Source organism: Colius striatus, chromosome 18 (assembly GCF_028858725.1).
Source record: "Colius striatus isolate bColStr4 chromosome 18, bColStr4.1.hap1, whole genome shotgun sequence".
In the NCBI taxonomy this organism is placed as follows: domain Eukaryota; kingdom Metazoa; phylum Chordata; class Aves; order Coliiformes; family Coliidae; genus Colius; species Colius striatus.
This window is the reverse complement of record NC_084776.1, coordinates 12,152,376-12,428,682: the sequence shown is the minus strand read 5'-3', so window position 1 is coordinate 12,428,682 and position 276,307 is coordinate 12,152,376. Positions and strand designations below refer to the sequence as shown.

The following is a 276,307-nucleotide window of genomic DNA, read 5'->3' as shown; positions in this document are numbered from 1 at the left end:
AGAGGCACAAACAGCTCTGCAGCAGACAGGGGCTGATGCCAAGCTGGCTTGGTCAGAGCCCACGTACATCCCTGCGTGGTGCTTTGCTGTCATGCCAGGTCTGGCTCCCAGCCTGAGTCATTGCCACCTCCTCCTTCTCCTACACAAACCCAGACCAGCACTTTGGCACTTGCAGGTAGTTAAGGTGATCCCCAGCCAGCTGCCTGTGAGCTCTGGATTCTGAACCATCACCTCTCCCAAAAATACCACCTAGGACAACCTGAAAACACGCACTGGCTGTAAACTCTTTGTGAACAAAGAATACAACCAGAGACCATCCATTACCAAAATGAAAACCTGCAGAGGCAGAGTGAACCCCATGATAAGTAATCCTAGCATAGATCATTTTTATATGTGGGAAGAGAATTGATGTCCCACCTGCCCCATGTCAAAACCTACAGACTGATGGAGGGGGAGGACAATGCTGTGAAGCCACCATTAAGGGTGAATCAAAGTGTCCTCCTGGTACAACCTCCCCAGCAGCAGCACTGTGAGCTGCCAGGGATGTCAGCCCTAACTGCAGTCTTCACAGCCCCATCCATATTTCATAGCCTTCATACACTGCTGGGGTGAATGCAGAGGAGGGGGAAAGCCCCTCTGGAAGGTGCTTCAAAGCAAGGAAAATGCAACGTCCCCATGTCTTGCTTTGGGTTCATTAAAATTGAGGGTCATAGAATCATAGAATGGTGGGGTTGGAAGGGACCTTTAGAGATCATCTGGTCCAACCCTCCTACTCAAGCAGATCCCACCTAGATCAGGTCACACAGGAACGTGTCCAGGTGGATCCTGAAGAGCTCCAAGGAAGGAGCCTCCACACCCTCCCTGGGCAGCCTGGGCCAGGGCTCCAGGTCTGGTGGTTTCAGTGCTGTGCTCTTGGTGTGTGTTTTCTGGGTGTCTCTAGAAAATGGAAACTGGTCCATGGGACATCAGTGTCACTCCAGCTGCTGTGAACACTGTGCATGAACACACAGCACGACACACAGCCAACCAGCTACAATCACTATGAAGGCAGGACCATGAACACCTCACTCAACACCAGGAACCTGGAGTGTGTCCTGAAGGAAGGGTATTCCCCATCACGAGTGATGATTTAGGGGATCTGACTGCTCTGAGCTGCTGGATTCAGTGATTCATCAGCCTATTTGTACATGTTTCCTTGCATCTTGCCCACTCTGCTGCAGCAGAGGCATTGCCCTGTTTGCCAGGGCTGCTGGAGTCCTGAGTAACCATTCCCTCACAGACAGACATGGTGGAAATACTCAGCAGCCTGCCCTTCCTGAGCTCTGCAGGGCTTGAAAGGAGAGGAGCAGAGCAAAGACATGAGCTGAGAGTGGAGTGCCGTGGGGGTCAGGGATGTAGCTGCAACTCTGGAGCAGATGCCCTAAAGAGGCTTAAACAATCAGGGTGTGATGGTCCCATTCCCTCGGGAATGCTTCTGCTGAGCTAGAAGACAGAAGTGATGCCAAAGGGGATGAGTGCTTGCTGTGGGCTCAGGATGTACATTCTAACCTTCATATAAATAAGTCCTAACAGCCTTGGGAGCCAGACTTGGCTGAGACTACAGACAGCTGGAATGACAGGGAAGTGGATGTGGCTGCCAGAGGATGGGCCAGGCGTGGGAGGGATGGTGCAGGGGATTCAGGCCAGCCCTGACAGCGATGAGGAGGGATGGAGGGAGCTCTGACACCCAAGCAAAGCATCTCAAACAGAATCCAGTGCTGGATCGATTCCTTATTCCACTCCAGCGACCCACCGCACTACCCAGCGTGTCCTCACAGCATGGGGCTGAAAGCAGGAGGGTTATTGCAGCAGTTACTGGGCAGCACCCAGTGCCAGGGGCTTGCCTTGCTTGGAAACACGTGCAGAGCTGAGGACATCTTACATGATAAAGTATGTTCTCTCTGCTTTGTGACCAGCATGGAAGGTTTTGGTTCTCAAAGTCCCTCCTGACTCTGAATTGAAGAGTCTACATTTTTTCCCCAATCCACTTCTTTCCCAGGGAACCAGGGAGAGGGCATCGGGGCAGAAGGGATCGAGCTGAGGTGACCATGGCTGAGGGGACGGTGCTGAGGGGACATGCTGAGATGACCGGGGCTGAGCGGCCGTGCTGAGGGGACTGGGCTGAGGGGACTTGGCTGAGGGGACTTGGCTGAGTGGACCACGCTGAGGGGACCGGGCTGAGGGGACTTGGCTGAGGGGACTGGGTTGAGGGGACTTGGCTGAGGGGACTGGGCTGAGGGGACCGTGCTGAGGGGACTGGGCTGAGGGCATCGCGCTGAGGGGACTTGGCTGAGGGGACCGCACTGAGGGGACTGGGTTGAGGGGACCACGCTGAGGGGACGGGGCTGAGGGGACTTGGCTGAGGTGACTGGGTTGAGGGGACTTGGCTGAGGGGACCACGCTGAGGGGACTGCGCTGAGGGGACCGCACTGAGGGGATCACACTGAGGGGACTTGGCTGAGGGGACCACGCTGAGGGGACTGCGCTGAGGGGACCGCACTGAGGGGATCACACTGAGGGGACTTGGCTGAGGGGACCACGCTGAGGGGACTGCGCTGAGGGGACCGCACTGAGGGGATCACACTGAGGGGACTTGGCTGAGGGGACTTGGCTGAGGGGACTTGGCTGAGGGGACTGGGCTGAGGGGACCGCGCTGAGGGCATCGCGCTGAGGGGACGGGGCTGAGGGGACCGCGGGCTGGAACGGGGCAGGCTGCGTCCGTCCCCCTCCCGGCCGGAAGGCGGCGCTGTCCCGCACACCGCCCGCTGTCTCCTGGCAACGGGGCGGGCGCGGGACGGGTCCCGCGGGTGCAGGTGCGGGCCGGGCCGGGCCGGGCCGGGCCGTGTGGGCGGCGGCAGGCGGCGGGGCCCGCGCCGCGCAGGTACGGACGGCGGGGCGGGCGCGGGGGCCCGGAGGGACGCGGCCGCCTCGGCGATGCCCGCGAGAGGCGCACGCGGCGGCAGCGCCGCCATGAGCGAGCGCTGGGACGTCGGCCGGACCCTGGCCCTGTCTGGCCTGTTCCGCCTGCTGCAGGGCGCGGGCAGCGCCTGCGCCGGCCCGTTCCTCACGCTGTACCTGCGGCACCTGGGGCTGTCGCCGGCGCTGGTGGGCGTCGCGGCCGGAGCCAAGCACCTGGCCGCAGCTCTCTGGGCTGCGATTGGCTTCTGCCCCAAGGGCCGCGGGAAGCGGCGGGTGCTGGTTGCCCTCGCTTTGCTGGGCTCGGCGGTGGCCAGCCTGCTGCTCAGCCTCATCCCGGCCGCCGGCGGGGCCGCGGGGGACGGCCGCTGTAACGCCGCCGCGCTGCCCGCTCCGGGCGCCGCCAGTGGCCGTGTCCTAAGCACGAGCGCTGTTACGGAGACAAAAGCTGTGTCGAAAGAGAGGGTGGAGGCAACTGCCGATGTTTTGACGGAGAGCAGAAAGGCAGCACTAACCAGTTCAGCCTTCCCGGAATCACTTGGCCAGATAGATACGCTTGGGGAAAAAAGTAGAGGGGCTGGTGAAGGTGACACGAAGACAAATGGTTCCTCAGATGGCCTCTCTGGCTGGACACCTGTGAAAGCAGTTAACTGGGAGACACAAAACTCAGAAATGCCATTTTCCTCCAGACCTGTCATACATGGACTCGAGGAGAAAGCGAGCAGTCTTGGTTCTGCTGCAATAGATCCTACTGAGGAAAGCCTTCGTGCCTCTGAAAGCAAGGAGCGCCTTTTGTTTAAAACAACTGTTCCTGCTCTTGAAGGTGCTTATGTGTCTGGAAACCTTTCAGACCACCAGCAAGACACTCAGGATGTCAGCTTTAAGAGAAGACAAAACATCTTTCAGACTTTTCTAATGGTCCTGGGTACTGTGGTGCTTTGGGAGCTGCTGGCTACTTTTGTCAAGCAGACGGTGAATGAAGGTCTCTATGAATATCTCGACTTTGTTGATGCAACAGACAGGTACAGCAAGCTGTGGATTTGCAGTTACCTGGGTGAGGCTGCAGGTGCCTGCAGCATTGCTGCGTTCGTGGATCAAATGAGCTGCTTTCTTGGCGGTAGGATCAGCCGCCTTGCTGTCCATTTCTATGGCTATGCTCTCCTGACGACTCTCTCCTTGTTTGTCAGTGTCTTTTTTCCCATCCACGTTCCCAAGAAAACCACCAACCGTGTGAACAAAACAGCCAAAGCCCTCACCCTGCTGTGGGGCGATGGCCGAGCCATCCTGTGTGCCCTCACCGTCTTCCTCACCGGCGCGGCAGCAGCGGCGGTGCACAACTTTCTCTTCTGGCAAATGCAGGACAGAGGCAGCAGTGAGCTGTACATGGGGCTCTTTGTGGCCATTGGGCTACTAGCTGAAATTTGCCTTCATTTCTTCAAAGAAAAGTTGCTGAAGGCTTTGTCAAGCAGCAAGATTGTTGCCATCAGCCTGAGCCTCCTGGCAGCGCAGCTCCTGTGTTACTCCTTTCTGTGGACTGTGTGGTCAGTTCTCCTCATCCAGCTTTTATCTGCCTTCAGCAGCGGAGCTTTGTGGTGGGTGGTTGGCATGAGTGTGGATGACATTGCCACTCCAGGCATGGAGAGGTCCCTCTGTGCTGTTCTCCGGGGCCTGTGCCACAGTGGAGGAGCGAGCCTGGGCAGTTTTGCAGGAGGATTTGTTGTGAAGCACTTTGGCCTGGCAGTTCTGTACAGGGCGTGCTCTGTGTGCCTGATGCTGTGGCTCTTCTTGTTCTTATTTGTCCAATCTAAACTGCCACGGCAGAAAAAGATTAATTATTCTCGTCTCCTGGCTGACAACTCCAGTGACACGAGTGACTCTGACAAGGAGGACGAGAGTGGCTGGTGAAAGCTATGAAAGCTAAAAGCTTTAATAGGAATTGATCCTGACTGCATGGGATCAGCAAATCTGTACTTGAATGGAGGGAGTGAAGTGGTAACTGGTATGATACCCAGAAAATGCCATTAATTCTAAAGTGCTAAATATCTGTATCTGACAGGACAGAGTTTTATCTTAAAAGGTTTTATAAATCTTTCTATTAATTTATAGTGTTCTTGACAGGATTTCTCCTTTTTAACTTTACCATTTGCTTCGAAAACAAACTGTTTCAGGTATACATTTGCTGAAATTAATGTAGCAAAGTTTTTAGTCTAATTTCCACCCCCCCCCCCCCCCCCCCAAACTTGAATGGAATTGTCACTCCCCAGAGCCCGTGCTGTGGAAGCTGTGAGCCAAAGCAGTGGCCTGTGCTTTGACAGGAATGGAAAGTACTGTAGCACTGACAGCACACTCTGAACTTTTTCAAGGTGCTGTGGCTGTGAACTGCTGTTGTGGAATAAGGGATGTGAATTAAAAACATTTGGTTCCTTTGCTCTGCTTTGATTTGTAAAATCGGGTTTTGCTACAATCTGTCTTCTCATGTTTTTGGATGTAAGTCTGCTGCTGTGTTGATACCTACTGGGGAAAAACCCACGGTGTCTGCTCCCAGGCAGTGCCTGCTGCCCGTCCAGGTCGAGCAGAGCAGCCTGTGGACTTCCTGGAGTCTATTTACTGAAGGCGGCACTAGGCATTCAGGGAGACCAGGAAGAAGTCTGCCCTCCTGGTTTGAGTAACTTCCCTGGGCTGGGGAGCAGCCTACAGCAATATCCATTCAGAAGGAACTTGGCACTGGCTGATTTGGTCTGGTTGAAGTTGGTGATGCTCCCTGGCTTCACTATTCCCAGGGCAGCCCTCTTCTCACATTTCCTATTTAGAACTAAATATGTTTCCTGAACAGGATCCTCAGGCTGCCTTATAGAATCACAGCATGGTATGGATTGGAAGGGACCTTTACAGATCACCTGCCCCAACTCCCCTGCCAAAGCAAGTCCCACCTAGATCAGGACACACAGAAACATGTCCAGGCAGGTTTTAAAGACCTCCAAGGAAAGAGCCTCCATACCTTCCCTGGGCATCCTGTTCTTTGCCTTAACCTCAAAAGCACATGGCTTTCAGCACCTCTTCAGTAGGTAAGATTTGCTTCTAGATGAAAAATTCATGGTCTGATCTCATGCAAAGATCTGTGTTGGACCTGAAACAAGGTTGGTGGAGAAGCCTTGAGCCTTACAGTCTTTTCAATGACCATCAGAAGCTGCTGGTACTTCCTTGGTCAAGGAACTACTTTGTTCCTTTGCAGCTGAAGAGACTTCAGTAACATCTTCCTAGTGTTTTACAAGGCAGCTGCAAAAAGCAGAATGTTTGTTTAAAGGCATGTTTAATCTGTAACATGAAACTGGCCTTGCAATCTGTCACCCTGCTGCCTTCTGGGCTAGGTAGGAGATGGTTGGAGACAAAGCAGGGCAATGCCATTGGAGACAATCACTTTCTCTGATCCCACATTATCTGTTCATCACACCCTTCCAGGGTAATTAGCTCTGTGCTTTCCTGGCACCAATCCATTCAGAATACTCCACCAGAGTGACTATAGATAGAATTGTCCTGCCAAGAACAGCTGGAGCTTTTTATTAAGATGTTGCTTTCTCCCAGGAATTCAAACTCAGGTTGAAAGCAATTGTACTGTCAAGAATTTATCCCAGCCTTAATATCATATAATACCTCAGGAGCTTTAATTGCTTATTAACACAGTAATCTGACTTCAGTCTGGAGTAACATAACTGCAGCATTGTAGAGCCATGTCTGCTTTTATGAGATGAATGCTGCAGAAATAGTGACACTGGATTAAAATGCAGTTGCTTCTTTAGCTGGAAGTGCCTGCCCTCATTGGCAGCCAATTAAAGGGGTAATAGGTGCCCTTTTTAGCTGATAAAAGCCAGGATGCCACGGACCTTCTTGGCCACCTGGACACAGTGATGTTCAGATGTGCTCAGCCACTGCTGCTGTGAGCAGGGAGGGTTTAAGAGATGTGCTAAATCCTAACCTCAGTGTTAGAATCTTGCATAATCATGTTTTGTTTTGATGACTCCAATAAACTCATTTGGTGCTGACTCAGGGGAGAATCTGTGTTACAAACCACCGTGGAAATGAGCGTGGCAGAGGGCTCATTCGCTGAAGAGGTTGCACCAATCTGGTTAAATCATTTTCCACTGAGGTTTATACAGTTTCTGTGTTCTCTGCAACATCAGAGCCTCAATTTCTCCCTCTGTGATGGTCACAGACCCTGCAAGCCAAAAGGCCTGAGGAAGCAGGTAGACTTCAGTTGTTCTTTGGGAGACTCCTTTGCTCTGAGCACAGTGTTATTGTTCTTGAAGAACGTGCCAAAGCATTTAATACTTTTGGGAATGAGATGTAACCAAGAAGAATCAAACTGCCTTTGGGGAAAACAGACTCATGATGTATTTCCAGCCACATCAGCAGTTGTTTTTGCATTACTTTGCAGCTGTTTGCCAAAAAATTGTTGTCAAAAGTTCTCTTTTCAGTTTTTATTCTTAAACAGCAATTGTAAGGTTAAGAGTGATTGTAAAATCACATTAGATTTTACTGATTGCCTACTTCACAGTGAACTTCAAGCAAATTCCAGAGGCTTGTATGTAGAAAGACTGTTTTCCCCCCCTTGCTGTCTACGTTGTCCTCTGAACACAACTGAGCTCAGGAGGCCAAGCACAGTCGGTGCTGAGGAGCAAGTTCCACACGGTGATGGTCTTTGTACCTCCTAGATTTCAAGTTTCACACAGCTTGATGCACATGGGAGAGGTTTCAAAGGGTCTGAGTAAATGGGTTTTATTAGATGAGACACCATTTGCCAAAAAAATGATGGAGGCCTCTTTGCTTGTCGTGAAACAACTCAGAGGCCCTGCAGTTTCAGTGTAGAGCCAGTGCAGCTGAGCTGAAACCTGAGGATCTCATTGCACCAGACACCTTCTCTTGTGTGTTAAACAGTTGTTCTCCAGATCTGAGGCAACCAGAACTGCAGATTCTCTCTTTCTGGCAGTTATTTTGTTATGGGATATTGCAAATGTTTCCTTCAGCTCCTGTCTGTGTGCACCTCACATCTGTGACTGACTTAAATAGTGTGGCACTCCCTGAGCATGAAATGGCTGAAACCCAGTGGGCACCATCTCTAAATGTTCCTTTTTTCCCTTGCAAGACCTGAGCAGCACAGCAAGATCCTTCCCACTGGTCTCCAAATGTGTTTAGAATTCAGCAAACAACTGCATCGTGTTTCTTTGTGGGCTATGATGAAATCTGCCCAGAGGAATTCCCAGAGAGGTTGTTGTACTTTGGTAATGAATCATTTCCCAAAATTGTAGATCTCATAGAATCACAGAATGATGGGAGTTGGAAGAGACTTCTAGAGATCATCCAGCCCAACTCCCTGCTAAAGCAAGTCCACCTAGATCAGGTCACACAGAAACGTGTCCAGATGGATTTTGAAAGCCTCGAAAGAAGGAGCTGGTGGTGGCCAGTGCCAGGACAAGGGGTAACAGGCAGAAGCTGGAGCACAGGCAGCTCCAGTGGCACAGGAGGAGCAAGTCCTTTGGAGCTGAGGTGAGGGAGCCCTGGCCCAGGCTGCCCAGGGAGGGTGTGGAGGCTCCTTCTCAGGAGGTTTCCAACCCCACCTGGACACGTTGCTGTGCCCCTGATGGAGGGGAACCTGCTTCAGCAAGGGCTGGGGCTGGAGCAGCTCTGTAGGGTCCTTCCAGCTCCCACCATTCTGTGATTCGACCCTGTGGTGCACTTAAGTTGCATTTACCTCTCCAAAGTGGATTTGCACATGATGATCACATTCAGTTCATCACACCAAACAGTGTGTGTTAGTCGGCTCCTAACTCTGTCCCTGGCTCTGGGCTGTTTGACTTCATCCCATGTTTTTTATTAAATTGAGTGTGTGGAGGGTGTTGAATTCAAGTGGCAGCCCACAGCAGATCTGGCCACTGGTGAAAATGTTTCCCTATTCATTTCCTCTGCATGGTGGAGCCATCAAAACAAGGTGAGTCACCCCAGACCTGAGCTCCTCACGGCAACCATGGCAGATGCTCGTTGCTTCCTGAGCTGAGGAACAGCTGATGGCTGTTCCTGCCTTTCACATCAAAACAGCAAAGCCTCCAAGTGCTGAAGTGGCTGTGTCCCTCCCTCAGCTGGGCTTTGCCTGGCTAACTGCTAGCCAGGGAGTTAAAATGACAGAGTGGCTGCCTCACAAGGCTTGGGGCACAAGCCATTCAAGGCTGTTTGGGTTGTACAGGACACTGCCCTGGCCTCAGGGCTTTGTGCTGCTCCTGCCTGAGAGCTGCTGCCGTGTCAGAGGGTTGCTGCAGAGAGGTGCTGCTGCATTTCACCACTCTCAGATGCTGCTGCTGTGTTTCTAACCCAGGGAAGCCCTTCCCCATGCCCTGTTTTTGAAATGCACAGACTCTTAGTTTTCGGCTCCTTGTTTTGTTTGGATGCCACAGTTACCCTCAATGAATCAAGCTCGTCTCCCTTGAACCTGTTCTGGTTTAAAACATGAGACCAAACCAAGTGTAGAAATGCTCTCTGGTTGTTGGAGATGGGAAGTGCAAGGTTTTGCTCAGGTTTATGTCAGTTCCAGCAAGGACATTTCATATGGATTAGCTCAGCAATCTGTTTCATTGTGGAGAGGAGCAGCTAGAGGTGAGGATGCTGCAAGGTGCTGATGGTGGATGCTACAGTCTGGTGTCTCTCTGCAGGGGCTGATCTTCCAGACCCATCCCTTGCATTTCCTTGTCTCTCTCTTGCCCACTGGTACCTTCTTTTATTGCATTGCCTGTTGGCTTCCAGCAGCATCGCTGCCAGCCAGGTGGGAGGACAGTAGGGTGGCAGGAGAGGCCCAGGCCTGGCCCTCACCCCTCTGCTGCCACTGCCATCACCCCTGCTGCTCTCCAGCCCAGGGATTTTGTGTGGCACTTCCCAAAAGGTGCTGGAGGATGTCCCCTCCTTAAGGAGGGGTGTCCCAGAGCCCAGCCTCACCCTTGCCTTGGGCCTGTGTGCTTGCACAAAGCCAAGGTGGGGACATCAGTGCTACATCCCAGCAGAGAACTGGGTCCTGGCAGATGAAGTGTGTCCCAGCTGAGCGTTTTGGGGAAGGTGATGGGGCAGTGTGTGTCTCCATGGAGGACTGCAGGCATGAAACCTCTGTGGAGTAAGTGCTTCTGGTATCAGGGAGTGAGAAGTGTAAACCAATCCTCACTCCTCCCTCACCTTCCCTGCACGAGTTTGCTGAGACAGGCCTTCAAGATGGTAGGACTGGTCCTTGCTGTGTCTGCAGGAGAGTCTCCCCAAGGGAGGAGAGAGGATTGCTGAGAGCCTGTTGCTGTGGTTGCTGCCAAAGTGCTACCTTCTCACCTTTGATTTTCAGACCAACATGTACCTCTCATAGCTCTGTCTCCTTAGGAAACAGGACTAGAAGCACCAGAACACATGGCAAGCTGCTTTGGGGCACAAACACCACCACGGCTGATGTTCACAGCAGCCCTCCAACACTTGATGCCAGGACAGCCCTGTGGCCTTGGCATTCTGGGAGAGGCTGCGAGGCAGAGCTGTGACAAAGGCCAGTGGCTGCTGCAAGCAGCAAGCCCAGGCTCTGAGGACTCAAGTTATTTCCTCAGGTCGAGCTCATGTTGGAGAGAAAGCTGTGCAGTTTAAACAGTGTCGTGTGACAGAACAGTCTGGCCATGTATTTCACCAGACTGACCCATGGCTTCTTTCCTTGCAGCTGCAGGGCACACCTGTGGATGTTCTGTGAGACCTGAGCTGTGAAGGCTGAATTACAGAATCCCAGCATGGTGGGGGCTGGAAGGGCCCTGCAGAGCTCATCCAGCCCCTGCTCCAGCAGGTTCCCTCCATCAGGGGCACAGCAACGTGTCCAGGTGGGGTTGGAAACCTCCTGAGAAGGAGCCTCCACACCCTCCCTGGGCAGCCTGTGCCAGGGCTCCCTCACCTCAGCACCAAAGGACTTGCTCCTCTGTGCCACTGGAGCTGTTTGTGTTCCAGCTTTAAGTCCTTTACCCCTGGTGCAGAGCAGAGCATCACCCCATCCCCCTGCCACCCACCCTTTAGGTACTCCCAAGTGCTAATGAGGCCTGGCCCCATGCTCTGACCCCCCCCAGCTCTGCAAGGCGCGATCAGGCTCCCGCAGCAGCCCCTCACTGCCCCCAGCTCCGCCGGCGTTCCGCACGCGGGTCCGTGCGGGGGTGGCGCGGGGGCGCGCGGTTGCGGTGCGGCCGCCAGGGGGCGCCGCGGGCGTGGCGGGAGCGGCGGCGCCGGGCGATGGAGCGCGGCGGGACCCCCCCCCGGCACGCGCCGCAGCCCCCGCGCTGCCCGGGTGAGCCACGGCGGGACGGGACGGGACACGGCACGGCACGGGACGGGACTGGGGCTGGGGCTGGGGCGGGGGGAACGGCCGGTTCGGACACCGCGGGGACCCCCGCGGCCGCCGCCATGGGGAGCGGGGCAGGAGCGATGCGGAGAGAGTGGCGGGAAGGGGGAGATGAAGGACGGAGAGAAAGGAGCCGGGGGAAGGAGGAAAGGAGAGGTGGAAGGAGGGAAGGAGAGGTGGAAGGAGGGAAGGAGAGGTGGAAGGAGGGAAGGAGCCGGGGGAAGGAGGGAAGGAGAGGTGGAAGGAGGGAAGGAGAGGTGGAAGGAGGGAAGGAGCCGGGGGAAGGAGGGAAGGAGCCGGGGGAAGGAGAGGTGGAAGGAGGGAAGGAGAGGTGGAAGGAGAGGTGGAAGGAGGGAAGGAGAGGTGGAAAGAGGGAAGGAGAGGTGGAAGGAGGGAAGGAGAGGTGGAAGGAGGGAAGGAGAGGTGGAAGGAGGGAAGGAGCCGGGGGAAGGAGGGAAGGAGCCGGGGGAAGGAGAGGTGGAAGGAGGGAAGGAGAGGTGGAAGGAGAGGTGGAAGGAGGGAAGGAGAGGTGGAAAGAGGGAAGGAGAGGTGGAAGGAGGGAAGGAGAGGTGGAAAGAGGGAAGGAGAGGTGGAAGGAGGGAAGGAGAGGTGGAAGGAGGGAAGGAGAGGTGGAAGGAGGGCTGCCGCCCGCCAGCCGGCCGATGCTGCCGGGCAGCGCTCGGACCGCGGTGCTGCCGTGCCCGGCTGTGCCCGGCTCTGGGCATGGCTGTGTCCGGGAGACCGGGGTGCCCGTTCCGCTCTTCGCCTCCCTGACCGGTTCCTCCGGTACCAAACGGGGTGGGCAGAGGGCACTGACCAGGGAGATTGTCCTGGGCAGAGTCGCCGACCTTAAGGTAGGAGGAAGGGGCCCGATGCTGGGCTGAGGGCAGCATGCTGGGGAGGGGAGGCTCCTGCAGCCCCTCTGCGTGACATCCCTCCATCCCTTTCCTCACCCTTCTCTGCCCCCAGCCCCTTGCACCCAGCGGGATGGTGACAGGCAGCTGAAAAGACAGGGAAGGAGGGACAGAGCAAACTCCAGCATTGTGCTTGGTACTATCGTGTGTGGGTGCTGCCCAGGATGCTGCTCAGCTCCTTGGTGAGCTGCCTGAAGTTTTAGTTGTTCTCCTTTTGTGCCTTTCAGCATGACAATGTCTACTCCTAACCTCCCCTGCCTGAGAAGTGGCGATGTGGAGACCCTGCCCTTGGTGGGTCAGAGCACTCCCATCACCTGGATCCTCTGCTCCCAGCAGCTGGGTGACAGGGTGGTCCAGGGAAGAGTCAAACACTTCCTGGGCTCAGGGGGCTGAGGGGCTGGGCTCAGGGGGCTGGGTGTCCTTTTGGGTTCCTGCAAACAGGGCTGTGGTGGTTTAATGCTGCTCTGTAAACTCCCAGCTCCTGGGGACCCTTGTGATGGGCAGGAACATAGAGATGGTCATTTTTCTTTTGGATTCTGGTCTGCTGTTTGCTGTCATGCCAGGGAATCTCAGGACAACCTGTGAAACACCGAGCTCATGTAGCCTCTTGCTGTGCTTGTGCTGAGGAGGTGACCCAGGGGAGTGTGCACACAGCAAGGGTTCTACACCCATGCTGATACCCTCCCCCCCATAAGTCATCTCAAGGTGCTTCACCCATGAACTCTCATCTTTTTTTATGGCTACTGTGGCCCCAAAGGTGCTGGCTGCAACAAACAGGCACAGACACCTCCCTGGCTGCATTGAGCCAAGGCTGCACCTTTCTCCAGGGTTTACTCGAGGGTCACTGGCAGGGAAGTGGTGCTGTGGTTTGCAGGCTGCCAGGTGCTGTGATCCCACCCATCCTGAGCATGACTCTGCCCTCTGGGACTGGTGAGCTTATCTTGGGCAGTGCTGAGGGCTTGTGTCCCTCCTGGCAGGGAGGTGGGTGGTGGGGATGGCACCCCTCTGATAAGGCTCCCTGGAGCTGAGCAGCAGGTTCCCATCACTCTCATTATCGAGTGAAGCAAGGGCTGGTTTGGACAGGCTGAATGCCCCCTGCCCCTGCTGCTTTCTGTGGCTGAGGAAAGCACATGGCTGAGTTCAAGGCCTCTTGGGATGGAGCCCAAGCTCTTTAGCTGTGACCTGCTCTGCAGGGGCCCATCAATCAATCCTCCAACTTTAATCATGCAGCAAATTGCTCGAAACTCAGCCCTGTGCTGGCTGCTGCTGTGACTCATCTCAGGCTCGCTGCTGGCTGGCTAAATGTTTTCACCAAAGCCATATGGAGTGGAAGTCTCTGGCTATTATACTCCTCATTAGTGATACTTGCTTCCCCTGGGCCATGTGTGACGATTAGAGCATCTCCAAGCTTAAATCAAAGTTGTCTCTCCCTTCCTTGGCTGAAATGGTGCCAGTCAGGGCTCCTTTGGCTCAGGCAGCATGGGGTTGATTTCTGTGTCTGACTGTGCTGTTGTGTGTGCAGCCACATGAGCAAACAGACCCCTGGGCAGCACATGGGCATCATCCCTCCCCATCCCCAAAGGCAGACTCAGGACTGTGAGCTTGGTCACTGCTTTAATAAACATCCCTGCCTCAGGCCCTTGCTGGTGGCAGGCACTTAGGGAGGGTGTAAGAAGCCCATTCTCAGCAATGGCAAAACCACTTCCAGTGAGATCTTCTGCCCAACTGTTTGCTTGCAGGATGTGCTGAGTTTGAATCCCCTGTGAGCTCCAAGTGTCTGGACCTGCCATGTGTGGCTGCTGTATGGTGTCTCTGCCATCACAGGGAGCACAGAGCCCTTTGGGAAGAGCTGTCATCTGGTCCACGTGTAGCTCCTGGGGTTTGGGAGCTCAGCACCACCTTGCCTGGAGGAAGCATCTTCTGAACTGGCAGGGAAGATCCATGCACACCCCAGTAGGTTGTTCCAGACCAATTTCATTGCATGGAATTTGGACCAGGAGGAGGATCTGGAGATACTGAGTTCAACTCAAAGCAGGTTGAGTAGGTCAGGTTGCCCACAGCCTTGTCCAGGAGGTATTCTGGAGCACAGACCTCTCTGATCCCTGTTCCAAGTGTCTGAACAATCCTTCAGCCTGCTTCTCTCAGCCTCTCCTTGCCCAAACTGCCCACTGGAGGTGTTGAGCCTGGAGAAGAGGAGGCTGAGGGGAGCCAGGAGCCCTCTCTGACACTCCCTGACAGGAGGCTGCAGTGAGATGGGGGTTGGTCTCTGCTCCCAGGTGACAAGTGACAGGACAAGAGGAAACGGGCTCAAGCTGCCCCAGGGGAGGTTGAGGCTGGAGCTGGGGCAGAACTGTTTCCCTGAGAGGGGTGTGAGCCCCTGTGCCAGGCTGCCCAGGGAGCTGGGGGAGTGCCCAGCCATGGAGGGATCCCAGAGGCGTGGAGCTGAGGTGCTGAGGGCTGTGGGTCAGTGCTGGGCTGGGCAGGGTGAGGGCAGGGCTGGGACTGCAGCAGCTTCAGGGGCTTTTCCAACTGAAATGATTCTGTGCTTCTCTGGCTCAGGCAGTATCTGCCTGCAAACAAACACCCATGGTACATCCACGTGCACTGTCCTGTGTGGTGGTACCTGTGTGCCCGTGGCAGAGATCCTGCCTGGCCCTGCCACAGCAGCTCAGTGGTGCTGGGGGTGGGTGCAACAAAATATCCCAGGCTCTTGCTGGGATGGTGAGCTGTGGGGTGGCAGAGCAGCAGGATGCTTTGGACAAGGGACCTCAGAATCCTGGTGCTCTAGCAACCACACTCCAGTCCCCTAGCAACTGCATCCCTGTACAGCAGCAACCACAGTCCAATCCCCTTAGCAACCCCCTTCAGGCCCCTGGAAACAAGGCTGAGGGAAGGTTTCTGTGCAAATATGTAGCAGAGCTGATGGAGGGCAGTGCATCCAACCCCACAGTCCCAGCCATGCATTCAGCAGTGTGTTCTGAGCAGGTGCTGGCTCCTGAGAGCAGGAATTCAGCGTGCTGGCATTAGTTGGACAGGGCCATGGGAAGGGATAGATGCCTCTGTGGATCCTTCATGACTTTCTAAGCCAGAAGCAGGAAAAAACTGTTCTCCAAATCAATCACACTCATACAGAGCACTCCTATTTCTGCTGATAAACCACCTTTGCAAGCAGCCCTGGAAACATGCCTCACTGTGGAAATGATTTCTCAAGCACTTTTCCATGCTGAGCAGAGGAGCAGTGGGTGCAGAGGCTTTTGTCTGTGCCTTAATGCTGATCTCTTTGTGCCCTGTAACCCTCAGCACGGGTCTGGGCCCTGTTTGGGATGTCCAAACCACACACTCCAGCTCTGGTGTCTCTGACATTTCTCAGTTGCCTGGAAAATCCTGCTCCTGAAGCTGGTACTCCTTGGCTGTGCTTCCCCTTCTCCCTGCACAGGGGAAGTCCCAGGGCTGCAGGAAAGCAAAGCCTCAGAGGTAAAGATTCAAAGGAAGCAGAATTTGCCCCTGAAGTTTGTGACTTTAATGTTTTTCTCACAACCTGGCTTTGCTGTAGCTGCTGAGCCCCCTCTCCCCAGCCCATGTGTTGTGTGCATCACAGCAGAACCACATTAGCCCATGTCTGATAAATGTGCAGCTGCAAGTCAGTGATAACAAGCTCAATGATAACAAGCTCACAAGTGGTGTGTCTCAGAGCCAGACCAGGCTGGGAGGTGGGAGCTGAGCAGGGAGCAAGACCTCAGCTACCCCCATAAAACAGGGCAGGAGCTGCTGTGCTCTGTGTGGATCAGCACAGCATCCTCGTGGGCATTGGTGTGTCTTGTGCACAGCAGTGGGGCATCAGAGGGATACTGGGTGTGAATCAGAGAGAGGAGAGGCAGAGCTGATGATCTTTGGCTGTGAGGCTCTTGCCTCTTGCTCTGAGCAAGTGGAGTTCCCTTTCCCTGCCTCAGTTTCCTCCAGGGATTATAGAAGTGATGCTCAGAGGGTGAGGAAGCTGAACTGGCCTGTTGGGTGCTGTGGGGGTTTTTCCCTCAGTGAGCTGGGAAGGATGGAACTTCACCTCCCTGGCTCCTTAGCTCTGTGCTATATGAGCCCAGCATTTGTTCCTGGCATGTACTAGAGGAAGATGCACACACAGGCTCATGTCTGGGCTGGAGAGGCCTGAGGTTTATGTGGGTCTAGAAAGAGAAATTCCTGTCCTTCTCTCCAGCAGTTTTTAGCTCCCTTAGCATCCCCTTGTTCAGCAAGGGGGGAGGCTCCTGGAAATGTGATACTTTCCCAGCAGCACAGAGCCTGGCAGAGCAGTGGTGTGAGCAGTGTGCTGCACAGAGCCTGGCAGGGCAGTGGTGTGAGCAGGGTGTGCTGCACAGAGCCTGGCAGGGCAGTGGTGTGAGCAGGGTGTGCTGCACAGAGCCTGGCAGAGCAGTGGTGTGAGCAGAGTGTGCTGCACAGAGCCTGGCAGAGCAGTGGTGTGAGCAGTGTGCTGCACAGAGCCTGGCAGGGCAGTGGTGTGAGCAGGGTGTGCTGCACAGAGCCTGGCAGGGCAGTGGTGTGAGCAGGGTGTGCTGCACAGAGCCTGGCAGAGCAGTGGTGTGAGCAGTGTGCTGCACAGAGCCTGGCAGGGCAGTGGTGTGAGCAGGGTGTGCTGCACAGAGCCTGGCAGGGCAGTGGTGTGAGCAGGGTGTGCTGCACAGAGCCTGGCAGAGCAGTGGTGTGAGCAGTGTGCTGCACAGAGCCTGGCAGGGCAGTGGTGTGAGCAGTGTGCTGCACAGAGCCTGGCAGGGCAGTGGTGTGAGCAGTGTGCTGCACAGAGCCTGGCAGAGCAGTGGTGTGAGCAGTGTGCTGCACAGAGCCTGGCAGAGCAGTGGTGTGAGCAGTGTGCTGCACAGAGCCTGGCAGGGCAGTGGTGTGAGCAGTGTGCTGCACAGAGCCTGGCAGAGCAGTGGTGTGAGCAGGGCGTGCTGCACAGAGCCTGGCAGAGCAGTGGTGTGAGCAGGGTGTGCTGCACAGAGCCTGGCAGGGCAGTGGTGTGAGCAGTGTGCTGCACAGAGCCTGGCAGAGCAGTGGTGTGAGCAGGGCGTGCTGCACAGAGCCTGGCAGAGCAGTGGTGTGAGCAGGGTGTGCTGCACAGAGCCTGGCAGGGCAGTGGTGTGAGCAGTGTGCTGCACAGAGCCTGGCAGAGCAGTGGTGTGAGCAGTGTGCTGCACAGAGCATGGCAGAGCAGTGGTGTGAGCAGAGTGTGCTGCACAGAGCCTGGCAGAGCAGTGGTGTGAGCAGTGTGCTGCACAGAGCCTGGCAGAGCAGTGGTGTGAGCAGGGCGTGCTGCACAGAGCCTGGCAGAGCAGTGGTGAGAGCAGGGTGTGCTGCACAGAGCCTGGCAGAGCAGTGGTGTGAGCAGTGTGCTGCACAGAGCCTGGCAGGGCAGTGGTGTGAGCAGTGTGCTGCACAGAGCCTGGCAGAGCAGTGGTGTGAGCAGGGCGTGCTGCACAGAGCCTGGCAGAGCAGTGGTGAGAGCAGGGTGTGCTGCACAGAGCCTGGCAGAGCAGTGGTGTGAGCAGGGTGTGCTGTACAGAGCCTGGCAGGGCAGTGGTGTGAGCAGGGTGTGCTGCACAGAGCCTGGCAGGGCAGTGGTGTGAGCAGGGTGCTGCACAGAGCCTGGCAGAGCAGTGGTGTGAGCAGAGTGTGCTGCACAGAGCCTGGCAGAGCAGTGGTGTGAGCAGTGTGCTGCACAGAGCCTGGCAGAGCAGTGGTGTGAGCAGGGTGTGCTGTACAGAGCCTGGCAGAGCAGTGGTGAGAGCAGTGTGCTGCACAGAGCCTGGCAGAGCAGTGGTGTGAGCAGTGTGCTGCACAGAGCCTGGCAGGGCAGTGGTGTGAGCAGGGTGTGCTGCACAGAGCCTGGCAGAGCAGTGGTGTGAGCAGAGTGTGCTGCACAGAGCCTGGCAGAGCAGTGGTGTGAGCAGTGTGCTGCACAGAGCCTGGCAGAGCAGTGGTGTGAGCAGGGTGCTGCACAGAGCCTGGCAGGGCAGTGGTGTGAGCAGGGTGTGCTGCACAGAGCCTGGCAGAGCAGTGGTGTGAGCAGTGTGCTGCACAGAGCCTGGCAGAGCAGTGGTGTGAGCAGTGTGCTGCACAGAGCCTGGCAGAGCAGTGGTGTGAGCAGGGTGTGCTGCACAGAGCCTGGCAGAGCAGTGGTGTGAGCAGTGTGCTGCACAGAGCCTGGCAGAGCAGTGGTGTGAGCAGTGTGCTGCACAGAGCCTGGCAGAGCAGTGGTGTGAGCAGTGTGCTGCACAGAGCCTGGCAGAGCAGTGGTGTGAGTAGGGTGTGCTGCACAGAGCCTGGCAGAGCAGTGGTGTGAGCAGTGTGCTGCACAGAGCCTGGCAGGGCAGTGGTGTGAGCAGAGTGTGCTGTACAGAGCCTGGCAGAGCAGTGGTGTGAGCAGGGTGTGCTGCACAGAGCCTGGCAGGGCAGTGGTGTGAGCAGGGTGTGCTGCACAGAGCCTGGCAGAGCAGTGGTGTGAGCAGTGTGCTGCACAGAGCCTGGCAGAGCAGTGGTGTGAGCAGTGTGCTGCACAGAGCCTGGCAGAGCAGTGGTGTGAGCAGTGTGCTGTACAGAGCCTGGCAGGGCAGTGGTGTGAGCAGTGTGCTGCACAGAGCCTGGCAGAGCAGTGGTGTGAGCAGTGTGCTGTACAGAGCCTGGCAGGGCAGTGGTGTGAGCAGTGTGCTGCACAGAGCCTGGCAGAGCAGTGGTGTGAGCAGTGTGCTGTACAGAGCCTGGCAGGGCAGTGGTGTGAGCAAGGTGCTGCACAGAGCCTGGCAGGGCAGTGGTGTGAGCAGTGTGCTGCACAGAGCCTGGCAGAGCAGTGGTGTGAGCAGTGTGCTGTACAGAGCCTGGCAGGGCAGTGGTGTGAGCAAGGTGCTGCACAGAGCCTGGCAGGGCAGTGGTGTGAGCAGTGTGCTGCACAGAGCCTGGCAGAGCAGTGGTGTGAGCAGTGTGCTGCACAGAGCCTGGCAGAGCAGTGGTGTGAGCAGGGCGTGCTGCACAGAGCCTGGCAGAGCAGTGGTGTGAGCAGTGTGCTGTACAGAGCCTGGCAGGGCAGTGGTGTGAGCAGTGTGCTGCACAGAGCCTGGCAGAGCAGTGGTGTGAGCAGTGTGCTGTACAGAGCCTGGCAGGGCAGTGGTGTGAGCAAGGTGCTGCACAGAGCCTGGCAGGGCAGTGGTGTGAGCAGTGTGCTGCACAGAGCCTGGCAGGGCAGTGGTGTGAGCAAGGTGCTGCACAGAGCCTGGCAGGGCAGTGGTGTGAGCAGTGTGCTGCACAGAGCCTGGCAGGGCAGTGGTGTGAGCAGTGTGCTGCACAGAGCCTGGCAGGGCAGTGGTGTGAGCAAGGTGCTGCACAGAGCCTGGCAGGGCAGTGGTGTGAGCAAGGTGCTGCACAGAGCCTGGCAGGGCAGTGGTGTGAGCAGGGTGTGCTGCACAGAGCCTGGCAGGGCAGTGGTGTGAGCAGGGTGTGCTGCACAGAGCCTGGCAGAGCAGTGGTGTGAGCAGGGCGTGCTGCACAGAGCCTGGCAGAGCAGTGGTGTGAGCAGTGTGCTGCACAGAGCCTGGCAGGGCAGTGGTGTGAGCAGGGTGTGCTGCACAGAGCCTGGCAGAGCAGTGGTGTGAGCAGGGTGTGCTGCACAGAGCCTGGCAGAGCAGTGGTGTGAGCAGTGTGCTGCACAGAGCCTGGCAGAGCAGTGGTGTGAGCAGAGTGTGCTGCACAGAGCCTGGCAGGGCAGTGGTGTGAGCAGTGTGCTGCACAGAGCCTGGCAGAGCAGTGGTGTGAGCAGGGTGCTGCACAGAGCCTGGCAGAGCAGTGGTGTGAGCAGTGTGCTGCACAGAGCCTGGCAGAGCAGTGGTGAGAGCAGAGTGTGCTGCACAGAGCCTGGCAGAGCAGTGGTGAGAGCAGAGTGTGCTGCACAGAGCCTGGCAGAGCAGTGGTGAGAGCAGGGTGTGCTGCACAGAGCCTGGCAGGGCAGTGGTGTGAGCAGGGTGTGCTGCACAGAGCCTGGCAGAGCAGTGGTGTGAGCAGTGTGCTGCACAGAGCCTGGCAGAGCAGTGGTGTGAGCAGGGTGCTGCACAGAGCCTGGCAGGGCAGTGGTGTGAGCAGTGTGCTGCACAGAGCCTGGCAGAGCAGTGGTGTGAGCAGGGTGTGCTGCACAGAGCCTGGCAGAGCAGTGGTGTGAGCAGGGTGCTGCACAGAGCCTGGCAGGGCAGTGGTGTGAGCAGTGTGCTGCACAGAGCCTGGCAGGGCAGTGGTGTGAGCAGGGTGTGCTGCACAGAGCCTGGCAGAGCAGTGGTGTGAGCAGGGTGTGCTGCACAGAGCCTGGCAGAGCAGTGGTGTGAGCAGGGTGCTGCACAGAGCCTGGCAGGGCAGTGGTGTGAGCAGGGTGCTGCACAGAGCCTGGCAGAGCAGTGGTGTGAGCAGAGTGTGCTGCACAGAGCCTGGCAGGGCAGTGGTGTGAGCAGTGTGCTGCACAGAGCCTGGCAGAGCAGTGGTGTGAGCAGGGTGTGCTGCACAGAGCCTGGCAGAGCAGTGGTGTGAGCAGTGTGCTGCACAGAGCCTGGCAGAGCAGTGGTGTGAGCAGTTTGCTGCACAGAGCATGGCAGAGCAGTGGTGTGAGCAGGGTGAGCTGTACAGAGCCTGGCAGAGCAGTGGTGTGAGCAGAGTGTGCAGCACAGCCAGCACAAACAAGGGAGCTCATCTGTGTTCCTAAAGCTCAAGAGAGCTGCAGGCTCAGCCAAGGTGGCCAGCTGGCCTCACAGGGCTCCTTCCTGCAGATACTTGGTGCCTGTTGTGTGTGAGTTTGAGGCTCTGCTGGTGTGGATGCAAACACAGCCCAGAGCAGAGCTGCTCCAGTGCTCAGCCTCACCTAAAGCACAAAGGCAAACCACAGTTGCTGACAGCTCAGTGCCCCTTGGGCCACCACTTGTGACAGTACCCAGCAGAGTGGCAAGGACTAGCAGGTCCAGGGCAGGGACTGTCCCCTGTGCTGGGCACTGTGAGGCTGCAGCTCCAGGGCTGTGTCAGTGCTGGGCCCCTCACTCACTGCCACAGGGACACTGAGGGGCTGCAGCGTGGCCAGAGCCGGGCACAGAGCTGGGGAAGGGGCTGGAGCACAAGGGGCTGGGCAGGGGCTGAGGGAATGGGGGTGTTGAGCCTGGAGAAGAGGAGGCTGAGGGCAGCCAGGAGCCCTCTCTGACACTCCCTGACAGGAGGCTGCAGGGAGCTGGGGGTCAGGCTCTGCTCTCCAATGACAGGACAAGAGGAAAGGGGCTCAGGGTGCCCCAGGGGAGGTTGAGGCTGGAGCTGAGGCAGAACTGTTTCCCTGAGAGGGGTGTGAGCCCTGTGCCAGGCTGCCCAGGGAGCTGGGGCAGTGCCCAGCCCTGCAGGGATCCCAAAGCCCTGGGGCTGAGGTGCTGAGGCTGTGGGTCAGTGCTGGGCTGGGCAGGGTGAGGGCAGGGCTGGGACTGCAGCAGCTTCAAGGGCTTTGCCAACCAAAATGATTCTGTGATTACAGGTCTGGGAGCAAGTGTAAAGCTGTGCATGTGCTTAGTGGTTATGCTGGTGTGGTGTTTGCAGAAGGGTCCTGGTGACAGCACTGTGCCTCCTGCTCTCCTCAGTGCCCATTTGCCACCTGACTGCCATGGCTTCTGTTTCATTTGCAGAGGATGAGGTTGTCTCCATGGCTGACTCCACCACCACCATCGATGACATCGAAGGGGAGCTCTTCAAGATCGAGCGGCTCCGGGAGATGCTGGTCAGGAGGGAGTCAGAGCTGCGCTACATGTGAGTACCTGCCCCTCCTGGTGCTGCCCCCCATTCCCAGGGACACCACAAGGTTTTGTGCCTGCTGATGCCACACAGATCATCCCCAGGGATGGGCAGAGCCAAGGCCACCTCATTCCACCTCGTTTTCCACCAGCCTTCCCCACCACTTGCCCTTCCCCTTGGAAGAGGCTTGAACAGGTCCCTCTTACAGAGTTGCCACTGATGCTGTGATGATTTGACCCAGCCTGCTGCCATGCAGATAGACTTTATGGAATGAACTTAACTCCATCAAACATTTCCAGGTCCCAGAGCCCTGTTTTCCCTGTGAGTCCATACTCTTCCTCAGCCTGTGGCTCTCGGACTGTGCTTGGGAAGGGATCTGAGGTTTGGTGGCTCATCGCTGCTATCTGGAGATTCACAGGTCTGTGGGTGTTGAACAGCCACACCACCACAGTTTACTGTCCTCATATTGAAGGATTCTGTATCCCCCCAAGCTTCTCCTTTCTTCCTCCATCCTCCTGGCTGCTGGGGTGGGACCCACTGGGGTTGGCTCAGCACTAGGAGCTGATGTCCAACTCCACACCACATCCCGCTCTCCACTTCCAGCCTTTGCAGCCAGGTGAGGAGGGAAAAGGTTTCTTCAGGCTCCATTTCAGTCATGAAAGCAGCTTTTGAGTGAAAATCTGCAGGCCTTTCACAGTTAAGGCAAACAGCCACTGTGTTGCAGTGCTGCTAACCAGCACTCAGGGTGATAACAGACATGCTCCCTGGGTAGCTCAGGAGATTTGATGGCTTGGGAGGTAAAAGGACTGACCAGGATTCATGATCTGTGTTGACTGAGCTTTTTAATACCACTAAATTGCTGTAGTCAGCCCAATCCTGATATCCCATGCTGTCAGCTCAACAGAAAGCAAAGATCACATTTACTGGGCTGCAGCCCTTGATGTCTGCTCCCTGTGTCTGGTCCCCACTGGTCCCAGCTCTCCAGGGACCACCAAAGCCTGGAGAGGCCCATGTAAATCTGCTGTCTGGGGAAGCTGTGGGCTGGACTATGGGTCAGAGGCTCAGCTTTGGAGTGACAGCCTCTCTGAGGCACAGTTCCCCATGAACATGTTGTTGAAGAGGATTTCTGGAGATCATAAAGTGTATTTCTTAAATGCTTTCCATGGCAACCAGTGCCTCAGTCTCACAGGTGCTGTCAAAACTCACATCTCTTGCTTCTTCCCATCTCTTTGTTTGCTTCCTTGGCTTGCACTTGGAAATTACCTACAGGAATCACGTACCAGGGTGGCCATGGCTGCAGAAGTGATCACTTGGAAGTTTAGGAAGGGCAGGATTCTGTGTCTGAGTGGTTTGGAGCTGCTGTGGGCAACTGGGACATCGACTCTGTGGCTCTCAGCTAAAGCCAAGGGCTTCCCTGGGCATTGCTGCTGGGGAAGAGGGATCCCAGGCCTGGGTTCTGCAGGGCAGAGTTTACAAGGATGAGGATTTGAGGCTGCAGGGGCTTTTATTTTTCCCCAATGGGGATAAAATATGTTTTTCATGATGCTGGAGTGTGGGGCTGTGGAGATGGATGTCTCCATTGCTGTGCAGCCAAGCAGGGGAGTGACCCATCTGATCACTTGGTAGTGATCACGTTTTCCTTCGTGGTGGACATGTCCAACGAAGCTGTTCCAACATTTCTGAGATGTCTATGCTCTGGAAGGTGACAGAACTCACAGTTATTTCCCCTTGTATAGGGCAGACAGAGAGATCTGCAATCCCTGTGGGTGTCCATCTGTGCTCCTGGGGCAGGCAGGTTCCTGTGGCTGCAGCTGAGGCTGCAGGGAGTTTTATCACCAGTGGCAGAAGGAATCTCAGCCCCAGCAGCAGCCTTCTGGGTGCTTCTCTTTGCAATCTCTTCCCTGTGTTATTGAAATGAGGATTTTTGATGTTGCCTGTTTGTTATTCTCACCATTTCCCACAGATTTAAGCTCCAATCTCATGTCAGTACCATTTCAGTTACCATTTCACCATTTCCTTTCACTTTAAGAAGTGGATCTCTGCCACTCAGCTTGGTGCCCATGTGTCCCATGCAGATCTCCCCACTGGTGAGTCTCCTCACACAAGCTCAGGGCTCAGCACCACAGGACTATGAGCAGGTAATGAAAGGACACTCAGATGCTCCTGCTCTCCACATGCAGCTCCCAGACCTTGGCATTGATGGACCTGCCCATAACTATGCAAACAAATGAAGACACTCAGGTAGTGCAAAAACTGACAGAGCCAAGAGGAGATCTTCTTCTCCTCTGCCTGAGATGATCTCCTGCAGCAGCATCTCACATGGTCCCTCTTCATCAGTCTGTCTGTTTTCTCTTCCCTCACTTCTGGTGTCCTCAATCACAGCTGACAAAGTGGCATCTTCAAGTGGCTCCAGCAAACAGCTCATCCCAGGAAGAGTGGGTGTGGTGAGTCAGGGGAAGGACCAGCAGGACCACTGGAGATGCACACAAGGCTTTTAGTGACTTGTATTTCAAAAGGGACCAAAGGCACATCCAGTGAAGGTGGCAGCAGCTCATGAATTGATCATGGATTATCTGCAGACATAGAAGCCAGGAGGGCTTTGAGGAAAGATCCCTAAAGGGCAAAGCAAGGAGGTCTCTAAAGCCAGGGGATGCTGGCATGGGAGCTCAGGAGGGAGGGGAGCACAGCCCACAGAGGCAGCACAGGGGGGCATTGGAATTGTGGCTTGTCTTCTGTGCAGTCACATCCTCAGGGGAGATTCTTGAGGATGGCTTGATTCATGCTGGAGAGAAGTCTCTATCTGCTCTTGAAGTTTCCCTCACCATGGGCAGTGCATAAAGCTCTTCAAACTGAAGCACTGGTGCCCATCATGGCCAGGCACCACCTTTCCTCAGCCATGCCCAGGCAGGGCCCTGGCAAGGGCACAGGCATGTGATTATCTGAAACAGACCAATAAATAGTGTCAAGGCTTCTCTGGCAGCCCCAGAGAGCAGCACCTGAGGCAGCACACCCATGGAGGGGCTGAGTGGCTGCTTCTGAGGCAGCATCAAAGTGCCTCCAGCACCGACTTGGCCACATGTCCCCATCTGCAGCTGCCATGGCCATTGGGGTTGAGCCCCTCCTGCTGGGGATTCTGCTGCTGGGCTGTGCCTTGACACACAGATGGTTTCATTGCCTCCTTTTCTGCTGAAATGACCTGCAGAGTTTGCACATTCCCCCCTGACTCTGTTGTGTTTCATTCCTCTACCTGGCTGTAGTTGTGCAGGACAGAGATGCCAGCTCCTGGCTGGCAGCAGCTTCCTTTTGGGCTTGGATTTTGCTGTTTGGGGATTCTTCTTTTGGGAAAAGGAGAAACACAGATGCTGTTGTATGCTGGATGTGCCAGGTTTTAATGAGGCTTCATTGTCATTAGAGTGAGGAAACCTCTTCCCTGCCAACAAGCAGTGACACAACCCACGTAGCTCCCACAATGGCTCTGAGATGAATTGGGCTGCTATTTCCCATGGCAAGGGAGGTAAATCTGTGCTCCCTGCTCTGGGCATTGAGGGCATTGCCTTCCAGGGTTGGTTGGATGGTGCTCTGGAGATTTGGAACCTTTTCTCTCCCAGTCTTCAGCAGTTTCCTTTGTGTCTCTGCAGGATGGATGACATTCAGCTTTGTAAAGAAATCAGCCGCCTGAAACAGGAGCTGCAAACCCTCATAGCTCTTCCAGGTAAGGCTTTGGAAAGCTTCAGAGCTGCATCCTGCCACTGCAACCTGCAGAAAGGTTTCCATGAGATGCAAGAAGCTCTTGGACATCTCCCAGCCCAGTATGCTCCCAGAGACACTGCTACTGCAGACAGCATCGAGTAATGTGGCTCCATGGCTCTGACCTGAGGTCTTTCTTGGGAGCTTTGCTGCTTGCAGTACTGCCAGGGGCTCTTTGTCCAGGTCTGGGCTGAAGGACAGAGGAAACAGAGCAGGAGAAACAACATGAGTCCTTTGAGAAAGAGCATCAATCTGGCATAGGAGATCAGGAGCTGAGCGAGGTGGTGGTGAGTGCTGACACGGTGGGACCTGCCCTGTACACTGAGGAGGATCCCCAAAGGAGCTGAGAGGACAAGTGGGGACATTGTCAGACCATGGAGCAGCCCCTTTGCAGGCAGCAGGAGGAGAGGTAGTGAATTCTGGCTGTGGCCCTGTCAGAACTGTGTGTCAGTGGTGGGGCAGATGGCAGGAGCTGCCAGGGGAAGATCCCTGCTTGCAGCCAGGGTGGGATGGGTGCTAGGGCGATGTCATGCCAAAGGGACGTGGCAATGTCCCTGGTTTAGCTGAATTCATCATTCAGGATGTTCAAAGGCAAACAGTCCATGGCAAAAGGTGTGATAAATGTGTGAGGGGAGAAGCAAAACAGAACCAGCTGTCCCCTCTAGCTGGGAAACAGGGCAGGACAGGGAATGCAAGGATAAATGCCCTTCATCTGCACACTGGGCTGAGATGCAGAAGGCTGAGCACCCTGAGGGAAAGCCAAACTGGGGAGGAACCTCCTGCACCCACCCAGGGGAACCTGTGTGTGTGAGTCAGCCCCTGCTCTGCCTCTACACCAACGCAGCAGCCTGGGGAAGGAGCAGCAGGAGCTGGAGCTGTGGGTGTGGACGTGGGGCTACGACCTCCCTGCGCTCACAGAGCCTTGGTGGCACAGCTGCCATGGCTGCACACGGCCAGGGAGGGTTCTGGGTTGTTTAGGAAGGACAGGCTGGCAAGGCAAGGAGGGGGAGTTGCTGTCTATGTGAGGGAGCAGTTGATGTACTGAGTGTACTGAGCTGTGCCTGGGTGGGGATGAGGAGAGAGGAGAGTGCTTATGGGCAAAGATTAATGGGCAGGGCATGGCAAGTGATGCTGTTGTAGGAGTTTGCTACAGGCCACCTGAGCAGGAGGATGTGGATGAGGCCTTCTACAAACAGCTGGGAGCTGCCTCACAGTCCCTGGTCCTCATGGGGGACTCCAACCACCCTGATATTTGCTGGGAACCCCACACAGCCAAGCACATGCAGTCCAGGAGCTTCCTGCAGATGGTTGATGACAAATTCCTGTCGCAGATGATGGAGGAACCAACGATGAGGCGTGTGCTGCTGGACCTGGGGCTGATGGATAGAGAGAGCCTGGTGGGGGATGTGGAGGTTGGAGGCAACCTTGGCTGCAGTGACCATGAGATGGTAGAGTTCAGGATCCTGTGTGGAAGAGGCAGGACACAAAGCAGGACTGTGTCCCTGGATTTCAGGCCAGCCAACTTTGGCCTCTTCAAAGATCTACTTGGATGGATCTCATGGGATATGACTCTAGATGGTAGAAGTGCCCATGAGAGCTGGTCAGTCTTCAAGCAGCACTTCCTCCAAGCCCAGGATCAGAGTGTCCCAATGGGCAAGAAAGGAGGAAAAGGAGGTAGGAGGCCTCCATGGATGAGCAAGGATCTGCTGGGACAACTCAGGCAGAGTCAGCCATCTATGAGAGGTGGAAACAGGGGCTGGCTTCTTGGGACGAGTACAGGAACATTGCCAGGGCATGCAGGGGTGCAGCTAGGAAGGCCAGAGCCCTTCTAGAATTAAATGTAGCCAGGGATGTTAAGCACAGCAATGAGGCATTTGTCAAGTCCATCAGCAGCAGAAGGATGGTGAGGGGCAATGTGACCCCGCTGCTGAACACAGAGGGTGCCCTGGTGTCTGAGGATGCAGAGAAGGCTGAAGTACTGAATGTCTTCTTTGCTTCAGTCTTTGCAGCCAAGGCTGACCCTCGGGAAGCCCAATCCAGCAGGGATAACAGGATGGCCAGGACAGCAGGGGACTTGCCCTGGGTGGAAGAGGAAGAGGTTAAAGACTTGTTGGCCAAGCTTAAGGCTCATAAGTCAATGGGTGCTGATGGGATGCTGAGGGAGCTGCTGCTGTGGTTGCTAAGCCTCTCTCCATCATTTTTGAACAACCATGGAGCACAGGCGAGGTTCCTGAGGGCTGGAGCAAGGCCAATGTCACTGCAGGCTGCAACAAGGGCAGGAAGGACGACCCAGGAAACTCCAGGCCGGTCAGCCTCACCTCCATCCCTGGAAAGGTGATGGAACAACTCATCCTGAATGTTATCACTGAACATATGAAGGGAAAGGTGGTTATCAGGGAGAGTCAACATGGCTTCACCAAGGGGAAATCCTGTCTGAGCAACCTGATGCCTTCTATGAGTGCAGAACCGGCTGGCTGGATGAGGGGAGAGCAGAGCATGTCATCTACCCTGACTTCAGCAAGGCTTTTGACACTGTCTCCCACAACATCCTCATCAGAAAGCTCAGGCACTGTGGCTGGGATGAGTGGAGGTGAGGTGGATGGAGAGCTGCTGAATGACAGAGCCCAGAGGGTGTTGAGCAATGGCACAGAGTGGAGCTGGAGGCCTGTGGCCAGTGGAGTTCCACAGGGATGGGTTCTGGGGCCAGTCTGGTTCAACATCTTCATCAACCATCTGGATGAGGGGACAGAGGGACCCTCAGCAAGTTCCCTGCTGGCACCAAACTGGGAGCACTGGCTGATTCCCCAGAGGCTGAGCTGCCATTCAGCGGGATCTCGACTGACTGGAGAGTTGGGCACAGAGGAACCTGCTGAGGTTCAACAAGGACAAGGGCAGAGTCCTGCAGCTGGGGAGGAACACCCCCTGCACCAGCACAGGCTGGGGGTGACCTGCTGGAGAGCAGCTCCAGGAGAGAGACCTGGCAGTGCTGGTTGATAATAAGCTAAATATGAGCCAGCAACGTGCCCTCGTGGGCAAGAAGCCAATGGCAGCCTGGGGGCATCAAGGAGAGTGTGGGCAGCAGGTCAAGGAAGGTTCTCCTTCCCCTCTGCTCTGCCCTGCTGAGGCCTCATCTGGAGTCCTGTGTCCAGTTCTGGGCTCCCCAGCTCCAGAGGGACAGGGAACTGCTGCAGAGAGGCCAGTGCAGGGACACCAAGATGATCAGGGGACTGGAGCATCTTCCTTCTGAGGAAACGCTGTGGGACCTGGGGCTGTTTAGTCTGGAGAAGAGGAGACTGAGGGGGGATCTGGTGGGTGTCAGGAGGTTGGGGCAGCATTTTTTTCAATGGTATCTAGCAACAGGACAAGGGGTGATGGGATGAAGGTGGAACACAAAAAGTTCCATTTAAACATAAGGACAAACTGTGTCAGTGTTTGAGTGAGGGAGCCCTGGCCCAGGCTGCCCAGGGAGGGTGTGGAGGCTCCTTCCTTGGAGGGTTCAAGACCCACCTGGGCACGTTCCTGTGTGACCTGATCTATGGGAGCTGCTTCTGCAGGGGATTGGACTCTGGATGAGCTCTAAAGGTCCCTTCCAACCCCCACCATGCTGTGATTCTCCCAGGACATCCTCACTCATCCTCCAGTAAGAGCCTGATGTGTGTTTTCTGAAGCAGATGGAGACATATCTCTGCTCATTTGTACCCCCCCAAGCATTAAGGTTTGGCCCCCAGTTATTTCCACCACCAGTTTCTCTCTGAAGATGCTTCACTCACTGACACCAATGAGTGTGGAGCAAGGGCTGTGCCTGCAGAGGAGGGACCAGCTGGGCACAGCTGTTTGGCAGCTCAGCTCATCAGTTCTGTACCCAAGGTCATCTCAAAGCCAAGAGTGGCAAGAAACCTTGACTCTTGCTAATGGCATAGCGTGGCTGTGCTGTGACTCTGCAGCACTCAGAGCCCAGCTGCTGCTTTAATGTGCAGGGCTTGGCTACTTTAATGCAACCTGACTGTGACCAGGGGGAGGTTCAGACAGGGGAGGGGAGGATTTTGCTGTTGAAACAGGAGCTGCTTGCAAACTGTAGACCCAAATCTCATGTGGGCTTTTAATTTAAACAGCTCTACTTCATGAAACAGGGATTGACCTAAATGATGGCTCAGGACCAGAGATAAACTTGGCCTTTTCTGAAGCTGGAGAAATGTGGTTGGCTTTCCTTCATCTGCTTTGATCTTTCCCTTTCAGCATTCCCAGACTCAGATGAGAGCAGAAATGTTCCTTGCATTGGGGATATTCTTTTTGTCTTCTTTTTATAACTTGCCTCAAATCAAGATGTGCTGGAAAAATCCTGCAAATCAGTGGCCTTGAGACTGTGGCAGCACATCATCCCTAAGCATGGGCACTGAACTTGGGTTCAGCTGCAGATTCACACACATCAGTGCTTACTCAGAGCTCAGCCAGACCCTTGGCTTGAAACCTCCCCACACCACAGTGGCTGTAATGACTCAGAGAGCAGTCACCATGGGCTCTGACATCAGCAGGTTTATGCAGTGACCCTCTTAACTCTTTGTGCTGTGCAGATTGCTGATTAACACCAGCCAGGTGGTGTGACTGTGTACAGCCTGTTGTTTGTGTGGCACTCACATGGCACTAGGGAGGGCTCCTATTCCCATCAGCTGCTCCTATTCCAGCTGCTGCTGCAGAGTGCCCACAGCCAGGTCACTTTGTGCTTGAGGAGCAGTAGCTGTGGTCCAGACCTCAGCCCAGATCAGTTTTCTCTGCTGGGAAGCTTGAGCTTGCTCCCCACACAAGACCACAGCTGGAGAAACCTTTGTTTGCTGGGGATGTTTGTAACAACATGATGATGATGAGGAGCTGCCCCTGCTCAGAGCTCTGCAGCAGTGCCTCTGGTAGATATACAGCAGGCTTCAAAGTGCCAATCAATAGAGGGTTTAGGTGCCTGCTGAGACCCCATCTGCAGGGTTTGCTCCATGCTGTGAGTTTTGCTGCATTTGTATTTAGCTGGAGATTGATCCATCCTGTGTTAGATTGATTTTAGAGCTGGCTGCTGAAGTCAGAAATGGTGCTAAAGAGCTGCAGCACAGACAGTCGTCGTTTCCACCTCAGGTAGCTCTCCAGTTATCCTTGACCTTAGCCCCACTTCTGTCATCCCCACATACCCCACTTGCCAGTTTATGTAGGAGGTGGTTTCATAGTGATGGGACAGTTTCCCAGGTCTTCACTAAATCACTGCCCAAAGATCTGTGGCCTGAGTGGGTTCCATCCTGCTCCGGGTAGGTGAGGTGGAGACTTTAGGTGCCAACCAAGGCTAAAGCAACATCCAAACAGTGTGGCCAGAGCTGGGCACAGAGCTGGGGAAGGGGCTGGAGCACAAGGGGCTGGGGAGGGGCTGAGGGAATGGGGGTGTTGAGCCTGGGGAAGAGGAGCCTGAGGGGAGACAGGAGCCCTCTCTGACACTCCCTGACAGGAGGCTGCAGGGAGCTGGGGGTCAGGCTCTGCTCCCAAATAGTGACAGGACAAGAGGAAAGGGGCTGGAGTTGCCCCAGGGGAGGTTGAGGCTGGAGCTGAGGCAGAACTGTTTCCCTGAGAGGGGTGTCAGCCCCTGTGCCAGGCTGCCCAGGGAGCTGGGGCAGTGCCCAGCCCTGGAGGGATCCCAAAGCCGTGGGGCTGAGGTGCTGAGGCTGTGGGTCAGTGCTGGGCTGGGCAGGGTGAGGGCAGGGCTGGGACTGCAGCAGCTTCAAGGGCTTTAACAATCAAAATGATTCTGTTGTTCTAAACACATCCTGGCTGAAAGACAACATCTGAGTGACCCTCCTGAGCCTGCTGACCCAGCCCCTTCAGCAGTGCAGGCAGAAGGCCCCAGAGGAGCTGTCATCATCTCTCCCCAGAGGTCAGCTTGTCCAGGGGCCCTTGAGCTCCCAGTTGCATCTTGCAGTGCTCAGCTCCTTGACAATTTTGGAGAGAAGCTAAAAATTCAAAGTTTGACGCCAGCAGACCTGTCTCCTCCCAGCCAGGGCGGTTTGGGATGAAGTGGCTGCTTATTTAGCAGCCTGTATCTGGATCCAGGTGCTACTTTGGGTTGGCTTTTACCCTCCACTCCCATATCTTGCTCCCAGGTTGATCAGAGGCAAACCACCTTGGCCTTGGCATGGTTGGGATGGCCAGTGTTGGGGTGTTAAATGTGTTCCCTGTGCTGCAGAGAATGAGAAATCCAACGAGGAGAAGCAGAGGGAAGAGGAGCTGGTGCAGCAGATCCACAAGCTGGTGGAAACCCGGGATTTCCTGGTGGATGATGTGGAGTTTGAGAGGCTCAGGTAGGTGGGTGCTGTCTGTTCCTTGGGCTGAGGACAGTCTGTCCTCTGATCTGCTCCTGGCTGCCTGCTACTCCTTTCCTGAGTGCTAACCAGTCTGTTTGTCACAGGGAAAGGGAAGAAGACAAGGAGATGGCAGAGTTCCTGCAAAGTAAGCTCTCCAAAAGCTACCTCCAGAAAGCAAGTAGGTGGCTGATGACTAGTATTCCTTGCATTGAACCTCCCTGGCAGTTTCTCCCCTTTCCCACCTGCTCTGGCTCCAGGGTTTTGTTGCTCTGCATGGGGCTGGCTCATGGAGGCCATCAGTTGCTGGAGGCGAGTGTGGGCAAATGGCAACTGGGGGATGCTGGTGCTTGAGATCATGCTGTGGGAACATCCCTAGCTGGTACAGATGTTATGCTTCCATTTCTCTTCTGGCATTTCCCAGCCTCCATGTCCTCTGAAGATGAATAGGTGTCCTTTTATGCTTGATGTACTTCCTCTGACCCTTTCCAACTCCTGCTATTTCATCACACCATTACCTAAGGCCACAAGTTGTGGTGTCCATCCAGTCCTGCCATCTCCACAGCCTCTGGTGGCCACTCACCCTGTGCTTCCATCATCCCTGGGAGAACACCTCTCTGGTGCAGTGGGAGGCTTTTCCAGCCTGGGGTCCCTCTGCCTAGTCCTGCCAAGAAGCACATGTGGTGATGTGCCTCCTGGATGCCAGAACTCACACCAAGCTGTGGGTCTCAGGAGGGACAGCACCTTAGCCCTGAAGGGTGCTGTAAGAAGCAGCAATGGGTCTGTGCCCTTACCACTTGGCAGCTACTGTTTCCTCTTCCTGCAGCTCCTGTCAAAGAGAAGAAAATGACTTCCAGAGGGCAGCAAACCTCAGCACCATACGTGACCAAGACAGGTCTGACCCTGCTGAAGGAGTGCTGTGGCTTCACCTGCTCCATCATGTAGGCCAGTCCCCAGCTCCTGGGCACAGGACATGCTCATGGTAGGGTACACATCCTGGGGAGCTGGGCTGGGGATGAGGGACACAGCTCCTGGGGCTGCAGGTGCCCAGCAGCATGGAGCCCTGCCCTGGAGGGGCTGCAGAGACCTGAGAGAGGGGCTGAAGAGTTGGCTGGGAGGAGGACAAGGAGAGGGAGGGAGTTAGGGTTAGGGTGGTGGGTGAAGGGAAAGAGGTGAGAGCAGGGAGGAATAGGGCCAGACATGCTGCAGGTAGCGTGTCCCAAGCACCAAGACATCTACTTGTGAGCACATCCAGGGAGCTGCACGTCAAATGTACCACTGCTGTGCACAGCTGGTGCTTATGGAGTTCCACCACTAGTGCTTTTGTCTTCTTGCAATATAATGAGTTCTTGTAGGAAGAGCTTTTTCCCTGAGAGGGGTGTGAGCCCTGTGCCAGGCTGCCCAGGGAGCTGGGGCAGTGCCCAGCCCTGCAGGGATCCCAAAGCCCTGGGGCTGAGGTGCTGAGGGGTCAGTGCTGGGCTGGGCAGGGTGAGGGCAGGGCTGGGACTGCAGCAGCTTCAGGGGCTTCTCTAACTAAAATGGTTCTGTGGTTCCTGGAAGAGCTAGGAAGCCATCAGGCCTTTCTGTCCTCGAGGGTCCTTAATCTGCCCTCTTACCTGCCTTCTCTTGCCTGCTCCTCTTCAGCAGGTTGCAGTGGCATCTGCTGACAGCCACAGGTGCCCAAACATACAGTGATGTGCCCATTAATTTAAAACCAGTCTCCTGAGGGCCAGGCTGTGCCAGCTCTGGCCCCCTCTTGCACCTGGGGCAATGGGGCACTCCCTGTCCATCTGCCAGTGGTTCAGCACACAAACTCATCCTGAATATTGTTGCTCTGTCCAAGTCTCAGGGAGCAACAGACCCATGGAGAGGTGCTTCTTGCCAGTGCAGCCCGGAATGGGCTTCCCCACCTTATCCCAGAGGAGGCTGAAATGAAGGAGGCTCACAGAGGGGGGTGGCTGAAGGAGGTGGCTCTCCCTGAGCTGACAGACCCAGCTCCCTGCAGCCTCCTGTCAGGGAGTGTCAGAGAGGGCTCCCATCTGCCCTCAGCCTCCTCTTCTCCAGGCTCAACACCCCCATTCCCTCAGCCCCTCCCCAGCCCCTTGTGCTCCAGCCCCTTCCCCAGCTCTGTGCCCGGCTCTGGCCACGCTGCAGCCCCTCAGTGTCCCTGTGGCAGTGAGTGAGGGGCCCAGCACTGACACAGCCCTGGAGCTGCAGCCTCCCCAGGGCCCTGCACAGGGGACAGTCCCTGCCCTGCTCCTGCTGCCACCCCACTGCTGATCCCAGCCAGGCTGCCCTTTGCTTCTTGCCCCCCTGGGCACGCTGCTGGCTCCTGTTCAGCCGCTGGCACCAACCCCCCCAGGCCCTTTCCCTGCAGCAGTTTCCAGCCCCTCTGCCCCAGCCTGGAGCTGCCTGGGCTTGGGGTGGCTCAAGGGCAGGATCTGGCACTTGGTGAGATGAAGTTTTGACTATAAGGATGTTTCTGAATACAATTGAAGTGTAATCCTGCACTTCAGCATCACAGATCTGAGTCCAGACCTTAGAGCTGGTCACAGGGCAGCTGGCAAGGAGGTGGAATCACCCATTCACTGGGGTCTCACCATCCTCCTTGCCTGGGCTTCACCCAGTATGATGAGCATGGCCACAGCTGAGTGCCAGGTCCCAGCTGACAGCAGTACTGTGTAAGAGCAAGGTGATGGCAATGGAGGTCCAGTGTGTTGTTGTGTCTGTGGGAGGATGCATCTCACCCTTAATATTGCTGGAGTCTTCCATTGTGGCAGGCAGCCTGACACCTGAGAGTGTGTCTCATTGGCATTAGACCCTCCATGAAGCAGGGCTGGCTCTCCAGCTGTTGGAGAATGAAAGCATCATGATTGCAACCCATGGTCTCCTATCTCTTGCCTTCCCAGGTCTTCAGCCAGAGTCCACAACCAGCTCTCCTTGGAGAGTTCCAACCTCCTGTCACTGTTCATGCTTCCCCCTGCAGCACCACCACCCAGGAGGCTTCCCAAGCAGGTTGGTGTGAGCTGGAATGATGGCCTGTGTCCCTGGGGCCATGCCAACCCCTCCATGACATCAACAAACAGCAGCAGCAGCACGTGAGGCCACGGCCAAGGGGACTGGTGCAGTCCTTCACCTGCACAGAGATATCCAGAAAACACTGAGAGCAAATGCTTGGAGAACATTGTGCTTCACCATCCCAGGCATGCTGTAGCCACAGATGATGCCTCATCCTTTAGCCTTGCACCACCTTGTGAGTCTGGCTGGTTCCTGAGGACTCTTGGTAGGGAATGGCACTGCTCTGGGGTTTGCATTGGGTTTTATTGCAGGGATGCTCTGTGGCTCTGGGAAGTGCTGAGCCAAGTGTGAGGGGCAGTGCCCAGAGCTGCCTGAATGAAGGGCTAATGCTGAAGTTACCACCTGAGCACAGACCTGCTGTGCTGAACTACAGGCAGGTGAGTTGCTTTCCCCACCTCACTATTATGGGATTCAGTTTTCAATGCCAAGAGAAAGGAGGAAAATAGAGCAAAAAATAGAAGGGATTAAATTCAGAACAGGGCAACATGCAGATGGAAATGGAAACCAAACAGGAGACTGAAAAAGTGGCAGGGGAAGGTGGAGACACTGCCAAGGCACTCAGTCCTAACCTCTGGTGCCCCAGTCAGAGCCCCTGGGCCTGGTGCCACGAGCTGGACATAAAGTCCTGTGCAAAAGACTCATGGCATCCTGAGGTCTCAGTTCCTGGTGTCTCTTCTGAGCATCCCCTTGTGTTGAGGTGGCACTGCCAGAGCTGCTAACACCCATGCCAGCAGGACAAGGGCCCCTGACCCCTGTTATGGGGTTATGTTAAGGGCCCCTGGCTGTTATGGCTTCACTGGGCATCCTGGGTGGTCACCCATTTGGTGGCAACCCATGAGCTCTGGCTGCCAAAGTGCTGATGGCTGCAGCTCAGTCTTGCTGAGGTTTGAGATGTCCCTTCTGCCTGTTTCATGGTCCAATGTGCCCATTCCAGTGAGATGGCCACAACCTGTTTGGCTCCTAAGAGCTCATTCATCCTTATCAATCACAGCAAAGGTGAGGTCCTTCCTAGTGCAATGCCCTAAGCAGATCCAAGTTGCTCCTGCATTTCTTTATGAGCACTGCCAGAAAAGCCCAGTGTGTGGGAACCTGTTCCCTAACCACTGCAAACCTGTTCCCTATCCAGCAGCCAGAAAAGCCCACAAACTGAACCCATCCCTCTGCACACTCACAGACACACAGGGTGTACCTGGTCATCTCTAGCAAACTTGACCCCACTTTGGTTTGTGTCCCCCCCTGGGCTGACTTCAGTGGCTTCAATCTGAAGCCTGCTCGTGGTGCTGCTCGTTGGTGATATCCTACAGCATCCCACAACCACCACCAGCCAGTTCCTAACGCTCTCCTTGCTCAGTGGGGGCTTTGGTGGGGGCTGGAGGGACCACCTTGTAGATCACAGGGGCAAGTTAAGTCCCAGAGAGCTCCTTTCTCCTTTCCAGCCCTGTGTAATGGAGGGAGGCACAGCACAGCTGAGGCTGCTGTCCAGGCAGGGGTGACAGGCCAGCAGCAGCATCCATCCTGCAGCTGATGGAACAGGTTGGGCCACTCACTCCCTGCTCATTCAGAAACTATCCAGTGGCTGCTTTGCTTGATCAGGCACGTGGTGAAGTGCAGTGTTTGATGCACACAGATCAGACTCAAGGCCTGGAAGAGCCTCCTCACTGTCCTTGCCTTCCCTCAGGGACTTCTTGGGAAGAGAGAGTATCAGCCAGTTGGGTTGGTTGGACTGAGAGGGAGGGACAGAAGAGCCCTTGATTCAAGCCTTGTTCCCTTAGTTCATCCCTCCCTCCACTCCACGAGGCCCCAGACCCCAGGGTCCAGCTGCTGAGGAGTGCCTGGGCAGGCAGGGAGGGTGGCTGGGGGAGATGGGCATGGTCCTGGCTGCTCTGTTCTGAGTTTCCAGGCTGTGTGGCGGTTCATGGAGAGGAACCAGGGTGCTGTCCTGGTCAGACACACTCCTGCTTGGCCTGTGCTGTAGCTGATGGCAGAGGTGTGCAGCACAGGGGAGTGACACAGTTCCATGTGCATTGATTTCAACCCAAACAAATAAATGTCTGTTGGAAGCTTTGGCTGTAGCTATTTCCCACGCCTGGGACTTTTGCAGGGAGATGCCTCAGGCTGTGTTGGTGGTTGAAGTGGAACAGAAACAAGATCCTAGAGAGTTAGGCTGGACTTTGGAGCTGCCTGGTGTTGCAGGAGGATGGAGTAGCTGCTGCAGCAAGACACCCACTCCTTCCATTTCTGACACTTGACATTGCACTTTTGGACCAGGCTGAAAAGTCTTTTGAAAGGCAAGATCCTGCTTCCCTGGGTTAATATCCTTTACTGCTCAGAGCCCTGAACTCCTTTGTTATATTTGTTCACTGATAACACTCTTTTGTCCTCACCAAGCCTCAGTGGTACTGTTTTAGAGGGATTGTGGAACATCAAATGTTTTCTATACATGGCACTTTGCTTAATGATAGAATCACAGAATGGTTTTGGTTGGCAAAGACCCTGAAGCTGCTGCAGTCCCAGCCCTGCCCTCACCCTGCCCAGCCCAGCACTGACCCACAGCCCTCAGCACCTCAGCTCCAGGGCTTTGGGATCCCTCCAGGGCTGGGCACTACCCCAGCTCCCTGGGCAGCCTGGCACAGGGGCTCACACCCCTCTCAGCTCTACCTCAGCTCCTAATGGAGCCCTGAAGGGTGTCTGGCTGCACTGTCTTTTCTCTTGACCCCCTGAGTGTCCCTCTCCTGTCTCCCATCCCCAGGGTGCTCTCAGGAGGAGCAGCAGGACTGTTGGGTCTGATGGGTTTGGTGTTTCATGTCCTTGGGGTTGGTGATGAAAGCACAACCGAGCAGCAGTTCCTGGTGGACATGCTGGAGAAGATGAGGTGGGAGATGGGCTGAGTAGGAAGCAGAGAGGCAGGACAGAAGCTGTGCTCCTCTGGGTATTGTTGGCTGGGCAGGGCCAGGGAGGCTTGCAGACACCCACAGATGGGACATGGCTGTATGGCATCCACTGTTGTGAGGGGACCAGGACGCTCTGGCACCTGCATCCTCTCTTGGATCTTGTGGCATGTGCAAACCAATGCTGTAATCTGGGTTTAATGACTTCCATGCCTTTGCCATCTGGCACTCAGCAGTGCTTGGCATGCCAAGTCCTGGGTGAATGCTCATCCAGGGGTTAAAGAGACAGCAATGTCTTCTGCATCCACTTCTGAGGGCAGTGCTTGGGGCTGACCCAGGGCTGTCCCTGTACCTCCTTGCAGGGTGCCTAAGAGGGGAGGCAGCAGGTCTCTAAGTGAGAGCATCCAAAGGGATCAGGAGCAGACAGTGTAGAGTGTGTCTCTGTCACTCAGACTGCACAGTGGCCTCTGCTTCTGGCCACTCTGGGGCATCAACCCCTGGGTGGGAATCCCACCATGGTGCTGGGCTGGGGCTGCCCTGTGCAGTGTTCCTGGCTTGTGCCCACCCTGATGGAATAGCAGGAGGAGACATTGACAGAGTCCAGATTAAACCAATAACAACATCTCGTTGTGCTGGGGATTTTCCATCAACAAGAGGCAAAAGACTGCAGATTCAGCCAACACTTTAATCATCTGCTCTCTGCACCAAGAGAAAGGAATCTTACAGAAAAAACCCACCCAAACCCAACAGGTACCATGCAAACAAATGCAGGGAGAAGGCAGGCTGGCAACACAAAGGGTTTATCATATGTGGCATCACAGAGCTGAGCCCCTGATCCCTGATGAGGTGATTTTAGTTGTTGCTTCCATATCCCACAGCATCATGAGTCATGTTGGCTTCCCTTTGCCCCAGAGAATAGAGGTGGTGAGAACTCAGCATGATGTGCTTGAGCAGTGGCTCCTGCCATCTCCTCTGCTGCTGAGAAGAAGGGGAGGGGGTGGATGGTCCAGGAAATCCTGTTAGACATCCCTGACAGTCCCTCTCTGGAGCAGGACTCCAGGACCAGCACAGGTCCAGCTTGGCATCTCCTGGCATCACACAAGTGATGAGAGCAGGGCTTGTCTTTCTGCCAGGCTTAGATGAGAGGGATTCCTCTCTTTCCAGCTCCCCAGGGAAAGAGAAGAGAAATGATGACAAGAGTTTCATAGACTGGAGCAGACAGTCTCTGTCCCCCACACCCCTATAGCCCCTGGTTCTCCTTCCTTGGTTGACCAAGGATCCCTTCACCCCATTCACCAGTGTCAATGCACACTTGGGGTACCACCTTGTCCTCTTTACACAGTGGGCATCATCTCTTGCCAAGGATTCTGGAAGAGGCATCTTTAGGGGGCTCCTGGTGATGTGAGGAGAGGCACTCAGGTTATTCAGTCATCTTGTAGCCATCCAGGACACAAGCTGAACAGCCTGAGCTAGCCAGAGCCTCTCCAGCAGACTCATCTGTACAAAGACCCTGAATCATTTGGTCTGGAAAGTCACAAAGTGCTGCTATGGGTGGTCACATCTCTCTGAGTGTGATCCTGGCCATGACGTGGCTCAGATGGGCAGCACTGCCTTGGCACTCTGAGGTGAGCAGTGGGACTCAGTTCTGTGATTCCTCAGAGGAGCTCAGCTCAGGCACCCAGAGAAGAGAGACACCTCCAAACTGCCCAGCACTGTGTGCCCAAAGGACCTGAGGAAGCCTGGCCAGCAGCCTGTCCTGTCCATGAGCCCATCCCAGCTGCAGCCCCGTGTCCCTCAGCCGCCAGCTCCGAGGATCAGCGCCTGTGGGGGTGGCTGTGGGTGGAAGGAGAGGGGACAGCTGAGTCACTCCTCAGGATGGGTGGAAATGCCCTCTGGATATGTCACTGCTGAGAGGAGATGCAGGGGCACAAACACACCGTCGTCTCTGCCGGGCTCAGCCATGAGTTGACTTTCCCAGCGCAGGCAGCAGCTCTCGGTGGCATCAGCAGAGCCTCTGAGAGACATTTACCAACCTCTGGGACCCCTGAGCCCTTCAGGAAGGCTCACTCTCTCCTCCCTATTTTTTCCTGTCTCTCCTGCTGCTGTGGGTTTGGTCTCACAGGACCAAACCTTCCTTCCAGACAAGGAAAGCCAACAGCTGAGAGTGCTGCTGGCTGTGGGACAAAGGCTCTCACATTTAGCCCAGGCACTGAGAGCTGCTGCCTCTGAGGAGGTGATGTGCTCCTCATGAGGGCCAGTCCCAGCCTGAGTCCCTGGATCCCTGCATGCAAACAAGAAGAGATACATTCTGTTCCTATGGAGCAAGTGATTTTCTGTGCCACCTCTGCAGCCTCAGCTTTGCTGACGAGGTGTCTGAGGGGCCCAGGCAGGAGAAAGTGAGTCTTTTGGGATTTGTGGGATCACTGCTGACCCACAGCCCCCAGGTAAGGTCTTTACCAAAGGCAAGGGAAAGCTTCTCATTTACCCTGACCTTATCTCTTCACCCCTCATTCCCCTGAGCATCCCCAGCAAACCTCAGCTCCTGTCCCTAAGCCAATCCCTCTGTTGATGTGGCCACTAAACTCTCTTCCTTCTGGATGGCCACTGGGCAAGGAAACAACCTCTTCCCAACTCTGTCATTCACCTCCCAGGTGACCCTGGGCTCTTCCACACAGTTTCTGTTGATAGACTGGGCACATCTTTCTTCCTTGCACCCTGTGGTCCTTGGAGCAAAGACCACAGTGCTGGTTTTATTGTGGCTTCAGTAGGATGTCAGTCTGGGCTCCTGCCACAACAAGTAATATGTCTCTTGGCTAGTGGCAGCACACTGGGGCCCCCAGCCCAAGGAGCAGCCAATGCCAGGGCTCTGTGTGCACCCTGGGCTCTGTGAGCACTTCCCTGTCTGCCAGAGCTCTGGTTGCCTGTGCTCAGGAGCAGCCCTGGTGTGGGGCAGCCATGGAACCTGGACAAACAGCTGTGAGAAGGAGCCTTCACCAGAGCTTCCCCTGCTGTCCTTGGGGGCTGCATTTCTGCTTAGGTCCTCAGCCCTTGGCTTGTTGGTAGGCTTGTGCCCAGCCTGGCATCTGCCTGGCTCTCACCTTGCCTTGCTGGCTGGACTTTCTGGCTTCACCTTGGACCTACCTGATGATGCAGAGTGAGGTGGGAATCACTGGACACAGCCACCAACCTCTCTGCTCTTGTTCTCTTACCACAGCACTGCATCCTGTCAGGAAGCATCTCCTGCCTGCTTTGCTGTCACCTCAGCTCCTTCCCTTGGGGAGCAGCCCACTCCTGCCCCTCCCTCACAGCTATTATCAGAATGAGCACAATGAAATCATTAAAGTGTAGGCACATGGTGGCTGCATAAAGTTGCAACAGCTTCTACTTTTCCTTGCCAGCTGAAATGCAAACTGCCACTCACCTCCCACTGCTCTGGGGATGTGTTCAGGAGAGCACAGGGCACCTCGTGGCCCACACAGCATTCACAGTCAAGGCTTTGGAGAGAAATGAGCTCTTCTTCCACATCTAGCAGCTGAGAAGCAATGAGTGCCCTTACCTCTGCCATGGAGGCCTTCACTCATGGCTTTCCTTCTGCAGTGGCATCATGCTGAGGAGGCTGCACAGGGTCATTTTGCACTGACAGATGGTAAGTGGCACAGCCCAACGTGGGCCTGAGCTCAGAGGCTGGAGGGGAACAGGGTTTCCTGGATGAGTCCCTGCTGTGCCCTGACTTAAGGTACTGTGTTTGTGACTGAGTTGCTTTTTCCCATGGATTCAGGCTTGCAGAGACAGCAACAGAGAAAGCACAGAGAAGCATCCTCTGTTCACATTCTGCACCGAGTGTTCATGCCCTGAACTCAGCCCTCCTCTGCTTTCCAAGCAAGCAGCCAGCACCAGCTCTGGGCTGCATCTGCTTTCCCTGTTGCTCATGAAAGCACAGCAGTTCCCTGTCCCTCTGGAGCTGGGGAGCCCAGAACTGGACACAAGATGAGGCCTCACCAGGGCAGAGCAGAGAGGGAGCAGAACCTCCCTTGACCTGCTGCCCACACTCTTTGTGATGCCCCCAGGCTGCCATTGGCTTCTTGCCCACGAGGGCACGTTGCTGCTCACGTTTCTTTGCTGCCCACCAGCACTGCCAGGTCTCTCTCCTGGAGCTGCTCTCCAGCAGGTCACCCCCAGCCTGTGCTGCTGCAGGGGCTTGTTCCTCCCCAGGGCTGGACTCTTCCCTTGCCCTTGGTGAACCTCATGAATCCCTGTTTGGCACTGGATTCCTGGCCTACTCCTGCAACTAGAATCAACTCATCTGCCAGAGCAGCCACCCAGCAGTGTCCTGGGTGAAGCTGTGGGATGGAGCTGCTCTGCTGTTTCCAATCCTGCCAGGAATGAAGAGACACCATAGAACACTTGGGTAATTTAATGACAGAAAAGGTGTCAGCAACTGTGAAGGACAGAGACAGAAAGGTATGGAACTTCACTGGTGTGACCTACTACAGAGTTCCCTGTCCTCCTCCAACCCTTCCCACCATGCAGAGCCCTCCCCAGCACAGCAGCTCCTCAGGGGCAGACACTCAGTGCTGCTTCTGCACCCTCCTCTGTTTCCCCATCTTCCCAATGTCTGTGAGGTCCTGGATGAACTGCTGAACCTAGGGTGTAGGAGAGACATGGCAGAGCTCAGAGCAGGGTTGGGAACATGAGGTGGGACTGTTGGCACTTCTGGAGGGTGAATTTCACCAACCAGACTGAATGGGAGCTTGAGGCATTTGCCACCAATGGGCTTTTGTGGGTGAGTCTGAGTTCAGGGTGGATGAAAACAAACCTTGGCTATGGGTTGATCTGCATCCCCTTCCCCAGCCAACCTGGCTCCCACTCCTCCCCACACAGGGAGCCACATTCTGCTCCACCACCTCAGATGGGTTTGCTTGGTGTCCTCTGCCCATTCCTCACAGAATCACAGAGCCTCAAGGGCTGGAAGGGACCTGGAAAGCACATCCAGTGCAACCCCCCTGCCAGAGCAGCACCACCTAGAGCAGGGCACACAGGGACTCATCCAGCTGGGTTGGAATGTCTCGTGCCCAAGAGAGAGCACAGATGAAAAAGAAGGTGTCTGTTGGGCACATTGGGCTGTCCCCTCCCTTTGTGCAGCTGAGAGTCATTACTGCTCCTCCTGGGCAGGGAGAAGGGGTCTGGCTTAGCCCTACCATGTCCAGCTGCCTGTGGCTGTCACTTGCTGGCACATTCAGGTTTGTTTTCAGGTGCTCATTGGCACGCTGCCAAAGGTTGAGGATGGCCATCTTGGTGGTCCCCAGCTTCAGGGTTTTGTCAGCAGCCATGGCCTGGGTTTCATCCAAGCGAGTCTCCTGAGAGGAGAGGAGACATTGCAGCATGTTGACATGCCCCAGCAAAGACATCACATCAGCACTGGGAGGCCAGAACTTCCACACTCATCTGCTTTGCTGGGAAGAACCTGTCCTTGCCCAGGGCTGTGCTGGAGGTGGCTCAGCTTGGGGTGGTGGGAGCAGATCCAGGAACCACCACAGCTTCTGCTTGCCCCAGAATTTTCCCCTTCTCACCCCTAGATCCTGTGGTCCTCATTCCCTTGGGTCTGAGGGCCCTGCTGACACTCCCCACAGCCCTGGGCTAGCTGCTCCCACTGCCACCTCCCACACTGGCTGCCTTCCAGTTTTGCCTGATGGGACCCAACTCCTGGAGTGGCCAACAAGGGAATTTGTCAAGGCCCATTGGGAGGGATGCAAAGGGAGCAGGGGCCAGCAGAGCTGAGGGCATTTCTGCTCACAGAGCACTGCAGCCCTGCTAGAGGGAGCAGGGAATGGAAAGGGGTCTGAGCAGGCTGCAGAAACACAACAGGCACACTGGGGAGTCTGCTGGGGGTTTGGGCCAAGGCAGAGCTCCCCAAACTCTGTCAGTGGATCTCTCTTGACAGAGATCAAGCACGTAGTGAAAGATCACCGTGGCCTTGTTTTAACCCCTAATTTAACCTGCTCCAGACCTGCTCTGATATTCTTCATTCTACAGCCCTTTGCAGGGATGAAATGAGACATCTGCTCCAATCACAAAGGGCCTTTCCATGAGCCCATGGCTCAGGTATGAGCCATCAGCTGGTCTTGACACAGCCAGGCCTTGGAGATCATCCCCTGCCCAGCCCCTGCTTCCTCACCCAGAGGAGGGCGTCCCTTTGAGCCTGGTCAAAACAAAGTTGAAGCTGTGCCAGCTCCTTTTCATGCTGCAGGATCTCAGCTTCTTTCTCTGCCTTGTACTGGTCCAGGTGCAGCTTGGTGTGCTCAGACATTTCCCTGAGTGCCTGTTGGGACTGCAGCAGGTTCTGGTGTGTCTCCACCAGCGTCTCACAGTGCTCAATGGCTTCCTGGATGTCCTTGAACTGCAAGCACAAGGCTCTTGGTGGTAGTAACGCCCCTGCCCTTCCCTCATCACAACTGCAAGTCTTATGCACTGTCACCCTGTGCTTTTCCACCTTCTCACCGTTTTTCTTTGGTTTTCTCAAGCCTTCACCTCCTTTTCTGGCTCTCCTCAACTCATCCTGGTGCCCCTGACTCACCTCAGCTGCAGAGAACCTCTTCCCATCCCACCTGAGGGCTCCAGCTGTGACCAAGTGTTATGATCTCCCTGGGCTTGCCTTGTCTCCTCTAGGTTGAACACCCATGAAAGGCCCTCCTGGAGGCCAGGATCTGTCTGTCTCCTGTTCAAACTCACCTGTGAGTTCTTCACCACCTTCTCCAGGTATTCCTTGAAGATGGAGTACTTCTGCACTTTCTTAGAGAGCTTCTGGCGTTCCTCCTTCAGGGCTTCCAGCTCCTTCTTAGCTCTCAAAAGCTCCCTCTCCTTTTGCATCCTCCTCTCCCTCCTTTTGGTGGCTTTTTGCAGAGCTTGGGTTTGTATCTTGTCATTTTCCTGGTGACATTTCCCATCAACACATGCACACACAGAGGAAGAAAGGAGAGCAAAGGAAGACGGAGCTGTGTCACTCAGCAGCAGCAGCACAGAGGACAGACCAGCCCTGGTGCACCCCTGGGAGAGTTTTCACTCCCTGTCTAACAGAGAGGGCCACTCCTCTTGCATTGTCTTGGAGACAGAGCCCTGGGATGCCACTCTGATCTTCAGACTTGCTGGGCTCTGGCCCTGGAAGACACCTGGGTGTCAGCAGTGGGGACAGGCTGTGGGGACATCCACGCTGGGAGTCCTCAGGAGATCCCACTGGTACAGACCAAGCTCTCCCAGGGCTTTCCACATCTGTGATACAAATCCCCATGCTCTGCCAGTCCCATTTCTCACATCTCCAGGCTCAAGGGAGGTTTGGACAGATACAGAGTGGCCCAAGATTGTATCCACAAGGGAGGAGGTGGTGGTGTGGCTCAGAATCATGGCAGCTGAGCTGATGGGGGTCAGGTGTACCTTTAAAGTCCTCTCAGACTTCTCCATGTTGGCTTTCAGCTGATCCTGCTCGGTGACAAGGTCCTTCCATCTGCTGGTTAGGACTTTCATCTTCTCCCTGAAGGCCTGGCAGCATCAGAACAAGTGTGACACAGTTGCCCACACTCAGATCCAGTCATCTGCCCACTGCTGCCCTCCCAAAAAGCCACAAACCCTCCCAGCCATGCCCCAACACCCTCCCATCTTTCTTACCTCTTCCTTCTGCTCCATAGCATTTTGCATCAGTCTGGCTTGTCTCCTCTTGTATGGCAAACAACGAAACTGAGACGTGGACTCATCCTCTGTCACACTGAGTTTCCTGCCACAGGAGTTTTCCTCGAGGTCACACACCTTGGCAGTGCTGGATTGCTCAGCTCTGTGTCCCAGCCCAGGTGGGGTGACAGGACAGAGCAGCCCAACACTGTCTCAAGCCCCATCTTCCAGCGTGGCCACCCTCCTCCTCCCCAGCAAGGACCCCAGTGACAGAGCAAGAGGGTGTCATGGGCTGAGGAAGGCAGGTTCAAGAGGAGAGTGGTGGGGACAAGGGATGGGGGTTTGCCATGGTGTGGGAAGGAGGGATGGAGGAGACAGGAGAAGAGAATGGAAGGGATGGAGGTGGGTGTGAGAATCCCCTCACCTGAGCAAGGATGGGAGTTTCTGCTCATATTGGAAGTCAAAACAGTCCAGCGGGTCCTTGTCAGCGTTGGTGGCCATAGCTCCAGGCACCAGCAGGGCCCAGGCAGCCCATGTGCTGCAGTGCTGCTGCTGTCCCAGGGCCTGAGGACTTGCTCCAACTGTGGCCAGTAGCTGTTGGTGGCCGTTTGTCACAGTTGGAAGTCACAGAGGCCACAATTTGGCAACTGCAGCAGGGTGGTGTCCCCACAGTGAGGTCACGCTGTCCTGGACTCTTCAGGAAAGCTCATCCAACACAGATTGCAGAGCACCAAACCACTATGGTTGGAAAGGTCCTTTAAGTCCATGGAGTGCCAGCCCTGCCCTCACCCTGCCCAGCCCAGCACTGACCCACAGCCTCAGCACCTCAGCTCCAGGGCTTTGGGATCCCTGCAGGGCTGGGCACTGCCCCAGCTCCCTGGGCAGCCTGCCACAGGGGCTCACACCCCTCTCAGGGAAACAGTTCTTCCACATCTCCATTCTAAACCTCCTGTGGTGTAACTTGAGGCTGTTTTCTCTTGTCCTGTCATTCATGGCTGGGGAGCAGAGACCAACCCCCAGCTCCCTGCAGCCTCCTGTCAGGGAGTGTCAGAGAGGGCTCCTGTCTGCCCTCAGCCTCCTTTTCTCCAGCCTCAACACCCCCATTCCCTCAGCCCCTCCCCAGCTCCAGTGGGGTTTCAGGGCTCTTACCTGCTCTGAAACCAACAGACCCTGTCACAGCCAACCTGCTTCTTGGGGGCTGGACACTCCTGGGCTGGTGCCTGGTGTGTGGGAAACGTGGAGCTGGGCTCAGTCCTCTGCTCACCTGGAAGGAGGCCAAGCAGGGTGAGATCAGCCCCTGCATTTCACAGCTGTGCTCAAAGTGCTGCTGCAGACAGCTTTTAATCACCTTTTGTTGTTTTTATCCTCACAGTTTTATCCTCCACAAACACTTCCCTCCTCTATGTACTATGCATTCAGAGTTGCTTGTTGCTTCCTCTTGTGCTCTCCGTAGCAACTGCATCAGCTTGCCATGACTAAATTACCTCTCACTTGATATCCCTTATTAGAACATAGAATATTCCATTTCTGACTCATAGCTACCCAGGAGAAGCCTCTTCTGTTCATCCCTTAGGTGCATCCTCCACCTTTTTACCCTTGAATGGAACTGCTTTTGTTTCTCCCTAATAAATCTCACCTGCTTTGGAAGCCCCTGGAGTTGAAGGCTGATGAGAAGCTGGTGCTGACGTTCTCTCCTGGCCTTCAGAACCTCCCAGTGCAGCACCAAACTCACTCACTGATGGCTGATTCCTCTAAATCCCATTGGGCTCCTATTGTCACGACTCCCAGTAGCCAAATTGCTTCTCAGCATCTTTGGTCCCCTAAGGGACTGGCTTAAGGAAGAGGGAGAGCTTCTCCCCAGGGAGAGTAAGACACTGCACTTCAGTGGGCACAGCCAGCACAGGGATGTTCAAATGCAGCATCTTCATTGAGTGCTCAAGGCTTTTTGGAGCTGGGGAGCAGTTCCCAAGTGGAACTGGGTCTGTCTGGAGCTGGGGGAAGGTCCTGCCCCACTCCAGGAGTCTGCCCAGTCCCAGATACCTCCCATTTTACCAAAGAACTGCTCTGCTCATGGCCCTGGAGAAGGGGCACTCACTGAGCAGGTCTGCAGTCCCAGTTTCCTCCCCTTGGGATAACTCCAGCAGCCTTTATGCTGGTGGGCAAGGGTCTGGCCTTCCACAGCACACCCTTCCTCTGCCCTGCTCCCATCTCAGCCTGCCCTTTCCAGCAAAGCACTTGGTGCTGGTGGAAACACAAGACAAATGTGCAGGACAAGATGTGTAAGGGGGAAGAGATGGGGGAGCCTGAGTCACTGCTCAGTACCTCTCCCCCAGCTCTGCTCTCCCCTGCTACCTTCTGTCTGAGTCATCCAACACTGCAGGATTTTGGCTTAACCCCTGGAAAGCTGAGGCTGTGGCAGATGCCTTTTCCTCCCTGGGCTGGCTGGGCTCTGCTCTGCAGAGCAGATGTTCTCCCTCTCCTGAGGTTCCCTGACAGGGATCTGTCCCAACATCTGTACCTGCCCCCCAATCCAAAGAGAACCTCAAGGTGCATCTCCCACCACAGGGGAGAAACAGGCTCATGGGGGCTGATGCAAGAAGCAGCAAGAGAAGGAGCTAAGATGAGATTTCCAAGCACCAGACCTATTTATAGAATCATAGAATGGTTTGGGTTGGAAAAGTCCTTGGAGCTGCTGCAGTCCCAGCCCTGCCCTCACCCTGCCCAGCCCAGCACTGACCCCTCAGCACCTCAGCTCCATGGCTTTGGGATCCCTCCAGGGCTGGGCACTCCCCCAGCTCCCTGGGCAGCCTGGCACAGGGCTGACACCCCTCTCAGGGAAACAGTTCTGCCTCAGCTCCAGCCTCAACCTCCCCTGGGGCAACTTGAGCCCCTTTCCTCTTGTCCAAAAGAGGAATGTCCTAAATGTCCTACAGAAGACAGTTTGCAAGCCAGCACACCCTTCCATTCTCTCAGCCATTTCCAGACACCTCAGTCACCATTGGCTAATGGGAAAGCACAGAGCAGTTCTGCTCTGCCACTGGACCACAGTGACCACTGCAATGTCCTGCCTGCCTCTCCTTCTGGTCAGGGTGAACCATGGAGCCTCCAGCCTCAGCTTCCAGCATCTGCCCTGGCCCCAGACTTGGTTCTGGGTCTCCTGCTATTGCTTTCTCCAGGTGCAGGTGACACACTGAAGATGAGAATGAGTTGGGAGCACCAACCTTTGCAGCACCATGCTGTCAGTGCAGGAAACCTCCTTGTTGGGTCCTATGGCCAGTCCCTGTGTGTTTGCAGGGACTTCTATAGCCTGAGCTCCTGGAGCCATGGGATTCTGTGAGGCTCTTCAGTCTCCATGAAACAGAAGTTTCCAGTGAAAATCCCAAAGGCAAGTGCCATGGTAGTCAGGATGCTGTATTTTGTGTGTGACTTTTGCCTACTATTTTCCTTTCCCTAAGAGCTGGATGATTCAAGGTGAGGGGTAAGCCATCCCCAAATGCTACAGCCATGCCAGCAGCCTCTCAGTGCCTCCTGAACCCCCCCTTGGCCCTGGGCATCAGGCTCCACTGTCAGGGCACTAACTCATCCCATTTCTTTCTTGCCATGAGTTATCTCTGTTCTCACTTAGCTGGGTTCCAAAAAGGCAGCAGGCTGATGAGCAAGGGTGTCTGCATGTGGTAGTGAAGGCAGGAAAGGGTGAGTGTTTGCTGCCAGCTCTCAGGCTAAGAGAATACCAGCCTGGCTATTTGGGGTGAAATAGACATCAAGGGATCACTGTTTGGATTGGGGAAGATTAATTCAACACAGGTATCCAGGGACATTTCCATGTTAAGACCTCATCTGTTGAGCAAATCTTTATAGCAAGTACAAGAGATGAAAAAGGACAGCTTGCTCTTTCATGCACAAGGTCCATGAATCAAAAACTAAGGATGATGCAGCAGGAATAAGAAACAAACTATGACTCAGTGTCCAGACAGCAGCAATCATTGCACCTCGTTAAATGGGCCCATCATTTGCTGTGAGATGAGGGAGAGAGGTGGCTCTGCTTTCAGCTTCAGATCTTGCCTGTTAGAATCACTGAATCACAGAATGGTGGGGTTGGAAGGGACCTTTACAGCTCATCCAGTCCAACCCCCTGCAGAAGCAGCTCCCATCTAGATCAGGTCACACAGGAACGTGTCCAGGTGGGTCTTGAACCCTCCAAGGAAGGAGCCTCCACACCCTCCCTGGGCAGCCTGGGCCAGGGCTCCCTCACTCAAACACTGAAACAGTTTTCCCTGTGTTTAAATGGAACTGTTTGTGTTCCAGCTTCATCCCATCACCCCTTGTCCTGTTACTATCTACTATAGAAAAGAGGGATGTCCCAACCTCCTGACACCCACCCTTTAGATATTTATAAATGTTAATTAATGAGCTGCCCCCTCAGTCTCCTCCAGACTGAACAGCCCCAGGTCCATCAGCCTTTCCTCAGGAGGAAGATGCTCCAGTCCCCTGATCATCTTGGTGTCCCTGCACTGGCCTCTCTGCAGCAGTTCCCTGTCCCTCTGGAGCTGAGGAGCCCAGAACTGGACACAGGACTCCAGATGAGGCCTCACCAGGGCAGAGTAGAGGGGGAGCAGAACCTCCCTCAACCTGCTGCCCACACTCTCCTTGATGCCCCCAGGCTGCCATTGGCTTCTTGCCCACGAGGGCACGTTGCTGGCTCATATTTAGCTTATTATCAACCAGCACTGCCAGGTCTCTCTCCTGGAGCTGCTCTCCAGAGGCCACCCCCAGCCTGTGCTGGTGCAGGGGGTTGTTCCTTCCCAGATGCAGGACTCTGCACTTGTCCTTGTTGAACCTCAGCAGGTTCCTCTGTGCCCAACTCTCCAGCCGGTCGAGATCCCGCTGACTGGCAGCTCAGCCTCTGGGGAATCAGCCAGTCCTCCCAGTTTGGTGCCAGCAGGGAACTTTCTGAGGATCCCTCTGTCCCCTCACCCAGCTCAGTGATGAAGATGTTGAACCAGACTGGCCCCAGAACCCATCCCTGTGGAACTCCACTGGCCACAGGCCTCCAACTCGACTCTGTGCCATTGATCCCCACCCCCGGGGTCTCCACCTTTGAGGGCTGATCTGTGCCCCACACATCTGGATGCAAAAGCAAAGCAGCAGTAGATGTTTATTTTTCTCAGGAATAGTTTGCTGTTCCTTTTTTATAGCCTAAACTGCTTCAAAAATTGCATTCCCACCCCACAAGAGTCCAGGCTCACAGGGCTACCTCAAAGCAGCTGCAGCCACCCCTTCCCAAGGGTTTCAGGGCAGCAAACTTTCAGTTCAAGTTAGGACTTGGATTGTGTCTGCAAAGAGCATGTTTAAGGATCATTATCCAATTGCATGGCAGATGTCTTGAATGGAGACATCTCCATGGCTCAGGCTATCCTGCTGTAGCTGCTGAGAGGTACAAGCACTGCCAGGGCATAACACATCTGATCCTTTAAGGCTGAGTGAACTTCTGGATGCTCCTGCTTCTCTCCATGGACTATCCAGGGCACCAGTTCTCATAGACACATCCAACTGGGACACCTTGACCATCCCTGCCAGGCCTGCAGCCCCTCACTTGCCTTGGAACCTGCCTGACTATTGGATTGAGCCCAGTCTCCCAAGCTCTGCCTGAATCTGACCTGAAAAGAGGAGCTCTAAGGATGCAGAAAAGTGTGCCTGGCTGGAGCTATGGGCTGCTCTTCTCTGTCCCACCTCGGGGTGTGTGGTGGAGGGGTGAGGGGTGAGTGGCTGCCTCATCCTTGTGCCTGTCTGAGCCCCTGACAGATGCCCTGATGGTATGGGTATCCTCCATGGCTAGCCTTGCTGGATGCAGGTGCATGTGCTCAGACATCAGTCCTTGCCAGAAGTAGATGCTGGAACTCATATTTTGGCTATGAGCTCTGCTAAGAGTCACAGAACCTCAGTGGTGGGGGTGGGAAGGGCCCTGCAGAGCTCATCCAGCCCCTGCTACAGCAGGTTCCCTCCATCAGGGGCACAGCAATGTGTCCAGGTGGGGTTGGAAACCTCCTGAGAAGGAGCCTCCACACCCTCCCTGGGCAGCCCCCAGCTTCTGTCCTCACCAGGGGCTGGTGGAGGCTGGGTCTTTGGCGAGTGTCCAGGCTGTAGGGCTGGGACATGGCACTGGCTCAGGCCCTCAGAGCTCATCCTTCAATTACATCCTTTGCTTTACACACACCTCTGGGACCCCTCTCCTGCCTGGGTTTCAGCAATAGCTGTGTCATGGCTCTGGATTTTCATCTGACAGGGACACCCCAGGTGCCATGAGCCCAAAACCTTCTGAGTGTCTCTTTTGTGGTGCACATGACCTCAAACCTAGAAGCATTTAGGGTTGTCTTGCAGAGAGGCTGAGTCAAGCATAGCCCATGGCACCAAGGTGAAAAGAAAGGGCCTCCTTTTTCAACTTAGGTTTGGGGTTTCTTTTGCTGAGGTGAGGCAAGTCCTGAGATGTGGCACCAATCTGAAGCTGTTCTCACCCTGCCCAGTCTGGAGACAGAGATGGTGACCCAAGGTGTGTCTGGGCAGAGTCACAGCTTTAAGCAAACCCCCTGGGTCCAGCACTCAGATGGTTCCCAGCACAACAGAGTCTGTTGGAGAATCATGAGTTCTCCTGCACATCACTGAAGCTGCCTCATCTGTCATGACTGCTGGAAAGGTCTTGCCTTCCCTTTCTTCCCCATCAGAGGTTTGATTTCAGCTCCACAGGAGCTCAAAAGCACAACAGGATAATTGCAAAGCTGGAACTCTTCAGATTTCCTGGGCTGGATTCAGCCTTCTGGTAACAAAGAGGAGCTCAAAGTCCTTTTCTAAGCACTCAGTTCAGAAAGACCCTCTGCAGCAGTTCCCTGTCCCTCTGCAGCTGGAGAGCCCAGAACTGGACACAGGACTCCAGATGAGGCCTCAGCAGATGTGGCAGAGCACAGGGGGGGCAGAACCTCCCTTGACATGTCTTTTTTCTGTCTTGAATCCTCACATCACAGAGTCAAGAGTCCAGATGTGTGTGCAGACAGGCTTCTCAGCTGCCCAGCCTCTGTTGTCAGGCTGGGTGTTTCCCTGAGATGAGCAGTCTGTGTTGCCTTCCTCAGATGAGGGTCAGTATTTCTCCAGTTTGTGGCTGTCACATCCATGTGCTTCTCCCTGACTGGGTCACAGCATTTAGGAAACCTGAGAGCTGCCAGATGCTGAAGTTCTTTCAGGTCCCTACAGACCATGGAGAAAGCTCCAAGCAGAGTATTGATACAGAATATTCTGGCATATCCTTTTTTTCAATGGTATCTGGCAACAGGACAAGGGGTGATGGGATGAAGCTGGAACACAAACAGTTCCACTTAAACATAAGGACAAACTATGTCAGTGTCTGAGTGAGGGAGCCCTGGCCCAGGCTGCCCAGGGAGGGTGTGGAGGCTCTTTCCTTGGAGGGCTTCAAGACCCACCTGGACACGTTCCTGTGTGACCTGATCTAGGTGGGAGCTGCTTCTGCAGGGGGTTGGACTGGATGAGCTCTAAAGGTCCCTTCCAACCCCACCATGCTGTGATTCTTTGAGTCCATGATTCTGAGATAAGATCTGCAGGTGTCCTGTGCTATAGTCAGGCAAACAGAAGGTGCATGTCTCCAAGCACCCAATATTTGGATGGAATCGCTCTCAGACGACTTCACTGAGCAGGACAATGGTCACCTTTGTGTCAGTCAACTCCTGAAGCCTAAGCAATGCCAGCAGGATGTTTGCTTCCCTCTGTTCTACTCAGCAGAATGTTTGATCCTGAAGCTCCTGGCTCACAGCAGCTCATGGAAATGGATGTACAAAGCCATTGAAAGTATCACAAGACACGTGAGCATTCTGCTGTGTCACAGAAGAGCAGCTCTCTGGCCTTGCTGCACTGCTCCTGAAACGTGCATTTGTATTTTTTCCCTCATTAGCCCTTTGTTGAAGCTGAAGAGCTGGGATATAAATGTGTCCCCTCTTTGTTTGCCCCCAAAAAAAGCCTCCTCCCCACAGCCTGGCTCTCTGCAGGGCACAGCACAGAGGCTGTGGGAGAGCTCTGTGCCTCCAGCTCCTCATCACCAGAAAAATGAGGAGGTGATGCCATCCCCAGGCTCTGGGAAAAATAGCAGAGGCTTTGAACAGCAAGAACATGCAGCTGGGATGCATCTGCAGGGATGAGGGGCACCTGGGGATGAGGAACCAGCTCTGATCTCCATGGCTGCCTTTCCTGGACCTCAACACCCCCCCAGCACCTCTGCAGAGCTGCCAGATGCTGGTGTGGCACTGGGAGTCTGAGCTGGCCTGGGGACAGTGGAATTCAGGGTGTCTGTGACTCCCATCCCATGAAATGCCAGGGCTGAGGGGTATCCTGGATGCTGCCTGGGCTGGGGAAGGGCACAGAGGTCAGGGGTAGGTGAGGGTTGCAATGGGAGATGGATGCTGTCCCCTGCTACCTGAGGGACCAACAGGCAGGGGTGTGCCTGCAACCCCCAAATCCTTCCTGTGGTCTCTCTGGGGTGGTATGTGAAGGCTGCAAGGAGTGTGGGGCTATATATGGCCCTGGGTGACATTATGCAGGTGCTTTTCTGTGGGACCAGCTGTCCACTGCCACCCTCTCACTGTGAGAAGCCTGGGGAAGCCCAGCAGGGACCAGTGGAGGTGTCTGTGCTGTCAGGGAAGCAGGAGTGCAAGGAGGTGCCAGCCCTCAGCTTCCACAGAGCCCAGCACCTCCCCTGCATCACAACAAGGAAACTCAAACTATGGTAGATCTCTACAGGGTCCTGCATGGGAACTTCAGCTCCTGGGATGGAGGAGACAGCTGAGCTTCCCCTGCACCCCAGAGCACCATCTGCAGAGGGATAAAGGGAAGGTGAGTGGCCTGTCTCTGATGTGAGCTCTGGAAGAAAGGTGTCTGGGTGGGTGTGGAGAGGATGGGGCCAGTGTTTGTTGTGTGGTGGCCAGTGCCAGGACAAGAGATACAGGGTTCAGGCTGGAGCACACAAAGCTCCAGTGGCACAGAGGAGAAAGTCCTTTGGTGCTGAGGTGAGGGAGCCCTGGCCCAGGCTGCCCAGGGAGGGTGTGGAGGCTCCTTCTCAGGAGGTTTCCAACCCCATCTGGACACGTTGCTGTGCCCCTGATGGAGGGAACCTGCTGTAGCAGGGGTTGGGCTGGATGAGCTCTGCAGGGCCCTTCCCACCCCCACCATGCTGGGACTCTGTGATTCTGTGTCTCCTCTGTGGGATGAAGGTTCTTGTGAGGAGCAAGAGGCAGTGCACAGAGCTTGGCAGACCCCTATTCCCAGGCTGAGGACTGGGGATGGGCACCAGAGCTCAGCATCCACTGTGAAATCTCCCAAACCCCCTGAGTCCTTTGAGCAAGCCTATGAATCTGGCTGAGAAACAACTTGCCAAGGAACAAAGAGCTGATGAGTGGCTCATGCTTCACCCTGCCTTTGAGTGGAGAAGTGAGACCTGGCCATGGTTTCCTGGTTTGTGGCTGGGATGCCTGTGGGCAGCATGGATGGGCTCACAGGTCACCCCATGAGCTGCTCAGTGGGGCAACCTCCAGCCAGCCCAGGAGGCCCTGCACACCCTGGGGTGGGACCCTGCACAGAGCCCCCAGGAAGGCAAACCAACCTTTCCACAGGCACATGGGCTGTCAGAGCCCATCTGGGAGGTCAGAAGGAGCCCAGGAGTTCAGGACAAGAATGTGTTTGTTGTTTGATTTTTCAGTAATACATTCTGGGTGGTGGCTAAATGCTGTTTGCAAAGTGCTGAGGCTGTTGTGAGAGCTGGGAGCAACCCATGCATGGAGGCAGGGGAAAACCTCCAGCACTTTGCTGTCTCTCTGTGCCTCTGCTGCTTGCCAGCCCTGGCTGTCCCAGCTCTGGGGGGGAATTTCTCCAGGGGTGTCTGTGGGTGGACGTGGGAGCCCCAGAGCATGCAGTCCCAGGAGGTTTTGTTTAGTTTGTGTGGGAGGGTTTTGGTAACAGGGGAGAGGCTGCAGTGCTGGCCCCTGCCAGAACTTCCCAAAATTCCCCCTGCTCCACATCAGACCAGCTTCTGGCCCAGGCTGGGCTGATCCCACCTCTGCCACTGCTATTTAAGCAGGGGAGCTCTGCAGTGGGAGGTGGAGTGGGACCCATGTAGGGCATGAGCTCCTGAGGCCACATATCCAGGAGACTCCCACTGATTTTTGGAGCCCATCTGCAAGCACAGTAACCCCCTTCCCAATTTTCAGAGGGTGCTGAGCCAAAACACCTGCCAAACCAGCCTGTCTGGGGCTGGGATCCTGCACCAAGAGCTCAGAGCTCCCCGTGAGTGGGAGCAGCAGGAGCCAGAAGGTTGGTGTGTTTTTAAGTGGGGATGTCACTCACTTAAAAGCCTGAATCAACACTCTCATCTCCCTGGGGACACAGCAGTGACATTTGCATTTGGAAGGAGCCCAAGTAGGCAGGACAGGAGCCAGCACAAGGCCCATGTGGGAGGGCAGCCAGGCTGCTGGGCTACTCCTGCTCACGTGCAGCAGGGCCCTGGGGAGGAGAACAGTCCTGGCCAGGCTTGTCCCACAGCCAGGGACATGTGGCAGCCCCAGACCATCACTGGTGTCCTGGTGGGATGGGCAAAGCAAACCACCCTCCCTGTGCTGCTGAGAGGAGGAGTCCCCATGCAGCTTGGCCTCAGTGGGGCTGTGCAGCATGGTGCAGTGGGGAGGGAACGACCCAGGTTCAGGATAGGATGCTGTGGTCCTCCCTGTACAGCAGCTGTGAGCCCAAGGAGGCTGCAAGGGGCTGTGAGAGCCAGAGAGGGCAGGGACTTCCCTGGGAATGGGAACTGAACATTTCTCCAGAAGGGTCTCCCAGGTCACTCCCTGTTGCTCAAGAGCTGCTTTGGCCAAGCCACCCTGAATTGGGACACCCACCAGGCCAGGACAGCCCCTGCTGCTGGGACACTCAGCTGCCTGCAAATCCCTGCTCAGATTTGGTTAGGTAGATCAGATATCCATGCCCACCACACTTGCTGAGCTGGGACAGCCAGGCATGGCCAGGACTCACTGGCTGCCAGCAAGCTGAGGAGCAGCCTGAGCACAGTTCCACCTGCCCACCCCCGAGATTCCCCACCACAAGTGGCCAGGTTTGCTCCTGCAGACAGCTCTTCTGCAGGGAAACTCACTGCAGGGAACTTGATCCCTGCTCAGACTATGCACAGTGTGGCAGCAGGAGCAGGGCAGGGACTGTCCCCTGTGCTGGGCCCTGTGAGGCTGCAGCTGCAGGGCTGTGTCAGTGCTGGGCCCCTCACTCACTGCCACAGGGACACTGAGGGGCTGCAGCTCCAGGGCTGTGTCAGTGCTGGGCCCCTCACTCACTGCCACAGGGACACTGAGGGGCTGCAGCGTGGCCAGAGCCGGGCACAGAGCTGGGGAAGGGGCTGGAGCACAAGGGGCTGGGGAGGGGCTGAGGGAATGGGGGTGCTGAGCCTGGAGGAGGCTGAGGGGAGACAGGAGCCCTCTCTCACACTCCCTAACTGCAGTGAGCTGCTCCCAAATAGTGAGTGATAGGACAAGAGGAAACCACCTCAACCCAGGGAGGTTGACGTTGGAGCTGAGGCAGAACTGTTTCCCTGAGAGGGGTGTGAGCCCCTGTGCCAGGCTGCCCAGGGAGCTGGGGCAGTGCCCAGCCCTGGAGGGATCCCAAAGCCGTGGAGCTGAGGTGCTGAGGCTGTGGGTCAGTGCTGGGCTGGGCAGGGTGAGGGCAGGGACTCAGCAGCTTCATTTCCAACCAAAACGATTCTGTTGTCCCTCTGGCTTCCAGACCCCCCTGGACTGTGGCTGGGATCCCCCAGGGCTGGTGGACTGGGGCTGCACATCTGCAGGGACAGGGAAGCTTTAGGGCCAGGCTAATCCCAGCTGTAGCACCCAGCTGCCAGCAGGACAGAGGTGAGAGCTCGGTTTCTACCTGGCACCCTGTGGGTCACTGAGTCTCCTGGGCTGCACAGCTGAGGGTCTGTCCATGGCACTCCCTGGCACCCAGAGCTGCCATGCCACAAGGAGTGGGGATGCAGTGATGCTCTTGGCCTAAAAGCCAGGCTCAAAGCCTGAAAAACCAGCTCTAAGCCTACTTCATGCAGCTCTCAACCCAGGGTCCGATTCTCAGCTGGGTGGGAAGAAATCCAGTCCTACTCAAGTGTGAGTGATAGCAGAAATCTTCTTCACTTTATTGAGAGCAGGCTCTAACTTATATACCCAGCAGCTTCAAAGCTAGCTCAGCAACAGCAGCTCATAGATTACATTCTCATGTTCACCCTACTTGCGGTTCCTGCCATAACCAAGCTCCCTCACATTTCCCATCTTGTTTTTCCCCAAAGTTGTTTACCACCTTGAGCTGAAAACAGCCTGACCTTGAGGGAACAGAAAGCGGCCTGATGTCTGCGTGACAGCAACTGCTTTAACCATGGCTCTGACTCTGGTCTTGATTGTGCATTAAATCCATATAACTAGAGCCCAGGCTGCCTTGCGCCAACAGGCCCAGCATTATACCCCTGGATCCATGGCCATGCTCCCTTAACCATTCCTCCACAGCTGAGGGGAGGCAGGAGCCCTCTCTGACACTCCCTGACAGGAGGCTGCAGGGAGCTGGGGGTCGGTCTCTGCTCCCAAGCAACAAGTGACAGGACAAGAGGGAACAGCCTCAAGTTGTACCCCCTAAGCAGCAGCACCATGGGGCACGTCCCAGCTTTCTGCAGTGTTCTGGTTTAGCAAGGAACAGCTTTTGCTTGGTACCAGGGGGAGTGGGTTGCAGGGAAGACCCGGTAAAGAGTTTTTGGGCTCTCCCCCGGCTCCTGGGCTCACACCCACCTCCGGCCCGGCTGGGCCAACCTGCCGCCTCTGCCAGCACTGTTTAGGGGCTGGGAATGTGAAGTGCTGGCAGGAGCTGTAGGAGTGACACAAGATGGAGGTGACCATGTGGACCCACAGGCAGAGCAGGAGGAAGGAAGGAGGAGGAGCAGAGCAGAGACCCCTCTGCAAGCCGTGGTGAGAACGCAGCTGTGCCCCTGCAAGCCATGCAGGGCCATGGCAGGGCTGAGAGCCACCAGCAGCTCCGTGTGAGTGAGCCCGGCCGGGCGAGGGACTGTGTGAGGAGAGGGGCCATGGCCCAGGCCGTGCTGGAGAGCCGCAGAGCAGCCCCACACGAGAGGCAGAGAGGAGCTGCAGCCTTTGGGCTCAGTGCGCGTGGGAGCCCCGGGCAGGGCTGTGTGTGAGTGTGAGGCACCCCACGGGCTTGCAGGGAGGGTGGGTGCGGAGTCACCTGTCCTGAGGAGGGACAAACAGCCGAAACTATGGGGAACAGGCTGACTGAAACCCCCACTGCCCCCCGAACCGGGAAGAGGGGAGGGCTGGCAAGAAGGTGTTGTTCAAAAGGCTGGTGGGACTCTTGGTTGTTGTATTACTCTGTGGTGTTTTATCTTGGTTATGTTTTGGGTTCTGGGGGTATGTTTTAGTTGATGTTGCATTAAGTTAGTTTCTGTTTTCTTCCCCAAACCCAGTGGCCTGCTCTGTTTTGTCCTGAACCTTCAGTGGCAATTAAGCTCTCCCTGCCCTTGGGCAATTCTCAGCCTCTTGGGTACTCGAGGCTAATGGTGGTCTTTGTTCCCTGATGGGCCTAAACCATGACATGCAGGCAAATGGCTCACCACAGCAAACCCTCTGCCTCTGCTTGCACAGCTGCCAGGCAGCTTGGTCCATTGGCAGGAGATACCAACTCTCCTTTGGCTCAGTTTAATGCTTGATACCAACATCAGAACCGCATCTCTGCAGCATGTGGCTGCTGCCATGGCAGTGGATGTGCTGTTTCCTCTGAGGTGATGATCTTGGAGTCCCCAGGAGTGAGTGAGCAGGGAAGAAGGGGTCTACTGGGGTCAGCAAACCATTTCCTCCTCACACCTCACACTGATGGCAGCAACACTACCTGCAGGGCAGGTTTAGATTGGAGCTGAGGCAGAACTGTTTCCCTGAGAGGGGTGTCAGCCCCTGTGCCAGGCTGCCCAGGGAGCTGGGGCAGTGCCCAGCCCTGCAGGGATCCCAAAGCCCTGGGGCTGAGGTGCTGAGGGCTGTGGGTCAGTGCTGGGCTGGGAAGGGCGAGGGCAGGGCTGGCACTGCAGCAGCTTCAAGGGCTTTTCCAGCTGAAATGGTTCAGTGATTCAATGAATGCAGCACAGGGAGCAGGGCAGCCCTGAGTTCTCCCACACTGTCCCCCCACACCCCCTCTGCCCCATCATGCAGAAAACCTCCTGGGTGAAAGACTCAGGGAGTGGCTGCTTCTCAGAAACTCAGTTCAGGGCCCTGTTCCCCTCTTTCCTCAAGCTGCCAGACCTCCTGCAATAAATCACAGGGTTCTCTCAGCACAGCACACCCTCTGCCAGACCACAGGGCAGTGCTTTTGTCTCTCCTTCTTTCCTCTTTGCCTCTCTGTGGCCTTTGCTCTGATGTCACCTCCCTCCTCTCTCTGTCAGGGATGCTGTGTCAGTGCTATCTCAGCCCCCTCCCCACATTTCCCATTGCTGAATGGGAGTTTGCACAGCTGACATACAGGTGGGGGCCAAAGCTGTGCCCACCAGCACAGAGGCCTGTCTCTGAGTAAGCATGTCCAGGAACAGTGGCTAAGTTGTCCAGTTTTGGCTTCAGTCCCCACGAATTTTTCACCTCCTCTGGTTTTGAGGCATTCAGGGCATCCTCCACGTCCAGCTTGTGGTGGGCAGTGCCAGGGCTGGGTGCCAGGGCTCTGCTCCTCTGGGCAGGACAGCAGGCAGGGAGGGAGGGCTGCAGGTCATTGAGGATGTCCCACAGCTTGGTAGGCAGCTGAATGATTTGGGGTGCAATCCCTGCCCTCCTCCATCCTCACCCATGCAGCATCCAAGCAGAGTTTGCAGCTCCACAGCTCCAAATGCACAGCACAGGTCCAGAGCTCTCCTGGAGCCAGTGGTCCCCTCCCTAATGGGAAGGACCCTGAGGCAGAAGGGATGTCACCAGAAGACACTCAGTGAAAGAGCATCCCTGCCCTGCATCCCCAGCCAGGGTCCTGGATGAGAGCCACAAGAACAGGCATCTCTGAGCTCAACCACGGCTTGGAACTGTCCCTCCAGTACCCAACATGCCTCCTCTGGGATTGTTGGAAGGGATTTGCCCTGCTCTGTGTCCTCCTGAGGTCCAGGCAGGGAGAAGCAAAGGGGCTGTCCCAGGCTCCAGGAGCCACAAGCCATCCTTCCCTGTGGCTCCCAGCTCAGCCTGGCCTGCTGGTTAGCTGCTTCCCACTGGGGCTGGGCTGGGCTGGGCCAGCATTTCTGTTCTGCAGGGAGGGATTTACTGCCTTGTTTCCAGGCTGGCAGGAAGAGACTTCATCTGGGACAAAAACCCAAGAGCCAGGAAGGGGATTATGTAGCTCAGGGGGGCACAAGAGGAAAACCTGGAACTAGAAGCCCCTGTGAGCTCAGAGCATACCATGTCCTTCAAACAGCAAAGCAGTGCAGACAAGAAAAGATGTTGGCTGCAGCATATTGTCTGGAGGACAGCAGCTTTGGAAAGCTGTGAGGGCCCCACCAACTGTCCTCTGCTCTGACCAGGAGCTGCCTGGGTTTGTGATGAGAGGAGGGGAAGAAATCCTGATACAAGCAAAACAATCTGCTGTCCAAGGATCCTCCCACGTCAGGAGCTGTCTCTTGGCACCACGTTTTGGTTTCAGCCCTTGGGAGAGGCTCTGACAGAGTGTGATAGAAACCAGAGCAGCCCTGAGTCCTGCAGGAGTTGGTGGGAGCAGGCACAGTGCTCACACCATGCTCAGTAGAAGGGAGGATTTAGCTCTCCCATCCCTTGGGCCATTAACATCCCACGTGAGGAGGTGGCTTGGTGTGCCCTGGGCTTGCATGCCTTCTGCTCTCCCAGCAGGTCAGCTCAGCCTGGGCACTCTGACCCACATCACACTGCCCCTATTGAGGTGTCCAGGAGTGAGTCTGGTACCCACTCCCCTTCCCTGGGGCTGCAAGGTCAGCTGCAAGGATGCTCATCAGCATCTTGTAGGTAGCTGGCAAAAAAAGGACCCCTCACACCCTGCTCAGGGTCTCTCCCTTGCAGTTGTGCAGTTTGGATGATGCTCAGATGGCAACAGCTCAAGAAACTCACCTCAAGGGAGACACAACCGAGGAGCCCTGTGTACTGAGCTGGTGGCTGCGGTGGTGAGTCCTTACAGCAGAGGGAGAAAATCCCCCACAGGCTCCAAAGAAGCTTCAGATTCCTGGAAAGCTGTGGAGTTGGGAAGGGAAAAGGAGCTGCAGCTGAAGAGGGAGTGCTGGACTTTTTGCTATTAAATAGCAAAGCAAAGCAGAGTTTCCATTTTACTCAGTGTTCTGCTCATTTGGCCTGGCTTTTCATCACAAACTGGGATGAAAACAAGATTTCTTTGCTGAAAGGCTTCTCACACTACTCCATTTACAGCAATGCTGCTGAATTGGGTAGAAGCAAAGCACCCCTGCTGCCCTTCCTCAGAGAAGGGGGCTTCTGAGAGAGGTGTGTCGTGGTCTCATCACAGTGCTCTGCACACTTGTGCTTCCCAAGGGACCCCACACATGGCTGGAGACCATCAAGAGAAGTAATTTTTCTCCTCTTTATGGCACTTATGAGGCCACTTCTGGATGGTGTCTAATTTGGGGGGCCCCCAGTACAAGAACAACACTGACAATCTGGAGGGAGCCCAGTGGTGAGGCTCAGGGACCTGGAGCATGGATGTGTGAGGAGAGGCTGAGAAGGCTGGATTTCTTCAGCCTGGAGAAGGTGAGGGGGAGGCTGGTAACCAGATGTCTTCAGATCCCTAAAGACAGGGTAAAGAAACAACAGTGGTGGTCCCTGCAGAGGTGCAGAGTGAAAGAACAAGAGGCAGCAGGCACAAGTGACAAACAGGCAAATTCTGATGAGATTTAACAACCAAAATCCCTTTCAGTGTGAAGGTGACTGTGATCTGGAATAGGGACCAGTGAGGCTTAGAGATCCCCATCCTCAGAGGTTCTCTGATCACAGTCCTCAGCTAAGCTGTGTATCCTGGCCCCACATGGAGCAGGGGTTGGACCAGAGACCTCCAGAGCTGCCTCTGAACCTCAAGCCTAGTGTTTTGAGATCACCTTGCCTCATCTAGTGACCTGTTGACAGGACTCACTGGTGGCACTGCAAGGAATCCTCTTTGGGAGTTTCCCACCAACAGCTTTTGGGTGGAAGAGTCCAGACTGGTGACACCTGGCATGGAGACTTGGGTCATGACTCCTTGGCCGTGTCTTTGGCTAGTCAGAGCCACAGCCCCACACTAGATCCTGGTGTTGAGACTAGAAACTCAGTTGAATTTGTTCACATGACTCATCCCACAGAGAAGGGACCAGTGCCCAAGAGTCCCATTCAGCAAAGCATCCTTCATCCTGGGCTACAGCCAAGGCCTTCCTTGGCATCCCAGCAGCTTTGCCTTGTGTGCTTACAGCTGCTTTTTGGTGTCTTTGCTGCTCTGTGGCTTCTTCAGGCAAAGAAAGGGAGAGGGTTTTCACTCAGGGTTGTTCTCAAGACAGAAAAAGATTTAACTTGGCTTTCATTTGCTTCCTAATTGCAGTCTTTAGCCAGAAGAGATGGCAACACGTGGCTCCAGGAGTCCAGGTGGTGAGAGGCAGAGGACTGTCAGGCAGCAAGGAGCAGACAGAGACTCAACAGTAGACATGGTCACATCCTCCCATCCTGCTCACACAGGGATCTTCCTGCCTGCCTGCAGAACAGCAGGTCCTGCACAGGGCTGGACACGCTCTGCACAGCCCCATCACTCCCTGGCAGGGCTTGTGTCATGCCACAGGGCAACCAAGGTCACCCTGGCCTTTGAGCTTGGCTTTCCTGGCTGGAGATGCAGCACAAGCCAGCCACAGACAGGCACTAGCCCCTGGAGAGGTGAGATGGCCACTGCTGGGACACAGCCCCACTGGCTGGAGGCCAGGGCTGTTGGTGATGGCAGAAGCAAAGCCCAGGTGCACAGCTGCATGGGAGAAATGGCTGTTTGCAGATGGAGGGGAGACAGGCAACATCTGCATTGTCAAAGCTCCTCTGTAAACACAGATGTGTTCATCAGAGGCTCTGTCCCTTCCCCTGACAGTAGGGGCCCAGTTAGCCTTTGTTCAGGTGGGATAAGGGATGCTCCACAAGCTCCCCTCCAGAGTTGCCCCTTGGGGCTCCCCATGCCCTGGCACATCCCAAACTGAGAGAGTTTGGGCTCTGCAGGGGACTCCTGCCACAGGGGATGTGGTTACTGGTGCATGATGAACGGACAGATGGACAGAGGTCCCCACTGCTGCTTGGTGGCCAGTGAGCAGAGGCTTCCTCTGTGGTGTCCCACGCTATCAAACCCCAAACACAGGCTGTTTTGTACAGTCTTGCACAAAGGAGAGAGCAGATCTCCTCCATGGTTGGACCTGAAATGCCACACCACACAAAGACATTGCACTTGCTTTCTTCAATGGTGCTGCTTTTAACCTGCAGGGAGCAGAAAATTCTGCCACCAAGCACCGTCACAACTGCAGCAAATGTCTCTTTTCTCCCAAAGACAGGCTAAAACAGTGTTAAAGTGTCTTTAACACTGTCTGGGAATCTATCAGATGTGGAGATTTGCTCATGGAAACTCCACAGTGAAGAGAGAATGGGAGGTAATGGGTTCTGTTAAACACATCACATATCAGACTCAGCTTTTCCCAGTGTTCCTGCAAGCTCAGGTGAATGGTTAACAGGACAAAGCCAAGCTGATGCCTGCATCAAGCACAAACCAAACTGTCTTGTTGGTCCCCCTGCCATCGTGCCACCAGCACTGTGCATCCTCTGGGCTGGGTTTCCCCACCACAGCTCAGTGCTCTCCCCTCATCCCTGAGGATGTTTCCCATTTGAACTCCCCATCCTGGACAGCTGGCTCAGAGAGGAGTGATGCTGCAGAGGGCTGGCTGTGTGGCACGTGTGGTTCACCCTCTTCAGACACAGATGGAAGACTTTCAGTGCTAAATTAACCTTGGAATATTCATGTCACAACTGACTGCAGCAATTAGTTGCTTTTAATGAGCTGCTTCAGCCAGGCTGATGTGTGAAGGTCCTGGAGGAAATCAGTACCTCCTGACAACTGATGGCTCACAGGAGCTGGCAGCCCCCTCTCAGCCTCTTCCCAGTAAGGAATCACCACATTGGTGGCTTTGGTTTTCTGTACACAGGTTTAGAAGCCCAAGGGCTCAGATGAGGGCTGCCTGGCCCCAGCCTTTGCTGGTGTGCTGCTGATTGTCAGGAGAACAGGAAAGTCAGTCATTTTTTAGCAGCCATGGAGGAAGGACAAAGCATAACAGCATGATTTTGTGTCATAAATCTGTAAGAAAATAGCAAAGCAATACTGTTGGAGCTGCAGCTCAATGCAGGGATGTGCCACATGGTCTAGTGGTTGATAGGGCTGGGACAAAGGCTGGGCTTGGTCATCTTAAAGGTCTCTTCCAGCTGAATCTATGATCCTATGATTCTCTGACAGCTCCCTGGCTCTGCTGCAGTGCTGACCACACCTGAGGAGGGTCTGGCACTCAAGCCCAGTTCAGCCCTGCAGGACCCAGTGCCATGACCCTCCCAGAGACTTTGCCAGGTTAGGAGAGGACATCCTTGTTGGGCCCTAGCATGGACAGGCTCTCTGCCCTACTCCAAATCTCAGCTTGGCCCTTACCTCCTGCTGTGGTGGCTCAGCTTCCCTGGGGCATCCCCCAGCACGCTGTCCTGAGGACTCTGTTCTTCTGGGAGATCCCTCTCCACCATCCAGCCAGACTTGTGCTGCAGAAACAAAGCAGCAGCCTTCATCCTGGAGGTACAGAGAGATGCCAGGCACTGCTGGCTCTATGTGGAGAGTCCTGGCAGAAGAGATGCAACTCCTTGCCTTTGTTCCCATCCTCACACCTCCATTGAGCCCCAGTAAGAAGAACACAAAGCACATGCATTCATTAGGGACTTGCAATGGCTAGGGATTGTAGGGGATGGCTGTCCTATCACCCTCCAGGAGGGACACCAGTCAATGGGCTGCAAGTCCCTCCAATGCTCCTCCTTCCCATGAGGAGCCCTTGCAACCACATCACTTGATTTTGGGGGATTCAAGAGCCCATGCAGGCCCTGGCACTGCTCTGTGCTTAGTCCAAATTCACTTGCAGGCTGAAGAGCAGCTGAAACAGATATTGGAGCAGATGTTTGGCTCACTTTCCTCTGCTCAGGCCTGCAGTTCATTGCTCCCACATTGCATTTCCCAGCCTGCTCTATCTCTGCATCCCATCAGGGGCCACCTGCCCCCCTGTGAAGGTAGCTGCTACTTCCCAGGACACAGAGCTCCTCTGAATCAAATCCTACATGCAAACATGCCTCAGCTCTGGAGGGCTCCTGTCCCTGACCCCAGTCCTGGTGTATTTTGGGCTCAGCCATGCAGCAGCACCTTTGCTCAGGTGCCTGTGTGCCTGCAGCTGTGACTCGTAGCTGCAAGATGTGTTTCACAGGAACACTGCACAGTCCCAAACCTGGCCTTTTGCTATTTGCTACAATACAGGGATTGCTAGAGGTGCCTCTCATTCTCTCCCTCCTCACTGAGACTTAAATACTAACAAATCCAATGTGGACCCTTCCAAGCTTCACCCTCTCTCGTGCACAACCTTGATTTAGCACAAAGGCTCCCAGTTTTCTGTTGGAACACTTAGAACCCCATGAAACATCTCCCACACCAAAAATTCAAACTGGATCAATATTTACTTGTTAACCACTGGAAGAACACCAGTGGTTTAGAATATTTTCCCTAGAGCAGGTTTGCTTAGCTCTGAGAAGTCCCTGCTCTGTGCTCACACACTAAGATCATGCATCCAGAACACTCAAACTCCATCTACTTCCACTCAAAACACATCTGTTTATGGGCATTCCATAAGCAGTGGGGACTGCATGGGGCTAAGGAATTTAGACAAAGCCTTTCACAGTGAGAATGGCCTCATCCTGCAACCTCCCTGGCAGTGTCCAGCCAACAGCATCAGGAAGACACAACCCCAGGTTGAAAGGACCATGTGTCAGGGGGAGCTTCTTTCTAAAACCACGGTGTAGATGTCATCTGGAAACTTGGTAGTGGTGCCATCAAAACCAGATTCCTCTGGCATGGGGCAAACTTGGATGTAATTGAGCCTTGGAATGTGCTGCAACATTCATTTGTCATGCCAGAAGGCTCAGGGAAACCAGAAAAGCTGTGGCAGGGTGTTTGTGTGGTTTTGCTGTGATTCAGCAAGCCACGTGAGAAACAAATCTGTGCAAGAGTTTGAAATGGCCCAAGTCAGAACCCAGGCTGCTGCTTGTAAAAAAAGCTTTGTCATTTCCTGGACAGTATCATGAAAGAGGGACTGAAGTGTTGGAAACTTACTCCAAGTGTGGTAGGTTTTGCAATGCTTCCTGGAGCTCGTTCTAAGCGTGCAAGTGCTTTGCAGAGTGTTCTGAGAGAGGACAAGTCCTTCCAGGGATGTTCTAGGTCATGGGCACAAGCTGGAACAAGGGAAGTTCCCCTTAAACACAAGGAGCAAGTCCTTTGGTGCTGAGGTGAGGGAGCCCTGGCCCAGGCTGCCCAGGGAGGGTGTGGAGGCTCCTTCTCAGGAGGTTTCCAACCCCACCTGGACACGTTGCTGTGCCCCTGATGGAGGGAACCTGCTTTATCAGGGGCTGGATGAGCTCTGCAGGGCCCTTCCAGCCCCCACCAGTCTGGGATTCTTGGATTATTTGCTCAGATCTACCTGTCAAGACTCAGTTGCCCATCATACCAGCTCCCCAGCATGTACGTGTTTGTTGGTGCTCCACTGTGGCTGAACTCAAAACAGATTTGCCTGTGTGATGATGAAGCCTTGAAGGCCAAAGCACCTGGATCTGGAAATCACTGTTAACCCCCACTGAGTCCTGAAGGCATCTCAGCTCCTGTGCTTTGATAATCCCAGACCTACAGATCTCCTTCTGCTCTGAAGTGCTCCTGGACTGGAAACGAGCAAGTCAAGGCTTGATCAAGGCTTGGTCCAGCACAACTTTCCTGTGGTTTTGCCTTCAGTCTAAGGATGATCCTAGACTGGTGGAGACCTGCTGGTGATGCAGCTGAGCAGCTTACACATGCAAACACATGAGGAACAGCTCCTCAAAACCATCCCCGGAGTGGCTCCTCACCAGGCCAGGCACTGCTGGGCTGCACTCTGGGCTGCAAAGCCATTCTCCTCCTACTTGGGATGCAGCACGCTGTGTGACTCCCATGTCTCACCCCACACATCCCACTTTGACTCCTGCCATCCCACCAGCCACATCACTCACAGCCCTGCTGAGCTCCAGGGCTTCATGCCTGCAAAGAACCCTCCTGTGCTGCATCTTACCTCAAACAACCTGTGCTGTGATCTCCTGTTTCTCTGTGTATGTTTGTGTCTTTGCAATGGCTGGCAATGGGGCTGACCTCACACTGAAGACTTTCTCTTGATAGCAGTCTGAGTGTGGGTCTTTCCTTCTCCAGATTTTCTTGCAAGAATAAGACATGTTTGACATTTCAGTGTCTCTGTTGAGGCTGGTGGGAAGTGGTCAGCACATTCCAGCTGGCTAGAGGCAGCAAACAGGCAGGCAGAGAAGACAGCAGGGCAGTTCAAGCCTCTGTGATAAAAGTATCTTCTGCAAACATTTGCAAAGCAATTTTCACTTGCTCAGGTTTTATTCTGGATGCCATAAACCCCCAAATGAATTGAACTCTTTATGACAAAAAAGGATTGACTAGTGATTCAGACTTGAAGCTCCTTGAAGCAGAGCATGTTTCCTGTTGAGGGAGCTTAGAACCAGGGAAAGACAATAAATCCCTCCTATGGGTAATCATTTTGGTCCCATATTGAGCTTCCAGCTTCTCTAGTGGCTAAATTACACCCATGAGTGGGGTGTTCAGAGGTGGGGACAAGATGAGATGGAGCTCTTCCTCTGGCTCCCTGTGCTTGGCTTTAGCCACCAAACCCCCATGTCCCCCTTCTACCAGGCTTTAGCTTAGCCCCTTTCTCCCAGGAGTGTTCTCATGCATGACCTGGGGACAAGTCCTGCCCCAAGTGACAAGGACATGGAGCTCACCATCACTGGTGCTGTCACTGGGTGCTGCCTCCAGCCCTTTGCCTGCCTCAGGCCACCACAGGTCCAACCCTGGAGGCATGAGGAGCATCAGCCAGGGGTATGGGGAGGATGCAGTCAGGACAGATGTGGCCCTGGGAGGTGGATGTCTGGCTCAGGAGCTTGCACCACCTCAGCTGACACAACAGACAGACCCAGAGGTGAATCCTGAGTTGATTTCTCCCTCAGTAGGTTTGCACTGTGCTGGAGATCCAGATCTGTTGGCTCTGTCCATCTGACATGAATTGCTCCTGAACTGCCTCTTTCTCTTACTTTGCCCCAGGCTCTCCTACCTGCATTTCTGGCTGGAGCCCCTCACCATGGCACCTGAGACACTGCCTCAGCCTGGACATCTCCAGCTATAAATGCAAGTCAGTTTGCTCTGGGATTATCCAAAGGCATTGTCTCCAAGCCTGGCTGTCTTTGAAGCCTCTTGTCCAGCCAGTGCTCCCTGGGCTCTCCCAGGGCAGGCAGCTCCACCATGTGCTTCTCCCTCTTCCCTGCAGGTCCCACTCTGCCTTTCTGAGCATCACCCATGTCTGATCCACCAGGATCTCACCTCTCTGGACCAGGTGCCTGCTTTCTGCTGTGGGCTCCTGCTCTGACCACATCACTGGAGGGACCAGGGCTGTGAAGGTCCTTGGCTCCTTGCAGATGATGATGCCTTAGACCTGGACAGAAGGAGAGCAGAGGGGCTGCAAAACAGGGTCAGCAACCAGACAAAGCTTTTGCTCCTGGGGCAGCACAAGGTTTCTGTGCTGTTGAATCCCCCCACCAGGGTTCAGGAGGCTGTGAGCATTTCCAGGCTCTGCTGAAGCAAATTTCTCTCCAGACACTGAGGAAAGTCTGGAAGACAGTAACAACCTAACAACCCCCAGCCAGCTGCAGAGGCAGTGTTCCTGCAGGGAAAGTCACTCCAGAAAAGCAGCACCAGGTCTGCAATGCCTCATGATGGGGTGGGGTGGGATGGGATGGGATGGGGTGGGATGGGGTGGGATGGGATGGGGTGGGATGGGGTGGGATGGGATGGGGTGGGATGGGATGGGATGGGGTGGGATGGGATGGGATGGGATGGGATGGGATGGGGTGGGGTGGGATGGGATGGGGTGGGATGGGGTGGGGTGGGATGGGATGGGATGGGGTGGGATGGGGTGGGATGGGATGGGATGGGATGGGATGGGATGGGGTGGGATGGGATGGGATGGGGTGGGATGGGGTGGGATGGGATGGGGTGGGATGGGATGGGATGGGGTGGGATGGGGTGGGATGGGGTGGGATGGGGTGGGGTGGGATGGGGTGGGATGGGGTGGGATGGGGTGGGATGGGATGGGATGGGATGGGGTGGGATGGGATGGGGTGGGGTGGGATGGGATGGGATGGGATGGGATGGGGTGGGATGGGATGGGATGGGATGGGATGGGATGGGGTGGGATGGGATGGGATGGGGTGGGGTGGGATGGGGTGGGATGGGATGGGATGGGGTGGGATGGGGTGGGATGGGGTGGGATGGGGTGGGATGGGGTGGGGTGGGATGGGATGGGATGGGGTGGGGTGGGATGGGATGGGATGGGATGGGGTGGGATGGGATGGGATGGGATGGGGTGGGATGGGATGGGGTGGGGTGGGATGGGATGGGATGGGATGGGATGGGATGGGGTGGGATGGGATGGGATGGGGTGGGGTGGGATGGGATGGGATGGGATGGGATGGGATGGGATGGGATGGGGTGGGATGGGATGGGATGGGGTGGGATGGGGTGGGATGGGGTGGGGTGGGGTGGGGTGGGATGGGATGGGATGGGGTGGGATGGGGTGGGATGGGATGGGATGGGATGGGGTGGGATGGGATGGGGTGGGGTGGGATGGGATGGGATGGGATGGGGTGGGGTGGGATGGGATGGGATGGGATGGGATGGGATGGGATGGGGTGGGATGGGATGGGATGGGGTGGGATGGGGTGGGATGGGGTGGGATGGGATGGGATGGGATGGGGTGGGATGGGGTGGGATGGGATGGGATGGGATGGGATGGGATGGGATGGAAAGGGATGGGGTGGGGTGGGATGGGATGGGGTGGGGTGGGATGGAAAGGGATGGGATGGAAAGGGATGGAAAGGGATGGAAAGGGATGGGGTAGGATGAGCTCTGCCCAGACAGAAGAACAAGTCAAAGGGCTCTGGTTGTGCCTGGGTTACACAGCCTGGAGATAAGCCCACTCTGGTATGCTGGCTCTGCTGAACCCTCACACCATGTGCACCATCAGCTGCCTCTGCCTCGATGCCTGCAGAGCCCCAAGCACATTCCTCAGGACTTAATCATGCTGATGAGGGGGGAGAGGTTCCCAGGACAGTGAGAAAGCCAGGGAGAGGAGAGGAGAGGAGGGGAGAGGAGAGGAGAGGAGAGGAGAGGAGAGGAGAGGAGAGGAGAGGAGAGGAGAGGAGAGGAGAGGAGAGGAGAGGAGAGGAGAGGAGCCAAAATGCCTGTATGGCCCCGGTTGGGTTATTTATAAGGGCTGAGGTCAGGATCTCTGCATTGAACACACTCATTTCTGCTGCATGTGCTAATGGATCCAGTGCTCCAGAGCCCTGAGATCAACTTCCAAATACAGCCTGGTCCCTGAGGCACCCCCAGCCTGGGCTCACAGCCTCCTGCTCACCAGGACTTGGACACAAAGGGGCCTCAGAGCCATGGCTGGATTAGGGCAGCTCAGAGGCCCATGGGACAGGAGCCAGGACCTCGGTCCCAGCTGCCCTGTTCTCAGCACCAGCACCATCCTGCCCACAGGGGTGGAAATCCCATTCTCCAAATTATTTTCTTGATGGTTTCCTTCCAAGAAGGAGGGAAAGGAGATCCATGGATCCATGGTCCCTTTGACCCAGCTGGGACTTGGCTATGGGACGAGCATCAACCATCTCCCCTGTGTGAAGGGTGCTCACTGCCCTCACCCACACCAAGGCTGCTGCAATCACAGGATCATAGCAACACTTTGGTTGGCAAAGCCATGAAGCTGCTGCAGTCCCAGCCCTGCCCTCACCCTGCCCAGCCCAGCACTGACCCACAGCCCTCAGCACCTCAGCCCAACGGCTTTGGGATCCCTCCAGGGCTGGGCACTGCCCCAGCTCCCTGGGCAGCCTGGCACAGGGCTCACACCCCTCTCAGGGAAACAGCTCTGCCTCAGCTCCAACCTCAACCTCCCCTGGGGCAACTCCAGCCCCTTTCCTCTTGTCCTGTCATTCAGTACTGGCAGCAGAGCCTGACCCCCAGCTCCCTGCAGCCTCCTGTCAGGGAGTGTCAGAGAGGGCTCCTGTCTGCCCTCAGCCTCCTCTTCCCCAGGCTCAACACCCCCATTCCCTCAGCCCCTCCCCAGCCCCTTGTGCTCCAGCCCCTTCATCCCAGGTTGAAGGAGGCATCAGGGCTGTCCCTCAGCACCACTGTGGATCCCCTCAGGGGAATCCCCAGCACACTGAGGCTGCCTGCTCCCACTCACCCCCATCCTTTGCTCTGCCCATGAAAGGGCAGCTGTGGGGTGAGGGGAAGCAGAACACAAACACCACGTCAGTGTTGCTGGTGTTAATCAAAGTCTGGTGGTGTTCAGCCTCTCCAACACACACTGCTGGGGATCTGTGGGAAAAAAGGGATCCACGTGGAAGTTGGCTCTGCAGCTGCCTCCTTATCTCCTGGAAACATTATCTCATGTGAGCTGGAGCTGAAGCTGGTTTATTTTCAGCTGAGTATCAAAGTGTTGGGTTGATATTTATACATTGGGCGACAATCTCATGGGAAATTAATTTGCCCAACAGCAGAAATCCTGTCATCACCCTCATCAGTCAGTCTGGGAAAGGGGATCCAAGGGCCTGAAACCAGGGGAACAGCTTAAAATCCTCATCATGGGAGGATGCAGGAGACTGAGCAAGTTATGGGAGCTCTTATCCAACTGCAGATGTATGTCAGAGGTATTTCATAGTTGATGTGTGAGTATGGAGCCAGAGGCTCAGAGCATCTCCCACCTCAGGGGCTTCCTGGTGAGGAGGAGGAGGCTCAGCCCACGTGCACTGGGGGATGAGGAGGAGGCCTGTGCTGTCTCCATGCACAAACTGGGCAGGGGACTGTGGTCTGGATCCTGGGCATCACTGCATCCCCACTCCTTGTGGCATGGCAGCTCTGGGTGCCAGGGAGTGCCATGGACAGACCCTCAGCTGTGCAGCCCAGGAGACTCAGTGACCCACAGGGTGCCAGGTAGAAACCGAGCTCTCACCTCTGTCCTGCTGGCAGCTGGGTGCTACAGCTGGGGTTAGCCTGGCCCTAAAGCTTCCCTGTCCCTGCAGATGTGCAGCCCCAGTCCACCAGCCCTGGGGGGTCCCAGCCACAGTCCAGGTGGGTCTGGAAGCCAAAGGGACAACAGAATCGTTTTGGTTGGAAATGAAGCTGCTGCAGTCCCAGCCCTGCCCTCACCCTGCCCAGCCCAGCACTGCCCCACAGCCTCAGCACCTCAGCTCCAGGGCTTTGGGATCCCTCCAGGGCTGGGCACTGCCCCAGCTCCCTGGGCAGCCTGGCACAGGGGCTCACACCCCTCTCAGGGAAACAGTTCTGCCCCAGCTCCAGCCTCAACCTCCCCTGGGGCAACTGCAGCCCCTTTCCTCTTGTCCTGTCATTCAGTACTGGCAGCAGAGCCTGACCCCCAGCTCCCTGCAGCCTCGTGTCAGGGAGTGTCAGAGAGGGCTCCTGGCTGCCCTCAGGCTCCTCTTCCCCAGGCTCAACACCCCCATTCCCCAGCCCCTCCCCAGCCCCTTGTGCTCCAGCCCCTTCCCCAGCTCTGTGCCCGGCTCTGGCCACGCTGCAGCCCCTCAGTGTCCCTGTGGCAGTGAGTGAGGGGCCCAGCACTGACACAGCCCTGGAGCTGCAGCCCCTCAGTGTCCCTGTGGCAGTGAGTGAGGGGCCCAGCACTGACACAGCCCTGGAGCTGCAGCCTCACAGGGCCCAGCACAGGGGACAGTCCCTGCCCTGCTGCTGCATGATCCAGCTGGGATCAGCCAGGAGAGGGGGACTCAGATCCCTTTCCTTTGGTAGCAGCTCTCCTGCAGCTCCATCAGTCCTCCTCTGTGCTGCCCAGCCCTGCACATAAATTCCACCTCTTTCTTCAAATCCACAGGCTTCCTTTAAGCCTCAAATGCTCCCAGGAACTTTTACCCTTCTCTCTCTGCTCCAGCTGTGCAGAGAGCACAGGTTGAGCTCGAGTGCTCTTATCCACCCAGTTACTAATGCAGGTGAATGCCCTTGGTGTGATGAACAAATCCAGCCTGGTTTCTCATGGAGACACTCCCACCATCCAAAGCACCCAGGCTGAGCTGGGGGCAGCCTGATTTACAGTCAAAAACCCCAAGGCCATGCCAGCCTCTGCTTCTCCCCTTGCCTTTGGTGTTTTTTACTTAAGAGCAAAACCAGGGGCTGACAGGGGGTTCTAAGAGAGGGAAGCTCAGATGAGAGGATGCTCCTGCAAACAACAGGGCTTTGAGGGACCCAAAAGTTCAAGTTTCACAGGGCAAATAGAGACTGGCAGAAGCATGAGGCTGGAGCAGAGCTGGGAAATGTGCTCCTGAGCAGCTCCAAGGCTGATGTAAGAGCATCCCCAGAGCTGGCTTGCTCACCACATACCTAATTTTCCCATATAAGGCCAAGGAGAGCAATAACTCTCCTGGCAAGCAGATCAATAAAAACAGATGGTGGGCTTACAATTAGAGATTAAGCACATACCAATCCAGAACAAACAGGCCATAAATCATACGTGAAGGAGGGTATTTATAGTGGAGATCACATTCCTTAATTAATTCAAAATGGCCCAGAAAAGAAAATAAGACAAAACTGCTCTTTTCTGCTTTGTTCCTGCTTTGCTTTTGCAAAGCTGCATTCTTTTCTTGGGGGTGCAGAGGACAGGGCAGCCACAGGAAAGATGCCTTTGGGATGATGCAGCCTGGGCTGTTGGGGGAGGAAAGTGAAGTCTGTGGGTCTGGGAAAGAGCTGCAGAGCAGACAAGTGCCAGGGGCTTGATGGTGTGCAGAGATAGGGCTGGAGCATAGCCAAGCATGGGATTCATCCACACTGCCACAGATTCATGGTCATCTGCTGGAGAGCAGCTCTAGGAGAGAGACCTGGCAGTGCTGGTTGGTAGCAAATAACCATGAGCAGCAATGTGCCCTCGTGGGCAAGAAGCCAATGGCAGCCTGGGGGCATCCAGCAGAGTGTGGGCAGCAGGTCAAGGGAGGTTGTGCTGCCCCTGCCCTGCTGAGGCCTCATCTGGAGTCCTGTGTCCAGTTGTGGGCTCCCCAGCTCCAGAGGGACAGGGAACTGCTGCAGAGAGGCCAGTGCAGGGACACCAAGATGATCAGGGGATGGAACATGTGTGTGAGGAGGAAAAGCTGTGAGACCTGGGGCTGTTCAGCCTGGAGAAGGCTGAGAGGGGACCTTATCAATGCCTAAAGGGTGGGTTTGGAGAGGATGGGGCCAGTGTTTGTTGTGTGGTGGCCAGTGCCAGGACAAGGGGTCACAGGCACAGGCTGGAGCACACAAAGCTCCAGTGGCACAGGAGGAGCAAGTCCTTTGGTGCTGAGGGGAGGGAGCCCTGGCCCAGGCTGCCCAGGGAGGGTGTGGAGGCTCCTTCTCAGGAGGTTTCCAACCACATCTGGACACGTTGCTGTGCCCCTGATGGAGGAACCTGCTTGAGCAGGGGTTGGGCTGGATGAGCTCTGCAGGGCCCTTCCAACCCCACCATTCAGTGACTCTGGGAGTCTGTGACGATGGACCTGTGGGATGAAGATGGCAGAGCCTTCCCTCTGCAGCTCTGGAAGCATTTCCATTCTGGGAGATGCTCCAAGGCCACGAGTTGGAATCTCCTGAAAGACAACACCCTGAGCACAAGCTCTGGTAACAGGATGGCTTTGCAGATTGCCCCAGCACCACACTATTCAGTCTCACCACAGCTCTGCATTTTGTGGGCTTGTGAGAGGCTTGTGGACTCAAAGACATGGGCAGCAATCCCAGGCACGAGGCACCTGCTGTGGCAGCCAGGGTGGAGGCATCCACTGAGAAGGGTGTCTAATTGGCATGGGAAACACCTCATTAGCTGCTCTATCATAGCCAATCTGTTGACAACCTGGGCTGGCTTATTAATCAAGTCTTCAGCTCATGAGACTGTAACAGCCCTCTGCAAACTGCTGCTGGGATGTTTAGGGCAGCCCAGCTACTGTGTGGCTCCGTTGCAGAGCTGCAGGAGTGGGCTATGCGTGTCCCATTGAGGTGGCTCCCTCTCAGAGGCAGGTTTCAGCTCTGTCCTTCTTCTCAGAGGGCTGCACAGTGAAGAAATTCCATCATAGAACAGGCAGAGGATCCCCAAAGCATCACTGGGGACTATTTTATGAACAATTAACATGCAAGAGCCAGGATTAGGTGCTGGAGTGTGTCCAGAGCTCAGCACTGGAGCTGGGGAAGGGTCTGGAGCACGAGTGTGATGGGGACTCTGCATGTGAAATGCAACAAAAGCTGCCTCTGTATTTCTGTTGGGTGGAGACAGAAGCAAATTCCTCCTCAGGACAACTCTGGGGAAATGATTTCACTTCTTTTTCTTTTGGTGCTTACAAATCCTTTCCCATTTTTGCCTCCATCACCTTCTCATGCCCTCAGCCACAGCTTCATCATTTCTTCACCTCAAAGCAAGAGCTGCACAGAAATCTCTTCTGCAAAACATTCACAAACATTGAAACCATCCAGGGAGGTTCAAAGGCTCAAATTTCCTGCAGCCTTGAAGCAAAAGCTGTCCTGAGTCGTGCTTGGAGCCTCTGTCTGAGGGGATAAAGGAAGACCAGTGTGCATTTTATAACAGCAATGCAGTTCCACAGGAGGTTTCATTGGGTGGCACACTGCTGAGGAGCACCTTGGAAGCAGGACACTGACCTGCCCCAGTCCCACTGCCTGTGGAGGTGGCTGACTGCAGAGTGAGGAGCTGTCAGCAGACTCCTTCAGGCAACATTTAGCAATCCCAAGACTGGGGATGCAGAGCAGGTGTGAAGCACTGTGGTTGTGTCTCCTCCCACATCCCTGGAGCAATCCAGGCCCTGGTGATGCCTCAGCTCTGGATCTGCTTCCTATCTGTTTCCAGCCTCCTCCACACAAGTCCCCTGCAATGGCTTTCACCCAGGTGGACTTTGCTGATGGAAGTGCCACGCATCTCATCCTCATTAGTCACAGCCTTGCTCCACTGCTTTGGGCATCTGCTGTTCACAGGCTCAGCTGAACTTTCCCTGGGGACTTCTGTCAAGAAGATGTCCTCTGGCCAGGCAGAGGCTGTGGAGGGCTGCCCTGGGCCAGGTCCAGACCACAGCAGAGGAACCACCTCCTCATGGGGCAGTCCCACTGGTGTGAACCGTGCTGCAAAGCCCATCTCTCCCCTGGCACAGGGTAGTGCAGAGTTATTTACAGGCTGTGTTAATAGATGCCAGACAACACTCAGGGATTACATCAAAGCCCTTCCAATGAACCTGCTGCAGGGGGAGCTGGGGCACAGCCCTCACACCTGCCTGCTGGGGCCATGGGATGCCCCTGGAGCTGGACACACTCTGAGGCACCGTGTGCTGCCCTGTGCCAGCTCCAAGCAGACAGACAGATATATCAAATATGTCCCAATCAACAGGAATCTTCAACACACTTACAGTTGGTGGCTGTCAGCTCGCTCCTGGGGAGCGGCAGCTCCTATCTGGCTGCTTTCATCTGGTATTAAATCACTCCAGGAATCCTCCTCTGAAAGTTAGTCATCCTTCTCCTCCCTCCCAGAAAACAGAAAAAGTTGTTTTGTCAGTAAATGTGATAAAAATCTCCCCTTCATCAGAATTCAAGGAGGGGCTAATCAAAATATTTTCACAGTCCCCAGGATACTGCACTCACCAGGGGTTTGTGGTGTGCTGATTGCAGCAGGTTCCCCTCCAGCATCACCCCAGCCCTGAGGAGGAAGCCCCAGGCTGGCCACTGGTGCCCACATGCATCTCACACCCCATGGCCACTTGCCCTGGGCTTGCTGTCCCTGTCCCACCCTGTGCTACTGGCTGCAAGGACCATTGTCTGACAGGCAGCTGAAAGCCTTGCACATACACAGGAGTGGGGCTGGGGAGTGTGTTCACACCCTCCTCTGTCTGGGCTGGAGCAATGAACAGAAAAGCACAGTAAAACCTGTAGTTCTGCTCATCAGTGAACAGGAGAGGGTGACTCAGAGAGACCCTCACTGGGGCCCAGCATGGGCTGCACAGGGCCAAGCTGCCCATGTGTCTGCAGGTGTGTGTCTGCACCTTCTGAAGCCTGAGGCTCCTCTGCCCTGCTGAGCCTCTGCCCATCTTGCCCCAGGTGTGTGGGTGCCCAGCACCAGCATCCATCTGGGTGGATGCCTTGGGCAAGCACATGGGTGCTGCTTCTGCCTTTGTTCAGGCTGCGAGGTGAGAGTGATGGAAACAGCCACAGCTCAGCCAGAGCAGTGACCCCCCCATCCCCACTCACAGACATCAGTCATGTAACAGCCAACCACAGTCACAGCAACTCTGGGATACCAGGTAGTGCCTGTGGGGAACTGCTTGTCCCCTTTGGGCTACCAGCCCTCCTGTGCTCCAGCAACTCCATCCATCCTGCCTCATCCCACCATACTCAACAGCTCTGTCCATCTCAGCCCATCCCACCATACCCAACAGCTCTCTGTCCATCTCAGCCCATCCCACCATACCCAACAGCTCTCTGTCCATCTCAGCCCATCCCACCATACCCAACAGCTCTCTGTCCATCTCAGCCCATCCCACCATACCCAACAGCTCTCTGTCCATCTCAGCCCATCCCACCATACCCAACAGCTCTGTCCATCTCAGCCCATCCCACCATACCCAACAGCTCTCTGTCCAACTCAACCCATCCCACCATACCCAACAGCTCTCTGTCCAACTCAACCCATCCCACCATACCCAACAGCTCTCTGTCCAACTCAACCCATCCCACCATACCCAACAGATCTCTGTCCATCTCAGCCCATCCCACCATACCCAACAGCTCTCTGTCCATCTCAGCCCATCCCACCATACCCAACAGCTCTCTGTCCATCTCAGCCCATCCCACCATACCCAACAGCTCTCTGTCCATCTCAGCCCATCCCACCATTACCCAACAGCTCTCTGTCCATCTCAGCCCATCCCACCATACCCAACAGCTCTCTGTCCAACTCAACCCATCCCACCATACCCAACAGCTCTCTGTCCAACTCAACCCATCCCACCATACCCAACAGCTCTCTGTCCAACTCAGCCCATCCCACCATACCCAACAGCTCTCTGTCCATCTCAGCCCATCCCACCATTACCCAACAGCTCTCTGTCCATCTCAGCCCATCCCACCATACCCAACAGCTCTCTGTCCAACTCAACCCATCCCACCATACCCAACAGCTCTCTGTCCATCTCAGCCCATCCCACCATACCCAACAGCTCTCTGTCCATCTCAGCCCATCCCACCATACCCAACAGCTCTCTGTCCAACTCAACCCATCCCACCATACCCAACAGCTCTCTGTCCATCTCAGCCCATCCCACCATACCCAACAGCTCTCTGTCCATCTCAGCCCATCCCACCATACCCAACAGCTCTCTGTCCAACTCAACCCATCCCACCATACCCAACAGCTCTCTGTCCATCTCAGCCCATCCCACCATACCCAACAGCTCTCTGTCCATCTCAGCCCATCCCACCATACCCAACAGCTCTCTGTCCAACTCAACCCATCCCACCATACCCAACAGCTCTCTGTCCATCTCAGCCCATCCCACCATACCCAACAGCTCTCTGTCCATCTCAGCCCATCCCACCATACCCAACAGCTCTCTGTCCAACTCAGCCCATCCCACCATACCCAACAGCTCTCTGTCCAACTCAACCCATCCCACCATACCCAACAGCTCTCTGTTCATCCCACCTTGTGCCACTCAAACATTCAGATACTGGTTGTGTTTGTTGCCAAAGACCTTCCTGGATGAAATGCCTGGTCTGGTGGCTGCTTCCTCTCAGATTTAAGCAAGGCCTGGGGATTTGCTGGGATTTCCAACCTAGAGAACGAGCTGTCTCATCGACAGCCTCCAGCATGGATATCATAATCCCCAGGCAGATATGACCAGACATGTTGTCATGAAGCAGTGGTAAATCCAGGCTGAGATCAGCCATGGTTTGCTTCCCCTGGCAGCTCACACACCTCTGTGCCCCCTCAGCGTGGGGCTCTGCCACAGTCCCATAGCAGAGGGGAGCTGAGGTCACTGCTGCTGAAGTGTGATTTCAGCACGTGCACTGCATCCTGGCTCCTCGTTTTGCCTCCATTTATGAAGCTGTGGTGCTGAAGATTAGCTGCAGTGTTGCCATTTCCACCTTTCACTGCAATGTGCTTCGGTGCCTCAGCGCTGAGGTGTGCCCAGCTCCTGCCTGGCCAGCTGAGCCCATGTGCCAGCAATGCGTTTCCTTGGCATCCTCAGGAGCTGGGGCGCTTCTGGGATGGCTGTTTCAGACATCTGAGAATAAAGATATAGAACAAGGTCATCTTTCTGTGTTTTGCCTTGGGTTTGATTTATTTTCTCTGTCCAGGCAGCATAAAGAAACCTGTGCTCTTTGCTCCTGGAGATAAGCTTTTCCTGAGCCATTGTTACAGGCTGTTTTCCTTGATGTGCTCTATTTTTGGCACATGCCATAAGCCCTAACATCCTTCCCTATCAATGTTCACTGGAGTCCCAGTTTCAAATATTTCTGGACTTTATCTTAGATTTCCCAGTGCTGAAGTGCTTTTGTATATCCTTTAGACCTTATTTCTGTCTTATGAATCACCAACCTTTAAACAAAACCCACCAGGCTATAAAGAGCCCCAGCTAAACAACAAAGGGTGCTGGGGTAACACGGAGCAGCTCCCTGCAGTCTCCTCTCCAGCAGTAGCTCTGGCACTCACTTTGCATCCTGCTGGGGTCTAGACAAGTGGTTTTGATCCAGCAGAGAAGCATTAGTTCAAGCTCTGGACTTTGCTCCCACGCAGTTTTATCAAATGCTCTTGAAGTGCATTTGAAACCACTAAATCTCCTCCTATTAACAGCCCATTTGCAGATGGAAAAGGCATTTCTGCAGGCTTGTGGGGGCTGCTTGTCAAACAGGATTCACTAACATTGGCTTCTTCTGAATAAAGATATGAAATATGTGTGCTGGTTTCTCCTTCTCTGGGGATTGCAGTGCTCCAGGACCAAGCTGGTCTCAGGTTCAAGCACTTTGTTGTAAAGACAGATATTGGTGTCCTCCTGGGGTCTCACCAGCCTCAGCACTTTCCTCCTGTGTTTGGCACTGGGGAGGCTGCAGCTCCAGGGCTGTGTCAGTGCTGGGCCCCTCACTCACTGCCACAGGGACACTGAGGGGCTGCAGCGTGGCCAGAGCCGGGCACAGAGCTGGGGAAGGGGCTGGAGCACAAGGGGCTGGGGAGGGGCTGAGGGAATGGGGGTGTTGAGCCTGGAGAAGAGGAGGCTGAGGGCAGCCAGGAGCCCTCTCTGACACTCCCTGACAGGAGGCTGCAGGGAGCTGGGGGTCAGTCTCTGCTCCCCAGTAATGAGGGACAGAGGAAGAAGAAACAGCCTCAAGTTGCCCCAGGGGAGGTTGAGGCTGGAGCTGAGGCAGAACTGTTTCCCTGAGAGGGGTGTGAGCCCCTGTGCCAGGCTGCCCAGGGAGCTGGGGCAGTGCCCAGCCCTGGAGGGATCCCAAAGCCCTGGAGCTGAGGTGCTGAGGCTGTGGGTCAGTGCTGGGCTGGGCAGGGTGAGGGCAGGGCTGGGACTGCAGCAGCTTCAAGGGCTTTTCCAATCAAATTGGTTCTGTGCATCTATGACTCTGTGGCTCCTGGAGACATTTGTCCTCCCTTTGCAGAGGAACAAAAGGAACTGGCCATGGAGAAAGTCCCACTCAGAAGTTAAAGGGGGTCCCAGCTATTGGGGCAGGGAGGGTCTGACACAGGCAGGTCTTTGTAGCCCAGGAGGTGCCTCCCACTCTTGTGTTCCTTTAAGCCTGACTTGGATGTCCTGGGGACTGAGACACGCTTAATGCACTTGGTGGCATGGTGTAATGTCTGTGTGACTCCAGCTGCTGGACCAGGGACATGGCTCCCAACAGCACTCACAGGCTTGTTGTACTCCTGTGTCATCACAGGGGCTGCTGCCATCCCCTCATCCTTGTCCTTCACACTTTGTTGCAAAAACCACTTGCTCAGGTCAGTTAGAGGTTGCCTGAGCCACAGCGCAGCAGCTACGGCTGTTAGAGGGGCTCAGCCTCATGAATCATGTTCCTCTGCTCTTTCCAGCTCCATCACCTGTACAAAACGAAATGGCCAAACACCATTCATTATAAATGGCTCCATTTTTCTGTGCTCCCCCCTGTGCTGCCTACCACCCAGCCAGCAGTGAGCTCAGCTCATGATAAAGCAGAGCTCACTGCGCAGGAGATCGCTCCTGTTTTTCCAAGCCTACCTGCCAGAGCCCTGCCAAGGCACACAGCCTAAAAGCATTTGGCATGAGTCACCTCCCTCAGAATTTTCCCCCTTGAAAGCAGTGGAAATATTCCTCCTACAGATGTAGTACGTTGGGTCTGGGTGTGAGTGGGGAGCTGTGTCAGCTGCTTTCCCGTAGTGATCACTGCACACCTCCACCTTCGTGTGGGCAGCCAGAGCACTGTGCTCCTCCTCTTCTCTTCTCTTCTCTTCTCTTCTCTTCTCTTCTCTTCTCTTCTCTTCTCTTCTCTTCTCTTCTCTTCTCTTCTCTTCTCTTCTCTTCTCCTCTCCTCTCCTCTCCTCTCCTCTCCTCTCCTCTCCTCTCCTCTCCTCTCCTCTCCTCTCCTCTCCTCTCTTCTCTTCTCTTCTCTTCTCTTCTCTTCTCTTCTCCTCTCCTCTCCTCTCCTCTCCTCTCTTCTCTTCTCTTCTCTTCTTCTCTCCTCTCCTCTCCTCTCCTCTCCTCTCCTCTCCTCTCCTCTCCTCTCCTCTCCTCTCCTCTCCTCTCCTCTCCTCTCCTCTCCTCTCCTCTCCTCTCCTCTCCTCTCCTCTCCTCTCCTCTCCTCTCCTCTCCTCTCCTCTCCTCTCCTCTCCTCTCCTCTCCTCTCCTCTCCTCTCCTCTCCTCTCCTCTCCCCTCTCCTCTCCTCTCCTCTCCTCTCCTCTCCTCTCCTCTCCTCTCCTCTCCTCTCCCTTCCTTTGGGGATGGACTGGGTCACCACTGGGATTTTCCACCTCTTTGCATGCAGCTGAGTGTTTCTCTGGTTGGGGGAAGACATCTTCAAAGTCTACATCTCCATAGCAGCAACTGTGCTGCTATGAAATCCTTGCTCCTGCCACTTTCTGCCTGCTCACAAGTGCTGTCTAACCCTTGCAACACCCTCACCTCTATACTTTCCAGTTTGTACCTTTATGCTCAGGTTGTTTGACTTCTCAGTGGAGATGAATACAGGATGGCAAGTCTCCTTCATGCCTACATGTGTGCCTTCCACCACTGATCATTTCTGCTCCTGAGGCCACCCCAGCTGCTGCTTTGCAGCAAAGCAAGCAATGTCTTGGTTGCTTACAGCCTGCTGGTTCCCGTGAGGGTTCTTGAGGTTTCCTGAGCTGCTCCCTGTGCTAACACAGTCCTGAGAAGCAACAGAGTCCAGAGAAACTCCTAGTCATTCCCACTGACTTCATTTGTAATGTCCCAGGCAGTTCAAATTCAGGCATGGCAGAGCTTTCTTCTTCAGGTCTCCTTCCCTGTAGTCTTTGGGTGTGCAGTGGCTCTCAGGCTGCCACAGCCTTGTCCATTTGGAGGGTGGGACCAGGTGTGAGCTCTTACCCAAGGCCAGCTCTGGGCCTGGGGAGTTTGGTCCCTGCTCTCTTGCAGTTTGCTTTTGTGCTGGGCATTGGGTTTGTCTCCTTGTCAAGCTGCATGACTGCCTCTCAGCCCCATTCTGCTCTACACCTCCTTGCATCTTCCCCTTTAAAAGCATCTCCCCTGGTCTCATCTGCCTGCTGGCTCCAGGATATGAGACTTGTCCTGCAGCTTTGCTTTTGGCTTTCACTGAGTTACACAAAAGCCATTAAGGGTGTCAAGTGCTGAAATCAAGCTGCCACTGCCTTCTGGTTGGTCTCCACAACTGCACACACAGAGGGAAGAAGTGTTCAAACTCTCTCCACACGCATGGAGTTTCTCCTCCAGAGGTTTGACTGCTCTGCTCTTCCACTCCATATATTCTCTGAGTTCATTTCCTTCTAACCCCATGGGAGGCTCAGCAGCTACAGAGCCCAGGGCTGTGGCAGGGACCTGCTTTGGTCTGATGGCTCTGCTGTGATGCAGAGAGCCTCTTCAGCAGCCCTGAGCATTATTTAGCCAGCGTGCAGTCCTGTGTGAGTAGGGAGGCAGTGTGTGTGAGCATCTTCCACCACAAACACATTAGGAATAGCCTGGCAGCAGCCCAGGGCTCAGCTGTGCTGGCCTGGCAGTGGGTGAGACCCCAGACCTGTTGGGAGCTGCACCCCATCAGCCCTTGCCCAGAGACAGGGACTACCAATGCAAACATCCCTACATCAGGGCCCAGCTGGCTCTTCTGCAAACTCCTGATATCCCACAAGGCTGTGGTCTGTCCCATCCACTCACCAGGCTCAAACCAAACACAGCATCACAGAATCCCACCATGATGGGGGCTGGAAGGGCCCTGCAGAGCTGCTCCAGCCCCAGTCCCTGCTACAGCAGGTTCCTCCATCAGGGGCACAGCAACGTGTCCAGCTGGGGTTGGAAACCTCCTGAGAAGGAGCCTCCACACCCTCCCTGGGCAGCCTGGGCCAGGGCTCCCTCACCAGAACAGCAGAGAAATGTTTCCTTATGTTTAAGTGGAAGTTATTGTCTTCCAGCTTATGTCCATCACCCCTTGTCCTGTCACTGGAAACAACAGAAGAAAGTGTTGCCTCATCCTTTTGTCATCCCCCTTTTAAATACTTGTAACTATTAATGAGATCTCCCCTCAGCCTTCTGCTCCCCAGGCTGAACAGCCCCAGGTCTCACAGCTTTTCCTCCTCACACACATGTTCCATCCCCTCAGCATCTTGGTGTCCCTGCACTGGCCTCTCTGCAGCAGTTCCCTGTCCCTCTGCAGCTGGGGAGCCCAGAACTGGCCACAGGACTCCAGATGAGGCCTCAGCAGGGCAGAGCAGAGAGAGAACAGAACCTCCCTTGACCTGCTGCCACACTCTTAATGCATCTCAGAAGCACCTGTCCCTGTGCCCCATGGCCACTGCCACAGAGCAGAGGGTACAGGTGGCACAGCCAGACCTCACTCTGCACCTCTCAGTAGCTTTGGCTGGACCTTCTCCAGGAGCATCTGTGTCCCTTGGCAGCAGCACAGACTCCAGTGGGGCTGCCCTCATGATCAGCCTTTGCTCCCAGAAGCTCCCCACACCAGCAGATTCCCACACTAAAGCCTTCCTGCCTGGCAATGACATCACCCATCACAAGGCACACAGCAGTGCTCCCACCATCAGCCACACATCTGCCCTGGGCTGCAGGGCAAGGAGCTGGGAAAACAAACATATCTTCCTACACAGTCCCCTGCTGCTGGGAGGGTGCATTCCCTGAAACCAAACCTGTCCTCACTGCCCCAGCTGTGAGCAGGGCCAGCTCCATTCCTGGGCTATCAAATAAGCACATGGCCTTGGTCAGCAGGGACCAGATTCATCTCCAGGCAGAGACTTTGAGGGCCACAGATAGAACGTGCTTTGCCTGATTGTGAACATACTTGAGACAGGAGGTTGTCAAGGGATGGGGAGGGGAAAGAGGGAGAGGGAGGGACTCCTGGAAAATCACAGTGAGAACAGCTGGAAAGTCACAGAGCACAGGAAGATGACTGGAACAAGACAGGAGAATGAGGGCAGGGGAGATACAAGATTTGCTCCACTGTTATGTGGGCATCCCCTCCTGGCAAAGTCCAGGGCAAGGTAACAGCTGCTTGGCACTGCTCCCAACAGCACCGGGGTCACTGCACCTGAGCCACTGTCACAGCAGCAGCAGAGGGACCTGGGATTCATTAGCAAAGCCTCAGCCTCAGTGTCCATCTCCAGACCTGACCTGGCCAGGGTGCTCTCTGTCAGAATGCTGAATAGGTGAGAGGGGGTTGAGAGCAGAGAGACAACGACAGTACTGAGCAAACCCCAGCAATGGAGAGACAGGGCTGCCAATCTCATCCTGCCATCACCTTCAGACCCCAGCTCTGCCCAAAGGCAGCTCCTAGCACACAAGAAGGCCCATCATATCCCATGATGTCTCTGCTCAAGGACGAGTTTCAGCTCCTGAAAGACAGGAGTCAGCTCCACCTTGTAGCATTACAACCTGACAAGCTTGGGCAAAGCCCCTGGGGGAATTCAACGAAAGCTGTGACTGATCATGTTCTGCATGTGGCACTTCCCCAGCCCTGACTCCCAGCCTGTGCCCAGTGCTGGCCCCAAACGATGCTGGAATTGCTCCTGTCTCCCATGGTCTCTGTCCTGAGCATGACTGGGAGGGTGCAGAGCATTTCACAGGGATTTTATCCCTTCAGCCAAGACATCTGTGTGCAAATATTCACCACCTTTCCATGGCATGGAGGCACTGCTGCCATTTGAGAGGATACAGGAATTATGGGGGTCCCTGATTTCAGAGGTAGGAGATTAAATTTTGCCACAATTCCCAAAGGCTTTGCAAGAACTGAGTGTTTCTAACAAGGCAGACAGCAGCAATCCAATTAAGTTTTCAAGCCAGAGAGGAATCTGAAATCCCTGCCACTACTTCCAGATCTTTTTCTTGCTGATACTGTACTTGTTTCAGAGCTGCCAGGATGTACCTGTAATGCACAGTGAAATGCACTAATTACTAACCTGGAACTGGTTTGGTTTAGGATCATCAATTTATGATGCAGGGTCCTTTCAAGTTCACTGTAACAGCCTCGATGAATCCTTTATGGAGAGTCAAAGCAGGTGGAAACAAATGGAGGAGAGGAGAGGAGAGGAGAGGAGAGGAGAGGAGAGGAGAGGAGAGGAGAGGAGAGGAGAGGAGAGGAGAGGAGAGGAGAGGAGAGGAGAGGAGAGGAGGAGCTGGGGTGCTTGGGTTCAGTTCCTTGCTCTTTAGCTATGTCACTAACCTTACACAAGACTTGGCAGAAGAAGGCAGGACTGGTGGGGAAGATACAAAACAAGATTTAGGAGCTCTGCATCCAGCTCTGGGCTTTGTCACAGATTTCCTGGGTGAGTCCAAGTAAGATGCCTGTTTAAACCTAAATCTGCAGGACTGGGGTGACCTCTCTTATCAGGGGTGAGGCCATTGCTCTGCCTTCCTGGTATTAGGGCAGGTAGATTTTGGCCATGGCAGCACAGAGAGTCCATGGCTGAGTCCATGGCTGTCTGAGGAGCCCTGCTGCTGCCTCCCCATGTCCAGTGCAGATGCTCTTGGCTTGAGCATCCCATGTCCAGATACAGGAAGCAGAGCAGTGTTGAGCTGTTGGAGATCTTCAAGGGCTACCACATGTAGGAGACAATGTGGATATATGACCACTTGGACTGAGATGTTCCCAGTGGCCAAGCAGTGGTTGTTACAGGGGAGAAGATCCTGGTCCTCTCTGGCTGCACAACCACAGATGTGTATGTACACGGGAGCTCTCCCAGTCCCAGGCTGTGTTGGAGCTCCAATATACAAGTAGCTCAGGCAGCAGCCTCATCCCACGTTAAACCTGCTGCAAGTAAAACCAGAAAATACAGTTGTCTGGCCAGCAACCAGCAAGGCAATGGGAAAACCAGCCAGGCTGGCTGGAAACCGGTCAGGTAGCACTGCTCACCCTGGTGAGGCTGGGCTGGGAGCGAGGCAGAGGGCAGGCTTAGGAAACACTCAGCAAACTCCTTCTGGATGACTCTGCACACCCAGAAGTCACTTTTGAAGGCACTGGCTACAGGATGGTGTGTGACCCCTTAGTCCTGGCCCCCACACAACTGATTTCAGCTCCTGGAGACGTGGAAAGTTGAGGTGTCTCCATCTGAGAGCTGCTGCTGTTTGGGGTGATGGTCACTGAGGGGGCTCAAAGGTGATGGGAGAGTGAGTTTGGCTTGCAGGGCTGCAGGATGATCCCCTGTAGGGTGGACAAGGACTGAGGGGCACATCCAGACCCTGTGTGACAGGAGTGTGGGTGCAGATGACATTCCTGGCAGGGTTTGCTCAAGCACCACTCAGCTAGAAGATCTCTTCCCATTTTGGTGGATGATGACCTGACTTCAGTTATTTGCTGCTTCAGCTCCCTTGTGGTGACTTCTGCAGTGTCAATGATGCCACTGGAGCCATTCAGTCCTCAAAGGGGACTCAGGGGTCTGGAGAACTCAGGCATCCCCCTAAAAATGGAGACAATGTGCTGTCCAGCAGATCATCCATTGCAAAAGCCATGTGATTGAGCCAGAAGCAGCCAAGCACAGGCCAAATGAAGGTGTGGTTCAGCCTGCAAGGGCTGGTGTATCAGGAGAACTTGCCAAAGATGTGATTGCAGAAGGTTTTCATAGATTCAGGAAGACATTGAGCAAGTTCTTGAAAAAGAGATCTGTTGAGATTCACTAAACCAACAAACCACATGAGGCTCAGAAAATCTTACACACCAAAAAGAAGCTGGAGGCTGGGAAAGTACCTAGGGGACAGACTGCACCTGCTTATCCTCATCTTAGTCTTCCCTGGTCTCTTATGGCCACAGTTTCTGTTGGGTTTCTCCTGAGGGCTGGGTGTCAGCCTCTCCAGCAATCAAGAAATCCTTCTCTCCTCCAAAAAGGGGGTTTTCAGAAAGAGAAAACTACATGATGATGGTGGATGACAAAGAAAGAGAGAAGTCGAAAGATCAAACCACTTAAAATGGGGACCTGGGGTGGAGGGACCCCAAGTTAATCAGTATCTACCACCCTCACAGTCTCTGCCTGGAATTGTGATGGGAGAGGGATGGGAAGAGGCTGAACAGTCAGTAGCATTCCCTGCTGAGCATTCCTCTCCTGCCTCTGCAGATGGACAGCACCAAGAAGGTGGAGAATATGGTTCCAACTATTGTGGGAAGGTGTAAATAAAAAGGTGAGAAGAGCTGCCAAAACCTCAGCAAGAGGCTCTGGAGGAGCTGTGCCACTGCTGGGGACAAGAGATGGGCAAACCAGACACTGCATCTGAACCAGGGTAGCCTTTAGGTGATAAAAGTTATCCCACATCTATCAGCAAAAAAACACTCCTTGGACCTGCCTTCTCTCAACTAAACACGTGGTGAGGTCATGCAACAGAAAAATCCACCCAACCTGCATGTGTCCTCTTGGGGAGGTGGATGAACAAGGATCTGAGGCCAGGCCAGCAGCAGCCTCCACTGCCAGGCTGGGGGGTGGATGCCACCAAATGCACAAGACCCCTTCTCTGCTGCAGAGAGCCATGAAGGGCTTGGCAGAGAGCAGGCTCCTGGCCTTGGAGCAAATCACTGTGTCCTGCCCTGAGAACCTCCTGTGTCACAGCCAGGACTTGCAGGAGGGCAGAAGTGGGTCTCCAAGCACGTGCCAAGGGCCAGGGTGAGTGTCGGATGTGGACTCTTTCATGAGAGCCCAGTAGATGCAGTGCTGGGGGCCATGGGTTAGTGCTGGGCTTGGCAGGGTGAGGGCAGGGCTGGGACTCCAGGAGCTTCAAGGGCTTTTCCAACCAAAGTGACTCTGTGATACTGTGCTCCCTAGTTCATTTGCTTGCTTTTCTACAGTGTGTGACTTCAGCTAATGGGACTCACTCATATGAAACACTCTTTGCCCCTTTAATTTTCAGAGGGGCTACCCAAGAACCAGTTCTGTGGCCTGTCACACATTACAGAAAGGGGAAAAAAAGCCCATCTGGACACAATCAAGCCCAAGCAGCTGCCACAGAAGTGGGATCCACTCATCATCACTCCCCAGGCAGGAGCTGCAGGGAGGGACTGGGGACAGCAAAGGTGCAGAAGGGGCAACTCCCAACCCTTGAGCTCACAGAGCTTTCCCTGTGCTATCAGCCAGCCACAGGACAAGCAAATGCACCCCCAAAACCAAAGTTCAATCTTTTATTTCCCATTCAGTGGAAAATGAGGGCAAATGCCCCAGGTATCAGCAAAGAAACTCTCCACTTGTATTTCTCTCCCATCTGATACCCCACTGAGATGCAGGAGATCAGCCTCCTCTTCCAGCTTTGACCTGTCCCTCTTAATGCTGGCAGCACTAAATACTTGTCCAGATCTTTGCAGGGACTCACCAGTGAGGCACTTGCCATCCCTGGGGTTACCAGGGGGGTGCAGGAGGTCAGTGACACACTGAGCATGACACATGCTGAGCCAGGAGGCTCTCAAAGGTCCAGGGGAGGATGCACAGAGGCACCTGAGCAGGGAGCTATGTGGCTCAGGGGGGGGTTCTGCTTCAACTTGAGAGATTATTTCACTTCTTTGTGGGGTTTTTTAATGAAAACCTCAAACTCTGAACATTTTTCTGTAAAAGGAATGAAAGGAAAAACATTTGTAGACAAAACTATTGTGAGTGGAGAAGCTTTTGCTTTGGTCTAGAAATTGGAGACATGGCAAAACTGGAGGGAATATGCCTGAGGGGACAAAGGGGGGAAGGGGAGAACATCCTCATCCAGGTAAAACTATTCACATCCAGGGATCTTGACTTCACCTCTGTGGTCATGTCCACAAAGCAGACAACTTCCAGGCCAGCAGATGTGGGCAGCTGCAGAGGTCGGAGTGGAGGGGTGCTGGAGTGAACCTCAATCCTCTTTCTACACAAAGCCTGTGATTCAGGCTCCTGGCTGTCAGAGCTGGGAAAGCTCAAGAGCCAGTTTCAAGGTCTGCAAATGAAATCAGCCCTGTTCAGTCACCCATGGCTTGCCTGACAAGTGCTTCACATTTCGGACTTGGCTGCAAACTGTGGTTCCTGGGAAGGTGAAGATCCCTTAAGGCTGTAAACCAAGGCAGGAGGCACTGAGCCACCAAGGCAGAGAGGGAGGAATGGCACAGGAGGGAAAGAGAATCACTAACAGCCACAGTGGGACTGCTGAGAAACACCTGCTTGGTGATATCCTGCTGAAGCCTGGCCAAGAGGAGGCCAACAGTCTCACCAGAGCATGAGGTTCCTGGTTCCTGGGTCAGGACAATGTGCTCATAAGCTGAGAGCCTGGGCCTGGTTGAAGCCAAGTGATGCTCAGGTCCCTGCTGTGGGGGTCCCATAGCAGGAGCTGAGCACAGACTAGAGATGTCAGCTGGGAATATGGTGTCTGTGGTTCATGGAAGGCCAAGAACCAGAAGGTGGAGGTAGCTCCTTGCTAGTGGCTATCATGACACCAGGAGAGCTCAGAGGAGGCTGAGGCATGGGGTATCCAAGACAGCCTCTTGCCAAGGTGGTCTCACTAACCACAAGCATTCAAACTATCACCAGTTCAGAGTGAAAATAGACAGGAGGATCTTTGCTATCTGAGTCTCTCAGCTTTGCTTGCTTCTCATTTCCCAGCTAGTTTATTTCTGGAAAGGTCATTTTGTTGGAAGAGGGAAGAAACCAGCCCCTCTCTGCACTGTACCTCTGCAGGTATTCATGGTTTCTCCTGGATGATCCCAGTGGTGATGGTCAGAAGGGCACTGCATTTTCACAGCCCCAGGGTCTGTGTGAGGTGGGGTCTACCCAGATGGGACCCCAGTCCCCAGGGCTGGGTGTGCATTGGAGCCATGTCCCAGGGAAGGCTTTGGAGGTGGCAGTGGGGCTGTGCATTGTGAGAGGCACCAGCAACATCTGGCCCATTGAATGGCATCAGCTGGGCAGAGCTCAGCCTGCAGGCAAGCCCTTGGACAAATCCTGTCCCTCCCAGAGGGAGCAGGCTCCCAGGCTACTCAGGGCCTTTCTGAAGGCCTTTTGGCCATACACAGAGAGCTCACATGGAGCCTTACAGGGCTGCCCACAGGGGTTGGTGGCAGTGGTGAGGTGTGAGGAGGAGGTTACACTGCATCCACTGCTTCTCCTTACACATCCCTCTGTGTGCCCAGGATGGGTTTTGTACAGGGCTGCTGGGTCTGCACATCGAAACCTCCTCCTCCTCCTCTCCTGCAATCCTCCAGCACAGCCTCATTAAGGATCATCCCCAGGCAGGTCAGGGGCAGCTGCTCAGACTTGCTGAGCACCGTTTATCTCCAGCAGCTCTCTCAAAGGTGAAGTGATGCTGGAGCCGATAGGAAACCGCTGAGCGAGCAGGAGCAGGGCATGGGCAGGGAACCAGGGAACGCTGTGCAGTGACTCAGCCCTGGGCTCCCTCTCACTGATTTTACACCATGAGTGCAGAGCAATTACTCCTGATCTGGGGTAAGGGCAGGAATGGGCTGTGCAGCCTTGTCCTGGGGAGGAGATGCAGTGTGGCTGCCATGCCAGCGGGACAGCCGTCCCCACCACCCCTGCTTTCACCCCATGGGCACCGAGCCAGCAGGGAACCACCTGCCTGGAGCAGAATCAGAGCTGAACCACACTGTAAAACACACACATGGGTATCTGCCTTCAAGGGCTTTTCAGGTTTCTACCCTTTACCCACTTGCCTTGCAGTTATTACCAGGAAACAAAACTTCCTCAGGCAGCAGAGGCCGAATTTTCAGCTGGCTCAGAGCAGCCTCTGGACCTGTGCTGCTTCACACCCTTCACCATGTGGTCCCTAGATCTGTATTTGTCATGGGCTAAAGAGCTCTGTACCACAGCTCTGCAGCTTCAAAATGTTTAAGGGACTGCTTCAGTGCTGGGAAGGAAAGAGCTGATGGCTGGGAGTTGGCCTGGCAGGCACGATGCTGAACCATCCTCCTGACAAGGAGTTCACAGAAGGTACAGAGATGGAGGAGACCTCATGTCCATGGACAAGAGGTTGGATGGCTGGGTAGGGAGCTGGAGGATGCTTGGATGTGTTTCAGGTCTGCATCCCACCAAGCTGCAGGTCTATGAGAGAAGGAGAGGTCTCTGATTAAAGCCAGTCTTTTCAATGCTGGGTTTGGCTAGAAGCAGAGAGCTGAAACTCTCGAGGCTGCTTTGGCAGGCGTAGCAAATGTGTATGTTACACACAAAAAAAATGGCTTTAAGCTGGAGTTCTAAGTGAGCTCAGATGTCAGCAGTTTGGAGTGAATGATATCACAGTGATTGCTACAAACCTAAACCCAAATGTAACGAATGCAGGAAACTGGGATCCGGGGTTAATCGTCAGGGAATTCCAGGCACGGCAGGAATGCAGAGACCAGGCACCAAACACCTGTAGTGAAACCAGGGAGGAGACAAATGAAACACATCTTTAACAGTGGTTCCATCTAACCCAGCCACAGCGGGTGTATCATTCCTCTGTGTCACTGTGGAGCAGAGAAAGCACTTCCAAGCAAAGCAGAGGGGCGGGGGGGTGATCATGAATTAACAAACACATTTGCACACAGCTCCCGTGCATGGCTTTGTGTGGTTCAGCCTGCCTGAACACACTCCTCCTGCTGCACAGAAACACAGAATGATGGGGGTTGGAAGGGACCTCTAGGGATCATCCAGCCCAACCTCCTGCTAAAGCAGGTTCACCTGGATCAGGTCACACAGGAATGCATCCAGGTGGGTTTTGGTTATCCTTAAGCAGGAGTGAGGATGTTTTAGATAACTAGAGACACTGAGGCTTAAAAAGAAGAGAAGAAAATTCATTTTTGTGCCTGTGAAAGGAAGGCTGGAAACGTGAACAATGTGTCTGAGATGGCAGAGAGCTGAGCTGGGTGCTCTGGGCCATGGGCTGGGGTGGCAGTGGGAGGATCACTCAGCTGGGCTGTGGCTAGCTGCACCCCTGCCCTTTGCCATGCACTTCTCTTTCAGGGGTGCTGCCCCACCTGGGGACAAGTCTTTCTGCTGCAGGGACACACTTGGTCACAGAAGCCTTGGCAAAGTGAGGATCAACCCAATAAAAGCCAGTGGGAACTGGGGCCAAGCAGCCCATGCTGGGGAGACTGGAGAAGCTGAGTGAGGCTGGCTGGGTGCAGAAGCTGCCAGCCACAGGCCCTGTGCTGATGGGTGAGTGTGGGTTTGCAGCCAGGCTCGTGTCCAGCCTCCAAGGACATGGGGCAAATGAACACAACATGTTGGGGTGAGTACATGGGAAAGTGGCCCTGCTGCTGGACTGCTGTTGAGCTGTTATTGGGGTTTACAAATCTGTACCCTAGGAAGTGATGGCAGCAGAAAATGTCTCAGTCCAGACTGAAGATGACACCAACCCTCTCATCAGCCCCCCTGGGACAGCAGCTCCTCACCACCAGGGCTGGCAGCTCTGGCAAAGGATGTCATAGGATCATAGAATTGTTTTGGTTGGAAAAGAACTTTAGGATCATCAAGTCCCAGCCCTCCCCTCACACTGCCCAGCCCACCCATGGTCCTCAGCACCTCAGCCCCACGGCTCTGGGATCCCTGCAGGGCTGGACACTCCCCCAGCTCCCTGGGCAGCCTGGCACAGGGGCTCACACCCCTTTCAGGGAAACAGTTCTGCCTCAGCTCCAGCCTCAACCTCCCCTGGGGCAACTTCAGCCCATTTCCTCTTGTCCTGTCACTTGTCATCTGGGAGCAGAGACTGACCCCCAGCTCCCTGCAGCCTCCTGTCAGGGAGTGTCAGAGAGGGCTCCTGTCTGCCCTCAGCCTCCTCTTCTCCAGGCTCAGCACCCCCATTCCCTCAGCCCCTCCCCAGCACCCTTGTGCTCCAGCCCCCTCCCCAGCTCTGTGCCGGGCTCTGGCCATGCTCCAGCCCCTCAGTGTCTTTCTTGCAGTCACCCACTGTGTGCATCCAGTGGATCCCCACAAAGCCTTCAGACCTGGTGAGAGTTTGCTCCCTGGGTGTACCCATGTTAACTCCTCTGGTCCTGGTGCACCCTCCTGGCTCAGAGGGTGGGTGGGCACAGAAGGGTTAAATCAGCAGAGCCCCAGTTAATCAGATTGGAATCCAGTTTAATTGCAGGTTGCCTGTGACCCTTGATGCCTGATCTTACAAAGTGATGGAAAATGACAAATATTTATCCCAGCTCTGGCAGAACCCTTTATCTTCCCACACTGTCATCAGGCTTTTCCAGCCTGGCTTTGGGGAGGGAAGAGTGTAAGCAGATACTATATAAGGGTAAAAGCTGGTTTGGGCAGCTGTCAGCTTTTGTATTCACAGCATTCCTGGGAGGAGAGGCTGGGGGAGGAGGTGTGAGACTCTGAGGTACCTCATGGGCACCCAGGTGCTGCTGAAGGGTCTCCACTGCCCAGGGTGCCCAGTGCCTGGGAGGAGGAGGTGCCCAGTCCAGGGAGCATGGCAGAGCACACGAGGCTGTGATGGGGCACAAAACCAGGGGGAGTGTGTGCTCCTCTGCTTAGGGGGATATGTGTGAAGTCTGCAGTAGGTGTGGGATAACCTCTGGTTACCCCTGAGCTAGGGAAAGCTCTTCTGTCAAGCAGAGATGTGGAGAGGTGCACTCCATGGCCCTCTGTCCCCCACACCCCCTGCACCAGGCAGGCTGGGAGCACAGGGGAGACAGAGAAAAATGCCTTGGGGAAGGCACAGGCAGGGGAAGGCAGAACAGGCAAGCAGCTGCAGCAGCCACACCAGTGTGCAAGGCTTCAGGTACAGTTCACAGTGACCACGGTGGTGGCCTGGCCATGGGCTCTAACCAAGGGCTGAGCCTGCATCAAATAAACCAGGATTTCTCTCAGAGGAGTTGTAGTGCTGTGGAGTCTGTTCCCAGAGCCACATTGTGCCCTGGGGTCCATGGGGCTTCTGCAGGCCCCATCTCCCACAGCCACTCTGGCACGTGGGCACGTGCCACTCTGTGGGGCTGAGCCCTGACTTTCAGGCAGGTGACAAGGGAGAACTCAGACTGCTGCTGTTCCCCAGATCTTCTAAAAATCAACATAATTTTTTCCCAGATGCCCAAAACTCAGGTGGCTGAAGGGCCATGCCCTGCCCCTCCTTGCTGGGACACAGATGAGTGCAGGATGAGCTGCTGTACTATGGAACAAGGTGCTCACAGGGCAGCAAGTCAGGCTTGGCTACACCAATCCCATGCATGCAGCTCAGGAGAGGAGTTCCCCATGTGGACTTAGCTCAAGGGGCTGCTGCAAACATCCTTTTCTTTCAGCACTTTTACCTGCCTCCTTTGGAAAACCTGGGCTGGGAAGATGGAGATGTAAAATCATCTTCCACTGAATAGCACCGGCCCAGCCACAGGCAGCTTGTGGCTACACAAGGTTTGCCAGAAAAGGCTTGTTTCCCCACTCAAAATAAAAATAATAAGACTAAAATACATGTGAGGATTTGACATGTCTCTTCCCCCACAGCAGTTGCCTTTAAGTAAACACATTTTTAGATATTAGAAACTAAATTACATTAGGAAATAAACTGCCTTCTGCTCACTGGCCTTCCAGGGGTCCTTTGGCTGTGAGAGAGCTCATGAGTCTCTGGCTGTTTATGGATCACACCTTGCTACTGTGAGCTGCCTTGTTACCCTGCATGGGTTTGTCTCCCAGACATCCTGCAGTCTCTGAAGCTGCCTTTCTTTCCTCCTCAGTGCTCGGGATTTAAGCAGCTGCCAGCGGCCTCTTTAAACGTTACCAGAAGGACTGGCAGGGATTCAGCCCTAACTCATTACTGGTCCTGACTATGTTCAGCTGGGGGTGAGGGCTGGCCTCTTTTGGGACCCTGACAGAAGATTTAAATTGAAATGGGAGGAGGGAGTGGAAAGAGCCCTATGGAAAAAACACATTCCTGATGAGGATATGAAACCTTGGCTGCACCTCCCGTCACAAATGGATGGCCCCGTCCCCTGCAGCACGGGCTGCTGCCATTGAAAACAACTCTGGCCATTCCCAGCTGTGCTGCAGACATGGGTATCCCATGCATGCTCAAGCTGAGGGTGATGGAGGCTCTCCACATCCTCACATAGTGGCCTTTCTCCTCTGCTCATCATAGCCCCATTCCCCCGCCAACACCAGAGCCAGGAGTGTCCTCTGGGTGCAGCACTGACTCCTCATTTCCCTGCTGCAGGGCTGAAATTAAGGGATTTCCTTCAGCTCGAAGCTCTGCTCATCTTTCTTGTGCTGTTTCATCTCCTTCGGGGTTCTTTCCACCATGCAAAACCAGCATTGCATAGCACTATTTATACACAGTCTCTGCATGAGCACTCCCCTTCTACCTGATTTTACATTGAAGAACCCCTCGACTCTCTGCCCTGGGGGCACAGTTGCACCTGCAGAGCTTTCTCAGGTAGAAAACAAGAGCAAAAAAACAAAAATAAAAGGGGTGTTTTACTCTTCCTAGAATCAGGTTTAGTTTCTCTCCAGTGCTGAGAGCTGTTGGTGGCTGAATAACTAACAGCACACACACAAAACTGCAGCTAAGAAATAACAATGACAAGAATCCCAGCTACTAAGAGAGCCATTCATTCCAGCCTCCTCAAACCCTGGGGTGTAAATGCACGTGGAGGGAGGAAAGAAATCTCCATTAAATATTCCACACCAAGAAGCTTTAGCAGAGGTAGGAGAGGTTGCAGCACCTGTGTCTCCAGATTGCCTGAAGTTCATTTGCTGGACAGGTTCATTAAATTGATGCAACGGGGCTGCATGGACTCTCCTGAGCCAGGGTGTGGGTGAAGTTCCACTGCTCTTCTGCTGTGTGAATACCTGCACCAGGAGCTGCCCCTGAACTGAAGCCAACAGGGTTCATCCTTTAGCAAGTGCAAACCTTCCTATGGTGCCCTACAGCAAAGTCAAAGAAGAGCAAGGTGAACATCGAGGATAATTAATAGCATGTCTGTTTGTTTTACAAACAACCTTTTCATATGCTCAGACCAATCTCATCCATCTTAACCAGATGAGAGGAGGCACAAGTCCAATTAAAAACAATCATTGAATCATTTGCAAATCACCTTTATCTTCATCCCAAAGCTCTACCAAGCATCATCCCTCTGCTGCTTGGCCCTCCTCTGTGCCTGGGAGCTCAGAGCAATTATCAAGGACTGTGTGTTGATCCCTGGTTTCTCCATGCCAGGGAGAAACCTGACGAGAGCTGCACCCATGCCAAGGTGAGAAATGGGAATGCTGTGTGGGAGCAGGGTGATGAGCATGGGAATGGGATGATGCCCACAGAAATGATCATGCATTGAATCACAGCCATGATCATGGGAATGGGGAGATGACCATAGCACAGGGAGATGACCACAGCATGGGGAGATGACCATGGAAACGGGGTGGTGACCAGTGGAACATGGAAATGACCATGGGAACAGAGTTCTGCTCTTGAGAGTGGAGACATAACCACATTGGAAGCACTCTGCCTACCATGATGCTCTGCCCTTCCAGCCATGCTGTAGGAATGGTATTTTTACACTTTTGGGAGACATTTCTGAGCTTCAAGCTCTGTGCTTTAGTTGTCTCCCACTCTTCTCATGCAGTACCCACATCTTCTACCTACAGAGCTTGAAACAACATTATTCACAGGGTGTGAACAAGCAATGGAGGTACTTTAAAAGTTATGCCATGACTGACTTGTCACTGCTGGGACTGGCAAGTGCCTTCAGTGCTCTGTTCCAGGCCTTTGCCAATGCTGAGGCTGCCCATGGTGTGCAGGGGGCACTGAAGCTTCCCCCACACAGCTCAGGCACACTTCTGGGGAGGTCTTCATCATATCACCAGTCTGTCTCATCAGTGCCTGTGGCTTGGGGACAAGGTACACCAGCACATTACAGTGCCTGGGGGGGACTAGATGCTGCTGGTGGAATCCCAGCACTCAGGCCAGCACCAGTGCCAGGAAAGGGTGAGCACCCTGATCTTAATGGGGACGTGCAAGCTCATTTTCCCTTTGGCATCAAGCAAAGGCTGGTGCCCACCTGAGGATGGAGCAGGGCTGTGTGGTGCTCATGTGCCACGTGGGCTGTGCCAGGGGTTAACTACTCCTCACCCTGGTCACCCTCACTCGTCCCAGGGACTTCGTTTAGCTGGTACTGAGCAGAGATTGATCCCCCAGCTCCCCTCCCCAGGCCAGAGAAGGGGTTGGCACAGGAGGCAGAAACTCAATGACCAGATGATAGCTGAGTATTGGCTTGCTAATTAAACCAGCAGGGTTCAGTCAATCATTAAATTGGATTGAATTAAATTGAATTAGATGGTGGCTGTGGGCTGACATCCCAGGGCAATCCTGGCTGCCAGGGCTGTGATGGGAACTCCCTGCACAGTGTACCCTGGCAGAGCTGGAAGGCTGTGATAGGGACACGATTGGAGGATCACTGACAGCTTCCCCTTGCAGGAACATCCCCCAGCCTGTATGTGCTGGGCTCAGTTGCTGGGCTTCCAGGGGATTGGGTTTCTTCACTGGCCTTTAACCAGTGTCAGGAAGCTGGTGTCTGCAAGGTCTGACCCTCCTGCTTTCAGTCTGAAATAAAGGAGGCTTGTAAAGACCAATTGACTCCTTTGACTTGAATAGGATAAAACAAACTGCATGTGATGATTTATAAGGAGAGGAAACTACCCTCCTCCCTTCCAGGCATACTCTTCTGTCCATTGCACAAAGGCAAACTGGACCAGGACAGAGGACCTTTTTGCCTGTGAGACAAAGAAGCAAAGCATGAATGGAAAGGATGAGCTGCAGCAGAAGATGTATCCTAGAACCACTGGGTCTGTCACAGTCTCTACTGGACATTGCAGGGTGAGTGTGGCTGAACATGCTCCTCTGCCCCAGTCTCTGAGCCAGGGAGGGAGTGGGACATACCTCAGGGAGGCAGCAGGTTCAGTCTGGGCTGTATCTCCTGTTCCACAACAGAAGCTGCATTTTGCACCTTGGGAGAAGCATTTGCACATCTGTGGCAAAGAATCTTCAGGCAAAAACCTCAAGGCCAGCCTTACAGGACAGTACAGCCACTGATGAGCCCCTGAGCAGTGGCTGAGAACTGGCCATGCTGCTGGAGCTGCTGAGTGGAATGAAAATCTCCAGAGACAGAGATTCCACCGTCTCCCTGAGCAGTCTGTGCCAGGGCTCTCTCACCTTTACAGTAGAAGTTTTTCCTGTGTTTAAGTGGAACATTTTGTTCCAGTTTTTGTCCATTGCCACTTGTCCTGTCACTGGAGACAACAGAAAAAAAAGTGCCACCCCATTCTCTTGACATCCACTTTTTAAGTGTTAACAAGTTTCCCTCTCAGTCACTTCTCCAGGCTGAACAGCCCCAGGTCCCGCAGCCTCTCCTCATTAGAAAGATATTCCAGTCCACTGATCATCTTGGTGGCCCTGAGTTACTCATTCAAAGCCTGGAGAGGAGCTGCAGTGCTGGGCTGCTCGTGAGCAGGCAACAGCTATTAAAAGCTCTGCAATTGCCTTCCAAGATGGTGATTCAATACCAAAATGCAAAAGTAATATTAAAGCTGCCTGCTGTGCCAACTCCTGACTGTCTGCAGCAATAAAAATGCTGTAAATCAGCTCCAATTAAAGACTGCACAGAGTCTAACAGGAGGCTCCAATGGAAGCTGGGAAAATCCCTGCTACGCTTAAATCGCCGGAGCAAATGCTGCGTGCTGCTGCCTGCCTCTCGTGGGGCACTGGAGATGGTCAGAGGGTGCAGGGCTCCAACCAGACCCTGCAAATGCACCTTTATGAAGGATGAGATGGTTTTATCAGCTGGGAGAGCTGGCAGTACCTGTACCTCGTGTGCAAACACGAAGCAATGCTTGGAAATGCTTTTCTGTGGTTTTCTAAGCAGACACAAGCTCTCGGGGTCAGGTCCAAAGAGACTGAAGTTGCTGCTAGCCCTGAAGACTGCTGGCAGCCTGGTGGGATCTGTGGTGTGCTTGGGCATGCCCATGCCTTCCTCAGGTAGACTGATGAGCTCACACCTTCTCGCAAGGCAGATGTCTCAAATGCATTATTTGTCTTTAAAATGGCCCCTAGGCTCCCAATGCATCCAGCAGCTGTCAGATCTCTGCTTTTGGTGGATGGTTTCTCTCCTGTGGCCTGTTGGCTCAGTTTTTTGGCCCTTTGCTCCTGTAGTGGGCTCTGAAGAGTTTTTCTCCTCCATGGCACATTAAGGTGTTTGAAGAGGGGGGAGGCAGGTGTGCAGAGATGGGATGCTCAAGGACAGGCTTTGTTTTGAGTGTGGGTCTCATCCTGTTCCAGCAGCATGGCCTGGGGCTGAGGGACCCCTGAGGCAGCCCTGGTCCAAGTGTCTCCTCAGTTCTTAGCATCCCACCCACCCTGTCATGGCACTGAGGTGTTCCCCAGACCTGTATGGAGCAGCCATGCTTTTGCTCCTTGCCCAATGAGCCCAGCCAGGGCTTCCACCAAGGCACTGGATGTGCCCTGACAGGAGCTTCTCACCCCTGTTTCTTCTTTACTGATCCTTTAATTGGAGAGAAACTGGATTATCTTAGTTAAAACTCTGCCAGAGATGAGCAACTGATCTCAGATGGAAGTTCTGGCCCAAGAGAAAGGATTTGCTCTCTTCAGCCTAGCCAAGGGCACTGTGGGGTGGTAAGAAACAAGCCCTGAACAGCTGCACCCTGCCCACTCCCCAAACAAGATGAGAGCTCAGCTCTCCCACCCTGAGGCTTTGGTGCAGTGACCTCTTTCAGGGGCAGCCCCTCAACTTCTGCCCACAGAATCATAGAATCCCAGAATCTTAAGGGCTGGAAGAGACTTCAAAACCTCATCCAGTGCAACCCCCCTGCCAGAGCAGCACCACCTAGAGTAGGTCACATAGGAACTCATCCAGGTGGGTTTGGAATATCTCCAGAGAAGGAGACTCCACAGCCCACCTGCGCAGCCCCTGCCAGTGCTCCCTCACCTCAACAGGGAAGAAATTCTTCCTTGTGTTTCTTTGGAACCTCTTCTGTTCCAGCTTGTACCCATTGCTCCTTGTTCAACCATTGGCCATCACTGAGAAGAGCCAGACAGCACATGACCAACCTAAACCCTGGCCCATGCAGGGAACTCGTGTTCCTTGCCATTGTGTTCATATTTGTATATAACAAATCTGGCAACAAAAACCCCTGCTGGGTTTGCCCAGCTATAAATGAGGTGTTTAGTTCAAGTTAGAAAACATTCCACAAGACCTGTCAGCAAGGGCAGAGGGAGAGGGGAAGGAAAGCAAGGGGATAAAGAGGGTTTGCAGCCAGGGTAGGCAAGGTGGGTGCTGTACCAGTACTGATGGATCAGTCTTGCCTGTGGGAAATGGGGCTGGAGTATGAGAGAGCCAGCTACAAACAAAGGTCACATCCAAAATGCGAGGAGGTGAATCCCTCCAGCAGGGGAGGTATGTGTGATGTGCTCATCCTGCTGCCATCTGAGCACCTAATCTTGCAGTTGTCCTGAATCCTGGACAAGGCAGAGAGCCCCAGGCAGCTGTGCCCTTTGCAAGTGGCTACACAGGACACCTCCACTGCTTCCTTATTTAAGTCAGTAAAATCTTATGGAGGCTGAACTAGATGATGTTCTGAGGTCCCTTCCAGCTTGAATCACTCTCTGATCCTACAATGTGTAAGAAATTGTTTCTCCTGGCCTTTCTAACAACAAAATCCTTTCCCTTTAAAAACAATACTGCAAGTGAGAAGTGCTTCTGCAATGGGAACTGATGTAACTGGGATGAGAATCTGGCCCGTTGAACTGCAAGCTCCCAGCTAGCCAGAAGTCAAAGGGAAGCTCCCCAAAGCTGCCACACGTGGTTTTCCCAGGGACAATTTCAGATCGCAGGTTGTGGTGAGCGATGGGGGGGGGGGGGGCTGGGGAGGGGGGGGAAGGACAATTCTCACAGACAAGTTCCTGCTTCAAGGGGAAAAGGTTTCAGATTTCTGGCTGTTTTTAAGCAGAGACTTGTGAGTAAGCCCTCCTTTTCCTTGAAGAAAGAGAAAAGCATGCCAAACCCTTGTAGAGAGGGTGGAAGGCACAGCTGTGAAAATCCTGCTCTACCTTCCCAGCCTCTGCTCCTTCCCAGGGTGACAAATGGAGGAAAGGGGAAAGCAGAAAGCAAGACCAGGTCCCATGTGTGTGTCCAAGTCTCACACTATCCTGATGTGACTGATCTGAGAAGAATCTCAGCCCGGGTCTTCCGCTTCAGCCCTTCATCTTTGAAGAGGCTCAAGATGTTCTATGGAGTGTCTTGGCTTCCAGCACAACCTGTTAGAAAACAGCCACGTGGCTGTCAGAGCCTTGCTCAGAGGGAATGCAAATCTTTCCCCCTGCTGCTCTGATCTTGACTCATTTGCTGCAGAGGTTATTTTTGCTGATCTGACATCAGGTTCGCAGCAGCCCGTCCAACCAACTCTTGTGCAATCCCCTTTCATGAGTAAGAAGTAGACTTTCCATTCCTGATTTAGCTAACTTTTTAAACTATCCAGGACTAAAATATATGATGGGTGAGACAATGAAGCTCATGTTTGGTGCTGATCCCTGCACAGTGCCCTGGAGATCACCTCCTGTTTCAGAATGTTTCCAATATGAGGTAGAACGAACAGCGTGGTCCTGGAGGACAGCATGCTTCAAGAAATAAGTGTAACCTCATCTTACTGTCATTCATTGCACCTCAAGAGGCTTTGAAACTCAAGTATTAAGCATGAGGCTCAAATTTCCAATTCCTTGCAAGCTTCTCCCATGGAAATGTTTACTATAAAGTAGTTTTATTGTGGACTACTCTTTCTTTTATTACCACGCTGCTCTGTGTTTTGATCCCATGTAACAAAGCAGCCAGTTTTTACACCAGCAATTCTGCTTTCTCCTCACACCTTCCTTCCAAAGGTGGCAAAGCACATTGCACATCAAACCTGATCTCATCTCTGGCATGGCAAAGTGGCATAAAGAAGGTCCTTCCCTTCGCAGGGTGAGCGAGGGCAGGGAAGGCACCATGACTGTCCAAAGCCACAGCAAGTCAGGGTTTGAACTGGAAGCAGAATCTGCAAGGATTTATTCACGTGTCCCCTCATCACCAAGCACAGACCATGTCTGTGCACATGCAGCTCCTGCATTTAAATATTTCATTCTAAACCCTGGCAGGGTATTGTACAGTACCTCAAGCTAGGGAGTAGCTGACCCAGAAAGATGCTGGGATGTGCTGCTTTGCAGAGACATGGGGCTCCTGGGGGAGGCCAGAGCTGGAGCTATGAGTCTTGGAGATGCACCCAAAAGCTACCACGGTCAGAAGGCAAAGCAAGGAGGGCACCAGGCTCTGCAGGAAGTGAAGGTGTCAAATGATCAGGGAACAAGGGTCGTTTGGCTCGTTTGTGGATGCTGGTAGGGACATGGGACAGGATAAACAGCTGTTGGATGTTGGTTGTGTGCTTTCCCCTTGCAGAAGGTTTGTTCTGCCCAGCACCGTCCCAAGCAGGCTGGGGATGGAGGTGCACATCACCCAGTATGGGAATCATATGCCATCAATAGTAAGACCCCTAAATTAGGAACAAATGGAGCATTTTTTGCCTAAATTCCCCAGATTATTTTTAAATCTCAAGCAGTGCTTTAAGCTTAAGCAGTTCGTATTTACCTGCTCAGGTTCCAGCTCTAGAAACACCCATGGGGACCTGCTTTAAGCACATAGCAGCAACAGTATTATTAATGTTCTGTTTAGAGGCAGGGAAACAATTTTAGGATTAGGGACCTGCTGAGTTTCTCTTTCAAATAAAAATCCTTTAGAAAATTGTTTCTTTCTACTCTTTCCAGCCTCTGATCTTTCCAGTCTCCTGAGGAAGATGGAAATACTGTCTTTCCCTCAATGGGTTAAAGTTATTGAGTGGATTTAGGCAATTCCTTCCTCACACCAGCCTGGATAAACATAATTGTGTGGCAAAAACAATAACTCAATGCTATAACCTTGACAAGCTCCACATGGCATCTACGGGATCCTCGGAGATTCTCCATGGAAATAGTTTTCTATAAGAAATTACAAACAGCTCATCTCTAGAATCACAATTTCTGTGTGATGTTTCTATTTTTCTTTTAAGAAAAGCTGTGTCTCTAAAAATGGAAGTTTTGTGACAAGCCCGAAGCAGCTTGACACAGAGGTGCTGACCTGGAGCGGGAGCATGTCGAGGTGCTGCAGCATCCCCAGGCCTGAGGGTGACCATAACCAGGGTGTGCTGCTGCTCCTTGAGCATGTGGTTTTTCCAAAGGGAGCAAAATACTCATCAGGCTGCTCTAGCACAAAGCCCTGGAGCTGCTGTGAACCTTAGCTGAGTATCTCGTGGAGACCTGGTACAATGTAAATCCTGGGGGCTGTGGCATGTTGGATGCCTGTATTTAAGCAACACAAAGTCTGTGTGGTGTTGGCCTCCCTCTGTGGCCTCTGGCTGCTCCTCACACAGCTCAGCCATCCTGGTCCCGGGAGTGGCAGTCCTTGCAAAGCAAAAACAGCTGGGGAGTAACCAGTTCAGCCTTCCTGCTTTCATCTACCTGCGTTTGCCAGTCACCACCCTTATTTTTCTGCGAAACAGGATGTACGAGACCTCCCACTGAAATGGTAATTAAGAGGGAGACTTTCATATAAATCCAAGTGCCAGGAGTTGCACATGAACTGATTTGTGTGCAGAGATGAGCGGAGATCACCGAAAGATTCCCAGCTTCATGCCAGGAGCCTGGTTCCCCATGGTTTGCCTTATTGAATAGAGCAACCCATCCAAAAAATGCTACGTTGTATTGAATGGCAGGTGCTGCTTTGGAGTATTTCCATTCATGTGGGTAATTCATAGAAAGTTCTGCCTCCTAAGCACAGGGGAAATGGGAGACATCCTTGACTCCTGTCCCCAGGCGCTGCCTGACACCCACAGCCCTTCCTGGGATCCCCCGCTTCGGCTTTGCCCTGCGTCGGGCTTGATGCTGCTTCCTGCCACTTCTCTCTGCTCCTCACCCTTCTCACAGTCTTGTTCAGAGGGATCTGTCACAAATAGCTCTAATTCCTGAGCCATTCACATTTGCATTTGGTCTGGGCAGAGAAACAAAACCCTGCAGCTCAGGCAATGGGAACCCTTGGTGCCCTGAGCGACCTGCTCACATGCAGGGCTGGAGCCAGCTGTACTGGCAGTGAGAGGTTGTGCCCATTCCTCAGAGGCTGAACGCACCATGAGTGATCCCCCAAAACTTTTCTGATACAAGGAGCGAAACATGGGAAATGTTTTGCAAGAAAAAGCCCTAGGGAAGGCCATCATGGTGTTGAAGCTCTCTACCTCGAAATCCCAGGCATCAGCCACAATGAAGCGCGTGGGACATCTGAAACTCACCCCACACAGATCCGCAAAGTCCACATGAGCCTGTGAGACACTCAGAGATGCTACAAATGTTTTCTTTTCCCCATGCTACAACCTCCTGCCCACCCACCTGAGCCAGGAAAGGTGCCGGCAAACGGGCGAGGGCTCCAAAAAGCATCAGGACTGTGTTTAAGAGAGGAGAAAAGCAGGGAGGAGGCCGGGACCGAACGGCTGCTTCACTGCGGGAGGCTGCGGAGCCAGCACGGAACGAGCCCATGGGATCCGGGGGTTGGGAGACCACGTCAGGCTTGCAGCGGGGGTGGGGTTTTCACTGGTAATAGTCGGGGTAATCACCCCCAGGAGCAATTACGGAGGGCTGCGGCAGGGTCTCTGGAACTAGTAGTTTGGCCGGGCCGCCATCCCGCCCGGGGCCGGCAAACCAGCGGCGGCCACCTCCGACGGGCGGCGCTGAGGGGAGCGTGAGGCGACCCCGAGCCCCAGCAGCGCGGCCCGGCAGGAAGGCAGCTCCCGCTTCCAGAGCTGCGGGACGGGGCTCGTCGTTATCTCTCCCGTCGGTGGAAGCTGAAAACCCTCCTATTCGACCCAAAACTCAGGGCGGGGGGGGGGGGGGGAGTGCGGGTGTGTGAGGGGGAGGCGCGCGCCCGCCTCGCGCTGCAGCACCGCGCGCGCCGCCCGCTGCAGCGCCGGGCACGCGCCGCGCCCCCCGCCGGGCGTGCTGCAGCGCGGGGCGGGGCCAAGCCCGAAGGGCGCGCTGGACGCCCAATCAGAGGAAAGCTGCCGGTCAACGGGCGGGTGGAGCCGACCAATGAGAGCCCGGAGGGCGGGGCTCGGCGGGGAGGCGGGGTTTGGAGGGTAGCGTGTGGAGGTTGCTATGGCCGTGGCTGGAGAGCGGCCGCCCCGCGGACCAATGGGCGAGGGCGCGGCGGCGGACGGACGTGGCCGTCGTCCAATGGGCGGGCGGAGAGCAGGGGGCGGCGGGCTTGGTGTGGCGCTAAAGGAGCGCGGCGGGCAGGGGGAGGAGCGGCGCGAGTGCTGAGGAGCCGGGCGGGCGGCGCGAGCTCCGGGGCACGGCGGCGGCCAGGCGCACAGGTGAGGCGGCTCGGCTCGGCTCGGCTCGGCTCGGCTCGGCTCGGTCCGGTCCGGTCCGGACTGGTCTGGCGGCCCCCGGCTCCCTGGGGTGAAGGGGGGGGGGCTCGCCGGGGCCGCGCGGCTGGGCCCGCCTGCGGTGGGGGTGGGGCGGGGCGGGGGCGGCGGGCCCGGCGCACAAAGACCCTCTTGTGTGGGCCGCCCTGCCCGTCCCGCCCGCGCCGCCGCATCCCCCCGCCCCTCTCCGCCGCATCGCTGCCGCTCTCGGCTGCATCGGTGGGGAGAAGGTGGCCATTTTCTCCCTTTCTTGCAGCCTCCGCGCGGGCGGGGCGGTGGCTGGGCGGGGGGCGTGGGGCTGGGGCCGGGCCTCGCCGGGGAGGGGGCCGCTCCTGGGCCGAGCGGCCCCCGCCGCCTTCTTTGTCCTTGGGGGTGGTGGCGGGGCCTGCGGGCCCTGGGAGGGGGGCTCCGCAGCCGCTCCCGCAGCAGGACGACGGCCGAGCATCAGCCCTCGGTGCCCGGGGGCGATGCGGCTTCTGCGGCTCCGCGGGCTGCCCCTGTCCTTGAAAAGGCCCGGGCTGCACCGAGGGATGCTGCTCCCCAGCTACACTGGTTCCACCCTCCCCACCCGCCCCCCTTTTGTTTAGAGGATCAGAACATGTATGGTGGGGTGGGTTTTTTTGGCTTTTCAGTACTCGTCTTTTGAGGAGTGCTGGATTCCTGCATGATAAGTGTGCTCATTTGTGTATTTCATTTGAATGCCATTGTTAAGAGAGGAGCCCTGGGTAGAGAAAGCTGCAACTTACTTTGCGTCTGCAGAGGGTCTTTTGTGATATGCGCTGTAGAACGAAAAGCCCAAGTGGAGAAAATGACCCTGAAATTGCCCGTGATCCCCCTTATGTCCGAGGTATTCCTCAGGAACCGATACAAAGTCAGCCTGTGCATTCATTTCAGTCTTCAGCCTTTGATTCCCCCGGGGAGCAATAATGATTGTGTCATATCCGACCTCTAGGTTTCACTGCATCTCTGTGTGAAGCCAGAAATGTGTGTGGTTGTCACTCCTGCTCAGGGAGCTTCCAGGGACTTGACTCTGAGATGCATTCACGCATGAGGGCGGCAATGGTGTTGCAGGTCTTTGTTGAGGCTTTGGCTGTAGTGCCACTTCTAGCACAGTGAAGACAGATTTCTGACCTGGAGTTGGAGATGGGGATGTTAAAGAAAGGTGGCCTTGATCAAAATGTAGCATTCCTTGATTAATACCTTCATCCTCCTGGCCGAGGAGTCTGCCTGTCAGCTAAGGTGTCCCCTCCCCCTCAGTGATTCCCTCTTTTCTCATTGAGGTTTTTCTCTTGGAGGCTCTTCTAAAATACTTTAAACGTTGAGTCAGGACCTCTTGGTTTGAATTAAGGCATCCATAGTGAACGGTCTGCTCCTCAAACCTCAGAAGGCTTCAATGACTTCATGAAGTCATTGGACAATGTAACCAATGGCCATGCCATAGATGGAGACAACAGTTGAATTTAATTACATGCCCTCCTGGGGCTGGGTGTGTTGCAGAACTTCCATCACGGTGTGTACCAGAAGGAGGACGGTAGATGATGACAAATGCAGTTTGCGAAACCTCCCTTGCTTTTGAAGCTAACCTCTCGGTTACCTGCTGGCAAAGGCTGCCATCAGCTAATGCCACATCCTTCATCAGCAAGGAGCTTGTGTGTGAAGAAACAAGAAGTTTAATAACCTGAGTACTAGATGTTATGCTTGACCTTGTTGCCCCTGAGGCAGTTACAGATGAAAAACTGCTAGCTCCAGGGATCCTGGATGCAACAGTGGTATTAACTAAAGATGCAGTGGCCCCTCTTAGATAGAGACAGATAGGTAAAAGGGTTGTGCAGGAGCTCTTGTCAGCAGTTTTTCCTTTCCCTTTCAAATTACCCATGAAGCTGTTGGAAAAGCTTACATCAGTCCTTGCTTTGAGCCTCAAGGTAAACTTGAGATCTGGAGGCACTTTTTGGAATATGGTAATGCCAGTGCTCGTGGCTGAGAGCAGAAGTGGGCTGTAGAAATGCAAAGTCTCTGATTTTTCAGGAAGAATATGGCCAAGGCTTAGTGAGCTGAATGGCTTACAGAACCCCCAAGTGTCTCAAGTTCTTGTCTGTGATTGAAAACCTATGTTTTAAAACATATTCTAGCCACCTTCTGGTTACTGTAGTTGGTTATCCACTGAACAACTTCTGTGTTTTCATATCTATTTTGTTTAATTGTTCAGCTGAAGTACTGGCAAGTTTTTGTTATAAATTTGCTACTCTTCCTTGTTTTATCACAGGACACAGATGTGTGTTCTTCTGCTTGTAGCTCTCACCTGTTGCAATGTCTCTCCTTGACTCGTGCACAGTTAGAACCGGTTCATGCTGAGTTTCCTGTACTGGGTCTGGGGTTACACTTACAGGTCATTTTAGCTGTTGTGTGGTGGTTGGTTTATTCACAATGACAGTGTGAACAGGGGCTTTTGGTCATATAGCAGCTTCTTTAGACCAAGGAAGATATTAATGATGCCTCTTTGTGACAAGAAAATACAGATGTTGGTGAGGGATCATTTAACTTGTGTGTCATAGTTCCATCTGTTTAATTGATAGGATATGGTCTGTAACATGCTCTCTGCTCTATTTCCTCTCCAACTTACAGGGTAACTGATAGTGGACACCTTCACCTCCTACAATGGCACAGAGATCCGGACTGGAAGATCCGGAGAGGTACCTCTTTGTGGACAGGGCTGTAATCTACAACCCTGCCACCCAGGCTGATTGGACTGCTAAAAAGTTGGTGTGGATTCCTTCAGAGCGCCATGGTTTTGAGGCAGCCAGCATCAAGGAAGAAAAAGGGGATGAAGTGTTGGTTGAACTGGCAGAGAATGGAAAGAAAGCACTAGTCAACAAAGATGACATTCAGAAGATGAATCCTCCCAAGTTCTCTAAAGTGGAAGACATGGCAGAATTAACCTGTTTAAATGAAGCCTCTGTATTGCATAATTTAAAGGATCGGTATTACTCTGGGCTCATCTATGTGAGTATTAATTATTAGATCCATTATGGATGCTAATTCAGCTGAATTTACCTGGCTCCTTTACCTGTTTGAAACAGAGGAAGTAGGTTTTGTCTCTGCTTCAGATAGTCTGTGTGTCCCTAGCAGGTACATTACTCCAGGGTCTTTTTCCGTGCTGTGTGTGGGTCAAGAGCTCTGTCATAAACCAAATAATAATAAACCCAAATCTCCTATGGAAATAATTATTCAAACATCTTTCAAAAATAGCCTGCTAAATGGCAACTCTGGGTGCTTAGCTCATGCTGCTCGTTAGAGCACTTGCCTCAGACATGCTTAACTGATACAGTGAATAGTATCAAATGGCTCGTTTGGGCTGATTACAAACCCCAACTTTGCTGAATTACTGCTGTTTAATTACTCTCATGAATAAGCATGTGTCTTGTTTTAACTTGCTGCGTATTAAAAATGATAATAAGAGGCTCTGCTGTTATTTAAATGCTGAACTTGGAGGATGCTAGGAATGCAAAATGTCTTTTTGGAATCTAATATCAACTTAGTGGGCCAGGAAGGAATGTGTTCAAGTGCTTAAAATAAACCCGTAAGATAAAGCTTTCTTTTTTTTTCCAATGGTTTTGAAGCACTGGCTGGAACATCTGGCTTATCACTGTATTTCTGGAGGGTTGAGCATCACAGCACCATTGATGTTGTGTTTGACCCTGTTCCTTCCTTGAGCAATGCTAAATGAGTGTCTGTGCCGGACAGCTCAGAGGAGCTCCTTGTCTTTTGGCAAACTGATTGCATAGTGACTTGTTGAGTCAGAGTATCCTTAAGAGGTACAAGTTGATTTTTTATCTGAAAAAAAAACTGTAACATCTGCTGAAATGCTTGGCTGCTTTTAATAAACACTTGTTCTAGAGCTTAAATCCATTTAATCTGTTCTGCTGGTTAGTTGGCTTATTTTCCCCCCCTCCAAGTATCTGTTTTTGCTTGGCCCTTGGTAATACTTGGTCTTACTGAAAAATACAGCAACTTCAGAATGTTCTTCATATTTGTGCTTCTTTGTCAGCTTCCTCAGTGGGTTTTTGCTTTTTACCCATCTGAGGCCTTCCACCAAGACCCTTACAGCAAAGCTCAGCAAAAAAATTACTTCTGGAATGCTTCCTGCAAGCTTATAAGTAAACTAATTGGGTCATTAGTAAGGACTGGATTGAAAATTAAAAGTAAACAAGTTGATAGATCAGAAACTCTCAGTGTATGTGTTGATCATGTCTAGTGTTGATGAAAGTCATTACAGCTCTTACAGCTGTCTTTCATTGTGAGGGTTAAAAGCTGGAAGGCCATAAATGTAGACCGAAGCTCTAGATCAAAGACTCCATACAGTGAACAGCTCCCCAAACCCCTCTGGAGGATGATACTGAGAGTCTGTCACTCTCAGACACAACTGAGGCAGCACTGTGTTACTTTGGATGACTGAGAAAACAACTCTGCTTTGTGAATCATGTACATGGAGTTTAAGTGATGCCCTTTTTTATTTGCCTCCCTTCCCAAAATGGTGCTTTCAGCTTTCGTTCTTTACCTGTCGAGGCAGACTCTAAAGCTTGATTCCTTGGCACTGATGTACTGTAGGAGGATTACTGCATCAGGGTGTTACTAATGACCACCCCTGAGCTGGGAGAAGATGGTTGAGATGAAGTAGCTAATAGATTTGTTGGCCTTAACTGGAGGTCTGAGTTACAGGAATGTTGCTGGAGGATGCTTCTGTTATTAGAAGAACATTTCTTTGCAGTTGCAGGAATGAACTGTTTTCACTTGTTTGAAATTAAAACAGCTTGTTTTTTCTTGAAAGGAAGGGGAAAAGCAGTTGTGAGTACTGTTAGAGCAGAGACCAGATGCTGGCAAAGGTCAGTAGGCCACAGAGACTTCAACAAGAACTTGAGCTACTGGGGATTTGAGTGCAGTTCTGGTAGGGATCTTGTGTCAGGGATCCCCAGACCTCTTGGATGTGGCACTGTTGTTGCTGCTGCTGCCTGTGCAGCCCAGAGCAATGGCCACAGCCTGTGCTTCCTGCTGCTCTTTGCCTGGTGTAAGGAAAAGAGCTAAAGTTGACTGAACTGATGAGGTGAATTATGGTGGTTTGGCTATGTCAAAAGTGGGTTAAAGGTATGTTTTGATTTTCAGGTAGTACTCCTGTAATAACTCGGCTGAAATCTTAATTTTGCTGTTGGTCTCAAGTAGTTAAGATGGAAATGGTGAATCTGATTTGGATTCCTTGAATTAGAATCATAGAATGGTTTCAGCTGGAAGAGCCCTTTAAGCTCATGGAGTGCAGCCTTTATCCCAGCCCCATCACCCACCAGCCCGTTTCCCTCAGTGCAACATCCACCTGGCTCTGAAACCCCTCCAGGGACGGTGACTCCAGCAGCTCCCTGGGCCTGAAATTCACAATAGACAGCATGCAATGTTGCCCTCCTAGGAAGCAAAAGGTGAAAGGCTGTCAGCTATACACATGTATCTAGATACATGTTTCCTTTCAATCCCTAGAAAGGAAACAAACATGTTGAGGGATTTGACCAGTGGGTCCAGTCATCTCTCTGTAATGTAGGTCTCACTGACGGGGGAACAGAGAGGGCTGACTAAAGCTAGTGAGCGAGTGCTGATTGTGACCTGGGCAGTGATGCTCAGCTCATCAAGAGTTTCATGTAACATCTAAGTAGGGATGGTGAGGAGTTTCTGGAACTTCTAGCATTTCTAATGGCTGCCAAATGGCTTAATCTTGGGCTCTGAGTTGTGTTATTCATGTGCTGTGGGAGATGAAAGCACATGGAGAATGTGGAAGACTGGTGGCTTGTGACAGCTTGTGATAGTCCTTGCCTGGGCTTGTCTCTATTTCTAGTGTTTGTGACAGCACAGGAGATGAAAGGTAGCAGGACTTGTACAAGAACTCCTGGGAAGAATGGTTGGAGTATAAACTGTGATGATCCCAGTTTTACTTTGGAGATGAAATATGTTCACAGGGCTCAGTGTTGAAGCCTGTTCTATTTAAAATCTTTATCAATGATCTGGATGAGTATATCAAGTACACCTTCAGTAAGGTCACAGATGACTTGGAGCTGGACAGGAGAGTACATGTGCTTGAGGGCAGGAAGACTCTTCAGAGGGCTTTGCTCAGGCTGGAACAATGAGCTGAGGCCAATTTCGTATGAGGTGCAGTGCTATGCCCTGCACTTGAGCCTCACCAAGGCCCTGCTCTGGGCTGGGGCAGAGGGGCTGAAAAGCTGCTGGAGGGAAAGGACCTGGGGGGGGGCAGGGGATTGACGCCAGCAGCTGAACAGGAGCCAGCAGCGTGCCCAGGGGGCAAGAAGGCCAAGGGCAGCCTGGCTGGGATGAGCAGTGGGGTGGCAGCAGGAGCAGGGCAGGGATTGTCCCGTGTGCTGGGCCCTGGGGAGGCTGCAGCTCCAGGGCTGTGTCAGTGCTGGGCCCCTCACTCACTGCCACAGGGACACTGAGGGGCTGCAGCGTGGCCAGAGCAGGGCACAGAGCTGGGGAAGGGGCTGGAGCACAAAGGTGCTGGGGAGGGGCTGAGGGAATGGGGGTGTTGAGCCTGGAGAAGAGGAGATAGAGAGGAGACAGGAGCCTTCTCTGACACTCCCTGACAGGAGGCTGCAGTGAGCTGGGGGTCGGTCTCTCCTCCCATGTAACAAGTGACAGAACAAGAGGAAATGGGCTCAGGTTGCCCCAGAGGAGGTTTAGATTGGAGATGAAGAACTTTTTCCCTGAGAGGATTGTTAGACTCTCAGGGAGGTGGGGGAGTCCCCATCCCTGGAGCTATTGCAAAGCTGAGGTGCTGAGGGCCATGGGTTGGTGGTGGACTTGACAGTGTGAGGGGAGGGTTTGGACTCCAGGAGCTTGAGGGGCTTTGCCAGCCAAAATGATTCGATGTACTTCATTTCTTGCTCCATCTCTAACGTCACCTATTCAATTTCTTGCTGCAGGGTTTATTTTGAGTACAATTGAAGAGTATCTGAGAAAAAAAAGTCTTTTCAGAGAAGCTATACCATCTTTGCAATTTTTTTGAAGTATACTCTCTATATATCCCCCAGTGTGAATGAGTTTGTCTGTCATTATGATTCCTTCACTTAAATTTTTCTCTTTAACCTGTCAATGACTACACAAGATACTCCAGAGTTTCAGAGGTCCCAAGCTGATCTCTGCTCATGTTTGAGGCTTGGCTTTCATCAAGTTCAAGTGTAGGTTCTGTAGAGGAGCATCCATCTTACAGCAGTGTTTCTTCTTTTCTTTGCTGGTGTTTCATAGCTGATTTTTTTTCCCAAGTGTTGGGCTTATCTAGAGCTATCAACATTTGTAATGCCAGGGATGTACCATTGAGTCCCTAATACTCTAAATTGGCCTCTTATGTCTTACTGCAGTGGCAGCTTCTCATGGGTTTTGGTTACCTTAAATGCTTGTGAATTGTCAGTTCTTCAGCTTCATGTAAAACTTGGTGAGTCTGTATGCTCTGCTTCAAAGTGACCAGCTTTAATGCTGACTTCAATCTCTATTCAGTATTATCCTTTACAGATCATATCCTTCATAGGTCAGCTGTAGATCAGCAACTGGAGGTAGTGCATTGTGTAGGTACCCAGGAGGAGTACCCAAAGGCTTAGGGAGGCCCTTTGAGGGTTTAGAATAAACAGGTTTTTTCCCAGACTTATTTTCTGGTGATTCTTGAATATCCTTATCCTGTGATGAACTGAGTTTCAGATAATCTTTCTAGGTGTATGGCTTTAAGAAAGGAGTCTAGTTGTGAGAGGTTTTGAGTCACTGAAATCTGTAGCCTGAGTGAGGAAACATCCTTATTTTTACAAGGCCTGGATGTAAATTTCAACTGTGAAGGTTTCTAGAGCCTTAGTTTTTTAGTTTCTGCTTAAATAGTGTCAGCAAACCATGATTTCAAGGGGGGGTGAGGGGGAAATCTTTGAATCAGACAATGAAATGGAACTATCCATTGGAATGAGAGGATGTAAAGGGTCCATCAGCCTGAATGCTATGAAGTTGTCAAGACCACTGTTGCCTTAATGCTTTGACAAGCTCTGACAAGCAAGATTATTGCTTGTGTAATTCTTGTCACTGCTTTATAGGGTTTGGGGTTTCTCCTGAACCAGCTTCTAATGGTCCAGTATGGTAACTGGATGTAGGAAATCACTGAGTTCATTTAGAAGCTGCTGTGCTGTAAGCTGTAGAGATTCAGGAGCAGTTTTTTTCATGGCTCAAAGGTTTGTGGTGTCAGTTTGCTCTTGGGGGGGTGTGTGTGTGTATATCAAGCCCATCTGAAGTGACTGTGGCTCTTTCCTTCAGACGGAGTGCTGGGGAAAAGGAAACACTTGAAATGGGTCTCTAGTTTTGGTAGGAAGGGATGGGAGTTGTAGGAGAGGGCAACAAAAAGAGGCTATAGTATGAAAATAAAATGCTAGGAGGATAGATGTTACACTTGACAATATGAAGGAGAGAAATACTTTAGGTCTTTCAGGGAGAGCTTGTCTGAAAACAAGACAGCTGGTGACTGTTAATACTTGTAAGTCAGGGCTGGGTGAGCCTGTATTTCAGTGGTCTGACTGGTAAGTGCAGAATAATATTGGGAAAGTTCTTGGGTAAATGGCATGTTGCCCACTCAATGGGCCTCTAAATGTTTAAGTTAGAAAAGTTACTCAAACTGGAAGAAGACACTGCAGGACCAAAAGTCTGTCTTGTGTAGTGAAAAGTTCCCCGTCTTGCACTAAGTCCAGAAAGAAGGGCCGAAGGAATTGCTCAATCAAACACAGGGTGTAATTAAGCTACAGGAAGAACAAAGATGTTAAAATCAAATGGGCTTTATAAAAATCTATTTTAAAACACTGTTACTGTTGCCAGTTCTCTTCTAGTAGCAGCTCTCCTGGAGGAGGTCCATTGCCCACAGTTGATTATATGTAGCTTGCTGCTACCCCCATAAATCATTGCAGTTACTACTTAACTGCTTCCTGACCCCATTCAGTCAAAAGGATTAAAATTAATAGAATTTCTCAACTGCTTGACTTCTGTTCACCCACATCAGTATCCAGATGGCCTCTTGCCTTGGTGTGACTCTGGGATGTTCCCCCTGTGCTGCCTGTTGTTGGTGAGCACGTGACCTGTGCTTGGGTCCTCAGTTCAGCTTCAGGTGGTGATGTGTGGTGGAAGATGTGTGTGTGCTCTAGGTGAAGTCAAGCTAGAGATGACTAGTTTTGCTGTTTCCTGAGGAAGAGCAAAATGATGAACCACCCTTGAAGGGGCAGGATTCAACTTTCAAGTCCTTCAGACTTTAATGGACTCTCATTATCTTCCCTGCTCACTCCACTTATTTCTTTAGCAAAGACTTTTTCAAAAGGATTGGAAACTTTTTATGTAAGGCTGAGAGCTGCTGGAGCTCTGCTGTTAGTTATTGCTCTCCATGTATAGGCCTATTGGGTCTTTTTTCTACTGCTAAAGAGGAAAATATGCTTGCTGTTGTGCAACTAAAAATACTTCAGCAGGTATTTTTTGATAATTACCAGAATTACCTCTGTAATTGGTCTGCAGCCCTGTGCTACTTTCATTTTTTGGTGTACTTTCCCTCTTCTGCCCCAATAAGATGGAAAGAATGAGAAGTATGCTGTAGGCCCCAGTTCCAGAGCATGCTGTGGGTGGAAGCTCTTACAAAACTGTACTTGAAGCTGCCTGTAAGCTGTTTCTCCTCTTAAGCTGCTGCCTTCTGTGAGGCCAGAGTATAACCTAGAACAATCTGTGTTATTATATAAGCATCTGTGTTCTAATTGCTTTAATTTTCCTGATGGTCCAATTGGGAATGTTTCATGTTACTGTAAAAGAACCTGTAAGAAATTGAGCTTGTTACTTAAGTTTGTCTTTTTTCTCTAATGCCAATCAGTCACTGGATCCTAATGCCTAATATATTGCAGAAGAAATACTGTAAAGGCTGCTTTGCACAAGAACTGGTTTTAAAACTAACTCTGATTTTTGGAAGAATCATAAATGGGATCCAATTGAGAGTTCTGTGTAAGGTTTTACTTTATCAGAAGGATTTAAGGGAAATGAATCAATATTCTCCTTGCCCTCAGGCAAGCAGAGATACAAAAAAGTGTGTGTTCTTGTCATATATATCCTCTGCTATTAAAAATGGTAGATGGACAGCCTAAAAGATGGAGTAATTTGGATTATGGACTCCTGTTGAAGTGTTCAATGTAACGCACTGTTGCGACATGCCACTTCAAGCTCTATGTCTGTATCAAAGTCATGAGTAGCCTGTTCTAAGCCTTCTGTAGAACAGTCAGTCTTCAGCAGGCAGCCATACAGGAGCCTTATGAAAGGATATTAATACTTTTCTGGCCCTGGTGCAATGTAAGATCATGTTTTATGACATAGCAGTTGCTGTGGCTGAAGCAGTCATGCTGTCTGAGTGGCTGGCTGTCTCTGAGAGGTGATGAGCTGACTGAGCAAGAGTATAACTGCCACTGCTGAGCTCATGTTGAGGTTTTTTCTCTCCTTAAACTCATGACTTGAAGGCTATAAATGTGAAAATACAGTACTGGTGAACATCCTCTCTTTAGTGCTAGCTGTGGAGAACATCAGTACACAAGTCCTCTGAAGTCTGGGCTGTGCTTTAATAGCTGGTAGGTGTGTCATGTTCTTTCCTTTCTCGTTTTCCCTGTGCACAGATTTTACTCTTCAGTTTCCTCAAGTAACAGGCAATGGCTCTTGGCCCCAGCCTCTGTCAGAGTGGAGGTTCCCTTTAGCCTGCAGTGGGTTCTTTGGCCTTGTTGCCACCCTTGACCCCAACTTCTTGGATGCCAACAGGATTCTTTTCTTTTTCTTGGTGTTGATGTGTTTGGGGTTTTTTGCCTAGAAGTCTGGGCTTGTAAAGAGCCGTTTGGGATAACTTTTGGGTTCTAATCTTGACTATACCCTGCCTGGGGAACATGGGCTTGGAGTGTTCTCATGTTTCCCATAGCTGCCCATGGTCCTGGGGTGGTTGTGTGACCCCTCTGCCCCTGCCCTGAGACAAGGTGAATTTTGCTGGAATTTAGTTGCTGTGCAAAGCCAGGAACATGTTCCACAGCTCTGAAGCCTCAGAGCTCCCAGCCCTTCACTCGCCCTGCCAAGCCCATCACTAACCCACAGCCTTCAGCACCTCAGCTCCACAGCTTTGGGATCCCTCCAGGGCTGAGGACTCCTCCAGCTCTCTGGGCAGCCTGGCACAGGGACTGACACCCCTCTCAGGGAAACAGTTCTGCCTCAGGTCCAATCTCAACCTTCCCTGGAAGTGTTACGGTGATGCTTCCTCTGGAATGCTGTGATGATGCTATTTATGAATGTGGAGAATATGCTCTACCCCATCAGTATATGGGATGCTGCTTCAAACAGGGATTCAAACCTGAGCTTGATTATTTATATAGTAATAAAGTAAACCTGTCACTTTCTATATTTGAAGAACTGGAGATAAATGTTGAGCCTGGATTCTCAGGTGATGCAAACTGATTGCTACAAATGCCAAAAATTCACCTGCTTCTTGCTAATGCACTCTGAAGTGGTGCTTTACAGAGGCTTTTTGATGTTGTGGCAGGAAGAACCAACCTGACAATCATAACAGCATATTCCTTGCTGCCTGAACTGTAAAGGTGAGCTATTAATCTGAGGAATTGTTCAAGGCTTTTGACACTAATACCACCATGTGTGTACACAGTGAAGATTTGATAGGGTATTAAGGGGAGACAGACCATGAAAACCTTGCTTGTTCTGGAGCCCACGCTCCAAATTTAGAGCCTAAATTCCCATCTGCTCTCACCTGGAAATCAAACATTCTCTATTTGCCACTAGTTCACTTGCATGTACTTCTTTCTCAGATGGCTTGCTGCTAGGAATATGTTGTTTTCAAATAGGCTTTCTCCAGGAACCTGAACTCTGCAGCCTTGGATAGCTTAACAAAATCCAAACTACTAAATGATATACTACTGCATAAAGGCTTGTAAGCATCTGGAAACATTCAGACTCCACAATTAGTGTCCTGAAGGAGAGTTTGTATAACAAGCCTCTGTCAGATCACTATTTTACTGTTTGTCTCTGGAGCCTTGCCTTGAGAGTGTGCATCCCAACATGCCTTATTGCTCTTGGTTGATATTGTCTATATCCTGTTCCTCGTTAAAGCAGAAATGTGAGTATTTCAAGCAACTGCCTTGTTTGCAGCAGATCTTATGATCTCAAGGTGAATAAACATTTTTATTTGACTTTAAGTTCCTAATATATGTATCTACCTTTGTCAGCTGAATAATTAACCAAGTCTGATTTTTTTTTTCATCCAGACTGGCTGTAGCTGCTGTATGTAGCTCTTCAGTGCTTGATCCTCACTCTAATTCTAATCTGACAGTTTGGACAGAGTCCACATACTGCAGAACAAGGGAGAGGCACAGGGCATCCCTCTGCCTCTTTAGCATGTCTCAAAGCTCTGGGTGTCTGTAGCAGGTACAGGATGGTATTCATTACGTAGGGTATCCATTTGTAAGACAGGGGTACAAGTATTCCTGTTAGTTTTTTCTATGACTGGTCACCAAGAAGCTTTTCAAGGTGTGTAAAAACAATGTCAAGAATGTCTTCAATTTGCCTTCAGAAAGCCCATACCTCCAATCATCTGTCTTAGATATAGTCATATAATTGTACTGAGAGCTGCAATTATAAAACAGCTGTGTAAAAGTTGTACCATTTACCTCTCTCCCCATTAAAGCTGACTCAATAAAAGCATTCCTTCTGTGTTTATGTGCCTAATAAGCCATGAAAACAACCTGCCAATATGTTTGGATGTTGCTTTCTGCACTAGCTGGTCATGAAATCTGTAGTCCTGGAGGCACAACCCAGTTCTATCTTCCTTTGAATAAAGTGAGGCTTTGCAGTGTGGTCATGGTTTGATGAATGTGTGGTTTTTCAGGTCTGCAGGGAAACTGCACGAGAGTGAACTGTGACAAAAGTGCAGGAACTCAAGGTGTTGGAGCTCAACCTGTGGAGTGCTGCATGTGAAGTCATGACACAGACTTAATGGTCAGGGATAAAAACCTGTCCTTTAGATTTAGTTTTGAAGAGGTGAAGTGAATCCTTTTAGTTTCCCCAGTACGCTTCCTGGTGTTCCTCCAGACTGACTGAGTAATGTTGGCATCTAGCTGGGCTTTGCTTATCATCATTCCAGGTTCACTGATCCATCCACTTACTGCACTGGGAGATAATCTGGAAAGGTTTCCAGGTTAGGGATTGTCAATAGTGTTCAGAATGTAAAAAGGCCAAAAGAAGTGATGCAAGTTTCAGATAAATTTGCAGAGCAATACAGTTGTTGCTCTTGAAAGGAGATGACTACACTACAGCAGTACCCCCACAGCTTGACCATTGGAACCTGAGACTTCCTGTCTGCAGTAAGATGTAGAACAGTAGCCCATAGAATTAACCTGCAAGCCTCTGAAGCTGAGTGGGTAAAGTCAGACCAAGGTTCAGAAGTGCTGTTGGCTGAGAGAATCATCCCAGAAAAAAGAGATCTACTGCCTTACAAAAGGGTTCCTGCCCTTACACTGGTCAGAGGGTGTGTTGGGACAGATCTGGAAATGGACTGTGGTTGAGTGAGTGATTTTGCTTGTGAGCAGGTCTCAGCTGCAGTCAGCAATAAACAATCTATGTTTGGAGGCTGGAATGGAAGTTGGGCTTGTGGTAGTTGTTGATGCCTTCTTGACATCTGTAGCAATTATAGATGGAGAGGGGATGAGCTCAGTTGAGCACAAGAGGGAAGCTATTAAAAATAACTGTCCTATCTTCCCTCTCCTTTCCAGTATCACTAGTGGCCATGATTGAGTTTGGTCTGGGAACTGAATCAATTATAAACCAATTTTTTCCAGAAATTATCTTCAGTTGTGTCTAGCTCAGTAAGTGGTATAAGGGCAAGAGGGACAGTGATTGGACCATGCAAAGGAGACTGGAGAGGAGCTGCCCCCCTGCCAACAGACCAATGCTTACCTTGAGTTAATGACTGATTAAGTTGAGCTGATAAAAACTGTTTCCTTTCTCTTGAGAAATAAATACCTTATTACCAAAGATGTTTGGCTGGATGAGGCACTGCAGTGCTTATCCAGCAGCTCTGAGCAAAGCACAGAGGTGCTTTTCCTGTAAGGACATCAGATGGCCTATGTCAGGACATCTGGCATAAAACCAAGTTCTTTTTCTTTCCTGATGCTGCTCCTGCCTCAATTTAGAGATCACCTTGTGCTTGTCTTTCCAGAATCCCTTGTAGGCATAGAAAGAAAGGGCACCTTTTCCCCCAAATCAAATCTCTGTTAAAAAAGAGGCAGATGAGGAATTTTGGCTCCTCTGTTCATACTAATCTAACAGGAGTATTTTTTTAAAATCAAGAAATGTTTGAAGATTCACAAGTTACCTGCTTAATGCTCTAGGCCCTCAACAGCTGTTAATGCTTTTTGCTTACCCTCTCCATTCCTTCTCAGCCTGCAAAGGTAGCAAAACAGCGTTTTGGAAGATACTCCCTGTTCCTGTCAAAGGAAAACACTTTCTCTTGCTTAACATTCCTGTGCTAGTAAAGATGTGAATAGCATTAAGGGCTAAAATAGTGCACTTTCAAAGCATCCTATGAAATAAAGGTGAATGGAGACTTTACTCCATCGGTTTGGTTGATTTTTGGAAAGGTCAGACCCATTCACGTGCCTGGGTTCAGGCAAACTCCATCTGAGCTGTGCTCCTCCTGGGTAACATAGGCTGACTCTATGTGTTGTTTCTTCCACATACATATATATATATGATAAATTACTTCTAAATAACTCCTCTGGAGCAGGACTTGACCTGTTCTGAAGTAGTCTTTGGTATTTAACCCAGAGGGAAAAGTGGCCCTTTGTGTATCATTTGCAGTGTGTGCTCAGCCTGGTAAAACTTGAGACATTTTTCTTCTGACCAAACAGAAATACCTCAATAAAGAGAGTCAATCACATGCACAAAGGGAAATTTATGCTTGGGTTTTTTGATGTTAGAACAGTCCTGGTAACTTCTGTTCATGATTGAGTCTAAAAGCAGAGTATGAAATGTAGCCTACAGTGCCAGGCTATCTGCTGGGGTGGGCTGCTTTGGGATTGAGGAAAGCTGCTGAGCAGAAATGACATACAAATATGAGAAAATAGTAAGATAGCAGAAAGTTGTGGCTGGAAAGATACTTTTTCCCTATGCAGATTGTTTACTATAGCAATTGAGATGACCAGCTCCTCAAAACATGAACAAAGCACTTTGCACATTTTACTGCAGAAACTGAACATCAAAAGACATCCATAAATCCTGTAAGTTGGCAAATGGAGGGGGAATTTGAATATCTATGGTAAAGATCAGATACTCCCCTTCATCTTTACTCATGTTTCTTATCTTAAAATTACTTTTTATGCAGGAATTCAAGAGCCTTTTAAGAGGAGTAGAAGGCAAGAATTAGAATGTAGCGTGTGCTTGGAGTTACTCAGCAAAAAAGGGCTCAATAATACTCTCAGATAAATATTATAGAACATTCAGGGAAAACAAAAAGCTTTCTGCTCTTTATGGCTCTGTTTCAGTACTGTTTACTAACAGGATTGTTTCTCTGTTTTCTTTCTAAAGACCTATTCAGGGCTGTTCTGCGTTGTTATAAACCCTTATAAGAACCTCCCAATCTACTCGGAAAACATTATCGAGATGTACAGAGGGAAGAAGCGCCACGAAATGCCACCGCACATTTATGCAATATCTGAGTCTGCATACAGATGCATGCTGCAAGGTAAGGATTGCTTACATGCTACTTAACAGCTCTTTGTAATGTACCTGAAGCTACAGGAGCTTCATTATCCAGCTATCTAGTAATTTTGTAGCACGATCAGAATGGTTTCTAGTACTTAAAGATGGAGGGGAAAAAACTTTCTTATCTAGTACCTTAAACTTTTACAATAGATATATCTTGGAGATTGACCCCTGTTTGACTTACTGAGGCACAGAAGCAAACTCACTCTAATAGGAAGTGTTCTGTCCCAGCTGGTGGCATGGAAAATTGTAGTAGAAATAACTTTCCTCATAAAAAAAGATGCAAGATTAATGTCAAAAGACATTAGTGCACTGGCTTTGAATGAAGTAAGAATGAAAACGTGTGAGTGCAAAGGGAAAGCTGAAGTATGTTAATGACTTCTCTCCAGTCCTGTGAAAATGTTGGCATTTTGGCAGCTGACAAATAATCTGAAGTGACAGTGAAACAATGGTATGTTGGAGTTCAGAAAGAGGTCAGGAAAATGCTTAACCTTGAGGACTTGTAAAGTTTTCTTTTCCTCTCTACACTGATGTAGGTCATGTCTGCAGTAAAATAGTGAGTTTATAGTAGGCACACTTTTTGAGTTTTGGCTTTAAGGTGGTGCTGGACAAAAGTCCAAACTGAATCATCTGACATTGTATGAATGTGTTGAAATAAATGTGTGTTGTTGAACTTGTAAAATTGCACTTCTGAGGTAGCATGTTGGAAACACAGCTCATACCATCCAACTTCTGATTCATATTTAGGAGGTGGCTGATTTACTGAGCTGGAAACACCAGCATGTTCTATCTAGAAAAGCCTGTGTACTAAAGAGGCAGGTTTGAGAAGTTTGCTGTGATTTCTGCTCTGAACCTGCTATAGATGTATTGAAAGTAGGTTAAAAATCTATTTGACCTACTTCACACACTCTTTCTGCTTACCAAACTATTTAAATGTAAATCTTTTTCAAAAAGACCTTTCTTGTCTTTAAGTCACTAAGTCCTGTTTCTTCAGTTGTGCCTTTGTCTTTAGGGCTGCTTAATAATAAACTCTAGGATTCCAGAGTGCTCTTTCACCTAAGAAGCAGCTATGCTGTGGTTACTGAGTGGGGTGAGGCAGAGACAAGCAAATTGGGGCCATAGAGAGTTGTCTCACCTCTCAATGGATATTTGATGCTCTGTTTTGTTATGTTTTTGAGAAAAAAAACCTGTCTTCTTGACCAGAACAGCCTCTAACAACCTATATCAGAGGACTCCTAATAACAAGTATATGTGGAAGAGTAGAGCAAGCTTTTTAAGCTTATTTTAAGGAGTTTATTCCTAGCAGTCCTAAGTGGTTTGTGGATAAGGGCTTCCCATTCTAAAAACACAGTATGTTTGGAAATTGTCTTAAGAACTGTTCAAAAGTTCTTGATACAAATGCCCTCTGATAAAGTAAGTCAATGTCAGTACTTAGCACACTTCAGGTGCTCTATATATTTATGCACATATCATGCTAGTGCAGGTTTCTGTCTCTGGAGATCTTGCTACATGGACAAGTTTGACTATTTTTGGAAGATGAAATGAAAAGAAATCACAAGATGTTTAGTTAGAGTCTTGTTTTCTTTCTATACTGATATATGGAAACTTTTACCAAGTATTTGTGTGCTCTATGCTTGCTTCCTTTTTGGTTTTGACTGAATTATTTCTATTTGAAAGAATGAAGCCATGGATTGGAGTACAAACAGATTAAAACAATGCAACAGGATCAATTTATGAGGGAATAACTTCTTTGAGGTTAATTAAATTTGTGTTTCTAGTGCCCTTCACCTGTATAGAGCTACTCCTTGTTTATTTTAGCAAGTAATTGCAATTGGCCAGTGAACTTTACATTGATGACTTGCCTTCACGTTTGCATTGCCAAGGATGAGTAAAAACTCTAGAACAGGCATGAGCAGTTTTGTGCTTATCAAATATTTGACTAAGCAAACTGTTCTTGCCTGATTGGGTTGGATCAGAGAAAGAGAGCTCCAGAGTAAGAAAAACACTGCTGCTTCTGAATTGATAATGGTTTTGTGAAGCTACTTACAGACACAGCTTCCTCTAGGAGAAAGGTGGCACACAGACTTTTGGAGATATGCTTGTACAAAGTGTGAGACTCATTGCTATTTGCAGTGGTGATTTTATACAACCACCCTGGCTTTACATAGTCCTGTGGAACAGTCATCAGCCATGATGAGAATGAGTATCTGTCTGAAGAAGGTTGAGGGAGAAGCCTGGCACTAACATTGCTCAGTGCTGGTCCCTTTTTTGACTCTTTACCAGAGCCTCTAGACAGGACTTGATAAAGAGAGACAAAGAGGCACTTCGGGGAACTGAATTTCAGTCTGTATATAAATAAAACTTGCAGTTATACCAACTAAGATTTTCCAGTTGTTAGAGCATCAAATAATATTTGTCATAATGGGAGATTATTGCAGGGTCCAGCTTGTTTTGTGGTTATAGGATTTAATGTAATGCACAAAATGACCTTAATCTTCTGACTTATGCCTTATGTTTTGATAGACTTTCAGCCTTTAAGTAATGAAACAGAAAATGTGTATCAAACTTTTGACTCTAACCAAGAACTGGCTGGGTTAATCACAGTGCTTCAGATTAAGTCATCAGAAGTCTCTGCCTAGTATTTATTTGCTGTATAATCCTGGACCAAGATGCTTTTGCTGAGAAGATACTAACACTCAGTTGTGACTGCAGAACCACTGTTCTACAGTTAATGTCCATGTTTGTGCACATAGTTGCCTTGGGTGACAGAGATGGGATAGTAGAGAGAGTGTGGCAGGGGAGGTTAGTCATGCTTTTGCTGTTATTCATAGATTTTCTTTGATATGAATGACTTGTATTTCCAGCATTTGACATCTAGAGTTTAATTATTAGGATTCAAACCTGAAATTGAAACCACAGGAATGCAATTCCTATGGATAATATGACCATACCCTTATAGAAATACCTTGGCTGCTAATTCAGGTCGATGAAAGTGGTTGTCAGTATTTTTCTGACCTGTTCAGTGGTATTTTGTTCAGCATAGTCAAGTTTGCTTTCCTTTGTAGCTAATCACAAGCTACTAAGTTTCAAGGTGTTTGAGGTGTGTTTACAGTGATTACCAATTAAGGTTTTCCAGTTGTTAGAGCATCAAATAATGCTGGGTACTTGGTCCTGAGCTATGACAGAACAGCGCAGCTCCTTAGAACAATTTTTCTGAGCTGGTAATTGAGTACAGGGAGTAAACTTTTACTCTATGTCTTAGTGCTTTTATGCCTTTAGTTGAGAGCATGGATGATAGATCAGCTTCAGGTTTCTGCTCATCTGAAGTTTTAGATGTTGAAAATAATATTTACACTTAAACAACAAAGCATAGTTTTTGGTTTAGATTATGAAAGAAAAAGGTTTTTTGGTCAGCAGAAATAACTGGCTTGTCCATCTCAGTAGTTATTCCTTGTGTCAAGTGTTGCTGGGAATACTCAATTTTGTTAAATTGGGAATATAAAGTGAGCACTGCACTTTGTGTGATGTTAGGGAAAGGTTGTATGGAAGCATTGCTAATGGCCAGTCATCAAACTCCCTCTCTATTCTTGTCCCCTTGAAGAATTTCCTCCTTAGAAGGACCTTCAGCCCTGCAGTCTTCACAGGTCATCTTTCATTGTGCCCCTCAGCAGGGAGGAGAATGGGCTAGAAATTCATTTCAGTGCTTGTTGAACACTGAGGGCAAAGGGGTGGGAGGAGGAAGATCTGTAAAACAGACAATATGTTCAAGAAGCCCAGTTTGTTGTTTTGGAGAGGGAGTAGTGTTCCCCAGAGAGATGTACTGAATGAGTGTAGACTGTCAGAAGAAAGAAGGAGGCACAGAATTGGTTTTGATGGCTGAATGTTGCATTTGAACAGTTCAGTGCTGGTGCAGCTGTGACATGTGAGGGATTTGAGGCATGTTTTGCAAGGAAAAGCAAAGCTCATTGATCGCTTGGTCTCCCTTTTCTGCAAGACTTGTGGTAAAGACTGAGTCTGAACACAGTTTTATGAAGAACAAGCAAGACTTTGTTACAACAGTCAGGATTTCTTTTCAGGAAAAGACTCATTACCTAGTGCCTTGACCTCAGAAGATAATAACATGCAATTTAGCTTTGCATACTGGATTTCCCCTCTCTTTCCCCTAGTAATTATTTTTCAAAGTACTGTGGTAGTAGGGTAAGTGTTACCTCACAGGTGGCTTAGTGGATTTCTCCTGTGCTTTCTCTTCATTTTCCTAATGTTATGTTGCAGCAGTAAGTACATATAACCCAGGGGCTTCTGGGCATACTGGAATTGTTTAGCCCTAGACAGAAATCAAATGCATAAATGCATAGGGGTGGAGTGGTAAAAGAATGCTAGGCTGAGCTTTTCACGGCTGCTGGGCGGTTGACATGGTCATAAGGAATTGGTATACTAATCCCTGTGACAACATTGACCTTAATTCTGTTTGGTAATACAATTTGCAAGACTTGCTAGTGTTCTCCTGTGCTGCTAAAAGTTAGAGGCTGTAAGAAGATGTTTTGACAGGGACTAAGATTTTCTTGAAGAAAACTAATGCTGCAAGTGTAATGGTTCATCTCTGACTGTTTTACTAGGAAGGGAGACTTGATTGTGTGGGAACAGCATAAACATCAATTTCCCTTTTACCATACATGGCTTTCTCTTCTCCCTCCTCCCTTCCTATTGTTCCACTTGTGTTTCTAGAGGAAGTATGACATTGTTTTATTATGCCTCTTTATTCATTGACTCTTAAAAGAGCTTTGGAGGAAATACTAAAGGAAACTTGTCGGCCTTTTTTTGCCAAAGACCAGCTTGCCTACTAATATTACTCTTGTATAATTATGCTTAGTCTCTCCTTTTTATCCTGTTTCCCTAAGGACATCTTGATGAGCACTAAATTAGCACTGATATTTTAGGACTGTCTCTAATCCTGTTGCAGAGACGGTTTATCGGAAACAGTGTAATGCATGAAGTGAACGCTTGGTGTTGGAGAAGCCACTACTGCTTGCAGGTGAAGTCCTTCTCTCTTAAAAACATCAGTTAATCTTGAATGTAAATCCTCTCTTGGGGATGTGTTGTCCCTGCCCCCACCAAGGATACGAAAGCAAAGAATTGAAGCTAAAATATGACAAGCTCTTCTCTTTAAAGACCTATTAAATCTTCAAATGGAAGAGGAAATGAATTGCTCTGAGACTAAAAAGCCTGGGAGTAATGACTAACAGCCTCTGTTATGTGGAGGACTATATAGAACCTGTTATTTGTGCAGTTAATGCTCTGGATACTTTAATTGCATCTTGAATTATCAAAAGGTTCCCCAAAGCTTTTAAGATAGTTACAGAGTCCAGAATGGCCACTTAAACAGAACTAGCTGCTTGGTAAATGTCATGTGAAGGGTTTATAGGTCTCTCTATTGTTATGTTGTGATTTCTGTGTTTTCATTTTGTGTCCATTCAGGCTGCTGTGGAATATAAATACTTAGGTGACAATAACATGAACAAATTGGGTTGTATACCAGTAGGAAAGTGATACACAGTGGCCTTAATGGCTTGGTGGATGGAAAGAGGTCCTTGAAGCCAAGAAGTAAGGTGGAACTGAAATCCATCAAGCTGAAACAGTCTTCTACCTCATTATTTTTGAAATGGAGGCAAAACGAGAAGCACTTCTGTCAGCTGAACCTATTGTGCAATATTTCACCTCCTTTCCCTCACACTTCTGTCTCTTGGCATTAAATCTGTGTGCTTCAGTGACTGTGAAGGTACTCCCATGATTCAAATTATCACACTTTGTTAGACCGTCTCTGACTGTCATCAGTAGCAATTACTTACTGAACAAACTCAGTTGAATGTTGTTTCTAGAACTGAGTTACAGTATATGTAAGAGAGACAGGGAACTGCTGGAGAGAGGCCAGTGCAGGGCCACCAAGATGATCAGGGGACTGGAGTATCTTCTTTATGAGGAAAGACTGCGGGACCTGGGGCTGTTTAGTCTGGAGAAGAGGAGACTGAGGGGGGAGCTCATTTACAAGTATCTCAATGGTGGGTGTCAGGAGGTTGGGACAGCACTTTTTTCTGGTTTATCCAGTGGCAGGACAGGGGGTGATGGGATGAAGCTGGAACACAAAAAGTTCCATTTAAACATAAGGAAAAAGTCTTTCACTATTGAGGTGAGGGAGCCCTGATCCAGGCTGCCCAGGGAGGGTGTGGAGGCTCCTTCTAGGGAGGTTTCCAAACCCACCTGGATGTTTTCCTGTGTGACTTGATCTAGGAGGGACCTACTTTAGCAGGAGATTGGACTGGATGATCTCTAAAGGCCTCTTCCAACCCCCACTATTCTATGATTTTGTGATTCTATGATATTACCATCTCTTTTTTGTTACTGTTAGAAAAGTTTTAGCATTTAGTACTTTAGTGCTGGTGACAACAGTTCTTAACCTTTGTCTTTTTCTCTGAAAAAATATCTTTGGATCCCTGCTCTTTATTGGTGTTCAACCTCATGGTTACAAACTTAATTAGGCAAAATGATATTTACAGTAAACAGCTTTTTTCTTAAGCCTCAATCTCTTAGAAGTGTTACTTGAAGTGGTTGACTTAAATATCTTTTGTGTAATTTCAAGGAGTAGCTTTCTCATATTTAAAAATGAGACAGGAGTGACAAAGGTTGCCTAGAGGATTCTCGCTGCCTTCGGTGCCTTGACTGCTTCTGAAGTGAGGTGTTGCAGCAGATTAGCCTATTCTGTGTTGTTTTCAGTTGATATTCTGACTAACTGATGGGTTTAATTTTAAAACTTGCTATGCAAGCTGGCCTCCTGGTTGAATTGTGACTGTGCTAGCCTACAGACAGGAATTCAAGGCTAAGTGCATTCAACTTGTGAAATCATTCATGAGGTGAATAATTTTGTGCATATTACTCAGCCAGCACCTGCTTATACTCTGAAACTTAATTTTAAACTCCCTTTATTTCTAGATGGTTGTGTAATGGATAACTCACTTCTAAAGGCTTTGGCTTTCAGATGACATACATCAAGGTATTATTGCTTGTGCAACAAGAACTTCAATGTATTCCAGTCTTGACACATTGCAGTGTGGCAGCCCTGCTACATGTTGCATGCTTTGCACAATAACTGTTTCTTGTCAGTCATGCTGGCATTCCTCTGGGGTGTTGAACTAAGTTTAGCTATGCCACAACTTTTCCCTTCCTCTTTACTTAAATGTCTTTGTTATATTCTTGGCAAAGAAGCACCAACAAGTAGCAATATTTATTGCTTAGCAAGTGCAGAGAAGTGATGAGGGGCTGGTGGTGTTCAACTCTTCATCTTCAATACTCTGAGGCTCCTGCCACCACCATGATTGCCAATGTCTATCTCAGTGTGTATCTAGCTTCCTACCAGGACTACTCTATCATTTGGCATCCTTTCACTTGTCTATGCTTGATGCTTTCAGGTATTTGACTGCTTAGGTACTCTTGACCTTTGTGTACCTTCCTTAACGATTCAGGGCTGCAAGATGTTGTGCACTTCTGATCTGCTATTCCATAAAGCAAGGTGAATAAAAGCTCATGGCTTTCTGAATGCTCTGGAGCATTAACATTCTTTTTATTGCTGAGCTTTTACAGAGTGATGGTCAAGCCATCAGATGGTGTGTGGAAGGAAAACTTACAAGAAAAAGTAGGGACAAAATTTGACTACCTCTTTCTCTCTGTTTGTCAGTGAAGTTACCTGGAAAAGCTTGATGAGGGGTGATGGGTCCAACTTACTCCTGAAAAGATTCTGATTGTTCTCATTGTGAAAAATGTTCCTCTTGTGTTCAATCAGCCATTGGAATAATGGCTCCAGGGAAGTGGTGGATTCCCCAGCATTGAACACTTAAGATTTAGTTGGTCAGAGTGCTGAGCCATCTTGTCTACACCATGCTTTCGCCAGGAAAGCTGAAACCAGCTGATCTTTGAGGTCTCTTCCAAGCTGGTATTCTATGACTATGAAATTCTCAGGCTGAGAATGTTCCTTTGAGGAAAACATCAGGGAATATCAAACTGAAGGGTCAGCAAATAGAAAGATTATGGTAGCAAACTGCAAGAATGAAATTCTTAAGCTCACAGATGGGATAGCTGGCAAACTGTGCTGCATGGAACACTTGGCACAAAATACTTGGTACCAAAGCACCCAGATGTTAACTGCATCTTTAACTCCATCTTTTTGAGGTTCCTTTCCAGATCTGGGAAGATGAAGATCAGTATGCTCATGGTGGTGCAAAGCATGTTGGTGGAAACTGTTCCAAAGTACAAAACTTGCCTTTACAGGAACATGGACACACACATCATCATATCTAAAGACTCCATATGGCTTTTAAAAAGAGAAATCATGCCTTGCAAACATATTGATCTGTGAATCAATCTGTATGCACAAGGGACGGCTATCTGGTATGACCTATGTGGCTTTCCAAAAGGATAATGATCCTAACCAGAGACTCTTAAGTAACTGCAATATGAGGAAAGGCTTTCAGATATGTCAAGAATTGGTTAAAGATTGACCAAGCTTGTCTATTGTTTCTACTTTTATGGTTTGGCAGAGTTTCTGCTGAAAACCCCATGGAACTTGTGCTTGTGTTAGTGGTTCTCTTTTTTAAGCTTCTTGTCTGGAAAAGAGAAGAGGTTGTGAGTGGATGTTGGGCTTATCTTGTTATGCAGGACAGCACAATGAGAGCCTGGTTTAAAGAACTGCAGATTGTACAGGAGGTTAAAACTGCACATGAGACTGCCATTGCCCACATAGGGTGTATGGGGGAAAATGAGCTTCAGTAGTGTTGGAGCTGTTACTGCTGGAGTAGGAGCTGTGGAAAGCTGAATTCAGCAATTGTTATAAATCAGGTAGAGAACATGAGAACCAAACCAGGAAACACTTTTGCCATGGACTTATAATACATTTTCTCTGTAATACTTTGTGCAGCTCTGGCATTTCTCTGCTTTGGGTAAAGAGGAAATATGACAGGAAGACATTTAAAGTACAACTGAAATGATTAAAACTGTATTCAGTATGGAAATAACCATTCAGGTCAGAGATCACAAGTCTAAAACTGAAGTGGCACAGGGATAAAGAGCAGTGATCCTCCCCCCACCCATCTCTTGCCTTGCAAGAACCAAGGGTCATAGCTTGGAATTCACAAGTGACGATGTTCAAAACAATACAATTGCTTCTTTTTGTTAACAACATAACTAAACTATGGTAGTCTGTGCCTATGGATAAAACATATGTGAGTCTATGCTCATCCACAGAACAAATTGAGGAACTGGGAGTTTGAGGATGGCCACTGAGAAAGTGTTCTGGGGCAGTCATCCTCATCTGCCAATTTTGGTCCTTGTATTTCTGCTGGTGAGACATCTCTCTGCAAGAAGGACATGGAGGTGCTGGAGAGGATCCAGAGCTGGGCTGCCAAGCTAGGGAAGGATTTATAGCACGTCTCAGCTGAGGAAGGGCTGAGGGATCTGGGGCTGTTCAGCCTGGAGAAAAGAAGGCTCAGAGGAGACCTTCTCACTCTCTACAACCACCTGAAAGGAGAATACTTGAACTTTTTCACATGGCTTGAAAGACCCATCCTCACAAAAACATGGCAGTTGTAGGCAAATGTTCATCTTGACCATTGCACAGCATATGCAGTTGGTTGGGCTGTACCTTGCTGTACTCACTAGGTAGCCTCAGCACTGTAGCTTGTGAAGTAGTAGAAGCTCATAAGCTTTTGTCTCCTGACATGTCTCATGAGATTCTAACAGTGTCTTTTACATATTCTCTTGGCAAAGTGTTTTAGAGCTTTTTATGGTGGTCAGTGATTGGAAAAAGTGATTGGAGTGACTTTACTACTGAAGAACAGAGGTATAAGAAGCCTATACACCAAATCTGGGTTTTAACATATTTTCAGATAAACATATTCATCAGAAGGCTTGTTATGGCTCTTAAAAAGTCCCCATCAGTCTAATGCTTATGACTTTTTAGGCTAACTGTTGCCAGACTGGTAAAATCTCTGGTCTGTATGGTGTGGCTGACTTTATGGGGGGTAGAATGATGTACTAAGATGATTTATGTCCTGCCCTATATGTGGCTGAGAACAAAAGCCCAAAGTCCTGCCCTTGTTGTGCTGACATTACAAAGCCTGGTAATGTACTGTTATCGTTCTTGCCATCTTTCTAAGCTTGGGGAGCTCAAGTGTAACAAAATGACGTGGGAAGAGCCTAGTAGAGTGAGAGTTGGTTCACGGGCAGTTTTCTTGTGTGGTTTGTGCTTGCTTATTTGCTTGGGAAGGAGGCGAAGTTAAGTGAGTAAGCTTAAGTGGCAGATATTACAGCTGAAGAACCTCCTTGAATCCTTGTTTCAGCTGACAATGTAATCTTTGTCTAAACAAAATCATACTGCCTGGGAAACAGAGCAACTTCAAGCAAGGTTGTTGGAGAATACAAGCCACTACTATCCTGAATACTCTGATCTAAATAAACCTTTCCAGCCTGTGGCTTGCCAACTACTACTAATCTTAGGATACTTCTAAGCAGAATGCAAATAAAACACTTTAAAAGCAAGCATAGAGATGGCCTGTGTTTAAAGGTATAGGAGCTGCTCGTTTCTACTGGGAAAACTTTGGGAGAACTGCTCATCTGTGTCATTTGAAGAACAATAGGCATAAGTGAGCAAGTCCTTGCAGCTCTAGCTGGAGCAGTTTAAGAAGCTGCTGCCTTATGGATGGTTCCTGCCCTTCAGCTAAGTTGCATTGAACGCTTCTGTGAGAACCAGACGTTGGTTTTGACAGTAAATCAGCATCATAAGTTGCTGTAGCTGGCTGGACTGGCTCAATGGTGTGTGGTGCATTGGGAGCACTCTCACACTTGGAGTTGTTTCCCTCCTCCTGTATCAACTGTTTGTACACCTCAGCCCTTTAGAACTCTGCAGTTTCCTCTAGTCCTTCTGAAGATGAGCCAAATAGAAGGCTGACTCGTATTTTCTGCTCAACTACAGCAGTCACCCATTTCAAAAGGCTAAATACCTCTGGTATTTCATAATAGATGAGGGATATTTGCAAGTCTTGTTAGAAATCCATATCAGTTTGAATTAATTTGTTAGGAAAGAATTGTTACCCATTAACTTCACAAATGTAGCAGCTCTGCTTTAATTCCTAAGTTGGACTTACTAAAGCTTCCCTTAATGGTAGTTAATAAAAGTGGCAAAAGTCACCAGTGAAAACTTAAGCCTTGTTTGAGCTTCTTAAAACTTAATGAGGACTGAAAAAACACAAATTCATCTTTATCTGGTATGTAATGGAGAAGCTACCCACAGTTTCATCAAGTGGGCAGGACACAGTCTGACAGCTGTTTGTGTTGCCCTGTTATGCTGATTCAGCCCTGGCCAGCAGCCCTGAAGACAAATGTCACTTTTTTTCTTTGGGAATTTGAGAGTTTTCAAGCTAATACCCAGCTTGTGACTTGTGAAGTAACCTCAACTAATAGCTTGGCTGTTTCTTCCCAGATTAGATGAGGCTGGGTTAGGCATGTGTCTGTGCTCGAGTGCCTGTGCAGCAGCTTGAGCTGTCTGGGGTGAGTGAGTAAATAATGTGTGGTTATGAAGTCTGGTGTAAACATGAGAAATACTGGTATTCAGTGCTACAGTTCCCTGTAAACAAGTTGCAGGGTAAACCCTGACTGGGGTTTGACTGACCTCTGCTTCATTTGAAAATAATTAACTGAACATCCACGGCAGTGTCTCAGCATGCAAAACTGAGGTATGGCTGTTGGGATTTACCTCCAATCTCACATCTTTTAGACTAAGGGATAGAACACATTTTCTTTCTCTTTAAAAAGCTTTTACTTTTTTAACTTTTAGAGTGTTAAAATTTCAACAACTAACAAATAACAAATACCAGGAACACTGAAATAGAGTGTACATCAATACCCCTACCTCACAGCAAAGAGCTGCTTTCTCAGCCCTTCATTGAAGACTTGGAGTAATTGGACAGAGTACACAAGAGTGAAATACTGGTCTGTCAAAAGTGGTTTGTGGCAGCTCAATCTGACAGCTTTCTTGGACAGACTGGCTTCTAGGTGAGGAAATGTAGTTAGATGCTGACTGGCTGCCTTGTATCATGCTGTATAGGAAATACAAGGTGAGCAGAATTGGGAATTGATTTAAACTAGCACTGTTATATTTGTCTTTGAAGTGGATAGCATAGGGCTGGAAGGAGACTTGAGGTAATTCTTTGTGGACTGATGTGTCAGCCAGCACTGGGGGCTTTGTTTTGTAGAAGAAGTCTGAGCACTGATGAAGCAAAACTGATAAATACTTTTATTCTGAATCTTAAAATCACTGCATACACATAAGGGTGGAGTGCACCTGAATTTAATCTGACTTCAGTATAAATGTGTTACATGTTTTAGGACAAAGAATGAATATTTCAGCAAGTTCATTGCTTGAGAGTTTCAAAGTAGTAAGACTTGGATGAAAACCAACCAGCAGATGAATAAGCTGATGATGACAAAGCAAAAGGAAAAATGCAGTGTCGAGGTGTATCAAGAGATGATCTTTCCCTAAAGAGTACCAGTGTCCTTGATCATTTCTGACTCCCAGAGGTTCCTTCTGGCTTTTGGAAGGATAGTGCAATGATCATACTCATCTTTCTTGAACCTACCTGAGATGTCTCTACCCTTTTATTCACCTGAAGCCTCTCAAAAGCAACCCGACAGTGATATTGTCCATCTCCTTCAGCACTGGGGGATGCATCGCATCAGGTGCTTCGGGCATGTGCAGGTTCATTAAATGATCAATACTGGCTTGATTAAATGTAGGTGTTATAGCTTGAAATGCCAGCTTTATAGTGTTAGCAAATTCCAGAATCAAAGGATTGTGTAGGTTGGAAAAGATCTGTAAGATTGAGTCTAACCATTAACTCAGCACTGCCACGGCCACTACTACACCACGTCCCTCAGCCACACAGATCCATGGCTTTTGAGTGTCTCTAGGGATGGAGACTCCAGCACTTCTCTGGGCAACCTGTTCCCTGTAACCATAGTATATGCTTTCTGAAAAGTTCACTTGAATATTTAATGGATTATCATTGACAAAATACCAACTGTATTGCTGTAAATTGCCCTGATCTCTTTGTGAAGCTGCTACATGTAGAGTGAAGATTGAACAAAGATTATTGCACAACTAAAGGTAGAGGTGAAATGTAGGATAAACAGTGCTTTTGCAGAAATCTCATAGTGTGAAGTATGTCAGGGTATATTTGGTCTGCAGGAAGGCAGGTACTCGGCAAACAAACTTGTGCCTGTCAATCTTCTTATTAGTCTTGTTAGAGATGTTTGTTGCAAGTCACTTCATAGTGTGAAGTGTTTGATGATAGTTTATGGAGTAACTAGGCAACATTTGAAAGACAAACACAAAATATAAAGACATGCTTCATCTCTGTAACCAGATCTCTTTCCACACTTATCACTTTAGTAGGACTTGGTTTAAAAAGGGAGGGAAAATGTTATTCAGAGCTTAGAAGTGAAGAATAGCAGATTCTAAAGCACTTAGGTGGTCTGACAGTGTCATGTAGCGTTTGACCCAGTCCTGTGAATACTCTGGCAGCTGCGAAATCTGTGCTGATGGAAGATGGGAAAGGTCTCTTTCTTTCCTCCAGGCAGTGACCCACTTTCACAAAATGTGTCAGGAATTCAATTTTTAAATGTCCTTGAACAGATTGATATTTGAGCCTGTTCACCTACAGTAGAGGGCAAATACACACAGATCTTCCAAACCTGACATCCACAACAAACAAGGCCATCAACAGGGAATCAAGCTTTTCTTGGTTTACAGTCCCTGGCACCTGAGTATTAAATACTGTCTAAAAATAAACAAGAACCCTCTATACCCTCTACACCACTATGTCTTTCCAAAAGAAAACAATTTATCCATTTGAGAAATATCAATGAAGTTGCCTCTTCCACCCCAACAAAAACAGCAGCTTTTTTTGGCTGTGCCTGCTGCAGAAATGGGGCTGGCATTTTATCACTACTGAATAGGTATGTGATGCATTGGAGATAGGAAAGGAAAAGCCATGTCCAAATGAATGATCCACAAGAGTCCTGCACTTGGGCTTTGGGAAGGATGTACCTGCAAATAAGAACTATTTCCCTCTCCATGATTTCCTGCTGGTTGATAACTGGGTGTGTGGTATCCCATAGCTTTTTCTTCAACCTGAGCTGGGAAAACAGGTTAAGACTCATGTCCATCCATGTTCACTGCTTATCTAGAGTTAACCTGCTTATATTGGCACACTTATTTCATGTTATTAACTCAATAAAGGCTGAGTGTGAAAGGGAAGATGCTTACAGGGAGGGCTGTGGGATTATGAGATGGTCAGTGTTTGTGTTTGACAAGTATTGCAGCTGCTGTCAAAGCAATCAGAGATAAGTTGAATCTGAAAGTGGGCAATACATCCGTGGAACTGCTTGTATAAATTTGCATGTTTGAGTTAAGCTCAAAAAATGGCTCTTTTGGGCAGCTCACTGTGTGGGATAGCTCCAAATGGCTCCTTCTGTTTGTTCTGAGTCAAATCATGAGGGATAAAGGCAGATCAGTACTTAAAATGTCAATATGGTAAAGTGCAAGTGAAGCAATGACAGTTGTAGAGGGTGTGCATTTGGTTACTTGTAAGCTCTGCTCTGTGATAAGATTTCTGTGCTTGCAGTGCCTGTGACTATGAGTTTCAGTAAGAAACTTGAAGACAGATTCTTCCTTTTCTATGTATCTTGTATCACTTTATGAATGACCATAGTGTGACCAAAGCAGAACTAAGTCATACTTTTAAGAAAAGCTGCTTTGTTAAAATACAGTAATTCTTTTGTAGACAGACTCTATAGCTTCCAGCTATGACTTTTCAGGACATCCTGCCTGAACCAGTTACCCAACAAATGTGTTTGATGTACATCTGGAGCTTTCCCCAGCCTTAACAAGGGATTTCTTAGGTCTAGTTTGTTAGTTAGGGGGGAAAAAATCCTACCATAGTTTGGTGAGAGAAGGAGTGTGAAGCAAAATGTTTAGTATTGTGACAGTCAAAACGTCATGCAGTTTATTTACACAGGTGGATAAGCATCAGGATCAATTCTTACCCAACTTTCAAACACAAAACCACAGCAACTCGTTTGCAGCCAAGCAACAGGTTTGTTTGAGGAGCTGCCAGTTGCTGTCTCCAGAGCACATTCCTCTGGGGAGATGAAAGCAAAGTAGGTTTATGAGAGCAGGGGGAAAGATGGCGTTCAGAGCTGTAATTCTTCTTGTTCTTCTTGTATTCTGGTAATTCTCCTTGGCCTCTCTTCAAAGCCTTTGTACCATTCAGTGTTGTAGGACTGGGTTTCCCTAATGTGGCTGCTGCTGCTTGCTCCTGTCTTTCAGCTCTGCAGCAGTAGGTGTTTAACAGCAGCTGCTTCTTGTCCTGGGGTACCAGAGGCTGCCTTTGGGTGGAAGCAAAAGGAGGAGGGGAAAACATTAGTGAAAGAAATGCCAGATACTTCCAGATTCTAAAGATATATGTTGGTACAGTGTAAGCTGATCTAATTTTTAGCCACCTTTTTTGATGCTTATTGTGATAGGATTAGTCTTCTGGTAGTGTGATTCACTGCTTGGTTCATTTTGGGTGTTGGTAACTAGCATTGCTGCTCCATGTATGCTGGGGATGAAGGAGGTAGCATCTTTGCTGACAGCAGCTATCAGTTAGGAACACTTCACAGCTCATCCAAACTGAGGACTGTGCTTTTTGTGGTGGTTTTAGGGTGACCAGAACGTGGACAGCTGGTACAAGAGGTGGTTGTCTCACTTTCTATGCAGACTCCAGGATTTGTGTGACTGGATCAAGAAGCTGATCTGGTTGAAAACTAAATTTTGCTGCTTCCATCAGCTACTTGAATTAGCATCATGTGTGTCTGTGCAGTCAGCTGCTGGTTCCAAGGGAGGAATGGGATGGAGAAACTGCAGAGGAAGCAGACACATCAATGGCAGCTTAAGCTGAATTACAGCAATGAGAGTGCTTCAGCCTGAGGCTAGTGTCAGGTTGTAATGCCTTTGTGCTTCCAACTTGTTCCATTCAAAAGGCCATACTAGTCTTGTAGAGAAAACTTCTTTTGTAATCAGAAAATCAAATTTTGCATAGTTTTGGAAGTTTGTTTTGTGAATTAGGAGTATTGTAGTAACCCTTCCCAGGGCAGCTTCAATGTTACAGTCTTCAGTGTAGTTTAGAGACCTTAAATCCAAGCTATGCATCTCTAAAGTGAAGTGATGGATTTCAATGGGACATCTGTGTTGGTTTAAAAGCAGAGGGTTGGTCTTACGACATAGCTTGAATTATGAGCTTGGTCCTCTTATTTCATCCCATTTTACAACATAGTTGAACTCATGCTTCTATTTGATTGAGTTAAAGGGACTTAGCATCTTTGATTAAGTGTGGTGAGTTGCTTTAGCTGATGATCAGACAAGCACCAGAGCCTGCTCAGAGGACAAACTGTTCTGTCAGCATGGCAGGAATCACAGAATCATAAGGGTTGGAAGGGACCTTGAGAGATTTTCCAGTCCAACCCCCCTGCCAGAGCATGGGACATACCTTTCCCTAAACCTGGTTGTTAGTTTGGCTCAGCCTTCTGATGAAACTGTATTGAGTTATATGGGAGTAACTTGAAAGATATTTATGCTGGTAGCAGAAGTTGTGTTATCTATGTTGTCTTATAGGTGCTTTTTGAGCCATTATAATGTCTGCATACAGGATGTAAATGTAGCATACTCATTTGTGACTTTGTCTGGAGTATCAACTGTTCCAGACCAGTACACTTTCTCACTCTTTGCATGGAGGAACAGACACAACTAATAATGCTATTCATGAGAGGAAAGTATTGATATTTCCTTTTTCAGTTGCTCTAAAGGTTGAAGTTGAAGCTTGGCTGCAAACTTACTTTTTACTGTTGCAGTTTGCTTATCAACCCCAAGGGATTTGTTGAATTGGTCCATATTCCTACAAATGTGTTTCTGATGTTAATGTTATCTCATGAAGACATTGCTAGAGAGAGATGTTTTTGGTCTGTTCTTCAAACCATTCTTAAGAATGATTCTTGTTTGGAAAGGACCTTAAATAAAGATCATCTAGTTCCAACCCCCTGCCATGGGCAGGGACACCTTCCACTAGCCCAGGTTGCTCAGTCCCATCCAGCCTGGCCTTGAACACTTGCAGGGATGGGACAGCCACAGTGTCTCTGGATAATCTGTGCCTCAGGGGAAAGAGCCTCTTCCTTACATCTAATCTAAATGTCCCTTCTTTCAGTTTAAAGCCATTACCCCATATCCTATCTCTACATGTGCCTTGTAAAAAGTCTCTCTCCAGCTTTCTTGTCAGCCCTTCAGGGACTGGAAGGCTGTTCTAAGATTTCCCTGGATCCTTCTCTTCTCTAGGCTCAACAACCCCGCCCAACTCAGCCAGTTTTCATAGGAGACTCTAGCCTTCCAGTCATCTTCATGTCCCTCCTCTGGATCTGCTCCAACAGCTCCATGTCTTTGTGCCAGGGGCTCCAGAGCTGGATGCAGTACTCCAGATGGGATCTCAGAGTAGAAGGGCAGAGTCCCCTCCCTCAACCTGCTGGCCACACTGCTTTGGATGCAGCCCAGGACAGGGTTTGCTTTCTGAACAGCAAACCCATGTCACAAGATGTATGGAGTAGAAACTTCAATGTTTTCCAAATATTTTTAAGTTTCCATGAACAACCATCTCAAAACTCTGGGGCTTTAATAGTAAATTGCTGTTAACACTTTTGCAAATGATGGCAGATTGTTTTTGGGACTTAGGGACATGTTCCTATGTGACCTGATCTAGGTGACCCTGCTTCTGCAGGGGGCTTGGACTGGATGATCTCTAAAGGTCCCTTCCAACCCCACCATCCTGTGATTCTCTGTCAGAATAAATAACAGTCTGTTTTGGGAGCTGCCTGCTGCCCTTCAGCTTGAAGCTGCATCTGAGAGCATCATGCACTTTTTTGAAGCTATTATTAATATACATGTCCTAAGATGAGCAGTTTAGTGCTTCTTCCCTGCCTCATATAACAAATAATGGCAAAGGTGCCAGAGAGGTGCTGACGCTAACAGATATGGAGTTCCTGCCTCCTGGAGCCTTTAGGAAGGCACCAGCTCATTTGATATCAAGGCTACAGATAAATTGTGTTATTTGGGGAAGGAGAAAATCAAACCAGAGGAACCATAAATAACTCCTTCATTTTTGTCATTTTTGTCAGGATCTTTTTCAGAATAAGTCTGGTGAGATCAGCTCATTTTCTTGGGACAAAAGCCATCTGGCATTCGGCAATGCAGAAAGTGTCATCCTGAGACTTCAAGCTGTAATCTCTTGTTATTGCTGAGTGCTAGGTGCTGAAACTGGCCATTAGCATAAAGAAGAGCTCCAAAGGCAAATCTTGAAGGTTGCTGTTGTCTTACTTCCACTTTCATAGTTTGTGAGGTTCATAGTCCAGATGGCCACATAAAAATGGATTTAGAGTAGCACACTTGTGTACCATATAACTGACTGATAAAGTCTGTGTCAGTTCAGGCCCCTGGACATAGAAACCACAAAAGCTTTTCTGCACTTGCTGGAGTTTCTGGCAGTGACATAATACATCCAACTGTCTGGGCTTGTAGACTTTTTCTAGGACTGATTGGGCAAGAAAATTCATTTAGAGAGTGTCTTGCATGTTGTGGAAAATGAGCTTTGCACGGTAAATTGACAAGTAAAATATGCCATGATACAAAGCATCCTCCTGAGAAGGAGCCTTCACACCCTCCCTGGGCAGCCTGTGCCAGGGCTCCTTCACCTCAACAGTAAAATAGGAGACTGCAAGTTTTTTCACAAAGTGGCTGAGCTACAGTGACAAAATTACAGAGAACCTGTTTTGTGAGGAAGGGGAAAATTGCCACTTTAGAAAACCATAGAATGATAGACTGGTAGGGGTTGGAAGGGACCTATAAAATGGCTCAATAAATCCTAAAGCTAGGAATTAGTAACTTTCCACTCTACATGTGGTACCAGCTTGGCACTCATTCAGCAGTTTCTTCTCAAAGAACAAATGATTTGTACTGCCCTGTGTTATCTTGACTTTTTGCTGGCGTGTGGGGTTGCCAGGGAAGGGTATGAGTCACTGTTAGCTACCCCTGGAGACAGGTCACGGTCAGAAAATCACAGTTTTTCAAGTTTATGCTGACAACTGGACTCATGGCACATCCAGCTGCTGCTGCAGCTCTGGGATCTGTCTCCTGCTGGTACCAAAACCTTATTTCTGACAGGACTGGCAAGATCAGTGGCTGTATATCAAAAGCAGAAGAAGATAAAAATATTTTGAGTGTTAACTTAACCTTTCTCTTACTGTACTCCTACTGGTTTTGCCCATTCTCAGCTTTTCTTTCTTGCAGCCACAGGTTTCCCTCTTCCTTTCTTTGATCTGTTTGTACAGGAGTTGCTATACATCATACATGTGTAGGACATCCTATACCATCCCAGCAGCCTTGTCAGGGATATCACCAGCTCTTTGGATATTCTCTTCTTTCACACTTCTAATAATCAAACAATCACCTACTCTCCTACTACTCTGCTCTGTTTGATACTACCCTGTAGGCAGGATTTTTGGACCTAACACCTACTTAGAGGACATTGGTAAGTCACAGGGGTGCAACATTTGACTTGTGCTCCTGGTAAAGTGAAGCCTAATGCAGTTTGTCTGCACAATGGGTAAAAAAATGGTGTATTTTGCCATTGTTGAACAAGCTGGAATACAGGGTTCAAAACATGAATGTTGGCATGTTTTTAACATTTTTCTGTCACAAAGCACCTCATTTTCCATCCTACTGGCCGGCAGTGCAGAACATGAGTAGCTGGTTTGGCCAACTCTGGTAATACCTAGTAGCATCTGCCTGCTATTAAAGACTTGCTTTCATGTCCTTCAAGCTTTCTGTTCAAAAACTGATTAAAATATTTTACTGAGACAAGGTCTCTTTCAGCTGGTTTTTAGATGCATTGTGTTTGTATCAATGGATCTAAAGTAAATTGAATCTACTGTGCAGTAAACAGATCTCGAGTCTTGCTTCCACCACTAAGTTTTTCATAGAATCCCAGACTGGTTGGGGTGAGAAGGGCCCTGCAGAGCTCATCCAGCCCAAGCCCATGCTACAGCAGGTTCCTCCATCAGGGGCACAGCAACGTGTCCAGGTGGGGTTGGAAACCTCCTGAGAAGGAGCCTCCACACCCTCCCTGGGCAGCCTGGGCCAGGGCTCCCTCACCTCAGCACCAAAGGACTTGCTCCTCCTGTGCCACTGGAGCTTCCTGTGTTCCAGCTTGTGCCTTGTGCCCCATGCCCTGGCACTGGCCACCACACAACAAAGACTGGCCCCATCCTCTCCACACCTGCCCTTTAGGGACTGATCTCAGCCTTCTCTTCTCCAGACTAAACAGCCCCAGGGCCCACAGCCTTTCCTCTTCACACACATGTTCCATCCCCTCAGCATCTTGGTGTCCCTGCACTGGCCTCTCTCCAGCAGTTCCCTGTCCCTCTGGAGCTGGGGAGCCCAGAACTGGCCACAGGACTCCAGATGAGGCCTCAGCAGGGCAGAGCAGAGGGGGAGCAGAACCTCCCTTTGACCTGCTGCCCACACTCTGCTGGATGCCCCCAGGCTGCCATTGGCTTCTTGCCCACGAGGGCACGTTGCTGCTCATGTACATTTTTGTGCAGTGGATGAGGGCACTGTTTCAGCTCAGCTCACTGTTTCAAATCAGACCCACACCCATTTTTTTGGGGCAGCTTTCCTACTCACCTCTGGGCTGTGCTGCACTGATGTGTGACATTGCAGCACAGAGTGCTGGCACTGTTGGAGGAAGCAGACATGATACAACTGTCCCTTTGGCAGCAGCCTGCCTTTATTTTGGCTGAACACCCTTCTGCCAGGCTCCCTAGCAGCCTGTGCTGAGCCAAACCCAGACCTCTGGCTGTGCCTTAACCTGCAACTCTGCCTTCCATCCCTGGAACTTGTATTTCTGCTGCTGTGCAGCAGGGCTGCTTAGGGAGCTGAGCACCAGCTGCTTCTGTGTCTGGGTTGTGCATTGGGCAGTGTGACAATGGAAACAGCTCTTGATGGGTTCCTTGTTTTTATTTTTAACATGCTACTTAGCTAAAGTTGAAATTCTCCTTCAATTCTAGTTTTTACACAGCAGTGCTATGAACTCTGTTGCTTACATGGATAGGATGACTGATTTTATATAGTCTGCAAAACTCAGCAGTAATTTGCAACTCAGCTTAATAATTGTTTCTACATGAGTCCAGGAAAACAATGTGAAATGTTATTTACATCACTCAGCTTACCAGAAATGATGATAAATGTATTGAGGCTGTACATATGGACACAGATCTATTTCTGACCTATTAAACACGTGGGGAAGCTGCATTGCAGCAGTTAAAGCTGTCTATGCATCCTGCTAGTACTGAACTCTGTGTCTGAGAGGGAGTTATGAGCCTCAGTTCCTAACTGCTCCATTCCTCAGCGTTATGTTTGAGGAGAAGTGTCTCCTGCAGAGACAAGAATCTAATGTGTAGTCCTGAGCTGTAGATGGGATCAATATAAGTCTTGATTTCTATTTATCATTGTGCAAATTACCAACCAGAATGGAAAACCTGATTGAAGTTCTGACCTGACAGGCAGCAGTTATCTTCTTCTGGAGCTAGTGACAACCAACCAAAGTGTAAAAGCAAGACCTTTGTGATGCAGATGTATGAAAAAGATGTTGAGCTTGTTAAAATCCCTGACTCAACTGGGATGGAGAGCACCTCTAAGTGCAATATTGTACTTTCTGCAGGTAGATTTGAGTGTTTTGATGATATAACTTTTAATATAGACTGGGTGCTGTTGAAATACATTCTCTAAAGATCCTGTAATTATGAAATGCTTCTTTCAGGGTATGGCTGACCTTCAGGCATTCTTTTCAAAGGTCATGAGTGTGCCAGTGGGTGTCACAAAAGTGCTGAGCCACATCATATTGCAAAGTTTGGCTCAGTATTTCCCTAGATGTCCTTTTGATGAGTCTTTAATGAGTGAACTAATTGATGGAAATGCTTCAGGTTTGCCTGTGAGTTTAAAAGAAAAGGGAGGGGAATAAAAAAGCTGTAAAGATCTCTTTTTTTCTGGACATATTAGTGTCCTTTCCAAGTGTCTGGTCACTAGCATTGTGTACTTTGCCATTTATTCTCATTTAATACTTAAGATTTGTAATTCTTTGGTTAATTAGGGAAAGAGTGCATCCAAAAAAAAAAAGGTTGGATGAGCTTTATCTGACAGTAAGATGACTGTGGATTGTTATTAAATTTAACCAAGCTCAAATAGCCAAGTTTTGTGGTTATTACATGAAACAGATGAACTTTCAGGGATGTCTGGGCTGTTGTTGCAGGGGGATGGGTGTGAACTAGAATATTTAAGAGGTATTATTGAACTTGCTTGAGAATGTCCTTAGAATTGTTAAGCTGAAAAGCTGTATTTTGAAAATGTTTATTTAGAAGAAACTGTCTTGCAGTTTACAGGACAGTATAAACAGAAACTAAAACCCTGTTTGTTCTTGTTTTGCAGACCGTGAGGACCAATCCATTCTCTGCACGTAAGTGAGCACTCATCATTTGGGCATGTTTTGGAAATCTCTATTGTGAATCCCAGAATCTCAAGGGTTGGAAGGGACCTGGAAAGCTCACCCAGTGCAACCCCCCTGCCAGAGCAGCACCACCTAGAGCAGGGCACACAGGAACTTGTCCAGCTGGGTTGGAATGTCTCCAGAGAAGGAGCCTCCACAGCCCATCTGGGCAGCCCCTGCCAGTGCTCCCTCACCTCAACAGGGAAGAAATTCTTCCTTGTGCTTCTTTGAAACCTCTTCTGTTCCAGCTTGTACCCATTGCCCCTTGTCCTATCATTTGCCATCACTGAGAGCAACCTGGCTCCATCCTTCTGACACCCACCCTTTGCTACAGCTGTAGTAGTCAAAACATTGTCTTTAACTTTGACTGTCTGTCAAGATCTAGCATGAAGTATGTTTAATATGGGGATATATTCTTTTAATACTGTAATTCACATTACTGAAAGTTTTATAGGCATGTGCTACTCAAGAAGTTTAGCTTCATGTCAGTTATGATGTGAATCAGAGACAAAAAGCTTTAATAAGTGTGCATCTGTCTGAACTGCTGTGCTGTAATTATCCAATGTGTAGTGCCTGAGGGGGACATGAATCAAAAGTTGGTTTAGAAACCCTGCTGAGCAACAGCTTAGCTTTGGCTCTGCTTCAAACAGGAGAGAACTCTGAAAAAGTTGACACCAAGTTTTCCTTTTGCTTTCTCTGTGTGCACCTGAGTTTACCCCACCTGGGACCAAACTTATAGCTTCAGCTTATATTTCTCTGGGATTTGGGAATGCAGTGGTGGGGCAGTCAGAGTACCAATGTGCTTTCAGGCTTAGGACTCTCCTGAACTGATCTATAATTGGGCTGCTGCTGAGAGGTGATCCAGTTCCCTTTCCTCTCCCACTCCCTATGTGTTTCTGCAGCCTCTTGTGCTCATGATCGGGCTTGGCAGCCAACATGACCAGCTAGTTCAGGGAGAGAAGCTGGCAGAAAACTACCCCTGCTTCAAAATGATGCTTTTCAGCAGTTCAGCTCTCTGGATCTGTGCTTGGTGGGTGCAGAGGAGTACCAGCCTAAAGCAGGAGGCATAAACATGCAAGGAGGCAACTGTCCCTGCCAGTAGCAGCCTTGGGTTAGGATTGTTCATCTGTGGTGTGAAACCATCCATTCTGAATGCAGTTTGCAGTCATGGGTATAACTTAACATGTTCATTTATCTGAGGGAGGGAGGTACTTTGCATGCATGACTTGGTTATGTGATCAGTTGGCTCTGTGGTGTGCCAGGGCATACCACGTGCATTGAGGCCATAGTTTGTGAGGATGCCTGCTTCCTGAAATAGCTCCATAGTTAGATTAATTGCTTGTGAGAGACTTGGGTTCAATTTCCTTCTTGACACAAAGGGATTCAAATCTTCATCTCTTATTTCCTATAAAAAGTGACTTAACTATCAGAGTCGATACAAGACTGAAGGTAGATTCTTTCAAGCCATCCTTTTTTTGAACTATGGATGCTCTGAACACAAGATTCATGGGGCTTAAGGACACAGAAGCAATTACAGTTCTGTAGCTAACTTACAAAAGCTAACTTTTGTCGGTGGATCCAGTTAACACAGGCTTGTCTAGGTCTGTGGTTCCTGCTCTTCGTAGGACTTCTGTTTTCATGTGATGACTACTTCATGTGCAATGTACAAAACAGCCCTCAAAGCAGGAATGGGATCCCAGAGCAAAAAGAAAGTCTTTGTTCTTGTGTGTTTGTGGATGTTTGGATCCTATATGGTTGCCCCAGGTGAATTTTTTTGAAGTAACTTCATGTTTTGTGCTTATGCATGAACCTTGCACTCCTTTACGTGGTCAGCCCACACCACAAGGGTTGGAATGGCAGTGCTACAGTATTTAGGGAATGTCTGATCTGCAAATTGGAAAGCCTCTAAGCTGTCTTGCCTTCAATTTTGTTATTGCCTCACCTGTAAGGTTACCATAAGCTTTTGATCCTTCTCTACTGAGCAGACAACTGAACCCTGTTTTACATCTGGTACAACACACTTCAGTACAAAATAGCTGGATCTTGTGACAGGTTTCACATCTTGGCTAGGCACTAGATGAGCTTCTTGCTGTACATGCATTTGCAGAGAGGAGCTTGCTTCCAGGTGGCAAGGGGTGGGAATGGGCACATCCTTAGAGTCAGGCCTCAGGAAGAAGCAACCACATCCAGTACTGAAGTCTGGAACTGCTTGAGTGCAGTCTTAATAAAGACCTTCAGAGATGATCCTGAGGACATCTCATCTGTTGGCCATGGAAAATATTTGGTGACAAGTGTACTACTCCATGTAGCAGTTCAGAAACTGGTGCTGAGAAGCAGTGAACAACACATCTCTGAATTTCACTGCCTTTGAATTATATCACAAAACTAAGTATTGAAACTATTAGCACCATGATACTGGACAAGTTTTTCTACCTTTAGTTTAGTGTTTTCATTGTACCAATGTTAATAGATACAAATAAGAGAAGTATAGCTCATTCTTAGTAAAGGAGAGTTTGAGCAACAGATTCTATTGCTGAGCAACAGCTCTATTGGCTGCTTTAACTTGTGTTTCCTACTGAAGTATTTAGACTGCACCAAAATGAACATAGCAAGGTTAAAAAGATCAGAGTCACTGAAGATTGTTTACAAGGAAATACAAATTTCCTCTGTAATGTTGACAGATCTGTGGCCTCAGAGTTATGAAAGATGACATGGTATCTCCAAACTGGACACATGGAACTAAAAACCATCCAGTCTAGGTCTTGCCTGGTGAGAATATGAAGACACAGGATGAAACAGATGGGAGGATTCAAGGTATTTGGTGTCTTCAACACTAGTGTTACACTGTAGCCCGGGAGAACTTGCAAATTCTGTCTAACCATCAGCACCATTTAGATGCTGGTTGTAAAAAACGATAGTAGGGGTTGCTAGACTGCTGCTCAGGCTAATAAACACTTCTCTCTTAAAATAGGTTTGTCTTAGGCTGCTCTTCACCTCTGTGTACAATTCAGAGAGAAGTGCCATCAAAGCATTTGTATTCCCCTGCATCTATCTTTTGAACAAATAAAGACAGCTGCCTGGTGCGGTACTGTCCCTAACATAGTTCCCTCCAGGGGCTTCATGGGAGAGGTTTGCATTGTAAACCCAGCACTTGGCATCTTTCTGACAGGGATATTAAGTCCTTTTCATGAATGGGACAAGGCCATGGCAGCCTCCCTTCTGTAGCAGGCTAAAAAGGAGGTCTGATGTTTTGATCAAGAGTGGGCTTGTGTCCAAGACTTCCATTGCAGCACTGATTCTAGGGTGAAGAGATAAACTGTGTTTCCCTTTCTTGCTACTGGTTTTGCAGATCTTAGAGTAAGGCAGAAATAAATAAAGTGGAAGGACTCTTAACCACACCAGAGGTGATTTCAGAAACCTCTTTGGCAGTTCATAAAAGCCTCAAGACGTTCTTCTCATCCTAAACTTGTTGTCACCCGCTTGACCCTGATCTGAAGTAGAGCTGAAAGCCTTGAGAATACTTTTTCTTTTCTCTGGTAAGAGTGGTTCAAGCTAGCTAGTGAGAAAGAAAACATCCCTTGTGCACTTAAATGATTGGAGAGTTGTGGTGTGCCTGTCATTGTCCTGACTCTGCCTTGATTGTGATTGTCTTTATGTGCATCCTAGTGATAAGTCTCTCCCATTGCCTGATGAAGGTCTGTCTAGTTAGCATTTTCACTTGTCTTTTCCTACCTTTAGTTGATCAAGTGTGCTGAGTTTTTACCTTCTGTGGCCTTTAGAGTAGGAGAACAGATCAGCTCTAGAGTAATATGTGGACAACACCTTACCAAGTGTCTGGATCCATCCCCCTTTTCTCCTTGGTAGCCAGGAGTGCTGCTGTCAAGGACTTGCACAGGTGTAAGATTGGTGTTATGCATTTGGGTTTGGTTTCAGTTTGTCAAAGACTATCTCTGAGTTTTCCCAGATGTCTTCCTTTGATTCCCACTTAATAAATGTCTTATATAGTGAATGTCCACTCATAGCTACCTTGGGAAACCTTTAAACACATTTATCTTCAATTATGTTCTTGCCTGTGAGATGACTTTAAGCTTTTGATCTTTCTAAACTCAATAGGCAACCGATTTATATCTGATGTGGATGCTGTTTTTTATTCCTAGGCATGAAAATATGCAACTTAAATCTGGAGTTGAGACTGTTTCACCTGCCAGATCTTTAGGAAGTACCAATCTGTTTCTCCTGAAGTGCCTGTAGATACCTTCACACAGTCACTATTCCAGTAAAAAATAGCTAGCTGTGTCCAGACCTGTCCTGAAACTGCAAAGGTGTTCTTTAGTGTGTTTTCTAACACAGTGAAGCCAATTTTGTAGCTACATTAAAGACTGTCTAATCTTGGATATTATGTAGACACTTGGAGATTGGTTCACACTCTGCCTCAGGAGTAACAGTGCCTAATAACCCAGGCTGGCTCAGCTTTCAGTAGAGACTAGTCATTGCAAGACAGGGCAGTACCCCTGTTGAGAGAGGTGCAGGTGGATCTTCTTGGGAAATACAGTTTGCTGAGAATTAGCTTGTTTTTCCCCTCAGAGACAATTGTGTTGAAGAATAACCTGTGTTCCATTGACATGCTGCAGATAGAGGCATTCATCAAAATGGGCTGTGTGGAGTGAGCTAGCCTTGATGGCTGCTTCTCCAAGCAATACCTCCAATCACGTGTCATTATTTTGAAGGTAATAGCGTTACTTGGGGATTTCTTGTCTCAGCTTCATCACCTGCTGATGTTCCATGAGGTGTTTTACACAAACTGGTGATCTTAAAGCTAGTCATATTTGCTCAAAGTCAAACTTCATACCAGGAGGGGGAAAAAACCCTCCTGCTCCTGCATTCTCTGGATGCTTGGCTCAGCAGAATGAGAATGTCTTGTCCTTCATCTAATGTGGTTCTTTCAGGAGGGTTGCCAGCTGATGTGGCTGTCATCAGTTTTCCAGTCTGGACTTGATGACATAGATAACTTCCTGCCCTAGCTGTAGAAACACCTGGAGATAAAATGATGTCCTTCTTCCCTTCTGTTCTTCTGTTTTATTTTTTGTTACCTTCTGTTCTTTTCCCTTTCCACTCTCCATCTTTTAGGCAACCAAATACAAACACACACATTGCTGTGGAGACTAGTCTGCAGGGATTCATTCTGAGTTGATGGCCTATAACATGCACCAACTTCCTTTCTTTTGGTCTTTTTTCTTCCATTGTGCCCACCTTCTTTTCCCCCAAACATGTTCCTGTAAATGGACTAGTACTTTAACCACAGGGACAGACTTTGTAAGAGTAACTTTTTGATGAAATTACTAGAGAGGTTTTTCTCAAGAGTGAACTAAAAGCCATTTTCCCATGTCCAGCAAGACTCTGACCCATGATGTGATACTGATTTCCTCAGGTAACAGCAATGTAATTTCTTCTGTGCCCTTTTGTCTTTCACCAACTGGAAAGCTCAAGGCACAGGCACATACACCTGCAGCTCCTGCATCCATTGGACAATTTGTCAGATAATGGTGAAAGCCAGATTATTGCCTAGCTAGTGCTGAGGTGGGAGGAGCTGAACCAACAATAATGGCAATTACTTCTTTTTAGCTTTGAAGTGGAATGGTTTAATCCTGGGATGCTAACTACTGACAAATTGTTAGTAAGGTTCCTGGAGCTCTCTACTCTTTTGTAGTTTAGATCATCAAGATTTCTAATCAAAAGCAAATAAGCAGCCCCCAAAATCAGCACTTATCTGGGCACCTAGACTTCATTAGCTTCCATTTAATCATTCCCCTTCAGTTGAAATGCAAAGGAAAACTTATTTAGGATCCTTTGTGTATAGATCCATAGCTTGCTGAAGAGAAAGCAAAACACATGTAGTTCTGGTGACTTCATGTTCCTGTTAGCTTGTAAGTGCATTATCAGCTTGTATTAACCCAGCATCCATAGGAAACCAATTACAGAAAGGTGTCTTCAACTTTGCAGTGTGCACATGCCTCACTGTACATCTTCTCATTTCTGTAGCATGTGCATCTGTAATGAATGACTCTGCAGGCTTTTTGTTCTTTGAGAAGCTGCAGCTGCTCACAGTTTGCTAAGTTTTGATGTTTCTCTTTGATTATTGCTGTCTCTGAGTTAACTGGCAGAGACATTTAACTGCTGGCAGAGGCTGATGACCAAGATGAAGACATTCCTGTTGTGGTTTACTAGGAATGTGAGCAATATTCAGAGCTTTCCTGGCTTGGTTGTCTTTAGCTGCCAGTCAAATATGAAAATGTGCTGTGCTGCACTTTTTGTTTTAAGCTGGGATATTCTAAACTGGGAGAATCTTATCACAAGCTTCTGGTCTTCTCAAAGCTGAGACTGGGCTTGATAATCAGTCATTTGGCAGGTGTTTACAGGCCTACATGGATATCTAATCTGAATTGGCTTCAGTAGGAGTTGTGGGGTATGGAGGGAATAGAGGCTGCTTATTAAAGGACAACAGCAGCACATACCAAGCATTTTTGTATACAACCTCTGGCAAGAGTCCAGTGTGTAACATTCCTTAGACAACTGGTGTTGAGATGGTGAAGCATCGAGAGAGAAAAGGAGCTAGAAAGCAGGCTTGTAAGTAGTAAAGCTAATTAATGACTGTTCTGTGACAGTCCAAACTATCAGTCATACCTCTCAGTAAATTAGCCAGGTGATTAAGATATCCTTTTAACTACAGCTCTTGCCTGTAAATATCTGTTAATTTGTAACTGGCAGAAGATCTACTCAGTTGTGTCTGAGAATAAGTGTCTCTTCTGTTCTCTGCAACTGCTGTTATGAGAATGACAAAAGTCCATTGTTGGGGCTCTTATGCAGTTCCTTTCTCCTACAAACAATTTAAGTGCATACTTCCACATGCCTTATGTGAGTGGCTGCTTTGTGTGGAAGGAGGGATTGCTGGCCACAGCACCTGTGACAAGCACATTGGGGATTCCTGTATCTTGTGGAATTGGACACTGAGGAGCACTTGCCCCGGTGTCAAGGTGGTGCTGGTGTCACTTCTTTGCAGAAGGACCTTGTGCTTTCAGATGAACTTCTCATCCCAGAGCTTGTTAATGGTCAGGAATAACAGAAATAGATTGAAACTGTGAAGGCAGAGGAGAGGTTACAGTGATCCAGGCTCCCAGCATGGAAAGCACAGGATGGATGGTCAGTTTTTCAGTAACTTAGATAGCAGAGATGATCTGTGGTGAGTATGGATGGCACTGACTGCATCTGGCTATCATAATACATTCCAGATGCTTATCCTCACAAATGTTGTTAGCTTGCAGTAGACTTTGTGCACAGGTAGCAAGATCTGTCTTTGAATTTCAAAGCTTTCTTTGTACGTGTGGTTTTGTGTCGTCCTGTGCTGTGTGACTCACAGCACTACGCTTTGTGCCTCATGCACAGCCCGTGAGCTGCTAGCAAAATTAATGGCTGCCTGGGTGGTGGTGGAAGGGTGCCAGGCCTTGCAGTGGGCCTTCAGTAAGCAACTTTAAACCAATTTGACATCCTTAACATCCAGAAACTCCTTGCCAGCTCAGGAAGAGGTGGTGGTGTTGCCTTGTCCTGCCATACTGAGTGCTGTAACTATCACAAGATGTGTAGATGTTCAAACCTGCTTGACAGTAAGAAAAGCAACTGTTTCACTTCTGTTTTCCTTTGGAACAGTGTTTCCCCTTAGAACAGACATGTATTTGACCTGTTCATGGAATAACAAGTGCCAATCTATGTGGGACATACAGGAAGAGCACGCTGCTTTCCTGCAAGTCATAAGACTGGCTCCCATTCCTGCTTGTTACCTCTCTGCTTTATGACCTGTGAATCCTCTCCCACTGTGATTGTTTTGCCTGTTTTCCAGATGGCAATCTGTTCAGGAAGGGATAATGTCCTCTCCTTCTATGCAAGACTTGGGCTTGTATTGCTCAGGGAAAGAAAAATTGCAACTGGTTGAGAAGTCAAGTCACTGTTTTTTGCTTACCAAATTGTGGCTGAGATAGATCTGCCTGAGGAGTACTGAAAATGATGCTCTACCTTTGCATGCAATGCATTTAAAACCATGTAAAAAGTTTAAAGTGCTCATGCTAGCTACACTTTTCTAAATGAACTTGAAGCTGCTTCAAAGCAGAAGCTTTGCTCTAGGGAGAAGTGCTTTAACTCTAGATACTGCATAAATGTACCAGTGACTGACAGACTTTCTTTGACCTGTCTCTGTAAGGGAGAGATCCTTCAGTTAGTTGATGGAATAACCTTACACCTTCAACTTGAGGCTATTAATAAAGATGGTTTGCTTGCTTGGATGCCCTGTTTGGCACAGCCCATGACTGGAGTTGATAAGTTTCAATTCAGTCTCATAAGCTTTTGTTTCCACCAGTAGTGGAACTGAGACTGAAATAAAGGAGATGAAATGATGACCCCACTGAAGTCATTAGCAAAACTGCCATTGACTGAAGTAAGGCTAGGATCTCAGCCAAGGGGTTTAGTTGTTTAATTCATGGTAACATATTAATTGAGTTGTATTAAAACAGGGCTTTGAGAAGTTAATCTTTAGCTTCGTGGTACCATCTCCATTCCATAAATATTCCACACAGTGTTACAGAAAGTTTACCCTTTTTGGGCAGCTTGATAGAGGTAGGAGATTTGAATGTATTTTTATAATCTGTGTGTTTGCACTCCTAGGAGAGAGCTAAAGTGTGCAAGATGTCACTACTTCTGTAAATGAAAAGGACTTTGTCCTACATCTTCTGATTCTTTTAGAGTACATGGCAGCAGAGCTATCTCACACTGTATCCTGCAGGAAATACTTGACATGCTTGTAAGCTCCAGGGAGAACAGAACTGGGATGATAACATCCATTAGTGTTGCTTTTGAATGAGAACTTGCATAAAGACTTTCTCTAAAAAAAACCCCTCACTATTAGATTTAAAGGCTTTTTAGCTAAAGGAATGTATTGCAAGCTTCTGACCTTCCTGTGCTGTCTGACACTTTACTGGTGTGTGTGCCAGAAAACCCTGTTGATGAGTGGACTCTCCTGAAACTTTGTGCTGCCCTTTCAGAAAGTTGACATCTGGACTGTATTTATTGCACTGTTTTTCCTGGATGTGGCAGAGGAGGTTTTCCTCCTTTCATATTTAATAAACTTGATTTCTGTAATTTCACAGAAAAGATGATTTATCTCATTTTAAAGACACAACTAATAAAGTGTTCCCAAGCTCTGATGACAGTAAGAACAAACTGCATTAAGATTTAAATGCATGTTCTTCTGAACTTCTTTCCTTGCTTCTCTTACCTGCTAGAATAGCTGTAGTGTTGAGCACATTTTAATACACAACTACAAACAGGCAAGACTGCTTTTGTAATTGCTTATAGTAATAAACTATGGTAATGTGAACACTGCAGTGAAAGGGAAACTGGAAAGAAAGACTTGAGAAGCAAGAATTGGCATCTGAGGGGTTTTTTTCAGCTTATCAGTCTTCACATTTGGATGTGGTGCCTCTGCACCAGGCAGAAATGGGATTTTTCATTAAGAGTCAAAGGGTGCTGTTTCACTTACAGCAACCCTGAAGTACACCCAGTTCCTGTGTTGAATATTGATGGTATCTTGGCAAAAAGGAACTCCAGTTATCCATTAGCTAATTCTCAGAGTAATCTTCTTTGTAACCAGCTCTTCAGGTCCTACTTTCCAGGTTTTTTCATGCAATGAGCAAAGCCAGTGTAGCCAACCAGTTTCAAGGCAACTCCCCTCTCTCTCTCCAGAAAGTTTTGAGTAATTGAGTACAGAGATTTCTAATAGTTCATATTCTGGATCATTTTCCACTGCTCCTTGTCTTGTTGTGAGGAAAAACGGAATAAAAATAGTTCTAGACAGATTGATGTAGTTGTTCTGAGAAGCAGATGCCCTCAATAAAGTTGTGTGCTGTGGTTAACCTTCTAGTATTGCAGGCCACAATTTAGTAAGTCAGTGAGAAATATCCTACAGCTTGTCTACAGAAGCATTTTATTCAATGGTTTCAGTTAGGAGTTTTCTCCCACAAAACCTGGAGGCTGGTACTGTTCTGTTAGGTCAAACAGATGAGCTGTTTCACCTGATACTTGTATTTAGCTCTTGTGGGCTACTCTTCTGTGAGGAGATTGCTGAGCTCCCTCAGTCCTCATTACTTCTTGCTCAGGGATGGAGAAATGCACATACAAACATCTTTTAGCCAGAGAACACTTCTGCTGGTGCAGTTGTTCTTTAGGGTTTTCATGATTTTAGAGGACTGGAAGTTAAGAAGAAACATGATTCAGAGTGCATTGTTTGTGGAAATCTGGGCTAATATCTTTCTATACATGCAAAGTTAAAATTTCAAGGGCTATATTGTCCCATTTTTGCAGATAAGTGCATTGTGAGGATAGGGATGACTGTAAGCTGTCTGTGATCAAGAAGTGCAAGCCTGAAGGTTATAAAACCCAAGGAAATGGAGACTAGCTACAAAACTGGGATGTGCAGAATGATGGAGGAAGGTATTTATAAAGGATCCCCCCCGACTCACATTTCCATTGTAAGGATCTTAGCTGAGAAGTATGCAAGCACACCAAATGTGTACTTGTCATTCTTACAGTTAGTTGGCCTCCAAACTTTCATTTCTGAACAACTGTTAAATGACAGAAGTTCTTTCCATGAAAATCCTCATAAGATCCCCTTTAGCTTCACACATTTCAGAGCTGCTGGTAGGTCTTTCTTCAGTAGTTTACTCCCATTGAATCATGGCTAAGTCAGACCTGGTGTAGTCCCTTTGACGTGTGCATTGATTTGAACACCAGACCTAGGTTTAAAAAAGACAAAAAGAACCGTAGTACCATCACCTGTGACTGCAGTGATGTGAACTTGATCACATTTCCTGCCTGGGATATCCAATGTGTAAACCTTGCAATAAATTCTGTCTATACATGTTGTGCTTTAAATCTGCCTCTCTTGCAAAGTGAAACCTGCATAGATATGCATGCTGTACCACCCTGTGCTCATAAATTCATTTCTTCATGATTTCATATAGCCCAGTGGCCATAAATATCTTTTCAGACTAGCTGAGAGTCTGCAATGAGCAGTGCAAAGAATCACTTAAAATGTGTTTTACTGTACTTTGAAGCTGGCTTCTAAAGATACTGAATGTTTCCATCCATTTGATGATTCTCATAACCAGCTCTTGATATATAAACTATATTAAAATGATACTAAATATAACAATGTGAATGTGTGTATGTGTATGTTATATCTATATATCATCTGCACTCTTACAAGTTCTGTCTCTGGTCTTGTGTTCAAGGAAGGGGACAAGTCTGTTTCTTGTTACTGAAGGTAACAAAGGAATTCAGGCATATGTTCAAAAAGCATTTAATCAAACTAATGTATCAATACCTTGATGCCAAGGAGATCTTTAGGATGGGAGAAAGAATTTTAAACAAAACCCCTTGTAGCTGCCTGCAATATCAGTGCTTTTGGGTTTAGATGGTTAGGGAAGGTCTGTTGTGGGAAGTCAAAGCCATAAATGGAATGAAATGAGGTTGCTGTAAACAAGGGATTGATAAGTTGTTGCAACTGAATTTTGAGGAGAATGTCTGACATGTTTTGCAGAGGTGAATCTGGTGCCGGGAAGACTGAAAACACTAAGAAGGTTATTCAATACCTTGCTCATGTTGCTTCCTCCCATAAAGGAAGAAAGGACCATAATATTCCTGTAAGTTGGGATATTTTCTCATTTGTTTATTGCTCTTTATCAAAAGTACCATCTTTGCATTAAAAATCCCATGATGTTTTTATTGAAGATACGCTGTAATACAATTCATGTAACTTTGTCTCAACCATTCTTTTCTCTTCAAAAGTGGCTGAAAGGAGCAGTTACACTGAAATTCCCAGTTCATGTCAACTGTTTAACCTCTGGTGTGAAATCAAAGGCATTCTGCAAGCATTGGAACTAGAAACAATATCAAAGCTTTCTGGTGCAGCAAACCCCAGTTTTCAAAACCTTTAATTAACTTGGTCAATGTGAGTGGATTCAGTTTCCACTAGATGCAGTTTTCAGCACTGTATTTGTGAGCAAACACTCTGTTCTTTTGAAAAATTAACTTGTAGATGGGAAAAATCATCAAACTTCAACTCTGCAGACTTGCTATATCTAGAAGTCAGCAGCTAATAAAAAGCTGAGATTTCATTGCACTACTTCAGGAGAGTATGCACCTGTCAGTCAGAGAATCTTGGGGTTTTAGGAACGTGTCACTAGCTGCAATCCATGCAGAACTTTCTTCAGATTTACTGACAGACTTCCAAGTTTGCACTGAACTTTCAGCAGTTCTTTTCCTTAAAAAAGATGAAAGTTTGCTTATCTGTTCCTGTGAGCACTTGGATCACTTGGCAGGGAAGTATTCATTCAAGTTTGCCACAAGCAAGTGGCTTGCTGTAATCAATACTGCTGAATGTCTGCTTTTCTCCAGAAGTACCACAGATGTGTGCTGGTTGGAAGCTTTCAAACTATATCTCAGCAGCAACAGCTTCTGCTGTTTCTAGTGCATGGCACTTAATGTTATGACATTCTTCAATGTGTCAAGACTCAAACTCCTTAAAAAACAGGAGATTACTTTGACCAATTCATGAAGATGAAGGATACCAATTAGGAGAGAAGGAAAGATTGTACTGCAGGTAGATCTGGAGAAACCTAGTTGAGGAAACTCAAATCTTTGCTCCAATCAAGAGCAAATAACATGACCCTGTGCACTGATACTTAAAACTGTTGCTGGTTTGTCACAGAGAAAAGAGCCAGATTAGTCTTTTCAAGTATGTATTGTGCAGTCTGAGTGTGCTGCAGGTTGTGTGCATACCACTTCCAGGCCTCAGAAGTGTCTGCAGCATTAGGTGTGTGTTCATGGCACACAGTGTGTGTTGGGAAAATAAGTGGCTCTGCAATTGCTGTTTCCAATGGAATCCATCAGAACTGGTTTTCTAGGTAGACTTTGATTTATGAATATTTTTGGCTTTACTACTGTGCAGCCTTGCACAAAACCAGCATTTTTTTCCATATGTACAGGATTAAAACTGCCCATGGGGGGAGGAGGGAATGATGTAGAGTGGGGAACTGTGCAGAGATCACACCAAGTCCTTCTAAACATACTATTAATAACTTGGAATACCTCAGGTTGAAAGAGGCTTCTGGAAGCCACTTGTCCAGCTTTCTTTTAAAACATGCCTTCCTTCTAAGCTAGATTATGTTGCCCAAGACCTTGCAAAGCTGAAGTCTGAAAATACTGAGGGATGGAGATTATGGGACCTCTCTGAGAACATGTTCTGGGGCTTTAGCTGATTGAAGCCCTGTTTTTGGTAGTTTAAAAAGTACTCCCATGTTTGCTTGACCTTTCTCATGCCATGTTTCCATGAGCACTTTGTGATAGTACCTCTGCTAAAAGAAGGACTCCTTTTTGAGGTTTGTCATTGTAACAGATCCTGTGGCCTCTGTGCTCAGAGGCTTATGCAGGCTCAAAGTGGGGTTCTTAAAAAGTCCACTTGACTTGAAACAGATTTCCTCTGTTCATTGCATGGCTGTATAACTGGTGTGAAGTGAAGGCACAGAAAAGAAAGGAGAAAACTGAGGTGGAAAATGTCAGATGAGTTGCCCTTTTCAATGCAGTATTGAGTAACTCCATCTAAACAGCTGGTTGGACTGCAACTTAATTCTCTCCTTACCAGTGTGATCAGATGGGATGGTGGTGCTCATCTCCAAAGAGTTCTGAACGTGGTTGTAATCGGCTCCTTCATGAACCATCAGTGACTGTGATGAGGAAGACTTGAAAAGTCTTTATGCTTTATAAAAACATAATTTAGGCATGGTAAAAAGAACAGTAGTGTCCTGAATAAAAGTCTAATAGTTCAATTGTGCACTTCATTCAGTGCACTGCCACGGTAAGCAGGGAATGAGACACACATTCATCAACAATGCAGAGTGTTTGTCTAATCAAAACAGTTTTGGAAATACAAATGAGTGTCCTTTGTTCTGTAATAATGCATTTTTATTTACATATTGCAAACAAAGAATATCTAACCTGCACACCTAGGAAGTGTCAGAATTGGGGTTATAGATGCAGCCTGAATTTATTCATGTTTCCATGTTCATTAGGAAACTGCAGCAGGCTGGTGGTGATCCACAGTGCCCATCTTGTACAACCTTTGCATTCTCTTGTGCACAGAGGAGATGCTAAATAGTCTTGTTTGCTAGATTTCTAGTCATGGGTTTGTTTCTCCCCATGCTGTTACAAATCCTGGTCAGTGATATGCATTTCACTGACACTGCTCTGAATGCTGCACGGGTTCTTCTTTTTAATGAAGCAATTTGTGTGGTGATGGATGAATAATTGTCTTCCCAGCACTGTTCTGAAGTCTGGAGTTAACTTTGTTTTGCATGACAGAGTGCTGTACAACTATTGCAAACACCTGTAGCTCCCAGCTTGACACCTCAAGTCGTGGCCAGGGCAGCACTGATGATGCTCCTCAAGTACCTTCTGCTGTGGTGCTGGCTGTGCAATGTTTGGCCTATTTAAGGAGTAGCTTTACTCATCCCTTGGACAGCCTCATCACATTTGGCATCCAGCTGCTTGTCCACGAGGCTTTTCTTTCCCAACTGCCCTCTTTCCTAACAGATCATGACTGTGTGCCTGTGGGTGAGTCCTGTGTACCCTTGGCATGTCATCCCCAGACAGGGGTCCTGTGGGAAGTGGAGTCAACAGGAACCACAGAGGGTGGAATTACACACCTTAATGCTAGCATTTCCTCATTTGAATCTGGAGTCTCACTGGCTCATTTCCTGTTTAATCCTAAGCAATGTTAAAGGTATTGTGTTGGGCACCGCTCTAGGAAGTGTGGGTAGGTAGTGGTGGTAAAAATGTAAGCTTCAGTAATGGTGGGACTAGGCTTAAATTAGGAACAGAGGCTGGGCTTAACAGAGCAGAGTAATGGAGGGGAGGGAGAAGTACTTGGCAGTGAGTTATAAGCTCTTCTAAAGACTGAAGGTGGGATGAAAGTGAGTCTGAGTCCTTGTCTGTAACATGCTTGATTGAGTGAGAACTCATGCAGGTACAGTCCTAGTTGGCAGGTAGCAAAGGGAGAGAAAATGGAAAATGCCTGAAAATGCCTGTGGTAAATCACTGAAAGCTTTAAAATCATAAAATCATTGTACTTTGACAAGACCTTTAAGATTATCAAATCCAACCACTAACCCCTGACCCTCAGCACCTCAGCTCCAGGGCTTTGAGATCCCTCCAGGCTGGGCACTGCCCCAGGTCCCTGGGCAGCCTGGCACAGGGGCTGACACCCCTCTCAGGGAAGCAGTTCTGCCTCAGCTCCAATCTCAGCCTTCCCTGGGGCAACTTGAGACCTTTGCTCTTTTGTCTAAGCTTGGGAGGTGTGGAGAAAAAGCTATTAGAGGAGAGTAGGAAAGCAAGAGCGGGTAATTGGTGAGGATGTGGAGGATGGTGGTGGTGGTGGCTAGAGAGGGTTTTGTACAGATTGAGGGAAAGGAGACTTGTAAACTTCTTAGCTTTTTGTCTCAGCACTCCCCTGTGCACTGAGGTAGGAATGAGAGAAAAAGAGAATGCAATAATGTTGTTAATGTGTGTGTTAGAGGGTTGCTTTAATAGGGGTAAGAAGTGAGTTCTAATTCTGACTCCTGAATTCTCCTTCAGTTCACAAACAAGTCAGTGTAAAGCGAGGAAAAATGCAAAACACACATTGTATACCTTGGGTTTCAGAAGTAGTAGTGCTGGTTGTCACTTACCACCAGGACTTGCACCTTCTAAATGGCTGCACAAGGCTGGGGGATGCTCTTGACTCTACTGGTAGGCTATGGGCATACTTGGGCCCCAGATATGGTCAAGTAGATGCAATCAGCAGATGTTTTCAGTCATGTACTATAAATAACTGCATCCTTCCACCACTGCTGTCCACTCCAGCCACCCTGATGCTATGCACCTATGGTTCAGATGAACAGCATTAAGCTTTTGTTTCCTTCCCCTCTCCTCAAAACCTTCCCACGTCAGCCCCTCTGTTTGCACTGAAATCCAGCTTGCACAGTGGTGCCCTTTTAAGCTTCAGAAAGAATTACTGGCACTTCCAGGTTAATGATTGCTTTCAGTGTCTGCTTTTGCCTTTGTAGCTGAAATGCTCTGTTTCATTTGTTTTACTGTTTTGAAAAGGAACTGAATTGCTCTGGAAGTGCAGGATGTTGGGTAGGCTCCGCTCAGGCTGAAGCTCCCCTTCCTGAGGATTTCCCAGATGGGCTTTAACTGCCCTAATTGAAACACAGAGAAGTTAAATATGTGTCTGATGCTTAGTTCTCTTTCTAATGAGGACAGAAATGGACAACCCCAAGAGAGCAGTTCATTTTGTCTGCAGATAAGCAAAGGCATTGCCTCCCAGTTTCCTCAATGTACCTGTCCTTCAGTGAGGACAGGAGTGGTGGATTTATGCTGAAACATGTAACTGAGTTGTTTTCTGAGCAAATATGATGCAGCTGTACAAAATTCCCATCACTTAGGTGAATAAGCCAAACCTTTGCCAGCTGCTTTACACACCTCTGTCCAAATCAGTTACTCTGCACTAAAGCAGTGCTAGGTGTTGAAAATAATGAACCTAAATGGAGGGAGTGTGTGTCTGGCTTGGTGTGAACATTTCTTGATGTACAGGTTTCACCACAGTATTTTCCCTCCTTGCCTCTGGTGTGAAGCTCAAGAGCCTTGAACTTGCAGACTGAACTAAGGAAGTCATAATGGAGCTGAAAATTTCTGCATTTCCACAGAAACTCTGCACACTTAAGTGTTGGGGGGAGTTAATTTTGCTTTATTGCATTAATGCTGCCTTTATCCTGGCAAAATTTAAAGGTCTTCAATTGAAGGTTTGGCCTCTTCTCATGTGAGTTGTCATTCTTGAATGAAAGAAACATTTTTTCCCCCTAAATACATGATGGTTTTGCCTTAAATACCTGAAATACAGTGGGAGAAAAAACCCCCAGGCTCAAAGTGTTACTTTCCTCTTGGTTTTTTCATAACCTTTTTGATTGTTTTAAGTGTAGTGTTCATCTTGTCTGTACAAAACCACCTTGCAGTGACTGAGGCTACAGGGGAAGTTACATGGTGTTGTGTCTTTGTTGGTGTTTGGTAAAACTGTTGAAAGCAGTGCACAACTAACTAAACCACTGCCCTTTTCCCTCACTGCACAAGGTCTGTCTGTCATCCTGTGTTCTCTTTGGGGTTAGTCCTTTGCATAAACACAGGTAGATAACTTCTTTTCTAACCTGAATGTGAACAGTTTCTGTGAAGTGAGTCTCTAGTTAAACTGAACCTACTGACATGATGAATTTGGGATGTAACTTGCAGCTGGAGTGCTTGCTTGCTAACATATGCATTTGTTTGTTTGCAACGAGCAGCCCGAATCACCTAAACCCGTGAAACATCAGGCAAGTGGTTTTCTTTATGCTTTTCAAGTTATGTAGGCAAAGTGATATCTGTTCTTCTATTTCCTGTCAATCTGTGTTTCTAACTTGTGAGAAATCTTGGGAGGTATAACAGGTAATAGTGAACTTTGTAAATGTTGACCTTACAGAGAGTGGATTAGTGAGGAGCTTTGTGAGTTCCTTAGCACTCAAAAGCATTTCTCACTGCAGAGATGTTCTGTCCTGAAGCAAGAGGTTCACCCTCTAGCTCACCACCTCCAACAATACTGTGTGTATACTGACTTCATGTGCTCCTGAGAGAGTGCAGAACACTATTTTAATACTAACCAAAGCACTAAATAAAAGAGATGGATTAAAAGGAGCCTCAACATTCTTTTGATTAATGTCATGTGTTGTCTGAATACTTTTGTAGCTTCTCAAATAACCTGGTAAAGGTGTTGATCTCAAGTATAAGAAGGCTTGGCATAACCATCTTCTAAAATCAGTTTCCCCTTACTTTCTAGGATAAGTGACACGTTATCTGTGCAGTGTTGCTATCTGAATCAATGTTTCCTTCTTTGAGCTTCAACTGCCCTTACTCCTTAGGCTGGCTGGAGCTGTCATGCAGATAACACTGCACATTTCCTGCTCCCCCAGTCCCCCTCTTCCCATGAGCAACAGTAGTTGGGCTGTTCTAGAGCCTCCTCTTGCCCAAGAGTTGCAGTACTCCTATGGAGTGTGGTTGTGAAGGAGCATAAAGAAGAGGGTTAGGTGAAAGATGAGAAAAAACAGTTGCTGCTCCGTGTTGCATAACCCTCTCTAATGCCCCACTCTCTAACCTGAGAGGGTAAGTGATGCCTTTTAAATGAAATAAAAAGCTTTGCAACAGCCCCATATGCTGTAACCAAGGCTTGGTAACTGAAGAAGCTACCCTGAATTAGTTTACTGATTGCATTCTTTCCCGTGCATTTGTCTGAAAGCTGACTGTAGTGGGACTTAAACTGTAGTGGGAAGGAAGATAATAAAAGAAACTGCAAGTTAGGTCTGGGATACTAAAGACAAGACAACTCCCATGGACAACTGTGATGCCTTTGCTAGAGTGTGGCTACTTGTTAAACCTCTGTAACCTAATCATGCATCTGAGCCCACAGTCTCATTTTCAGAAGTTACAGACATTCTTAGCATTTAACTTAATGCTTCCTCCTTCAAAACCTCAGTCAATTGGAAGAGTTTTCACTAAAATATTTCTCTGTTCCAAAACTAGAGGGAGCAGTGTTTAACACTCCTTTTGCTTCGACATAGCACATCAGGGTTGAAACAAACCGTTTGTTGAGAAGTGTTTTAAATGGATCAGTGGAAACTTGCACATCCAGGAGTGTTGATATTGCATAAACCAGAATCATTAACATTCCTGCTTCAGTGTCACTTTGAACTACAGAGTGGATCCCTGTTGTATGTGAGTAGCATGTGGGTTTTCCCTGCCTCAGCCAGGCCTCACAACGAACCGAATCGCTGGGATCCTGTTCTTTCTGAAACTGAGACAATGACCTGTCCTTATCTTAGTGTTGCCCTGCATGAAATATTGCATGACTTCACTTTTACCTCACCGTTGTGATAATGCTTTTTCCAAGTTCTCTAACTACCTGTGCAGAGGATATTCCTATAGGCCAAATTTACCCTCTTTCCAGAACACTGAATGCTTCTAAAACAGAACTGGGATAGGGCTGTAAAGCAGTCTATTTGAAAATGGAAACTACCAAATGAGAAGGCACTGAATGTGAGAGGTTTGCTGCTTCTTAGTGATGGCTATGTCTGCTTATGAGTGTGAACCACAGAGGCTGGTGTGGCTGGGAGCACCCTCTTTGTTCTCATGGGTTTCACCCCCATCTGAAGACCCAACCAAACATTTTCCTTAGAGCTGCTAAGAACTGTTGGAGAATTTGAATCAAACTATTTTATGATATCAGGTTGAGGGAGGTTCTGCTCCCCCTCTGCTCTGCCCTGCCCTGCTGAGGCCTCATCTGCGGTCCTGTGGCCAGTTCTGGGCTCCCCAGCTCCAGAGGGACAGGGAACTGCTGGAGAGAGGCCAGTGCAGGGACACCCAGATGCTCAGGGGACTGGAGCATCTTCCTTCTGAGGAAAGGCTGTGGGACCTGGGACTGTTCAGTCTGGAGAAGAGGAGACTGAGGGGGCATCTCATTAATATTTACAACCATCTCACTGGTGGGTGTCAGGAGATTGGGGCAGCACTTTTTTGTCTCCAGTGACAGGCCAAGGGGTGATGGGATGAAGCTGGAACACAAAAAGTTCCATTGAAACATAAGGAGAAACTGTTTCAGTGTTTGAGTGAGGGAGCCCTGGCCCAGGCTGCCCAGGGAGGGTGTGGAGGCTCCTTCCTTGGAGGGCTTCAAGACCCACCTGGACACGTTCCTGTGTGACCTGATCTAGGCTGACCTGTTTCTGCAGGAGGGTTGGACTGAATGATCTCTAAAGGTCCTTTCCAACCCCACCATTCTAGGATTCTATGATGTATTGCAGAAGTTCCTCTGCACAAAAACCAATCAGGGCTGTGGTACCCAGGGGCGCTCGGAAGCGTGGCCAAAGTGTGCCTGCAGTGAGAGGCACAGTGGCACAGCAAGGTTCCCTGCATGAGTCCCATTTTGAAGACATGTGCTTTCTTTTCCAGAATAGCTAGAATTTTAAAAGTAAGCTGTGACATGCTTGCTGCATTTCATGTAGCTAAGGTGGTTTATTTCAAGCTGTGTACAGCATGGTAAGCAAGCTTCTTATTTTTACCCTCGGTATCTTAGCAGGAGCTGACAGCAGGATTGGGAGAGGGAAATGGGAATGGTGTGAGCAAATGCTTTCCCACTACTTGATCCATTTATGTAGGAAGTTTTTAGAACATAAATTGCAGATGTACATATAGTGGTTAGAACAGGGATCTAGTTTTTTCCAATTGTGGATTTTTTGGGGTCAATTTACAGTTCTCAGGAGCATTTTTAATGTTGGCAGACCTGACATATAGTGCATCAGCACTGCTGCCTGGGTAGAGTTTAGTGGGCTCTGGGCTAAGACTCACACATTTATTTCTTCTGTACTTCAGAATTCAGAGAATATGTAGTCCCAAAGGGAATATATTTGGAAGACAGCAAGTTTTGAGCAGATAACTTGAGGTCAGGTTAAAGAACGACCAGCTGTTGGTTTCCAGGAGGACTGAAATAGATTTCAATACACCAATAAAAGCCTCTTTTAGATGTTAACTGGGTGAATTTAAAAAATCCTAGTGTAAGAATTGACATCATGAGGAAGCATTAAGAGACTTACTTTTCCCATTCTTTGATGCTCAGCCTGAGGCTTTATTTATCTGTGCTATAAATAATTGGAAAAAGCAGGTTTATGAACACAAATGTCAGTTTTTGAGCCTACATTCCATACAGCTTCAATTTTGTTAAACCATCCTTCAGAGCAGCAAAGATGTGTCATATTTTCCTGTGTACATCCATCCATCCTGGGCTCATGGAAGCAGCACAGACTTATTTTGTTCCCAGACCTCCTCATAGACAGCAATTTTCAAAGCTATTGTGCAATTTCCTTAAGATAAGTACTTTGATTTCTACATCCATTGGCTTAAACTTAAAGAAACATTTCCTAGAAATGTATTAAACATAGTGAGCAATGTTGTCTGTGTTGAGCAATTTGCCAGTGTTGCTCAGTTCCCATCCTGGAGTGCTCCTCAGGTGCATTCAGTTCAGATGATACAATACAAATGTCTGCCTGATTGGAAGTGAGTGTTTCACTGATTTGAAAGTAAGTTCAAAAGCTGGTATTCCAAAGTAACTACAGTGTCAAATCACTAAGAAGGAAGTTGAAGAACAACCTTGCACTAAAGGTCTTTAAACAGTTAATTAGGTTTTCCTCTTAAGCACTCAGTCTGTGCCTAATTTCATTAGCCCTAAATGGGACATTTCCATGTTCAATGATTTTCAACATCCATGAATTCCTATTTGGTCACTGCTCTGTTTGTGTCTGTGTGTGTGTGTGTGTTTTAAAAAACAGAACAAATGAAACACCCCCCAAATCCAAACCAAACCAAACCACACCACGTTCTTCATTGCATGGAGGAGACTGTTAGCAGATTTATAAGTGAGGGGGAAAGTGATAACCCCCTTCTGAAGGTGCTGTCATTGCTGTAAGCTGGGTAAACTGACTGTCAGGCATGTAGGAGCCCAGAATCACCTGTGCACTGTGCTGATGTCTGTCTGTTCTTCTGTTTGTGTGGTTTTTAGGGGGAGCTGGAGCGTCAGCTTCTTCAGGCGAATCCCATTCTGGAATCCTTTGGGAATGCAAAGACAGTGAAAAATGACAACTCCTCCCGCTTTGTGAGTTACTCCTTTGCTCTTTAGAGTCTGTAAATCTAGATTACTGCTTATGGAGAAATTCCTGTTTGAGGAATTTATCTAATGAGTATCAAAAGCTTGTTTTTTTCCTTTTTTTCCAAGAACTCGAGTCCTCTTGTGATGCTCTCTGCATTGTGTGGGGTCACTGGAGAGGCATCCTCACTGGCTCTTGGCAAAGCTTTCTTTCATTGAATCCATTTTCTAATTTTATCCATTTTCTAACTTTAACCATCCTTGAATTGACAGCAGTGTTCATAGTGTAACAAATACAACTGTGCTGTAGAGCTGAGCTTTGGCCTGAGTGCCCACCAAAGGAGTGCGGAACAGTTTGAAGGTCTATGGCATTCACATGGCATGTGGGTAAATGTGTAGTCAGCTTAGCAATAGCTGTGACTTTATCAACTGATTGGTTTAGAGAGAACATCCTCAATTTGTTTTGAAGTGCAAAACTTGAGTATGAAATCCTCTCTAAATTTCTGTAACCTCTGTGTGATTTACTGAAGGAAAGTCAAAAAGACAGCAAGACTTACTCAAAGTGTTAGACACTCTTGTAGCTGGGTGATGTTTCTGTTGGGTCCTTGCCTTCTATTCACACACTTTTGGTGGCAGTTAACAACTTTTGATATGTTCCATTGTTTTCAAAAGAGTGAGGAATAGCTATTTACCACTTCTTAAAACTTCCTTTCCTTTGAAGGAAAAAAGACATCTTCTGTTTCAGAGGCAAGATGTTTTCAGTACAGCTTTAAAGCTGTATAGGAGGCATTTAATCTCTTGTTTTTCTTGCAAGAACAAACCCCAAATTTACAGAACAAATGAAAGACTTCTTGGCTGCCTTTTATGTTTCACCAGTTGTTTGCATTTATAATGTCTGCTCCAGTGATAAGGACTCTGGAAAGCTGTGTGACTAAATCCTTTCCCTTTTCAATCGAGAGGGGAGAGCAGAGCTGGAATTCAGCTTTGATAATTTTATAGCCCCGTTATTAACATGACTACTTGATGCTTATGAATGTTGGGTATAAGGTTTATAATACCAACAGGTTTCACTGCACACTAATTCTACTTTGTTACATGTCTGCATCAAAGATTTTACTCATTTCATTGAGGATACTCTTTTCCTGCAAGATGTCAGCATCTGGTTTGTATTAGATGAAGTCTGCATTGCCATCATGAACATAATCACTCAGATGGCTCTGGCCCAGTTTTTATAAAGGAGCAAGTATAATGCACTCCAGATGGTGTCATCTCATGCAGGGAAAAGAATCTTTTGTAACAGCAATTTTAAAACCTGACTTCAAAAATATATATCCTGTCACAAAGTGAGAAGTGCTGTTGTTCAGCCCATGCTGGCCTGACAGCCTTCCCCGTGCAGCATGAGGATGCCAGCCTGTTCCCTGCTTGCTGATAATACCACACAGGCCTGAAATAAGAGTAGGATCAAATCAATTTGTTTTCTTTTTTCCTTCTACCAGAGACAGTGTTCTCTGTGTTTCAGGAAATAAAGTGTCTAGTTTGCAGTGAAGAGGCCAGTGGGCTTGCTGGGTTTGCATTGCAGAACTGAATGCTTCCTTCTGATGTGGTTTTCACAAAGCTGTGTGCTTAGTGCCGTAATGACGGTGTAAGCAGAGTTCAGTTGTTAGATGTCCACCACTACAGTCTTTAACTGATAAAAATTTCATAGCAAGATTTGCCAGCTCTAGGTAAAAGGCTGTATTAATATCTTGCTTTTAAGAAGATGAACTAGATAAGTGATGTCTTTAGTGCAGACTTCGGTGATGGCTAAACTTTGGAGCAACGAGGATGTGGATCTCCTCTTCTGAAGTCTGTTTGGTGACTGCACTCTCTCTCTAGTTTGTTCATGGAATTGGTAACACAAAAAGTTCCATTTAAACATAAGGAAAAACTATTTCAGTGTTTGAGTGAGGGAGCCCTGGCCCAGGCTGCCCAGGGAGGGTGTGGAGGCTCCTTCCTTGGAGGGCTTCAAGACCCACCTGGACACGTTCCTGTGTGACCTGATCTGGGTGGAACCTGCTTCTGCAGGGGGAGTGGACCAGATAATCTCTAAAGGTCCCTTCCAACCCCACCATTCTGTGATTCTATGATTCTGTGAACTTGACAGCAGAAATTAGATAACTTTTAAGGGTGAAACAGAGTAAAGTGGTTCTGAATTATATCAGAAAAAGCCACTGACTAGACCTTAGGTAGTGTTTCATGTTTGTTTCCACATATAGCATGGCAAATTCAAGCTGTGTTGTTGTCAGAAGGCCCTGTGTGTGGTACCAGTTCTGTGTAAGAAGTCAGCTGCTGTTCTTGACACACTGATGCTGACATATGCACATTGGATCTAGTCTGTTGGCTGAATTTCAGTAAGGTGTCAGCTCATTCTTTGTGACAATTGTAAATATAGCTTTCTGGAGTTGTTACTGAGCAAAAAGCATAAATGCTTCTGTTACAAGAGAGCTTAGAGTGCTCTGTTTCTTCATACTCAGAAATCTGAGTTCAAGTGCTGGTCCCTGACAGGGCATACTTGAAAACAAGCCTTGTTCCTTGGCATGGTCTTTAGACTGCCACTGGTGTTTCATATAACCAAACTGCAGATTAAGCAGTGTGAAGTAACCACTGAAACCAGTTTAAAATATTGCACCAGTTTTCTTCAAACTTGGAGAAATTGCTTTGAGCAGAAGAGACACAACCACAGTCACAGAACAGTCACTTTGCTCAGGGACCAGGTCAAGACAAGGCCAGTCTGGATTCACTGATGTAACTGGGGGAAGAAACTCTGGTGTACACAAATCTTTTTGAAGTGAATGGGCTTTATCAGAGAGGTCAAGAAGGGTCAGATGTTCTGGTAAGAAGTTGCAGTTGCTCAAATGATTGCAGCAGCTTATACTGGATGCTATAAGTCTGCAGTATAGCAATATATCCCCCAATATACAGATATTAGGTGGGGCCATTGCTATAATACATGCATTCTACAAGCTTGTAGAGTAGAATATTTAAGGTGGAAGTCAATAGTACAGTCCCTGAGCTGAATGGATCTACCAAACAGTAATTCTGTTCACATACAAATAGCACTAATCAGTCAGACTTGAGGTAAGTGAGGACTTGGAGATTGATTGCAAGAATGCTTTCAGAGGGCCTTCACAGACTATATTAATAGGTGGCTTTGTGCAGATAGCATCAAAAGAAGTTGTAAACAAAGTTCTGTGATACTCCCTGACCTCCAAAACCCATTGCACGTGGATAGAGGACTGTAGATATTGGATGCAATGAAAATGGAGAGCCCAGTGTGGTCACTGAGTATTCCCTCTGGTTACTTCATGTTTGCAACCACATTTTCATGACCAGAAGCTAGAAATACAGTGATGGTACTGTTAAAAGTGTTCCAACTCTAAGCCAGAGCCTGTTGTCGTGTTGGGAACGTCCACAGCCAAGTGACAAATCAGTCTGGGGAACTGGCTTAAAACTGGTATAATATATCCACTTGGAACCACTTCCCTTCCAAGAGCTGCTCTGCATGTAGAAAGTGTGCTGTTTAGTTGGTCCTTTGTGGAGAAAAGGAGATGTACAGGGAAGAAATGTGCATGTTGTTTGTCTCTCAGTCAGCTCCTTTATCAGCTCCTTGAAGAGAGAGGCCATGCAGCTGGTTTTGACAATGGAAGCAGAAATGTGATGATCTGGGCAGCACACTGAGATTTAGGATTGCTGCAGATAAAGCACCTTCAGGGCACAATAAGTTTGCTGTAGAAAGAAGTGCACTTAAGATCTCAGCCTTGCTTTCAGCCTTAGACAGGATGTTTTGGTAATGCAAGAAACTGAGCTTCACTTTCAGAAGAGTTTTTCATAAGCCTGGATTACAAACACACCTACACCACCAGTTCTTTAACCTTTAGGAAGTGCTTGTGTGCAGGGTGATGTGTTCCATTGAAAGGATGGCTGCACATATGACAGGGAAAAGGGTTTCACTGCAAGTTGTGTGAAGTGCTTGCTGTGTGAATGCACGTGGGGTTATGGGATTATATAGAGAACATTGTTGTCTTCATTTAAAAATGACCCCTAATTACAAAAAAATCTCTCTTTACAGGGCAAGTTCATTAGGATTAACTTTGATGTGACTGGTTACATCGTTGGGGCCAACATTGAGACATGTATCCTGCTTCATGCCACTGTCAAACCCGAGTTTCCCTGTTGTTTTGCTTTTAACCCTAGCATTCATTGAAATGCAATGCAAGGTTACCACACTTCTACATTCCTTTGACAACACCCATCTCTTCCTTTGTTTTGAAAGAGATGATCAGATATCACAAAGTCAGCGTGCTTCCTCCTGCTTAGAAATCAGATACCCAACGGTTAGCACTCTGAAATCTGCCTAAAAATCCAGGGTATGTTAAATAGGGAAATGGTTTCTAGTGGGCTCTCTCTCTGAACACTTCTATAAATAAAAAACCACCTTCCCAATCAGAAGCTGAGCTACTGTATCGTGCCAAAGCTTGGGGTTAGCTCCTGTCAGCACTGCAGAAGCAGTGGAAGGAGGTGGTGCTCATTATAAACTGCTAGAAATGGAAGTGTTGGGATGCTTTCTGGTTTCTTAGGTCTTCTACAGACCAGCATAGGTTCAATCACACAAGACCTACCAGCAATTAATACTGCCACTAAGTTCAGTTTTAGCTTTAAGGTTTGTTTCTATTTATGATTGTGTCAGAACAAGTAAAAATACTTGCACTGAAAGCCCTTCTGTTTCCTTTACACTAAAAATAATACATATGTGTGTAGTTCTGTTGTTTGTTCAGGCTGTTTTCTAGGGGAATAGCAGTAGGGTGATCATAAAATGATGAAATCAGAAGTCTTAGTAAACAATATCATGTGAGTACCAATCATAAACAATGCTGCACTTTAACTTTCATGAGTTAAACTGTGTGATTTAAAGTGTGTTGGATGTTTGGCACTGACATAAACTATAACTTTTCCAAATAGTCCAGGGAAAGATCTATAGTTATTCAAAATATGCTCTAATGATAACTGAGGGTTTTTTCATTCAGCACAGGAATGAAGGCAGGTTGTGCTTTTATGACAGTTCAGATTCATTACTTTGGCTAGAGCTTTGTGAAAACAGAAGGGCTTAACTCTGAGAGATATTTTTTCTTCATGACCAGAACTCATCCCTACCCATAACCTCTGTCAATTCAAATCCCTGCCCCACATCTGTTTCATAATATGGAATATCAAGACATGCAAATTTCAATAGCATTACAGCTTGTTGTGACTTATTAGACAACATTGGCTGCCCAAATTGAATTTAAGAGCTCTTTAAAGGCAGGGCAGGTTGTATGTACCAATGCAATACTTGAAAGAAATGCCAAATGCACTTCAGTAAATAAATACATTCCTTTGGAGTTCAGCAGGTGTTTGGTGTGAAGATTTCAGCTATGACCTTAATGGAAGAAGTTATTGGTAAAAAAAATGGCCATCTCCCCCTCACACTTCAGCCAATCCATTACTGTCAGCTGCTTGGAGCAGGGAAATGCTGTCAGCATCCAAGAAATGAGTTTGCTGGTACTGACTGTGGGCTTCTACCCGTCTCAATTGCAAATCTCTCATTTAAAGTTCCTCAGAGTTCATATTGAACCTAGTCCTGTTGTTACTCTCGAGGTTCTGTTCAGTTTTCAGTTCCATAGCCTGCTTCAAAAGCCTTATTTGCATTGAGTCCTTGACTAGTTGTCATCAGACTTGTTGGAAAAGTCTCGTGCTGTTCGTCAGGCCAAAGATGAACGAACATTTCATATCTTCTATCAGCTTCTAGCTGGAGCAGGAGAACACCTCAAATGTGAGTTGCCAATCTCTCCTTATAAACCTGTTTCTTCTCTGGGCCACATCTGTTATTCCAGTGTTAGCAAAGCTGAGTTTGAACTGGGTTTTGGTCTTGAGTTTTAAAAGATGTGAAGGCCAGATGGCTTTGTTTTGAAATAACTTCTGTGGTTTCTCAAGCCCACTGCCAAGCAAGGGCTGCCTTTCCAGCAAATGACTCCTATGTGCCCAAGCCCAGTCTGGGATTCTCTGGCTGGGCATCACTGGTTTGAAACTGGAGTGCTCCCAGCTGATAAATAACAAACCAAGTCAGCAGTGGCAGACTCTGTCTGTTCTGGACCATATCTTCAAACTGGGTAGAAAAGCATCTGTTTTAACAAAATATAATGAAACCCTGTGGTTTTCTTCAGCCATTGTGGTGTTATGTTGGTTATCTTCTACTCCAGATTACTTTCCTTGGTAGCTGGCAATTCCTCTTAGGTTGTGAGAAACATAACTATGTGAAGGTGCAGGCTTCAGAATTGAGCCACTCTTGTATTAGATAATCCTTGGTCAGGTTGTCAGTACCTAACTCCATTTCTGCTTCTATCTGTTACCATTAGACAGAGATACTTCTTTTAGGATATTGTAGGAGGGTGATGAGACCCTGGCACAGGTTGCCCAGAGAGACTGTGCTGGAAGGGTTCAAGGCCTGTCTGGATAGGGCTCAGAGCAACCTGGGCTAGTGGAAGGTGTCCCTGCCCATGGCAGGACTTTGGGTGATCCTTAAGGTCCCTTGCAACTCAAACCCGCTATTCTATTCCAAGCAGGGGTTTGAGGTTGTGCTAGATATGAGTTGGGTAACATTCTGATTACAGGCTTAAAACATTAAAGAGCTAATGCAGGTTGCTACAGATAGGGACTCTAAAAATCTGGCTTCAGCTGTTAAGGTATATTCATTTTTAAAGTTTCAGAAGCTGGTATAATGGCTTGTTGCCATATCTGAGGAACTGATTTTGTAAAGCATAGTTTGCACATTCAGTGAGAGCAGAGTACTAGTGGGTATGAACAGCAATTCTTGAGCTTATTTTTCTGTCTCTTCCCCTTTTTCCCCAATACAGCTGACTTGCTGCTTGAAGGATTTAACAATTACAGATTTTTATCTAATGGCTACATCCCCATCCCTGGGCAGCAAGACAAGGATAACTTTCAGGAGACCATGGAGGCCATGCACATCATGGGATTTTCACATGATGAGATCCTGTGTAAGTTTCTGAGCCTTTTGTTGATTATTAAAGTGCACTTTTTTCCTCTTGTGCACTTTTTTCCTCCTGTGCACATGCTTACTAATTTAATGGCACCAAATTCAATATTGCTTCACTGTCTTGACAGCCTGCAGCAAATGTTTGCTTAAGGTAAGCTAGAGTTGAGTTAAAACCATTGGCCCAAAAAGTACAATACAAAATGTATTTCCTCTCTCAACTTATCCTTTGAATTTGGAAGTGACACAAGTAACAGAAGAAGAGTGTGTGAAGCTGAACTCACCTCAATTAAACTGGGATGTACGTGTTTTGTTAACACAGCAATGCTGAAAGTGGTGTCTTCAGTACTACAATTTGGAAATATTTCCTTCAAGAAGGAGAGAAATACTGACCAAGCTTCTATGCCAGAGAATACTGGTAAGTTGATCACAATATTCTATAGCTTCCCTTTTTCCTTCCTGCTGTTTGTTTAGTGCATATCTCTAAAAGCACAGAGCAGCCTTCTGGGCTTCCTCCATGGCATTCTGTGCCAAAAAGAGGCCATGACTGTAGTGGTAATAACCAACTGGTAATTATTAAAACCTCTCCTCTTCCATTTTCATTATGCAGACAAGTTTAAGCATCCATCATCTGAATTTATGCTGTTTGCATTAGTTCTAAACTTTGATCAAGTACTTCAGTTGTCTTGTTTATTGCTATCTACAAAGGCTTGAGCACTAGGAAAAAGTGCATGCTTCAATCAGCTTGTTTTCTTTGGTTCTTGGCAGCAGTTTTCTTGCCAATGATAAGAGCCCTGGAGGCCAAGCACAACTTCCATGGTGAAATGACTGACCAACATAAGAATGCTGTATTTCTGAGGTGATATGATGGTGTGTGTGAGTTGGAATTGATCAGTCAGTACCTGCAATGGGATCAGCATTCCCAGGAGCATAGTTTTTCACACACACACATACAAAAGCTAGCTGCTGACACAGAGACCAGGTTTTTGAGTACTTGAGTACCACCTTTTTGAGTGCCCTTATGGGAAGTCAGCTTTGGGAACTTCATGGAAAAAAGCAGTAAACCCCTTCATTCACAGGACCTGCTGCACGTGCACAGCTCTAATTCTTGTCTGTGTCTCGTTGTGTCCTTGCCCTGAATTGCTCTGCATGTGGGTTGCTTGCAGTATCCAAAATCTTTGTCATTTCTCAGGCAGTGACCTGCAGCCCAAAGTGCTCCAGCAAGAAGGTATGGATTAAAGACCATCAGGCACTCCCTTGGCATTTGGCTTGCAAGTGACACTTTGGGTTCTGCAGAGGAGAGAAAGGTTGGGTGAGGGATTGTTTTAGGGAGCTTTTAGTGCCAACTTGGGCACCTCAGCTGAGTCACTGTCCATTGAGAAGGTGTGATGTTTCTCACTTCCTAACTGGCTCCACTTCTGTTGTATGACTTGGATTTTGGACATAGCATTCTGAATTATGATATTGTGTATAAATAGATTGACACTATTGCATATGTAGAATTCTGGATACAGAATTGTGGGGTGTAAAACAAAGATCCTGAAAAGCTCAGGTTATAGTTAAAGCAGGTTTCTGTTCTCTTGTATGTAGATTTGCTTTATTTGGTATCTTTGAAGCTTTCTGAAGACACTGAGTGAAAGTGATCTGTCCCTTGTCATCTGGATTGTCATATCCCACTGCAGTGGCTTTCCCTATTGTCCTCCAGAGGAAGAATCATAGAATCATTGTAGCTGGCAAAGACCTTAAAGCCCATGGAGTCCCAGCCCTCCCCTCACCCTGCCCAGTTCACCACTAACCCAGGGCCCTCAGCACCTCATTTCCAAAGCTTTGGGGTCCCTCCAGGGCTGGGCACTCCCCCAGCTCCCTGGGCAGCCTGGCACAGGGGCTGACACTCCTCTCAGGGAAAAGGTTCTGCCTCAGCTCCAACCTCAACCTCCCCTGGGGCAACTTGAGGTTATTTCTTCTTGTCCTAAAAGATGGCCATGCCTCTCACTGAGGCGTGTGTCTGCAATAGGTCAGGTTAGATGAGAAGGAGTTTGTGAGGGGAGTTGAGGTGTGAGCTCAGACAATATGCATCTCAAAGAACACAGAAAAGAAATTCTACCCTGTAGATCATAAATATAGATTAAAAAAAAATCCCAGTTTCAAATACAGATACAGGAGATGGTGGAAGACCACACAGATGAAGAGGAGGGAGAACCTGTGTTTAGAGAAGTGTTTTGTTCTCGCCAGATTTGGAAGATGCCTTCCTGCTGAAAGGGCAGAGCTTCAGAAGCAGCCTCATAAGGTTCATGCTTTAACTGAGATATGACCATTTTGATATCTTTTGCTTTCTATTAGTTCAGAATTTCAGATCCAAAAGCCACTAGCAATAAAACAGAAGTCAGGCTAGTCAGGGCTCTTTACCCTGTAAGAGGAATTTTCTCAGTTACAAGCAAACAAGATGAATTCCACTCTATTTTTTTAAGTGTGAGAAGGTTGATGAAGCTGAAATGAGAAGGGATAGAGCTTTGAGCTGAGAACTGTTTCATTTCCTTCAGCCAAGCCCTGAAATGCTGACTGCAGCAGCTTCCTTCAGTGCCTGAATTGGAAGAGATATCTGGTATTACCACTGGTTTCTTGTGGTTGTTGTTACCTAAGCTGTGATTTATTACAAACTGGAATGGCATGGACAATAAGTTCCATATTACAGTTCATGAAAGAGGAATTGAGTGTAGTGTTTGGGACACTTCATGAGGGGCAAAAACCCTTCATCCCTTAAACTGCAATATCCTTTCTGTGGCAGCTGTTATGCCTCTGCACCAAGCTGATGCTCCTGGCTGTGTAATATTCTCCAGTTCTTGCTGTGAGTTTTAAAGATCCTGACAACATTTGCTACTTCACACCTAAGGCTGTAAGCTTTCCTCTCTGATGTGCTGATGATTTTTATACTCAAAGCACAGACAATATGTAGCTATAGTAAAAAGAGTGCTCAATTTGTGAATCTAGCCTGATTTCACTGATGAAGTGTTGATTCATGAACCATCAAATGAAATATATGAGCAGACAGAGAGTCTCAGCATTAAGAGCAAATGCTTTAAGTCTGGGGGAAAAGGGAATGCTTACATATTGGTATGAGAACATATTTTCCAATGCCTGTTTGTAAGGATAGCTTCTTTTCAGTTTGACAGTAAAACAGTGAGCTGTCAGATCACAGAATCATTTTGGTTGGAAAAGCCCTTGAAGCTGCTGCAGTCCCAGCCCTCCCCTCACCCTGCCCAGCCCAGCACTGACCCACGGCCTCAGCACCTCAGCTCCAGGGCTTTGGGACCCCTCCAGGGCTGGGCACTCCCCCAGCTCCCTGGGCAGCCTGGCACAGGGGCTGACACCCCTCTCATGGAAAAAAACATCCTTCCAGATGACAAAGATAAGGGGTTAAAATCCTTACTGGATTGCATGGAGGGCTTCCTGCTGAACTGCAACACTTACCCAGACCTAAAAATACCTTTAATGTCACTTTCATTATTAGAAGCATGGAATCATCAACACCTAAGCAACTGGGAAATGGATATAGGAAAAGGGATTGATTGGTGCAGCAAGAATATGGAATGATGGTGTGGGGAACACGGTATTTCAAATGAAGGGCATGACACCAGCAGATTTCACAGTGTCTAAAGAAAGGGAGCTGCTGCTGCTGTTCTGTGTAAAACATTACAAACTCACACATAAAATAATTTGAACAATGTCTTTTGATGTAGGCTGTAACAGCAGCATACCTGACATCCCTGCATCAGCTGGAACACAGTTTTTAAGCAGCCTGTATTATGATGGAGTTGATGTGTGACACCCTCATGCTTGTTTTTGTCTGGACATGAGAAATTAATGTTGCCTTTTAAAGTAAGAAAACAAACAACTTGTCAGCACTGTGGACAATGGATTGTTGCAAGATCTCCCTGCAATTTCATGACATCTAGTGTTTCCTGCACTACCCTAAGGAAGTTCAGTGGTGTCCTGGTATGGAGACATCCATCAGGCTCTGAGAGGGAGCCTCTGTGGCCGTGGGCTATGGGATAGATCTCCCCACAGGGCAGGAGTGCATCTCCCTAGCTGCCCTTTCCAACGGCAGTTTGAGTGTTAAGCAGGCAGAGGAGGGTTGTCAGTAGCTAGTCTCAGGGATGTTGTCAGCTCTGTGGAAAGTCTCCGTGCTTCCATCCCCCTCTTTGCTCTCCAGTGGCACAGAAGCTTTGCCATCTCCTGGGAATGAACGTCATGGAGTTCACTCGTGCCATCCTGACCCCGCGCATCAAGGTGGGCAGGGACTACGTTCAGAAAGCCCAGACCAAGGAACAAGTAAGTCTTAGTGCTTGAAAGGTGAGATGGAACCTCCTCCTGGTTACTGCTCCAGCTTTCTTTAAGCATACTGTCTTTATTAGATGTTCTTGTATGGTAAAAACCAAAGGGGGAATAGAAGAAACCTTTCCTTTTACTTCACCTACTGCTGGTTTCATCCTTCAATGTCATTGTTGGATGTATCAGACACCCAGAGAGCTTCTGGTTTTGTATGGAACAGTTTAAAAACCAATTTTTCATAACATTCACCAAACTACTCATTGGCTCCACTACTCATTTTCATTCCTCAGTAGCATTAAGCCAGCAGGTTGAGGGAGGTTCTGCTCCCCCTCTGCTCTGCCCTGCTGAGGCCTCATCTGGAGTCCTGTGGCCAGTTCTGGGCTCCCCAGCTCCAGAGGGACAGGGAACTGCTGGAGAGAGGCCAGTGCAGGGACACCAAGATGATCAGGGGACTGGAGCATCTTTCATACAAGGAAAGGCTGTGGGAACTGGGGCTGTTCAGTCTGGAGAAGAGGAGACTGAGGGGGGATCTCATTAATAGTTACAAATATCTAAAGGCTGGGTGACACAGGAGGTTGGGACATCCATTTTTTTCTGTTGTATGTAGCAACAGGACAAGGGGTGATGGGATGAAGCTGGAACACAAAAAGTTCCATTGAAACATAAGAAAAAACTGTGTCAGTGTTTGAGTGAGGGAGCCCTGGCCCAGGCTGCCCAGGGAGGGTGTGGAGGCTCCTTCCTTGGAGGGCTTCAAGACCCACCTGGACACGTTCCTGTGTGACCTGATCTAGGTGAACCTGCTTCTGCAGGGGGTTGGACTGGATGAGCTCTAAAGGTCCCTTCCAACCCCACCATTCTATGACTCTATGATTAACTCCATTAAATTTCTCCTGTTGCTTAGTTATTTGTGATAACATCCATGTCTGGGTCCATTTGATGACTTCTCCAGGGTAAATAACTTCTCCTCTGTGGATTTCCAGGCCGACTTTGCCGTGGAAGCTTTGGCAAAGGCCACCTACGAGCGCCTCTTCCGCTGGCTTGTTCACCGCATTAACAAAGCTTTGGACAGGACCAAACGACAGGGAGCATCTTTCATTGGAATTCTGGATATTGCTGGCTTTGAAATCTTTGAGGTACTTCAAAGCACTGCCAGTCACACTTCTAGTCCCAGTTCATGTGTATTCAGGACTAGCTGTAAAGCCACTTAAAGCATGCACATTCCAAGGCTGTAGGGGGGGGTTTGTTTTGTAGCGTGCAACTGCTTTGACAACCCTAAATTATAGTGCCAAAAAGTCATACTTTAACTCATTCTTTAAGATGTGATGGCTTTTCCTGCTATAGGTTAATTGAATTATATGTCACAGGGAACAGTAGAGTTTGTATGACATGTTTTCCAGTTCCCCTTTATGTTGGAATGTTGCAGTTTGAGGAGATTTCCTTGCAAGGTCAAATTATTGACTTCTGGAAAAGTGGTAAATCCTGTCACTGAATTATTCTTGCTTACTGATGTTATTCTTGTAGTTGAACTCCTTTGAGCAACTCTGCATTAACTACACCAATGAGAAGCTTCAGCAGTTGTTTAACCACACAATGTTTATCCTGGAGCAAGAGGAGTACCAGCGAGAGGGTATAGAATGGAATTTCATTGACTTTGGCCTGGATCTGCAGCCTTGCATCGACTTAATCGAAAGACCTGTAAGTCTGTGCATTAATAATACTCTCAGGAGAAGGGGCTGGACTTCTGAGTTTGTCTTTTTACTGCCTCTAAATTGTAGAGACTCTTAGACATTTCTTGTGGAGCTGTCACAAGGAGTTAATTGACTTGAACTCTGGACTCCAAAGTCTAAAACACTATGTGTTAGTAAAAGGATTTGTCCTTGTGAGATATTGTTCAGGTGTAAGGATTGAACACTGAGCTAAAGAGATGAAGCTGCTATTTTTATGCTTTTTCCCATAGTATTAATTAAGTCTTTCATCCTACCACTTTCTTATTCAACCATGGCATTGTGGTGTAGGAGCTCTGAAGTGCTGCCTCAGTTAGAAAACTGTTGAAAGAAAACTTTACTTTTTCATTTGATATCAACAGCAAAGTTCCTGATACTTCCTTTAAGGTAGAGTTTTCCCTGTAAATCTGCCTTGCAAGTAGGAAAACAGTTTCTTAAAGGTGGGTTTAATCACTGTGCTTTACAACATACAACAACAGGTTGCTTGATATACAGAAGCTGAAGAGGGCTTGAAAGAGCAGTGGGGGGGAAACAAAGATCATCATTCTCCTTCACACCTCAGAACTGTGCTGTAAAAATTATTCTATGACCTTTTAAATTAAACCTAGGACATTGCTGTTACTACTCCACACTTCTGTGTGTGTATTCCAGAATCCACATGAGCTGCTAGTGATGCTGTGGATTCTCCAGAGCAGAGAAGTCCATGTAAAACATTCCTGTTTTACTCTAGAGTAGGAAAAGGGAAATCTTGTTTGAGTTATCAAAGGTTTGCTCTTTGTGTGTGAAACTTCACAAGGTTCTGCCTCATTGGATGGTAAAATCTTGACCAAAAAGCCTGAGGTGCAGATGCTGTCAGTGTGTAGGTGTTTTGGTGAAGATTCTAAAATGTATCAAGCTACTTGATTTTTTGTGTAAGGCAGATGTCAGGACCTTTGTAATTGTTCTGTAAATGTGATGCCATGTAGTAGGCACATGGAAACATCTCTCTTCAAATGTGTGAACTTTACATTCACTAGAAACTTGGAAAGGATAAATCACCCTAAACCCCTTTTCTCCCATTGCTTCCCTCTGTGCATCAGTTTGTCTTCTCTGAGGAAAACAATGCTGTCAATTCTTCAGCTGTAATGTACAGACAGTAGTTGTTCCCTGCTTCAAGAATAAACAAACCTTTGAATGGAGTGCTTAAATGATATGAAAAGAGAGGGAGTCTGTTCAGGTTAAGCCTGCTGAATCTCTTACTGGGTATCAACACAAAGCCTGGCAAGAGGGAGCTTAGTGGCTGCCACAGTAGTATGGAGTGGCTGGGAGGGAGCCTTGTCTTGAGTTCAGCCCCCATTAAAGCATGACATTAATTACTGTGGAAATGTTGATGAAGTGCTCTGTACAGGTCACAAATGTTTGAAAGGTAACTCTGGAGGAGGTCATCTATTCTAATCTCTGCTCAAAGCCAGGCTCTAGTCACACTACATCAAGCCTGACTTGTCTGACTCCATATACACCGGACTTAAATTGCTTGAACCAGTCATAGTGTCCTTCATTGAACTGGACTTTCCCACAGCTCCTTTTAATGTAAATCAACTTTGAACCAGTTTAGACAACTTCTCATTTCCTGGTGCCTTTTAAATATTACAGTTTTGAAAGGATGTTGATTAAATATGAACACAGATTAAATGCAACCAAATTTCAGGCAAATCCCCCTGGTGTGTTGGCATTACTGGACGAAGAATGCTGGTTCCCTAAAGCTACTGACAAGACATTTGTGGAGAAATTGGTCCAAGAACAAGGAACCCACTCCAAGTTCCAAAAGCCAAGACAACTAAAGGACAAAGCAGACTTCTGCATTATTCACTATGCAGGGAAGGTAAGGGTTAAATGCCAAATACTTGGGTAGAAGTGTTGGTTTGGGGAAAGTACTACACAGTATAGCAAGTTGAGACATACATGTGCAGGAGGGCAGCCTTGTTTCCTTTCGTTGAAGGTATTCAGGGGAGCTTTGGTGGGATTCTTGTTACCAAATAGACCAAACTGAAAAATATAAATGAGTGTTAACTTCAGCAGATCTTCCAGTTTCTGTGAACTTGGTCAGGCTTTGCAGGTGAGTGCTTTTTCAGGACTTTGTTGAAAGGAGTCTCTTCCAACTATTTATCTTTCCAAGTTGATAGCAGTGCTTGAAGTAGGGCTGTGTCAGCAGTGTGCCCAGGTGGGCAAGAAGGCCAAGGGCATCCTGGCCTGGATCAGGAACAGTGTTGTCAGCAGGAGCAGGGAGCTGATCATTGTCCTGGACTCAGCTTTGGGAGGCTGCACCTCGGATGCTGTGTCCAGTTTTGGGGCCCTCTCTACAAGAAGGACATGGAGGTGCTGGAGAGGATCCAGAGCTGGGCTGCCGAGCTAGGGAAGGATTTGGACCATGTCTCAGCAGAGAAAGGGCTGAGGGATCTGGGGGTGTTGAGCCTGGAGCAAAGAAGGCTCAGGGGAGACCTTCTCACTCTCTACAACTACCTGAAAGCAAGCTGTAGCAAGGTGGGGGTTGCTCTGTTCTCCCCAGTAACAGCAATAGAACAAGAGAAAACGGCCTCACATTGCACCAGGGTAGGTTGAGACTGGATATGAGGAGGAATTTCTTTGGTGCCAGGGCTGTCAGGCATTGGCAGGGGCTGCCCAGGGAGCTGCTGGAGTCACAATCCCTGGAGGGGTTTCAGAGCCGGGTGGATGCTGCACTGAGGGCAATGGGCTGGTGGGTGATAGGGCTGGGACAGAGGCTGCACTCCAGGAGCTTAAAGGGCTCTTCCAGCTGAAACTATTCTATGATACCTCAGTTCACACAAGACTTTCTGTATATCCTCTCTTGCAGGTAAAATGCTATGTTTCATTCTTACCATTAGCTCCATCTCTGACCTCTTGCTGAGGGGAACAGAGCTGAGGTGCAGGTCCATTCTGAACAGTCCATGAAATATCTGCCATTCTAGTGTTTTGTGGCTCTTTCACAATCACCAGCTTTATTCTGTAGGGCCATGCTATGTAACTAGTTCCATGAATAGAAAACCTTCATTCTAGTGCCATTTTTTGCCTTGAAACTTGGAAGAAACAAGTTGTGTGAAGGATTAAGAGCTGTCCTTTAACTTTCATTTAAAGTACTAATGGCTTGTACTTTTCTATTTGTTGATGTCAGTGGGGCCAACTACATGATTGTAGCAAAAAGAGAAATGAAATTACATGTTTTATTGTGTCAATATTTAAAACAGTTCCTTGGAAATAATGAAATCATCACTATTACTGCAGTTGAGTAGGTTACCTTTAGGGAATCAAAATAAAGTAAAAGAGCTTGGTGCCTGGTGACTAGGAAGTAACTGTTCTGAAGAATTGGTTTACTTCTGCCAAGCTGAGTGGGCATATCTGGAACAATGGCATTGCAAATCTTCCTCTCACAGAAGTTCTTGATCAGAATGTGTATTCCTTCAAAACTGGAGTAAAACAACCCTGAGATAATGGTTTTAGATGCTGGAAACATCTGGGAAGGAACAACCCCCTGCACCAGGACAGGCTGGGGGTCAAACTGCTGAAGAGCAGCTCTGCAGAGAGAGACCTGGGAGTGCTGATTGATAATAAGCTAAATATGAGCCAGCAATGTGCCCTCGTGGGCAAGAAGCCAATGGCAGCCTGGGGGCATCAAGGAGAGTGTGGGCAGCAGATCAAGGGAGGTTCTGCTCCCCCTCTGCTCTGCCCTGGTGAGGCCTCATCTGGAGTCCTGTGTCCAGTTCTGGGCTCCCCAGCTCCAGAGGGACAGGGAACTGCTGGAGAGAGGCCAGTGCAGGGACACCAAGATGATCAGGGGAATGGAGCATCTTTCATACAAGGAAAGGCTGCAGGACCTGGAGCTGTTTAGTCTGGAGCAGAGGAGACTGAGGGGGGAGCTCATTAACATGTATAAATATCTAAAGGGTGGGTGTCAGGAGGTTGGGACATCCCTCTTTTCTATAGTAGATAGTAACAGGACAAGGGGTGATGGGATGAAGCTGGAACACAAACAGTTCCACTTAAATATAAGAAAAACCTGTTTCCCTGTTCAGGTGAGGGAGCCCTGGCCCAGGCTGCCCAGGGAGGGTGTGGAGGCTCCTTCCTTGGAGGGCTTCAAGACCCACTTGGACACATTCCTGTGTGACCTGATCTAGGTGACCCTGCTTCTGCAGGGGGGTTGGACTGGATGATCTGTGATCATCCCCACCATTCTGTGATTCTATGATATGTGACTTTCCTTCCAAAGCCCTTCTTCAAAAATAAAAAGCTCTCAATTTTGTTGAAGCAAAAGCATTGTAGTCCTGGCAGAGGTTTTGATGGACTTCAGGAATTGTAGGGCTCTCTTTTGGGTTGTGATGAGCCCAGGTCAGTATCATTTGAGTTTTCAGCTGCTGGGCTATAGGTTTAATTTCACACCACAGAATTGGTTCTTTCAGGATAAAAGCTTTGTTTGTTTTCTTTATAGAACAAAGTGTTTAACAGCTATAGTGAAGTGAAAAATATCATGCTGCAGCCCATGCTTAATTTACTCTCTAGTGATTGAAATAAAGTAATTAGGATGCATACTAGAGGTTTACATCTTGACAGTAAACAGTGAAGCCTTGTTTGGGCAATAATGTGTATACCAAGTGTAAGTAAGGAAAAGGTCAGATTGCTAAAGGTGTGAAGAAAACTCTCACTTTTACAAAAGAAGAATCTTTAGTCTGGAAAAGAGAAGACTGAGGGGGAGCTCATTAATAGTTACAAACATCTAAATGGTGGGTGTCAGAAGGTTGGGACAACACTTTGTTGTCTCGGGTGATGGGATGAAGCTGGAACACAAACAGTTCCATTTAAGCATAAGGACAAACTGTGTCAGTGTTTGAGTGAGGGAGCCCTGGCCCAGGCTGCCCAGGGAGGGTGTGGAGGCTCCTTCCTTGGAGGGCTTCAAGACCCACCTGGACACGTTCCTGTGTGACCTGATCTAGGTGGGACCTGCTTCTACAGGGGGCTGGACTGGATGAGCTCTAAAGGTCCCTTCCAACCCCACCATTCTAGGATTCTATGAATAAAATAACTTTTTTTGGTACTTGGAACACCACCTGACTCACAGCAAGGCAGCACCAAGACTAGAATAGGAGGAAAACAATGGTTTAGTATTCTGAAAGCTCTTCTGAATGCTGCTAAATTTAAGCCTGAAGCTGGATGAGTTTCTGTGTGACCTACTCCAGCTGGTCCTGCCCTGGCTGAGGAGTTGGACTGGATGATCTTTTGAGGTCCCTTCCAACCCTTAAGATTCTGTGATTCTGTGAAGCTGGCAGTGTGTCTGATTATGTGCAACATGACTGCTCCACAGGTAGACTACAAGGCAGACGAGTGGTTGATGAAGAACATGGACCCCCTGAATGACAATGTGGCTACTCTCCTGCACCAGTCCTCTGACAAATTTGTTGCAGAGCTTTGGAAGGATGGTAAGAGATCATGCTCTGAGCACACAAGCTCTTAGCCATTATTTTTTACTTTGCTGGATGAGTTTTGGTTGGTTTTTTTTTGTGCCTGTTCTCTCCTCACCCTCCACCTCTACATTGTAAATATCTGCAGCATTTTCTGTATTGTTGAGTGACAAAAGTACAAGAAGGAAGCTGGGTTTCACCTATGGTCCTTTGCACATGTACCATTTCTGAGCAGCTGCTTCTCATGTTCATTATTTGAACTGATATTCACTTACTCTTTGTTATTCTCTGTCAATCTTTGTGTAGAATCTTGTCCAAGACTCTTAGTTGGGACTTGCTGCAGTGAGTCCTGATTGTAAATGGCTGCAGTGGTTGTTGCTGTTAATAAAGTGTTGTGTATGTGGGCACCAGCACTATTGTCTCATGTGCAGTGGTGAGTGATAGCCTGGAAATCTGCATCTCCTAAAATCCAAATCATTGACAGCCATAGCAGTGCTTAGATATTGTTTATGAAAATCAGATACAATGGATTCCTATTTAACTATATACTCTTTGGATAGTTTCCCTGCACATCAGCTTTAACTATTTATCACCATTTTTACCAAGATACATCAAGAAGCAGAAATAGCCAAATAAATACTTAGCAAGGACTTTTCTATTCTAGTTTTTAACACCACAGTGTATTAATTAGAGTATATGTACATGTCACAGTGTGTGAATCCTGTAGTTTCTTATTCAAGGAGGAATTTATCTTGTGATATAAATGATGCTGTAGGTTAACACTGAGTTTCCTTCTTACTTGGTTCAGCTGCAGAGAGCAGTTTTAATGAATATACCAAGAACTTTTTGGCTGGGGATCTGCTCTTTTCCCTTTGAATACACTCACAGAAGCAAAAGTGTTTTGATTCAAATATTCAAAACCTCCTTCCACAGATCATTGAAATGTGCATGGAATACTTTGTGGCCTCATTGCTTTTGTAGCACAGTTAAGTCTGTTTGCAATTGATAAACCTGTTCTGTATACTAACTGAAGTGTCTTGTGTATCTTCTGTCTTTCTGTTTTTTGCTGTTTCTCTGCCTTAGAGATTCAGAATATTCAGAGAGCCTGTTTCTATGACAATATTACTGGTCTTCATGATCCTCCAGGTGAATGGATATAAGCACAGTAGGCCTACTAAAGGCAGGGCTGTTGTATCTACAGGAAAACCATTTTTGCTCGTAGGCTTGCATGAACTATTCATTTCATGCTCCACTTAGGTATACCTCCACCAGGCAAATGGTCTCTGAGTGCATACCTGTTCAGTTGCTGCTGCATACACATAGCATCTCTACTTTTTAAGCATTGCAGATAAAAAGGTTTGTTGCTTCCCAGTTCCATGTTGAGATGCAGAATTGCTTATGGAGTGATAATTCTGATAGCTCCAAGCATTTGAGAGAATGCATAAGCTTTGTAACACTATCAAGCTTCTTTCTGCAGTCCAACATTGACAAAACCCTGGAACATTTTAGGATGTGGATATCTTTTTGAGGAGGAGAGCTGAAGAATACATTGAAGCATCAGAATGAGTGCTGCAGTTGTAGTGAGGGTAGGAAGTGAAATCAGCTTCCTCCAGACTTGTTGCATGTGGGATTTTTTTAGTTTAAAACCCTCTTTATTGTAATATTTCCTGCACAGAATTGTTGAGGCATTGAGAAATCAACAAATCCATTTATTCAGAATGTCTTTTTGAAGACACTTGAAGTATTTTACCCAACCCCATCCTTGTATTCCCCTCCTCAAGATGAGAAATACATTTGTGTGTGAAGGTTGTACCTTCAGACTTTGACTCTTGGGTTTATCTCCCACTACTCATAATACATGACATACTTGAGGGACAAGTGGTGTTTCCTAAAGAAATTACTAGAGGAGCCTTTAGCCAATGGGTGATTACCCAGTTGTGTGTTCAATGAATGCTCTTGACCTTAAGGAAAGCCTATATTTAATAATCCTATTTGAAATACAAGGAACTATCCTTGGACAAAACAAAACAAAAGCTGCACAGTTATCAGTTGTGTTTACAAACAGAAGCTGAATGGTGTCCAGTCTTTACTGGTGTCTGGTGGGTGTATGATTCTGATGGTTACAAGCTGTTATGTTCATACTCTGTAAGACTGGTTCCTAGTAATCTCTATCCCATTTCTGGCTTAGAAGTGAAATCTTCTTCCAAGTAAATATTTGGGGGATGATCTATGGACAATTTACCATCTACTTATTCTTCTAAATTTGATGAGCTGCTTAGATTCATGTGTTTCAAAACTCTGGAGGATCTGGGTCCTGCTCTATACTAAATGCAAGACTCAAGTGGCTATTCAAACCTATTGCCCTGGTTTTTTCTGCTTTCCATTTTCCTTTTTATTGTAGACCTTTGAAAACCAGAGGAGGATGAGGATGAAATAGACAATTGTCACTTGTCACATGCAAATTAATTCTGGTAGCAAAGCATAATTCCCTCTGCTTTGATTTGAATGGATTTGAAAGTCACTTCACAGAACTGAAATTGTAGCCTGCAGATAGTTGCTTCTTTCTGGCTGGACAGCTTGGATTTCATGGAGAACCAATGTATGTTGTGGATTTGCTCAGTACTAAGAAGTGCCAAGTGTAATGACTAAGGTGGTAATCCACCCATGTGGTTTTTTGAGTGAGCTGTTGAAATGATTGTTGACATGCACACAGAATCACATTCATGGTTTTGGCCTAAAGGTTTTGATGATGCCAGTCAGATTTCTTATTTGTGCTTCTGAAGAAGAAACCACAGAGATCCTTACCCAAAACGTTCCAAACCAAAAAAAAGCAAAGAAAAAACCTCTATTCTGATGCTTTATGGAAGCTTTGAAGTGCTTTGGTGGGCAATTTTCCTGTTTGGAAACGTGCCTTTTGGCTAGGGAGGTCTTTGCAGTTGTATATAAAACCCTTCAAAATAGCAGACTAGCACAAATCTGCCAGATACTTCTTTTTCTTTCCCCCCTCTTGTCACTGAAATGACACTATTTCCAACTCCTCTGCAATGGTTGTGCTTTGAAAACACTTTATTCAATGAAACTCAGATTTAATCTATGTAAGTGATTCTTCATTTGAAGCAAATATGCCCAGATGTCTAATTCCAAATGTTCAACCCAGAGATACTTTGCATTGTAAGAATTCTCTCTCTGAAAAGTCCACTAACAGACAATGGCTTTATGGTCATGTAGAACTGCAAGTAAAGAGCTGGATATTTTAGGCTGTACCTACTAAAGCTACACTCTTCTGCTGTATAAGTTTGTGGCTTTTGTTCCACTGCTTCTGCACAACGTCCCCAGTACCTGCTGACTGCCTTGCCTCCTGATGGCATCTTCTGTCATTCGTCCTGCAAAGCTTCTGCTGCTGCACTGTTGCTCCTCTTCCTGCCCACATCTACACCTGACAAATAGTAAAGCCCACTTCATTATTCTCTCTTGTCCTTCCCAGTGGATCGTATTGTGGGTCTGGATCAGGTCACTGGCATCACAGAGACAGCTTTTGGCTCTGCCTACAAGACCAAAAAGGGCATGTTCCGTACTGTTGGGCAACTGTACAAAGAATCTCTCACCAAGCTGATGGCAACGCTCCGAAACACTAACCCCAACTTTGTTCGCTGCATCATTCCAAACCATGAAAAGAGGGTATGTACTACAGCTTGCTCTCTCATCTGCTCTTTATTAGAGTCTTTACACATCCTTTGAAGTTGTATGTGCTGTCTGTGTCTTCCTTTGGAAGTCATAAGCCAGGTGTCACAAAGTTGTCACAGTGATCAAACAACTTCTTAGTATTCATAGAATCATTTCAATGCTCTTTAAGCCCATGGAGTCCCAGCCCTGCCCTCACCCTGCCCAGCCCAGCACATGGCCCTCAGCACCTCAGCTCCACAGCTTTGGGATCCCTGCAGGGCTGGGCACTGCCCCAGCTCCCTGGGCAGCCTGGCACAGGGGCTGACACCCCTCTCAGGGAAACAGTTCTGCCTCAGCTCCAGCCTCAGCTTCCCCTGGGACAACTCCAGCCCCTTTCCTCTTGTCGTATCACAGAGCCTGACTCCCAGCTCCCTGCAGCCTCCTGTCAGGGAGTGTCAGAGAGGGCTCCTGTCAGCCTCCTCTTCTCCAGGCTCAACACCCCCATTCCCTCAGCCCCTCCCCAGCCCCTTGTGCTCCAGCCCCTTCCCCAGCTCTGTGCCCGGCTCTGGCCACGCTGCAGCCCCTCAGTGTCCCTGTGGCAGTGAGTGAGGGGCCCAGCACTGACACAGCCCTGGAGCTGCAGCCCCTCAGTCCCTGTGGCAGTGAGTGAGGGGCCCAGCACTGACACAGCCCTGCAGCTGCAGCCTCCCCAGGGCCCAGCACAGGGGACAATCCCTGCCCTGCTCCTGCTGCCACCCCACTGCTGATCCCAGCCAGGATGCCCTTTGCTTCTTGCCCCCTTGGGCACGCTGCTGGCTCCTGTTCAGCCGCTGGCACCAACCCCCCCAGGCCCTTTCCCTCAGCAGTTTCCAGCCCCTCTGCCCCAGCCTGGAGCGGGGCCTGGGCTTGGTGAGGCCCAAGTGCAGGACCCAGCACTTGCCCTTGTTAAACCTCATCCCATTGCCCTCAGCCCATTCCTCTTATTGACAGTTGACTTTGTAGCAAGTAGCCTGAAAACCTACCAGCAAAAACTACAGTTTTGTATTGATACAAATTCAAAGACTAAAAATCATGCTTGTTTTGTTTGTCCAGGCTGGAAAATTGGATCCACATCTGGTTCTAGATCAGCTCCGTTGCAATGGTGTTTTGGAAGGCATAAGGATTTGTCGACAAGGATTTCCAAACAGGATAGTGTTCCAGGAGTTTAGACAGAGGTAACAGCAGGAAAAACCTTCTGAGGTGTCAGAAGATAAGATTCCTTAGTATATGATTTGAAGATACCTCACACATCTCACACCTCCCCCAACCCAAATGGACTAAAATCCAAACCCATGTGTGAGATCTTGAAGCAGCTTGAAGTAGAAGCAGTTAAACAGTACAAGTTTATGCTAAAGGGAGTAGAGAAAGGGAAATAATCTAAAATGGATTGCTGGAAAACCTTTCTGGAGACTTTCCTTAGGTGTGCACTTTGCCTATAGCTTTATGGGTTTATAATAACATAGCTTATTGTTGAGTATAAAGGTGTTTTCTTCATTTGACTTAAAGGTACGAGATCCTTACTCCTAATGCGATTCCCAAAGGGTTTATGGATGGCAAGCAAGCCTGTGAGCGTATGGTAAGTGTTTATACCTAAAGAGAGTTGTTAAAACACTGCAAAGTCGAACCAAAAATTGTCCCTGGTGTAAAAACAACATGCTCACCTGTCTGTTTAGATCAGAGCCTTAGAGCTGGACCCCAACTTGTACAGAATTGGACAGAGCAAGATCTTTTTCCGAGCTGGTGTCTTGGCACACTTAGAAGAAGAACGAGATCTGAAGATCACAGACATCATCATCTTCTTCCAGGCAGTCTGTAGAGGATACCTAGCCAGAAAGTATGTGTGCTTTTATGACTTGATCTTCTCTTGGTCATCCTAAGCCCCTTTGACTGGGAGCTGTGCATGAAAACATGAACTTCAGTAGGGCTTTTCTTAAAATACGTTGCCTGATCCCCTGCATATAACTACAGTTTAGTAAGTCAACTTTTGCCTAATAAAACTTTGCCCCTTCATTCCTTCCCAGTATCTCCTTTCCTTAATCTTGCCTTTATACACATGCAGCTGTTTACAGTCTGCTCCTGCTCCACTGGAGGTTCTCAGAGGTACTCTGGAAAGCTGCTCTGTATGAAATGAAAGGACAATTCAGCATCTAATCCATCCTGGTTTTACCTTTTTAAGAAGCAAAAAGTCTGTTAAGAGTAAGAACAATTAGCAATTGCCATTATTGTTTTTTGAAAACAGTGAATTCAGGTCTTTCTCTGCCTCTTCATAGAAGGAATGAGCCTCCATAAATCACTGTAGTCAGTGGAACATAAAAATAAGCTTATTTATGGTCTGCAAGTGTTCAGGGCTTGGACGTCCTAAAAATTAAAACCACAGACAGATGATCAGCTGTATTTAACACAAAATGTTCCACTCTGTCTTCAGGGCCTTTGCAAAGAAACAACAGCAACTGAGTGCACTGAAAATCCTGCAGAGGAACTGTGCTGCGTATTTGAAGCTGAGGCACTGGCAGTGGTGGAGAGTCTTCACTAAGGTTCCTGATGTTCTGTGTACATTTGGTTTTTGGAAATAGGATAGTGCAGATTCTCACTTGCTCATTGCAAATCTTTGCAGGTGAAGCCTCTTCTTCAGGTCACTCGCCAAGAAGAAGAACTTCAAGCCAAGGATGAGGAGCTAATGAAGGTGAAAGAAAAACAGACAAAAGTAGAGGCAGAACTTGAAGAAATGGAAAGGAAACATCAACAGGTTTGTGTCCAAGCTCAGCTTTTGATATCTAGACTGTGAATTGTGCTCTATCTCATGTGAGGGAGCCCTGTTGAGCAGATAATTGTGAGTAAAAGCATGGAGAATTGAGCAAGGTGACTCCTTTCACACTCAGATAAAATCTGGACTAGGAAACTATAGCGTGAGCCATTCCTCCAGGAATGCAGAAACATCACTAACAAAACTAAACTTGTTCCTGGCCTTTCCTAGTTTACAGGAGAGCTCTTGTAGCAGTGTCATTTTCCTTTTCAGCTGTGTTTTCAGGCTACTCCTGTGGTATCCATGTTCTGTTTAAGGAATTATGACAATTATTGGACAGAACTGGAAATTGATTTATGCTGACAAGTTACTTGGATACCAATGTAAAGAAGAGCTGAAAGAGTGTCAGTAAAGACAGACATGTGTTTATCACTGTGGTAATTTTGATGAGACATGATAGAACTGGGATGGATATCTACAAGGAAAATGTGTCAGCTCCTGCTGCTGAAAGGGCTGGAAGGCAAGACCTGTGAGGAGTGTCTAAGGACATTGGGTTTGTCTTAGTTTGGAGAAAAGGAGGCTGAGGGGTGACCTCATTGCTCTCTGCAGCTTCCAGAAGGAGGGCAAGTGGAGAGAGAGGTGCTGACCTTCTCTCCTTGGGATCCCATGACAGCACTTGTGGGAATAGCTCAAAGCTACATCAGGGGAGGTACAGACTAGGTATTAGGAAACATTTCTTTAAAGGGAGAGTGATTAAACCCTGGAACAGGCTTCCTAGATAGGTTATTGATGCCACAAGCCTACCAGTGTTTGAGGCGTTTGGACGCTGCCCTTAATGACACGCTGTAACTTTTGGTCAGCCCTGAAGAGGTCGGGCAGTTGGACTAGATGATAGCTGTAGGTCCCTTCCAACTGGAGCTATTCTGTTGTCATGTTTACACAGCAAGAAGTAATGTTTTCCAGTTCTATTCCAATGACTCTCCAGTGCCAGCTGCAGCCTAGCTACTGTGTCATTGCTGTGCCACTCTGCAGGGATAAGTGTGAGAAACAGTCCAGGAGACAGACAGTTCCATCATCTACTTGCTGCTGATACAACAGAGGAGGTGGAATAGGTGCAGTGGGATGTGTTCCTTAAACTGGGAGGGACCACTGAGTGAATATTGCTGTAGCCCTGTTGTGACAGCTGCTGTCTTTTGGACTGCTGATACAGCACTGCTAAAAGGCTTTGGGTTTGGAGTCAAGAATTAGAGCAGAACTTGACCTTTAAGCAGCTCTGTAGTTATACATCTAATCTCTCATGAGAGACTTTGAAATGTTGTTTTTTACTGCTTTACTACCTTTTGTGTCTTTTTTGCAGCTTTTAGAAGAAAAGAACATTCTTGCAGAGCAGCTGCAGGCTGAGACAGAGCTCTTTGCAGAAGCTGAGGAGATGAGGGCTCGCTTGGCTGCCAAAAAGCAGGAGCTGGAAGAAATTCTCCACGATTTGGAGTCCAGGGTTGAGGAGGAAGAGGAAAGAAACCAAATATTGCAGAATGAGAAAAAGAAAATGCAGGGTCACATTCAGGTAGGCTTCCCAGTAACTGGAAATGGGAAAGCTTGTAAACAGGACAGTTGAGGATGTAGAAGCTCCCTCACCATCTCTGTGGCATGGAGGGATTTAGCACCTTTGTGTGGAATAAAATCCATTGGGGTTCTTTTCTTCTCTTCCTGTGTTCAGTGTGTTTAGCTACTTATGGTCCCAGGGATACAAGGGCAAGGAAGGGAAAACAAAAGTGAAAATGCCTTGTAGCTGTAAGCATATGCAGGCAGAGCATTAAAGGTAGCCAGCATTCTGTGTGAGGAGGGTCCAGGAATGGCTATGTGGGGCTTACCTGCTTCCCTGCAGAAACAAAGACTGAGGAGATGATGCCAATTGTGAGATAAGTGTTCCTTTTTGAATCAAACCCAATGAATAACATAAAGAGTATTTCTTCTTTGGCTTCTATGAAACTGAGACAACTCCATCTCCTCCAAGCTCCTTGGTTTCTAAGGATTTAGATGCCTCCTTTGAAATAACAGAGACCTTGAAAAAGAATACCTGAGAGTATTCTAGAGACTCTAGTGAAGTGAGTGTAGGTTTCCTTGACAGTGTATTTCAGCTAAAGCATAAGAAATTCCATGTGGATCACATGGGCTTTGATTTCATGTCCAGATCACTGGTTCCACACATGAATTTAACATAATATTAGTCAAGGCAGGTGGCTTTTCAAAATAAGACATCTTCACAAAGTGAAACTAATCCAAGAACCAAAACCACATGAGTAACCTGAAAAACACACAGATGCAATTGCCTTTCTTCCCAGGACTTAGAGGAACAGCTTGATGAAGAGGAGGGAGCGAGACAGAAGTTGCAGCTTGAAAAAGTGACAGCTGAAGCCAAGATCAAGAAGATGGAGGAAGAGATCCTACTGCTGGAGGACCAAAATTCCAAATTTTTGAAGGTGGGACCAGTGTGCATGTTGGAGATGCTGCACATAAAAACCAGTAGTACCAAGGGACAGCTTGCCAAACATTGGAGACTGTTGTTACATGATCTATAAAGTTTGTGCCCAAAGACTTGTGGGTTTTGGTTGGGTTGAAGCTGAGACAGATTCTTTTGAACTGACCTTCAAAAGGGAGACACTTCTCAGGTATTCCTTCCAGTTTCATGAGTCTTCCCAATCTAAGAGCTGGTAACTGACTCTTCAAATTGGGTGTTAGAAGTTGTTCTTTCTCCCCTTTCTCCTAACCAGGAGAAGAAGCTGATGGAGGATCGAATTGCTGAATGTACTTCTCAGCTGGCTGAAGAAGAAGAAAAGGCTAAAAACTTGGCCAAACTCAAGAACAAGCAGGAGATGATGATCACTGATTTGGAAGGTTTGTTCTTATTCATTTGTCTATTAACAGCTTGGACATCATGGGAATGGATCACTGCCTACAATGTGTGCAGTAACTGGTGTGTGTATGGGGATAACCTTAATAGCTGCTGTATTTACCTAAACCTTGAAGGAAATTTGTGTCACACAAAACCACAGAATCTCAAGGGCTGGAGGGGACCTCAAAAGTGCAACCCCTCAGCCAGAGCAGCACCACCTAGAGCAGGGCACACAGGAACTCATCCAGCTGGGTTTGAATGTCTCCAGAGAAGGAGCCTCCACAGCCCATCTGGGCAGCCCCTGCCAGTGCTCCCTCACCTCAACAGGGAAGAAGCTTTTCCTTCAGACTTGTTGCCTGTGGATACTGATGTTTTTAACTCTTTTTACACAGGTCTACCTCATGTTTAACTTCATTTTTAGGTATCCATTTCATTTAGGGACACACTCAGAAGTGCTTGTTGCCTGCATGCCTTAGGAAGGAGGTGAAACATCTGTCTCTTGGGAACTTGCTACACTTCTCTGTAACAACACATTAGAACAACATATTTCTGGAGGAATGTTGGGAGGCATTTGTTAGGCTTCCAATAGTTTTGCTGTTCTTTGTTTATCTGAAATGACACCATTGCTCTGGCCATTGATTTCTGGTTAGTTTGCCTATGTTGTCACAGGCTAAACTAGCCCAAGATGAAAACCTTCTTGATTTTGATGGGGTTTTTAAGATTACTTATGGCCATAAATGGCCATTGTGCAACATTCACAAACTGCCAAGTCAAAGTTGCAAAATATAAGGCAAAGTTACTCTCTGTACCCTAATTTGGAAATAGGTTTTTTTACATCTGCCTTGCTGCATATTTTAAAGCTGATGTGCTTATGGAAGAACACCAGAGTTTAATCTGTATAAGAAGGTATTAAACTTATAGGGACAGGAGGTAATTAATGTACCTTTTCCTTTCAAATCCTATTCAGAGGCCTTAAGATGAGCACAAGTAAAACTTTACTCCCTGAAAAATAATGCTTGAGTAGTTGTGTGCTTAAATCAGTGTTTCTGAAGGTACTTGACAGATATGTTTGGTTATGGTACCATTCCAAGATTGGTGACTTTAGGAATGGAAATTAAAGCTTAAATATAAGGCATGCAATTTCTTGGCTAGTAAAGCACAGTAAAATGGTATTTGCTTTTGGAGGTGATTCAAGAAGCTATTAAGGTCTCTCTGCTAGAGTCTTGGCACTGCTGTTGGAAAAGTCTGGTGCAGTTTACTATCAGCTTTCCCAGTTAAAAAATTGGGTCTTATGACACTGTTGTAACTTTTAGTCACCAGGAATATAAGGTAAAAACAGAGGGAAAAGTGCTATGCTTTGGAATGAAGAACTATTTGGAGAAAAGCAGTGTTACCTGGGGTTTCCCAGACAATCTAAAACAGCCCTGGATGGCTCTAAGAGGTGATTCTTGAACATGGCTCCTTTTCCATGTGGAAGATGATGTTCTAGTAACAGGCAGAGGATGAGAGAAATCTCTACCCTGGAAAGCCACAGAGTGCTTCTGATGACATACTTGTATGCTGATGTATTTAGAGTTGTGGTAATGCTGTGCTGAGCAAAACCTTCCTGTGACTCCACTGTATGACATACCTGCTCATTAGCTACCTGGAAACAATGCAACCAGAAACGATCTTAATCAGACAACAGGCAGATCAACTCCATGTTTTATTGCTGGGGCACTGATAACTGGGTGGTTTTCACCAAGCAGTGCCTTAGGGCAGGAGTACCTGAGCTACAGGAGTAATCCCTGGCAGCTGTCAGAGTTGTAGAGTCTTGCTAAATATCAATGGGATGTGAGTTAGTGGCACAGACATTTTAAAAGCTGATTTATCCAAGAGTGCTTTAAGCTGTTCTGTTTTGCAGCAGACCTTTAGGAGTTTAGCCCAGTTCTCCAAAACTACCCAAGCATCATTTTTTCCAGCCTGTAGTTGATCTTCATTTTTGAACCTGACTGTGGTTACCTGACCTAGCAGCTCAAACTCTTACATCCCACTCCTGATTTTTCCTTTCATTTTTATCACCAGTCACTGACTTTTTCTTCTAAATCCTTTTTTCTTCTCTCTCTAAACCACACAGCTCCACTTTGCTGTTTCATTTCTCAGTCAGCCTTCCAGCTGCAGACACAGCAGAAATTAAACTTCCTACCCTTGCTGCCACCCTGTGGCCCTGCCCCCAAACCTTCTGGAGATGACAAGAGTGAAACAATTGATGTAAATGCAATTCTTTACTTCCTTAGAGCGCTTGAAAAAGGAGGAGAAGACCCGGCAAGAACTGGAAAAGGCTAAAAGAAAACTTGATGGTGAAACAACAGACCTCCAGGACCAAATAGCTGAGCTGCAAGCCCAGATTGAAGAACTGAAGATCCAGCTGGCCAAGAAAGAGGAAGAACTTCAGGCTGCTCTTGCTAGGTCAGAGCACAGTGTTGTTTATGGCTACAGAGGTGTGGTAGAAAGCTGCTTTCCCAGACAGAATTACAGCTGGCTGCAAAGACACCAGAGCTAGGAATGTTGTCATATTTGTGCTAGAGCATCTCCAGACAGCTGTGCTGTACATTAGACATGGCAACCAAAGCAATTCAGTGTTTTATCAGCATCCTTGCTCTGAAAACCTGCAAAAAACCCAAAAGAGATTTCACCAAAAAGTGTTTGGGCTCTGGAAGCTTTCTTGTGCTCCCAGAGATCAGCGTCAGGAGGGATAAAACATGTAATCCTCAGTGAGCCTCCTGACATGGTGTGTGGTTTAGGCCCATGAGGGAACAAAGACCACCATTAGCCTCGAGCACCCAAGAGGCTGAGAATTGCCCAAGGGCAGGGAGAGCTTAATTGCTGCTGAAGGTTCAGGACAAAACAGAGCAGGCCTTCTTGGGGAAGAAAACAGAAACTAATTTAATGCAACATCAACTAAAACATACCCCCAGAACCCAAAACATAACCAAGATAAAACAACACAGAGTAATACAACAACCAAGAGTCCCACCAGCCTTTTTCACAACACCTTCTTGCCAGCCCTCCCCTCTTCCCGGTTTGGGGGGCAGTGGGGGTTTCAGTCAGCCTGTTCCCCATAGTTTCGGCTGTTTGTCCCTCCTCAGGACAGGTGACTCCGCACCCACCCTCCCTGCAAGCCCGTGGGGTGCCTCACACTCACACACAGCCCTGCCCGGGGCTCCCACGCGCACTGAGCCCAAAGGCTGCAGCTCGTCTCTGCCTCTCGTGTGGGGCTGCTCTGCGGCTCTCCAGCACGGCCTGGGCCATGGCCCCTCTCCTCACACAGTCCCTCGCCCGGCCGGGCTCACTCACACGGAGCTGCTGGTGGCTCTCAGCCCTGCCATGGCCCTGCATGGCTTGCAGGGGCACAGCTGCGTTCTCACCACGGCTTGCAGAGGGGTCTCTGCTCTGCTGCTCCTCCTTCCTTCCTCCTGCTCTGCCTGTGGGTCCACATGGTCACCTCCATCTTGTGTCACTCCTACAGCTCCTGCCAGCACTTCACATTCCCAGCCCCTAAACAGTGCTGGCAGAGGCGGCAGGTTGGCCCAGCCGGGCCGGAGGTGGGGGTGAGCCCAGGAGCCGGGGGAGAGCCCAAAATCTCTTTACTGGGTCTTCCCTGAAACCCACTCCCCCTGGTACCAAGCAAAAGCTGCTCCTGGCTAAACCAGAACACATGGAGTACTTTCAGTGATTAGAGAGAACAGCAATTTGTGGCCTCATGTGGCAGTCTTGCAGTCACATAATAAAAACTAAACACCTGTATTTTTGCACCTTGTGTTGAGATGCACAGGACTGGAATGGAATCTTGAAAGCTTGATCATTCTGGTAGTGCATCTGTAGCACCTGGGGCACTGTGCTTGTCAGATTCATTACAGTAACAGTAGTGGTTTTCTGTCTGTGAAGTTTTACAAGGTCTATGTTATTCTGGTGGAAAAGTTATCATTTATGTGCATGTTTTAAATGAAACTAAAGCACTATGAGACTAGATCTGAAGCTGTGAGGTAGCACTGAGTGTTGTGCCTCTCTTTAACAGAGGTGATGAAGAAGCAGTTCAAAAAAACAATGCACTGAAAGTGATAAGAGAGTTGCAGGCTCAGATTGCAGAGCTCCAGGAGGATCTGGAATCTGAGAAGGCATCACGCAACAAGGCAGAAAAACAGAAAAGAGACTTAAGTGAAGAGTTGGAGGCTTTAAAGACTGAACTGGAAGATACTTTGGATACCACTGCAGCACAGCAAGAGCTGAGGTAGGATCACATGTCTGTAAGAAGGTGCCAATAAATTCATCTTTAGCTTACAAAGTTGATAAACTTGTGATTTGATTGGCCCTTGGTGCTTCCTCTAGGACAAAGCGTGAGCAGGAGGTGGCTGAACTGAAGAAAGCAATTGAAGAGGAAACCAAAAACCATGAAGCACAGATCCAGGAGATCAGGCAGAGGCATGCTACTGCCCTGGAAGAGCTCTCTGAACAGCTTGAACAGGCCAAAAGGGTGAGAAGACAATTGCAGAAATACACTTTTCTGCTTTGGGACTTTTTGTAATTACTGAATCACAGAGTGGTTGGGTTGGAAGGGTCCTTCTGAGATCATCCACTCTAATCTCCCTGCAGAAGCAGGTCCCACCTAGATCAGGTCACACAGGAACGTGTCCAGGTGGGTCTTGAAGCCCTCCAAGGAAGGAGCCTCCACACCCTCCCTGGGCAGCCTGTGCCAGGGCTCCCTCACTCAAACACTGACACAGTTTGTCCTTATGTTTCAATGGAAGTGTTTGTATTCCAGCTTCGTCCCATCACCCCTTGTCCTGTTACTATCTACTATAGAAAAGAGGGATGTCCCAACCTCCTGACACCCACCAGTGAGATAGTTGTAACTATTAATGAGGGCCCCTATCAGCCTTCTCCAGACTAAACAGCCCCAGGTCCTGCAGCCTTTTGTCATAAGGAAGATCCCCTGATCATCTTGGTGTCCCTGCACTGGCCTCTCTGCAGCAGTTCCCTGTCCCTCTGGAGCTGGGGAGCCCAGAACTGGACACAGGACTCCAGATGAGGCCTCAGCAGGGCAGGGCAGAGCAGAGGGGGAGTAGAACCTCCTTGAGCAGCTAGACACACTCTTCTTGATGCTCCTAGGATGCCATTGGCTTTCTTGGCCACAAAGGCACATTGCTGCTCATGGTTAGTTTAACCAGCACTCCCAGGTCTCTCTGCAGAGCTGCTCACCCCAGCAGGTCACCCCATTACCTTAATTACCATAAGTGTTGTGGTCCCTTCCACTGACATCCACAGAGCTCTGCTGCTGCATACCAACTGCAACCAAGTGAAACACATCCTGCTGGTTTTCAGTGTATTGCCACTGTTAAGATAGTCTTGGCATCTGTCTGAAAAGTTTAACCTTTGGAAATGGCACATCTAGAGATAAACCATGCAGTAGGTGGCCTGCTGTAGGAATTCTCCAGCAGGCACCCTTCTTAGGTGGTGAAAAGCAGCTGTCTGCATGAGTGAGCTGCAGATTGCTTTCCAGTAAGGTAACAGGAATGTCAGCACTCCCCAGTAATGAACTGAAGTGGTAGCTTTGGTCATTCACAGGTGTGTGTCTGGACAGTTCATATACTGTAGTGATAGTTTTGCATGGGGAACACTTCACAAGCTTCTTTAGTTTTTTAAACTGAGAAAGGTAGATGAAGATGGTGCAAATCACAGTTTATTCACCTGAAGGTCTTAGGCAGGTCTTCTGCTCCTTATTCATTAAATGTTCCCAGTAAAAGCATTAAAAGATAGAAAAACACTGCAATCTTAAACCAAGGTCCTGTGATGAGATGATGTCAGCTCTGGTGATAGGGTAAGAGTGACACCTGAACATCCTTTATGCCAGTGATTACTTTTTTTACCAAGGGTTTTGACAAATGTCAGTGCAGTGGTGAAAAGTGCTTTGTTGTGCCCTTCCAGGCTGCTATGCCTACTAAAATCAGGGCAGCTTCAGCTGATATCTTTCCTTTTATTTCTGTGAGATGAGCCATGCTGATCTGTTAATGGGCACATTCCTTCCCTCTTACTGTGCTACTCAGTCATTTTACAGCACTGACATCCCAGATCTTGTTGGATTCATACAAGTATCTTCTAGTCCTTACTGTTACCTGGGCTATCTGACAGAGGAATAACTTGCATTGACTTGGTCTCTGGCCAGCAGAGACAGAAAGCTGCACAGCAGCATGTTAAACCTGTTACATCTTTGAACCTGTAAACTTGATTTGCTGGAGTGAATCCTTTTTAGCAGAAAACCTTTATTCACTTTTCCCTTTTTCTCTTTCCTAGTTCAAAGCAAATCTTGAAAAAAACAAGCAAGGCCTAGAGTCTGACAACAAGGAGTTGGCCTGTGAAGTGAAGGTGCTGCAGCAGGTCAAGGCAGAGTCTGAACATAAGAGGAAGAAGCTCGATGCTCAAGTACAAGAGCTGACTGCCAAGGTCACAGAAGGTGAAAGGCTAAGGGTGGAGCTGGCAGAGAAAGCTAACAAGCTGCAGGTAAGGCTGCATGGAAGTCCAAAGCTGCTGAAAAATAGGCAAAAACCTACAAGCCATATGCAGAAATGGCCAGGGGAGATGACTTTGGAAGGTGCAGCTAGCTCTGGGAACTGGGCTTGTAGCTGATAGGGGCAGTAGCTTTAGTCACACACTGTCGTACTTGTGGGGCCTTAAAGAGATGATGTGCCTCAGGTAGAGATAACTGGACCACCATGCTATCAATTCTGAGCTTTTTGGGCTATGTGAGAATTACAGTGGCTTCTAAGTACGTGGTTTCTCATCCTGGACACCAAATGGTGTAGGAGGCTTTGCTGCTGACAGCTGGCTGCTGCAGCCTCTTGGCTTGGATGTGGAACTGAGCAGCTTGGGCTGAGCTCATTCGTAGGTGTGAGCAAAAAATGTACTGATTGATGGTGGCCACAGGTTTCCTTTTGTGCTGCAAAGATGAGAGCTTGGCAGAGAAGGCTCACAAGTAAAGGCCCACATTTCTGGGAAATGGAGAGAACAGGCAGGATGGAATCAGGGCGAGTGCTTTAGGTAAATCAAACTGAAGTACTTCAAAAAGGGAATGGCCCAGTTCTTTTCTTATCAGATGAAGCTTTCAGGCAGTCTTACTGCATATAAAAGTAGCATAGACTAAAATAGCACGAGTTTGGCACCTGGCAGTAGGCTTTTCTCTTACAGTGATGCTTTAAATCCAGCTGCCACCCTGATGATCCCTGAACTAATGGTCCCATATGTGGTCTTATAGTTTAAAATAGCATTTAAGAATGAATGCAGATACTGGAATGATGTGCTCTGCTAAAGAGCCTGCTTAACTCTTGTTCTGTTATACCACTGAAGCTCAAGACTGACATCCAACTTGAAGTTTCCAGCCAACCTTCAATAGTTTAACTTGTTGTATCTCTCTGTTGGGACCTGTTGTTGTCTTGCCATGCCTGGAGCCTGTAGAGGTTTTGTCTTCTGAGCTTGCAGCTCCCAGTGGGATGTGGGGCTTTGCTGTGGGGCAGCTACTTGCTGTTAGGTTTAGACTGTTTGCTTTGCAGAACGAGTTGGACAATGTCTCAAGTCTCCTGGAGGAAGCAGAGAAGAAAAGCATCAAGTTTGCCAAGGATGCAGCCAGTTTGGAATCTCAGCTTCAGGATACACAGGTGTGTGTGCAGTGAAGCTTCAGCTCTGCTCTGAGGCTTTGTTCCTCCTTGAAATGCAAACTGCATAACACAAAACACATTTTCATTCATAGTTTGGAAAGACCCCTGGGTAGGAGCTGTAGCTCCTATTGTAGTCCAGGGATGTGTAATGATTGCTCAGCTACATGTGCAGCTGATTTTTCATTATCTAAGATTCACTCCTTGACAGACTGTAGCCTTTCAGTTTCTCTTTTATATCTTAGTCTCTGTGGGAGATAAGAAGTAACAAACAAAAGCCCCTTTCAAAGTAGAATGTTACTGTAAATGAGATCCTTGGGGTATCTGAAGGGAAGGAAGGATGTTACCCTGTCTTTTACTGACACCTTAAGCTCTTGCTGCTTAAGTTCAAACCGACAGTGTTTGAGTTTGAGTTAAAGAATGCATCTTTATGTATTCATCACTTAAATGTACTCCCTTTCTCCTCTGTATAAAAATCCTAACAGTGACCTCTTGCATGATGCTGATGACAATTGGAGAGGTCTGTGAGGAGCAGGATGGGAAGGGGGCTGGGGGGTGGTTGTTTGCAAACTCAAATGGGAGATGTCTTCAGAAAAGTGCTGTGAGGAAAGGAATCAAACCTGAATGTCTGTACACAGTCCTGGGGGGGTGTAGCCTCCAGGCCACAGCTAACACACCATGACCCGAACTGAACGTTGAATATCCCTGTTTGTGTAACAGGAGCTGCTTCAGGAGGAAACCCGACAGAAACTCAACCTGAGCAGTAGGATTAGGCAGCTGGAAGAGGAGAAGAACAACCTACAAGAGCAGCAGGAAGAGGAAGAAGAGGCCAGGAAGAACTTGGAGAAACAGATGCTTGCCTTGCAGTCCCAGGTGAGTTGTAAATGGCAAGAATTCTGTAAGGCTGACCCCTCCCAGGCCAGATGAATTGGTGTCCCAAGGCTCTCAGAAAGCTGTCATAGAATTTGCAGACATGTTACACCAGCAATAGCATCTCCTGTGGTGTTTCTCCATTGCAATAACAAGATACAATAGCTGCAATGGACAGGACTTGCCCCTGTTTAGTATCCTGGTAGCTCACCATTTCTGAGTTGCAATTACACCTAGTTCTGGTTTAGTCACTTGGTCCTGATGCCTTTCTTTCCTTCTCATGATGCTCTAAGAAACCTAATCTTCTTTTATTAAATCTCAGTTGGCTGAAGCTAAGAAGAAGGTAGATGATGACTTGGGAACTATTGAAGGCTTGGAGGAGAATAAGAAGAAGTTATTGAAGGACATGGAGTCCTTAAGCCAACGCCTGGAGGAGAAGGCAATGGCTTATGACAAACTGGAGAAGACAAAGAACCGCCTGCAGCAGGAGCTGGATGATCTGATGGTGGATCTGGATCACCAGCGCCAGATTGTTTCTAACTTGGAGAAAAAACAGAAGAAGTTTGATCAGGTAGTTGGGTTTCCTGTCACCTTGCTGCTTTCTTTGGCTTTTAACTGGCCTCTTGTTGTCATTCCTGCATAAATGAGCTGTGTGTACAGAAGGGGCTGACTCGAGGGCTGGGGTTATTGATAAATCTTCTGTGAGCAGCTTGGCTTTTGCTAAGAGCAACTTGTCACCATTTCAGTGAGCTGAGTGCTGGCTTTGGGTCTTGTTAGATCGAGTAATAAACTCTTTATATACAAAAAAGGAAACTGTAGTGGAACACAAACTTGAGGGTATTAGTGTGATCCCTCCAGACAGACCTGATGTGAAGGGTGTGAAGACTGAAAGAGTCCAATAACATACAACTGATTTCACTTTGATCCTAGCTTGCTTTCCTCTTCACATCCCAGAGTAGCTGTAGCTCCTTTCTGGCACTTTGATCAAGATTCTGAAAGCCAATGAAACCTGCAGCATTGACCACTTCATTCACTAAAGCACCTGAGGTGGGAATGACCTGACTGTAGAACTCAATGGGATGGATTAATTCTTTCTTATGTTCAGATGCTGGCAGAGGAAAAGAACATTTCTGCCAGATACGCAGAGGAAAGGGATCGTGCTGAAGCAGAAGCAAGGGAGAAGGAAACCAAAGCTCTGTCTCTGGCTCGGGCTTTGGAAGAAGCCCTGGAAGCTAAGGAAGAATTTGAAAGGCAGAACAAACAGCTCCGTGCAGATATGGAAGATCTGATGAGCTCTAAAGATGATGTGGGCAAAAATGTAAGTACATCCCCACACCCTGTGTCGCTGTACACTGCTCAGGGAACAGCCCAAGGAGAAGTCCCTGGCTGGAGAAGTAGATTTGGCACGAGGATAGAACTTGTTGCAGCTGATCTGTAGCCCCAGATTTTGGAGGAATGAATACTCAGAGTATGGGGGTGGTCTTTGGAGAGATGTGAAGACATGGAGGTTGCTGGCCAACTGCCTGATGGCACCTGTGTGAGGTGGGAGAGCTTGTCCTTGTGGGACATCACTCTTCCCATCAGTCACCTGCAGAGCTGTTTGTTGGAGTCTGTAACACAGACCAGGAGGTGCTGCTCTGCCTCTTCTGGTGTATTATTCCACTCAAGCCTCACAAAATGGACCCTACTGAGTTCTTACAATGTCTTATTCTGCTGTCAGTAACTGCTGATGTCAAGGGTCTCATCAACCTTTGCATTTTAGGTCCATGAACTGGAGAAGTCGAAGAGAGCTTTAGAGCAACAAGTTGAAGAGATGAGGACGCAGCTTGAGGAACTGGAGGATGAGCTGCAGGCCACAGAAGATGCTAAGCTTCGTTTGGAGGTGAACATGCAAGCTATGAAAGCCCAGTTTGAGAGAGATCTGCAAGCCAGAGATGAACAGAATGAAGAGAAAAAGAGGATGCTGGTTAAACAGGTGTGTCTGCTTCACTGCCCTTCAGAGCCAGGAGGGTGGGAGGAGCTTTTGCCAATGCTCTGGGGCTTCAGTGGTAATTTCCTACCAGAAAAATAAACCTCTTTGCATACAGATCCCATCCTTTAGAAATCCCAGGCCTGGATCTTTACAAGCAGCAGAAGAGATTATGCTGAGGACTGGCCACTGTTAATGCTGATCTGCTACTGCTGGTCCTCTAAAAACCCTCCATGAGCAAGCAGAGGTTTAGCTTTGCTGTGTGGATGTATTTCAAGGACTGGGGTGTATGATTTGGAGTTTCAGTCCCATCCTATTTGATGTACAGGAACAAATCTATAGATGCTGAGAGACTGTAATTAAGGAAACACTTTCTAAATGAAAATCATGGCAAAGATTCCAGATTGGCCAGACTTGAGGCTTCTGGTAACACAAAGCAGACCAGAAGGGACTCAAAAAAATGCCTTGAAGATGTCATGCTTGTAAGAGAAGGTGGTTCTAAATTAACACTGAGCTTGGAGGAAAAAACACACAACATTTCAAAGGTTTATCCCAAGAAAGCAAAGAGATACCATTCCTAGGAATCACCAGTATGGAGACTTGAGAAATAAACATGGCCTGAAGGGCTTCTGAAGGTCACTGCAATGCCCAAGTGCTGTTAGCCTGCAGTGACAGGAGCTCTTGCCCTAGCATGAGCAGGGAGCCTGGCTTCAAAACAATTTCTTCTTTCACCTCGATAACCTGTGGCATTTGTGGCTCAGGTTTATTTGTGCATGAGCCTGGCTCAGTTCATGTTGCCTTGCTGCTCAGATACTTCAACCCAGAAGGCTGTTGGTGTATAAATGCTGGCAGCACAGCTGTTGCCAAGGCAATGATTTCATTGGTTTTCCTGAGAAATTGGGATGATTCTACTTCTTATTTTCACCTTAGTGGTGCAATCAGCGTTAGTGACATCTGCCCCAGAGTTGCCACCTAAAGGTGGGTGGGTGTGTGTGCCAGAAGCTGAACAGATGTCTTTGTATCCCTCCTTGTCAGCTCAGACATCTCTGCTTCCAGTTTGCAGGTTGGTTCTGGCCATCTGCAGTGTCTTCCCATATAGTTTGCATTCTGTAGCCTTTTTCCCACTGAATGATGCTGATTCTGCTCTGCAGAAGTCTGGGCTCACTGACAGGGCTGTTGGGGTTCTGTTCCTGGAGCTGAGCCTGTTGGATCTTTTGGCTTCACAGGTGAGGGAGCTGGAGGCAGAGCTGGAAGACGAGCGCAAGCAGAGAGCCCTGGCTGTGGCAGCCAAGAAGAAGATGGAAATGGATCTGAAAGACCTGGAAGGTCAGATAGAAGCTGCAAACAAGGCTCGGGATGAAGCCATCAAACAGCTCCGGAAGCTCCAGGTAGGCACAGCTCTTCCACCCAGCTGCTTCCCCTCCTGGGACACTGCCAAGGCTCTTGCTTTTCATTCAATATTGGAAGGCAGAAGGAGCCCCACTTGAGCTGTTCTGACACAGGCCAGAGAGCATTTGGCCTGAACTGCCCACCTGGTCGGGACAACTCTCATCCTTTTGCCAGGAAGTGGTTTGGATTGGCCCCCACATAGAATCGTAGAATCACAGCATGGTGGGGTTGGAAGGGACTTTTAGAGCTCATCCAGTCCAACCCCACTGCAGGAGCAGGGTCACCTAGATCAGGTCACACAGGAACGTGTCCAGGTGGGGCTTGAAGCCCTCCAAGGAAGGAGCCTCCACACCCTCCCTGGGCAGCCTGTGCCAGGGCTCCCTCACCTGAACAGGGAAATAGGTTTTTCTTATGTTTAAGTGGAACTTTTTGTGTTCCAGCTTCATCCCATCACCCCTTGTCCTGTTGCTGGCTACTATAGAAAAAAGTGCTGCCCCAACCTCCTGACACCCACCCTTTAGATATTTATAAATGTTAATAAGATCTCCCCTCAGTCTCCTCTTCTCCAGACTGAACAGCCCCAGTTCCCACAGCCTTTCCTCAGAAGGAAGATGCTCCAGTCCCCTGATCATCTTGGTGTCCCTGCACTGGCCTCTCTGCAGCAGTTCCCTGTCCCTTTGGAGCTGAGGAGCCCAGAACTGGACACAGGACTCCAGATGAGGCCTCACCAGGGCAGAGCAGAGGGGGAGAAGAACCTCCCTTGACCTGCTGCCCACACTCTCCTTGAAGCATCCCAGGCTGCCATTGGCTTCTTGCCCACGAGGGCACGTTGCTGCTCATGGTTATTTGATGTCAGTCTGACCTTGTCTACTTGTGTAAGTTTGAGGGTTTGAGTCAATGTCAGTAAGTTTTTTACAAGTCAAGAGCTTCACCTCTCCATAAGTTTCATGACCAATGTGTCTGGGCAGCTCTTTACTGGAGTTTTGTCTGTCAAGGACAAAACAGTCGTGACTTGGGGAAATCTGTTACTAGACAACACAGAAAAGGGTAATGAGAAATAAAACCCAAATCTTGGAGCTGTCTGGCATTGACTCTCAGGGGAAGCTTCTCACAGCTTCTCACAAAGCTCCTCCCCCTCCAAACCTTTTCACCCCAAACCAACACAGATGTGCTGTTTCTGACATGAACTGAGTGATGGAAAGATGAGGAAATGCAGCTTCACTGTTCAAATAAGAACAGAAAATGCACTGAAGTGCAAAGAAGCCACTTTGGGAGGAAGGTCTTACCTCTGGAGGGCCAAAATGCTTCAGAGCTGCTAATAAATCTTGCCATTGTCCTCATGCAGTATGTTTTGCTCTTTCCTCTGCATTCCCACTGCAGGCTCAGATGAAAGACTACCAGCGGGAGCTGGAAGAAGCTCGTGCATCCAGAGATGAGATCTTTGCACAGTCCAAAGAGAGTGAAAAGAAGCTCAAAGGTCTGGAAGCAGAAATACTCCAGCTCCAAGAGGTGAGATGGAGATCCACTGAATTTGTTTTTCTTGCTAGGATAAGGTGAACACCAGAGAGTTAAAGTACAGAGCAGCCTGGTGAGTTGAATGGAGAGGTGGGAGCCAGGAGGATATTCTCTTCCCCCTGTCCCAGTGAGCTGCTTACAGCTCTGTGGGACCATGGCAGGGGTCTGGGCTTCAACAACCCAGGCAGAGAAATGAAAGCTTCACCACTGCTTCAGCACATGAGGCCTCACTAAAATTTGCAAGGTGCTTTGAGAGTCTGAAAGGTGCAGTGCAGAGTGTCACTGCCAGAAACCCAGGAGAGCCTGTCACTCCTGGCACCGAGTCCCATCCTGTCCCGTGCCTGGGGCTGGAGCCCTGGCCCAGCCCTCACTGTTCTGTCAGTCTCAGAGGTGACCTGAGACTCACTAGAGCTGCAACATCTCATTCTATGGACTTCAAACCCATCAGCCTTGCACTTGCAGCACATTCAGTTGCCCTCAGCCAGTGCTGGAGGGTTTAAACACTGTGCCAACTGCTCAGAGAGGTGAGGGCGTCCCCAGCCCTGGAGCTGAGGTGCTGAGGGCCATGGGTTACTGGTGGGCTTGGCAGGGTGAGGGGAGGGCTGGGACTTAATGAGCTTAAAGGGCTTTTACAGCCAAAACTACTCTGTGATTCTGTCACCTAGCAGAGTTTTACTGACCCAGGGCTGTTCATAGCCCTCTGCTGAGGCCTGCATGTGCTGTACTTTTCATTCATGCTTTGTACTCTGTAAGAACCTTTAGTGTCTGCATTATACTGCCTGTGTGTTAAGAGTTTGTGACACAATAGTTTTCTGCTGCTCAGGGCTTGAATGTTACTGATCTTCACAGATGGTTTTTATCTCCCTTAACTCTGTGCAAGGAACACCTTGGGGATGGGGAGAAGTAATTCCATTACAGTCACGTAGCAGTCAGGAGGGGAGATACAAAGATGATGTGTCCTACTAGCTGCTACAGCTGTTCTTCTGCTTATCCATGAAAAGACCCCAGGGATTTCACACTTCCCAGCATCCCCCAGCAGTTCTTAGAAGGTGACATTGTTTGCAGAAGCTTTGAGCTAATGGATCTTTTGCTAAACCCTCCCTAGGAGTTTGCAGCGTCTGAGAGAGCCCGTCGGCACGCTGAGCAGGAGAGGGATGAGCTGGCTGATGAGATTGCAAACAGTGCTTCAGGAAAGTGAGTCCTCAGCTGCCCAAATCCTGCACCTGGAGAGCTCCAGGCCCCAGCAGCTGTAGCTCTTGGTGATACCCTCACAAATTCTGCACTAGACCAGCCTTCATGATAAAACTCCCTTGTTGTGAGAAGTGGTGACACAGCAGCTTCTCCTGACAGTTCACAGTCAGCTGGTAGCTCTGTATTGAATCTCAGTGTGTCTTGACCACACTACTGGAGTCCTATGTCCAGTTCTGGGCTCCCCAGCTCCAGAGGGACAGGGAAGTGCTGCAGAGAGGCCAGTGCAGGGACACCAAGATGATCAGGGGATGGAACATGTGTGTGAGGAGGAAAGGCTGCAGGGCTCTGGGGCTGCTCAGCCTGGGGAAGAGAAGCCTGAGAGGGGATCTCATTTGTTTAAAAAGGGGATGGCAAGAGGATGGGGCCAGTGTTTGTTGTGTGGTGACAAGGGGTAACAGGCACAGGCTGGAGCACAGGCAGCTCCAATGGCACAGGAGGAGCAAGTCCTTTGGAGCTGAGGTGAGGGAGCCCTGGCCCAGGCTGCCCAGGGAGGGTGTGGAGGCTCCTGCTCAGGAGGTTTCCAACCCCAGCTGGACACGTTGCTGTGCCCCTGATGGAGAGAACCTGCTTTAACAGGGGCTGGGGCTGGATGAGCTCTGCAGGGCCCTTCCCACCCCACCAGCCCATGGTGCCCTGATTCCAAGCCTCCCTCACAGGTCGGCACTGCTGGACGAGAAGCGGCGGCTGGAGGCGCGGATTGCGCAGCTGGAGGAGGAGCTGGAGGAGGAGCAGAGCAACATGGAGCTGCTCAACGAGCGCTTCCGCAAGACCACGCTGCAGGTGAGTCCTCTGCAGGGGCAACTTGGGTCTCAGAGTGTTTCTCTGAATGTCACCAACTGCTCTGCTGTTCCTCTCTGCAAGGTTGACACCCTCAACTCAGAGCTGGTCGGCGAGCGCAGCGCTGCCCAGAAGAGTGAGAACGCACGGCAGCAGCTGGAGAGGCAGAACAAGGAGCTGAAAGCCAAGCTGCAGGAGCTGGAGGGATCTGTGAAATCCAAGTTCAAGGCAACAATTTCTACTCTAGAAGCCAAGATTGTGCAGCTAGAGGAACAGCTGGAGCAGGAAGCCAAGTAAGGAGGGGCAGGGGGAAATCAGTTTGCCTGTGTTTGCTCTGATGGGTGAATGTCTGAGACCTCTGTGCCTTGAGTCTTTGTTAGACTGAGGTGGCAGCTCACAGCACAACATGAGGGTTTGGCACCTGGAAGCCTACTCAGGAGCCACACTCAAACAGGGCAGCTGTAAAGTAACTGGGCTGCAAAGCTTCACAGTCTGTTTGCTCCATAACTGAAACTCCTGAATGTGGCTATTGACTGGCTGCTAATCCCAGGAGCCCCGAGATGCTGAGACAAGATGGAACATCATCCTCTTGAGACAGCTGGTCACTTGGGTTGGAGGAAACAAGCTGGGCAGTTTAGTTGTTACTTGAGCAGCTTCAGTTAGTTCAGATGAATCCTTTGCTCTGCAGAAGTGTTTCTGCAGTGAGAGCTCTGTCTGTTCTTGCCATCTTGGTCCTCCAAATGACATCAAATGACACACTAGTGGCACCAAACTGGGATGAGGGGCAAATTCACTAGAGGCTGTGCTGCCATTCAGCAAGATCTGGATCAGCTGGAGAGTTGGGCAGAGAGAAACCTCCCGAGGTTCACCAAGGCCAAGAGCAGAGTTCTGCAGCTGGGGAGGAACAACCCCCCTGCACCAGGACAGGCTGGGGATTACCTGCTGGAGAGCAGCTCCAGGAGAGAGACCTGGCAGTGCTGGTGGGCAGCAAAGAACCATGAGTCAAGAAGGCCAAGAGCTCTCCTCCCCCTTTACTCTGCCCTGCTGAGGCCTCATCTGGAGTCCTGTGGCCAGTTCTGGGCTCCTCAGCTCCAGAGGGACAGGGAACTGCTGCAGAGAGGCCAGTGCAGGGACACCAAGATGCTGAGGGATGGAACATGTGTGTGAGGAGGAAAAGCTGTGAGACCTGGGGCTGTTCAGCCTGGAGAAGGCTGAGAGGGGCCCTTATCAACACTTAGCGTGGGTGTGTAGAGGATGGGGCCAGTGTTTGTTGTGTGGTGGCCAGTGCCAGGACAAGGGGTCACAGGCACAGGCTGGAGCACACAAAGCTCCAGTGGCACAGAGGAGAAAGTCCTTTGGTGCTGAGGTGAGGGAGCTCTGGCCCAGGCTGCCCAGGGAGGGTGTGGAGGCTCCTTCTCAGGAGGTTTCCAACCCCAGCTGGACACGTTGCTGTGCCCCTGATGGAGGGAACCTGCTGTAGCAGGGGCTGGGGCTGGATGAGCTCTGCAGGACCTCTCTCACCATCCTGGGACCCTGTGATCCTATGAATGTGGTTTTTTAGCCAGCTTCTCCCAGAATCTGAAGCTGAGCTGTCTCAGCAGCACCTCCCTTCTTTTTGCACCACTGCTTCTGTGGGAGGACCATGTTAGTGGTTGGCAGTGACTGTGAAGCTGCTCCTTTCAGCCTCATGGTGAAGGGGCTCCTTTTCTCCCTCTGTGCTGGCATCACTGGGATTGGGGCTGCTCCAGGGCTGAGGCTTGTGCTTCAGCTCATCCCCCAGGTCAGTGTGGGGCTGGGGATGGTGGGGGATGTTATTAGGGGTTTCTCAGCATCCTTTACACCACGAGGCCACAGTGTTTGTGGAAGGCCACATCTGCTGTTCCCTGCTGTCAAGCATTGGGACAAACAATGGCTTTGGGATGTTGCAGGGAAAGAGCAGCTGCCAACAAGCTGGTCCGTCGCACGGAGAAGAAATTGAAGGAGGTGTTCATGCAGGTGGAGGATGAGCGGCGCCATGCAGACCAGTACAAGGAGCAAGTGAGTCCAGGCCTTGGCTTTTGGAGGCTGCTTTTCTGGAAGGGCCAATAAAACCTTGCTTTGGGTAGAAAGGGCTTCTTGAGAAGCACTTGAATGAGAAGATCTAAGAGTATCTCTCTTGACTAAACCACTGGAGTGGTTCCCAGCAGTCAGACCCTCCTGTGTTGACTTTGGTGGGATGGTCTGTTGTACATCCTGGCCTTCCAGAGCCCCAGGGGCTGCTCTGGCCTCCCAGGGGCTGCTCTCATCAACCGGTGGCTGGTCTTATCAACCAGAGGTTGCTCTGGCCTCCCAGGGGCTGCTCTGGCCTCCCAGGAGCTGCTCTGGCCTCCCAGGGGTTGCTCTGGCCTCCCAGGGGCTGCTCTGATCTCCCAGGAGCTGCTCTGGCCTCCCAGGGGCTGCTCTGATCTCCCAGGGGCTGCTCTGGCCTCCCAGGAGCTTCTCTGGCCTCCCAAGGGCTGCTCTGGCCTCCCAGGGCCAGGAGCTCTGCAGCATTTCCAGGAGCCCAGGCTGGAGTCTGCAGTGGCCGCTGGTTCCTCCCAGCCAGGGTGGTCAGGAGGGACAGGGTGTTGACTGAGCCCTGTCCTGGTTGGATCCTAAGCTCCTGGGTTTGTGTTTCAGATGGAAAAGGCAAATGCCAGGATGAAGCAGCTCAAACGGCAGCTGGAGGAGGCTGAGGAAGAGGCCACCCGGGCAAACGCCTCCCGCCGTAAGCTTCAGCGCGAGCTGGACGATGCCACAGAGGCCAACGAGGGCCTGAGCCGGGAGGTCAGCACCCTGAAAAACAGGCTAAGGTGAGTGCTGCAGGGGGCAGGGCCCTGCCAGGCCTGGTGCCCACACACCTCTCTGGGTGTGCATGGGGAGCAGCCAGCTGCAGGAGCAGAGCTGGGGCATGGGCTGGAGCCTGCTGGGAGCTGCCGCTGAGTTGGCTGATCCCGGTCACAGAAGCCTTTGGGCTGCAAAAGCCCTTTAAACCCATCGAGTCCAACTGTTCCCCAGCACTGCCAAGGCCACACTGACCCCTGGCCCTCAGCAGAGGTGAAGGTGACAGGAGGTGGCTCAGGTGTGTGTCCCTGGGGCTGGGAACTGATCCCAGCCTGGGGTGAGTGTTTAAGCATCTCCCTTGAGCGGCTCTCTGAGGCCAAGCCCTGTGTCGAGCACAGATGGGAGCAGGCAGCAGGGAGGCTGCTTGGGGGAAAACCCCCTGGAGAGGCAGAGAGGGGCAGGGGGGGATGGAGAGTAGAGCAGGGGGCACTTTGGAGCAGTTGGTGGCTGTTGATCCCCATCAGGCTGGTGCTCGGCGCCTCTGCAGAGATGGCACTGCCAGTGACTTGGGGCTTGGGGACCGGAGGTGCTGCTGTACACTGAGCAGGAGCAGCAAGGTGTGATGGAGCACAGTGTGTCTCCTTGGTCTGAGATGGGGGGATAGGGTAGGATAGGATAGGATAGGATAGGATAGGATAGGATAGGATAGGATAGGATAGGATGGAATGATTCTGGTTGGAAAAGCCCCTGAAGCTGCTGCAGTCCCAGCCCTGCCCTCACCCTGCCCAGCCCAGCACTGACCCACACCCTCAGCACCTCAGCTCCACGGCTTTGGGATCCCTCCAGGGCTGGGACTCCCCCAGCTCCCTGGGCAGCCTGGCACAGGGGCTCACACCCCTCTCAGGGAAACAGTTCTGCCTCAGCTCCAGCTTCAACCTCCCCTGGGGCAACTTGAGCCCGTTTCCTTCTGTTCTGTCATTTGTCACTGGAGAGAAGAGCTCAAGATGCCAGTTGTGAATCTCTCTCTGTGGGTGACCCAGGGCTGAGGGGGGGAGGTGGGTCAGGGCTGGCCCAGACTCTCACAGCCCCCCTGTCACTGCCCCTGCAGGAGGGGGGGACCCATCACCTTCTCCTCGAGCCGCTCGGGCAGGCGGCAGCTGCACATCGAAGGGGCCTCGCTGGAGCTGTCGGATGACGACACGGAGAGCAAAGGCGGCGACGTGAACGAGGCGCAGCCGCCCCCCTGCGAGTAGAGCCGCGGGCGCCTGCATGCACAGACCTCAGCCCACGGCCCCGGGACCGCGCGGGGAGACGCTCCTGACCACCCAATGCCTTGTGGCCCTGAACCTGCCTTACGGACGTCGGCGCACCGCAAGGCTGCTCCTTGTAGGTCAAACCATGTCTTAAGGCTTCTCCAGCCTCCCCCTGCTTCCCCCAGAGGTACAACAGCTTGTTTTTTACCATAGAGTAACAACCTGGGATCGTCTCTGTGCAGCGCATCTGTTCTCCAGATCCTCATTCTAAAGCCATTTTATAAAGCATCATGTGAAGGATGAAACTTTGGGGTTGGTTTTAGTTGGTTGTTGGGTTTTTTTATTGATACAAACTCCATTCCCAGAGGGTGGGTGGTCGGGAAGGGGCCCCTTGTCATGACTATGCATGCTTGGTTGTACAGACACCATCCTTCCAGCCCTCCAGGCAGCCCCTGGCAACCCCCAACCCCCCCCCCCAGGGGCTCACCCACCACCAAACCCCACCTCTCTCTCTCCTCTCTCTCTCTTTCCTTTCTCCTCATTGTGATCACACACAATCAGCGAGTGAACTGTGAAAAAAAAGAAAGAAAAAGACAAAACAAGGCCTTGGGAAGCGTGGAGGGAAGGGCAGGGATGAGCCAGACCTGGAGGGAAGGGCAGGGATGAGCCAGTCCATTTGTCACCTGCTATCTCACTTCTCAGCACTCACCTCATCCCTCAGCCTTCAGGCAAACCCCAGCAGCCCCCCTGAGCAGCCCCTGTGCAGAGGCTCAGCCTCACCCCCTGCAAAGCAGAAGCCCCAGCACACAGACACAACGGCCCCGCTGCCAGGGGCTGGGGCTGCTCCTGCCACACGCCGGTGGATGTCGGATCCTTCTGTGTCGCCCCTGGTTCTGTTTCTCCTCCGGAGCAGTATTACAGCGAGTAGTTAGTGTGTTCTTTCTTTTGTTGTCGTTGTTGTTGTTGTTGTTTCAATAGCTGGAAACTGACATTACAGAAAGTGCCTTAGACACTACAGTACTAAGACAATGTCACGTATATGATTTGCCTATATAACAATGAGTTAATGTATTCATTTTGAACTGTGCTTCATATCATGGACCTCTCTAGTCCCAGTGGTATTGATAGTAGTGACAAGGAATCAGTGTTAATTAGGACCCTCTCTCTGCCTCCTGCTCAGAAACAAACATGGAGCCTCCCCTTTTTTGTTGTTGTTTTGGGGTTTTTTTGGGTTCAAAGCTTTAACATCTGTCGCAAAGGTTTTTGTTGTGTGTGTGTGTGTGTGTGTTTGGGTATTTTTAATCAAAACTGGCTGTTGACCACCAGGCATCTGACTGCAAAAATATCTTGTTTTCTTGTATACCCATATTTCTAGACAATGATTTTTGTAAGACAATAAATTTATTCATGATAGCTGCGGCCGCCTGCTCTGATTCCTTCCGGAAGAGCCGTCTCCCGAGGCTGGCTTAGACCCTAATAAACGCCAATATGACTGGAACCTGCCTCTTCCCTTCTTCCTCTTTTCTTTGCTTAACGTTTGGGGTCTTGGATCCTTTTTATTTTGACCTGCACACAGCACCTCAGGGCTGAGCTTTTTGGCCTTGAGCTCCTGCAGCACGGGAGCAGGGGCTGCTCCTCGTCCTGCGCTGAGCGTCCTGTGTGGCCATGGGCTCTGCTCGGGGGGCTGTGGGGCTGAGCTCACCCCAGCACTGCTGGGGGAAGGGGGGTGGCTGTGTCTGCACAGAAAGCAGGGCCCAGGAGGGATCTGCACCTTCCTAGAGAGGTGAGAGGAGGATGAGTGGGGCAGGCTCAGCCACGGCTCTTAGGCCCCCAGAGGCTGGGAAATGAGTGGTGGGAGCTGCCGTCACCCTCACCGGGGAGGTTTGGCTCCAGCTGCCCACGGTGGGCTCTGCAGTGGGACCGTGTCAGTGCCCAGGAACTGTCCTCAACGCCCCTGGGCCTCTTGTCCTCAACTGCCTCCTCCGAGGGTGCTGGGGCTGCTCCTGCTGGGATGGGCACAGGGGTGGCTGAGGGGCCTTTCCCTCCCTCAGGCACCGCCACGCCGCAGCCCAGCCCTGGCCCTGCAGGGGCCGCGGCTGCCTCTGACCTGGCAGCTTTTAAGGCAGGGGCACAGTGCTGAGGGCGATGGCAGCTCCGCACACAGGGAGCTGCTCGCGGCGGGGGCTGCGGCGTTCCCGGCCTTGGGGAAGGACGGGGGGAGCCCGGAGCCGGGGGGGGTTTAGCTGGAGCCCGGAGCTGGGGGGTGTCCATCAGGAGCCCCGAGCTGGGGGTGCCCAGCAGGAGCCCGGAGCCGGGGGGGTTCAGCAGGAGCCCGGAGCCGGGGGGGTTCAGCAGGAGCCCGGAGCTGGGGGTGCCCAGTAGGAGCCCGGAGCCGGGGGTGTCCAGCAGGAGCCCAGAGCTGGGGGTGTCCAGCAGGAGCCCGGAGCCGGGGGTGTCCAGCAGGAGCCCAGAGCTGGGGGTGTCCAGCAGGAGCCCGGAGCAGCGGCGGGGGGTGCAGGGGGGGCAGCGGGAGCCAGGGCAGCTACTGCAGGGCCGGGGCTGCGGGACCCAGCAGCGGCCAGGGGCTGCTCAGCCCCGGTGTCGGGCGGTGGGGAGCGGGCACAGGGCCGGGAGCGCCCCGGTGACACCCCCGGGCCTGGCCCCGCGGCTCTGCGGAGGGAAAAGCCATCGGGGGGCTCGTGGCCAGCGCCGGGGCTCGGCACACGGGCTGTGGCCGGCCGTGGGGCTGCGGCCCCGCTCCCCCACAGCACGAAGGCGAAGGGCCGGGGGCTGCGCAGCAAAACAGCCACGGCCACGGCTTGTCAAAATCCAGCGATTCCACGTTAAAAGACCTTTATTGTTGGAAGATTCCTCTCCCCTGTTGTGTCTCGGCCCGCTGTGTCCCTGGGCTGGTCCTTACACTGGCCTATGGAAACATGCCGGAGAGACTCCGAATAAATAAAGCTCCAAAGCCCAAGTTATGTACAAAGATCTGAGGCAAAGATCGTTATGTTTACAAACCTATATACAGGAAAACAAATGTAAACAGTCAAATGCAGCAGAGGACGCACAAGGGGAAGGACCGACAAGCCCTGACGGCGGAGGGGGCTGGAGGTGGGGGGAAGGGGGCTCCCACCTCCCTTCTGCTGGGGCCAAGGGCTATTCTCAGCGCTTGGAAATCAACCCGACAGACACAGCCGTCCAGCGCTGCAGGCTCGCTGCAGGAATGCACCGACTCTGAGGCACACGGACAGAGAAATCGCACAAACATGCTGCTTCAAAGCCCCACACGGGAACACAGGCGCCCAACACTCTCACAGAAGCCCGGAGGTGATGCTGTAGAACCCAGCCGTATATTACAGAGCTCGGACGATGGTTGTGTCGGGGGGGCAGGATCCGGGGAGGGGGCTGAGCGGGTCCGTGGCACCGGCCCCGGGAGGGAGCGGCAGCGGCTGAGCCCGGCGCTGCGCGGGGGGGAACGGCCTCAGCTGCTGGGACGGGGCCGTGCAGGGCTCTGCTCCTCCGCCCGGCCCGACTGGCCGCAGCGGCCACAGCGAGCGCGGCAGCGGCCCGAACTGAGCCCCAGAGCTGCAGCCGCTGCCGAGCAGGGAGCGGGCAGCGTCTGTGTCCCGCCAGAGCCACGCCAGGAGAGAGAACGCGAAGGTGAGCCCAGCTCCGGCGTGTCCCGGGCCGGGTCCGGAGCGGTGCCGGGCGGCGGGAGGGGCGCTGGGCGCGGGGTCCCGGGTCGTGCTGCGGCGGCGGGACGGGGCGGGACGGGGCGGGACGGGACGGGGCGGGGCGGGACGGGGCGGGACGGGGCGGGACGGGACGGGGCGGGACGGGGCGGGACGGGACGGAGCAGCTTCTTCTCGTGGCGGGCTGAGAAAAGCATCCGCAAGTCCGAACACGACCCCGGCGCGGGCTCATACGCTCAGGGGCAGCATCCCGGGCGCAGAGGATGGGCGGGAGGCTCCCAGGCCGCCGGGACCTTGATCAAAGCCGTTCACTGCCCTGCGAAGCAACGAGAGACGGGCGGGTCAGCGCGGAGCGGCCGGCGCCGCCTCCCCTCGCCCCAGCAGCCCGCACGCAGCCCCGAGCGCCGGCCCCGCAGCACACAGCGATGTGCAGCGGGATGGGGCTGGCTCCACGCGTGGCCCCGGGGCCCTGACGGGAGCTGGAGGGGGGACACGGCTCTGCCCCGCGCCGGGTCCTGCCCCTCAGGGGGCTCTGCCGGAGCAGGCACACGGTGGGGCACGGCAGAGCTGCCTCTGCCCCGGGCTGGGCTGCAGAGGGGCATCGGGAGCCTCCGCAGCCTCAGGTGCCGCGGGCTCCCCCTTCCCCAGGCTGCTGGGAGAGGGAGAGGCACGGAGACACCGGGAGAGGGGGCGTGCATCTAACAACACTGCCATCCCTCCTCTGCTGGAACGCGGCTCAGCCTCTGCTGGTCCACCACCACGGCCACAGCCTCTGCACCCTGAAGCGACTGTGCCCGTGCCAGCACCACACAGCACAGCACCAGCACCAGCCCTCCCAGCAGAATGTTGGGGGCTGGAAGGACCCTGCGGAGCTCATCCAGCCCCAGCCCCTGCTCAAGCAGGTTCCCTCCATCAGGGGCACAGCAACATGTCCAGGTGGGGTTGGAAATCTCCTGAGAAGGAGCCTCCACACCCTCCCTGGGCAGCCTGGGCCAGGGCTCCCTCACCTCAGCACCATTCTCCTCTGTGCCACTGGAGCTGCCTGTGCTCCAGCCTGCACCTGATCAGAACACCCCTCATTATCAGCATTGATAAGATTCCCCCCTCAGCCTTCTCTTCTCCAGGCTGAACAGCCCCAGTTCCCACAGCCTTTCCTCTTCACACACATGTTCCATCCCCTCAGCATCTTGGTGGCCCTGCCCTGGCCTCTCTCCAGCAGTTCCCTGTCCCTCTGGAGCTGGGGAGCCCAGAACTGGCCACAGGACTCCAGATGAGGCCTCAGCAGGGCAGAGCAGAGGGGGAGCAGAACCTCCCTTGACCTGCTGCCTACACTCCTCTTCATGCCCCCCAGAATGCCACTGGCCTCTTGCCCACGAGGGCACTGCCTCCTAGGGCTGACCTGCAGGAGCCTGAACAGTAAATGACTGCTGAAAGCACCTTGGAGAGCAGCTGCAGAAGAAAACAAGAGGAAAAGCGACTTTTCAGGTCTGTGGGTGCCTCAGAGCCACCCCTTCCCCCCTGGGCAGCAGCAACAGCACACAGTGTCCCTGTCCCACAGCTGTGCCAGCTGCCAGGGCTGCTGCCAATGAGCAGGAGCTGGGCTGTGTCCATCCAGACAGCTCAGCCCACACTGTGCTCCCCTGCCCTGGAGCCCTGGCTCCCAGCAGCTCTGTGCCTTCGGTGCTTTCCTCATGGCCACAGCCCATCATGGGCCCAGAACCAACAGAATGTTGAAGGAAAGACACAACCAAAGGGCAAAGGAACTTCCAGAGTGAAGTGAATGGAAAGCAGGGATAGTCCATCCCATGTCAGTGCTCCCCATTGCCCCAGAGCATGCCTGTAGCTGCAGAGACGTCAGCTGCAGCGAGGAAGCCGCCAGCACTTGGGCAGAGGGTTCAGAGGCCCCAGCACCAGAGAAGTTCCATCTGAAGTCAGGAGAGGAAAGCCTGAGGCTTTGCTCTCATCTTGTTAGTGTGCAGTGCTGAGAGAGCCCCCTCATGCAGGTAGAACCACCAGCACCACTTAAAGCCATGCAGCCCATCAGCACAAACAAATGCATTTACCCATGACCAAGGTGGGGAACACGACCTTCTCACGCCTGATGGAGAGAAATGGAGAGAGGTTATGCACAGCACAGCCACCCTGCTGGGCACAGCTCTGCTGCAAGGGAAAGGGGGAAGCCAAAGTGTTAAACTAAACCTGACCACAGCTCTCCTCTGTGGAGGTAAAGCAACTACTCTGCTGGGGCAAGTAGAGGGGGTGAGTTCTATGCCCAGAGCCCTGCCAGGCCTGGTGCAGGATGTGGGGTTACCCACAGCTCCTTCCTTTCCAGGGCAACATTTGCTAAGGTGAAGGAGGGAAGGGGAAGAAGACCCCAAGCCCACAGTCTGAGGTGTTCCCAGCAGGGCTGCAGATAGTGGCAACCACTGTAGCAATCCAGCTCTGTGCTCACAGGGCTGCTGGGAGTGGGCACAGGCACCTCCCAGCATCCCAGCTTTGGCTTGGAAGAAAAGAGCCATCATCACCTACAAGGCCTCTGGCATTGCAGAGCACAGGAAGGGGGGCAGGGAACAGCAAGTTCTTGTGCCCCTGGCTGAGGGGAACCTGCTTGAGCAAGGGATGGGCTGGATGAGCTCTGCAGGGCCCTTCCAGCCCCTACCATGCTGGGTGTGTGGGAACAGCCAGCCCACGCTGCCCCAGCTCTGCTGGCCAAGAGCCTCTGTGGGGCCCAAGGTCAGAGCCATTTTGTTCCCCAACTGGATCAAAGTCAATAACCAATAAAGAACAATTCCAACAGCCAAAAAAAGCCCAATTCTCTGTCTGAGAAGGTGCTCAGGTTCTGTTCTGCCAGGTCCTGGCATGTGGACAGGAACAGCATCTTCCTGAAGGAAGGAGTCAGGGGGAACCCAACCCTGCAGCAGACCCTGGTGGGGTTTCAAGCAGCAGGTAAGGTCCTGCCTCTGCCAATTCTCCTGCCCAGCTTTGGTGCTAGCCACTGTGCTAGCCCATGGCCTCAGCTGCCTGCTCAGCAACACCCTGTGAGCAGAGGGCAAGTGTTTGATGGCAGAAGGAGAGTCATAACCAACACACAGGCAGAGGAGGGACTGTAAATGGAGCTGTGCTGATATGGTTGGGCTTCCTCTGTCCAGCCCCACTGGCCAAGTCTTTAAGCAGCTGCTGCAGATGGGATCAGATCTACAACCACACGTGGCTGTTTCAGGCTCCAGAGACAACCTGGGGCAGGGAGAGGAGTTCAGGGGCTGAAGGGAGGAGAGGACATCCCTGAGCTCAGCCCCTGGAACCCAGCCAGCCCAGTGCCTCTGGATCTGACACCAGCACTGCTGGGAGCTCAGGGCTCAGCTCATGGAGACAGCTGCTCATTTTGGCAGCCAAAGGGACATAGGATTTACAGAGCAGAGTGAGGATGTGTGCAGAGCATTGACACTCTGATCACCTCCAGCTCAGCAGCCAGGGGGGCCACAGGCCACCAACCCCAACATGAGCCATGTGTGGGGGTGCAGAGCCAGGAGAACAGGGCCACAGCATGTTGGGCATCTCCATTCCCTTCTCTACCCTACTGACACCCTCCAGCTCCGCTGCAGAAGTTACCCACCAGCAGGCTGGATCTAAGCCTTTGCCAGCTACAAACAGCTCCCAGCAGCCAGCCCAGACCACAAGTGTGATGACAATCTGGGTAATTAAAAGTGACTCCCATCCCACAGAGTAATTGGCTTCTCCATCAGTGCCCAAGTTGACACAGCCCCCCTGCCAGGAGCAGCAGCATCTCTGCCTAGCACCTGCCCTGACAGCTCCCACCCCAAAGGCAGCACCACAGCCAGCCCCAGCTCTGCCCAGTCTGTACATGGCACTGTGCTGCCATCCAGTGACCTCTGCACAAGGTGACAGTGGGACACAGAGGAACCTCCTGAGGGGCACCAAGGGCAAAGTCCAGCAGCTGGAGAGGAACAACCCCCTGCAGCAGCACAGGCTGGGGGTGACCTGCTGGAGAGCAGCTCCAGGAGAGAGACCTGGCAGTGCTGGTGGGCAGCAAAGAAACGTGAGCAGCAACGTGCCCTCGTGGCCAAGAAGCCAATGGCAGCCTGGGGGCATCAAGGAGAGTGTGGGCAGCAGGTCGAGGGAGGTTCTGCTCCCCCTCTGCTCTGCCCTGCTGAGGCCTCATCTGGAGTCCTGTGTCCAGTTCTGGGCTCCCCAGCTCCAGAGGGACAGGGAACTGCTGCAGAGAGGCCAGTGCAGGGACACCAAGATGCTGAGGAGATGGAACATGTGTGTGAGGAGGAAAAGCTGTGAGACCTGGGGCTGTTCAGCCTGGAGAAGAGAAGGCTGAGAGGGGCCCTTATCAATGCTGATCAGTCCCTAAAGGGCAGGTATCGAGAGGATGGGGCCAGTGTTTGTTGTGTGGTGGCCAGTGCCAGGACAAGGGGTCACAGGCACAGGCTGGAGCACACAAAGCTCCAGTGGCACAGAGGAGCAAGTCCTTTGGTGCTGAGGTGAGGGAGCCCTGGCCCAGGCTGCCCAGGGAGGGTGTGGAGGCTCCTGCTCAGGAGGTTTCCAACCCCAGCTGGACACGTTGCTGTGCCCCTGATGGAGGGAACCTGCTGTAGCAGGGGCTGGGGCTGGATGAGCTCTGCAGGGCCCTTCTCACCCCCACCACTCTGAGATTCTGTGACAGCAGCTTCACATCTCCAAACTCTTCATTTCCACAAGCTGCAAGAAACAGTGACTCTCCAATCTCTGAATGGCACTGTGCCCTGCCGCCCACACAGCAAGGAGACTCAGCTCAAACGAGGCTGATGGAGGAGGCTCAGCCTTTCTGCTCCATCCATGGCACTTGTCATGATGGTGGGAGCTCATTTCATTCTCTAAAATAAATTCAGGAGTGGGCATGTGCTGGATATTGGCATTGAAATGCAGTGGCTTGATGTGCAGCACAGATTGCTGCTGTGCCAGGAGAACAGAAGGTGCTTTGCCCACTGCACACCCAGGGAGGAATACTGGGCTTTTCACTCCCTGAGCAATTCAGGGCTCCTGTACAGCCACAGACCTTGTGATGTGAGGGGAAAACCCTCCTGCTCAACCACTTCTCAGTGTCTCAGAACAGCCCTTGACCACAGGCAAGCCACAGCACACACGGGGTAGTTTTTCTTCCATGGCTGACAGCACAGCACAGGGACAGATTTCCACCCCCCAGCAGCTACAGTTACAGTTTTAATTACAGTTTCTTTCTTCTGATAGAGAGAGAAGAAGCCAAGAACAACTTCTGCTCCAAGTAGCACCCTGAGACACACTCCTCTTTAGGGCTGAGATGGATCCTTCCTTACCCTTTGTCAAAGAAGGAGGTGTGCCCTGGGTGAGGGTACTTTGTGCCATTGCTGTTCATCATGCCACTGGTCACAGTCCCTGAAATGTAGGATTTCCTTGAGGCCTGGTCCTTGGCAAAGTTTCTGCAAGCAGCTAATTTGGATTCTAAGGCCTGTGAAAAGAGAAGAGAAAGAAAACACGTCAACAGAAAGTAATACCAGTAAGGGAGAGTGTTCATCAGAGTATCAGTGTGCTGCTTGGGTTGAAGCTTTGACAGGACCCCAAGATCTCTGTGATGCTGACTCCAGGGTGATCACAAACTGAATGAGTGGGGACAAAGCTGTTTGCTCTGTCACCCAGTCACAAAGGGCAGCCCCACACTGAGATGCTGATGCAGGCTGACTCAGTTCCATTAGGGCTCACATCACAGAACACATCAACTCTCAATTAATTACCTAAAATAGGGAAGCCAGCTTCCAACAGAACTTCCCCAAACTCCTTGTTTCAGCAGCTGCTGGCACAGGCTGACCAGAAAGCCAAGACAGAGCCTGGAGCAGGATCCTCAAGGGACTGCATTTAGGAAAGTAGAGGGTTTTTTTCCCCGCAGAACAACACCCTTTAGCATGTCTTTCTTGCTCTTGGCCTGCAAATCAAAGCCAGTCTCTTAAGCCTCACTGATATGCACCCCCAGCATCAGGAGGAGGAGGGAAAGGCAGCTGCTAAGCCCCTTCGTGGTCTGTACTTCATCTCCACTGCTTCCACACCAGCTTGGGAGACTTTCCCCTGTGCAAGGTGACAGTCTCTTCCTCATCCACTGACTTCATTCCTGACTCCTTCACTTCAGGACATGATCTGCCCTTTCTGCAGCCTGTCACAAACTGAGGCTTAGCTTCAACATCCACCTGGTCTGGCAGAACGTCCTTGCAACAGTTTGTTACCCCCAGCCCATGCAGAGGGGCATTCAGACACTTGCCAGTCCATGCACTGGAGACAGAACTCGTCTCCCCAGACATGGGCTTTGGTCCTGTTCCATGCAGAACACCACTCCCTCAATAAGGCACTGACAGGCCATCACAAGTAAGTGAACACCACAGAGTGTCCTGGAAACCCGTGTAAGCTTCCTCAGAGACCAGAGAGGCAGAGAGAATTACTCATCTCTTGGTCTCAAAGCACCCATCAGCTGGACACAGCCCCTGCCACTTGTGCCAAGTGACTCCCTGGCTCAGCTGCAGCAAAAGAGCAGAGGGGAAACTTCTGGAGGAGAAAGAGAGGTTCATCCTACCAGCAGCCAAACCCAAAGGAGTGCTGAAGCTGGAGCTTTGCATCAGGGGTGAAGCCTGTGCCAGGGGAGGCTGGGGAAGCTGCTGCTTATTTGGCATTTCCTGTCCTTGCCCAGTAATCACAGGGGATTGGGATTAAGCTCCCTAAATCCCCTGCCGACTCTTACTCACAATGATCCCATTTTAAACATGTCACTCTGTAACCCAGAGTGTCCCCCTGCCCTTTCAAAGCAACTGTGAGCTCACTGGCTCTGAGAGCAGCGAGGGCATCCTTCATTTCAGACTCTGCCAGAACTGTCTGTGCTGCAAGCCATCAGTGTTAAGCACAGGAGACACAGGGAAGGCAGCACTGGAGGCTGCACACCGTGGCTATCCGTGCTTCCACTCAAAACACCAACCCCTGAGGCACGGCAGGAGGCTCTCAGAACTCAGAAGTCATGTCTTCATTCAGTCTGGCATCCCAAACACCACCCTAACAGATGTTTAAATCACTTCTTCCCCACTTCAGTGATGGCAATCCCTTTAAAGGCTGATGCATTTCACTTCCCCATCAGCTACAGATGGGAACATTTGGCTTACTCCTGGTTTATTTTCTCACTTGCTGTCCTGGTTTGGGCTAGGATAGACTTAACTCCTATGAGGAATTAACTCTATCTATGAGGAGTGGGGTTTTTTTCCCCCCTTTTCCCAGCTGGGCAAAACCACACCACTTTCTTATCAAAGGCTTGTAGACTTTTCTCCCTTTTCAGCAGCTGTCCCAGGCACACCAGCACACCCAGGCAGTGGCATCCCAGCTCCTCACTCCTGCATGCAGCAGGTGCCCAGAGCCTGGGGTCCATCACAGAATCATAGAATGGTAGGGTTGGAAGAGACCTTTAGAGATGATCCAGTCCAACCCCCCTGCAGAAGCAGGCTCACCTAGATCAGGTCACATAGGAATGTGTCCAGGTGGGTCTTGGAGACCTCCAAAGAAGGAGCCTCCACACCCTCCCTGGGCAGCCTGTGCCAGGGCTCCCTCACCACACAGTGAATTACAGAGGAAGCTGCAGGTCTCATTTGAAGTAAGAACACAGGTAGCTGATGGTATTCAACCCCCATCTACCAACATGCTGGTGAAACTTTACCCCAAAGATGAACTTTGTCACCCAAAACCTCGGTAACACACTTCACTGACCAAGCCAGTTAAACCCCCACAATTATCACTGCATTTATGATTGGAAGTTGGAAATTTGATGTACTCAGCATCATGGCCTTGCTGTAACCATGTCCAAGCCCAGGCAGAGCAGCAGGGAGGTGGGGACCCTTCAGTGCAGAGCACTCACTCACCCCCACTTTGCGCAAGAGATCTCCCACGATGTTGAGTGCAGATATTCTAGCTGAAGGAGTGAGGGGGCTGGTACCAAACCCATTGGGTATAGCTGCAAACAGACACATTTTGGTAAATGCTCCACTCTTGTACAGATCATTTGTTAAAGAGCTAAAGAAATCTCTACATAATATGGTCAGTCTCCAACCCCACTGCAGGCTCTTCAGTCTGTATGGTCACTAGCCATGGGAAAATGGCAAAGCTCAGTCCCTGTCCACTGCCCTCCTTGCCATTAGGCCTTGAGGCAGAGCTGAAGCCCTCCCTATGTGCAGGGCCATCACCCACAATCCATCTAATCCAGCCAGAGCTTCCTCTGGAATCTACTCTTTCAATTTGAAAAAGAATGTATTAATCCTTGTGATTATCCAGAGCCTTCCAGATGGGGAAAGGGGCCTGAGCTAACACCCTGCTGCCTCACTTTGTCTTCTCTGTCTTGTTTTCTCTGTATCTGTTGCAACAGAGACTGGGTGGTGATTCTTCTTCTCTGGAGACATTCAAACCCCAGCTGGACGAGTTCCTGTGTGCCCTACTCTAGGTGGTCCTGCTCTGGCAGGGGGGTTGCACTGGATGATCTCTCTAGGTCTCTTCCAACCTTTAAGATTCTGTGTAATTGCTGACACCATTTTCCCCCACTGCTACTCCACATTTAAGCAGAAACATTAGTCACTGCATTTCCCTGCAATCCCAAATGTCTCTCTCCAGTGCTCTACCACAGGTACCTACTGCAGAGTGCAACCCCCCCACTCCCCAAAAGCAGTATCAAAGCTTCAGCTCAGTGGTGAATCTACACAGCCCCTCAAAGGGACTAGGTGCAAATCACCAGCATATTACAAGGGGTTTTGTTCCATTTTGGGTAGAGCAACTTCATCTTTCACAGACCTCTTATTACTTCCATCTGACACAACATGCAAGAGCAAAATGAGTTGTACTGGCCTCCTGCCTGTGCTATTTCCTCATCACACTCCTTGAATGCACATGGTGCTGCCCCAGGATTTAAATGTAGGATCCACAGAGCCCTACACTTACATTAAGCTCATCAACAAGCACCTGGTCTGGAAGTGTGTCACCAGGCTGAGGTCCTGCCAACCAGACAGACATGTTTCTATGAATCACAGAACCTCAAGGGCTGGAAGGGACCTGGAAAGCTCATCCAGTGCAACCCCCCTGCCAGAGCAGCACCACCTAGAGCAGGGCACACAGGAACTCACCCAGCTGGGTTGGAATGTCTCCAGAGAAGGAGCCTCCAGAGCCCATCTGGGCAGCCCCTGCCAGTGCTCCCTCACCTCAACAGGGAAGAAATTCTTCCTTGTGTTTCTCTGGAACCTCTTCTGTTGTAGCTTGTACCCACTGCTCCTTGTCCTGTCATTGGCCATCCCTGAGCACAGCCTGGCTCCAGCCTCCTGACACCCACCCTTTATGTATCCGTAACCATGAATGAGGTCACTCCTCAGGCTCCTCCAAGCTGCAGAGCCCCAGCTCCCTCAGCCTTTCATCACAAGGGAGATGCTCCACTCCAGCATCTCTGTGGCCCTGCACTGCACTCTCTCCAGCAGCTCCCTGTCCTTCTGCAACTGAGGGACCCAGAACTGGACAACTGTACCTTTTGGGGAAGGAAAACTATTTTCTGATCCTTTTCCAACAGGTGTAGCTGGCAAGGAGAGAGAGGCCTGGACAGCTGAATCCATCTTTTCACAGTCCAGAGTGGGAGAACTGGGTGCTGACTTGCGGGTGACTTCTTGCTGCCTTTCCCGCACCGCGAGCTCCTGCCTTAAGTCTGGGGTTGAGAGAAGGAAAAACCCAAACAGAAATCCATATCTCACAGACTGATTTCACAAAACAATCCCATCTCTGTTCATTTGGGAGGGAAGAGGAGGAGGAGACACTTTACAACAGCCCTATATGAACTGCCTGTTGATGGCTTTGTGCAGCAGCGAGGTGTCCCCACCTCAGAGCAGTTTCCATCACTACCAGCTGGGAGCAGAGGCAGCAACCTGAGCCCTTCCCAGCCCAGAGCAGGGCACTTGGCCTCAGTATTTTTCCCCCATCTGTAGTGTGAGACCCCTGGAGAATGTGTTACAAAGGCTGCAGCTGGTCACAGATGCCTGGGAACTACATTGAGCCCCCTTACTCTTCCAGTTAATAACCCACAGGACTCCACACAAGGCAATGACAGTCACGGGTTTATCCAGTTTCTCGATGCCTCAACAAGTTCAAATGACAGGGAAAGAGAAGATTAGGAAACCCACAGTTTATGCTCACTCCCTCTCCAGATAGCTGCTTACTCCCACCTTGTGCCCTCCCATTTTCACACACATTTGGTACAAAGAGCATTGAGCTCAGTGGTGAGTCTACACAACCCCTCAAAGGGACTAGATGCAAATCACCAGCACAAGGGGGTTTGTTCCATTTTGGGTGGAGCAACTTGATCTTTCACAGACCTCTTTATTACCTCAATCTGTGCAGGAGCAAAATTAGTTGTCCACCATGGCTTTTAAGGTACAAATACTTAGAACTGGTTTTAAGTGGAACAGCACAGCTGAAGTGAAAAATCCATTTGGGCTCCTGGAGGAGCTGTTCAATCACAAAGCTTATGCTTGAGTTTGAGACTGGATCAGTTCTTTTAGTGGCTACTGCTCCTGCTTGCTGTCAGGAGGAATAGCATGCAGCTTTGCTACCCTAACAGATGCTAAAAACTTCCAAATGATGCAGCCAAGAAACAAGTTGGGTTTGCTTTTCTGATTATCCCACTGCTCTAGGAAAGAGTTCCCTGGGTCTGTTTGGGCTTTCCAGTACTATTGCCCTAACTCTGAGTTACAATGCATCTGTTCCTCAGAAATCCATCTCCCTGTCCATATTTGTGATAAAACCCCTGTGCTTCCAGTGGAGATTTTCAATTGGTGGGGCACAGACTTGGTTCCAAGTGGTTCATAAAGGAGAACAGCACCAGAAAGTCCCAGACTGTTGTTGTGTGTTTTGCCTTACACTCAGGGCTTGGCCTTCAAAGAGGAATTCTTTTAGAAGGCTTCACTAGGAGCCAAAGTTGAAAACCACTCAAGTACATTAATGGCAAGTCAAGGCTTGTGAGCAGAGCATCCCCACTATTAGATCCATTTCCACAAAGTATTACAAAGCTGCTTCCCCAGCATCCTCGGTGTGAAAGCCATTAGGCAATTCCCAGCTCCTGATCACCTCCCAGACAGGCTTTACTGGGACACCTGAAGTAAACCAGGCAGCGTCCAGGAGGTTTAGCAGGATCACAGGAGACAGGATTGTTAAAGAAAGTTGGTTAACCATTTCCCATCTCCTTCCCTGCCTCTTCCTGTGCTTTCCCACTCACTGGGGTTTATGGCTTGTGTAGGAAAGGGACTTTGGAAGCACACTTCTTCAGTTTCTCCTACATCTGTGAAATAGTACTTCTGTACTCACCTGAATGAATCTGGCATTAATTTTGCCCTACATGAGGAAATGTTTCCCTCTTTGCTACACTGGACATACAAAGAACAGGGAACACACTGTCAGTAATACCTAACACTTAGCTTACTCAGCCAGTTCAGGTCCCATTATGTGAGGCTTTCTATAACCAGGAGCTCTGGTTGCTGCATGCCTGTCCTGGCAAGGCACCAAGTTCCCCAGACACAGAAGTAACCAAGCAAACCCTACCTCTGGCTTCATCCTTTAATCTCTGCACAGAAACCAGCAATGACTCCTTGTCATCCAGTTCACTTTCCAAAAAGGCATTTCTCTCAATTGCTTGGTTCAGCCTCTGTTCAAAGTCTTCCAATGAAACTATTGTTGCCCTAGAAACAAACCCCAGAATATTAGGTTCTTCAGCTCAGCCAACATAAAAGTGTATTCAAACACATAATGGAAGAATAATGACAGCAGGGCCTACACTCCAGTTAGTCACTGAAATGCTGCTCAGAGGCAGAGGAGTAAGAGGAAAAAGACATGATAGCATCTGGCTCTCAGAGATCTACTAAAGAGCTGGGAATTGAGATGAGCCAGCTCCTTTTCCCCAAGCCCCACATTCTCTCCAAAGCCATCCATGTATCAGTGCAGCAGCTCAGGTGCTGCTGTGCTCTCCAGAGCTGTGGCCAGGTAACAGCCCAGGCAATGCCCAAAGCAGGGCAGCCAGCTCTTACCTGAGCCCAGATTCCTTCCATGATGCCAGTGGGATAACTCATGTGTTGTCAAAAGTTAGTCATGAGGTCAACAGCCTCGTGGAAACAAGGCCTCAGCTCTCAGATCTTTTTGCCAGATAGCCAGAGGCTCATTCCTGGTCTCACTTAACCACTGAAAGGCCCAATTGCCATTCAGCCAAAGGGAAGCCTGACCCATTCAAACTGGGTGTTTCCACAGCAGCCTCTTCATTTTATGCAGTTCTAAAGGACACATTTGTCCCCTATAGCCATTAAGCTGTTATGCAAGGGAAGGGGAAGACTCCTTTGGTCTGTTTGATTTAAAAGACACTATGTAAAGCATCAGCTTCTTACTTCAAAGGGGCTTTGAGCTACAAGGATCACAAATGTAGGAGTCGCTTAGCTGGCAGTAGCAAAAGCAGTGCACTGGCCTGACTGGCACTGAGCCTGCTCATACTGGTGGTTTCTCCCAGGAACAGGGAGCACTTCCATCTCCTTGCCTTCCTCGCTGTAACAAAATGCTCTCAGCTGATGATGTGAACTCCAAGGGTAAATCGGGGTGGGTAAGAGTTTTGCTTTTCAAATGTAAGTCATTTTCCCTTTTAAGGAATAAAAAACATGATCAGTCTGAAGTAGCACAGGAAAAGATCTAGTGAAAGCTTTAGAAGGTTTGCAGCCCTCACCTCTTTGCACGTTCCAAGTCGTCATTGGCCTGCTCCAGCTCCCTCACATATTTATGCAGCTGATCTTTAATGGCCCTTGTCTGGCTTAGGTCATCCTCTAACAACGACACCTGCTTGTAACTTTGTGCATACTGGTGCTCCAGTTTCTCCTGAAAGAAAGGAGCAAGATAAGTATCAGTCACAAACCCTTTCCAAGTCACCAGTAGCAATATGGGACAAAGACAGCAACACACTTGCTGCAGGCTGCTGCTGGGGGTTGGTGGTAACACAGGGAAAAAGCTCAAAGGAACATGCTCTGGACATCAGAGCTGGACTCAGAGAAAACCACAAATGCTGCATTGTGTGCAAGCTGCTCACCACACCACAGCTGGCTGTTCCCAACAGCCTGCACTGACAGCTGCTCTGAAGCCTCATACAGCCAGGAATGTAACTGCACAGCCTCCTCTGTGCCTCTCCCTTGACAAAAGCCACTCTGTTACCAGAACTTGTCTGACATCTTCCTTAGCAAAAATGAAATCTGCTACAAAACCTCCAGGTTCACAAGCTCATCTTTGAAAGGCTGGAAGAATTCTTTCCCAAATGTGATTTTACCAGCTCTGAAGGTACCCAGAGGTGCTTGTGGAAAAAGCCACTGGCTCCCAGAGCTGCCCCTGGCTCCCAGATGTAGCCATGACTGGATATGTGAACAAGTGATCCCATAAGCTTTATTTCCACTGAGTAAGTTTCCAACCTTTGCCTTCTCTACAAGCCATGACAGCCACAAAGAATGCTTTCCCAAGATTCTAAAAGAGGCAAGAACTAGTTAACAGGGGCATAGGATTGAAGCTGCAAATCAGATCCTCCTATCTCCACAGACACACAGCTGTTAAGGCAGAATTAGGAAAACAATGTGCACAAATCACCCATGCTCAAGGTCTCATAAAACCAAGGAGACCTTCTGGGAGAGAAAAATCCAAACAAACCCTAGTGTGCAAAGGCAGTGGGCTGACAAAACATCCCTGTGCTGTCTCTCCTGTTGCTATGTTGATGCTGCCTCTGTAACCAATAAAGCTTCTGCTTGGCAAAGCCTGGAGAGTTTCAAGCAGTTAGCACAGACTCCATGGCAAGAGTTTCATGATGCAAGCAAAAAACAATCCTTCAAGCAATTCCCCTGGTAAGCTGTTGGCCTTATTTGGAGTGCATGCAAGGCTGGATCTTAAACACACACCTCGTTTGCTTCTTTGGGATATTCAGTGCCCAAGAACACACCAGACAATCCAAAATGAGACCAAGAACATCCCTGCATAGAAGCAGCAATGCTATTGAAGACCTACCTTTAATGTTTCCACTTCATACTTGAGTCTTTGGTTATCTGCTTGCAAATCTCTGTTCCTTTGCTCAGCTTGCACTAGCTGTGCCTCCAACTCAGCTTCTAATTCTCTGCTTCCTTCCTGAAATTCAGCCAGCTCTTCACGAGCTTCCTGGAAGCTGTAAGGAGAGGATTCCATCAAACAAAAGCCACAGCTCTCTTAAAAGAAGATGAAAAGCCAAGAGTTTGAGAGCAACCCAAGTGTCATCCATAGGCTTCTAAGGCAAAAAAGGAAGAATGGGGAAACAAGAGAAATTCCATGAAGCTGAGCTGTCAAGGAAATGAATTCTCTTCGATCAAACAGCTACATGAAATGCCACGTGTGAACTCAAACTTGCACCAAAGCCATGGTCAGGATTCCTGGGGGTTTGACTCTGCACTCCAGCAGATTTTGCTGCTCAGGGACTTGGGGGGAGTCAATGAATCAAACAAATATCTAACCCAACTTTGGTCAAAAACTGTGAGAGAACAACAGTTTATGGGTCTCTGCACTACTTGCAGATTACAGGTTCTTGAAAAGCACGAGGGATCCAGCCTCAGGGTTACTGAGCACTGTGGCAGGAAGCCAGCACATACCTCCCTGATACCACAGCAAGTCATTAAACACTAGAAGTAGCCACTCCACATATTTTGCTTATTAAATTTGCATCTTTACCATAAGTAATAGCTCAGCTCTTAGCAAGCAGCAGGGAAAACTTAACAGGGTTTCAGGGAGCAACATATCCCTTGGTGTCCAAGACACAATTTGCTGCCACCCAACAGCAGCTCAGGGTTCTCTGCATGGACAGGCCCCCTCACATGCACAACACCCTCCCTCCCAAGCAAAAACCCCAAACAAAAGCAACTTGTATCTTGTGCTTGAGAGAGGTTGAACTGGCTTCACCTCAATTGCACTTGAGTAACATGGAATGCAAAGAAAGCTCTACAAAGAAAAGCTGGGAGCCTCCAATGCCTCCCACACCAAAAAACCCACCCCAAACAAAGCCCCCCCTGCCTCTGTGAGAAGCACAGCATTGCTCAAGCCAACTTCTTGTCATTTTGGGTAAGCAAAAAGCCCTGTACCACCCAAAAGATGCAAACCACTGGTACAGGCTGGCCCACGAGGTACAACACACTTCAATGAACAGCAGCAGACACCAAATCATCCACTTTTCATACCAGTAACTCAACTATGAGAAGCTTGGGGGAGAAGTAACGATACAAGGCAAGCCCAAAGGCACCTTTCTCAAGATAAAACAGCAAGATAATACTTCAAGTAGCATTTTAATTATGCAAAGATGCACATGAGAGCAGAAGGGCTCTGGTCTTGCTCAAACATGCTTGAAACATAGCCTGGAGTTCATGGCATGGTAACACTGGGCAAGAAACACTCAGCTCCCACAAAGCTGCCAACTTAAAGCTGGAAATGCAGATTTTTCTCTCCAATATCTAATACTCATCTTGGTGTAAATTTGCAGAGAAACACCTTAATGTTCTGGTCATTAAGTAGGAAAGCCAGCCTGTGGATCTAGAGCAGTACCTTTGTTTGTACTTCAAGGAAAGTTCTTTCCAATATGCAGTTTCCTCCTTTGGACTGGAAAATGTTGGGATTTCTTCACTGTCCATGATCAAGACGACCTGCAGGATGCAAACACAAGGACAGACTCAGGATAAGCAGGCAGACAGCCCTCAGAAATGTTGCTAAGCACTGGGCTTCACTGTCAGGGCCTTTACAACATCATCATCCAGACTTGGCACCCACCAACAGGATGTTAATGAGCCCTCAGAAGCATCCTTCAGTGCCCAGACCTGCCCTAGCAAGGGAGGGATTTTAGCCAGCTTCTGGGAATGCTCCTGCAGCAGCAGCCTGAATTGAGACCAGAAACCCTGGCTGCATTCTGTACCAGCCACTGGAAGAGCAGTTCATGCCCCAGGCTTACTTAGGACCACATTTACAGCTCAGTTTCCACTGTTGTTCTCAGGGATATTTTGCCTCCTGTTGTCAACACAGTGAGAGGCACTACAGCTCCTGTTAGAGCTGCAAAGGCATGGAATGTGTGAGGACAAACACTCTGAGGCCAGCCAGCTGCTAACAGGATGTGCTGTGAGGATTAACAGCTAATTTACTCTTCCTACATTGCTGCTTTCGTGCAAAACACGTGGCTAACAGGAGTTATCCAGAGTTTTGCTCCCTCTGCCCTCTCAAACGGACACAAGAAGGATCAGCCTCTCATGAAATGACACACTCACACACACAACAGGGCTTCCAGCCTGGAGGTGGCCAGAGGACCAGCCTCCCATGCCAAGGCAGGGGATGAGGGCCTCCTTTTTCCATCTGCTTGTGCCACTGGATGCCACTTGCACTGTCTCTTGGCCATTAGCCAGAAACACAAGCCAACACTTGCTTTTTAAACATCTGCACAGTAGCTGCAACATGCAGTCCAGAGGGTCACAAGACATTTGAGGCCTCAACACACATCATGTCTGAGTTGAAGTGGTGGTCACAGTCCTGCCATGCACAAGCAGGACCACGAGAACAGACATCCAGCTCCTGACCACAGCCAGGAGACACATCACACCACAGATCATTTCTGAGCTCTCCCTGAGCAATCCCACAACTCTTTCATGAGTTACCATCTGCTTTTTTCCCCCCTCTCTGAAAGCCAAGACTCAAATTTGGCTGTTAACACTCAGAAAAGAACAGGCTGAAACCAACTCTTTCTCTGTTTAAAGCTTCTGCTTTAAACAACTCTTGCATCAAGCTCATCCATCAGTAGTAGCTGACCTACAAGTCCTGACTTTCACGTTCCAACAGGCATCAATAGCCAACACTGTCCCTTCAGGCCTAAAACTGTCACACTAACATGGCCTGTATCTGAGTGACCCACATTTTAGACACCTAAAAGTGTGACAAAACAATGTCATGCTTTCATCAGGGGGCAGACAGGCTCATTTCAGAGACTGGTGCTCAAGTGAGGCATAACTGGCACACTTGTTCTTCAGCTGAGACTGCAGCTGCTGCAACCCAAGGGCATGAGATCAGATGGATCCAGAGGGTGCTAAGGACCTCAGAACTCTCACACTGTATTTAACCTCACAGCTTTACTGTAGAAGCTGTCAGAAGATTTGTCAGGAATCAGGTGTCCACGCTGCCCGAGAGGCCTGATGGCACTTTCCTGCACTGCCCTGTCCTGAGACAATAAGATGTGTCTGTGGAGCTTTTATAACCCTCCCCAGGCACACGTACACTGGCAGTCCTGCATCTTTTCAGATCAACATTTCTCAGTGTGTTCTTGCTTGAGTAGTGGCACCTGTTACCAAGGCTGCAGCACGGGGACAACTCATCAGTCCCACGCAACAGCGTGTTTACAGTGGAGGCAGAGCCCATCAATCACCCCCCAAGCATGTGCTGCTTTCACAGCGGGGTGGACTGAGGCGAGCAGACATCTGCTGTGGCTCAGGCGTGCCTGAGGCAGCTCCTCAGCTGCCATTCAGACCTCAGGGAAAAGGAAGAGGTGAACAGCTTGGCTTGGCTACAGCAGCATGCTGCCTTGAACATCAGTCCCATGCTGCAACCGCTCCAGGCCTTTCCCTCGAAGGCACTCGATGCTGGGCTGGCACATGCTGAGAGGTTCAGGGCAGCAACAAGCACGTTTTCCCCCAAATAAATGGGGTATGTCACAGAGCAGGGGCAGCTCCTGCAGCTCCAGAGGAGCTGGTCTCAAAAAGGTAAAGAGCCAGGAAGGCAGCAGTGAGCAGAATTCAGGGTGTGTTTAGAAAAACATTTGTACACAGCAGCATCTGACACCATTTCCTAGAAGCAGCCAAGATAAGGTAGGTCTGGGCCCAGGACCCTTTCCTGCCTGCTCCCACAGGGCACACCCTGGGAAACACACATCCAAGGAATCTGCAGACATGGGAAGGGCTGTCTGGGACAAGCAAGTACTTACAGAGGCACCAGCTGCCGCTGCAGAAGATGTTTTCCCCTCTTCTCTCACGTCAAATGAGCCTTTTCCTTTGAGGCAGTAGAGGGAAGAGATTCAGCCCTGTGGTACTTCAGGCCCCTTAGCAGCAGCTCTTCCTTCCCAATTCTGCTCCCCAGGAGCAAGCTGAGCTTTCACAGAATCACACAATGGTGGGGGTTGGAAGCACCTTTAGAGATCATCTAGTTCAACCCCCTGCCAAAGCAGGTCCCACCTAGATCAGGTCACAAGTCTACTGTCCCTTGCCCACCTTGGTTAAGCAGCTGATGGTTGCTGGTTACCCACTCCTCATGCCCAGGATCACACCATCCTCTCAGTGGGCACTTTTGGTTTGTAACTGCAGTACTGAGCTCCAACCTCCACAGCCAAGTTGTGGTGCACAGTTTCACTGCCTGCCTTCCAACAAGATGCTTCAGGGTCAAAATACTTGTCTGAGGGTTGGGAGATGCAGACAGCTTCCAAACCTGCCACCAGCACACATGTAGCCATGAGTAAATCCCTTCTGCCAGCTCTTGCCCATTCCCTCTACCCATGGCACAGAAACACGGGCCTGGCTAAGCGTTTGTACCTGCCTGGAGAAAGCAGCTCCCAGGCATCATCAGAACATAACAAAACCATTTCAAACATCTCACGTGTGAGAGAGCAGATGCCCACAGAATACCAAGAGCTGAACAAAAACTGCTTTGCTTCAGCCTGTGGAGGGTGGTCCCAGTCTAGGGCATGACGAGAGGAGCTGAGAAGCAGCGCAGTGAGCCCTTTCCATTCACCAGCTCCTCCGAGTACGTGGCACTTGCAGAATCAAGCCTTTGACAAACAACACTGAGGGCTTTCAGGATACAGACAAGACAATGCAGCAGCATCTTCCAGGGAAAACGAGAGCAGGCTTATGCTGCTGCCCACTCAAATGCATTGCAACACAGCTCAGCATTCACACAGTGCCCTGGGAAAACTCAGCTAGGTGGGCTGAACTCCAGGAGCCAGAGCAGCTCTCAGACAAGACCTTTGTTCAAAATGTAGTGTTAACCACCCCCACACACACACAGTGGGGCAGGGTAACTCCCCACTGCTAACATGGAACAGCTTTTCCATGCAGTGCTCACTGTTCAAAAATGCAGCTTGTAGGTTAAGAACTTCCCTAAGTTCCAGGAGCTTTTGTACAAGACAAATCTGGTTTCCTACCTCCAAAAGCACCTCACAGGCGAGATGCTCAATATCCTCTGGATATTACAAGAGCCAGAAGCCAAGTGCAACGTGTTTAAGAAGCAACTAAACATAAAGATAGCAGCTTAAGGAATCTTGCATTCAAGGCCAAACAGAAATCTTTAGGGAGACACCTTTCTGCTGGGTCATGAAAACACAAACACAGCTTGAAGTGTAACACAGCACCTTAAAAAAGCATCCTGGCCTCTTCATGTAACTGAAGGCTGCTGTTAGGGCTTGGGATGAAATATCAGACCAAAACACTACCCTTGAAACACAACACAGTGTTTCAACTTCTACCCACAGCTTCCCACTGTCAGGAATCCCCTCCTCCCTGCTCTCAAAGTCAGCTCAACTCCCTGACGCATGGCAGGGAGGATGAGCCACGGAAACACATCCAGAATGACTCATTCCAAGCAGTGCTCAGAGGCAGCTGCAGTTCACCCAGCATGTGCCTGCAGCACCTGAGTGGCTGGAGAAACCATTCTTCCTGATTTTAATCACCCCATATTCTCCCATTTAAAACCAGCAAAGAAATATTTACCAGATAAAGTGAGTGAATATGAATTAAAGCTGATGAACACAAGGTTTCTCTGTGGACTGGGCATCACTTTCTTCCTCACAGTCCTGTTTGCTCAATGTTTTCTGACACCAAACACAAAGAGTGAAGACAAAGGTCACTCAAAGGTGACAAACTGCAGCACTAAGACTCCCTCGTCCATGCCCCACCACCAAAGGCAATGCTAACATCCACTGACCTTTGGAATGAAACAAGTAGTCATCTAAAACAGGACTTTAGATAAAGAAACTCTGCCAAGCTCACATATGACCTTCAGTTCTTGAGATGACAACCCCATCCTGGCTCCCAGTCCCCAGAGCTGCCAAGTGCCATGTCACAGCTGCAGTCAGCCCCATCTCGCAGAGTGCCTCCAGTGCTGGCACCATCCAGAGCTGCTGTGCAGAGCAGAAGGGCTGGCAGCAACCAAGTCTTCTTTCTCTTCCCCTTTGTTTTTCTGCTGATTCACAGACAGAAAAGCAGAAGTAATCTTGTTCCCACCATTCCCCACCTTCTACAACCACAAGAGTCATCAAGTAACCCCCCAAATCCCTGAAGCTCTGGGGGTTTTTTTCCCCCAAAGCCAATCAGGACTCAAAGCAAAGGAGCCTGAGCACTCAGGCAAAAACCAAAGCTACCTTTAGAACATGGAAAACAAACAAACAAACAAAAAGCCACGGAGGTGCTTTCACCGATCAATTGATCAATTTGTGCTTGTTTTTCTCCTCCTGAAACAGGAGCTGGAGGCTCTTTCCCGGGTGTTTTGGAAGGCTGCCTACAGCCACTGCTGCTTCAGAACCTCTGTCTTGTCTTCCAACTCTATTTTTGAACTGAATGTTCTCGGGTGAACCACAACAAATGTCTCCTTGCCTCTTCCAACAGCAGCAGAGGTGAAAAAAAAGAAAGTTGCAGAGCACAGAGCCAGCACAACACTCCTTCCCGTGCTGTGATAACACACCCTGCACTTCCACAGCTGGCAGCACAGGAGGCAGGTCATAACCAAACATAACCTCAGCCAGGTTCAGACTGAAAGTCTTCAAGAGAACCAAACACCTTGTTATCTCAAGGAGTCCAATAAATTCTCAATTATTACTCCAAGGGAACAGGCTTGCTTTCCAGCACACAGCCATGACTCACCTTGTCAACAGATGATAACCAGAGGGGTTAAAGAAACCCCATGGTGCAAGCCTTGAACCCAGAAGGAAGGTACTGATGCTGTTTCCTCTTGTCCTGTCACTTGTTACTTGTAAGCAGAGACTGACCCCCAGCTCACTGCGGTTAGGGAGTGTCAGAGAGGGCTCCTGTCTCCCCTCAGCCTCCGCTTCTCCAGGCTCAACACCCCCATTCCCTCAGTCCCTCCCCAGCACCCTTGTGCTCCAGCCCCTTCCCCAGCTTCGTTGCCCAGCTCTGGACATTGACTGGGTTGGCTGGACAAGCCTGAAAGGGTTGATGCTCCTGACGCAGATTCAGTATCTACAGATGAAGGAAAAGTCTCTGGAGATGTGTGTGTCCCAGAACAACCTGGGCCTGACCACAAGAACAATTTGCTCCCAGCTCCATACCCAGGAAGGATGAATCCACGTAGAGCAGGAGAGTGCAGAGTAAACAGCAAACTGAGAAGGAAAATAAGGCTGTGAAAAAAGATATCCTTCTCTCTGCCTCAGTCTCTGCTCTCTGGAAAACCACCTCTTAGGAAAGTCAGTGAGACATGCTGAGCTCCAGGAGTACTAATCCTGACTCACCAGGGAGGCTGACAGCCAGCACAAGCTGCCATGTGCCTGCACCTCCCAGCCTCTGCGGGCCTGGCATCTTCTCCAACTCTAGTTGCCTGGTTTCTCTGTAAACCTTGAAAAATCACAGAGCAGCCTACCCAGAAGCAATTAATTTATCTGAGAGCTTAGGCCAGGCAAAAAGAGAGCTGACAGCACACAGGTCCCTTGGGCCTCCCTATTATCTCAGCTATTAATATCACCCTGATGACGACACTGCCCGGAAAGGCGGTGGCCAGAGGGCCAAGATGCTTCTGGGCACTGCAGAATGACAAGTGACCAAGAAACTTAAAGGGAAAAGTCCTTAGCTCATGTTTCTTCCAAGAGGAGTGAATTCTGTTGCTTTTATGTCTCTCTGAAGTTTCCCAGTACCAGAGTTTTGAAAACTACTGCCCAAAAGAGAATCCCAGGCCAGCCATCAACAGAGAGGACCTTCAGCCTCTTCAGTAAGCAGTTAACAAGATAAGAGCTAAAAATAAACCCCCAAACTCCACACTGGTCAGGAGAGAGAAGCAGCACAATCTGCTGTGGGGCTGTATGGACAGAAGAGCCCTCAAGGGCACAATCCCAGCAAGAAAAACACACTTGGATGGGTCTGTCTTGTTCTGCCCGTGCCGGAGAGCAGAACAGCAGGGAAAGGCTTGTTTGTTCCAACATGCTTTATAGTTTATCTCTATTATGTTTGTGGTGTCACAAACACCAAGAAGGACTGTAAAAAAGACCATTTTCTTGTTGTAGTCTGACTTAACCTGATTCTCAAAACCAACTGTAACAGACTGAGGGAATGAGTAGTGCTTTGTGTACCCCCAGACACATCTCCAGAGACAAGACTCATTGTAGGACTGAGGCCAGAGACGTCAACAGTCTTGTGTTATCTTTCTTCCTCTCCTTCCTCTTCTCTTTCCTTCATCAAATGAGGAATTATCTCACATGTCTGCAATCTCTGAAAAGTCAGGACAAAAAAAAGACCAGGGCTTTCCTTTCCAGGAAATGAAAACACTGTGCCTCTGGACCTTCCCCCTGAACCTCCCAGTGACACATAAGATCAAACTTTCACATGTATGAACCGAAAACAGAATGTCTGGGCTCTGCCTCGACATACACAACACAATTTCACTGCCCAGCCAGATGTGAGTCTCAAAGTAAGGCAGAGGATCTCTTCCAGGGCAGACCTAACACTATTAATCCCAAAGCCACACTGCTTACATACAGCTGCAGGTAAGTGGCACTACCAACTGTCCTGCCTGGGCAGTCACATTGCTGACACATCAAAGTTAAATATACTCCAATAAATATAAAAGCCTCCTAGTCATTTTTCTGCCCTGGGACAGCTCCTTCCTCTTGCAGTTAATAATATCTCTAACAAAACACTGACCTTGACACAGCCAACCAGGAACTGATTCTGGGAAAGAATAAATACAATTGCTTAAGTATCCACAAGACTCTTCTACCACAGCTTCACATACTGAATCACCTCTCAGGGCAAGAAACATCAGCAGCACCCAAAGGCACTCTGCCTCTTTGCACCAGTGACGAAGCCAAGATAGTTTCAGAGGGAACAGAGAAGCCCTGAGTCACCAAATACTCCCAGTGCAGACTGGTGGAGAGCAATGAGACTGTGGGTGCGTGAGAGCAGCCCCTCCTCCTGCCTAGGAGGGAGGGAGAGAAGCATTAATGGGAAATCACTTCAGTGAAGTCTAACTCCAGTCACTTTTTTTGTCTGTGTCAGATGTGTTCACCCTTCACGGTGTGTTTGCTGCAATTTGGGTCAAACTCATCCAACTGGGAGGGCGAGGCAGGGACTGCTCCAGCCTGGTCATGTTTATACCCAGGACAACAGGACTCACAAAGCTGACAGGGAGGCAACAAAGACCTCAGAGCAAAACCCTCAGAGAATTAGGGACAAATATTTGACAGAGATGTACCTGAGCCATCTGAGCTACCGAGCCTTCTATGAGAACGGAGGCAAATCATACATCCAGCTCCCTGTCAGTGCCTGGGGATTGATGGGGGAAAATAAACGCCTTCGGGAACAAAGCCACCTACAGAGGAGACAGAGGGGCTGTAAAGGAAGCAGCCGTGCTCCCCACTGACAGCCAGGCCCAACTTACTTAAGTCACCCAAGTTACTCCGACACACTTCAGCACAGGCACACGGTCCGAGTCCCTTTGCGTTCAGAAACCGCTCTGAAGGAGGAGCGAGGACAGAAGCAGTTTGCCACCACCAAAGCCGTGCTGGCTGCCCCGGGGCCGACCAGCGAGCACAGCCACCGCGGCTGAGCAGGGAGCAAGCAAAACAAGTGCCCTCTCCTATCACACATCACACGGGAGGGACTGGCACAGCGCGGGGCCGGGACACCCGGCCTGCAGAGCAGACGGCAGCCAGGAGCTGGCGGGGCTCCCTGCGTTGGGCAGCTCATAGAACCCAGAATCAATACGTCTGAAACAGACCTTTAAAGCGCGTCGAGCCCAACCGCTCGCCTCACACGTCACCAAACCGACCCGACCCCCTGAAGTTCTGCCTTCAAAGCACTGCCGCTCAGCCGCTGCGCTCTGCGCCCTGCCACGGCCGCGCACGGCCCGGCTGCGACGGCCGCCGCAGCCGCCTTCCCGCCCCCCCCGCCGCCGGCCACCGGCCGCAGCGCCGGGCTCGCCACCAGCCCGCAGCCGCAGCCCCACTGCGCCGCGGCGTGAGGGGAAGCGGGATGCGCCGCTCTACGAGGAGACGCGGCTCCTTGCGACGGGCCGGGCACCGCCGCGGCCCACCGCCGGCGCCTCCCGGCAAAGCCGCGCTCCTGCCCTCACGCTCTACCGAAAGTACCTCTGGCAACGGGGCTTCTCCCGGCGGCGGCCGCTGCTGCCCGTGAGGAAGCGGCTGAGGGGCTGCCGAGGCCCCGCGGCTGGCAACGGCGGGCGGGGTCGACCGGCCAGGCCAGGGCGGTGGCCGGGAGGGCGGGGCCGAGCCGGGCCGGCCGGTGACAGGCACTCGCTTCCACCAATGGGAGACGAAGCGGCTGAGCCACCGGCCAATGGCGAGCGGGGCAGGGCGGGAGCTGCCCCGTTGTCAGTTTGCAGCCAATCGGCGGAGGGGGGCGGGGCTCGCAGCCCCCGGTAGCGCGAGCGGCGCCCCCCAGCGCCCCGGCCCCGGCCCCGCCGCGCTCCCGGCCCCGGCCCCGGCACCGCCACCGCCACCGCCACCGCCGCCGCCGCCGCCACCACTCACCGGCGCATCCCCTGTCACAGCCGCAGCGCCGCCGGCCGGGGCTGCCTCATCCGGGGCTGCGGCGGGCGGGGCCGTGCCCGTGACGCAGTGACGCTCTGTCACCATGGGGCGGAGCGCGGGCCGGGGGCCGGGCCGGTGTCCTGCCGGTCCTCTCGGCGTCTCCCGGGAGATGCAGCCAGCTCCCGCCCTGCAACAGCGTGGAGTCCCCGAGCTGCTCGGCCTCATCCCACTGTCGTCCCGTCCCCCCGTCCCGTCCTTCACTCTTCTTGCTCCGTTTGGGAGCAGCTCCCCGCCGGCTGCGGGCTCCGGTGACCCGGGGAAGGGCAGACACAGGCACCGGCACGGCAGGTCGCGCCGCTGAACGTTGCTGCATCGCTCAGGGCGAGCGGTGGGGAGTGGAACGGGCGGGTACCGCCGTCTGTCAGCCCCGGCTGTGCGCTGGGAATCCACGAATGGTGGCGCTGGAAGGGCCCTGCAGAGCTCATCCAGCCCCAGCCCCTGCTCAAGCAGGTTCCTCCATCAGGGGCACAGCAACGTGTCCAGCTGGGGTTGGAAACCTCCTGAGAAGGAGCCTCCACACCCTCCCTGGGCAGCCTGGGCCAGGGCTCCCTCACCTCAGCACCAAAGGACTTTCTCCTCTGTGCCACTGGAGCTTTGTGTGCTCCAGCCTGTGCCTGTGACCCCTTGTCCTGGCACTGGCCACCACACAACAAACACTGGCCTCATCCTCTCCAAACCCACCCTTTAGGGACTGATGAGCATTGATAAGGGCCCCCCTCAGCCTTCTCTTCTCCAGGCTGAACAGCCCCAGGTCTCACAGCTTTTCCTCCTCACACACATGTTCCATCCCCTGATCATCTTGGTGGCCCTGCACTGGCCTCTCTGCAGCAGTTCCCTGTCCCTCTGGAGCTGGGGAGCCCAGATCTGGACACAGGACTCCAGATGAGGCCTCAGCAGTGCAGAGCAGAGGGGCAGCACAACCTCCCTTGACCTGCTGCCCACACTCTGCTTGATGCCCCCAGGCTGCCATTGGCTTCTTGCCCACGAGGGCAAGGATACCCCAGAGGCTCTGGAGTCTCCACCATGGATGTTCCATCCCCTCAGCATCTTGGAAACCTCCTGAGAAGGAGCCTCCACACCCTCCCTGGGCAGCCTGGGCCAGGGCTCCCTCACCTCAGCACCAAAGGACTTGCTCCTCCTGTACCACTGGAGCTGCCTGTGCTCCAGCTTGTGCCTGTTACCCCTTGTCCTGGCACTGGCCACCACAGAATACAAGTGTCATTCCATCCTCCTGACATCCACCCTTTAAGTACCTGTAAGCATTAATGAGGTCCCCTGTTAAGAGGCTTTTTGAGCCCCCCAGGGACCCCATCAGCCCCACTCCATGCTTTGGGCAGTCAGCAGCCTCCAAGGCCATCCCAGGATTTCTTATTCCCTGCTTCCCCAACGTCACTGCCCTCGTGGCCTCCACAAGTGCCTCTGCAGCCCCCGGGGGCCACTGGAGGGCTGGGAGCCTGGGGACCTGCCCTGCAGCTCACCTCTTGGCTGACCTAATACTTCAGCTTCGTTTGGTGCTTCATTTCCTACCCTCTGTAATTAGCAGGCTGGCCTGTCATTAGTGGCAGGCACTGCTACTGGGATGTGCTGGTGTACCCAGTGCTGCTGGCAGCCTGGTGTGGCAACAGTCGAAACCATGGCTGTGCCAGCTGCCCTCATCCAGACAGTGTGCCACCAAGGCCACATCTTTCCCAACAGCCTCTCCTCTGTCCACCCAAATGTGGAGTTATCCAAGGCTGATGCTCCAGTGCTTTTCCACCTTTCCCTGCAGCAGATGGGACAGGGAGCTGTGGACAACCTGAGGATGGAGAGCACACAGCACTGCTTTCCCAGCCAAGTGTCCAGCCAGCACTGTGGCTGTCACTCAACACCCACACAGGACTTTTTGGGTCAGCCTCAGTGACCTGAGTATTGCACAAAGCTGTGAATGCTGCTCAACAGCGTCAGCGCTGAGCCCGGGACGTGCAGCCAAGCGCAGCTCTGAGCCACACACTGAGCCTGAATTAGAGGCTACGAGAGGTGGGGAGGCCACAGTGTCCTGTGAGCAGCTATCCCAGTGGCAAGCTGCCCTTGGAGCTGCCTCCTGCAAACAGAGTCCTGTTCCCAGGGTGCATTTGTGCATCTTCCATCCGGCTGATGCTGGTGATTCATCAGCCCTGGCCCATCCCCTGCACCTCCTGCCTTCTCACTTCCACTGACCCTGCCCTTGGCTCTGAAACCCTCTCTGGAGGACTGACAGGAGATCTAGGTGGCTGTACAGAGGCTGGAGGCCTGGCTGGGAGAATATCTCCTTTTCCACCATTCAACCCTCTGCTCTGAGTTGAGAGCAGCCAGAGCCAGTGGTGCTGAGTGTGTGCACAGCCCAGATCTGGAGTAAACTGGGTGCCCATTCTCATGCTCTGGAGCAGGCTGAGTGCCCATTTTCTCACTGCATCCTACATGACCTTGGTGCAGTTTCTCCTTACTCTTCAATTCCTGAGCAGCCCCTCCAAGGGGATAGGGGTGCAGTGCAGTCATCTGCAAGGAAAAGAGCTGAGCTCTTGCTGGGGAGCCATGGGTGAGTGAGAGCTCTCCACATGTCTGCACCTCTGGACATCTGTCTGCAGGAGGCAGGGGTCTGTGCCACCCCAGGCTGTGTGCCAGTCCCCAGGCTGCCTGGGGGAACCTGCTGTGCTGCATAGCCCAAGCATGGACCTGCCACAGTCATCACAGAGATCATGACTTGTGAAGTGACTGGGAATAAGCTGTGTGGGTGGGGGCAGGGACTCCTTTATAAAGAAGTGCTAAGGGTGTATCTATGTGACTCTACATTAGTTTCTCAAGGGGCATCCCTTGGTTTCCTCTCTCTCCAGTGGGATCCTTTAAACCCCAAGGTGAGCTCCTCAGTCCCTTTCTCAGGCTGGCTGTATAGGTTCATAGATTCACTGAATCATTTTGGTTGGAAAAGCCCTTGAAGCTGCTGCAGTCCCAGCCCTGCCCTCACCCTGCCCAGCCCAGCACTGACCCACAGCCCTCAGCACCTCAGCTCCACAGCTTTGGGATCCCTCCAGGGCTGGGCACTCCCCCAGCTCCCTGGGCAGCCTGGCACAGGGGCTCACACCCCTCTCAGGGAAACAGTTCTGCCTCAGCTCCAGCCTCAACCTCCCCTGGGGCAACTTGAGGCTGTTTCCTCTTGTCCTGTCACTTGTTACTTGTAAGCAGAGACTGACCCCCAGCTCACTGCAGCCTCCTGTCAGGGAGTTGCAGACAGTGCCCCTGTCTCCTCTCAGCCTTCTCCAGGCTGAACATCCCCATTCCCTCAGCTCCCTCATCAGACTTGTGCTCCCATCCCTTCCCCAGCTTTGTTTAAGGAACATTGCCTCTGCCCATGCCCTGTGGCACTGCTGACCTCACTGCAGCCTCTCCAGGAGCAGGGCTGGATGCTCCATCAAAGCTTTACCAGCCTCCTCTATCCCAGCCCCATGGGGCTTTGCCCTCAGGCAACAAAGGCACAGCTCTGGCAGGGGCTGCATTCCTGGAGAGGGCTGCTGTGCCTGCCTGGTTAACACTGATTTTTAAGTCAATGTTTGCTTTGAGGTGGCTGCAGGCTGCAGCCCTTTGTGAGGATGAGTGGTTCCCATGCCTTAGCCCAGGGCTGGGCCCTTCCAGCCCACAAAGGAGCAGTCACTCGGCATTAGCAGCCACACAATGCCACTGTGTCCCTGCTGCAGAGCTGGGCCTGTGTTTTCCCAGCAAAAGCCCCTCTGCTGAAAGGCTGGGGAGAGACAAAGCAGCTATAATGGATTGGAGTGAAGGGAGGGTGTCTCTCATGGTGCTGGGGGAGCTCAGTGCAGGCAGGAGCCAGGGCACAGGGCTGCAGGAGCTCATTTCAGCATGGGGTGAGAGGGGAGACATGGGGATAGGATGGGTTATGTATCTGCAAGGGCTATGCCACGGTGCAGAGAGATCCATAGGGGGTACAGCCCCCAAAGTGTGGGCTAAAGGGTGGATGTGAGTCCCTAAGGGATCAATTATGGCCTTGGAATCCTTGTCCCAGCTGTGGGGCCCTGGACCTACTCCTGGACATTCCCCCAGAGAGACACTGGCAAAGGGACAAAATAAATAGCCCTGGGACTGATTTTTGGAGAGGGGCTGCAGCTCTTGCCATCTCCAGGAGCTGCCAGGCTAGGGGGGTCAGAGCTGGCAGCAGCCCAGGCAGGAGGGATGTGCAAGGCCACCAGCACCTCCCCAATGCCAGCAGCACTGGCATTGCACCTCTCTGCCCACATGCTTTACCCAGCTGAAGGAGGGGAGAGCTGGATGCCTCTCAGCTGTCCAGCAAAGGATTTGCTCATCAGCAAGGCAAAGTGAAGGCTGAGCTGCCCCAGCTATGGCTGAGTGACCTGGCTGAGGGCTCCAGGGCTGGCAGCAGCCCCCAGGACAGGCAGCCATGTGGGGAAGGAGGCTTCAGGTGAAGGAGAAGCTGGGATGGTGTGGGAGACAGCCCAGGGAGCTGGGCACTGGTTTGTGCTGGGTGGCAACATCAAATCTTCTTGGATGTCTGGAGCTGTGAGCGTTGTCCCTGGGGATGTGGTCTGAGAACTGTCAACTCCTTGCACCTCAGGAGCTTTGTGGGGCCAGCATAGCCTAAGCCTGGCCATTCCTGGGCTTGGGGAAGGTGACCCCAGACCCAGAGTTTTTCTGACCACTGGAAAAAGCCCAGCCAGCCTTTGGCCTTGCACATCTCCCACCAAGGACCCCATGTCGTGAGTCCTCCAGCTTCAGCACTGGCAGGTGCTGGAGTAGATCAGATCCCTGCCCAAACTGCTGTTTGCCTCCAAGCAGCTCTGATCTCATACCCTTGCCCTGCTGCCTCCTTCCCCAGCTGGCCAAGGGCAGTGTTTGGGGCAGGAATGACCATTTGCACACAAGAATTGCTGCTCACACCTACCTATGGTCCCCATCCAAGTGCCCCACTGACAACTGAAGCAGATTCCCCTTGATCAGGGGGCACAGGAAGGTGTCCAGGTGTGTTTCCAAACCAAAATGATTCTACAGTTCTATGATAAATCATTAAATGAACCCAAATTGAGTATTTAGTGCTTCTTTTATTGAGCCTCTCCTTTGTGTGCTGCTCCAGGACCTGTGTTGTTCCAGGGTTGGAAGTTGACCTCTACTTGTTTTCATTAAAGGCAGCAACCCTTCTGCCATCTCAGCCCTCCAGAAGCTGTGGCTTGAAAGAAAAACCCAACCTGCAGCACAACCTGGCAGAAAATAACCCACAGGGAAATGTCCACTTTGGTAAAATCCCCATCCCCAGTCCTTTCTTTCTGTGCAGAGTGCCCCAGAACAAGGCTCAAGGGAGCTGCCTGGTAAAAAGGCAGTCAGAGGGGATGGTGTAAAAGAGCCAGGTGATGACTGGATGATCTCTAAAGATCCCTTCCAACCCCTACCATTCTGTGATTCTGTGATTTTATGATATCCCGTGCCCCTGGTGATAAAACACGTCAGGGCAGGCACAACTAATAGCATGGCAGAGGTGAGTTACAGGGGCCATGGTGGGTCTGCAGCAGGTTTGAGTGCTCCTCCCAAGGGGCTGCTGTGGGCTCCAGGGTATGGGGACAAGCAAGGGTTCACCTTGCTGTTGTTTGGCCACATTTAATACTACAGTTCAATTTGATGCTAGATCCCTCCTGGGGTTTGATGTGCTGCTTCCCACCCCAGCCCTGTCCTCCAGGAATGGTCTGCTGGACTGGCAGGACCCCCAGAATGAGCTTTGGGTGAGCTTAGCTCCAGGGGCACACAGGTATCTGCCTACCCTGATGGGCCCCTTCTTCTCCCCCAGGCTTCTGCCTGCTGCCTTCAAAGCCAGATTATTTCTCCATGACACACATGATGCTGTGGATGGCCATTGCAGCAAGTCCCCCTGGCATCAGCCAGCATCCCTGAGGGGCTGGGTTGGGACCAGAGCAGGGGAAGGGATGCTTGGGAGATGGGGAGGCAGCTGTAGGCCAGGGGAGAGGGATATGGTCCAGATCTTGCCACTACATCCAGAGGGGTTTGTGCAGCCCTGGTCTTGTGCATCATCTCAGCTGATTGCACTTGGGCTGCTCCCAGACTCACACGAGGCAGCTCCTGCTCTGAGCTGACACCTTGCTTGGTGAAGAGCATCTTTTTGAGGGACAAAATAGCTGTTGCAGGAGCTCCTGCAGATTGCAGTTGCCTTCCCAGGCATGGGAAAACCCTCTGCATCACAGGGCTGTGTGACTCTACAAGCTGGATGGGATAAATCCCTAAAGATTAGTGTCAGAATAACGCTGCAGGGGCTCACATCAGGCTCGGGCTCGTTGCTGGGTTTGTTGCCAGTAGCAGGGAGGCAGAGGCAGGTCAAAGCCAGAATGTCCAGGTACAGAGCAAATCCCTTCACAAAGACCACAGCAGATGGGAAAAGAGAGCTGGGAGCAGGCTTTGGGGATATAACCCGTTGTTCCCTGGTTTTGACGAGCACTCAGCACAGCAAAGGACCAGCCCTCCCATTCATCCCAGTGGGAAGAGGCAGCAGCCCAGCTGATGGGAACCCCCAGCTCCAGCTGCCGGCAGCTTTGGGAAGCTCAGGGCTGTTTTTCTCAGTGCATGTTGGACTACTTACTGTGTTTCTTTCGAGCAGCCAAAGCACACTCCAGAGCACCACCTCCTGGGCACGGCCAAACGCACCGAGCACAAAGCTGCAGGAAGAGCTTTTGCTCTGTGTTTTGGGCTATCCTGGCTAAAGTAGCATTTTGATGGTGGGTCTCCATCGTGCCAGGCAGGAGGGAAACACCCAGAAGGAAAAGACATAGATTTTCCCACTCTGAATTGAAGCAAAACAAGCGTGGGAAAGGATGGAGGAGCTGGGGGGCTCTCAGGGCCCTTTAAGGGGCTGTGTGAGCTCATGTTGACAGTGTGAGATGGATATAACTCAGACATGGGCCAGGACACAGCATGGTGTAGCTCTGGGAAAGTAATTTACTTCACTAACCTTCTTTTTCAGCTGGGAATATCTCTCTGATCTAAGGTCAAACAAGGGTTTACTTTTTTCCCTTCCCTTCCCTTCCCTTCCCTTCCCTTCCCTTCCCTTCCCTTCCCTTCCCTTCCTTTCCCTTCTCCTCACTCCCACCAATGCCAACTGCTCATTATGTTTGGACCAGGGCTGGGAAGTGGCAGAAGGAGAATGGGCTGAGCAGCAACTCCTGTAAAGCCTCAGATTTGCAGGTTGAGCACTGCTAAGGAAAAACCTGGAGGACTCCTCTCTCCAGTAATGAATTAAGGAAATGACCTCAAGTTGCTCCAGGGGAGGTTTGGATTAGAGCTGAGGCAGAACTGTTTCCCTGAGAGGGGTGTCAGCCCCTGTGCCAGGCTGCCCAGGGAGCTGGGGCAGTGCCCAGCCCTGGATGGATCCCAAAGCCATGGAGCTGAGGTGCTGAGGGCTGTGGCTCAGTGCTGGGCTGGGCAGGGTGAGGGCAGGGCTGGGACTCCATGGGCTTCAAGGGCTTTTCCAACCAAAATGATTGCCAACCTTGCCATCAAGAATAACTCTGGGATTTTCTCAGCAGGATCCTGGCCATGGTTGAGTGGAGAGTTGAGGGCCATGTTTCTGCTTGTTGGAAACACCCCTGCTTCAGCAATTAGAATGTGGAGAAGTGCAGCATGGGTTTGATATGGAAACAGGCCAATACTGAGCATTTGCCTGGCACCAGGCTCACATACAGATCGGTATTCTGGCCCTAAATGTGCTCTGACAAGAGCCTGTTTCACAGAACTATGTACAGCAGCTTTTTTCCCTCCTCCCTGCCTGTTTCCTGGAAGGGGGAAGTTTGGGGGATGCTGTGGAAGACAGATGTCTCTGCACTATCATCTTGTCCTTGCAACAGGCTACAAAGCTCTGCCCAAAAGCTGTTGCAGCTGCAGGAAGGGGACCCCAACCAGCCCTACCCTGTAGTGAGGGCTGTGTCCTCTTCTGGGTCAGAGCTGTTCATTGGAAGGCACCAACCCCAGAGCAGAGGAGGTCTCAGCCCGGTGTCTGAAGAGCAACTGAGCCTGCTGTCACATTCTTGCTTGTATCAAAGGGTCCTAGAGCCCTTGGCCCTGCATTGAGTTCAAGGAGGCTGAAGCACTGGCTGTGAGCTGCACTTAAACCCTGAGGAAACAATCCAGACAGTGTTTGGAGATTCACTTTGCCCTTGAACCTGGTTCCTTGTCCTTCAGGTACTGGCAGAGTCAATCCTGTCACTGAGGAAAGATGCTACTGCACTTGAAAGTGGGGCAAAGGCACCAAGGAAAGCCATAGCCATGAGAGCATGAAACTGCTGACAGAGCCAGGGCTGTGATATGCCCAAATCCCTTTGGTTTGGGCGTGGTCAAAGCAACAAAGGGAGGCAGACCTGTTTTTCTACTGCCTATGTATAGAGCTGTGAGCTCATAGTTTCCAACTGCAGAGAGCATCCAAAGTATGGGAAACAGGAATTTCCACCCCGCCTCGGTGCCAGCAGAGAGTAAACTGAAGCTGGGGAGATGTTTGGCTGCCCCAAATCTGCTCTCCCTGGCTGAGGTCACTCATTCAGCCCTAGAGATCTCGCTGGGTGCAAGCAGCCCTGGCACCTCCAGCAGCTTCAAGGTGGAGCCAGGGATTGGAGACACCCAGTCAGGGGTCACTGAGCCACCTCAGCCCTGGCACAATCTATCTACAGAAGTTCCAGCCTCCATTTGTGACCATCCTAAGAAAACTGGGGTAACCAGTGGAGTGGCTTGGTCCCTGATCCTAAGCAGAGCTGTGGAGCCAGGTCTCTTTCCAAGCAAGAGACTTCATGGCTCAAGAGGTCTCCCCTGGGGCACACTCCTTTCACTGTGGGTGCTCTCTGCAGAAGGCAGATGCATTTTGGCAGCTGTCCCAGTGTGCAGGGTGTCCTGAAAGGGCTGCACCCACCTTTCTCCTTCCAGAAACCAACCCCATGTGGTAACTGCTGCAACCACTGTGCCCAGGCTGACTGATACTGCTGCCCACGCCTGCAGCCCTGCCCCTGGCAGTGTGGAACCTCCTCTCCTGCTCATGAAGGGACTCCAGGGGCCATCTCCCTGGCTTTTGGGTACAAGAGGTGCATCCTGTCCTCTGCCTGCCCCACGGACCCTGCAGAGCCTTGGGCATCTTCTCAAGGAGCACAGGGCTGAGAGTGCCTGTGTGGAGCATCTGTCTGCCCCAAGGGCAGAGTCCTCACTGTGCTGGGTTTCTCCTTGAATCTTTCCATGGTGGAGACTCCAGAGCCTCTGGGGTATCCTTGCCCTCGTGGGCAAGAAGCCAATGGCAGCCTGGGGGCATCAAGCAGAGTGTGGGCAGCAGGTCAAGGGAGGTTGTGCTGCCCCTGTGCTCTGCCCTGTTGAGGCCTCATCTGGAGTCCTGTGTCCAGTTCTGGGCTCCCCAGCTCCAGAGGGACAGGGAAGTGCTGCAGAGAGGCCAGTGCAGGGTCACCAAGATGATCAGGGGATGGAACATGTGTGTGAGGAGGAAAAGCTGTGAGACCTGGGGCTGTTCAGCCTGGAGAAGAGAAGGCTGAGAGGGGCCCTTATCAATGCTGATCAGTCCCTAAAGGGTGGGTTTGGAGAGGATGGGGCCAGTGTTTGTTGTGTGGTGGCCAGTGCCAGGACAAGGGGTCACAGGCACAGGCTGGAGCACACAAAGCTCCAGTGGCACAGAGGAGCAAGTCCTTTGGTGCTGAGGTGAGGGAGCCCTGGCCCAGGCTGCCCAGGGAGGGTGTGGAGGCTCCTTCTCAGGAGGTTTCCAACCCCAGCTGGACACGTTGCTGTGCCCCTGATGGAGGGAACCTGCTGTAGCAGGGGCTGGGGCTGGATGAGCTCTGCAGGGCCCTTCCAGCCCCCACTGCTCAGGGATTATGTGATCCTATGATTTGATCCCCATGGTGCCAATCCATGCCTGATGCAGACAGGCTGCCTCAGGATCCTCCTCTGGATGTGGCAAGTGGGGCTCTGATCCCTGTGAGCTACTCAACAAGCCTGAGTATGGGCTGGCAGCCTCGTGGCCACTGGCCAGGCTGAGGGGAAGCAGGAGTACCTGGAAAGAGTGGAGACTGGGGCAGGACTGATCCACTCTGCCACAGCTTTTGCAAAGCTTTGCAGGAAGGATGAATCTCAGCTTCCTGGCCAGGGGTTGGGTGAGGGGTGAGTAACACCTTGGGACACAGGTAAGGTCATAAGAAACCTCCTCTACTTGGGTTTCCAGCTCTCACATGGCCAAATGGTGACTCACAAGCCACCCACCTCTGCAGAGATGGTCAAGCCTGAGGCTTCTGCCTGCCCTGAGCCCTTGGGGCTCCTGCTGCTGCCTGAAGCACCATTCCCAGAGATGCTGGAAACACCTCCAGGGCTGGTGTAGAGCAGAGGTGGCCCCTGCACTTGCTCATGTGTATTTGTTGGGCTGTGCAGCACCACTACAGGGCTCTGGGGAACATCCAACAATGTAGGATGGGAAGTGCAGGGCTGGGAGATGAGAGACTGGTGGATAAGCAAAGGAGGGGGCATAGGGACAAAGATATGTCCAGGGATGGGGAGTGGTGGTGGGTGGAGGTGAAATGTATTGGGCAGAAGCCTAGTTCTAGTGCAAGATCATAGAATCACAGAATGGTGTGGTTGGAAGGGACCTTTAGATATCATCCAGTCCAACCCTCTGCAGAAGCAGGTCAACTTAGATCAGGTCACACAGGAACATGTCCATGTAGGTCTTGAAGCCCTCCAAGGAAGGAGCCTGCACACCCTCCCTGGGCAGCCTGGGCCAGAGCTCTGTCAGTAGAGGGATTTTGGGCTCCTGGCATCCCCTTTAGTCCCTGTTTTATTGGGCTTTGACCTCAGGGATGAGCTCAGCTACAGCTTCCCATGACATGAGGGCAGGCAGGTAGGACCATGCCTCCTGTCCTTGCCTCCTGACACCTGATGCTGGCTCCTCGCCCTCTCCCTGGCCAACCAGGTGAGCACCAGGCCTTTAAAACCCAAACAAGTTCCTCCACATTCACTCCCTGGGACCTGGCCCCATCCCTGCTCCAGCTTTTACGCAAGGTGCAGCCCTCAGACGACGTGCAGCCACCACCTCAGTGTTATATAGGCGTCCTGCTTCCCTCCCTGCCGGGGCACAGCCAGCCCTGCTGCTGGGGACAGCGGGGGACTGCATGGAGGGGCCCCTGCCCTGGGGCCCTGCAGCAGGTAAGGGCACTTTGGAGCATGGAGGAGGTGTGCACAGGGTCAAGAGCTCTTTCTGTGGTACTTTAGGGGAGCATCAAGTCTCTGAGCCCTCTTAAGCCAGAACAGGAGCCTGGATCTTTCTTCTCTTGCATGGGGAGGGGATGGCTCATGTTCATGTGGACATCCTGGGGCAGGGGGTGGCTTCTGTGCAAGAAGAGGGCAGTCAAGGAGGCTGTCCATGAGCACAGCCATGTGTAAGAAAAGTGGTGCAGGTTGGGCTGGGTCTGAAAATGCTACAAGGTCTGGAAAAACCTGCAGGTTTTATGAATCTTCAGTTCCTGAACTGGTCTGAGAGAAGGGAGCTGAGCTGAGTATTCCTCCTCCCCTCTCCTTCTTCCCTCCCATTCCTGTCCTCTCCCCTTTCTTCTCATTTTCTCCTCTCCTCTCCTCTCCTCTCCTCTCCTCTCCTCTCCTCTCCTCTCCTCTCCTCTTTTCTTTCTTGATTCTCCCTCTCCCTTCTCCTCTTCCCCTTCTCCTCTCTCCCTCCCCTGAAGCCACCAAGTAAATTCTCCCTGTGCTGGGGAGAATTCCTCGGGCCAGGGCAGGGGCTGTCAGGGCTGCCTGGGCTCTGTCTGCTCTCTCTGACTAACAGGAGATGCAGAGCTCTGAGGATGATGCCTACACTGTGCTCCAACCTGAGTGAGTAGCATGGCCTGGAGATAGCAATGGTTTGGCCACTGGGCTGGGACATCCTCTAGCAACTTAGCAGAAGGCTGCCAGGGTGCTTCTTGCCTGTCCTAGGCATGGCACACTCCTCGACTGTCCCCATGGGATCCTGTGTTCCCAGCTGCTCCCCTGACATCCCCCTGCTCTTTCCAGCCCCTCTGCATCCCCTGGGATAGGGGAATCTCCCTTTCCTCATCAGGTTTCTCTGTGGGATGGGAGTTTCCACTGTCCATGCAGCTGGAGCTGGCAGCAGAGCACAGAGGCACTCAGGACATGAACTGAGCCTGTGTTGTCTGAGCCAGGCACTGAGCAGGCAGCCACAGATCCAGCCAGGGGTTCATGCCTTTTGCAGGGGATTTAGCTGCCAGGTATTATTCACCTGGGGGCTCTGGAGCTGGAGTCCTCCTGTCATCTCTTTCTTACCCCAAGGGCCACACTGCAGGCTTAATGCTCCTGAAAATGCCCTGCCTTCTTGAGACCATGTCTAGTAGCTATCCACTGCATCACAGAGGGACCTGGCCAGGACCTGGCCAGGCTGGAGCCAGACATGTGCTGAGGGCAATGGGATGAGGTTTAACAAGGGCAGGTGCTGGGTCCTGCTCTTGGGCCACCCCAAGCCCAGGCAGCTCCAGGCTGGGGCAGAGGGGCTGGAAACTGCTGCAGGGAAAGGGCCTGGGGGGGTTGGTGCCAGCGGCTGAACAGGAGCCAGCAGCGTGCCCAGGGGGGCAAGAAGCAAAGGGCAGCCTGGCTGGGATCAGCAGTGGGGTGGCAGCAGGACCAGGGCAGGGACTGTCCCCTGTGCTGGGCCCTGGGGAGGCTGCAGCTCCAGGGCTGTGTCAGTGCTGGGCCCCTCACTCACTGCCACAGGGACACTGAGGGGCTGCAGCGTGGCCAGAGCCGGGCACAGAGCTGGGGAAGGGGCTGGAGCACAAGGGGCTGGGGAGGGGCTGAGGGAATGGGGGTGTTGAGCCTGGGGAAGAGGAGGCTGAGGGGAGACAGCAGCACTCTCTGACACTCCCTGACAGGAGGCTGCAGGAGGTGATGTAGCAGGTGCTGGTGTGAATGGGCCCTGCCTCAGGCCCATGGGAGCAGGAGGTGTCATCCCCAGGAGAGCTGCTGAATGCTCAGTACAAGGTTTCCCAGGGCATCTCCCATCCCTTGCTGCCTGGCCCTCACCTGCCCAAAGCAGGGGCTGGATCCCCAGCCTGCTCATGCCAGCCCTGACAGTCATCCAAAGCCAGTGTGTGTTCAGTGGTGGGCAACAAAGCTGGGGAAGGGGCTGGAGCACAAGGGTGCTGGGCAGGGGCTGAGGGAATTTGGGTGTTGAGCCTGGAGAAGTGGGGCTGAGGGCAGACAGGAGCCCTCTCTGACACTCCCTGACAGGAGGCTGCAGGGAGCTGGGGGTTGGTCTCTGCTCCCAGGTGACAAGTGACAGGACAAGAGGAAAGGGGCTCATGTTGCCCCAGGGGAGGTTGAGGCTGGAGCTGAGGCAGAACTGTTTCCCTGAGAGGGGTGTGAGCCCTGTGCCAGGCTGCCCAGGGAGCTGGGGCAGTGCCCAGCCCTGCAGGGATCCCAAAGCCGTGGGGCTGAGGTGCTGAGGCTGTGGGTCAGTGCTGGGCTGGGCAGGGCGAGGGCAGGGCTGGGACTCAGTGATCCTAAAGGTGTCTTCCACCAAAACAATTCTGTGGTCAAAAGGGCGAAGGCAAGAGAACAAGGAGCAGGAGGAGAGCTGAAGAGACGGATCACTGACCCTCGTGCCTCCCCTGCAGCTGAGGAGAGCCTGTGCCCAGCAGCCCGGCCATGTCTGAGGCCTCAGCCGCCAAGGAGCCCGGCCCGGCCGAGTGCCCCGTGTGCTACGAGAAGCTGCAGGCCCGGGAGGCCGCTCAGCGCCGCCTCAGCTGCGGCCACAGCTTCTGCCACGACTGCCTGGTGAAGTGCCTGCTGTGTGCCAAGCTCAACGGGCAGCTCCACAACAGCATCATCTGCCCCGTGTGCCGCTACGTCACCTTCCTCAGCAAGAAGAAAGCCGTCTGGCTGCCCAAGGCCGGCGCCGAGGCCCGGCCGCTGGAGACGCCTCTGTCCCCTTCCTCTTTGGCCCAGCTCACCAAACTGGAGGCCGGCAACACCTTGGTGGTGCCCAGCCACTTTGTGATGCCCCTGCAGAGCTTTGAGCGGTGCTGTGGCGCCGGGAGCGGCCCCCTGGGCTCGCAGGGGGTCCCGGGGGAGCTGCCCCGGGAAGCTCACGTCTTTGTCATCAGCCAGCACGGGATGCCGCTGCTGGACACGGGCTGTGGCTCCCTGCGCAGGGGCAGCGGGGCAGAAACACACAGCTCGGTGTCATCCAGCCTGGCACTGGGGGTGAAGTGCTGCCAGTCACCCATTGCCCTCGCTGTCCTCCTCATCCTGACCGTGGCCATGCTGGCAGCCGTGCTGCCTTGGCTACTGCTGGTCAAGAGGGACTCGTAGGAGGGATGGCATCAGATCCTAGAGGGGTGTCACTGATGCTGGGATAGAGCCAGGGCTGGAACCTCTCTCAAAAAAGAAAGCCCAGGAGTGGCTTGAGGTGAAGCTCTGTCACTCACGTGGCCAAGGCTTGGACTGTCAGACCTTCCTGCAGATTCCTGGGTGCTCACAGTGTCACTGCTGGCGTTTTCTTGCCTCTTTGGGTTAAAATATGGCAGGGTAAAGGCTGCTGGTGGGTTCCTGCAGGGTCTGAGTGGGGAGAGTGGTGCTCATCCTACACTCTGTGCCAGTACATGCAGGGAGTGAGGGGGCTGTGCTGGTCCCTCCTCTCCTTCCCAGCTCCTGGCAGGGCTGTGACCGTGACACCCAGGTGCCCAGAGCCCAGCCAAGGCTTCTGTGCATTGGAGGATTAGACCTGCCAGGCTGTGGGGCTTTTGGAGGTCCTCAGGCTGTCTTTGGGGTCATTGGGGTAAGTGATGCAATCACCCTGGAGCAGAAGCTTATGGCTTTCCATCCCAAAGAAGTGATGACAAATCAGATCCTCTAGCTACTGGGCAACAAGGACAGTGAAACCAGAGGATGGAGACAGAGCCCTGGCCCCTAAGGGCTCTGCTTCCCCTCCACCAGCCCACACTCCCCTCCCTGCAGAGGAATGGAGTGGGAAGGGACACTGGTTCCTCCCCCAGCCCATCCCAGCTTCACTCTCCCTCCTGTCTCCCTCTCAGCTCCTCAGGACTGTGACCATGCTCTCTGTGTCCCTCCTGCCAGGGGCAGCCAGGGATGGGCAGCAGGGTGTGGGGCAGGGAGCTAACACAAAGGTCTGCACTGTATGAGGGGGCACATTTGGGATCCCACCCTGCTCTCCTTGCTGGAGCCCTGTCCTTGGCAGACTGGTGTTTCCCTATTTCTGGCTCCTGAGGGAGCCCACTCCCTCACTTACACTCATTTTCACCCCTGGTTTGGCACCACTCAGCCCCTCATCCCTGCCAGCTTTGCCCTCTTTGGGACTGGCCCTACCTAGGGCAGTCTCAGCCTCCTCCCAGGGGTCCTGCTTTGGGAGGGCAGTGTGCATCTGAGATGCACAGTTGAGATTTGGGCCCTTCCATGTGCTTTCAGGGGAACAGAAGGAGGGGGCTGCTGATCACATCACCCCCAGAGCTGCCTGCTGGTGCTGGGGCCCATCCTTGCCTTTTGCCCCAGCTGTGCACCCCAACACAGCATCTGCCCCATTGCCAGCACCTTTGCCCTCCTGCCCCAGCCCACAGCCCCATGGGTGCTGCTCTCACCCCTTCATTTGGGAACGTGCCCCGAGGGCCATGAGGCTTTCAGGGACATCCCAACCTGAGCAGAATGTCCCTGACCATTGTCTGTGGGAGGTGAGGGTGGGGTGGAGGGCTGGCACACAGCTCCCACGCACCCAAAAAGAAGTTCTTGCTGTGTGTCTGAGCATCAAGTGGGACAAAGATGACCAGGAATTTCACCACAGCAGCTCTGGGATCAGCCAGAACATTTCAGGGGAACGAAGAAGAACCACTTGGGGCTGCAAAAGGGTGAGCAGTGTTGGGCAGAGGGGCTGACAGCATCCTGCCACCCTTCGTCTGGGGTGACAGCCAGGATGTGGTGCCATGGATGGGCTGGCAACTGCCCTGTGACACTGTGGCACTCCCCCCCACCCCGTGCCTCAGTTTCCCCATCACACCCGGGGTGGCTGCAATGACAATGAGCCCTGCAAGAGGCGCCAGGAGATCACCTGGGGGACAAAAAGTGCTTGAGACACCTCTCTGGAATGGAAACCTTCTTTCCTAAGAAACAATTGCCTGATAATGACACATCCAAGCCTTGTTATTTAATAATGAACCTGATGATCAGCCTGTCTGGGGAATGAATGCTGGGTACCAGGGCACCAGCCCCTTGGCAGAGGGCTGATGGGAGGTGTGAGCAGGGGCCCCACGCCCCCTCACACCTTCCCCATAGGGCTGAGGGAACCCACTTTCAGATGCTGGAGCCCTGGAGATTTTGGGGCAAGGCAATGGGGACAGAAAACAGCTTCAGTGGCAGCACTGGGATGAGATGGGATGTCCTGGGTCATGTGCAGGGCCAGGGGAGAGAGGACTAAAGGTGGAGGTGTCCTCAGCAGGGGCAGCAGTGCCATGGGCCTGGGGGCTGGGCTGGTACTCGAGGGGCATCACCCCTTTGGAGGCCAGAAGGGTGTTTGCCACAGGGTGGCACTGCCTGGCCAGGGATCACAGAGTCGCACACAACCACCTGGGTTGGAAAACACCTTAAAGATCATCGAGCCCAGCCACTGCCCAGCCCAGCACTGACCCCTGGCCCTCAGCACCAGGGCTTTGGGATCCCTCTATGGTTAGAGTGGGGCTAGCCTGGTGAGTCCACCATGGCTGGTGTGGCACAAGGACCAGACGTGACATTGGCCCATCTGCCTGTCCCTGTGCCAGGGTCTCGTCAGCCAAGATCCTCTGGGTCCATCTCCAGCCCATGGAAGACACTTATTTTAAGTTGTTTAGCTGTGCCAGTATACACATTGTGATCCTGGGATGGATTCTTCTGGGCCTACAGCAGGACTGGAGGTTTGGCAGGGCATGAAGGGCTCAGCTAGTGTCCTCACAGAATGGTGAGGGCTGGAAAGGATCTGCAGAGCTCATCCAGCCCCAGCCCCTGCTACAGCAGGTTCCCTCCATCAGGGGCACAGCAACGTGTCCAGCTGGGGTTGGAAACCTCCTGAGAAGGAGCCTCCACACCCTCCCTGGGCAGCCTGGGCCAGGGCTCCCTCACCTCAGCACCAAAGGACTTGCTCCTCCTGTGCCACTGGAGCTTTGTGTGCTCCAGCCTGTGCCTGTGACCCCTTGTCCTGGCACTGGCCACCAAACACTGGCCCCATCCTCTCTACATTCACCCTTTAGGGATTGATCAGCATTGATAAGGGCCCCTCTCAGCCCTCTGTTCTCCAGGCTGAACAGCCCCAGGTCCCACAGCCTTTCCTCAGCAGGAAGATGCTCCAGTCCCCTGATCATCTTGGTGTCCCTGCACTGGCCTCTCTGCAGCAGTTCCCTGTCCCTCTGGAGCTGGGGAGCCCAGCACTGGACACAGGGCTCCAGATGAGGCCTCAGCAGGGCAGAATAGAGGGGTTGCATTTCACTGGGCTGGCATAGGACTAGTCATATCCCTGCTGCTTGAATGGACATTGCTTTACTGGAAGATTAAGTGGATGGTTCAGGCACCAGGACCCTTTGTCTGCTCTGTATCTGCAGGAGCTGTGTGTCCTGACCATGGCCAGTACCAGCAACCAAACTCCAGTAGTGCTGGGTGGGGACAGTAAGTGAGCCTGCAAGTAGCTCAGAAAAATGAGGCTGCAAGTTCTTGCCCCTGAAGAGTGTGAAGAAATGGTCTGAGGGTGAAGTCAGTGCTGGCTCAGTGTGCAGGGAGTGGAATTGCTGCTCATCCTGCTGCTTCCCACCCCATCCATCAGCTCAGGGCACCTCCATAGCCAGGCAGCTGCAGCAGTTAGGGCTGGTGAGGGTTAAATCCTAGTTCAGAGCCCACTCCCTCCAGCTCCTCAGCTGTGCTGGAATCAGCTGGAAACTGGGCTGCCTTTGGGACCAGGCATCCTGCTCCCTCCAGAGCAGGGAGAGTGGATGCAGCTGTGAAGGGAGGGACAAGAATTGCTGTAGAAAGCTTTTGTGCATTCTGGGAGAACCAGTCATTCCAGGATGTACAAATCCTGCTTGTTAACTCCCCACCAGCACCAGGGTGCAAGGTGCTGTGCAGGTCCAAACATGCAGGAGGAGTTTGTTGCCTCTGCCCTCTATCCCCTGTCAGGTCAAAGAGTGTTGGTCCCTTTTAAAACCCTGCCTCTGCCCATGGGTGAACTGGAAGCAGCAGGCTTAGGTCAGGATTCCCCAGACCCTTTATTTGATAAGTTCCTGGCTGCAGGGCTGGCTCCTTCCTTGCTCAGCCACAGCTGGATATCTGGCTTGGTGCTGCAGGCTGCCTGGGAGCATGGCATCTCCTGCCCAGGGCAGAGGGCAGTGGTTTGCAGAGAGCATGGTTGCTTGGCTCAGGGTTAGAGTGCAGTTGCTTAGCTCAGGGTTATAGCCAGTAATTTCCTCACAGCTGCAGCTTCCCAAACATCCCTCCTTTAAGAGTTACTGGAGTTTGCACAGATCTCAGAAATGCTCTTCACATGATTTTAATCTGCTGTCCCAGGGTAACAAATGCTTATTTGCACAGGAGGATCCTCCCAATATTGCCAGAGGATGCAATAAGGATAAGGATGCTGATGTTTGCCACTGATGTTCTGACTCTGCTTTATTCCACACATGCAACCTCATTTTTCAGCTTTCTCCCTTGTGTAAGAGCTGCTCTCCAACAGAGTTGCTGCAACCAGAGGTTGCTGCTTTACTCTGCACCTATTGTCAGCAGACAAACAGCTTTGAAAAGGGAGGTAGGAACTTTAATGAAAACATCCTGGCAAGGTAACACCAAAACAGTTCTCCCAGAGCAGAACAGAGTGCTGCAAAACCCCCAGCACAGCCTCTGCTCTGCTTCACACCTCCACAGGACAGCCCTGGTACTTTGCTCAATATGATGGCATCCCTTGGAGTGACAACTCCCTAGATGATGTTCTGGGGACAGGAACATGGTCCTTGTTCTGCCTGGGACAAAATTAGGGCCCCATTTGCCCAGGTTTCAAATGTAAATGATTTCAAAGCTGTGGATCCTGCCCAGCACACCTGTGGAGCTGAGCAGGGAACATCCCTTCCCAAGCTGGGCAGACAGGATGGTTAGATGGCTACAGAGGCCACCAGTTGCCTCCTCGTGGCAGGGCCTGAGATGCCAGATTTGCCACCACTGTCATGTCAGAACCAGGACAGAGAAGAGCTGTTTGTTTCCCCCCCAAACAGTAGTTCCCAAGCTGAACAACTTGCCCACAAACTCCAGTGCCATTGCTGTTAGTGCAAGGTGCTAAAATGAAGGAGAGTAAGGACACTGAAGACCTCATATCACCCATACAGCAACACATGGTCCATGCAGCTCTCTAGGTAGCAATGCAGGTGGGCAGCCCCAGCTCTCCCCTCCCTCTTGAGACCCAAGTGTTTTGTTCTCTGTGTTTAACTTGTCATGAAATAGCTGGTGGAGCTGGGCTGAAGGCAGGAACCATTCACACATGGGGCACAAAGCACACCTACATCACCACAGGAGAGCTTGTGGAGGTCTTTCTGATATGGTGGGGAGATCTCTCCTACAGCAGATCAATGCATCTCCTCATCAAGCCTGTTTAGCAGAGCAGGTCTTGACTAGCAGAGAAGTCCTGACTGCCAGCACTGGCTTGTCAGCAGTCTGCAGAGAGCAGGATCAAGGGCAGCATCAAAGTGCATCTCAGAGGCAGATTCTCCAGGATGGGAAATCAAAACCCAGGTTTGGCCAAAGTTGTAAACAACTGAAAAGAGGCACCTGTAATGGAAAGTACTGCACAACCTGTTTGCTAGGTGTGATATGTGCTTCCACCCTACCCCAGTGTCTTTGTGGTCAGCTGAATACTGCATCAGGCACACAGGAGGGTGCAGCTGTGGTTATCTTGGGCTCTTCTCATCTCAGATTTGAATTTTGAGCCATCTGAGAAGTTGATTTCCATGTTGAGGCAGCACAGGTTTGAAAGCAGAAGCACTAAAGCCTTTCCTGGTCTTTGCAACTGTCCACAGCACCAGCAGTTCTTTGAACCAAGGGAATCTGATTGCTTCATTAAGTGCCACTTAAAAATTGCCTGGGACCTTGGTGAGATTAGACAAATGTACTTAAGGCCCCTCTCCAGTCAGCAGCTGGATGTTGCTTAGGAAACACTCTGTCCTGACTGATTTTGTTAGCTCCCTCTCCCACCAAGTTACAACTTACTGACAAGGTCCCTAAGCCAGGGAGTCAGCTCACCTCAAGCAGCCTCTCCAGCTCTAAGCCATGTTGAATGAGTTCTTCACATCCATGCACTAGCTCTTTACATCCATTCTGGGGGGAGGTTGGTGAGGTTTTCAGAACTGTTCCATCCTGTCAGCTGGATCCTGCTGATCTGCACTGGCCCACAGTCAGGACATCTTGCAGGTTGCTTGTGTTGGGCCCTCTGAGACAGGAGCATTGGGTAGGAGTGAGTGTGATGTGTTTAGAGATGGCCTGAAAAGGGTTTCCACCATTCAAGGGATGCCTTGAGTCCTCATGCCCAGAGGTAAGGATGTGCATAGCAGATCAGCATAGCACAGCTCTCAGTGTGTTCAGGGATGGGTTTGCAAGAGTAGCACAACAGGATCCTTGTTTGGTGATGCTTCTCTTCATCTGCTTGCTCCTTACATTCACACTCTGGTCCTTTTCTCTTTCTCTATAAATAATCAGTGAAAAGAGATGCAAACACTTTAACAGGCCCTTTGATATCTAGGAAAGAAAAGATCTCTCTGATAGACATTTAAAAGCAAACCACTGGGGCTTGGGACCATTGACCACCAGCCAGATTTTATACAGGAGCACCAGTAGACTTCTGAGAGACAAACAGAGTGCCCATCATTCCCAGGATGTCCATGTGTGCAGCCATATCATCTTCTGGGTTGGTCATTGTGGGCTGCTCAGTGATATTCAGGATCAGCCCAGATTAGGGTGTGAGTGAGGCTGATAATATTTGGTCACAAAAGGAGGATTTCTTTCCCCCTACTCCCCCACCCCAAGGATCTAGACACATGAGCAAACACTTGGCACCATTGAGACTGATATTCTCCCTGGAGCAGAGTGGGAGATGCTGTAAGGCCATACAGGGTAAGGGAGCCCAGATTCCTGACACCATGCACAAGCCATGAAAGAGATCTCCTGGCATGAACTTCCACAGCACTTGGGGGTTAAAATATCAGGGCAGGGACAGCTGGAGGGTGCTGCTTTTTGGTGATGGGCTGTTCAGGTCAGTGGGGTGAGCTGGGGAGCAGAGACTGGCCAGGGAGTGGAGGAGCACTGCTGGTTCCCAGTGCTCTGCATGCACAGGCACTGTGCCATAGCCACTGTGCCATAGGCTATGCCATGCCTGTGGCTGGGAAAGACCCCCAGCAGCGTGGAACAAACACACTGAGTACAAAACCACAACATGAGAAAGATAAGCTCTTGGGTCAATAATGTGCTGGGCTCAGGCCAGCTCTCCCAGTGCTGCACAGGACTCAGGATGCTTCACTCATGCCTGTGGTGCTGTTGGTGAGGCTGGCTCTGACAGGGATGGACAGCAGAAGAAAGAAGGAGCTGTGTCCCTGGGATGGAAAGGGACATAGGAAACATCAGAGCTGGTGCTTTGGAGGTGCTGGGATGTGCAGATTCATGGGACAGGGAGGAAAGAGAAATCTCATGATGTCTATGGGTACTGCTCTGGCAGCTGGGCCTGGCTTACTGCTCCTGCCTGTGCTTGGAGCCAGGTCCTGCCTATGCCCATACCCTGCTGTGCCAGCTGTCTGGAGCAGGTGAAAGATGCTGAAGGCACTTTGTGCACACACAGAAATACAGAGACACATTGGGCTTTGACTTGTGCACACACCCCCCATACCATGCTGGGGAATGGTGCTTGCATTGCCTGGAGCCACGTGGGCTGGGTGACTATCAGAGGCCACAGATGAACCAGAGAGGGGAAAATGTGCAAGCAGGAGTACACCAGAGGGAATGCAGGCTCACAGGGGCTGCAGAACCCTGGCAGTGCAGTGCTGGGACCGAGCCAGTGTGTGATGGGAGGCACTGAAGGCCTCTGCTCCTCGGCTGAAGGCTTCATCAGTGCCCTGGTCACAGGGCTGATGGTACTTCCCTGAGTGTATGAGCATCATACTCCACCCTTCATCACCCCAAAGCTTTCCCGTGGCCATGTGCTGGTAATGTGCACTGGCTCATCCAATCTCAGGTACTGGCAGAGACTTTGACCCAACAAACATTGCTCAGGAACCATGTGCCTCACTCTCCTGGGGGGCAGACATCCATGTCCTGCTGGGTTCCCCATGCAATGCCACCAGCTCCTTGGCTGTTGTCCCCAGGTGACACACCCAGGCATGCACCCAACAAAAGACACACATTGGATGGTGACAAAGCCCTCAGCCAAGCTTTACAGGCTGGACTGAACAGGCTTAGCATTAGCAATTAAAAATCCCAGAGCAAATAAAGGAGGGTGTTGGTTGCTGCTGCCCTTCCCTATATACAGCCACAGTATCTAACTAATGCTTGCTACAGGCTCTTATCTGGAGGGGCATCAAGGAGAATTCTTGAAGGAGGCAGTCTCAAGGGCACATGGGTGGAAAAGCACCCTGAGACCTGATGGTGGAGAGTAAAGCTGAGCTCCTGGCCTGGGCATCCTGGTAAGTGTAGGGCTGTAAACCACTGTGCCTCACACTGCAGCTTCCAGGCTCCCAGCAGAGCCCAGCAGGCTTCTTGGCTGCCAGGAGAGCCCAGCAAGCTTCCTGGCTGCCTCTTACTGCCACAAAGGCAAGAAAGAAAGAAAAGTCAGTAAATAATAGAAAAAAATATAACAAAGAGAGTTTCTGACTGGTTGTGAGAGGCTTCATAAAAAACTGTACAAGGAAACCTCTCTCCAGTGAGTCATGGATGGGGATGGTGTCACTTGGCAATCTTCCTGGGCTCTGCACCAGGAGGTATGAGCCTGGGGCACTGGCCTGGCTGATACACAAACTAAAGAGGTGAGTCTGGTCTCAGCTCTGATACTCTGATGTCAGTGGGGGACATCTCCCCCATCTCTGCCTTGGTTTTGGCTCATGTTCTGTTATAAAACCGTTGTCTGCTTGGGGCAAGGGTTGGTGTGGGGGTGCACAGTTGGCTTCTGGCTGGGGCATCCTCCTACTGTCATCATCCTTTTGTCTTGTACCTTATGGCTCCAAGCACTGTGGGGCTTAATTAACTCAGGCTAATTGTTAATTAACTCGGGCTAATGGGTTGCCCCAGCCTTCCCAGCATGCTGACAAGGAGGAATATCCCCTTGGGCTGCTGGGAAGGAGGCAGGACCCTGTGCCTGCAGCAGTGCTTTCCTGGTGCTCAGACATCTCCACCTCCACTAAGCTTTGCAATAGTGCTGCTGTTCCCAGGTGAGGCTAAAACTGAGCCCTCTGCAGCAGCTCTTGGCTGACCTGGATGTGTCACCACCAGCCCCTCCATGCAGTGCAGGGGCTGATGCTCCATCAGGCTGCAGAACCCAGGCTTCTGCCTATTGAATGGTTGCCAAACATACCAGGCATATTCTAGACCAGCCTGAGGTTAAGAAAGCCTATTCTCAAAGCCAAAGTTCAAACATGGCACTTTGTACCCAGCTTCCTTGTATTCAATGTTTGTCCCTGGGCTGTGTACAGGGCATCATATCAGTGCCTTGGTCACACAGCCCTCCCTTAGTTTTCCCCTGTTCTCCATTATTATGCTGGAAATACATTGCCTGCTGCCAAAACCTTCCCAACCTGAGCAGCTCAGGAGCTCAGGCTGGTGTGATGGCATGTGCTGAGGAGCAGCCAGGTCTGCTAACTCCCTGTTTACACAGAGGTTTTGCTGCTAAACCACAGCCTGGATCTGGATGATCCTTCTTGAGTCTTCCCCATGTGCACAAGCTATGTCACTGGGAGATGGCTCACACTGTCTCTCTGCTACTGAAAGCTGTCACAAGAGAGCAGTGGCTCTCCAGGACCCTCAGCACATGGCATCATCTGATGGGAAGAACTGGGGAAATAAAGCCCAGGTGCTCCTTAGCTCCAATTTCCATCCAACTCACCCTCCCCAGATTCATTCTAACAGGCTCATCTAGTTAAAACCAAGTTGCTGTCCCTCATTAATCCATCCCAGAGCATTTTAACATCTGCTTTTACTCCTGAAGAGCAGCTGTCAGCAGCAGGAAGATGTGTCTGTCCCACCAAGACCTCTACACTCCCCAGCACTAGCAAAGCATCCCTGTGTGTACCTGTCCCCTGAGGGTCCATCTGGCTGGTCGATGCTGTGGAGACTAGCAGGCCCTTCCCCTCGGTCTTTTTGGATGTTCTTCACCAACTGGATGACATTTGGGAGCTTCCCAGCACGTGCTGCTGCTTCTCCAAGTGCAAGTTTCCATACTGCCTTTGCTGGAGCTGTGGCTTAGTTAAAACCCAGCTCCCTAAAGGGGACCTCAATGTTGAATGTGTACCAGAAGATCCAGAAGACGAGGCTGGAGGTGAGCAGCAGAGCTCCCAAGTAAACAAAGAAGTCCCAGGAGCTTAATGGAGCAAAAATTCCCATGAAGAGGATGATGAGGCCGATGACATCGCAGAGCAGAGCCAGGAGCAGTACGGCAGCACAGCGGCCCAGCAGCTTGGGCAGGGCCATGGGGGAGTCCCCCAAGCAAAGCCCTCAGCCCAGCAGCATCCCCAGCTCCCTCCCTCCCTGCCTCTGCTTCAGGCTGCCAGGAGGAAGTACAAAAGTCACAACACACCTTGCAGAACAATCAGGAGGGAGCACACGATACTGCTTTAACCCTTTCATGGCCCTGCCTGTGCTGGGGCAGATCCCAGGGGTGTGCTTCTCTGCACCGTGTGTGGGGAGCCCTGGGGAAGGGACCCACTGCTGGGATACCCTGGGGATGGGCTGGTTGTAGGTACATCACCCCCAGCCTGACTAAAAGCTGTGAGTCTGGGCCTGACCCAGCCTGCAGATGGGCTGCACTCTTTCAGTTTGATGACCAAAGCATCTTGTGTCACTTTTGGGCAGCATCAGCCTTGCAAGGATCCCAACAGAGGCTGCACAGACACGGGCTCTGACATCCTGCTGACAGCCTGGAAACAAGGCACACTGCCCCTCTCTTTACAGGTAAACTGAGGCACGGGTCTATATTGAGAGTGTCAAAAACATATCACTCCTGCAACACCTCCAAAAAGCAAATCTTGCTGGAAAGCCACATGTCAGATGACCTGAGTCACCCCCCATCCCAAACACGGGCACTGAGCAAGTCAGTGATGAGTGACCAGAGAGGGCAGGATTTCCCAGAGCCCCTGGCTCCTCTCTGAGCAGCAAGCATCACTTGCTGGATCCAAGGCTGATGTTTTCTGCTCCCAGGTTGCTGTGTGCCTCTGGGCACATCTTTCCTCTCCTGCCTCTCTGCTCTGTGGCAAACAGGGGAAGTTTGTGGGAGGTGGTATCCAGGGGGCCCTTGGCTCTGGGGAAGCCAGATATGAGTGCTGCATGGCCTGGGGGTTGGTCTACCCCAGCTCTCAGCCATGCAGAGGATGCCAAAGTGACACAGACTGAAAGAAACCAGGCAGGGGGAAGATTGAAAAGCATCCCCAACAGATCCTCTGGTTACAGTGAAGTAGGGGCATGAGAAAATCTTCACTAGTAGATACTGGAGCTATATATTTGGTTTTAAATACTTGTAAAAGTCGTCTAAGCAAACAAGGAGTGCCTATTGTTGGTACCAGGGGGAGAAAGGAGGTCAGACCCTTCCTTCAACCCATGAAATTTGGAATTAGGAAGCAGGTGTTAACCCAGCAATGCCAGATTGCCCTTTACCTTTGGGTGATCACAAGCAGCACAACTAGTAATGATCCATCTGAAACCTGGTCAGATGAAAACAGCACCTGATGAAGTGAGGGGCAAAGAAGGGATTGTTCCCAAACAAAGAGAAATGTATAGATTTTGGTTTATTGTGAGTGTTCATCAGAGTATAATACTCCAGTTTCACCAGTGAGAAAACTCCCTTCACATAAACATTATTACAGGATCTAAGAGCTATAAATCAAACTGTACAGGGTGTTGACTCTGTGGTGGCCAACCCTTCCAGCCTCCTAAAGACCTCACAAGGAACTGATCAATGGTTCTCAGTGCTGCATCTAAAAAATGCATCTTTTCCTGCATCTCACTTGAAACCAGTAGCCAAGAACTGTTTGCTCTTGAATGGGAGAATCACAGAACTGGCTCCTGCACTCTGGCCCCAACCCACCCCCATCTTCTGCTGACCTTTGGGCACCCCCTGAACACAGGCCACCAGTTTTCCCAAAGCCATTGGGATTCTAGGACGTGAGTGTCAGCTTCCTGAGCTATAAACATGGTTTGGAGAGCTCTCTCCTGTTCATATCTCAGCATCAGAACGTGGTGAGCCAGCCAGGACCAGCTTTCCAAAGCCTCATGGGACCAGTGCAATTGTAAGGGATCCTGCCCACACTATGGAGTATTCTGGGGACACCTTCTGATTCCCTGGTGAGTTCTTGGAGCAGCAATCAGTCTGGGAGCTGACTGCAGGACATGGGTTGCATTGCAACTGAAGGAGCCTCCACGTCCTCCCTGGGCAGCCTGGGCCAGGGCTCCCTCACCTCAGCACCAAAGGAGCTTCTCCTCGTGTTTCAGTGGAACTGGTTGTGTTCCAGCTTCTGGCCATCACCATCTGGCCATCATTGATGGTGGGAAGCCCAAGCCTAGCCCAAGCAGCAGAAGCTGCCTGCCCTGCAGAGCCATGGGGAAGCCAATGGGCCTGGGTGCTGCCCTGGGGAACGCACACGCCGCTCTGTGGGCACTGACATAGAAATGGCACTTCAGGACCCTTCCCCTGGGCTGGCTGAGAAAGGATGGGCTAGTTGGCAAGGCAGAGCTGCAAATGAGAAAGGGCAGCAGGGACTCCCAGCCAGGGCATGGGGAGCCCTTGGCTTTGCAGGGAGCAGGGAGGGCTGGCAGGGGAGGCAGCTGGAAAAGGCCCCACACACCTTCCCTCCCGTCTCTTGTGTGACTGGCACTCTGCAGCCCACCCCCAAACCCCACCTGCCCCACAGGCTCCCAGCAGCAGCTGGGGCTGGGGATAGATGAGCTGTTTGGAAAAGGACTGGGGAGGAAGGGAGTGACTGTTGCCCAGGAGCAGAGGGGAAATGCCTCTCCTCTCCCCCCAGCCTGGCTGTCTCACTGATGTCATAACTGCATCCCTGGGGTCAGTGGCGTGGGGCTGCTGTTATGCCATAGGGGCGGCTCCCCAGCTGCTGGGTGCTGCTCAGGAGCTCCCGACTGCTGCCTTTGGAGCTGCTTCACAGCCAGGAGCTGGCCTGGGAGGCAGCAGGACTGTGCTAGGGACCCTCACTCAGGGCCATGTTTTGGGAGAGGAGCTGTGAGGACCATCCCTTTCGCTGACCTGAGGGCAAGCACAATGGAGGGCTCCTGCCCCTTGGCCGTCAGCGTGGAGCTGAGTCGCTTGTTCCCCACACTCTTGCAGCTCTCCACCAAAGGTAATGGCTTTGGGAGCTCCTTCCCAAGGGACACACACTGAGGCTGAACACTGCTGGGCTTTGGGGCCGGCTGCACAGGGCTGGAGGCTGCTGTGAGAGCTCTGCCTGAGGGTGCCACAGGGCTTGGGGGACAATGTGACAACCAAAACTCCTCCAAGGCTGCCATGGGCATAGTTCAGTTGCTTCGTGAGGGGGCCATCCAGGGACAGCTTTCCCTGGGAGCTGCTGCCTCTTGGGCTTCTGGCTCTGGGGTGATAAAGGGTCCTGTGTCCCAGGGCTGGGGTGTCCTACAGCTCCCACAGGGCTCTCATGAGCCATCTGAAAAGGCCTGTGCTTGGTACTAGTTACCAAATTTCCTTTGAACTTTCCCTTGAGCTACCCTCCTTTGGAGAACCTCTGTTCCTCCCCATGGGATCCTCTTGTGCCAGCTGCCCAGCAGGCTATGTCCTGGGCTCTGGGGTATCATCCTTTTTCTGGGGTTAGATGGGCACAGCCCTGGTCCTGAGCCCTTTCCACGTGCCTGTTTCTGCCCCAGCCCTGCCCTGGGAGCAGGGTAAGGCTGTCAGTGTGAAACTGGGGCACGATGCAGCTCTGCAGCCACGGTGGTGTTTGTCTGGGCTGCTTGTGGACACCGGCATCTGTCAGCCCCTGGGTGAGGAGCTGGCTGACAGGCTGTGAGCAGCCTGGCCCACAGGCTGACATCTCTTCCCTTTGCTTTCCAGAGGTGGTGGCTATCTGGGATGCTGTGTCTGTGTACATCCTGCGACAGCTGAAGCTGGACAAGGTGAGCTGGTGATTGGTGGGTTCCCCTTTGCCATGGAGAGCCTGGGCCCTGGGGAGTGATCCCTCCCTCAGCATCATGGCCACACACCAGGACAACTGTGTGTGTCCAAAGCCATTTCTGGGTCAACCAGGAGAGGAACCAAGTCCGGATCTACCCTGAGAAAGCACTTGGCACACCATGGGGCTTCACTCTTCCCTGTGGTGAGATGAAGCAGTGAGGCAGGGCATCATGCTGAGTCAACACCAAGGGTAATCCCTGGGAATCAGTCCCAGGGGTATCCCCCATGGGATCTTCACTAGCCAAGGGATGTTACCAAGTATTTTGAGAAGGGGAAGAAAAAACATGGAGAACGTGTGCCTTTTCCAGAGCTTTCCCTGTTCCTGTCTCTCAGGTACCCACTCATCAGGATTTGTGTTGTCTTCCCTGGCAGGGTGTCCTGGTGGCAGGACTTGGAACCTTTGCTGTAGTTCAAGAGCGATTCCGAGGCAAAGAAGTAGAGTATGTGATTCAAAGACCTGTCTTCCAGCTGGATGCTGATGTGTTACGTCTGCTGGATCTCACAGTCCCCCAGGAGAATATCCCTGGTGTGATGGCAGCAGCCACCCTCTGCCGTCCCCCTCCATGTCTGGGCTGGGAGGAGGAGAGAATTCTCTCCAAACCCTGAGCTCCCCCTGAGAAACCACCTTTTCTCTGACACTCATTCCAAACATGACAAGGACGTTGGCCTCATGGCAGTGACACTTCTCTTCCTCCTCCTCCTCCTCCTCCTCACAGACAGTGTCGAGGTCGAGCCGCTGGACTACACGTGGCTGTCACAAGCCACCTCCTTCCCCCCACCCGTGGTGGAGTGCTGTGTGCAGGAGACCACCTTCTTGTACACCCTGCAGCTGTGGGATGGGCAGCACCGTGCCTTCGCCTTCAGGGACATCGGTGTCCTGTCCTGGAGACACGGCGTCCTGTGCATGCGCTTCCACGGCAGCTGCGTCGCGGCGCTGGAGAGCCGGGACACCCCCATCGCGCTGCTGCGCACGGTGAGCTGCTGGGGCTGCCAGTGGCTGCTGGCATGGCAGGACAGTCCAACAGCTTTCCCCACGTTTCCCCCACTGACTTCTCCACCTGCAAAGTTTCTGCTGCATTTCTGGGTCCTCACCGGACAAAAAGCCCGTCGGTGGCGCTCAGCGCCGGCTGTGCAGCTCCTCCGGAGCAGAGCAAGAGCTGATGTTCTTGGAGGAGGATTTGGCTGTGGGGTGTGGAGAAGTGGCTTGCTTTTGGAGCAGGAGGCAGGTCAGCTGCCTTTGGGAGGCGAGAGAAAACTTCCTTGGAAACCCTCTAACAGCTGTGTGTGTCGCTTGGCAGAGGCTGTGGATGTGTGGGGCAGCAGCCTCCGGAGCAGCAGCCACAGCTCAGGAGATGCAGGCTGCTCTTGCCCACGCCTTCCCCAGGTGAGAGCGTTTCCTCTGCAGCCCACAACCAACCCAGCAGGCAGCTTCCCAGCTCCTGCTCAGGAGTGCACGTTGTCAGGGCCTGACACAGCATCGAGCCAGGGATCAGTCCCCAGGGGTTTCTGTTTCACTCATGCTGAGCTGGGGTCACATGGCTGTTCTCCTGGAGGGACTATCAGGGTGTCATGAGTGTGTTCCTCATGCTTGGGCTGCCATCATCCCCCTTTCAAGCCACATTTTCTGTCACTGGTGGGGGAGGTTGCCAATGAAACCTGTGCATATCCCCAAAGAGAAAGGGATGCTGTGCCTCCCGTGGCAGCCAGGAGGATTAGTGCTGGGAAGCTGCAGAGGGTGACAGGTCACCTTTCTTCAAGCCTGTGTCGTCCTTTGCTCTCCAGGTTCAAGTTTGAGGTGATGGGCAAGCCGGCAGCCAAGGTTTCCCCCAGATGTCATGGGAAGGTTGCAGCAAAGCGCGGCGTGAGCAGGAGCACCTGCCCCACTCTGGGCAGCTTCAGCCTGCCCCAAACACGCTCCCCATGGGGCTCCTCTGTAGTTCTGCCCCCTCTGCCAGGCACAGAGGAGCGTCCTTGGAAGCAGCTGCTGAGGAAGGTGAGGGTTTCCCTCCCCAAGCTGCTGAGCCAGGAGCCGGGCACAAGGCAGCGAGAGCTGAGGAAGGAGCCTTCTGCCAGGTGAGGCCCTTGTGGGAAGGGATGAAAGAGATCCTTGCATCCGTGTAGGAGAGACATCTGCTCTGGACACTCTGGCTGTAGGGGCTCAAGAAGGTCCCTGATATGTGCCTCGTGGATTTGATGAGCTTGTTTGCCTCCTCACAGGCCCCTCAGTGGGGAAGGCAGGGGATGTTATGTGCACCCCACATCATTTTGCTTGCCCTTCCAACAGAGCTGAGGTGCCATCCTCTCCCATCCAGCTGATGGGGCTCAGGAAGGGCTCCCCTTCACCATGGGAAATGGCCCCACCTGCCCCACTGCTTCTGCCAGCCTGGGCAGTGCTGACACCAGACCCAAATGGGGAAGCAAACCGCCCCGAGCTCCTGCTGACTGCTCCAGTGTCTCGTTGCAGGATGCTCCCCCCATCTCCAGGCAGCTCCTCCAGGACACAGAAGGCTGACAAGCAGCACCCAGCTCCTCCAGCCCAGCCCTCTGCTGCGCTCCCATCCTCTCAAGGCTGCATGACAGCACTGCAGGTACATGCTCTGCCTCTCTGCAGCCACCTGGCCCCTTGAGACTCAGCAAAAGCCTCTTTGTGCAAGGATCCCTTGGTGTGTATTCATTGTCATCTGCCTGTCACCTCTTTCAGACCTTCTTCACCAGCAGGAAGGTGCTGCACACCCTTCCTGCCTGTTATTGTCCTTTGGGTTGTCTTAGAGTCATAGAATCATATCATCACAGAATCATTTTGGTTGGAAAAGACCTTTAAGCTCATCAAGCCCACTCCCTCCCCTCCCCCTGCCCAGCCCAGCACTAACCCCGGGCCCTCAGCACCTCAGCTCCACGGCTCTGGGATCCCTCCAGGGCTGGGCACTCCCCCAGCTCCCTGGGCAGCCTGGCACAGGGGCTGACACCCCTCTCAGGGAAACAGTTCTGCCTCAGCTCCAATCCAAACCTCCCTTTGTGCAACTTGAGTCCATTTCCTTGTGTCCTGTCATTCATTACTGGGGAGATCAACCCCCACCTCACTACAACCCCCTTTCAGTTAGTTGTCTCCTCTCAGCCTCCTCTTCTCAGGGGCTAAATAACCCCAGTCACGAAAGACTTGACTCTATCAAGGAGCTAGAGGAAATTTGCAAGTCCTCCATAGGCATTTGACAGTGGAGGTCTTTGGCTACCCAGCTGTTTGCCACCAGGAGCCTGGTGTGACTCCAGGACACTGCTCTGCCTGGGGCAAAGCGCCGCTGACGGAGTGGCTGAGGGGGTCAGAGCTGCAGGAAGCCACTCCAGGCACTGAGACTAAATCCTGCCCTTCGCTGCCTTTCCCTCTGTCCCCTCCAGGAGGTCTGGAAGCTGTCTGAGCAGTGGGAGCGAGGGAAAGGCCAGCTGCAGGAGTGGCAGGAGCGGCGGCAGCGAGCACAGGCGGAGTGGGCAATGTGGGAAGCCTGGGCTGCAGGGCAAGACCCGAAGCCGCCCCAGGTAGGGGCAGTGCCTGACCCTGACCCTCTGTGTCGGGGCTCCCGGGGGCAGCAGGTCCGGGAGGGTCTGTGGGAGCAGGGCTGGCACCCGGCTGCAGACATGGCAGCGGGATGCGAGGGGCAGGAGCAGCCGTGGGCCGGGGGCTGAGTCTGGGTGCTGCTGCGGGAGCTGCTCGGGGAAACGGCACCCGCTTGGGGTCTGGTTTGCTGACAGCGTCTCCTCCTTGGCAGGCCCTGGGCACCAGAGGCACCAGAGGCACCAGAGGCACTCGGTGTCGCCGCTCTCCAGCCCAGCCCAGGAGGAAGGAGGTCAGCATGCAGTGGAAGGAGGCCGAGTCCCCTCTCCACACAGAGGCAATGGCAACAGCAGCGCCGCTGGAGAGGCTCCAGCCTCGGTAAGTGTGCGGCCCTGGGCACAGCCGGGAGCAGCCCTGACCCCACAGAGCCGCCCAGGTCA

At 50.6% G+C, this 276,307-nt stretch overlaps 6 protein-coding genes across 12 annotated transcripts; 4 read left to right on the top strand and 2 right to left on the bottom strand.

Annotated features, from left to right (window-relative positions):
- Positions 1–3,009: 3,009 nt before the first annotated feature.
- Positions 3,010–4,934, top strand: MFSD6L (major facilitator superfamily domain containing 6 like). Its single transcript, XM_010208818.2, has one exon. The coding sequence runs from the start codon at positions 3,010–3,012 to the stop codon at positions 4,858–4,860; it is 1,851 nt and encodes a 616-aa protein (XP_010207120.2). The 3' UTR covers positions 4,861–4,934.
- Positions 4,935–11,251: 6,317 nt separating this feature from the next.
- On the top strand, positions 11,252–35,153 carry LOC133627176 (bMERB domain-containing protein 1-like). Of its 2 annotated transcripts, none has more exons than XM_062010880.1 (7): positions 11,252–11,287; positions 21,954–22,074; positions 25,698–25,771; positions 32,018–32,132; positions 32,240–32,313; positions 32,959–33,114; positions 35,042–35,153. In XM_062010880.1, the coding sequence occupies exons 2-6, from the start codon at positions 21,971–21,973 to the stop codon at positions 33,075–33,077; spliced, it is 486 nt and encodes a 161-aa protein (XP_061866864.1). In that variant the 5' UTR covers positions 11,252–11,287; positions 21,954–21,970; the 3' UTR covers positions 33,078–33,114; positions 35,042–35,153. The 2 variants fall into 2 exon arrangements, with proteins under 2 accessions (XP_061866864.1, XP_061866863.1); XM_062010879.1 differs by lacking the exon at positions 11,252–11,287 and adding an exon at positions 16,008–16,065.
- Positions 35,154–42,666: 7,513 nt separating this feature from the next.
- On the bottom strand, positions 42,667–46,258 carry CCDC42 (coiled-coil domain containing 42). The gene is made up of 7 exons (XM_010201767.2): positions 46,182–46,258; positions 45,758–45,863; positions 45,527–45,631; positions 44,828–45,025; positions 44,274–44,495; positions 43,297–43,455; positions 42,667–42,741 (listed from the first exon to the last, which is right to left on the bottom strand). Exons 1-7 carry the CDS (start codon positions 46,256–46,258, stop codon positions 42,667–42,669), a joined length of 942 nt encoding a protein of 313 aa, XP_010200069.2.
- Positions 46,259–107,290: 61,032 nt separating this feature from the next.
- MYH10 (myosin heavy chain 10) lies at positions 107,291–216,663 on the top strand. Its single transcript, XM_062010693.1, has 41 exons — positions 107,291–107,370; positions 110,047–110,424; positions 123,085–123,241; positions 145,925–145,952; positions 157,624–157,726; positions 167,749–167,841; positions 171,941–172,004; positions 173,582–173,680; positions 174,762–174,905; positions 175,224–175,319; positions 179,112–179,230; positions 180,211–180,363; positions 180,752–180,925; positions 182,642–182,815; positions 186,305–186,419; positions 189,886–190,079; positions 191,157–191,278; positions 191,610–191,679; positions 191,777–191,937; positions 192,529–192,637; positions 192,718–192,849; positions 194,204–194,410; positions 195,189–195,326; positions 195,618–195,741; positions 198,016–198,187; positions 199,797–200,009; positions 200,108–200,252; positions 202,070–202,276; positions 203,323–203,427; positions 204,145–204,297; positions 204,617–204,865; positions 205,400–205,612; positions 206,057–206,269; positions 207,490–207,651; positions 209,033–209,161; positions 210,273–210,361; positions 211,075–211,198; positions 211,280–211,488; positions 213,124–213,232; positions 213,854–214,026; positions 215,106–216,663. Exons 2-41 carry the CDS (start codon positions 110,080–110,082, stop codon positions 215,248–215,250), a joined length of 5,931 nt encoding a protein of 1,976 aa, XP_061866677.1. The 5' UTR covers positions 107,291–107,370; positions 110,047–110,079; the 3' UTR covers positions 215,251–216,663.
- Positions 215,774–243,863, bottom strand: NDEL1 (nudE neurodevelopment protein 1 like 1). Of its 6 annotated transcripts, none has more exons than XM_062010699.1 (10): positions 243,388–243,549; positions 237,010–237,074; positions 234,600–234,697; positions 233,046–233,199; positions 231,733–231,881; positions 230,571–230,707; positions 228,511–228,684; positions 226,871–226,962; positions 224,285–224,436; positions 218,087–219,261 (listed from the first exon to the last, which is right to left on the bottom strand). In XM_062010699.1, exons 3-10 carry the CDS (start codon positions 234,683–234,685, stop codon positions 219,174–219,176), a joined length of 1,032 nt encoding a protein of 343 aa, XP_061866683.1. In that variant the 5' UTR covers positions 234,686–234,697; positions 237,010–237,074; positions 243,388–243,549; the 3' UTR covers positions 218,087–219,173. The 6 variants fall into 6 exon arrangements, with proteins under 6 accessions (XP_061866678.1, XP_061866683.1, XP_061866684.1 ...); XM_062010696.1 differs by lacking the exon at positions 243,388–243,549 and adding an exon at positions 221,009–221,043 and having other exon boundaries at positions 219,184–219,261; XM_062010694.1 differs by lacking the exons at positions 218,087–219,261; positions 243,388–243,549 and adding an exon at positions 215,774–216,235.
- Positions 243,864–257,574: 13,711 nt separating this feature from the next.
- On the top strand, positions 257,575–258,240 carry RNF222 (ring finger protein 222). The gene has a single exon (XM_010203724.2). The coding sequence runs from the start codon at positions 257,575–257,577 to the stop codon at positions 258,238–258,240; it is 666 nt and encodes a 221-aa protein (XP_010202026.2).
- Positions 258,241–276,307: the final 18,067 nt, after the last annotated feature.

What these genes read in the sequence shown, in the direction of transcription:
- CCDC42 (XM_010201767.2), bottom strand. Translation starts at nt 46,258, where the DNA reads ATGGCCACCAACGCTGACAAGGACCCGCTGGACTGTTTTGACTTCCAA. An exon ending in AGGTGGTGAAGAACTCACAG is followed by an intron (nt 44,496 to 44,827) that starts GTGAGTTTGAAC and finishes TTGTGCTTGCAG; the next exon opens with TTCAAGGACATCCAGGAAGC. An exon ending in GCCACAGGCAGCTGGACATG is followed by an intron (nt 42,742 to 43,296) that starts GTAGGGCTAAGC and finishes CCTACACCCTAG; the next exon opens with GTTCAGCAGTTCATCCAGGA.
- RNF222 (XM_010203724.2), top strand. Translation starts at nt 257,575, where the DNA reads ATGTCTGAGGCCTCAGCCGCCAAGGAGCCCGGCCCGGCCGAGTGCCCC.
- MYH10 (XM_062010693.1), top strand. Translation starts at nt 110,080, where the DNA reads ATGGCACAGAGATCCGGACTGGAAGATCCGGAGAGGTACCTCTTTGTG. An exon ending in GACCAATCCATTCTCTGCAC is followed by an intron (nt 145,953 to 157,623) that starts GTAAGTGAGCAC and finishes CATGTTTTGCAG; the next exon opens with AGGTGAATCTGGTGCCGGGA. An exon ending in AAAATTCCAAATTTTTGAAG is followed by an intron (nt 195,327 to 195,617) that starts GTGGGACCAGTG and finishes TCTCCTAACCAG; the next exon opens with GAGAAGAAGCTGATGGAGGA.
- MFSD6L (XM_010208818.2), top strand. Translation starts at nt 3,010, where the DNA reads ATGAGCGAGCGCTGGGACGTCGGCCGGACCCTGGCCCTGTCTGGCCTG.
- NDEL1 (XM_062010700.1), bottom strand. Translation starts at nt 234,685, where the DNA reads ATGGACAGTGAAGAAATCCCAACATTTTCCAGTCCAAAGGAGGAAACT. An exon ending in GACTTGGAACGTGCAAAGAG is followed by an intron (nt 230,708 to 231,732) that starts GTGAGGGCTGCA and finishes GTTTGTTTCTAG; the next exon opens with GGCAACAATAGTTTCATTGG. An exon ending in ATTAAAGGATGAAGCCAGAG is followed by an intron (nt 228,685 to 230,570) that starts GTAGGGTTTGCT and finishes TCTCAACCCCAG; the next exon opens with ACTTAAGGCAGGAGCTCGCG.
- LOC133627176 (XM_062010880.1), top strand. Translation starts at nt 21,971, where the DNA reads ATGGCTGACTCCACCACCACCATCGATGACATCGAAGGGGAGCTCTTC. An exon ending in GAGTCAGAGCTGCGCTACAT is followed by an intron (nt 22,075 to 25,697) that starts GTGAGTACCTGC and finishes GTGTCTCTGCAG; the next exon opens with GATGGATGACATTCAGCTTT. An exon ending in GTGGAGTTTGAGAGGCTCAG is followed by an intron (nt 32,133 to 32,239) that starts GTAGGTGGGTGC and finishes TGTTTGTCACAG; the next exon opens with GGAAAGGGAAGAAGACAAGG.